Raw genomic sequence first — 287,311 nt, 5'->3', positions numbered from 1 at the left:
AAAATAAAAACAAACATACAGATATTGCTACCTATGGAAATCTTAAGAAGAGTCATCGGCCCGATGATGGAATGTGCCTCCTGTGGCAATCGAGGATCCACTAGGGGCGGGTACAGGTAAACCCTGTTAGCTACAGCAGTGATTTCCTACGCCGATTTTTAAGCCTTACCGCGGTTAGCACTATTTACAGAGTTTATACTACATTAAAAAGCTAACTACATTTTATGCAACCAAAGAGGCGACCCTTAAAGAAAGCAAACTAGCGAACCTGGTGGATCAAGGAATCCTGGCTTGCCGCATTGTCGGTTATAAGAGGTTAAATATCCGATGTTAACTCACGGCCACAAAAACGATCAAATTTAAAGCCCATGGTTAATTCATGAACATTGTTTATTTTTGCTTGCGGCCCCGGCGAATATCAACAGCCAATAAAAAAACCGTTTCACTAATTTGAACGAAAACAATGCGTAATTTAAATCGATGAGCAGGTCATTAATAAAATCCAGCTGTGACGCCGGTAAGCTGTATAGTGACGAATGGATCCGGGGTCCTTAGGTCTCATACACGTGAACAGCTGTGGCCTTTGAAATATACATAGGACGGCGCAGGGTGGGACGAAAACCTGCTTAAAACAACACGCTGGAATCAGCTACGTGTAAAGCAACTTTTTGTTCACGTCACATCAAGAAACGTTTTTATCGATTTACTTTGAATGAAGACATGGCAGACGTTTATTTGCTTGGAAGCGATAGGTCGAAATCCGTTCACCGGCGACGATTTTTGGACGTGTATAATTCGTTTTTGTAAAATTGCTTGCAGAGCGTGAACCGCATATTAAGATTGGGATACTGAAATTACGATAATTTCTGTGTCTTTATCGAAATAGTCGCGAAACCTTGCGAAACAAAGCGACCGCCACGATTTGTGCGGTAACTAATCGAATCGAGACGCTTTTAAACCCGTTCGATATACATCACGCCCAAGTCGTGACTGGATAAATTCGTTTATCACGAATCAGCCGGTTAGGCCTGAGTTTATTTACCACGCGTGGATTTCTAAAAACAAAGTCTGAAAAAGTTCCTCGATCATCTGGACTGGAGAGTGCGCGCACAGGCAACCGCACGTGCGTTACAGATGTATAAAGATCATCCTTCGAGAGCCTTTGACAGACTAAACATGGAGCTTCTATTCAAACATCGATTCATCGTCAAATACTGCACGATTATTGCCGGGATTCTGTTGATATTCGGAATGCTTTATCTCAATAATAAAGAAATAGCAAAGGTACGACAAGTCCTCCCAACCTATCCCGCATTCCCTTATAACCCCAAAAACACCGTACTTGATATTTCAATTATCAACGCGTATATCAGTCTAAAAAACGCACGAGATATTTAGGATTCGAACCCGAGGTGAAATACTATCGTATCGCGGGACTCGAACCCGTAATAATGCCTAGCGCTCTGCTAAATTAGCATACATATTATATTATTTCAAATTGAAAAGTATTTTTTATGGTTCATTGATCAAATAACGCTATACAAATCTGTATTTGTTCAGCGCAATGATAAATTCTGGCTAGCGACCTGTAAGGCCTAACCCGCTTTATCGACGATTCGTCCAAATAGTCAGAGAGTTTTAGGGTCACGGTATTGTCATCATCAGTAAAAAGCCTCGTTTACGTATACTACGCAGTGCAGAAACTTGAATAAAACATACTGCACTACATACATAATCCAGCAAAGGAAGGATTCTATTTCCTGGCGGTGAAAGCCAATGATAAAAACATTGAAACTCCTGTAATTGAGTAAATAATTCAGAGCGGGTCATTTTTCTTTTTGATGCCGTGGTATTCATATTTGAAGAGTCTTCAAGCAGATATAAATAGATAATTTCTAGATGACGTTTCGCGTTCTTTTCTTGGAAACAAAGCGTTTTTACGCAGTACATGCGCATTGTTGCCTAATCTGAAGGTTTTTTTTTATCAATTTTTCGCTTCGTTACTGAAAATAAGATCTTTCTAACTAATACAAATATAGTCCGGATACGGACTGAGTAGAAAAATCTTTACTGTTAGACGATTTAGTCGATACTAGAAAAACGAGGTGGGAGGCGGGAGAGGATTACCAACGATTGAAACAAAAACTAACGTGAAAATTCTCATAAGAACTATGAATGTACGCAAACATTCGTTAATTGGACAAGGCGAACTGTTTATAAACAGGTTCAACAAGATCATTCAATTCAAAAAGAAACGAACACAACACTCAGGGAATTAGACGAGTCTTGATATGATGTGTCGACCAGTGCGTCTTAGCGATATTAGATCCTTAGAAATGTCATAGCTATTTCATCAAGCGAGCACAGACGGCGCTTTCAAGCTTACACCAAAAATATGAACTGTTTCTGCTTTAGATCCTCATTTTGTCCCATACGAGACGTGATGATACAGATTTATCTGTTGTCGTCTTCTCAAAAATACCTTCACTGATCTATGATTGGGTTGTTGGTTTATTATCCTGTGCAGACTTACGATTCGTTTCAGCAGAAGTCTAAAAGTACCTACCACCATCAACGAATCCATCCCCATTTCCACTCTCAGGATTTGGAACGGTTGATGCGGCATCGACATCACAGTTTGCCCCTGTACGAGCCCGGACTACGCGGAGTTAACACTGGTTAGTGTCTAAATAACAATGGCGGGATTAGTTTAAGAGTTCGGGATTATTTTGATTAATTAATATATCTTATTACCTTGTTGTGTGGGTTTCATTAAAATCTAAGATCCAGTTTCACAGTTGCGTGGGTTTAATTTGAATCTGGATCCAGTTCCACAGTTGGGTGGGTTAAATTTGAACCTGGATCCAGTTCAACAGTTGTGTGGGTTTAATTTGACTCTGAATCCATTTCCACAGTTCTAGATTCAGTTTGACAGTTGTAGGGTAGGGGGAGAATTGACACTGTATCGGTGAAGTGGGTATTGCCTTGTATCGCTTGTGAATGTTGCGAACAAAATATTTACCTTCGAATCGTTTACAAATGCGTCGATTTCGTGAAATTCGTAATGGCTGTATTCTTCTAATGCGCTTTCGCTTTTCTGACAGGATTAAATTTCGGATTCTCCTACGACCACCCGATGATCAAATCGATTTTGAAACAAGATCAGAAGTTCGTCGATCTGAATCAGGAGTACGTGCCGTCCCCGGTGCTGGTGATGGCGCTGTCCACTCGCCGCTACGAGGAAGCCTTGGACGCTATCGGATCCGTACATCGATTCCTACCGAACGAGAAACTAATCGTTTACGACGTCGGTATGACTCTACGTCAGAAGGCTTACGTAAGTGTCCTCTCACTCTTTCTCAAACAAGTACCGCATATTTCAACCCAACAGAACCTAGGCTCACTTATACAAAATAGGTCTAGAATTGGACGTTTGGTCTCGAATTATTAGATTGTGGCAAAAGAACAAAGATCACTCTTAGAACAAAGCGTTCTACCTTCGAACCTTTAGGGGTTCTTGGGCTTGCCTCCCAGGGAGAATCCTAAAGGTTCTTCAAAGAACCTTTTTTGTAGGGTTCCTTGATAAACCCCTGGTAAAGGTTCTTTGAAGAACTATTTGAAGAACCATTCTTGAAGAACCATTTCTCCCAAGAACCCTGTCAAATGGTTCTTCAAAGAATTATTAGATTGTGGCAAAAGAACAAAGATGGCCTTAGACTTGTTTTAAATCGATCCTTTGACTGGCGCCATATGCTCATTCAAAAACCAATGAACAACAGAAACTGGTTGCTCTATAAAGTTGGCTAAAGCGGAGTGGTAAAATTTATAACTTGTAAATGTACGAAAATCTGGTTAGGTTTAAGCAGCATTTGAACAACTGGTCCCTGTCCAGATCAGATCGATTCTTCGTTATTTTCTAATTTAAATAAGATGTTTGTTTTTGTTGTTTCGCAGTTGAGTTCGTTGTGTAATGTCGAGATCGTTGAATTTCCGTTCAAGTTGTTTCCCCCATACGTCAGACTTCTGCTTCGTTTTCACTGGAAACCACTCGTAATGCAGGTCAGTCATAACGGGTTATTAAGACTATGTGTGTGCGTGTGCGTGTGCGTGAACGCGCAGCTCTGGTTTGGTCCGATCGTCCGTTCCAAATATACATGGATTAAGAACGGACTAACTAGTGGCAATGCGAACGTGGCTTATGACTTATATGTAAAATAATTTGACCTGTCGTGAAGTTGTCAACCGTATTGAATAGACCTGTACACGAATATGATAGCTTTAAAGTAGATATTGAACAGATGTCCGATAAGTTTAATGAGGCAATTAAGGCTGTTATATGTGCAACAGGTGCTGGGCGTAAAACCATGCACGTTGTCACCAAGACATCGCCATAACAGTTTCATAGACAGCTGATGTCACTTCCTTGTTTTACTATCGACGTTATAAACTAGATTATCTAGTTTATAAGGCCAGCTACAAAAAAATTGATCAATTTTTTTGTAGCTGGCCTTATAAACTAGATAATATGCTCATGCTCATTCAAAAACCAATGAACTCCAGAAAATGGTTGCTCTATTAAGTTGGCTAAAGCGGAGTGGTAAAATTTATAACTTGTAAATGTACGAAAATCTGGTTAGGTTTAAACAGCATTTGAACAACTGGTCCCTGTCCAGTTCAGATCGATTCTTCGTTATTTTCTAATTTCAATAAGATGTTTGTTTTTGTTGTTTCGCAGTTGAGTTCGTTGTGTAATGTCGAGATCGTTGAATTTCCGTTCAAGTTCCTCCTAATCGCCCGGGTCATTTTTTTAAATGCAATAATATTTCAACTCAGTCCATTTCTATAGCTGCAGGGTGTGTTATGGTAAAATGATCATGGTTTGAAAAAAAGTAATGTACAGGATAGAAAGGCCGCCGGTCTGGTCGACTGTTTAAACTAAGCAGCAAGGAGAAACGAACTATCAATTTTTTAGCCGAAGTCCATGGTTTGACGCACCCCGTGCATTGCAGGCACCAGTCAAAACAGCCCTTGATTATTACTCCTCAATACGTTTCAGCATTGAATCTTAATTGTGTATGGTAAGAAATCTCACAGTCGTCCCCCGCAGACGATGTCGAACAGTCGTCTAAACTACTATTAGGATTGGAAGACAACGATCGGAGAGTGAATAGGGTGGAATCTCGTTATAACGGCCTCGGACATAACGATTTATCGGTTATTACGAACCTAGAATTTCATTCCCAATTAGATAATTTCAACAATTTCATACAGGATATAACGAACTATCCGTTATAACAGGGGACATGTCGTTTAGTCCACTGAAGTCCGTTATTCCTTATGTAAATACATGTGGTCCGAATGTTATGTACTAATATAATTATATGACCGTACGTTGATACTTTATTTTCCAGATGGCGTTGAACAAATACGGCGCTATTTTGTGGATGGAATCGTCAACGCGTTTTATCACCGGTGACCTATCGGCGGCGATACGTGAGGCGAAACAGACAGGGATACGAGTTTACGGCGTGCGTCACACTTACTCGACGTTCAGCGTCACTAATCCGAGCGTGTTCATGTATTTACCCAGCGATATGACGCGCATGCGAGTCAGCGGGCAGCTACAATCGGCTCCGATGATAATCTACCACACTCGTCCGGTGGCTGAGAGAGTCATGCAGTGGGCGGTGTTATGCGCGTTAGAGCGGCGCTGTATGAGCCCAACTCGCGCTAGTAGACGATGCTACGGTCTGAAGCGGATTCGTTCGCCCGCGTCCGGCCGGTACTTACACTGCCATCGCTACGACCAGTCGGTCTTCAATGTGCTGCTCAAAAACATGTTCAATTTCGATTCGAAAAAAATTCTCGGATCGGCGAAGTTTTCGACCTTGAAACGCGGTCGCGAAAAACGGGCGCCGAAACCGAAAATTTGTAAACGAGTGAATTTAGCAGCACTGCTGAGTGACTACCGCAAAGAACACCCACACGCAAGAATCAAAATACGCTATCATCCGATTCGCCTGGCGCCAGATCCTAAGAAAGTTGTACCTGCAGTCCAACCACAAGCAGCCCAACCTCCACCAGTCCAACAGAAAGGTGTGCCACCCCAACCACAAGCAGCCCAACCTCCACCAGCCCAACAGCAAGGTGTACCAGTCCAACAACAAGCTGTGCCAGCCCAGCAACAAGGTGTACCTGTCCAACAACAAGGCGTTCCACTACAGCAGCAAGGTGTACCAGTTCAACAGCAAGGTGTACCTGTCCAACAACAAGGTGTTCCACTCCAGCAGCAAGGTGTTCCACTCCAGCAGCAAGGTGTGTCAGTTCAGCAGCAAGGTGTGCCAGTCCAACAACAAGGTGTTCCACTCCAGCAGCAAGGGGTGCCAGTCCAACAGCAAGGTGTACCAGTCCAACAGCATGGTGTGCCAGTCCAACAGCAAGGTGTGCCAGCCCAACAACAAGGTGTCCCACTCCAGCAGCAAGGGGTGCCAGTCCAACAGCAAGGTGTACCAGTCCAACAACAAGGTGTGCCAGCCCAGCATCAAGGTATGCCAGTCCAACAACAAGGTGTACCAGTCCAACAGAATGGTGTGCCAGTCCAAGGCGGAGCAGAACGACGTGCTATCCACGAGTCAGCTCAACAAACTCCACCTGCTGGGATTCCGGTGAACCAGCAAGGTCCGGCACAACAAGTGCAACCTCAAATAGTGAAAACACCGCGTCATCGTGAACCATAAAACAATAAATGGCGCTCAGCCGTCGAAGGCTTTGAGTTGTTTCTAGTGCGGTGAACGGCTGAAACAAACTTGAAACCAGTTATTTATAGGACCCGTGTATATACCATTGCCAGCAGGATCTCATCGCGCGAGTTCAGTACGCCATCTTTAACGAAAGGAAGATTTTTCTAGTCACAATATTTTCTATCTCTAGCAATGGATGTGCGGCCATCACGAGCGAATGGCCATCTTAAACTCTAGACAAAATAACGTAGATCTTCTAGTAACGTTTCATAGGAAATAGTCTAGTACAGTAGTAGGCTTCGTAAGGGTTTTTCGTTTGGGTTTTAATCAATTTTCGATATTTTTTATACTTTGAAATGGTGCAGATGTAATATAACGGTTTTATTTGATATTCACTTCCGAAAATAAAAAATAGATTCCATTGTAAATATGTAAGATATTTCGAAAGAGCCTTTCAATTTCTGTTTCTTTTTTGCATACGTTTACATCGAGGCATTCACAGGCTTTTTGACCTGAAAAAGCTTTTAGAGCGATTACTTAACAGACTGGATGTAGAGATAATTTCGAATCAATGATAGCTGGATATGATATTATTAGATTACGGAACATATTGAAATACGTTGAAATAAAACTCGCGTAGCACGAGCCGATTCGATTCGAATATATACATGAAGAAAAAAGACTAAAATCAGGAAAAGGAACGAAAATGTGAGGTTTTATTTAGGAGCTGAAATCGTACAAACTCGTCTGCGATCAGACGAAATCAATTACCACTTCCGAAAGCGTTGTTGTTGTTGACGTCAAACGCTGACGTCAATTCCAAGAAATAAGTCGCTATTATAAAGGCGATCTGCGAATATATGGCCTCCTGATGAGAGGGGAAAGATAGGTTTATCCTTGTTTTTAGAGAGAAGAGGGCGTTGGCCCCTTCACGTGTCGTGTATCCACGGGGAGGCGTTCGGCTGATATACATTCCGCTCCGCCCAAGTCGGATCGAATCCACTCGGATGTTCTTTTTGGTGATACTACATATGAAATACATAACAGTCTATATAACAGTCGACTCGGATATCGCTTACGTCGGACACATTTTGACGGTCCGATCCGACTTGAGCGAAGTACTGTAATATTATTATATCATCAATTGTCTACTGTATCAAGAAACTTCACCTTTCGTCAGTGGTTGGAAAATATCTCTAAGAATGTCGGAAAGTTAACGGGTATCCTATAAACGGTTGTGAAGAAACTATTAAGTGGAGTAACTCCGGTCGTTAAAAGTTAAGTTTTCCTTTGCGCACGCTAATTAAAATAGAATGTCAACCCGCCCTATTATAAGCTTATGTTTTCTAACAGAGGATTTTCAGGTAATTACGCATGTTTTATTAATGAATTATAATACAGTATTGAAGTAAAAGCTTTCATGCTCAGAGAAGCGCATGGGGAACAAAAACAATGTACAGAGTTCACCATATCACCATATAGACTGGAACGTCGTTACAACGAACTTCAGTTTAAACTTCGGTTATCGTAGTTAGCCGACTATTTGCGAGCCAAATCAAACAGAAAGTGAGTTAGTTGAAACTTAAGAGTTCGAACCACGCGACTGAGCACGGTCGTTGGTAGTTCGGACCTGGTTCCAGATTGTAAAATGCGTAAGATCTAACTACAGCGCGAAGTAAGATCGAACTATTGTTCTATTTGGTTTGTAATAGACGATATAACGTTTCTTCGGAAGTCGTTATAACGAGGTTCCACTGTATCGTGTTAAGCGAGTTCGGAGAGTTCGGGGAAGCCCTCCTCATTGAGTTTATGTACAATATCGGCGCGTTAGATCTAACGGAATTTCTGGATTTCGTGAAGCTGTCTGATATTGTCCGCCAAATTCACCACTGTTTCTTTAATGTCCGACACTGAAAAACAGGAAGAATACATAATAACTGTCGCTTCAAGAGAAATGTGCTCTCGTTTCCTATTGGCTGGTTTTTGAAAATTCCCCGAACACGAGCGAATCGGAATCGATTTTACATAGTACATCTCCATATATGCAATTCTACTCGCTTTCCCGCCTCCAATCCTAGAGTCATTCTTATGCATCTCCGTTTGAACGTATAGAAAAGACAAGAGTAATTTCTGAAAGAGATTTCCTGCAACAGGTCTACCTACTTGCATTTCGAATAATATATGAAATACAAGATAAGGTTTTATAAAATTCTCTATTTTCAAAGTTGTGGAAATCCTACAATAATCCAGTAGGTTATAAGCTATCACCAGGCTTACTAGATTCGAGTAAAGCGAGATTAAGGCCTTTAGCCGAAACGTTGCTCAAGTATATTACATTTTGTCTCAAGAACTCTCTACATCTTTGGCTGAATTATTGCGGGATTCTCTCGTATTCAGTTTATACACGGATATTGTGTATATCTTCGACTTAACAAGCGTCTTACTTTTGTAATTTTGAAGGGTCGTGTCGAGCGTGTTCAGAAACCCTTCCATTTTCTTGTACAACGGCATCACTTGTGAAATATCCGCCTGTTCGTCCTTCATAACGGCTTTCATGTACATCGCCTATATTCAAACGCGAATAGTACGAGAAAATAAGCTTTAAAACATCTACAGACAACAAGATTAAAACTAACTTTATACATTTATATTTCTCATTTTCACAAAATTGTGACCATTTCGCTGATAGTACGCTTTTACTTACGCAATCTAGTTTATTGTGTAAATCTTCGATTTGTCCGAGAATCAGGGCGCTTTCCGCTTCGGGGTCGTCTGGTTCGACGCCGTGTATCTCGTCTCTGGGTAACAGTACGTTGTCCGGAATGCGGAACACGTTCTCGCTGGCGTAGACCTAATAGAAGATGTTCAAAAACACACCATAAGATGGCAACGATTAGAAAATACGTTTTAGATTAATGAACTTTAATGTTTATCTACTAAAATAACTACCGATTTTGCTGATTACAATTCAGGCTCGTCAAGCAAGAGATATTAGCAATGCTATTTACGTACTGGGCATTAGAGAAATTGGATTTGAGTCATCTGACTCTCAAACGAAGGTCTTAGAGAAGATGACAAATCAAATAAAATCATTTGATCAAATTGCATGCTATAGATAGACCAGATCGACTTATACCTGATACATCGAATTTCAGTAGTTTTATAATGAAATGGGAAAAATTCAACATTAAGAATAGGTGGGTTCATGTACATTATTCTTGGTAATGACCTAGAAATCATTATGATTTTGAGAGTATATTCATATTTTTGGGAACAGTAGTTAAGCTCTTAAACTACAAGCTCTTATGAGCTCTTAAAGTCAATAATAATTTCGATAACTGTCGTAGAAATAGTAACTTACATGTAATTTATCAAATATTCGATCTACAGCTGGGATGATTTTATCGAGTAAATGCTTCTGAGCCGTATTCAGTTCATTTTCTGTCATCGGACACTTCAATAAAACAAATAAATAGACGAATAAGAAATAAACGAGGGAAATATGAAATCATCCATCGGTAAACAATGAAATTAGATTCCGTAATGTTTCCATGAACTAGTAGTTCATTCAACTAGTTCATTGGTTCATTTGAACTGCCGGAGACTCCGCCCAAGTCGGACCCGATCAACTCGGATGTTTCTTGAAATATTTTTTGTGACACTAAAAAATACATATCCAACTCTTTTTCAGAAATACATACCGTCCAACTCGGATATCGCTCAAATCGGATGCATTTCACGGTCCAAAAAGATCCGACCCGAGCGAAGTCTACTGCATATCCTAAAAGTTATCTTAAGGAATACTGAATATTCAGGATATAGTCGAAACGCTGAATGAACTACAAGTACTAGATCATGGAAACATTTCGGACCCGCTTTTTATTCAGTGCAGGATGTCATAGCATCGTTACTGCGCGCATGGGGTGTTTCATCAATGGTTAAAACGTGGAAATAACTCCATTATATACCAGTCGTTTCGATTTGAGACGATTAGATAACAGATAAAACATTGATCGTCAAGAAATGTTCGACATTTTACAAAATGTTCGACATTTTACATTTTTTGAATAGAAAATCCCACCTAAGGCGACAGACTTCATCGTATACTAACGACCGTTCGACATGTTCAAGGTCAGTGGTCTACAAAGGTCATATTACTATTACTATTATCATTATTATCAACATAATATCAAATACTATTTATTTTACTGCATTATTTTACATTATATATTCATGAAATGTGATGTAAATTTGCGCTTTTACAATAATGTAAATATAAAATCTATGAAGTCGACGACGACGGTACGAAGAAAGCCGGCGCACGCGTTACGAATCACCCTCAAGAAATATACAAGAAAAAAAACGACGAGAAATAATGAAAAATATCATGACAAAAAGTAAGAATATCACGAACACATACACGGCGACGTATTAGTTCATTCAACAAATTATCACCATAGGAGTTGAGCCGTACATGTTCATGGAAAATTAGCAAATTAGCGCCTTTTTCGACTATGTTGTCTATTATCGATGTCACCTTACCTCGGGTTCATCGGCGAGCATTTTAACGAACGTGTCCAGATATCCGTTCAAAAACGTAAACAACGCATTGTACACTGAAAATAACGAGTCATGATTAATCATTCTACCAACCACCAACAACCTGTGCACCAGTTACACAGCCATAACTTAAATCCCAAAGTTGTTTTAAATCTTAAGCCTGGTCTTAAGTTGTTAGATTGGCTATAGAACTAACATGGTTACGATTGGTAAAACACTATATCCGTGTTGAAACGATTATTCCTGAAGATGGCTATTAGGATGTAGTTGAAACGTTGAATAAACTACTAAGCTCAAAGTAACATTTTCGGACTTATTCGTTATCATTGTGGGATTCTCTCTTCAATAACGTGGTATTTAGAGATTGGTCTTAGATCTAAGTCATGACTATTACTGATTATTGTACTTAAATCCGGCACTTTAAACATACAGATTTTTGGCGAGAAAAGGTTTACTTATATTCAGAATTGTCAAAAATAATCTATTTTGGTCTACTTACTTTCGTCGGAAAAAGATCTAGGCGTAAACCCGAAATATTGCGTTTCATAAACGCCGTATTGTGCGTTCATATCGCTAGTATTGCCGGATGGACGCTGGTCCATAGTGTCGCGACATTCCTCGTCGGCGGTGTTCGTCTGGTTGTTACCCGGCTCCATGAGTGATGGCTCAGAATCTTCGTCGCGAATACTAAAACGAGAGGCATTCATAAAGGTTAAAAAGGTTATAGGAATTCGAGTATAGGAAATGTAAGATCCAAGCCACCATATGTTTCACCATATGATTGTCACAGTGACCAGAAACTGGGTTCTTAGTGAACTCCTCTCACAGCTGTTGCGGGGGATTTTTGCGATTTTTGTGAACCTCGGCAAGTTTGGTACAGTGCAGCATGAGTTTAAGGCGAACCCACCACACAGTTGCCATTGGAATGACTAGAACAGACACATTCGTTTTTGGTAAACCCCACCCTTCCCCGACAGTCGCGGCATGGTCCACAACATCATTCCTCACAGCTGAGGGGCGAGTGACTATAGAACTAACCAATAGGCTCACTGTGAACCTCTATCTGACGGATGAACGACCTTGACCTTTTTTTTTCAACAAATACATACCGTACGACTCAATGCTGCCTTAAACCACGTATAGTTCACTAAGATGGAAAATCCCATAAGCTAGGGGTCGTCTCGGAGCAAGTTAATGAGAGCGCAATACTAATGAAACTTGGATGGAATGTTAAGTCATTTCTGGGAAACGGGCCCCGGCCCATGAACCGGCTTTTGGCGAGTGGAGGGTTAATACGGCCGTACACGCTCCGGCAGCATCTGAGAAACTGCGCGTGAATGATTCACTGGGAAATAAATCAATAACACAACAGCTGATCCAAGGGTTTTATGCGGACCATGAAAATGACATCATTATAAGCCTTGCCGGATATATTCAACCATTAGCCTCATAGTAAAACGTAGCCCCTATGAAGCCGAACAGAGCATCAATCACTATGAGTGATCGGGTGTATATAGGGACAGAGAAAAAGAGGAGGCAACTGTCGAGGGCCCGCTGTAAACCCGTTACAACTGTGGAACTGGATTCATAGTCAAATCAAACCCGTACAACTGTGGAACTGGGCCTGCAGTCAAATTAAACCCACACAACCGTGGAACTGGGCCTGCAGTCTAAACCCACACAACTGTGGTACTAGACACATAGTCAAATTGAACCCACACAACTGTGGAACCGGACTCAGCGTCGATATAAACTCATAAAACTGTGAACCTCGATCAAAGGTCAAATTTAAGTCACTAAACTGTGGAACTGGATCCAGAGACAAGTTAAACCCACGTGGAATTGGGTCCAGATGATAAATTATACCCACAAACTGTGGAATATGGTCGATTCGGTGCGTAGATAACATATAAACGCACCCTATGGAATTTGTTGGAACTGAAGTGTCCAGAAATGAAGCAAGACGCAATAAACCCCGCAATTCTGTTGCAAGCGGATTAAAAAGACGTCGTACAGCCGACAGTCGATCAGGACCCTGGGCATATTAACACGATCGTATAATATCAGAGAGCAATACATAGCTCCGGAAGAGAACTTAATTGTTCATCGCTGCGACGATAAGTCAATCGTCAATCGACTCGACGCTCGTTCCCGTCGCCGCCGCCTGCCATCGACGGATATCCGTGACGTCACTAATCCTACATGACGTCAATCAGGATCGCGCCGAGTCTCGGACGGTATTAATTAAAACGGGATTTAACGAGGGACGGACAGAAAGAGAGAGAGAGAGATGTCTATCTATAATCAGCCGCCACCATCAGCGACTCGTTCATAAAACTGATCCCACTATGCGCGGATAAAAACCGATTCGATTTCAATTACTCGAGTATTGAGGCACTAATTGTTCGGATAGTACGGCGATAATTACTGACTAACGTTAACGCGCCCGTTAACGTTCGGGGCGCGTTAACGTTCGAGTCGTCCTCGCGGGAATTAAATATCACACCAGTCGCGACCGTCCGTTCAGAAATCTGTTTCAGACTTGAGAAGCTGTTGTTTTACAAAAGTCTATGCATCTACCTGCGAGTTATGATTTACTTGAGCGCGGACCTCATTCTTATCGATGTAGGTTACTCTGGACCCAGTCCTGGTTGAATTCGACACTGGATTCAGTTCCATAGTTGTGTGGGTTTGATATGACCCTGGATCCAGTCAAAAAGTTGTGTTGGGTTTAATTTGAATCTGAACCCAACCCCACAGTAGTGTGGGTATATTTTTATTTGACTCTGGATCAAGTTCCACTGTTGTGTGGGTTTAATATGACCCTGGATCCAGTTCCACAGTTGGGTATAATTTGCCTCCGGGCCTAGCTCTGTGGGGAAATACAGTTGGCGACGATACTGAAAAAAAAATTAATTCCTTTTTGAAGATTTACTTCCGACCAGCGCAACAAAGACGGGAGACAGAATTTTTGAAATTGGAAAACGATGTTTACAATTAGGTGTGTGTTTGTCTGGCGACGAGTTACAGGTTGATGGCCGAATAGATTTTCAGGTCTCTCGTCGACGGCGTCGATGTCGTTATACGATGATGGATATAACCGAATGTACACAACAACTACGACGACGACGACAAACTACTCGAAGCCAACTGAAAAAAAGTCCAGGAAATTTCTCCGTGAGTCATCGGTCGGTTGTCGACAGTTCTCAAAGCGCTATACACCGAGTACAGGCAGTAACCGTATATCCTCTTACACGGCACCGCATATACAGCTCTACTGACAGCTAAGATTTCACATTTCAAATAACCGACAATATACGTATATATACTTTTTTACTCATTTTAGCCACCTCCGAATTAAGTTTTGATACTAATAATAATTTTTATAATAATGATAATGATAATAACAATTTATTCGTTTACATAGCGTGGAACTATAAAAATAATCGCCACGCTTTACATCATACAAACATTAGAAAAGCCACATTAGAAAAGGTCATTCCCATTAGAATTAGAAATATTCGCTTCTAAAAAGTTTTAAGATTAACGTAAAGAGATTTAAAAGTTATTCAAATCTCGACGACGGATTTAGACTTTAAGGAAATAGAGAGCGTTGAGGAGCCTTTACTTTCAATTAGCGAGCCACGAAAAATGAAACCCCAATCAGTCACTTGCCGGTTCAGACTGGATGATGAAAGAAATTGTTGAAATCAATCTGTAATCAACAGTTAGACCCTCAGTAACATCCTTCATATTTCTGTTCAAATTAATCAGTAATCAACAGTAAGACCCTCAGTATCATCTTTCATATGTCTGTACATTTCAAACAACTCCGTATTTCTAAGGACGAAGTATGAAAGAAAATCCCGAAAATCAGGAACAGTTGGCAGCTCCTGAAGAAGTTTAAAAGTTTCGCTATTTTTGAGCCTGTGATTGATATATTGGAAGTTTTTGTCCTCCACAAAAGCCTTCCGGCAGTTGTTTCGTCGAACTCGGGTCGAAAAATCAGGAATATTGACCGAAACGAATCGACTTCGGAAACCAATGGAAACAGGTGATTTCGTTGCCATGGAGACTGTCAGGTATAATTGTTCGGCAGACGTCCAATGATCGTTACGGTGCCGAGCCTCGTTCTCGGTCGTAAATCCCGGTACGATTAACGTTGATTTATGGCGTCGTTGCCACGCAACGCAATAATGCACGCGATCGCGAAAATAAACACGCTGTGACGAGGGTAGCGTTATAGTTTTTTTTTTTTTCAAGCGATTTGCGTTGAATGCGATCAGAACGTTCGAAGTACCGCAAAAATCGAAAGTGCCGACACAGCCAGTTGCGTCCTGTTTAACAGACAGTTTTTGATTGTCCATGAACATCACATGTGTTCAGCGCTTCAGCCGAGACATTTCTAAATGAAAATTTACTACAAACATCAGACATTAGACATTCTATCAGCCCACTTTCAAAAACTGATCTTCCGCAATTCGCCTTCAGAACTTCACCCGAGACATTTCTGATTGAAAGAGAACTAAGGACAAAGCGAACCTGCCTTTAAGCGTACCTACATTAAATCATTATTCAACACTTTGTAAATTTTCATTCTATACAAACCTATGTTAATGTGTAATATGTGAAATTTTTTCTTTTCTTTTCGCCTGTTAATTACTTGTGTGCATGATGTGAGTGTGATGAATGTGGTGTGGATGCTTCTGGGTGATACGGCTTAGATAGACTGTTTCAGTCTCTGCGCGTAGCCCCATTATCCTGTTACATTTTTCTTCGTCTAATCATACTTATTATATCGTTCAATAATGTAACATCGTAATGAAAATAAATTTCAATTTCAATTTCAAAACTACAAACACCAGACAGACATTTTATCGGCGCCCTATTCGTAGTCCCCACCTTCCGGCAACCCGATCCAGCATTGATAGCGAAATTCAACACATCTCGTCAATAAACGGCGGTTTTTGCCCTCCTCAACACTACCTCTTTCATCATTCATCCTCAACGTATTTCATACCTCACAGGACCGCCTACGTGCTTCCCCTCCCCCCCCACCACCACCACCACCGCCGATTTATAATTACATCCCCCGCCGTATACGCGCTGATTACTACGAGATTATATACGCAAAACAATTCCCGGTAGAAGCGAGAACACAATGAATTGTGTGTCGATTCGCGTATAGCGTGTATAGTTGATGGCATTCGGGGATTTGTTTTGGTAAATTTGCGATGATAAGTCTTCTAACACTGCACCGGTAATCCGTAACGAATGCCTCGAATAACGAGCTGTTCTCCAGCGCCCGATAGTGATTTGTTATTGTAACCGCGCGCGACAGGTCATCGCACAGTTTCATCAACAGCCTATTGTCGCCCGGTTTTTCTACGGGGGCTGCAAACGAATCATCTATTACACGGGTCCCGAGATAGACTCAACCTATGAATGTGGAATTGGGAGATTTTAACCCATACACTGTGTGGAATTTGGTCCTGAATAAAATTGAATCCACACAATTTTGGGAATTGGATCATTCTTATCGACGTGGGTTTCTTAAATCTGGACCCAGTTCCACTTGTGAGGGCTTAATTTGACTCTGGATCCAGTTCCACAGTTGTGTGGGTTAAATTTGTCTCAGGATCCAGTTCCACAGTTGTGTGGGTTAAATTTGTCTCAGGATCCAGTTCCACAGTTGTGTGGGTTAAATTTGTCTCCGGATCCAGTTCCACAGCTGTTGCGTGGGTTGAATTTGTTTCTAGATCCAGAACCTGGTCCAGAATAAAATTGAACCCACACAATCTTTGGAATTGTATCCAAAATCTAATTTAGCCCACAACACTGTGAAATTGGATCCAGAGCCAAATTGAATCCATACAAGTGTGGAATTAGACCCAGGGTCTATCATACAACTGTGAAACTGGGTCGCGAGCCAAATTGAGTCGACAAAACCGTAGAATTGGATCCAGCTGAACCTAAACCCACAAGAACTGTGGAACTGGATCCAGAACCAAATCGAAACAACACGACCCTGAAACTGAGCTTAGATTATACCCACGACACAACTCGTGGAACTGGGTTCAGATTGCCGGTTATCGGCTAACGCATATAATTCGACACGGAACCGTTCAGAGACAAATTAGACCACTCTCAAACGCGGCTAGCTAACCGCGATATAACATATACTTATTATTGACAAGCGTCTATTTTTGCGCAAATGGTTTTATTAATTACTCGGGGAAAAATGAAAACACGCGTCTCTCAGCGAATGTATTACTAGGAAATACGGTCTGGTTATCTCGTATATAAGGAACCCCCGCTGCGAATACGTTATATAAAACACGTTATTGAGAAACCCTATCGATATTTCACCGGCCCTTACGTACACAGAGACTGGTACGGAACGGTTACTAATAGCGCCGTATCTATTTTCACTAGAATATCCGGATTGGCCAGCGTTTTTCATCGAGCAGGCACCCACAGTTCCATCAACGTGGGCCAATTCATTGACAATATACTTCAGTAATATTTTTTACCATTACTAGTTAAACTACACCAATAGGTACATTTTTTGTGGTATGTACGGCAAAAATATACTATACTGTACGGCTGGAACAAAGACTTGAGGACAATCCAAGGCTCCCTGACTATATAATACAGAATCCCATACTATGAAAAACAGGATCGACTACAGCACATTTTCTTACTTGATAAATCTATTTGTTCTGAATAATAAATCGCATGATTTTGTTATAAGTTAAGTATTATGCCTTTTTTGTGATGAGGCTGACCCAAAGATGTGCCGATTGCGTCCGCAATTATGTCTCATTCGTGCGTACTAAAAACGTGATGAGGATATACCGGAAATAGTGCCGAGAGTCGTTCCAAAAATCAGACAAAATGCCGTCCAAAAAGCCGTATAGGTGTATCGAAAATCTTCCGAAATTTTGCAGTCTTCCAATAGTCTTTAAATTCTATCTAGATAAAGTCGAAACGTCGAGTGAATATTATAGCTCGATGTAACATTCCAGATTCTTTTTTTTTCGAAAATTCAATCTCGACGGAAACCCGTCGTCGCAGACGACTATTGTATCAGTGAAATCGATAATCGATATTTCCGATATATAATTGATCCGCGCATTTAATAATACTGATCTCGTATTCACCTGTCACCTGCGTCCTCTCCTTCATTATCTCTATCTATTGAATTATCAAATACAATTAAGACCTCGATAACCCTACATTTAACATCGATAAAGCTTTCAATTAGCGGTTAGATCTGGTATCAGGCAGCCGCTAACCGAATTAGAACGATACCCGGCTCAAAAACTGAGAATTGAGGATTTTTTTCGAAATGCTCTGAAGATTTGGTAAAAATTCATGCATTCTCCACGTTTCCCTTCTGAACATCCTATATTTTACTAAAATTCTACCATCTGCTGCCCCATCAGGTATTAAAGTTTTTTAGTCAACATGGATATTTTGTTGAGGGTGCTCTATCGAAAGTACCACCTGGATCCCTGGTGGGTTGTATGTTTTAGTCATGATGCGGACTTGATTTGACTCTGTGGGTTTAATCGAACTGGGTGAGAATCTCACCCCAGTTGTGGATTTACGGTTGTGCTGATCTGTGGATTTGATTCCGCGGGTTTCATCCTGACTGACTTAAAACCAATTTCCGCAGTTTCGGTTTTAACAAGTCGACGCTTTAAAAAAGACTAATTCATTACTCCGCGGATGGCGCGTACGAATACGATTTCGGATTTACGGCCGTTGAAATCGGTTGGATTTGAAATTCGAATTTCGTCGTCTGCGCACGTGCTGTATAATGCGTCGTATACTATAATGCAGCGGCGCATCTTCGACGAAACGCGAAGACGATGACAGAAAAATCAATTATTACGGAATCATCTGTAACGAACGAACGAACGAACGAACGACAGACGAGCGATAAAAATCTGCAAGCAAGAAAATTATGACCGGGAACCTGAAAGAGAGAGAGCGTCATGCATGCAGCACGTAGTATGCACAGAATTCATCGCAACAGCAGCATCAGCATCAGCATCGCCCCTTCAAGAGATGTTGATGACTAGCTCCGCGCGCGTCGTTGTCAGGGAATAATATGTACTGATTCGGTTACTACGGTTACTGCTGCATAGCCGATGAAGGCAGAAGGATACGCCGGATTCCATGCTGCAGCAGCGGATATCCAGCATCTCCCTTCAGCAGCGGCGTCGTCATCACCACCAACATCTCGGCGACGATATCGACGACTCGACGAGACTATCCGTCGGACAAAAACCAACGGAAAATAATTGTCAGGCAAGAAATTTTGTCTAGTTTTAATATGTCATATCCAGCGTCTTGGCACATATAGGTTGTTATTTTAGGGGCTCGAGATTCGGTGGGGTTGAAACATTTCTTTTTTTTTCATCTTAAGATTCTATATGCGTCGGGAAAAAAAATTAGAAAAAACAAGAATTACAGAATTGTTTATTTTCATTTTGGCGAAATATTAATATTTGCATGAACGGATTATAATATGTTTAAAGGGGGTGATAGAGCTAAAGAGGTGAAAGTTAGAATATCGATAAATTCAAATTTTTTACCGATTTCACGAGAAAAATCGAAGTGAAGGTAAGGATTTGGGCCGTTGATAAATATTTGCGTTCTAACTTAAAGAAAAAGGTCGAATTACATTATGATAAGGGATATATGTGAAAATATCGACGGTAAAAATTGACCGTTTTCGGAAATCGGTCGAAGCGAAACAATCTTTTTTCAGAGAAATTTTTTTTTTCTCATCAGATAGACATGATACGTGTATCTTGGAATAAAAAATATCTCGACACAAATCTTGATATCTAACGAAATAAATCTTGATATCTGACGAGATAATGCAAATATATGATCCGTGATATTAATTTTCGCTTTGTTTCATAATCGCATTACTAAATGCTATTCTATATTCAAGCATTCAAGGTCGTCGTTACATAACATGTATATATACCACATATGAACTATAAGGGTCGGCTGGGGAATAAAGTGCTTTCAAGTCTTTGAAAAAAAATCTAATTCGAGCGCAGTTCTACTGTTCGTTCCGTGCGGATATCACTCACAAGTGATGCGAATTTTCGCAGTCGAAAAAAATGGAGCTCTTTTGAGAGCAGGGTCAATTGCTGCACTATCAATCTCGGATATTCCGCGCAGGTCGGGACAATAATGTCCAAGGTCCAAAATAGTTACAACTTGAGTGGAGTCGACTGCACCATCCAACTCAGATATCACTCTTTGGTTGGTCAAAAGATCTGACTTGAGCGGAGTCTACTGTACCATCCAACTCAGATATCACTCTTTGGTTGGTCAAAAGATCTGACTTGAGCGGAGTCTACTGTACCATCCAACTCAGATATCACTCTTTGGTTGGTCCAAAGATCTGACTTGAGCGGAGTCTACTGTACCATCCAACTCAGATATCACTCTTTGGTTGGTCAAAAGATCTGACTTGAGCGGAGTCTACTGTACCATCCAACTCAGATATCACTCTTTGGTTGGTCAAAAGATCTGACTTGAGCGGAGTCTACTGCACCATCCAACTCAGATATCACTCTTTGGTTGGTCAAAAGATCTGACTTGAGCGGCGTCTACAGTACCATCCAACTCAGATATCACTCTTTGGTTGGTCAAAAGATCTGACTTGAGCGGAGTCTACTGTACCATCCAACTCAGATATCACTCTTTGGTTGGTCAAAAGATCTGACTTGAGCGGAGTCTACTGCACCATCCAACTCAGATATCACTCTTTGGTTGGTCAAAAGATCTGACTTGAGCGGAGTCTACTGTACCATCCAACTCAGATATCACTCTTTGGTTGGTCAAAAGATCTGACTTGAGCGAAGTCTACTGTACCATCCAACTCAGATATCACTCTTTGGTTGGTCAAAAGATCTGACTTGAGCGGAGTCTACTGCACCATCCAACTCAGATATCACTCTTTGGTTGGTCAAAAGATCTGACTTGAGCGGAGTCTACTGTATCATCCAACTCAGATATCACTCTTTGGTTGGTCAAAAGATCTGACTTGAGCGGAGTCTACTGTATCATCCAACTCAGATATCACTCTTTGGTTGGTCCAAAGATCTGACTTGAGCAGAGTCTACTGTACCATTCAACTCAGATATCACTCTTTGGTTGGTCCAAAGATCTGACTTGAGCAGAGTCTACTGTACCATTCAACTCAGATATCACTCTTTGGTTGGTCCAAAGATCTGACTTGAGCAGAGTCTACTGTACCATTCAACTCAGATATCACTCTTTGGTTGGTCCAAAGATCTGACTTGAGCAGAGTCTACTGTACCATTCAACTCAGATATCACTCTTTGGTTGGTCCAAAGATCTGACTTGAGCAGAGTCTACTGTACCATTCAACTCAGATATCACTCTTTGGTTGGTCCAAAGATCTGACTTGAGCAGAGTCTACTGTACCATTCAACTCAGATATCACTCTTTGGTTGGTCAAAAGATCTGACTTGAGCAGAGTCTACTGTATCATCCAACTCAGATATCACTCTTTGGTTGGTCCAAAGATCTGACTTGAGCAGAGTCTACTGTACCATTCAACTCAGATATCACTCTTTGGTTGGTCGAAAGATCTGACTTGAGCGAAGTCTACTGTATCATTCAGAGTCCAAAAAAGATCCGATGTCTACTCATCCAACCCGGATATTGCCCTCGAATCGGACAAATATTCAAGATCCAAAAGTAATCTGACTAAAAGAAAAAAAAACATTTTCTTTTTCTTCGGTTATCTTTATAGACGGTTGCTGGTCGATAGAAACCGATAATCTTAAATTTTCGATCTGGTAGCAGCGAACTCGTGGGTAACGCATCAGTAACATCTATTAGAGTGGAACTTGTCCACGGTCGAAAGCGTCTATTAAACACAGTCTACCGATATTATTCTGAAATCTAAACAAGACGCCATTCGTTGTTACTGACGAGCGAAACCAAGCTGTTGCACGAACGGCGCGCGTGACTATCAATGAATTAATACGAAAATCTTAAAACGCTACAAAATACACGACGATCATAGAATGTGAATAATTAATGACATTTTCTCTCTCTCGCTCGCTCTAAGATTCAGGTAATAGCTTCGCCGTGCGTGTGCGTACACGTATATCTGAATGAATAATTGTTTTAATGCCAGTACGAGCTGCCGCCCACGTCACAAGATTTATAAGCCCGGCCGTACGCTTAAGATATATTTGTTCTTTGCCCGAAGTGACTTACAAAAAGGCCGGATTCACGAGGGCCATTTTGGATGCTCGAAGTTCTCTGAGATGCTGTTGAACGCTGGATCCAGGTTCCCAATAGACCTTCAATACACTGATACAGAACAGGATCGCCATGTTAAAGCCACACTTTTGTGGAACCGAGTCGGATTCAAATTAAACCCACACAACACTGTGGAGGAACTGGGTTCAGAATCCAATCGAACCCACACAACTGTGGAGGAACTGGGTTCAGAATCCAATCGAACCCACACAACTGTGGAGGAACTGGGTTCAGAATCAAATCGAGCCCACACAAACTTTGGGGAGAAACTGGGTTCAGAATCAAATCAAACCCACACAAACTGTGGAGGAACTGGGTTCACAATCAAATCAAGCCCACACAACTGTGGAGGAACTGGGTTCACAATCAAATCAAGCCCACACAAACTGTGGAGGAACTGGGTTCACAATCAAATCAAGCCCACACAAACTTTGGTGGAGGAACTGGGTTCAGATGTTACTAATATCTAGAAAACGGTTTGGTGACGCTGGGAGAACTGACTAGTGGGTGGTGGAATTGACTGGTGGGTGGTGGAACTGACCGCATGGTAGGTTGTGGAATTGACTCGTTGGTAGGTGGAAGTGCCGGCCTGGCGGTGGAACTGACTGGTGAAAGGTAAAGAGTTAACGCTACGAAAAATTACAACCGTTACTACGACAAGAGTCTAGCAGGCAGTAATAGTAAACAACGGCGGAGGCGGTGCTGCTGGTGCTGGTGGCAGAGATAGAGCGTCTCAGCGTCATCGTATTCATTGAATATTTCCTATTCACTGCAAGTGATCTATAAGCGTAGAGAGAGAGAATGACAGCCCGGGGGACTGCGCGATCACGATGAATTCAACTACGTTCGGTTAACTCTCTCTCCCCGTCTCCGTCTGCGTCTCCGTACGCGGCGAATAAACGAGGATTTCACCGCCGATAAAATAACGACGTGGCTCGGATCAGACGAGAACGACTGCGCCGATTAACGCGCCAACGCGATCGGAATATCTACCGCAACCGCTGTATAACCATTCGACTGGGTCGGTTCAACAGTCCACGCGGTCGAATTCAAACCGTTAACAGGTCATTTTCTTTTATACCGACAACACTGCGGTAGCCGGTTCTTTTCGCGCAGCGATTATAAGGAGCGCTTTCAACTTGTGGCAAGCGAGGACCCGCTAGGTGTCGCTAGTAGTCGCTCGAGTCTTGTCCCTTATAGATCTCGCGTTAATACTCGCGATCTTGACTTTGGAAAATAGGAATGATCGCCCCTATGAATTGATTTCATGCTTTCGTTTCCCGTACAAACTGTCACACCTGCCATGAACGAGACGGGTAAAATGGGAAGAAGTGGGATGAAGTATGATGCTGTTGCATTCCGTGCTGACTGACAAGTGGGTTCGAGTCCTGCTGGCTGCTTACAGTGCGAGGGCGACACTTCAAAGGTCGTCCCGTCGTTTGAGGTTACATGTGAATGATCCAATCGGGTGTTAGTCTCGGGAAACCAGGACCCGAATGACGTAAAGCGACACAAACAAATCGGATGCACTTGCGATATTTTGATCTCGAAACCGGGATTGGCACTATTATCAATGGGAGCGGTAGATTGGATTGGATTCCGTGTACCTTACATCCTCGCTTGCCAGGGGTCCAGTATCACTCCCGAACTCGCTTCCACCAGCCCCCTGGCCTCACGAAGCGTGATTTCATTACTGGCGCTGTTGCGCGTACCGTCATATATCGATTTGCGAAATACTTCCTTGTTCGGTAAAACGTTCGCTGATTGGTCCATTTAACGGGAAAACCAACAGAAGTCTACTGTCGGTTTGTTACAAGCGCTGTGATTGGTACGACCGGATTCTGGTCGGTTAGTAACGACTCCAACGACTCGTGAGGTCAAGGGGTTCGGGGAACAGCTTTAGCGTAGTGGGTTCGAATCCCTTGACGGGTGAAGATGTGTACGTTACGAACCCACCAGTCACACGGCTACCGAAAATGAAACTGGGTATTCGATTTTGCAATCGAAGTGCGCTACCGAACGTATGGTTCTTTTCGGTGAGGTATAACAATGGCAGACGAAATTACGTCATCATCACCGCCGCCGCAGCATCGCAAACAGCAGACGAACAAACGATGTTCGCTATCAGTAACATCCATCGCAGATCTATCTATATTGGAAAGAGGAGCTTTTAGCGAGCTTAACGACAAATTACTGAAATGCCTCGCGTGGCCGGGTTAATACCCATTTAGATAAGCGAAAGAGCTCATGTTAACATAAAACACAAGTCATTCCGGTGGCCGATATTTATATACCGCGCGCACAGACCTAGGGAGAGAGGAGAGAGGGAGAGAGAGGAGTGAGAGGAAGGGAGACAGGGAGAGAGGGAGAATAGAGTGTGAGAGAGTGGAGGAGAGGAGTGGGAGGGTAGGAGAAAGGGAGAGAGAGAAGAGATAGGAGGGGAGAAGAGAGTGTGAAGGGAGAGAGTGGGGGAGAGAGAGAGGGGAGGAAAGAGAAAAGAGAGGAGAGAGAGAGAAGAGAGAGCCTTCTCTTCGGGGACAATCAAGCAGCTATAGACGACGATGTTTATTGATAGTGCTTAATACAGTGAAGAATAACTCCTCGCCATATGGGCCTCTCCAGGCTACTAGACATTAATTGTTTTAACCCTCAAAACCCACATAATTCCTGCCCGACTGCCAGGCGCGGTCTACTTATATACATGTATTAAGTACGCATTTGGAAAGTTTGTCAGATGTCGCGAGAATATCGCTAATCCATAATCGGCCCAGTTTTTCGTATAGGCAGAGATCTACGCTAGTATTAGTCAAACGACCCTCGACCAATTTACTCCACGTTTACGAGGCACATTTTCAATTAAGCAAACGAGAGAAGATCTCGCGTACAAGATTTCACGATTCTTCTGAAAATCTGGCACCAGATACGCGAGATCTTTAGATCTTTGGCTGAATTAATATAACCTCTCGTGTATACAAAATACAGTATTAAGAAAGTAAAAGCAATTTACTTTCGAACCCAATTTTGTAACCATCAATTTTGTAGAAATATCTTTATACGCGTGTATGTGTTTATATGTATATGCATATATATGTATATTCGTAATATCATGTCATCAGTTAGTGTAAAGTTATCTATAAGTCTCAATTAGGGCTGGGTACTAAATCTGTTTATTTTCATATAAGATGTACATGGCACTATAATAAATAAATACACAAATCAAACAAAAATATCAGACTTGGAGAGGCCTGTATAGAAACTAACATAAAACAGGTCCCTCTTTTAAAGTAATAAATGATGACGAAAAAAAGAGGTTCGGGGTTCGGGCTTCGGGTTTTGCTGACCTCGCGAACTGCAATTATATTCATCTCAACAACACGCTGTAGTACGCACGCGGGCTGCACTCGGCGAAAATTAATTACGAGCCGCGAAGAACCGAACAAACGAAAGTACGTATTTTGAGAGGTACTTTTATTAGTCACAGACTTCGAGTGCGGGCACTCGGACGTGTTTCTTCCGCGGAATAGCGATACGCGCGGCGCGTTGTGAAATACATGACGCCTTTTCTTCGAAGGCCCGACACCCGTCACACCACCGCTAACCGCGTGACGAACCCTTCACAACCACGCCGAACAGCTCATTGCATATTTGATACGAGAAACTCGGAAAATGCGGTTAGAAGGAGAGAAAAAAATTCCGACGATACACAGAAAGAAAATCTGTCAACTATGAAACTGAGAAAGTCTAGTGACGCCTTGAAAATTACAACATATCGCTTGATATTGTCGAACATCTAGAGTTATTCCTGAACAAAATGACCGGCAATGATATCCCACGGTATGCGTTACTCATATAAGCCAGGTTGTGAAAATGTTGATGCTAAAATAGTGATTGATCCTGTTTTTGTTCAATTGGTAGATATTGTTTGGTTTGTTTTGATTGGCGTCCCTTACAGAACCACACCCCACACCTGCCGGGAGCGAAACAGGGGATTTGATTTTGAAATCGGAAATCCTAGTACAGATATAGTGATCCACGGTCGAATTTACGGCATTTTTTGTTTAAATCGAAGTACATGATTGGAAATTTCGGCCCTGGTCCATACGAACCGGCTCCCAACCAGCCTGAACCGGCAAGCGACTGGTTCGGCGTTAACGCGTGAGGGCGGCTGGTGTTTCATCAAGACTCGGCAAATATAATAATACTCAAAAAGTACTAAAAACCGACGCGCATTGTTCCCGGAAACCCGGAGCGGATTCCGAGCCGAGGGAACGCGCGTCTGTTATACGTGTACGAAAATTGCCGAGGACTCCATCGGTAACCATGGCAACGTGCTGGAAAAACGCCGACACAATTAATGCCCGTGGATCCATCTCGGGATATTTGACGCACGCGCGGCAGCCGCGGCGGCAGCACTGCGATCTGCATAATTTAAAAACATAAATCATAATTAAATGTCACGAATTGTCGAACGAACGCGATAGAGGAGCAGGGGCGCGGGAGGATTACCAAGTGCGGTTACGAGTCGACGCCGAGTACATCCCTCACGAGGAGGAGAGGGAGAGAGTAAATACCTGTTAACTCATCGCCCGTTGAAAGCCTGGAATGAGTACCACCAGTACGGGTACTCGTAAACGTTAGTACACGCCTTCGCTCCAACCATCGTCGCCTTCGTTCAAATTTGAAAATTGTCGAAGTCAAAAACCTGGTAAAAGGAGTGCATTCCTGATGTCTATTTCAACTCGGTTTGCACGGACACCGAGAGCCGTAACTCAGTCAGTTCTGGTAGCACATATACCTGGTACGTGTTAGAATAACTAGCGCGGATGAGCAGTTGAACTAAAACGTCGATCTTTATTACATTTTGCGCCGCATTGAACGATCACCGAAATGCATTCTTTTACTCAAAGTTGAACCAGAGAAAATCGACTCAATTTCTTTCCAAAAAAATAATCACTTTTGTCCATTCAACTCCAAATAAAGAACACATCTTTGCAATCTTCCAATACAGCAAAAAAGGATTGGAAATCGAGCTTTAGTTCAGTAGCCCTTCTGTGCTAGTTATTTCAACACATACCAGGTACGCACTTCTAAAAACTGACTGATTAGTGGCATGGGTCCGGCGTCCTTTCGGAACTTGTTGAAATAGATATAAAAGTTACTCATTTATGGATGAAAGTACGAGAGATGAGTACCTATACTCATTACCTCCCTCTCTTCAGAACGAACGATCTTGTGAATTCTTATCGAAAATTCAATTCGTTGCCAATAAACTACAAGGGCGAGGTCTCTATCTGAAAATGACGAACCTTAAATAGCTTCGCCTTAATCTACGTAAATGAATAAATCAATGCTATTAGATTGTTTATACAAAGGTTTAAGCCGTTTTAAGAATTATACAGGGTTCGCAAGGGCGCATCTAAGTAGGGCCAGCGTTGGGGCATCTTTTCGCGTCACCGGCGCTGACGATATCCTCTCCTAAAGAATTTTTTTATAATTTGTGTCTCCTGAGGCCATTTCTAGGCATTCTAAACAATTTTTGTCTTTAAGGTCGACGAAAAATTTGTCAACATTTTTGGAGGCATCTCAGAAATATTTTCTATTGAGGGGGGGGGGGGCTTTGGTCTCTTCGAATCTTGCGCAACCAGTAATATGAAATCTTAAAATATCAGTGTCTTCTGAGGTCATTTTTAGGCATTCTAAACACATTTTTTAAACCGACACATATTTTTCAACATTTTTGGATGCCGATCTCCGAATTTTGTTGAGTAGGGGGCAGCCCCTCGAACCTGACCGAGCCGGTGATATGAAGTGTTAACGGATTTCATGACGATGTTCATGGTTTATCGATGAATGCCGGTATGATTACCGGGGCAATTTATCGGAATAAGCAATCCGCATTAGATCCTCGTATTTAGGTAACTACTACAACGATCATTAATTTTCTATATTTCAGATTATACGGCAGACACTGATAGGTGTGCGCACGCGCGTAGCGGATCCGCGTCGGTCGCGCGGTTCACCGATACGATCTCGAACACGACGAGAACAGACGAGACTTCGTCGCGAATAGAGGATTAGACCTCTAAGTAGAGCTTAGTTCGTTGTAAGATAACGCGAAAATATCATTAATAACTATAGATCCCGTGTTCGTCGGATACGCCGGCGTTACGAGAAACGCATACAAGATACTGGTTAGAGATAGCGCAAAAGTTTCTCGAAGTAAACTTCGCGAGATACACTTCACGAGACACTGGTTAGAGATAGTGCAAACAGTTCTTGGGATACACTTTTCGAGATATTTTGCGAGATAGAATTTCCGGGATATTGTTCACGAGATACTGTTCTCGGGATAGAATTCACGAGATAGAATTCACGAGATACTGTTCACGAGATACTGTTTTCGAGATACTGTACACGAGATAGATTTCACGAGATATTGTCCACGAGATAGAATTCACGATATATATTTCACGAGATAGAATTCACGAAATAGAATTGACGAGATACTGTTCACGAGATAGATTTCACGAGATACTGTTCGCGAGATAGAATTCACGAGATAGAATTCACGAGATACTGTTCTCGAGATATATTTTACGAGATATTGTTCACGAGATAGAATTAAGGAGATTCAGATCACGGGATATAATGTTCATGGGATAAATTTAACAGGATAATAAAAACGACACACAGTCAGTCGACGGGATACATTCGACGGGATATCTCAGTCGAGTTTATAGAAATAAAGATACTACTACACCATTCACGGAATAAAAGCCGTCATCGGTTCAGTCAGCTGTCGACGAGATACGAGATACTACGAGATACTACCAGAGAAGCGTTCGATCTTAGAGCGTAGATTATAGAGATTAGCGCGGCAGCGGAGACGTTTTGAAATCCTGGAAACAACATGCATCACGACGGCCTCGACAGCGCCAAAGGACGACCGTAGTTGACGGCACCAGTGATATGAAGATATTAATCGGGGCTGGTCGTAAAAACATAGTACGAGCGCGTTAACATTGAGTAGGGGGTTTAATTGATGGGATTCGAGGCCTCGCAGACGAGAACTAATAACCGTAAATTAATAAACACCAATACGTAAGTTACAGCTCGTAAGTTCGGGATGATTATGGTTTAGGCGATTGCCCGAGTCGGGATTAAAGCTACGCACGTTTCGAGGATAAGTTTTTACATTTAGAATACGCACACATACTCGCGCGGGTCCGAGTTTATTAAATACGGATTTCGAGGCTTTAAGGATTAGATTATCTTATTGAATTTATAAACGAGGTAAGATTCTGTACGATTTTACGATCAGACTCGTCGTCTTCGGGGGCGATCATTATATCATGTCGTCGACGATTCATCCGAATTATGCAAATGACGACTAATACCTAGCAAATTGGCATTTAATATAAGAGATGATTTGAGCGATGACGGGTTTGATTGTACAGTGAATGTTCCGTTATCATCGAGGACGAGAAAGGTTGCAATTTTAAACCCCTTCGTGGAGACAGATCATCGAACGTCACGCGTTCTGTTCACAGGGTTCTAACGGGTTTCCCAATTTCATTTTTCATACCGAGATTGTAAATCTCTTCCATACCCCTAAGTAACACAGTGACCAACCTAGAACAGGTAATGTCGGCCAATTCAAAGTGAAATAAGTGCCAATTATCAATACTACCATCGACAAAGTGTTTTCATGAAGTTTGTTATCAAATACGTAGTAAGACATTTAGGCAAAATTCTAAATAATCATTTTATTTTGAGACCATTTTCTGATTTTCCATACCTTTAGAGAAAGAAAAAAAAACAAAATTTCAATTACTTTTGTAAGGCCTTGAAAAATAATTCCGACGTTCCAAAACTTTCCAAAAACCCGTATACGTCATATTGGACGTCAACTGTGGCCTCAGTTGGCCACTTGTGATTTACGGTCAATATGACGCGCTGTGACGCCATTTTATTAATGAAAATACCCACAAAATCCGAAATAAACGTCTTCGAATCTTTTTTTGCAGAAAATCGAATATCAGTAGATTGACGACCAACGCGAGACGAACGCAAAATAGAAACGGCTGTCGGAATAATACAATGACGCCTCCGACATCGCCTTCATCGAGTATCAGCCGAACCCGCCGATAGGTGTCACTATGATCCACGCTAGTCCGTGCACCGTCGCCAGGAACTTCCGTTCGTTATGGCGCAAAATCTCGATGTCGTCGCTGTTGACGACGATCGCCGGCTCGATGCTCATAGCGTTCTGCGTGCTGTTCATTCTGTTGGATAGTTACTACGAAGACGTGCGCTACCCGTTCCACAAGATCGGATTCGACGCCACGTTCCTCGGCGCCGGCGTTCTCTGCATCATGACCGGCTTTTCGGGAGTGGTGCTCGGTAAATGCGCGCAGAACGGCTCGGTATCGGCGTTCCTGTATCTGTTCCCGTTAGCCTGGGTCGTGTTCTGTACGCAGATCGGTATGGTGATCACTATCGTGCTAGGCGTCGCGTTCGTCACCGATAACTGGTTGAACAGTAAAGACGCCGTCGCCGAAATGGAACGCAGCTCGTACTACGCGATGATGCTGTGTATCGTGATGAGTTTACTAGCCTGCGTCGGAACGGCGTTCCAGTACCGAATCAGCGAACGCCTGCGCAAAATCTACGACAATTTGAAACACGCGCAAAACATGGAGGAGTGCACCCGCCTGACCCCGATGGGCTCCGAACGCTTGATCTACCCGTGCACGTGCGGCGAGTGCGCCACCTGTGAGACGAAGAGTAAACCGATATCGCTGGCCGGACAGGACCTAGCCGCCGCGCCGTACCCCGGGCTGGCGATGACTCCCGGTGGACCGGTTCTGATGGGATCGCGCATCTCGATGGGTCCGGCCATCTCGCTCGGTTCGGCGCACTCGACCGGGTCCGGGCTGTCGATAGCGACCGGCGGCTCGCTCGGGCCGGGGATTATGCTAGGTCCCCAGGGCGCCGCGGCCCAAGCAGCTCTGCAGCAACAAGTTGCCCAGATGCATCCCATACAGCGCTCGTCCCTTCAGTCGATACAATAAAAACAAACTACAAACCTCGGCGGAGGGACCAGCCGGGACAATGACAACGCTTCTGTGGCAATCGAGGAACCGCTAGAAGCGCTACAGTCTTCTACGCTTAAATCGATAAATGGTCAGATACAAAACGCCTAAAGCTATTCGAAAACGACGCCATCTAGCGGGATAGCTAGCCAATTCTACGTCGTTGAAAAAAAAAAACTAGTTTCGACGTTTCGAAAGTCACCGTTGTATACGCGATTACGTATTTGATCGAAACCTGCCCTGGCAGTCGGGGCTACGCTGTACATAGATATATATATATATATACATACATATATACACGAGGCATTGATTTGCTTTTTCGATGATATTCTATACAACAAAAACAAACTTCTTTCCAGCACAGAAATCGGCAGCAATAGATGAATAGAAATGTTTTTAGATGTTTTAGGTGATCGGTCGAGTAACGAAGAAGAGAGCGGCGTTTAGAGAGAAAAAAAAAACAACACAGTTTTCGAAAAATATGCTTTATACTGCGCGCGACCGTGTGTGTTGCGTCTACGACGACGTTTCGTGTTGATGTGAAAATATTCCGAATTCGGTTTCGGGGGAAAAAAGAGAAATTTATTTATCATACGAATTTTGTACGGAAAAGTACTGTTTATACAGCGAGCCAGTTCCACGGTCGAGACTCGAGTCTACAAGTGCTTCTAAGACTGGCCTTAAGTTGCTGGATCGGCTATGTAACTGGTATTAAGTCTAAGCCCTAACTATGGAACCGGCACATTTAACTAGCAACTCGAAATTGACTCGAACATTACGAGGATGAATTTGATTTTCAAAAATGTTTTTACCCTGGTGGGTAGAAACTGGTGCTTTTCGAATATATACTCCGGAAAATCCCGTTGAAATAAGGCGGAGTCTGTACAAAGTTTTCAAAGGTTTTTTTTCCATTCGCGAAACGGGCGGAATTTAAAAGAAACGAATAACATTCCACGAAATATGTCATTCGATTTAATTTTCCGAACTAATTCGAAATCGACGGAACTGTTTACGAATAAGTAAAAGTTTAAACTGCATTGTAAAGAGTATCGTGTACATAATTGTGAGGAAGAAGAAATCGGAATAGATGATTTAGAGTCTGGTACGAGACCTGCCCTCTCCCTCTAGTAGAGCAGAAAACTACAGCGAACAAAGTGCTTTATAACACCACCGTAATAGCGATGAAAAACATGGCGTTATAACGATTCGGGCAGCGTTACGAACAAGCGATAATTTTCACAGAATTTGAGTTCGATTTTAGCGAATATGTTCTCCGTGTTGGCGCTAATCAGAGAACAGGTAAAAGAATGACAGCGCGTTTATAACGAACTTTTACCGTATAGAAAAAACCTCGCATGAACTCCCCCTCCCCCCTAACGCAGACATGGGTTCTGGTAACCTCGTGTATGGAAGGAAGTCTCCTGAGGCAGTTGCGTGTGTTAGTATTATTGACGCCGGTAATGATAATATACGTAAAATGATATCGAACTGATCGCAAACAGAAATGCGACTAATTTGACTAATAGAAGCAGTTGAATAATGACGAATTACGTTTACGAATAATTCATGAATTAAATCTGAATAATATCTTAAGCTTCGTGGTTCCAAGTCACAGCTCTGTGTTGAGGGATGGGGCGGATGTGTCGGGGCACCGGGAGGCGAGATCTGGGCTCAAACGAATAGGGCTCGAGGGAAGGGATCCTGGTTCAGTAATAGAAAGAAAAAAGGCCGCGGCTGTTTTAAATCTCTTGCTAACTAGATCTATTTCATTTACTAAGCTACGCAAGCCGCCATTACTAAGTATGTCATCAAGCTGTTTATAATGGTCTTGTGTCGCAAAAACAATCGATGATTGACAGACCATCAGAGTTTGTAAATACCCTAGTTACGTATTGTTGCAATGGATGGTAAGTAGTTTAAAAATTTCAAATTCCAAGGAAGTGTCTGCATTACTTACAATCCCAATTACACTATAGACTCCTCCTAAATCGGTACTGTTTATCTCGGTAAACCATTCGTTCAATGGTTTTGTAAACAAGTTCTCATCCTTTACACTACCTAAACTTGAATTTGGTAATCACCTAATTGGGTAAAAAAACATCCCAAATGTACCATTTCAGGTGTAGTCTAAAAAATTTATAATAGACTATTTTTTAAAATTCAAGGAGTTTTGAGGATCTCATTCAAAAGGAGTTTCAACTGCCTTCAAAAGCATTTTCCATTTAGGAGTTTTATAAAGGAATCAAAGAGTTGTAGGGTCCCTGCCTTTTAATGGTCTACGGGTTAGCACGCCTGTCCCGGGTTCGAACCCCGGCGAATGCGCGTAAATTCCTAAATTTCATCGAATCGACGAAGTCATCGAGAACGAGAGGGTCGTAATAAATCGATAGCGTCGACGCGAATGAGAAACTAATCATAATTTTACTGATTCGTTAAAGAAATGATATCTTCTCGCGCAGGAACAAGAAATCAAAGATTTCAAAATCTGCCAAAACAGTTATTCGCATTCCAGAAATCTATCCATATTCCGATGCAAGGCAAAGTTTTTTTTTTTTTTTATATGATATCCTGCGAGTACGTCATTCAAACTGTAAATATATACACACAAGACGCAATTTGATTAAAACATGCTTTTATAAATATACAATAAAACAAGAGAACAAAAATAGAGAGAGTGAGTGAGAGAGAGAGATCTGATGATTAATCGCACTGATTGTCTTTGTAACTATTGCAAACGAAACAATTTTACTATTTAACCATCGTCTTGGGGCCAATCAACTTGATATATACGTAATCCGTGTATTTGTAATGTACATATATAAACATATATCGTATGATTATACCGCGAATATAATTCAGATTGTTATTATTAATAATTTCGATGATTATAATTATCGGGTTGATAAGCAATTTTATGTACGTTTTATACTGCGCAATAGACTTTTCCCGAAATGTGCGAAGGTCTACGAAATCATAGACAATTATGCGACTAAAGCCTATTCATTTTGTCCGGGATCGCTCTTTTTGGGATACATTGTTAAAACGGAATTTTAGAAAAATAATTCAGACTGCACAGTTTCACTGGTCGTATTTAGACTTAATTGTGTTAAAACGTTTAAGAAAATCATCCGAAAAATTCGATCCCAGACAAATCTAAATACATATTAGGCGCCAATCTTTTATTTCTTTTTTTTCTTCAATTACTAAAGATATTATCATCAAAATAAGGTGAATCAAAACATATTAGAAAATTGTCTGAACTTCTAAAATAGCCAGTTCTCATTCAAAAAATATATTTTCGATTAGAACCTGGTCGGAATAAAATGGCACGGTGCTCATATATATTTCGGCTGAAGCGACCACATCGTTTTTCGGGAAAGGTCTACGCGCGGTTACTCTGAAAGAATTAAAAAATATGCATTTCTCAAATATATTATTGTGGTCAATAGGAAAGCGACATTTTTTTAAAGATCTACGGTATTTGCAAAATGTTGTTCGAATGAAAGGCCAGTCTTACTGCTTATAAATAACTAGACAATTTCTATTGAAGTATTTATTTGTTTACTGATGAAACTTTTTTTTTGTAAATTCCGATGAAAATAAAAAAAAGGCAGGTATCATTCTGCAGCCTGAAGCGACCCCTAAACCCAGAGGTTAACCATCGTAGAGAAGCCGGGACATTTTACTGATAAAACGTCTAATACCCGAGGCGCGATCGTCCGAAATCGGTTTGCAAAGATCGTTTCCGTTTGTAGGTAAATCGTCTTTGTTCATACCGGTTTTGATGAACTGGGGTCTTTGTAATTGGAAATGTCTCGGGTGAAGTACTGAACAGATGTGAAGGTTGAACGATCAGTTTTTGAAAGTGCGCTGGTAGAATGTCTAATGTCTGGTGTTCGTAGTGCATTTTCGATGAAACATGTCTCTGGTGAAGTTCTGAACACACAATATGAAGTGTGGACGATCAGGGTTTCGACACTGACAGCTTTGTGCGCTGATGAAATTTTTGTAGGCCTAGTTTATTTCAAACTAGAAACGTCCCGGGGCAAAGTACTTATGAGAAAATATATTACAAGAATGGTGATAGTTAAAGTATGGAATGTCAGGATGCAGATTGATACCTGTATCAGAGAATCACGATGAGGTCACTGACGTGTATCTAATACGATATATCTTGAACTGTAACATTTTTAGCTGTATTGAGTAAACGACAATAAAGTATTTTCAACATCAAATCCAACTGATTCTATAAAATAATTTGTTGTTTTTGTTTTTATTCGATCCGATCGCGAGGCAATCTTATGTACGTTGTGCAGCCTCTGTTCAATAAAATCAGGAGTAACCCGTAAAGGAGACAGGAGAGGCAGATCCCGAAGGGAGGGAAGAAGGACGAAGTTGAGGGGGGAGATAGAGGCCTAGAGGGATATACCTAGGAGGTGGAGGATATTTTTTGCCAATTTTGCATTTTTCGGGTAAGCAATATCTCACCAATTGTTATGTTCCGAACCTAACTTTAACCCTGTAAACTCTTATAGTAGGCCTAACAGTAATGCCACTAACTACAATCCAATAGGGTTAGTCTAGGGAAATCAAGATACAAAACGACATGAAGCCAAAAAAACAAACAACAAACTACTGTCTGTAACACATGCTCTGCTTGCAACTTCTTGATCTGTAACTTTGTTAATAATCAGTTGATCTGTGTATATTATGCATTAGTTTGTTCATTGAAGATTTTGCATTCAGAAACAAATAATGAATTCACGTTTTGAAAGTTTTCTCATCATTTAACAGCAATTTTCTCGCGTCAAGCTGAAAAATGGCTTCTGCGGTGCAGTTTTTCAGCACGCGAGCAACTTCAGTACAAATATGTTGCTAATTTCTGAACAGAAAATCCTTACTGAACAAATTAATGTATAGTAAAGGTAGATCAACCGACTATATTAACTAAACTATTGGAACGAAACAACAGACAAGACAGGACAGTAGTGTACTAGTGGGCAGGCAACTGCAGCTAGGCCGAAAAGACATATAACGAGTGAAATGATGAAATCCGACATGTCATAATCAAATGGAAATCATTCTTCGCTTTTTTACGATAATTTTTCAATCTTTCGAATTCGACAAACAAAAAAGAGTTTTTCTTTTTTTGGGTAGAAAAATACGAATCAATCATTTACCTCTTAAAGTTGCCGAATTGTTTCTTGTCTGTCAGGAAATATTCTACAGGATACCACGTCGTCAGATAGGTGAAATTCGTCCCGAAACAATGAAAATTCAACAAATCGCTTTAAAAATTAAATTCAGCGCAATTTTCAGTTTTACTTCCGCGTCCTCGCGACCTTCGGAAATAAAATGTTGCGTCGACGCCGTTATGAAATTGTTCCAACGATGGGTTCGAATCCCGCTATAGGGCTGCGCTATGAATTCAATGTCCGTAGTAATAAACAATGAGATGGTTTACGGCGATAAACAGATAAAGTGCTAGTGCACGATTTATTTAGAAAAATAGGTAAACAACATTGGAAATGCTCCTGCTTTAACAGGGATTTTAAAAGGAAAATTCACTCATTTGCGGAGTAAAACTACGACACCCATCGCCTCCCTTTCGAAGAGCGTAGACCTCCCCGTCAGTAAGTTACCCAATCGTTGATGGTAAGCTTAATCGTATGGGCTTGCGGAACATATCCAGAAACGTGAAACTAAACTCCCTCCGGACCACGAAAGGTACTGAAACCGTTATTGACGATCGTGTACCTTGAATCAGCCGGACGAAGATTCCAGTCACAACTAAACAGCATTCAAGATATTTTCGATTGGTGACGAATGATTTGATATTTCGGGAATTGTAAATTTAGCTGCGATGATTGTTGTGTTTTCGGCGCAGCACGCACGCACGTCGAGGGACGAGGTTCACTCTAATCACGGCCTATCCGACAGCTGTACGGGGAGGGCCAGGAATGACTGATTGCTCTACGCATTTTTAATAGCGCGAATCTAGCGTCCAGTGGACGGAACAAGTTGGTTAAAGCATGGACGTATAAACTAGATTATACGTCCATGGTTAAAGCTAATAGCATGTATAACCCGAAGCTGAAATATTTGATAAATTAAACTTTCACCTGATAAAGTGACATCAAACAGTCGGTAACTGGTAATCAATTATAACTAAAAGACCGGTAATAAGCGTGCCGCTATGCCCCCCGGCGACGGTAAACTGATCTTTAGAAAATTCGGCCCGAAATTCGCAATCTCCATCTACTAAACAATTTATCATAGGAACCAGAGATCTTGAAGCGATTATTGTCACGCTTATATATAGCGCGCATTGCCCGTTGACATTTCAGAAACAAAATTGCTCCGCGTTTGAGAAGAAAATCCACGGAAACGGACGAATAAATTTCTACTTTATAAACAAGGTAAGTTGTGTTTGCTTTCTTAATGGATGTGTACATTACGTCTCAGTCTGTTTTTGTGTATCATCTCGGATTCAGCATTACAGGAACAATATTGAGAAATACTTTCTCAATAAGTATAATCGCTCTTTCCATTTAATTCCCTTTTTCTTTCAGATGTTCACGCAGAATCGTCTGTTCGCGGTGTGTTTCTTACTCGGTATGATCTGCGTCATTACAATAAGTGAAGTTCATGCCGCTGAAGGTGGGTTACTTTAGATCTACCTAAACGCATTGCTCAAATGTACTTCGACAGTAGAGGGCGCTTTACGGCGTTAGTGAATGTCGAGGTTATCTGTATCAACTGTTGCGAGGTTGTTGAAAGGTTCTTTAGTGGGCGTCCTCAGGATTTCTTAATGGGGGTAGGGTGGTCTTCCAATTTCTCTCAAGGGGTAAATTCCACTAGAATTCAAATTATAATAACTTAACGAGCAACCTAGGCTATAGCGGAGGCCTAGTCCCTGAAATATTTACGTTATATAAGAATAAATTGTTTTCATACTGGGCAAATTGTGTAATATTTTGAAAACATTTTAAAAAGTGTGCTGCGGCCCAAAATGGGCGCCCCTACCCCTATAATTAACCAGCGTTTTAGATGACAAGGGGTATTGCTGGAGGCAGTTACTGAAAGGTCGTTGTATAATGCTTGAATGCTCAAACGCCGCTGTTTCTTTTTTTCAGCAGACAAAGTTAAGAACTGTAAAGTGAACAAAAAGACAGGTAAATGAATACCAAACCTAACCGAACCAAAGTGATCTTAATAAAAAAGGGTTTAATCAAAATAGCCGAACAATCTAGCCGGGCTTCACTTCATGGGTTCGAATCCAAATCAGTTGACATTTCTATTCAATCTTTTGCGGTCATTTCATTTCCAAACTGTAGACACAATGCAAATCACTATTCGTAGAATTATAGATATTCAATTAAAGCTGTTTTTGGTTATTGTCTTTTTTTTTAGGTGAAATCGTGTGTAAAACAAAAGGTAAGAATGCTTTTAATATGAAATTATGATTTGGATACGCGAACTATTAAATAATTCGCTCCCTGTCGACGTCACAATAATGTCACTATAACTCCATACCCTATTTTTAAATTGTTTTGTAAATTATGTATTTGCGTTTATTCGTAACTCAAGCATTGATTTTTCGTTGGTTTTAGGTGAACCCGAATTCATAGCCCAATACGGTCGTCTGCCTCCCGGTTTCGGAAAATAAAGATATCTACTGGAATAATATCATATGTAAAAATTATCAAAGCGATTTAAGGCAGTAATTATCATAATCGTGATATCATTATTATTCTTTATTTACGAGTTAAATTACATTAAAAAATTATACAGTTGATAATATGGTAATGAAATGTAAGTCGATAGGATATCGACGTTCTATTCAATAAACATCTAGAGCGCACGAATATTCTCGTTGTTGAAAACTGCCTGAACCGGCGATCAAAGAGCTGTCATTTTAGAAAAATAGATTTGATTGTCATTGAACCGTCGTTCGTATATTCGCATCTGGCACTTCTAACGTCGGGCCATCCTCGCTTGCCAGGGGCCCGGTATCACTCCCGAACTCGCTTCCGGAACACCTTTAGCGTTGTGGGTTCGAATCCCTTGACGGGTGAAGATGACGTCGGGCTCGAAACGTCGGATACCTCCGGTTATCTATGGAACGAGCGTCATGCAAAACACATGATCTTGGTTGCGACCTTGGATAATGTTTGCATCGTCCTCTATTTTGCATCGTCACTATTTTGCAACACCGCCGCTTATTTGCGCGAGGGTTACAATGTTCGCCATTAGGTGTCACCGTAAGCAATTTTCACTAGATTTTCACTAGAAAATGCAAGGATTTTTTTCACATAATTTTTCCAGATTTTGTTCACGTCGAAGTGCAGTACCGTAAGCATTTAACTGATCACAATCGGGACAATTTCAAATAAAGATATCTTAAATTTTACCAAAGGCTGAAAAATGATGCCTTTTTTCTCCCCTTCTCGTGAACAGGCTAGCAGGCGCCACGACACGACAGTTCTACACACTAACCATCATAAGTTAAGACAGCTACGTAATACTATGAGTTATGTGGTGAACCTGCACCATTAATTACCGATGGAACATGATACAACATGATTCAAAATTTATTTGCAAGCTGTTAACATCGCCTACTGCAAAATGTCATATATGTTCCTGTACTGAATAACCTTGCGTAAGTCGGATCTTTTGGGACCAAGACAAACTCCACCAAGTTAGAATAATTCCGACTTCGGATACAATCGGATTTCCAGCGTCTTACCGAAAACTACGACTAAAGAATCAACATCTACAAGAAATGATTTAAAAACACTGAATATCTCGCGTAATCACACGTAATTCATCATAGATCACACCCGATTTGTCAAAGAACTGCTAAACACTGTAGGTGCAATTTCTCTGATCCTGGATGGAGTTAATTTTTTTGTCAGTTTGCGGTGATTGAACTTAACTTCATCTCGATCTAAAAGGAAAATACGTTTTCAGATTGGAGAACATAATTGGTAATTTCGGTTACTATAGGAATGTGTATTACTGTGAGATCTCATATCATTTCTATTTTTCAATTTTGTGATAAAAATAATAATAGTAAAAGTCATATTTCTTTTCTAGAATTTTGTGCACGAGTAGGTAACTGTCCTGCGCGTTGACTAGATTTAGTCCAGTAAAAAAGAAAAAGACCAATGCGGACTGCAATTAGCCCGATATTAACTAAAGGGGAAAAGGAGGACTTACTAATTAACCGACTTGAACCGACAAAAAGCCCGTATTGCTCATGCATTAGCTGAATTAATTGGTTCAAATAGTCATTCGAATACATATATTGACTCGAAAAAATTTATAATATGTATTAATTGGTTCAAATATTAATTCCACACTGTCTTTCACCAATGCATGCGCGAATAATTGGTTCAAACATTAGGTTTTCTTGGATGGTGTTGCGTGCGTGTGCTGTAGGACATCAACTGTGATATATTCTAGATGACGGTACATTAGATCTATATATTAATTATACCAAACATCGAGGTATAAAAGAGAGTTGAGGCTCCGTGAACTTATGAAACTTTAATCTAAATACATTTCATGAATTCAATTCTAACAAGTACGGCTTTAGATTTGACTAATTATCTGCATTAATACAGCGACAAGCATTATCATATTCATGAATATGCATAATCCTAATCCGTCACTAATGATCAACAATATGTCGAAACTCCCCCTCCTCCTCACTCCCCCTCCACTATCCCCCTCCTCTTCCGCCTCACTTCTCCTCACTCCCCTCTTCACTTACTCCCCTCCCCCACGTCATCACTCCTCCTTTTCCCCTGCTACTCCTCCACACTCCACTTCCTCCTCACTCCCCTCTTCACTTAGTCCGCTCTTCCACCTCATTACTCCTCATTTCCCCCTTCTACTCTTCCTCCTCATCCACTCACTACTGTCCTGAAGTGTTAACACGTGACTGCTTAACACAGATCTACTGAACAAAAGACAGGATGTTTCTATTGAGCCATATTTTTATTGCCACGTATCATTACGGCTAAAAACTCTGTATCGAAATCTACCAATCAAATAATAAATAACAGGGTCAATCCCTATTTTAAGATCAAAAAGAAAAAAAAACTCTGTATCGAGGCCACCACCTAACGGTTTCCCTATTACAAACTGCTGTTAATTGATGAGTTTTTAATACGGGTATAATGGAATAAATCGAAATAGAATAAAATCAAAAAGATTAACATAATAATCAATTACCAAATGCCGCACCATGATTTGAGCAACGAGTTTCACTGTTATTATGTTATATCAGCATTAGTTCGATATAACGTCTTTAATGGTTTCACCCGGAACCCAAATCTTGGTAACTCGCACGTGGTCTTAAGCTTTTCTGGTCAGTACGAGCCGTTCCACAGTCATAGGCAACAACGGAAACCCGTAACTATAGACGACATATTTACGGATGATACCCTGAACTTGTGCGCGCGATGTTTCCAGTAATGTATCGATATCTCGATGCGCGACAAACTTTGGCATATCGTCGTACATTTCGCGATTCGCCGCGTCCTTTTCACCGATGCTCAATCCGTCTGGTTTCAGAGCAAGGTGCATCAAAATTGCGGCCTCATCGGTGGCGCGCGAAACCACTGTTATCTTAGACGCTATTTCGGGGAGGATTTCGTCTATGTCAACTCGGACGTAGGGAACTAATGGACCACCGGCGGCGAGAGCTTGGATTTCTTGACAGATTTTATAAACCTCTTCATTCTTCGTTAAACTCAGGTACACTCGTCCACACTGGTTCGCTAACTTGAAGAGCGCCACTTCCAAACATTCTGCCGGATTGTCAAAGAAATAGAGCGAGTGCGAAAACATGATCAGATCGTAGAAATCGTTCGGTAAGAAAGAAGGCGCTTCCTTACTAGAGAATTTACGCGTATGCGTCTTGGACTTGAAGCCGTACTTATTGCCGAGTTTATTCATTCGAGTCTCCAGCTCCCGCGACATAACGGAGTTAGGTTCGATGCAGTCCATGCATTCGAAACTCACTTCATCGGCGACTCCGGTCAACGCGTCTTCTAACAAAAACCCGTGAGACGCACCGACTGATAGCACCCTCAAACCTCTCCGCCTGCCGCCCGTTGTCTTCAGTTTGTCGCTAGCGGCGCGAAAAACTTCACCTACTCTTTTCGGTCCGAAATCGAATTCGCTGTGATACAGACGTAAGGTTCGGTGAACGTCGCTGAAATTTGTTTCGTCCATCTTCGTGCCCCGAGTTTCGTCTGCCAAACTAATAGAAAAAAAATTCTGCATTATAAACTATTTTTGCACGTTCTTAGAGACGTTTTCATTTGATGTATTCCGGTTTAGGAATAGCAATTCCGAATAACAAACTCGACCGGCACGTTTGCAGACTATGCTTTTCCGGAATACAATCGAAACCTACCTTTCTGTGATGCAACCCAACTCAATAATGCTGCTATCGCGAATCGACCACCGATTATATGGCAAGTCACATATTCATGATGATTAGTGACGGATTATGCATTGCATTCATGCATTTACAAGTGTGAATATTTCTGAGTAACGAGATTTTTAATGATAAATGAGCTTTGTTGATTTTCATTGTAACTTAGCTGACACTGCAAATAAAGCCGCGATCACACGGAGACGATTTGGCCCGGGCCAAATTGGCACGGAAAGCGAAGTGGATGATTCCCGGTGCCAGTAGCAATTCAAACGCAATCATTTGTCTGGTGCTAAAATTTGGCTCGGGCCTGGTCCGACGTTTTTGGTCGAGCATTTTTGGCCCGGGCCAAAAATGCTCGTGCGATCGCGGCTCAAGTCATAGCCGCCATTTTCTTTTTGCGGGCACACTTAGCCTTACCATAGTTTAGGCAAGTACGGTACCCAAAATTGAGTGTACCCTTGGATAGATGTGCCGAGTACCATCACTTCGTCGATAAATACGCAGTTTGAATACTCACAACTGAGTACGTTTCGATAGGCGGGGGTGGCGGTAAATGGGAGGGCGATATATCGGGGGTTCGTGTATATATATATATAGGTAAACTATTCATTTTGACGCACGGGCTCTCGCTGCTAATGTATAGAAGCTTCACCAGGCTCATGATTGTGACACCTGTGATAGAAATAGTTTTGCGTTGATATTTTTCGTCGCTTCATTTATGATATTTAACCAAATCTAAAGCCGAATTTTCATTTGAGTTATATGAAATATAGATTGAATATTGCGCAACGACTATAGGTGAAATTGTGACAAATTGTGACACCTGTAACTGTCGCGAATTTTCCCTCCATTCAATATGTAATTTCCGGCTCAATTTTGCGCGGGTTCACGGCATGTTACTCGTTTTATTTATACAGTCAAACCTCAGTCAGTACGATTCGGCTAACAACGAAAACCTCGGTAATACGATGAATTTAATTCCTGGCTTTGCTTAGTACGATCACGTTAATACGAAATTCCCGGTATAACGATTTAGAATTTAATGATGAACTTTATATTTGTAAAATATTAAAATTCGAACTGGAATAATATTTCGAATTTTTGTTAACTTGTGGTATATTTGGGCCGTGCGATGCCACGAATTGTAAGAAATAATGACATTTTAGTTTGAAATATTTTACATTCAAGCTAGTGTAATATATTTTAAATGTGCGATGAACCCTTTCATTAAGCTGTGCGATCACTTTAAGTACTAATTTAGTATCAAATGAAGTGTCAATTTGTTGTATGTTTTCATTTTTTTTTCATCATCATTGATTTTTTAATTCTATTTATTTAATCATCACCAAAGTCATTCGTGTTATCTTAGTCAACCTTTATGGTGGATATATCCGCGTACAAAGAAATATAATATACAAATATATATATATATATATATATATATATATATATATATATATATATATATATATATATATATATATATATATATATATATATATATATATATATATATATATATATATATATATATATATATATATATATATATATATATATATATATATATATATATATATATATATATATATATATATATATATATATATATATATATATATATATATATATATATATATATATATATAACACCGATATCAGATAATATAATACCAGACAGTTAAATTAGGTTTTTCAGAAATAATATCGAAAGGATCTATGTTTGTGATTTAAGTTTAGTAACTTCATTTAGAAAACAATTCATACAATCCTGGAGTTTAGAAGTTCTTAATGAAAGGCGTTCAATGAATTTAAAAATGCAAATTAAAATACTTAATTCAAATTATACTATATACTATAGGTTGTATGCTAATGATCAATGAAAATATATTCTATTCTATTCTATGATATCGATATGGTGATCCACAGAATAATATGAATAAATTTGATATATGTATCAATGATATAAATAAATTTACTTTTAGATTGTATTTACTTACACTCCATTCAAAATTTATTTTACCTACTTTGAAGAATTGGGGAATTTTTTACCTGAGGAATTTTAACTAAGGGGATTTTTACCCTATGGGTACTATTACTATTACCAGAAATTCATAAAGACTATGAATTTTTGCTATTACTAACCGTTTTTATGGCTTGGAAATAGAGACAGTTACAATTATGATAACAGTTTTGCATAATCAATTCTCGTCACTTTATTCGTGCTTATTTAGTCAGATCTAAAGCCGCATTTGTCGGTCACAATATATTTAATTTAAATCAAATGATCTGAACAGGATTACACGTATGTGAAATTTAGCTTTGCATACACCTATGATTGTGACACCATAAACAACAATGATTGTTTATCGTTATCGTTGCTCGTGGCGTCATCTTTATGCATTTTAATTAAATCTAAAGCCGCATCTGTCAGTAAGGATTGAATTCATGAAATCGTCGAGATGTAGGCTAATGACGATCGTCGTTACCGGGTCGTTACCTATCAGAGAATACAATTTATTATGTACAGATGTTGAGTTCAAGCATGGAAATGTAAAAAGGCTGAGTAAGCAGTTTTCAGGCTCCGCGTTTTTGGGTACTCGTTGATATTAGCACAGTTAATTCCACATTACCCGTAGCATTCAACGGTTGATTTCATTGAAATTTATTTCGAAAAACCTTCCCCGAATTTAAAGCTACGCATATAAGATGGGCTTTCATTCTTTTAACGAAGGCATTTTCTACATCTGAAACCGACTCCCGGCGAATCTAGCGTCCAGTGGAAGGGACGAGTTGGTTCTAAGCTTTGCATGTGTTACACCAAAGCCGAAATATTTGATTCAACTTTCACTTGATAAAGTGACATCAGACAGTCGTTAACAGGTAATCAATTCACACCGCATGCTGCTATTCCCCTGCAGCCGACGGTAAACTAATCTTTAGAAACTCTAAGTGTTATATTATGTTATAATTTCAATGTAAATAAAGATAACTATTATTATTATTACTATTATAATTATAATTATTATTATTATCATTATCAAACTCGGGCCTTCACACAATCTGCATCTACTTTTGCGATTATTGATCAAAGGTTCCAGAGATCTCGAAGCGATTAATGTTACGCGTGTGTATAGCGCGCATTGCCCGTTGGCACTTCAGAAACGAAAATTGCTCCACGTTCGCGCGAAGAAAATACATATACCGAAACGGACGAATAAATTTCTACTTAACCAAGGTAAGTGGCGTTATCTCCGCTTTTTCGATGGATGTGTACATTATGTCACAGCCTGTTTTTATTCATCATCTTGGATTCAGAATTATAGGAACAATATTGAGAAATACTTTCTCAATAAGTAAAATAGCTCTTTCCGTTTTCCCCTTTTCTTTCAGATGTTCACGCAAAATCGTCTGTTTGCGCTGTGTTTCTTACTCGGTATGATCTGCGTCATAACAATAAGAGAAATTAATGCTGATGGTGGGTTACTTTAGATCTACCTAATAAGCATATCGCTCAAACGTCAATTCGACAGGACGCCTTACAGCGTTAGAACTGTTGCGACACTAGCGCACTCAACCTCGCATAAATCGTACTAGTCAGGCCAAAACAAATCTATTGGACTTTTAATACACGATGCACGACTTGTGAAAGAAAAAGTCGAATGTTTTAGGAATGGTTGTTGCATAGCTACATATATGAGCTTGGAGTAATCATTGCTCCAAGAAAAGAGGCTTCCGCCAGATCGATTTATGAAGGCACTGCTGATCAGAATTATAGAACTCAAATCAATTTGAAATCTATGTCAGAATCTCACTCAATAATCTATACAGCGCGTTCAGTGTTTGAATAACGCGAGCGATTAATGATTACTCCTTATAGTAATCAATACACACAGACTACATGACCTTCAGGTGTTCATTTCGCGTCGTCGCCGTAGAATATTGGTATTTACACGTACTCTTGATTCGAGAGCTGCGACTTAGACGATCAAATTCGAAAAAAATTAAGAAATAGGACCACATATTTTTGAAGTAATGGGACCACATTGTATCCGTCGAATTTCTCCTTAAAATGGCAAAAAATAACAGATTTCAAATCATGCAACCTAGGCCATAACATAGAACCGAAACTGTTTTTGTCAATGCGACCTATATTTCCTCATTTGAAAAAGGGCTCTATGGCCTAAAACGTTTGCGACCCGATCAATCCCCGCGTGGATCGAGAGTGCTGGAGGCAGTTACTGAAAGGTTGTTAAAATTCTTAAATTGCTTAAACGCCGCTGTTTCTTTATTCTCAGTTGAGGACAAAGATAAGAACCGCGATGAGAACGAAAGCACATCAGGTAAATAAAACTTACTGATAGTCAGTAGAACATCTGCCTTTTGCGGTAATCTTATTGAAAGGGCCGCCACTTTTCAATGCAATCTTGCCGAGGTCTGATCCGTTAGATCTTCGCGTTTTGGGTTCGAATCCAGATCAGTTGGAATTTGATTTTAGCAGCCTTTTTATTTACGATCAACGAAAAAAAAATTGTAGACACAATGCAAATTGAATTAAAGATATCTTATGAAAAGCTTTAATTGTTTTTTTTTCTTAGGTGAAAACGAGCGTAATGGAAAATGTAAGAATACTTTGAATATGAATTTTACAATGATTCGCTCCCTGTCGACGTCACAACAATGTCAATATAACTCCTAACCCTATTTTTAAATTGTTGACTTTATTCATAATTCTAGCATTGATTTTTTTCTTGGTTTTAGGGAACCCCGCATTCACACCCACATTCGGGCGAATGCCTCCCGGCTTCGGAAAATAGCCATGAGATATGTGTCGTGAACATTGAAATAACAGACTAGTTTGTTGAAATAATGCATTAATTATCATAATCATGAACCAACTCGACGTTAATTTATTATTATTATATTTATATATAGCCTCACCTAACCCTAACCCTATTCGTTCACGCATGCGTGTACGTAGATATACAGTGCAGATTGCCCGTAACCGGAGCCAGTTTGTTGAAATAATCACAATGAAAGCATTCATGACCATAATCATGAACTCGTTGCATTCTATTCAACAAATATACAACGCATGTACCGGTTTGACTGTTCTCCTCTTTGTTCGATGATTGAGACCAAACTTGGACCGACGAAAGGGCTGTTTGTGCAATAAAAAGCCTTATTCCAAATTCTGAAAGTAACGAGGGCGCGACTCATCATCAGTTACATCAGCAAGCGCCGCTGCGCCAAGATGTTGTGTACTTTATTTCTCCACTGCTCACGATCTGTCACAATTTGTTTTAGGATTTCAATATCTGATGTTCTATTGTTGAGGTTTATGCCAATCATAGAAAGATCTTGCTTAATGTCTGACAGCCAGGTTTGACAGCCAGGAGGGCGCGACTATCTTTCGGAAAATGAGGAAATTGATGCGTCAACGACCTTGAATCATGGTGGAAAGCATTTCGTTACCGAAATGCTCGCCTGCGCGACCGTGAGACAAAAACATAAAACACTGTGATCAGGTTGTTTATCGGGATGCGTGCGGCAGGAGTGTTCTACTTTTTGAAAAAGAAATTAAAATAGATTTCTGCATGCGGGATGCGCATTTTTATTTTTATTTTTTACAGGCGAGCTTTTTTGACGTGCACGGAAGATGAAACTGATACAATATTCACCGCTATAACAAAATCCACTATAAAAACAAAAATTGAAATTGGTGCGTTTCACCAGCCCCGACACACAGTCTGCTGCATGACTGTACATATTTCCCGCATTTGAGTGTCTATAGCCGACGAGTGAAGACTTTCTAAGAATTTTACCCGTCTCAACTTAAGCCAACTGAGGCGAGGTTTGTTATATCATGTGAAACGGCAATCGATAAAGTCTACTGCGCGATAACTGCGCCTGTGTTTGAGTTCGACTGTTTGTTTTGTGTCGCTATGGAAAAAATATCGCGTAGAACAAAATTTTCTCTCAGAGTCAGACTATATCGATATCGATCGAATAGGACTTTGAACAACCTGTGCATCTAGTGTTCTTCATGTGCTTCAGAAATATGAACGAATGCAGACATCGGATGCAAAGACTCATCTGTGGGCACTGCTCCAAAGTGATTTGCGGCCAGGGTTTGTTTGTGTTGGCGCGAGCTTTGGCGGGAGGCAATCAAACCCTGGCAAGCGAGGATGAGAATTCACATGCAAATATTTCACCGACTCAGTTCAAGAGTTCAGATTATTAACATATTGTTACAATGTCAACAATTCACCGTTGTATTCCATCAAACATTTGTATATGAAAAAAGTGAGTTGGATGAAGTTTTGATATCGCCTGCAAACCACTCTCCCCGTGCCGACCAGCTCGCATGCGTGATTGGTAAATTGCATCCATAGCAACAGCCAACAAAACATACTAAAAACCAGATCGATGGTGCTCTGATAAACTGTCATTCAAAGAGCTGATGGACTCGCGGTGATTTTTCTATACAGCATAATATACGCCGTCACTTAGAATTAGTAAAAGCCCAATTAATTAAAAGAAATTGCTGATATTATTAAAGGGTGTCACGGCCGGTTTCGTTGCAAAATCATAAAAATGATGTGGTTGATTTGGATCCAGCGATTAATATGCATCTGCATTAGATTGATTCTGATAAACGGTCTCCAGTTGGTAGGATAATTCGTCGACGTCATTCAAGAGGGCGCCATCTTTTCTGGAAGGGTCAGATGTGGCAAAACGCAGCGTAACATTGATGAGTTGATTCGTATTACATCGAATAACTGGCCCGGGTCGTGAGAAATGTGCGGTTGGGTTTTATCTTGGTTGGAACTTCTTAAAAGTCTTGGGACCTACCCGAAGAAAATTTTTAAAATTGTATGCTCAGATATGGCCTCTGGGCGATTTCCGTTTATATAACGAAGGTTCAAGTAAATGTTAAAATACATGTAAAAAGTTAGATGAATACAGCGAGACGAATTGATTATTTCATTTGACGCATGAGCTGTCGCTACTAATGTAGCTTCATCAGGCGTATGAGCCTTCTACGTTATAGTTAGGCTTTGTGTAACGTTTTTTTCTGCTTAACAGACTATCTTCCTTTTGATTTATAAATGAGTGGAACTAAATATTTTTGTGGGGGGTTCAACCGAACGCCCCGAACCCCGAACGCTACGGGCCTGAATAATGAATGAATCACGAATGAATTACTTCTCGTTCAAACGACCACACGCGTGTAGTTCATCGCGTGACCTTGAACGCGAGTGGATTGATTTGTTTTTTTATATCTTGGTTACGTCCTCCGCGGGTACGGCGCACTTCGCAACCACACGTACGCGTCCGTAGCAACCGAATTGTTTGGCACAGTTAGAAAAGAAGAAGCGACAGCGCTAGTAAACTGAAAGTTGGGTACATTTGAGTGCTGGCAGTTTGCGAAAAACGTATCGCAGTTCGCCAACTGGACGGAAATGTCTACGAAAGGAGCGTCAGTTTTGCGGGTTGCCGCCCTGGTCGCGCTGGTGGGCTTAGAAATATCTGTTGTCAGTAAGTAAACCTACAAACCATTATTTTGAATATTTTTTTAAGCCGATCAGATTAATAATAATAAATAATAATAAATTTATTTCCACAATAAAATTACAACATGTCATAAAGAGATTATCAGTATCTTTTTAGAAGATGCAATGCAAATTGCATATGTTAACAGAATCGGGAAGGTGGGGGGTCTTTCGTTATAACACAAATATATGTACAGTAAAACTTTACCTAAGTCGTTCGGCGAAGAGTTGGCTAAATAAAGCGGTCTGGAATTTTCCAACTCATTTCCTGATAAATTCCGTCTCTACATCGCATTTTCTAAGTGAAAACTAGCCTTAATCATTTGATATTTATCATATCTGATATTCAATCCTGAAAATGCGAAAAATAAAGGAAATCACATTTTCTAAGTCAAACGCCGTTTGTTATGGCACTACATCATCAATATTGGCGTTTCAAAATAACAATCACAATCATGAATTTTGGCGTTTATTTTGGTCAGTATATATATTTCATAACTCATCTTACTTTTGGATAAATTTTGATAACTATCTTTGATGCGCACTACGTCATCAATATATCGGGGCTAGACTGGTTGCCGGTCAATTTAATTAAATGATCGATATATTCAAATCCAAAATAACTTTATTGGTCCCTAATATTACACTATTCATCGGTTCATTGTTAACACTATCAAGCAATATATTTTTGTGTTATTTTTCAAGGCGTCAATAAACTTAGTTTTCTTGTTTTTTTTTTGTTTGCTTATCGTTAGAGATAAAAAATGTCTACTTCGTTTTTCGTATCGTCGTTGTAGATTGTACAGGCGTTTTGATCGCATTCGAGTGCGAGGCCAGCGACAAGGCGAACGCGCTCCATACAACGCTCGGTCACGAAGCCTGCTTCCAAGGATATCCGATGATCTTCGATGCCAATGAAGAAACTGAAGGCTACATGTCGGCTAGTCGTTATCAGGGTATATTTGACAAAATATGCACCTCGCAAAGCGTAGCATTCGTAAGTTATATCGGATCGTGACGAGGGACCACAACAGGCCCCAAGTTTGGTTATAAGTCCCAGGGGCCAGTTTTACAGACTGTATCAGCCTACCTCAACCCAGAGAAGCTACCTTGATTCATTTTCAATTTAGTTAGCCTCCGGATTAAAGGTAATACGGTCCATAAAATCGGGCCCAGGTCAGTGGGTTCTGAGTTTAAACTCGACTTGAGGGACACTGGGTTAGTCTATGGGACTGGTCTAATCTTGAACTATAATTTTCCCGATTCGCGTTCATAGATTCGATTCTCATAACGTAGATCACTTTAAGTTTTTATAAACTAGCAAATCATTCGAGACTAGGCCTACGCTAAAAATACGTAGACTCCTTCATCCTGCGATGTGATTGGTCTAGGAACGTCATAAAGCTATCTGATTGGTCGATGCCGCATCTAAAATCTATCAATGTTTGGTTTTCATTTTGTATTTGAATATAGAAATTGGTCGGCAATAGCAACAGTTTCAACTTCGTCAAACGAATGTGCATCAAGGGGCGAAAATGCGCTGACCCGGGTGTTACGGCTCTGCGAGATAATGCGATTACTACGTTTAAGACCGCGATGAAATCGCACGCATACGCCGGTACCACAATCGCAGGTAACCTGCAGACGAGCGCTGTAACCGCGCATTACTGCTGCGATAACAAGAACCACTGTAACTACGCCGTACAGATCAAGCCATCCTATGTGAACATGCTGATGATGGTTGTCTTCATAGTTTTCACCGTTTCGTTATTCTAAGCGTTGATTACGTCGGACATCGATAACAAACCCCGTCTCAAGACAAGACCTGAAAGGTGATTTTCAAGATCTGTCTCTGGAACTGGACCTAGGAATATTTCAGCTGTACTAACTTTCCTGGATTCGAAAACGTTGGTTCTGTCTAAAGACGACAAATTGTTCAAAAGTCGCCTGCTACAACTTGTAGTGTTACCAGCTGTTGATAGACGGCGCATTGGAAATTAGCAATGCGAGGTCGATTTTTAAATTTCGCAGTGCAGTGTTACTGTATGTGTGCAGATGGCGATTAGTCTTGAAGGGCTTTAATCCAATTCGTAGCTACTTTAATCTGCGATGAGTCATTACGCCGTTAAATTGGTTTTTTTTTGTCATTTGCAGTTTTATTCATCAACTTTCTGTGTTATTTCACCTGCATATTCTATCAGCAAATCAATGTAGTAATAAATGTATACTTGTCGATCGTTGGTGTAACGAAGGTCTAAATGAACGAAACATCTGTCTGCTTAGCATGCTGTAAGTGTTACGTATCAATATTTTCTCGATGAATAAAATCAAGCGATCTAAATTTCGTTCGACCTGCCTAATACGCTACGGGCTCGGAATGGCCGGTCTCTTTCGCACAAACGGATCCTTGGCCCTGGGAACGTTGCGCGGTCCTGTTACGTGATACTGATTGTTTCCAAAATATGATGGGTCAAAGGGTCCAATTTACGGAAAAGAGAAATGAACACGAACATACTTTTCATTTATGTCAAGTTAATTTTTAATACCATAGACATTTTATTTCTGTTCATAGATAAGTCACAAAATGACCCTTAAAGGAGTCGCAGATTGTTTTTTTTACATTCACATATTTATATAGTAATTACATTTAAACAGCGTTCACGCGATCACCAGACGTTCGCTTCGTCGATAGATACGAGCTTAAATATATCAGAAGTTTGAGCTTTGAGAGAAATCAAGGGAGGTTAATTTAATGATACATTTCTGGGATTCGAACCCGATGGATTCCCAGACGGTTTGCGCCAAACGACGATGAAAGAATGTAAAAATCTCATTTATCAAGCTAGAATCGAGTAAATCCAATTCCGAACGATAGCATGAAATCTTCGAATTAATCAATAGATGAGAGAGGTAATCGAGACAAGTTCAACGTCTGGCCACAAGGTGGCGCCGCTGTGCGCGACAAAGCCGGTATAATTTACAAGTGGATCGATAACTACCGATTCCCTTCTCTCAAACACTACTGTACAAAACGAGAAAAAAAACATATCGTAAATAATAAATAAACACATATCGACGAGATGATTTTCGCATCGGCCGGTAGGAGGCGCCAAGAGAATATCCTGGCCGCTAGACGATACGAAGTGCCGACTAGTCGATTCGAACTTAAAACGATATTTCGCTACTACGATATTTCAAGGCAATCATTTAGAAAAAGTATTTGATTACAACAATAATGACTACTTTCAAATTAATACGACTACTAATGATAATGATAATTAATATCAATAATTATTATCGATAATGCAGATTTCAATACATACACATTTTCGCCTAAATAAAGCTATTTACACGACGACTATTTTTTCGTATCGGGCGAGGAGGCACGCGTAGACCTAGTGTCACTCGGCCCGAATATTCGGCGTTTGGCCGGACCAGTTAGCAGAGCCGTCCCGGTGCCATAGAATGAAATACCTTCCCTTATTCATGGGCCCCTTACAATATACATGTATCTCAGGATTAAGGGTTAGGGCCAGCAGCGGCCCATTATGACTCTCCACTTAATCCATCAATCTATTGCTGGGGGGCATCTGACATCGGGGGCATCGGATTCTATGACACCAGTTCAACCATGGACTCCTGACGAAGTACATGGTTGAACGGGTGCCACAACGACTTGCCACACAGAACATACTACGCTCGAACCGACGGCACGATCAGCGGAACCGCGGGTAATCCCAGTCTAAACAGGTACGATTACATGCAGTCGTATTAAATATGTACAATCCATCAACGAATATACTATTCTATATGATACAAACATCGATTTGAATGGCCATCTTCCCAGAAAAGATTGCCGCCAGTTACCCAAAATGACGTCATTAAATCGCTTGAGTCGAAATGGACGCCAAATTGAATGCGACAAGATACGTATCATATCGCACTACAGTGGAACCTCGTTACTACAGTGGAACCTCGTTACTAAGACCTCGGGTACCTCGATTCACAAACCTAGAATTTCATTCCAAATAGAACAATTTTCAATAATTTCATTCTGGTTATAACGAACAATCGGCTATAACGCGACATATTTTCTGGTCCCCCTGAAGTTCGTTGTAACAACGTTACACTGTCACAGTACGTCGAGTACGTGAGGCGGGCTGCTTTCTTTACTGGGAGAATTCGTAGGTTTTGAAAATAGTACCTCAGTCGACGTTCGCTACAAAAATGACTATATTACAAAAAGCCAACGTGCGTGAAAGCTAGTTATGGATTGGACATGAAAGGCGAGGAGCGCGTAGCGTGCACTATTCATTCAACCATGGGCGCATTGACTAGTCTATACCTAGTTTACACGTCCGCGATTCAACGAATCGTGAAACTATACCTATTCAATACACCTTTAACAAATAATTATTCATCTCATGACAACCAGATGTCGCTACGGGCTCATAATCACGTGACGTCACCCCGCGCTTTATTATTGATTTAAAAGAAAATTCGTGTGATTGCGTGTTGTGAACATCTCTCTTTTGATTTTTCGGATGTCCGATTTGTGGTTAACTATTTTCTACGGAAATAATTTGCAACATTTCTATTTCAAATTGTTTCAGTTTTTTTTTTCTGATGTAAAAAACAAAACAAAACCAACAAAAAAATGCAAACCATAGCACATGGAATATATATCACTTGGAGCAGGTATCGATATACAGCCTGGATCCACCCCTTTACACGTTCACCAATTATTAAGTGTTCAAGTATGGACGATTACTGAAAACTAAGGGTCCACGGACACCACGCCCACTAGGAAAGTGGTTTCAAATGCTCAACAATGTAACAATTTCAATATTCAACGCCCCCTCATTTTCGATCGAAGTTCCGAACACGTGTGAAGTGTGGACGATCGAAAAAATGTAAACTATGTAAATGATTCGTCTGAGGAGCGAGTCCAAGCTGTCATCGATAACGTGCCTGCATTATTAACGTTACAATATTGGTTTCAACTATAATACAGTTTTCCCCCCATCCCTCTTCCAAAAATATCCCTCATCTTCGCGCATTCGTAACAAAACCGCAACAAATATTCCCCACTCTTGACCTTAAAACTCGAAATCTTAATCAAATCATTCAGTGTCGAGTCCTATCCGACTGTCATGAGAGCTGAAGGAAGCCGAGTTCTGATTTCCAGTTCGGCGCTCTAGAGTTTAATATCTGAATGACGAACGACTGATTTATCTCGTACGCAACTCATAACAGCGGTGAAACTGGACTCGAGCTTACACGAGCTTAGGACGCTTTCTACTACTGCCCCGAGACAAGCGTTGACTAGGCAATAGCTGCGGTGTATGCATCATCGAACGAGCCACATAAACAAGTGAATCCAAGCACTTACAATATCTATATTTACAAGAAAAATACAGAAATGATCGCGGGTTTTTTTCGGTCGAAATTTACACTTACATCGAGAGGAATATAAAAGAAACAGCCGGCGCGGGTGCGGAGCAGATTCTCGGTTCGTTTACATGCAGTTTTTCTTCGTATCAAGCAAATATGTATATTATGTACATTGAAGAGAAATATGTGGCAATTCATATTCGATAGACAATACCCCTCTCCCTCCCTACCCATATCCCCTTGAATATTTGAAATCTAGGTTTTTTTTGGTAATATTATAATTTCACCATCAACACATTACGGACATCAATTTCACATCTAATTAATACAACTATTCCTATTACTAATAGTATTATTATTATTATTATTATTACATACATTTATCTTAACTACCATTAATCAATTAATTAATCAGTTCAATTATCTCTCATCATAAATTACAATGTGTAAATTTTATAGTTTTTTTTTCGTAAATGGTTATTTCTCACAGCAGGGCTTAACTTTATAATAACTTTCCCCCCAGAAAACATACAGTGTATAACTCTGTTTGGCCCAAGTGTAATATAAATTCAAAATTTGTAGATCGCATTCTGGACATAATCTACGAATGCTGAACATAGTTTTTAAGTAGATCTACTGATAAATATGTTTGGAATTCATGAATTATGTCCCGAATTCAATCCACATCTGGAGTCAAATTAGACTCGTCACTATGGCACCAGGGGTAATTGCAACAACTGACAACCCCTTTTTAATGAAATTTGATTGAAAGGTTTAGAGATGTTTAAAGACATCTTGTTTTGAAGACATCAAAATCGCGACGTTCTTGCATCACACAACACAAACACACACGTGTTAAACCATTCAATTAATATACATCCTCGTATGGACCCCTAGTAAATTAATTACAAATACTCAAGTCCCTCTCTCCCTTACCCCTTATTTGCGTCTAGTGTACTCCAGCAACACCCATAAACGATATCCAAAATATAGAACGAACTTCAAACAGATTCCAGTGAATGCACTGTCCATATTCTAAATTCACTTTCAGATTCATCTAAATTCATTTTTTATTTTACATATTTACGGACTAATTTCCTAAGATGAACAAAAAGTTTTCATTCATCAGTGAAAATTGAAGAGCCGCGAGCGTCCGACGTTTGATTCATGACGATTCAACCGGTGGAGTATTACTGGTACTCTGTATAGGTGGCGCCTCCTCTTCGATATTTTCCGGAGACGTGTCCTTAAGCTGTTGTTGACGCGGCGGAGCCGGTTGTTGATTCAGCTGGTTCGTAATCTGATTGTTAGGTGGCGCTGTGCTCGTCGGTACGTTCACCTATAAGACATGTAACGAATATCAGTAACAAATGTTCATACCATACAGTAACATACGACAGAGCGGCCATTTTTATTTGAAATGTCTTTCCCCCGACTATTCCCTGACATGCACGTTGTTTTCCTTGACTTGATCTGTTAAGAATCCTATCAATTAACAGTCAAATTTGTAATACATCACCACAAACTGTTTGATGTTACGCACGATCTAGCAATCTCAAATTAACTCCCTGACTATACCCTGACCTTTTTTGAAGAAAGGAAAATCCTCGACTTCTCCCTGATTTCCAGGAAAGTGGCTTCCCTCAACGAAAAATCGGCCAGAAATCTGTACGACTATAATCTGTCCACCAAAATGTTCTCAGATTTGAACTCAACTGACCTGATTGTTAGGACGAGGTTGCTGCGGTGATTGCGGAGGAGGCTGCTCGTCCGTTGGTTGAGGACTCTCCTGATCATCAGTGATATCACCTTCTTCCGGTTCCTGTGAGAAGCAACAGTGAAATCATTTATTTCATGCAGGTAGCGCTCCTCTGGGGTATTGACTAAATAAACATTGAATTTCTTGGTAAATGTTAATTCATTCACATATGAATCATGTATTGAAAGGAACACTTAGTCAATAACATATCCACATTCCTGAGTTATCCAGGTTTTTTTTTAGCAAAATTTGTCAAATTCTCTGAATTTTCCCTGATTTTCCATATTTTTCTGATTTCCTAAGTTTTCCAGGTCAATAGCCACCCTGGTTTAGTATCGGTGCACAATTTCAAGTGCCCTATTTGGAGAGTCGACGATAGCATGCCAAAATACGAAGAATAAATAGAGCTATTTCGAGACGTACCTCTTCGGGGCAGAGATCGACGGCCTTCGCGAGCGTTATACGAGCGCTGTGAGAACGTTCTATGAAGTATCCGTTGGATGTCTCGTTCGATTGGGCCGGCGGAGACCAGTTGTTGTACGCGTATTGCGCGTTCGTAGAATAATGACGCTGTCAAATAGAAAACCAATATTCATCAGTACAAAAAAAAACAAGGTCAAATGTTGGCCATCATTAGTGATCACGGGCAAGTATCCGACCAGTTTTAGTACTGGTAGTTGTAGTAATAAAGGCATTTCAATGGTAGCCCTTTAGCCGCTTGATTTTACAAATAATGTCACTAGATAGCAACTAGTTAGTGACTAGTTAGTAAGGATCTGCTCGATAATTATGTATATTCTAGGGAATAAACACAGCAGACGACTGTTCCCGACAGGGAATTAAGCGCGGTAGTAATCCTATGAATTCTCGTTTTCAGGGAATGTTTTTTATATGTATATTTGATGTACATACCCGCTCAAGTTCATCGTGTAACCACTCGACGGCCCACGTCCATTTGCGTTTCAGATCGCCGTTCGTTTGTAACATCTGCGCGGCCGGCTGACACAACCCGAACAGCGCCACCATCATTTTGATGCACTGATACGCCCTCTTTTGGTAGTGATTTTTCGAACGTTGAATCGTATCGAAGAGACCGTCGCGGTCTTCGGGAATCCCTGAAAAACATCCGACACTACGTTTAACAAACGAGTGTCCCACAGTAATGCAGGTCCCATCCCACTTCATTCAACATCTCCTGATCGTCCGCATTTCACAAGCTTTTAGTATTTCACTTCTTTTTTTTAAAACTTTTCGAGACATTCTGACTTTCAACTACTAACACCAGACATTAGATATTTCATCAGCACAAAAATGAAAATCAAGACAAATGCTGATAATCTGAAGGTGTGGTTCCAAGTTGAAGGAGGTGGTTCCAGGCTGAAATGGGTGGCTCCAGACTGAAGATGGCTCCAGGCTGAAGGAGGTCGTTCCAGGCCGAAGAGAGTGGTTCTAGGCTGAAGGAGATGATTCCAGACTGAAGGGGGTGGTTCCAGAATACATCAAATTCGTTGATCTACAATTTTTGTCACAGAACAAACCTTTAAGAGCATTGTGAATGCGATGGTTCTGCCACGAATCTTCGAGCAATAAAATCTGCAACAACAGATCCAAATACGGGCGCAGCTCGTACGTATACGAGTACGCCACCTGCCAGAGTAGTTCACACAACACAGTCGACGAGAAATGTGGATTCTCCCAGCTACAGAACTAGATAAATAAAGAGAAAATACTAATCAATACAGATTCCAAAAACTAGATTCAATTCTAGATGCTATGTTGAGGTTACGATAATCAATCAATTTAAATTCCAAATTCTAGATTCATCAAATCCTAACCCAGTCAATGAATATGACCGTGAAGTCTTTGAATTTCACCTCTTGAGTCGTCGAATATAGATTAAACTCTAGTGTCAAAATTCAATACAACTCGTTCCATCAAAATGCAGTTGAATCGGATTTGAAAGTGAGACTACAGAATTTCACGGTTATTCCTCTCGTACATACCCGCAGTAGTTTCGTCGTCTCTTCCATATTGTTACAATCTTCGATCAATTTTTTCACGTAGCTCGTTCGACCGTAGAGAATCTCGGCAACCGGCGACGGAATCGGCATCAACGATTCGCCGAGGTTTGGGTCTCCGTGTGGATTCGTAAGAGCGTTCTGACCCTAGCGAAATATACAACAACGAAATAATATTTTTGATCTAATACAAATCCGAATACTTATAGAAATTCATCGCTCCCTCGAGATGACAGCACTCTATGAAATTTGATGATGTCATTAGGGGATTTAAAGAGGGAGCCATTTTTATTACAAGGATTTAACCACCACCTTATATTTGACAATTTCATAAGGGATTTGTGGCCGCCAACCTCTGAAAGTGCTATCAAAAACTGTTTTTTTTTTTCAGAAATATTTCATTGAAATATGAAAGAAAAGGTTGGAATTAATCGGTATTCAATGGTAAGACCCTCAGTAACATCTTTCACATTTCTCAACGCATCAAATCAGTATTTCTAGGAACAAAATATTAACAAAATACTGAAAATCAGGAAGAGTTGGCAGCTCTGGGGTTATCTAAATGAATCTAGTTGGTCGATACGTACGGGTGTGGATGATTGACATCTGATTGAAACGTCACAGCAGCGCACGAGCTGCGACACGACGGCAAACAGTTTACCGAATTCGGGGTATTGATATTTGATCGGCGGTCCAGGACCTTCATCCAACGCGACCAACATAAACGTAGCCGGCACTTCCAACTTCAACAGCTGTTGTTTCTGAAATGAAAATAACGAAGAGTGATAATCAGACATTACAGATGAAATATTTACTATCAAACATGGATATTGCTCTAACGTTGGACAAATTTTGTCTGAATGATCCATCTGACTCGAGGCGAGTCTACTGCGCTATCCAACTCAGATATCACTCCCAAATTTCCATAGTGCTAAAGGATCCAACTCAAGTCATTTTCACAAGTTGGATGAATTCCAAAAAAGTTCCAACTTGAGCAGAGTTTACAGGATTAGACTTAACTGAACCAACATACCTCGGTTATTCCTAAATTAGCGTACATCAGAAACAGATGGAAATACTGCGTTAAATGTCGGCCGTGTTCGGAGACTTCTTTCTTCAGTAGATTTAGTATCGCTACGAGTAAATGATCGCTGAGCGTCGCACCGGGGTCGGCTACCTCCTCCGAGCTGTACAGCCCGGGCATCAGCGGCGGCGGGCACGGGCCGTCTTGAAGAGAGAAGTGAGCCAAGAATACCAACACTTTGACGAACGCGCTGCGTACCTGGGCGGGGTAAAAGAACGGAACAAGATTAAACCAGATGGAAACACGCGTACCAAAGCGTACTAGACCCAGTTCCACGGTTGTGAGATTTGACTCTAAATTGCCATCAATTGAAATTGTCTTACTGAATGTTCACTGTTTTTAAATTCAATATCGTAATGTTTTTATCATCATATTTTATTGTACGTCGTATTTCTTTATTTGTAAGTGCTCTGGAGCAGTTTCATTAATCTGGACAGGGCACTAAAACATGTATAATAATAATAATAATAATAACTCCCTGAAAAAGGACTCTGAAAATGAAACTTATTCCGAGTTAACTCTAACTCACTACTGAGGAACTGTATCCTGAAGGATATTGAGTCATGAATTTAACTCAAAAGACACAGTTTGACTGAAAACGTGACTGAATCATTACTTCGACGACTCTCACCTCGGAGCTCGGACATTCCAGTAAATATTCAGCAAAACGATGTGAATTTTCGAATAAGACTTTCTCGGCGAACCATGTGCGCGTTAGTTTACTGTGTCTGAGGTGAATACTCAGTGCGTCGTACCATTCGTTAGCAGGACCCCTAAATTTACAAATAACATTCATTCATTAATACACAATTTGGAGAATTGTAGTTGTAGTTATAGTACATGTAATGTATGTAGTATTAGAGTTGTAGCGATGTAATTAAGGTTACGGAAAACCCATTATCGCTGCTTTGCAGCTATATTTGTAGTAATATAGTATTGTAGTTGCTCTAGTGTTGTAGTCGTAAAATTGTAGTCAGTTGTTGAATTGTAGTTTGGACTTTCGTACCGTAAAGTTTTCTTCGTGTGAAATCCAACTGAAAACAGGAACTTCGACGCCACTTGTATACTGATCATAGCCAACTCTTCTGCCTCGGGACTCTGAATTTAATTACGCCAAAACACAGTTTTCAAAGTGAAATGTTGAAATATGCCATTAGTTTCGTTTGTCTAAAACTTCCCATGGTACAGGAGTTGTACTTACAAGTTTTTCCGGCATCGGAGTGAGGTAGGGTTGATTACACATCAATAGTTTGCGTATGAACTGGAAATACTCCATCGAGAACTGGTTTTTGCTGTGCATGAACTGCGTGTTCTGTTTGCGAACGCAACGCTCGATTTTCAGTGGCATTTTTACCGCTTTATTGACTGAAATCATCGAAAAACCGGACATCATCAGATGACACTACTTTTATAGATAACGGCTACATACAAACAGGGCGGCCACTTTTATTTAACTTGCTTCCCCCAACTTTTCCCTGACTTGATCTGCTAAGAATCCAATCAATTAACACAGTCAAATACTTAAGGCATAGATGGAAACTGTTTGATTTTATCTGCAATCTAGCAACCGAAACAAATTCTCCTAACTTTTCCTTGATTCTTAATTTTTTTTGCTGCAAAATTCCTCAACTTTTTTGAAAAGAAATTTCCCTGATGTCCAGGCTAGCGGCCACCCTGACAAGCGAATACTCGTACGCACCAATACTGAGATCCTGCAGGCTTTTTGATAGTTTATTATTGACGTCGTGTGAAGTGGCGTCGATTTTCTCGTAGATCAGTATATACGCGTTCCACCATCGTTTCTGACGTCGATACGACATCCTGTAAAACATGCATCGCTTACAAATCAGCTAATTACAGAGTAACATCCAGCCGGCTGCTAATCATGTCTGACAATCAGCGCATATTTTCCCAACGTTCTTACGGATCATGGAATCCAAAATACCCCAATTTTCCCCGACCTTCCACTGAAAATCACTGATTAAATTATAAGATATCCTCAATGGCAACTGTTCCTTAACAAGAGGCTCCTTGCGCCACTCCTCACTGGCAAGAATGAAACAGCAAAGGTTTGAATTCCCTGATTTTCAAGAAAAAAGTCAGAATTCCCTGATATTTCCCGCAAGGAAAAATAAATACTCCCCTACTCTCCTAAATTTCCCAGATCAGATCTGTAAGAATTCATCTTCGAACTTCAGGCGGTTCACACGAAATGCACAGGCCCTGAGCCCCCAACCTCAGCTTACAGCCTGAGAGTGGCGGCCCTGAGCCCCCCAACCTCAGCTTACAGCCTGAGAGTGGCAGCCCTGAGCCCCCAACCTCAGCTTACAGCCTGAGAGTGGCTGCAGTTATGAAACTAAAGAACCGAAAACTAACCGTTTTAACATATGATCGAACACCTCTCCGACGTACTCTCCGCCGAAACATTGAATCTTCATTTCCTCGTCGTCGTCCATTTTACACTCGGACACCTCGCCGTCGTCGAACTTATACCATTTCATTGTCTGCTCGGGCGGTCGATGCAGGATGTACGAGTAGTAATGGCCGCCGCTGGCCTGACCGCTGTGCACGACAACGCCGACCAGACGGTAACGACTGCTCTGTTTAGATAATGCTTCGATTTCGTCGTTGTCATCGGCGATTACTTCACCTACGCGGAAAACACCAGAATAAATTGCAAAAATTTCATATATTTCCTACTTCAATTCATATCTATGAATCAAATCAGCTCGATTCTGAATTAACTTAACTTCAGCGTTGGCCACTTTCTGCCAATTTATAAATTCCCTGATTTTTCTATGTTTGAAATGTTTCAATCTATGCAATTTTAATTAATCATGTAAAAAGAAATGCGTGGTCAATAGTATATCCAAATTCTCTGGGCCCGGTTTTATAGACCGGTATTACCTTTAACCCGGAGGCTAACTAAATTGAAAATTAATTAAGTTAGCCCTCGGGTTAAAGGTAATACCAGTCTGTAAAACCGGAGCCCGCATTTTCCAGCATTTTTCCCTGATTTTTTCTAGATTTTCCTGGCTGATTTCCTGAATTTTCTAGGTTCTCCAGTTCTAGTGGCCACTGTGTAAAATTTTGAAATGCCTACTTACCTTCGATTTTAGCGAGGCCTTGAACTGTGTACGGTTCCATTTCTAATTCTCTCGGGAATTCGAAATAGTCGTTGAATTTGACGGCGCATTCTCTACGAGAAATAAAATAACAGGTTTTAAACGAATAGAATATTTTGTTTGAATATTTTTCTCGAAAAACTGTTAATTTATTTTCACACTCACCGCTCCCAATCGTAGTCGAATCTCTTCAACTGTATCGCTAACATCGGCGGTAGTTTCTTAATACACATTCTCTTCACTGTGTCGACCTGTGAAATAAACATGTTTGGTTGTAGAACAGATGCCCTTGGTCTTGGGGACCTTCCAAACACATTAGTTTTCCAGGTTTTTGGTGAAGTTCATCAAATTCCCCGAGTTTTCATGATTTTTTTCTAGATTTTTCTGGTTCTGAGTTTTCCAGGTCTGTGGCCATGTGACCGGGTGATTTTTCTGTAAGGTGCTGCCATCTACAGTGCTCTATATTATGATTTTTGGCGGCAACAGGTCAGTTCGAGATTGGTCATCGATCAAGTGATATCTCAATATCGTAATCGTAATTAAAAGTGATTATTTATACTGGTATCTCTGTTGTCGCAGGTCTCTCTTTGTTTCTGCGTATGTGGTTAGAAGTCTCTGTCAAGCAGTTGGTCGCCCGGCGCCCGCATCTCCAGGACCCCAATTTAACCGTGACTCAGGGGAGGAAAACCTCATGTAGGAAACAGCGACCCGTCACAGCCAACCTGTGAAGGTGGTTAAGGTACCACTCATGGTGGGAGTGATCAACTAACACAAGGGGTTCTAGGTTCTACGTGAACCCCTCATCAGCTACCAGTATGGCAGGAAAGTGATGAATAAAGAGATTATGTTTCATACCTTTTTACCGCATTTCTCGCAGTGATAAGCGTTCGCACCTTCCAGTAGATCTCCTTTCACGTATTGTTCTAACGACTCGAGCAGGTTCTGTTGGTTTCTGATGTCGATGTTCAACGTCGTGAAAGATTCCTCTCGAGAATATCTGAAACGACAAACGAAATTCTGAAAATTCAGACCTGTGGGTCTATTCGAACAGAGGTGAAAGTAGCAAATGCCCAAAAAGACCTGAAATTATCAAATTTTCCCGACACTGACCTCGAGGTGCTGGAACACAAACATACCTGTGAGGACAATCTTTACAGATTTTCTGATCGGCGAACGTGCCTCCGAGAACCTTCGACACGGCCGGAGAATTACCGAGAGTTTTCATCGCTTCGTCCAAACTGTCGACGAGACTGTTGAAGAATTCTAGCGCGTCGTGCTGTTCTCTTAGATTCACCGGTTCACCCCATAACCTGTAACAACAATCAAAGTTTTCATTACAGATCCATCCTTTGATGTTCCACGAGCCATCCCTTTATTCGCGTTTACAAAATTACCAAGTCACGACCGTCTACACCTCATGGTGTGACAGGGTGGCCGCTTTTATCTGACTAGAATACGTAGTGAAATGAACTTACTTGAAATGTTTCCAAAACCCTTTCGGAACGTAATATTGTAATTTGCTCGCTTGTAAATGCCCGAATATCATTTGGATATGTTTCAAAACGCCGATATTATAATCATTCCTCGTTTCCTCCGGTTTCTCATCATCCTTCCTTTCCTCTTCATTTACATCACCAGACGTCACCTAGAATGAATAAACACATGGAAACGTTGAGTCCCAAATAGGGGTCAATTCTATGACTACGGTAATCTTTGATGTAAGACTGAGGGGCAGGTTCCTTAGTCATGGTTTAGACTAAAGACCAGTTATAAAACATCTCGCCAAACAACTTAAGACTAATCTTGAGATTTAAAACCACTTTTAGACTTAAGTCTCGACTATGGAACTGGCCTCAAGGTTCTCCAGATCAGGGAAATCAAAATTGTGATATTTCCCAGACCCTTGACCTAAAATTCCCTGATTAAATCATAAGATATCCTCAGTGGGGGTTGTTTCTTATCAAGAGGTTCCTCGTGTCACTTATTGCTAGCAAGAACAAGATACCAAAAATTCAAAGATGTTGTCGTAACGACTACCACCAGATGGCGGGTTATCGCGATGACACCCAGACGTACCTCATTCTCTGGTTTGTCATCCTCGTCCTCCTCTATGTCATCAGCGGCGCCCTCTATCGACAGAATCGCTGACCGTATCGGCTCGATCATGAACAACTGCTGTAGTACCGAGTTCATGTAGCAGGTGGCGCCGGCATTCTTCAAACCGACGAAACCTTTCGGCGGTCGTGGTCCGACTGGAGGAAGATACTCCCATTCAGTCAGATTATACTCATTACCTGAAAAGAGAATTCACACACAATTAATGAATCCGAAAAAAGAAAATCACTCCCACATACAAAGGCAAGGGATGATCTACAGAGATGCCTGTAGATTTCCTGATTTTTCCATGTTATAACACAAAATGCCAGGAAAAAATCTTGGTCCAAAATGTGACAATTCAATCATTTTTTTCACGAACCACATATTAAGAAACAAACACTAGGTCAATAATACACGTATTAGAATTCCCCGGTTTTCTAGGTTCCTAACAATATTTGTCAGATTCCTGGAGTCTTCAAGGCTTTGCTAAAATTCGTAAAATTCTCCAAGTTTACCCTGATTTTTCTAGGTTTTCCTCATTTCCTGAGTTTTCTAGATCGTCCCGGTCAGTGGCCACCCTGATTTAGCCTTATTTTTGATGCAGAAGGTTAAAAATCTAGATGAGAGTTAATCGAAAATAAACTTTTGATCCGAGTTGTCCCTGATTGGAAGTGGTCGGATAGCTGATGTGACACGAACCTGTGTAGTACATATCCATGATCATCTCGCTGAGTAACTTCAGATTCGGCACGCAGCCGGTACACAGCGCCACCAATAGGTCGTACGCGGCGATCAGCGTTAACGGCGTACAGCAGATCGGTAACGAGTTATCGGACGGCGGCAAGTCACCTCCGTTCATTTTACGGCACAGCATCACGATCTTCGACGACGGGAAAATAAAATCCTCAACAAGCTCCTGAAACGAAAGGAGGAAACGCATTATTACGAAGGTATCGTAAATCGGGTGATGGAAGCAGCGCACGTTGTTACAACGTAAACATGAATTCAGAATTCCCAAGTTTTTTCAAAGTATTTCATGGGTGATTTTTCAGTGATTTTCGAATTTCCACTGGAAATTCACTGGTACCACCATCATACTATGGGGACGTCGAGATTTTCGTGGTGACAGGTTGGTAAAGGAGATTTTCAAGAAAGTTCCCCTCTGGCGAGCAATTGATATCTCAGAAGTTTTTCTGCGATTTCGCGATAATTTAAAAAATCCACGAGCGTTTTTACCTTGATGAGATTAGATCCTCCGTTCTCGGACCCGATCAGATATTTTTTATCGGCGCTCTGGAAAGCGAGCAGTTCGCGCGTAACGCCGAGGTGTCCTTCCAGCAACGCCTCCTCGCAATCTAAATCTCCCGATTCAATCGACTTCTCCTGTAATCAAACAGTTATTAGATGATGACTGGATTTTGTAGTAGTTTTTCTACAACAAATATTCAAGCTTGACGCTTCTCTCTCTATCCCTGATTCCACATTCAATCTCTTTCTCCCCGTCTGTCTTTCCCCACTCCTGCCCCTCTCCTCCCCCACTCCTGCCTCCCCTCCATCTACTCCCTTATGTCTACCTGTATTCCTCTCCCTTCCCTCGTCTTCACTATCACAATCCCATCCCCTCGATCCTCTCCCTCCTGTCTGCTATCGTTTCTCTGCTTTCATTACCCCTGCACTCATACCATATACATGAGTACAAAAAGACCCTTCTTCAAAATTTACATAATCTGTTATCCCTACATACCTGAGACTTTAAAACGTTTTGTCCTTAGCTTTTAGTTTTAAATTCATTCAGTGGGTTTTTTAATCGTATAATCTATTCTCCACATTAGAGTGAGGCTATTCTACTACCGGTATTCACAGTAAGATACATCCCCTCTTTGAGCACAGCTAGTCAGGCTTAAGATGAACACAAGTTTGTACATTCATGCACATTGACTCTTACTTGTCAACATATTCGTGGATATCAACTTTTTGTGCCTGAATAGATTGCAATTCAAACGCTGCAATTTTGAAGAATATGTTACTATCTAAGAATGAAACTCACCCGAATTCGTTTGAGCCAGAGAATCTCGGTGTTCAGCAACGTCTCCGCGTTCAGCATTCCGGTTTGACTGTTACACGCAAAATTCAACAGACGACATAACAATATAAAATACTCGTGAGACTGCTTCGCTTGTTCTTTACACGTCGACTGAAACAAACAAATAAAAACGTACAGATGAAAAGCTCACAGAAAACCTACAAGTTTCTACGTTTGACAGGATCCCTACGGATTGGTCATTTCAGAAGTTTTCAAGGAGAGAATTTCAAAATTCGAGGAAGGGTCCTCATTACGTTAAGACCCTAAACATACATTTTCTAACAGAATATCGTACAATATTCACGTTTTATCTCCTGAAATAAGAGGAATAAGTAAGTGATTGACTTACGTCTAGCACGGTGAATAGAAGAGTAATGAAGTAAATAAGTGGCCGACCTCCAGCGGTACATCTCGTAGACATCAGTAAAAACTGTTCAGACGCACACGCTCGTACAGCTCTGTGTCAACGTAAAAACGAAACTAAATATTAATATTCACTCAGGCCATCCGGACCCAGATTACCAGTTCTGGCCATTCCACAGATTCGAGTTAAAATCAAGAAACACGCAAGACAAGCAGTACAGGGGTGGATCTAGGTCTGATTCAAGAATGGGTGCAAAATAATATTTCAAGAAGTGTGCACCCCCTGCACCTTCCCTTAGAACTGCCCTTGTAGTGCTAATAGTAGGTTAACCGAGTGTGGGATTCTACGTTTATCATTTCATCACGGATATTGTGATCTACTGATTCATTAAGCTCCCTTGCTTCCAATTTTCGCCGAGAAGAACCAAAGAACGCAGTCTGAATTCGAATTAATAGGTGGATTTCATGAAGGCAGCCGCCATCTTTTCGACGAAGAAATGTCTCTATATCGTTACTTACCGACTTTTAGTGAGTAAAATGAGATCAATGATGAAACACTGCCAGGCTTTGTTGAGAGCCTCCAGAGCAGACGGACACAAAGCTAAACAAATCGTCAAAACTTCTAATGATTCCCGACAAACGCTGATATCTTCAGAATCCGGCTGCTTATTTATATTGTTACACTGAAAATGAAGAAATGAACAGTTTCTGAGACTCCGAAAAAAGCCAGCGGTTCGTACCGGTACTCGAAATTTTCAGCACATCAAAGTTAAGCCACAGATACGACTATACAATATGTTTAATACCAGTTTCTTTTGTTCTTAGACCATGATTTTACTGACCTTTTCGTGAAGTTTATGTAAATCGTCGTTTGAAAGATGAACTGATTGCAGATTTCCGCTAGCAGACGCCCACGCTATTTTCTGTATCGATTTTACCACGTTTATATCTGGTACGACCCCGGTCGCCTGTAACAAGAAAATTTTTAATTGAAGAAAATCTTTTAATCAAATTTCTAATTCAAAAAAATATATCTTAATGGATGATTTATCAAGAGTAATTGACCATTTCAAAATCATTTGAAATCTTTTTTGGAGGATTTTTCAAAAATTTGACTTAAAATTTTGAAAAAAAATCTTCAAATTGAAATTTCAAAATCCTTTTTGTTGGATGATTCAAATCCAGAACATAAGATGTTAAAATTTTTCAAATTAGAATTCAAAAAAATTTTTGGGAAAATTTTTCAAAAAGGGAATAAATTTCAAAATCAATCTAAGGACAATTCAAATTCGCCCCAAGAATTTCGTATTTTCTATACTGACCTTTTCGCCGAGTTGTTGACCGAGTCGAGCGGCGACGTTTCTCATCATACACTCGGCGTTCGGATTGGGAATATGCTGCAACGCCTGCTGTAGAACGACCGCGTGATTGTGCGTGCTGGCGCTAATAGGGGGCGTCGACGAATCCGAATGGCAAGCGTTGGCGACGACTTGCACCATCGCGTGGCCGACCGTCGCCAAAAGCAATTTGGCGATTTTTAATATCACAAGATACGCGGCCCTGAAAACAAAGACAAACGCGAGACTTTTTATTTGAAGCCATTTGAGAATTATGAGGTATAAATTACAAGTTCAGGAGTCAAATTGATGAACTCTGAATGGAATTTTCACATTTTTGCACAAATAAAGAACCAACATTTTCACATTTTTTCAAGGTACAATTACATAAGCAGTTACTGATCATAAACTGGACAGATTGAAATTTATCTAATGCTTTCCTCTACGGTTATATGGATGAACCGGCATGAAGATGGATCAGATTTGTTCATTTCATCGAGAATGAATGTATTGTGTATCGCTGATTTACCTTTTTAACGTCAGATCCGCGTTTGAAAGAAAGTTGTTTTTCGTCAGCATGTTAAGTACGAGTTGAACGCCGCCGTTTTTGATGAAGTTCATTTGAAATTCGAACGCTTCTTCCGAAGACGGGTCCAACGACGGCATCAACAACGCATACGTCACCTGAAACACGAGAAAACTCGATCATTCGAGCAGTGCCTTCATGAATCAATCTGAACGGAGTCCACCAGACGCAACAGAGACTGTAAGAGTCTTTCCTATATCTAGCAGATGCAATACAGGACTGTAAGAGTCTTTACATTATCTAGCAGAGGCAATACAGGACTGTAAGAGTCTTTACTTTATCTAGCAGAGGCAATACAGGACTGTAAGTCTTTCCTATATCTAGCAGACGCAATACAGGACTGTAAGAGTCTTTACTTTATCTAGCAGAGGCAATACAGGACTGTAAGAGTCTTTACTTTATCTAGCAGGACTGTAAGAGTTATTTCTAAATCTAGCCGACGGAAAAGGAGACTGAAAGAGTCTGTACTAAATCCAACAGATGCAATCAAGGATGCAAAAACTGTGTACTACGTCCAGCAGATGCAACTATGGACTGAAAGCAAGTGACAGTAACAAAAGGGGACGCAGAAAGGTGACACGTACCTCTAGATTATAAACGACAGACGACACAGCCGATGAAAAAAATATCGTTTCTAAATCTCCTCGTTTCGAACAAATATCACACAAATCCTTCTGCACTTGTTTATCTATCAAAAAGAAAAAATGCCTTTATTAATAGTGGTCAATAAACTGAGCTTAAAAATAATTTCCGTGACTACAAGATTTTTGAAATGAAATTTTCATTTGTCAATCCAAGTGTATGTACGTACCTGCAGGCATGAGTTTTAAAATGGCCCGCGCTGAATCGCGTAATTTCGGCACGCTAAGCTGCGTTCCTAAATCAGCGAGTTGGTGCAGAAATTGTGCGTATTTGGCATTGTTGGACATAAGCTGAAACCGAAGAAAAAATTCGATATTCATTTCCGCAAATCGAAGACAACTTCGATGCCGCGTTCGGATGGGTTTACTTACCACCCCGGGGAGGCAATTTTCTGCCTCGATATTTGGTCCATCGTACGGATGATGAGGTGAACCAGCAGAACTATCTGAACTACTGTCTGGACTAGAAGGCATGTTACTACCGATCTGACATAACTTCGCTGAGATCAACTACAATTCGAAGAACGTCAGAGGAAAATTAACGATTTTTAACCGAGTGAGAATGCATTTACTTTCGCCAAACATATCAAAGCGTGGTTCATATATCATGGTTCCCGCAGTTACACGAATTCCTACATTTTTCCAAAGTGGAGATTTTTCAAATTTCACAAAAAATCGTAAAAATGAACAGATATAATCATACTACAAAAATGTCTAAGTTAGTGATTGTAGAAGGTGATTTGGAAGAAAGTTTGCTGAAGAAAGTTTCCCCCTGGCAAATGCTACATAAATTCAAAATTTCCCAAATATTATCCCGGAGTGAAGAAAATTTTCTGATTTGCCAGTACTGTGGGAACCACGTGATATGGGGATAAGACAGGAGAGTACGACTTACCGTTTTATCACGAATAGGAACCTGTGAGATAAGCCTCTTATCGTCGTTCTGATCGAGAATATCTCCGTTCACGTATAAATCCACTTTTAAATTACTATTGTTCGGTTTCACCCTGAAAATAACGATCAAAATATAAATTCTTTAATCCTCTCTTTTTAATTGCGTAGCCAACCATCCACAAAAGGGATTGCAAGAAAGGGCCAGATTGATGATTTTAACATTTCGTTCAGATCCTTACAATTGGCGTTTTTGCACATTTTTCATAGCGGGTGTATTTAACTTCCACATTTTCACATTTTATCAAGTCAAAGGACAAAAACACAATCGCAATCTGGATGTTTCAAAATGCAATTTCTTGTTGAATATCAGGGGCCAGTTGCTCGAAAGTTGGTTAAAGATAACCGGCGGATAAATACCATAGCAACAATGATATTTCAACTGTCACTATCTCAACACTCCACTGGTTAACTGTAACCAACTTTTGAGCAACTGGCCCCACATCTTTTGCATAAATTCTGAGCTCAACGCTATATGGCATAGAAAGGGCATCTTAATATCTTGACAAAAAACTTTTCTAGAATTTTTCATACGTTTTCATGATTTTTCACATTCTTTCCACAAGTTGAGGAACAAATGGACGTTTTAAGATGCAATTTTCTTGTTGAATCTCACATCTTATGCATAAATTCTGAGCTCCATGTGGCATAGAAAGAGGTCAAAATATCTTGACAAAAACACTTTTCTTTTTCTTTCAAATTTTTTTTTACCAGATACCCATTTATCACAATTTTCACATCAATCTGACCCCTGGGGGTGGCAATAAGAACCACTCAACAACTGAAGATGTAATCCGCGGAGTGTTTCTGACCTGTGTAATATATGACGCCGAACTGATCCTATCGTATCGTTAGTATGCGACCAGACGTCGATATCTTCTACTTGACGTCCCTGATTCGGAAATCTCACCAATAATGTCAAATGTTTACCTCGACAAGCTCTGAAAAATACAAAAATCAGTCAGAAAAACAAATCCTGAAGCTGTATTTTTAACAATGTTTTCAAAGGTAGAGTTCAAGTGGTATTTTTTTAGGATAGGTTAAGTCGGATTTTCCGAATATTTTTTAAAATTGCCCATATGATTTTTTTAAAGATTCCAATCATTTATTTCCTTACTTCAAAATTTAATCTACATTTTTTCCTAAATGTCAGAATATTCTCCTATCATTCAAAACTGTCCCAAAAACATTTTACAAAAATTCAACTTTTTGTCGAGAAAGGTTTTCTCTAAATCTCTCTAAATCTTTTTCTGGAAATTTTTTATTGATGTGAAATATTCAAACCACTGGTACACCTCAAAAACTGGCGAAAAATTGTTTTCCCACTTTTGATATCAAAATCTCGTCGAGCAAAGGACTTTCAATTACAGGTAAGTATTTGACATCGTAAAAGGGTAATTTCTCTAGCCGTATATGTAATAGTAAGAGTACGCACCTGCCGAGTGGTAATATTGCACGTTCCTCCCCATAAGTATCATCACATTCAGCCATATACTCGCGTAATACGGTCATCACTCTGATCATACGACACGTCTCTTGATGTACGCGATTTAAACTGTCTTTATCTTTCTCCAGAACGGAGATCGTGTCGTACGACGCTTTCAAACGATCGACGCACGACTGGATGAAATCTATGTGTATGTCGACCTGTGCAAATCATTGAAAACTGTTTAAATGAGGCGACCTCTGAATGGGTTTAAACTGTGTGCGAGGTGCAATCAACAGGCAAACTTTGGCTTAAGTTGAGACATGTGGTCAATAGCAAATCAGAATTTCCAGAGTTTTCTAGATTTTTACCAACATTTTTCAAATTCGCTGAGTTTTCCCTGATTTTTTTCAGATTCCCTGAGTGTCCTAAGTTTTACAGGAAATCTAAATCAGCAACCCTGTATTATCATCCATATCAGAAAACTGGGCGGCCACTTTCCAGCGATTTAAAAATTCCTTGAGTTTTCCATGTTATATATAACACAAGATTCCCTGATGAATCGGAGGGGATTTCTCGGTTTGAAATGTTACAATTTATTCATTTTCTTACGAATCACGTATTGATAACAAACCACGTAATCAATAACGTATCAAAGGAGTTTTCCCTTTCATTTTTCTACATATTTCTAATTTCCAGAGTGTTCCAGATATTTTCAGTTCAGTGGCCACTCTAGAAAACACCCTTAAAATCCAACCCCATCTAGTATTTAATGCCGCTTTCAGAAAGTACGAGAAATTATCTGGTAACTAACCTGACTCGATTGCAGACGCGGACCCAGATTCGTGTAGATATCTTTCAGCAACATGATCGCTTTATCAGCGACGTCGTCCGGACTCCACAGGACGACGCGCCACAAATAATCCAAACCGATCAACTCGAGGTCGTCCATCATGTAGCCGCCGCGTCGTTTCGCGCGCAGCTTACCCTCCTTCGAGTTCACCGCTTTGAAGAACCGCTCGAAGCAGGTCATACCGTTTTCGGTGAGCAACGTCGGGTCGAGTTGTAACAGGTTGTTCTCGAAGAATTCTTTCGTGATATCCGGATCCAAGTCCGGCTCTTCTCCCATCAGCTATTCGACGAAAATAAATACGTCTAAAATTTTCCGGCCTCTGATTATGCAGGGCTAAAAATTAGCTTTACAAAGATGGCTGCCAGTCAGCCATTTTGGCAAAATTAGGTTAACAAAGATGGCTACCAGTCAGCCATTTCAATCATATACCTGTACATACATAAATGAATACATCTAAGATTTTCACAACTGCCCCATTTCATAAACTTTACTGGCTAAGCTAGACCTCTGATCCCTGCAGGGCTTAAAATCAAGTTTAATTAAGATGGCCACCAGTCAGCCATATCAAGTACAGTTTTAAGGAAGGTATGCATATTTTCATGTACCTTTGAGAACCAACGAAAGCACGCCTCTCGATCCGTGATATAAATAGCATTCTTCGCCAAACAATTCCATAACTGAAAACAACGGATCATGGATCATATTTCAAAGACCTCATTTCCAACGCGATCGATGAGAGGAATTCAGTGAATAAATGCACAAATGTGTTATTGGAAGTCAACGTACCTCGTTAGCCTGCGGTTCGCACAGCCACAATTGACCGTCTTTCAGTAGAAATCGTAGAAACTTCAGTCGTTCTTGAACTTGTTGAATGTGATTGAAACGACCGTCGTGGAAAATGACAGACGGATCCACATCCGGATTTTCTATAACACACACGCATAATTCGCACAATTAAAATAATGCGCCCAAATATTTACAACATTAAATCGCATAAAGCCTCCATACTTTCACTTAATTCTATGAATTCCAGAGTTTTATCATGTTTTAACACAAAATTCCTTGAGTGAATCTGTGGCTTTCTTGGTTTAAAATGTTACAATTTTGGTCTATCAATTTTTTATAAATCACATATTAATGAGAAACGTATGGTCAAAAGCATTATTTATCCGATATGCTTGAGTTTTCCAGGTGTTAGGCAAAATTTGACGAGTTTTCTATGATTTTTCTCCAGAATTCTCTGATTCCCTGAGTTTTCAAGGTGTTTGGCAAGATGAGTTAAATTCCCTGAGTCTTCTCTAGATTTTCTATCAAATTTCCTAGTGATTTTTCCAACATTTACTAGAAAAGATGAAAGATCCGTAGCTTTTACCTTTTGAATAAGTAGCTGCTTTGATCATGTACGATGATAGATTTTGTGCGACTAGCATCACGATCGAATGAGTCGTCTGTAACTGATTAATCACGTGATTTCTGTAGTAAACATGCGGCGTTCGCTGAGCGTGAGCGAAATTCTGAGGCGCCTGAAAAAAAAACAATTCAAATACACTGAAATTTCGCATAAAATCACAAAGGATCAGGGGCCAGTTGCACAGTCGTGTCTTAAGTCCAAAAGTGGTCTTAAATCTTAAAACTGGTCTTAAATTGTTAGATTAGCTATAGAACAAAGTTGGTCTTAGACTGGTCTTAAGTCTAAGCCATGACTATGCAACCGGCCCCTGCTAATTTCTTGTATACCTGCAACCAAAAATACATAAAGAGGACTCTTTATGTATTTTTGCTGCAACCAGTTGAACAATACTCAGGGCATTATAAGCAGGTTCCCTTCCACCAGTGCCACTCATGGCATTTTTAGCATTTTATAGGATTCCTTTTCAAAATCTAAGGGAAAGGGCAAAGAAGATACTTTTCTCCACAACAGGTTTTAGAAGGGCAGCAACCCCTTTCATTGTTACATCCACCATTTATAAAATATCTGCTGTCCCTTAAAGAATGGACGTCAATATTCTATCAACGCTGATGATTGCTTTGAAATATAATGAACTAATGTGATAAATAGATGATTACATCAAAATTGACCTTAAATTTCCTGTATTTTTTAGGGATCGAAAGCCTTGCTCCTTCAGCAGCCACTAAGTCTTTACGCAGCCCCTTTATAAAACTCCAGCACATGGACAACGCCGACGAGGATTAATACCCACGAACCAGGAATTCAACAGTTACGGCCATAAACCGACAAGTTCCACATACCTCGTTGAATAAGGTACAAATCTCGCGTATCTGTTTCAGAGCGGGCAGCACCCATTTATCGTTTTTCAGCTCCTCGACGAATCGGTTGATCCACTGTATTTTCTGCGCGTCGCGGTCCTGCGAACAGCTGTAGTCGAGAATCTTGATGTGAGCGGTCAACGCCTGATCCATAATCTCAGTCGGTACGTCTTCGCTGTGCGCGAGATTCCATAACAAACCCAACACCTACGAATAATAATCATTACATATCACGTATTAGTTACTATCACAGGTAAAATTGGGACGAATTATGCTAGAACAGGGTGGCCACTTTCTGCCCATTTACAAACCCCTCGAGTTTTCCTAGATTTATCCATGTGATTACACAAAATTCCCCGAGCGAATCAGAGAAATTTCTAGGTTTAAAATTTTAAAATTCATTCATTTTTCATTGCATCACATATTGATAAAGAAACACGTGGTCAATAACAAAATTCAAATTCTCTGAGTTTCCCGGTGTTTCGTAAAATTCCCTGATTTTTTTCTAGATTTTTCCGATTCCGTGAGTTAGCCAGGTTTTCCAGGTCAGTCGCGTCGCCCTGTAGAAAGATTTACATGATTTATTCTCTAACCTTGTGAGCCATGACGCCTTCTTTATCGTCTTCGGCCAAACGACGAATCAATTCTAGAAGTTTCTCGCGTTGTTTCTTACTCGCTTGCGTCCAACTTCCCTACAAAACATAAATCATCGTTCGTTACAATTAAAGTCTAAAGGAATCTAAAAGTCGTAGCTAGGAACCCTGTGAGAAAATTTTGAAAACAGATCGAGACATTCAGATCGAGAGATCGAGGGTTCAATTAATGAAAAATTTATGTTTGACAGCCACATCCTAATTTTACCGCTGCCTTTTCATTTCCAAAGTCTATTTAAAACCTTGAAAATCACATCTTCAATTCATTGCTTAAAATGACTGTAGCTAAATGAATCTTAGTAGACTAAAGTATGAATAAAGTAGCTAAATGAATCTTAGTAGACTTAAGTATGAATAAAGTAGCTAAATGAATCTTAGTAGACTAAAGTATGAATAAAGTAGCTAAATGAATCTTAGTAGACTAAAGTATGAATAAAGTAGCTAAATGAATCTTAGTAGACTAAAGTATGAATAAAGTAGCTTAATGAATCTTAGTAGACTAGGGCTTAAAGTTTCAACTCCCATCATTTTGGGACCGAATTGAAGAATAAGAAATATCTACATACCTGGAAACATTCGAACAGATGATCGAGTTGCTCCGGTGAAAAATCCCACGCTAGTTTCGCTAGTAAATCGTGAACATTCTTCACGATAGCTTCGTGTTTACCAGACTGAAAATACATAGTCATACACAGTCAAAAATAGACCTTTCAATCAACAATAGATGGTCACCACCTACATTGAATGCGTCTAAATACGATCAATATTAGCCTAGCAATTTTTTATCTTTTGCTTCACGGTCCTGGTTCAGAGAAATGGACTCAGTGGCTCTCGAATCTATAACCCTGAACTGTGGAACCGCGTGGGTACTGACTGTTAGGTATCTTATTAAAGCAGAAATTGGCTTTTCAAGAGTAAAGCCAGTTCAAAACGAACTCAGACAGGGTGGCCACTTTCGTTTGATTTGATTATTCCCTAAAATTCCCATCACATACGTAAACCATTGATAGAGATTGTTTGATTTTACGCGAGATCTAGCAATCTCAACATATCCCCCGACTTTTCCCTGATTCCTAAAGTGGCCACCGTGTATGAACCCTGCGCGCTGACATTACCTGTGCCTCCCAGATGCGATCGAGATCCTGTAAAGTTAACGCTTTCTCTTTGATCATGAATCGGATGATCTTCTCCAGTTTTTCCACGTATTGCGGCTGATGTAAACTATCTCGGAGCACGATTCCTAAAACGCCGTTCTGCTGGATCCATTCCTGAAATAAACCACATTTTGACGAACTCTGAAATCTTTCTCATATGCTCACAATACACTTTTTTAACATTTTTCACAGCAACAAAACGATGGGATTTTCCACATTTTTTTCACAAGGTCTTATAACAGTTCCTGATCACAATGTGGACAGATTAAGACAACACAGCTTGTGCATTAATTCTGAATTGGACAGTAAATGGCATAATTTTTCATAGATTTCTCAAAATCTTCACAATTTTTGCCAGCAGACATGCTTTAATCAATATGACCCCTGCTATACTTATTCTCTCAATTGCCTTGAGAAGACAGGAGACAGAAACGGACTTACGGCCATTTTTTCAGCGGTGAGCCACTCATCCTCTTCAATCTGCGAATGTCGATGTGTATAAATAGATACGCCTGTAATCACTTTATTTACTTCGTTCAACGCGTTCATTTTACCATTAAACGACGATATCTGTAATAACCTGCACAACACAAAACAATTGTTTCATTAACTCACAATTCCCATAAATCTCCAAGAATGAAGGAGAATTATAAGGTAATTTCTCAGGAATTTTTTTCTCTTTTTTCATCCCTCAACCCGCTCCCTGAGTGACCACAAGTTAGGACATTTATTACGAGCAGGTTCAGGGTATTTTGATAAAGGCGATGAACCTTCAATCTAGAAACCCTACCACCACCAGAGATTTGACGTACTACAGCAGTATGTCCTCTACGCACCGCACTGCGGGGTAAACCCAGTAAAGCGGTACATTCATTATACATCGCACAGCAGAGAAGACGCATTATAGCAGTATGTCCTCTATGCACCGCATTGCGGAGCAGACGCAGTATAGCGGTGCATCCATTATACACCGCACTGCGGAGTAAACCCTGTATACGGTAAATCCATTATACATCGCACAGCAGAGAAGACGCATTATAGCAGTATGTCCTCTATGCACCGCATTGCGGAGCAGACGCAGTATAGCGGTGCATCCATTATACACCGCACGGCGGAGTAAACCCTGTATACGGTAAATCCATTATACACCGTACTGCGGAGTAAACCCTGTATACGGTAAATCCATTATACACCGCACTGCGGAGTAAACCCTGTATACGGTAAATCCATTATACACCGCACTGCGGAGTAAACCCTGTATACGGTAAATCCATTATACACCGCACTGCGGAGTAAACCCTGTATACGGTAAATCCATTATACACCGCACTGCGGAGTAAACCCTGTATACGGTAAATCCATTATACACCGCACTGCGGAGTAAACCCTGTATACGGTAAATCCATTATACACCGCACTGCGGAGTAAACCCTGTATACGGTAAATCCATTATACATCGCACAGCAGAGAAGACGCATTATAGCAGTATGTCCTCTATGCACCGCATTGCGGAGCAGACGCAGTATAGCGGTGCATCCATTATACACCGCACTGCGGAGTAAACCCTGTATACGGTAAATCCATTATACACCGCACTGCGGAGTAAACCCTGTATACGGTAAATCCATTATACATCGCACAGCAGAGAAGACGCATTATAGCAGTATGTCCTCTATGCACTGTATATCCATTATACTGCAGATAATTAAAATTAGTTTCACACCTACCTGAGAATCATTTCCAATCTGAATATCTCTAGTTTCTTAATGATCTCCTCCTGACCGGCGACGCGGTTCACCAGACTCTTCAACGCTTTGATGATGCCGGAGAGCGCGTCGTTTTTCGCCTCGGTTTTCGACTCTTTTTTCAACTCCTCGTCGGTGAGACCGGCGAGGAACTTCGGCACGATGTCGGCGATCGGCATGAAGTATTTACGCGCCGTGTGCGGCGTCAGAACCTCGTAACAAACACCGAACGGTCTGAAAAATAATTACCCAATACCATTAAAACATGTGAAACCCTTTCAGTGCTGATTAATTAATAAGTTTAAGTGCTGGAGATAATCAAAAAATTTCTAAAATTCTACATGGGTGTTTTATACCGTGTCTACACCGTGATGCGATGTACCATTAGTATTATTAATATTTCACCGAGTTTGACAGGTGCTGCCATCTTTCAATAGGTAAAAACTTATAACTTGTAACACCAAGACACCACGATGCGGTGTATTAGACGCAATGTTATCACTAATTCATACACTCCACTGCGGTGTCAACGCACTGAAATTCTGAAAGTTAATCTGGATATCGCTTCTCACGTATAAATTTCCGATAAACCAGATTATTTTGATCGGTGTCCGATATGATCCTTATCGAGCGGATTCTCTCGTAATTCGAATTCAAATTTTCGAATCGCCAACCTTGTCGAAATTCAACGATAAGTTCAACAGCGCCCCCTACAGCCTGAAAACATCGTATGTGCCCATTCACGCTAGATACAAACCTGACGAGTGCTGCTATAACCGGAACGCTGAGACTTTCCGCTTGAAACCGATCTAACAACAGTTGAAACCCGTTTAAACTGCCGAATCTATTGACGAGATCGACCAACCAACCCTACAATTACATTACACAGTTACATAGCTTACAGTTCCCATACTATTTCACTGGTGATTTTTAAATATCTCACATATCCAGTAGTATAAAAACGGTGATTTTTGAGATATCTCATATTTCCATACTTAGTATTGGAAATATGACATATACCATTGCTATAGTATAACAATGGTGATTTCTAGATATATCATATTAACTTCGGTATTATTTCAGTCGTGATTTTATAGATATCTCATATTTCTAGAACTATATTCTTAGATATCTCATATTTCCGCTACTATTTCAACGGTGAGTTTATAGAGTGTAGTAATCGTACGTACCCTGGGTGTCCGGTGATCGGGCGGACGGGCGAATAACTCGTCGTCGGGTAACTGCGCCCCGGCGGGACACGTTTCTGACTGTCGCGTCGCGTTATACGAATGAAATCTGCGAGAAAAAAAAAAAATTCTCAAAAAAAAAAGTTCAAACATTCGAATCCGAAGTTGAATACTCGAAAAAACTTACTTATTCATCGGGCTGAACAACATCGCTAGCAAGTCCAACAATGGAAACCAGTCGTGCGGTAGCTTAGCGACGCATAACTCGACCAATCGTTCGGCGTTACGCATGATACATCTCTGCGTATATAAGAAAATAAATCAATAAAATTAATACTTCGAATTTCACAAATTGCATAAGACAGAGACGGAAACTGTTTGATTTCACGCAAAATTTAGCAATCTCAACAAATTTCTCCGACTCTTCCCAGATTTCTAGCTGTTTTCTTCTTTTTTTTTACAAAATTCTGAAAATTCCCTGATTTCCAGGTAAGTGGCCACCTTGTGTAAGTTCTCTGGCCAATCTAACTTGAATCTAACAATTTCATTTGAAGATGACTTTCAGACTTGAGTTATAACTGATCGGATAAATACCATCCCAGACGATCAGCGTTTAGCAGTTTTTATATATAGATCTCCAATTTGAAAAAAATTCAGGGCGACATACATAAGACATAGATGAAACCTGTTTGATTTCACACAAAATCTACCAATCTCAACAAATTTCTTTTTCCGTTCTTTTTTTTTTTTTACAAAATTCCTTCCATAAAGAACAGAAAATTCCCGGACTTATTCCTGATTTCCAGGTTAGTGGCAACCCTGATTTATAGCCAATCTAACTTGAATCTAACAATTTCATTTGAAGATGACTTCGGACTTGAGTTACAACTGCTCAGATGAATATCATCCCAAACGATCACAATTTTGCAAGTTCTACTTATATAGATTTCCGATTTGAAAACAATTTCATCCTGCTCTCGGGGCGACTTACGTGAATTTCATACTTCCAGCCGGATACGGCTTCATCTGTGAGGATTTTAGTGAACGATATCGTTAGACCTTCTTTGAAGAATCTCTGACACGCCTCAGAATGGATATCAACACCTGGCAATAACGGAAAATCATCATCGATGCATTCATGCGATTCGAAATTAACGAAAACGTTCTCGAACTTCCGGGTTCCGTTTCTGACAAAGCGTCAATCTTATGATTAGACAATAAGGACGATTCGTCCTTCGTAAGCATATTATAACCTTTTTCACAAAAATTGAAGGGGTTTCAGTGTTTTCAATACGAAATTAACAAGCCAGGTCCCTTTGAAAAACAGGAGGGTCCCATAATATGTCACAGTCCCTGAAACGAAAGCTGGTTTGAAAAAACAGGCGATCCTTTGCAAACAACAGACGGGTCTGGGACCCGGGACCTGGCTCTTATTGAAATCACTGGGTTTTTAAGGAGTTTCAGGTATTCTGCTCAAATTAAAGGAGTTTCAAGCACCTTTACAGCATTTTCAGTTAAGAAGTCCAGTTTTTTAGCTTGGATGTGGCCTTTACTAAAAATTTCAAGTACCAAGGTTTTTGGAGCTTCAGGAAACTTGGCAAGGAGGTTTTAAGAATCGAGGAGACGTAGGGACTGTGCATGATAAATAGCATCGTAAAACTTCGGATTCAAATTTTTAAATTCAACCGACCTTTTTTACACAAATCGATCGACGAATCGAGAAGAACTTCTAATTCGCCCTTCGGTAAAACGGGCACGACCCAACGCGGCCGATTGATCATATCGTCTAAACGGTCGAGTTCGTCGAGCGGGAACGTCACCTTCACGTCCTCTTTATTCTCGTCTTGTTCGTCGGAGGTCGTTTCTTCGTTCGGTTGCGTCGTCGTCGTCGCGTTGTTCGTCGGAGGTTGATCGGAGGGCGAGTCTCCTCCGGCCGGGCTGCCGCGCATCAGAATCGTCATCGTTACTGTGTCTCCGTCGTCGTTAGTTCGAGTTTAATCGGTCGATGATTTTTGATATTCGTCGTTCGTGCTTGATGTTTATACGAGCACACTGAAACGAAAATATGAAAACTTTTATTCTAAAACCCGACCGTCCGTTAACTTGCAAATTTCCTGCTTCAATTTCAAGATATCCTCAATGCGGCCTGTTATTCATCAAAAGCTGAATTGCCACTCGACACTGGCAAGAACAAGACACCAAAAATTCAAATTCCCTGATTGAATTATGACAAGATATCCTCAGTGGGGGCTGTTTCTAAACCTGACAGCTTACATCCAACATAACCGGCGCTATTGCACTTTCGTACCCCCCTCCCAAAAATTTTCATTTCTGTATATTATTAATCAGGGAGGTCTGTAGAGTCAAAATAAATTACTTTTGACAAAAAAAAAAATTTTTTCCAAGCCAAAATTCTGATAATTTGGGGCCGATTTCCTCGATTCAAACCGACGGGTCGGCCATGTTTCCGCACTAATTACCACCTACAAACATCTGAATAAACATATCTCAATAAATTTAATTGAATTGACAAAATTTCGTTTTTGGGCATATAACTTTTTTTCATCAGAACATCTTTAAATCAATAGCTAAGTATGAAAATAATGCAAACATACGCGTCATTTTCAGAGATGGTTATGTTTGAAAACATGGTTTTTTGCAAAGTTTTAATGTCATGACATTTCACATCTTCATCCGTCAAGGGATTCGAACCCACTACGCTAAAGCTGTTCCCCGAACCCCTTGACCTCACGAGTCGTTGGAGTCGTCACTAGCCGACCAGAATCCGGTCGTACCAATCACAGCGCTTGTAACAAACCGTCAGTAGACTTCTGTTGGTTTTCCCGTTAAATTGACCAATCAGCGAACGTTTTACCGAACAAGGAAGTAATTCGCAAATCGATATATGACGTCATGCGCAACAGCGCCAGTAATGAAATCACGCTTCGTGAGGCCAGGGGGCTGGTGGAAGCGAGTTCGGGAGTGATACCGGACCCCTGGCAAGCGAGGATGGACATTTCAGTGGAGGGTTAGAAACTTTGATTGACATCCAATATGGCGTTGTTGACGTCGAGAATCCGCGAATTTACACGCGATTTAGGGCCCAAAATAACAAGATTGTAACCCAGAAAAAGTAGGTTTTTGGGTCAAAAGTTACTGATTTTGAATCCTTAGACCTCCCTGATAATAAATATGCTAAATTAAAAATTTTTGGGAGGGGGGTACGAAAGTGCAATAGCGCCACATAACCCATTGTGCCCCACAAACCTAAAATGATCTAACCTACCCTAACTTATCGCTTGCTAAGTTGCATGCAGGATGGATAGGTGCGTATTTATATGGACGCTCAAGCCTCTTGACTCTTCATTTCTCTTTCCTTTAGGTTAGGCAGAAGGATGAAGAGTTGTTGAATTAGGCTGGCCGTGGACGTAGGCCCTACACCTGGACCTGGTACGGTAGGGAACTAACCAACCAACCAAATATGAAACTGAAAGGACAGTCGCTGTCCAAATGACAACTCATCAAATAAGGCGACTTCAGTATTCAGTGTCGGGCCATGAAAATAATTCAGAGATGGATTTGGGTCAAAATAGAGAAATCGAAAACGTAAGAATCATCCGTGGTAATAATGACAGGACTAAAAAAACATGGCTGCGTCCGTCAAATTTTTTCCTTAGTTTAGACCGTATTTTTGTCGATTAGCGGCGACTCGGGCGACGATTCGAACCCATAACCCATCGACAGCCAGCCTCAACCCGCGTCGACCAGTATCGGAACGGCCGACGGGTTTTTAAACGATCGAAAACGTTCGAAATAAAGCGATTTTTGGGAGAAATTCGTAGAAAATTTACCATGTTCCGCAGCGGCGCATTAATACACAGATGAGAGCCGATCAGGAAGTGATTTCTGATAAAATTAAATCCCGATAACTCCTTATCTCATTCAACCCTAGCAATCAGTTATTAATAATTACTAATATGGTCGATTTCTGAACCGGTCGGTTGTAAAGAATAGCAGATATCGAAACAAAATGTTAAAACTAATTCACTCCCTAGAGCGCAACGTTATCCGCTGGCAGCTAGGTGGTTTACCGATAGAGGGCAGTATTAGACGGTGTTTATTTCGTCACGAAACTCCTAATTCAGCTTTTACAAACCGGAATGAAACCCCAAAAGTGTGATAAAAACGCGGATTGATCAACAGACTGATGAATAAGATGTGAAAAAAACTGTTGAACAATATAAATATGAAGAAAAATTCAGACGAAGGCGGCGGTGCACATTGACAAATGACATTCAAACGCTTGTGCGCAATAAACACCGCTCCCTGGCACACTAAAATTTTAAAAACAACAAATTTCCAATCAGCACAATTGATCAAAGATGGTTTGGGTATAACGATCCCTCCTGTAGATTGAAAATAGAACACTGTAATTGTATGTATTGTAAATGTCCTTGTTATTTTTAAAGTACGGTTTTCTCTAAATACATAGGTATACGTAATGTACAAACAAAACTATTTTTCCCTCCAGATACCATGGAAATGGTAGGAGAGTAACAAGTTATTTTATCTTATCTATCTTATCTTTTCTTATTCCCGAAACGTCTTTATTCATAGACCTATATTGATCGATTTCAAAACGCCCGAAAGTCCTTGAATTTCGAGAAATTGGCAATTTAAAAATGTTTAGATTTTAGGCCTGGTTAGTAGCCATTGGCCTCGATTTACCGATTTAGGAGTGTATCGTAATTGGGATATAAATGTAATGCATAGATTCCTCGAAATTTGATGTTTTCTCCTTGAAAACTCCTTAAAAAGTCCTTGAATTCTCGGAATGATTGATCTGTAGGACGGTTTATCCGAGTGGGACCCGTCAGACGAGCTGCAGGCCTAGCAAATAGATTAACATCCACGATACCACAAAAAAACTACCACTACAGTGATGGTATTTTTATTAATTTTATTTTATTCACAATGGATACAATTTGACATCGACAGAGCAACATTTATAATTGAGTAGGAGGGGGCGCAATGTATTATCATCCATTCAATTATCAACAGAATATATATCGTAGTATGTACTTATCAGCGTGTTTAATTATTCAAAACAGAAAATAAGGGGGAGTCGTTACAGTTTTAGTTCATCATAATATAGCATATATCCAGTAATAGTAATTCAATATAGTAATAATTATGATAATCAATAGAAATTTACATAATTCATTATGACCATATCGATAACATTACATTATCATCCATACATTGTTTCGGTTACATCATACCACCAGCGCTTTAAACTCATTCTTATCAAAATATATGCGATTAAAAATAATTACATAAACGACAACACTTTTCGTTTTGCAAGATGACGTTGATACAAATCGTGTAGAGAGCTGTTGGTTTAGTTAAAAAGTAGATAAAATGGAACACGTGCAACGAATGAATTTTTTTTTACGTAGCGATACATTAAATGCTTTTAGGAATATTTTTCGTAAAATGTTCTTGCTTTTTTAATACTTTCAAATTTACGGCATTAAGAATAAGCTGTTGGTCCACTAGTAAGATCTCGATAGTCGGAGTGTCTTTCGGACACGGTTTACGGATCAGTTTTTGACTGGTGATACACAGTTCAACTGCTTGCACATTCACCAGTCACTTACACCTCGAGGTTAAAAATGAAAAACTGGTCTATAAAACCTGCGTCCTGTGCCAGTGGTCGGCTTTGAAGAGACTGGATACCAGGAGTTAATCGTGAGAATAATGTTTGGTATAAAACTGACGCCCAAGTGCACTCAAAGATGGTCCATTCTCACCGGACCGGGAAGACAAATGATTGTCTTCTCGTTTCAGCAAGTGACACTTGTTCAAGTCCGTCAAAATTTTTTGAGGGCCCTTATCTATTTTGTCAGCAAAGATAATTGGAGCATTTCAGGGTTGCAGCGCCCCTAATACATGTATTGCCCTTTTTGGACATCACATTGCCCTTTTGGGATGTGACAGGTCCTTCAAAATTCCGCCCTAGCCGTATTGGTTCAGCTCAAGTTCAACTTTCACAAATACCTAGACACAATTCACGTACATTTCGTAAATACAACATCTACGCAAATGCGTATGACTTTTTCACACTCGACTATTAGTTTTTCGTACACGCGTTATCATGTATATGTTTTCAATAAATAAAAAAAGTTGAAAAATGTCGACAAAAATATATCGTGGCCTTCTTAGTTGCTGTTTTTTTGTAAGCAGATGTTTTCACGCGCAATATATCTCGGAACAACTCTTCACACATTTTCATCGTAATCAAAATATCTTTTTTTCTACTACAATTCATTTATTACTAATCCGTGTATACGACTAAATTCTAAATACAAGCACCTTGGTAATCAGAGTTTTTTTTCAATATGGCCCACAAGCAGCGATAATGCATTACAATATGGCTGGAACTATGATCTTTCTTTAGAAAAGCGTAAAAGAAAAATACGTTTTTTCGATCCTTTTTCTACTTTTCAATACGATGTCACTTGAATACGGACTATTACAAACATGCGATACAAAAATTAATACAGTATCAGGCTCAGCAAAATGAATAGAAAAATATAGGAAGCAATTCAAAATTAACGGTTCCTTTTTGTTCGGTTACGAATCTATCACAAATTATCTTTTCCGAATAATCAAATATAAAGGACATAGAAAAGCCACCGCATTGAGCAGCACCATCTGGCGGGCACTGGATGGCAGAGATTTTATTTAGAAAAAATGTTTTTCTCAAAATCTGAGCTACTCTCGATTCAGTCGGAAGCGTGTGGCGACCTCTAGCGGCAAAGCAAACGACCTTGACAGTCAGCAGTACGAACGAACAGAACCATAATGTCATGGGCAAACATATATAAATGTATGGATGTATAAATATTACTGCATACAAAAGAGGATTGAGAAAGTTCAAAAAATTTCATCACCATCACAGATTGAAAGAACTAAGCCTTCACGTAATTCACTGACACATCACATAACCGTTGAAATATCAGACAAAAATATCACTGGGATCTGGAATATCTGTTACATTCAAGAAAAATGGAAGGTATTTCGGGGATTTTGCTTCAAAATTTTACGTATAGGTTAAATACTAGTGTAAATTGAAGTGCATCGGTTTCTATCATCACGACCATTTTTCCGTACATTTTCTTGTAAATTATCAGACAAATAGAGCTCTGTTTTTGCATAAAAAAGTATATACGTACGTAGGCAAACATACAAGACAAGCATGCATGCATGCATTACTGAAACCTCCCAAGCAAAAATACAACATCACTTTCAACGATAGGGCGGGGGCGTTTAAAATCTAGTTTTTGAATCACGGAGTATATTCAGTATTTGGCTTTGTGGAAGACACAAAATGCACATGGTTTATGTATTATGTACACATGTACATGTGAATAACAGGAACATGTTCTATACAGGAAACATGTTTAAAGCGCGTCAAGCTGTTTACATTTAGAAAGAGATAGAGAGAGAGAGAGACTTATTTTCAAAAAGTGACTCGCAAAACGGGTTTCCACACGGTGTCCGCTTTTTCTTCATTTTAAAATCCTTTTCGACTGGAAGCATTTTACAACAGTTATTACATCACTATCATCATTAGGTTTATATATATATATTCATGTATATGTATATATATATTATAATATTATATTATCATTTTCGGTGAGTTTTCCCTCAAATCTCGCATGCCTTGCATTTTACGCGTATATGTGAAAAAGAAAAACAATTTTAAGCCCTCCGCTGAACCACGTGACAGTGCGCGCTTTCTCGTGAGTCCCAAAACGAGGCAGCAGACGGCATTTTGTAAACGACTCGTTCAGTTTTACGAAATCTAGTATCTCTTGAATGTTTTACAATTATTTCCACTGAATAACGAGTTAACGTTTACCTCCCGCGCGTTTACACTGGAGAAAATGCCTTCGGCATCTCTCGGAAAACGCCGAAGAGTCCCGACCGCAGCATCGGACCCAATCGAAAGCGGCACAACCTGGTTACGCATTATACGTACCACGATACGACCCCCTCCGCCTTTTTTTTTTAATATTTGTTTAAGACTATATATAATATCACAACATAATTTTTCGTTTGGTCGACGATTAAAGCAACCATGTTACATTTCGTTTGGTACCGCAGCAACCATCATACACTGTACAAGCCACACATTAACTCACGTACCCAATCATAGACACGCGATCGAGCAGTAGAAATTGAAAATAATATTGCAGTTAATTATGTCGAATTAAAATTCAGCTAATTAATGAATACATTCTTATAATCATAATTGTTACCATTATTATTATTATTATCAATATCATAATATCGTCATTATTACATTTTTACAAGTCGTTTAAATCCACCACTAATCAATTCATACCACCATTGAAACATTTTCTTTTCTTTTTCGAATCGGGCCTATTTTCGAAATTTCATTATGAAAAAAGACTATGCGAAGGAGATGAGATTCGGGCTCCTATATTTGTTCAATTAAAACCATCCTGCCCATAAGCAAAATAACCATTCCGATAATAACAATTCATCGTCCATCGACGACGGTGCTGTGCAAACAACGAATTCCGATAAAATCGAAGATTTGCTTCTAGAAATTATTAAGATCTCCGTTATCGTTTACGAAATGCACCCACACATACACACGCATACACACACAAAGAGGACTTAGTCCCCGGCAAATGTTACACATGAAGCCCATTAGCATTTACAGGAAGTCTAAAATGCGCGTGCTATTCAGTCAGACATACACCGGTCATTTAACTTTTAAGCTGAAATATAGGTGGCGTACAATCACGTATCAGCAGGTGTTACCTTTTAGCCGCTAATTTAGAAAATGAATATACTCAAATAATTTCCTTTTACACTATCTTCTATCCCTATTTACGAAAATAATACCGTTTCTCTATAAAAAGCGATAGCCCGGAATAGAGACTCGCGGGCACGTGGTATACGTATGTGATGACTGGCAGACGGCTTTACCTCCGCGCGCGCGCGTGCATTCGCGAGAAAAAGAAAATAAATATATTATCATCTAATATCGGATATCATTAAAGTGATGATGCACTGGTAAAGTATATACGTATATATAGTTATAAAGTAATACATAAAAGTTTGTACCGGTATGTCTCTGTGCGGATTTTTCTATAAACATGTATTTTATGTATTTTGTATGTAGAATGTTGTTCGGTTAAACGTAAGAATGTCTCTTTGGAAAAATAAAATCGCGTACAATTTCTTTTCGACGATCTTTCGTAGATCTACTTGTCCGCGACCTCTTCGATCTTCTCTTCAGTTTTCTCTTCATCTTTCGTGTCGTCTTTCTTTTCGTTCTCCTCCGTTTTGTTGTCCTCGCCTTCCTTCTTCTCGGTTTCGTTGTTGTCGCCTTCTTTTTTCTCATCTCCGACGTCGCCATTTTCTTTCACGTCTTCGGCTTTGCCTTCCTCTTCATCCTGCAGAACAGAATATAGATAAAGAAACTGATCAATAGAATACATTCTAAATCCTCTAAGATTCCTCATCGTCAGGGATAAACGTATCGTGATATTTGAAACGGTATTGTATCATTGCAAATTTAAGGGTTTTTAAAATCCATTGACCCATTCGCGCCATGATCCTTTCCCTCTATCCAGCAAACTCCGGATTTACTCCGTATACTAGAAACGGTATCGTAAAGGTAGGGGTCATTGCAAAGGTAGGGGTTTTTATTCCATCGGCCCAGCGCCAGTGAATATAGCTCTTTCCCCTTTTTTTACCAGCAACAAACCCTAAATTCGCCGAGACGAGACCGGTAAAAGACCAAAACCTCAGCACCATGTAGACTTCACCCGACTATTATCATTGATACCGCTATGACAGCAGAACCGATTTTGTAAATACCTTTTCTGCATCAGCCGCTGCCTTCTTTGTCTTCTTTGGTTTCGGTTTCTTGATCAGACCTTTCTCGATCATGCTATAACAACCTTCCAATAGCGTAGCGTTTATATCACGTGGTTCGATCCCTAGTTTCTCCTTCATCTGAAATATGGATATATGCAAAATGTATGTTAATTTATGCAAATAGGATTTCGTCGCACGAAACGAGACATAATGGCATGATCGGTAGCACAAGTTGTGAGCCTCCAAATTTTTTGAAGCACTGAAATCCAGCACTTACCCTCGTGTTATCGTATTTCATCGTTTTACCGATTTGTGGTAAGAGGTTTTTAACATTCTTGTCAAATAACGCGGTAATCCATGCAGCAAAGTATGGACAATGGGCAGTTGGGATTCCATAACCTGAATAAACAAAACACACAGTTCAAGCAAAAGTTATAGATTAAGATTTAAGTTTATCCTCTTGGGCATATATACCTTGTGGCTTGAATTCTTTCGACAGAGTTTGTGCTATTTCCCGTAGCCAAATGTTTTGGTTGATCACTATATGCCGGTTACCTGCAGAAGAAAGTCTGTCCTGTAGCAATTATCAGGGTAGGTAGCGAAGTCACCGTATTAAGAGGCTGGCAATGAATGTTGCGTTTAAAAGTATCTTGAGATGGGAAATCTCAGCGATCAGGTGTTACAATACTCACCAGCAGCTTCCGGTTCTGTCATGGCTTTAATATGAGCGGCGGCGACATCTCTGACATCGACAACTGGTAAGTTTAATCTGGGACAAGCTGGGATCGATCTTTCTAATAATCTTTTTAACATCTACAGAAAGAAATCGAGACATTAATGATAGATCACATAGCCGTCCGTACGAATCAGTCTCGGTACCACAGCAACTGGAGGTTGGAAATTAGGAGAGGGCCATAGCGTACACTCAGTGACAAATGTTGACTTCATACTTGAAGCCCATGGGCCGGTTTACCAAGGGGATTAACTCGATTCATACGCTGGCCAACTCGAGGGCCCAGTTGCTATATCGTGGCTTAGATTTAAGAACAAAGACCATCTTAGTTCTATAGCCGATATATAGAAGATAACAACTTGAAACCAGTCCTTGCTCATTTTGTGTCCCCGTCTTCGGGACCGATTTACACGGTCATGGCTTACTATATGTAGGACCAGTCCAGGGCCACCTTTGTTCCATAGCCAATCACTATATCTAACATCTTAAGGCTAGCCTTAGGGTTAAGGACCACTTTTGGATTTAGTGTGCAGGACAGCGCGTATAATAACTAGTTATTGATTGAATATTGTATCGGTATATACTTACTTCCATACTGGTTGAAATTTTGCCATTTAAAACTGGCCCCAAAGCTACTGCGGGGTTAATTACGGCTAATTCGAATTTCTCCTCATCTGAAATTTGAAAACGAAATCGTACATATCAACTCAAAGAAAACGATTTATCTTGTCGGCTGTTCCCCTTCAGGGTAGATAAACCAATTTCACAATATCTTACATTTAAATTTGACATATACTTAAACGGAATTCTTCAAGTAATATCCCTTCTGGTTAAATGTAAAATATGGACGCCTACATAAACTTGCCCAATATCATCACATCATAAACTTTTTACACGACTTTATCTATAAACTCATCCAGCTTTCAATTAATTCCACTATGACATCATTAAATCTCTAATTGTTTTATACCAATAGAGATTCTTCAATGGCCATTAAAGAAAGCCTTTTCATCTTTGAAACAAATTCCGCTACATTCATCCGATCAGCTGTCGATCGATTGTTCGTACCTGGTAGCTCTTTGATGAAGTCCCACGCTGCCTTTTCAGCAGATATTTTGCTTTTCGGGTAGGCATCGGCTTTTTCCGGGTCGCCCCAGTCTTCCTCGTTATAAACCTTCTCGGGGTCGGACGACGGTACACTGCCCGATATAGCCACTACAGCGCTAGTTAAAACGACGCGTTTCACTTTGGCCGCTTTGCAAGCTTTCAGAACACTGAGTGTACCCTCGACAGCCGGTTCAACGACCTCCTTCTCATCTTTGGGAACAGTGGCGGGCAGCGGACTTGCCGTATGGATCACATACGTGCAGTCTTTTACGGCTCTGAAAGTAAAGATCATTTCATATTTGAACGATGGCCCTATTGTGTGCGACTGTGGCAATCGAGGATCCGCTAGGAGCGTAAGTGTGAAGTCTGCCAGTCAACCACCAGAATCAGTGAAAAAGGACTTAGAAAGCTTGAAGTTTGTTAATGTGTATTCAAATTTTTGAGGCAAACACAATGACTGGACTTAACACCGATTAAACATTTTAGAACTGATACTTACGCTTCCCACGTTTCGGCCTTCGTTAAATCTCCTTCGACTATTTCGATTTTATGTTCGGCTTCGGGACATAGAGCTTCGAGGTCGGTGCGTAGTTTCTCCTCGTTTTCGAGGCTGCGCACGGTACCTCGTACTCGATAACCCTGTTCCTGCAACTGCGATATTATATGAGACGCGATGTAACCCGTGGCGCCGGTCACGCAAACCACTGAAAAATACAAATCAAAATCAGGTTTAAAATCAAGATAGTTTAAACTAGGATCGTTTAGCAGTAATGACCACCACGAAAGGAGCTTTAGTACTATGCGGGATTCTGATTACATCCTCGCTTGCCAGGGCTAGATTGCCTCCAACCTAATCCAGGCTGCAGATCCTTCAATGGTCTAGATAAAGACTAGTGGCCACTGAGCGGTAACCTGTCCGCCCAAGAAATCTTGGGCGGTGAGGGTCTGCCGCCAGGGTTTGTGTTGGTGTCAGCCTCGGTGAGATGCAATCAAACCCTCCAAGATTTAACCGACTTAATGTTTCTTTGCGCAGTCACTAGAATTTGAGATCCTATTTGAATACTCTCGAGCCGTTGCCTTCGCCCCATTCCAGAGATTGCCAGGATCCGCCAAACCGTCGTCTCGTCATTAATTTTCACACTCCTCAAATATTTCTCCATCACAGCGCGACCTCTTATCGTAGTGACCCCATAAAAAATCGGGGCGGAATCAAGTACAATTAGAGAAATATCGAAAATGCAGGAAATGAAAATCAGGCCAAAAAAGCAATCAACTTGTTCAAGCACTCAGGAACACGTGAATTGAATAACGCAGAGTGTGTTGTTTTTTTATCAAGAGGTAATAAAGATGTTCAAATGTGAAATTAATTACTATAATTCTTATCCTAGAATGAAAAGTATAGAATATGCATACGTTAATATTCTTATATGGCGTCTTTGCGAACAGCACAGAATATCGGGAATCGAACCTAGAAGATATGATTCCGTATTGCGAAATATAATATTCTTCAATATTTAGGTCCTGAAAAACGAGCAGAATTGGACAAATTCGGGGTGGTTTTGAATTTATCAAAGAATTTAAAAGTAAGTGCGTACGATATGTTGAACACGGGTCGACTGTTCTACCGCTACAGGTCAAGGACATTTTCAACCATTAGTGCGGTCCGAGTTTAATTACGTCAATTTCCTGACACATAAACGAAGGCTCGTTTGTGTGAGCGCGCGTACCACGAATAATTATCAATCAGAAGAGATATTATAGTTCTATATGACTCGCGCTCTGTAGTGGACGGTCGTCAAAACTGGATTATAATTACCGCCGCCACAGCTGAGTCGTCTGTCATTAAATACGGGTGATTTGAATATAATTACTGGTATTTTATGATTCGAATCCGGCTAATGAAAATCCTCTCAGCCGTTGGTTAGAATATCTAAGCAATCGACGTATGAAGGCATTAGGAATGTTTTATTACTGAATAAATAATCGGGCCTTCGTTATAGTTAATATGTGACAGGAGCTCGGTTTCTGGTCACGTTCTTTCCCCCAGCATCAACAACCCCGTGTATTCTGTTAATGGAAGAGACCACCAATTAAACAACGACCTTTACGAATGAAATCTTACTGAAAATTGCCTCTATTCGAATGTAAAAGGACGAGTAAGAACCGTTCGAATCAAAAGGATCCGAGGCCAATCCCCCCGTCCAAACATATTTGAAAATACGGGATACCGGCAACACGAGATGGCGCAACAAATCACTGGGTTACTCGTAGTGAAAATCAGTTCATTTTCGATGAAATTTGAACATTATTTTTAGGCTTCCAAATCCGGAAATTATCAAACAGTCATCGAATTGATATAAGATTTCCTTTCTCACTCAATGTGTGGTATTGATTTCACTGAAAATTGATTTACTTCATCAGAAAATTTGACTCGAAGTTTATTGAAATGTAGAAGAAATTGAAGCGCGGTAACCCAGTGCCACTAGCAATCCTGGCGGATTATCGCTGAAGCCTAGCTTCCCTCAGTAGCCTTGCCGGTATCCCATTCATGGGGGCAGTTTATTGTTGCAGAGAATAGCCACAAGTTCATTTCGCCACTTCTACTAAACATCACTCCATCAGAGGTAACCAAACCCTGGCATTCGAAGATGATTCAAGTCAGGATTTTCTAACGACATTCCTCCTGGTGGAAATTTCATTTAGAAAATGTCGTTGATTCTAAATAAGTTTCGATTTTTTATCAATCCAGTTTAGTGATCAGTGTATAAAAAAGCGTGTGGCTCTTGTATTATAAAGCAAACTCCGAAAAATGAATATTTAATGGCGGCCACCAACTTCGAATTGTGGAAATCACGAAATCCCAGTTACCTAGAGGATGCTCATGATTTATTCGACGAATGGCTTAAAATAATAGAAGCGCAGCTAGTGATGCTGTATCCAATGGCAACAGGATTCATCGTCACGCCTGCTCATATATCGGATCAGTCATCATTTACAGAGCATGACAAACGCTAATGAACCCGCAGACGACACCGGACAGACGAGACTGATGATCGAATACGTCTGCGCATGCGTGAGTGCGCTGTCTCGTCTCTGATCGGCGAGATGTGTATATATGTAAATTTGGACACGATCTATTATTGACTTTATGGTTGTAGCTCAAAGAAATAAACAAGCGAATTTGAATAATGTTAAAAGGTCGTTCTTCTCGATAACATCATTCGGGTGCACGCCTAGTCTGTGTCAATTCGCGTGGTGAAACAACTACAGCTTTTGAACGGAATCGATTTCAGCCGACAGAAGCTGGCTGCTCGTCTGGTTGTGCAGATATCAAAGAACAGAATCGATTTAAAGATTTTGTAAAGCGTCTCCGTGTCAAAGATTCCAGTAAAAAGGATTTTAAAACTCCGCGAGGAAATGTCGCCGAGTACAGCCAGACGAAGCCTATGGGTTCGAGTCCCACGCTTGTGGGACAGCGCGCTGCGGATGACCAATGTGATGTTATAGTCAGAACCGACAAACAACAATCGATCCAGACGATAATTATGACAACGATAATAACGACGCGATGACCTTCGCGCCGACTAAAATATCAATCTATCAAAGTTTCAGCTAATAGGTTCCTTTTATCTACCTCGACATTCCTCTATTTAAACCACAAAACAGATAGAAAGCCCAAACAAGCGTCAAAAATTACCCCACAATTACACAGGGTTTCGATAATCACGTTGATTGATATAGGGATAATTCACCCAATTAATATCGCAGCGACCACTGGCATTGTGTGCGTATTTAGGAACAACAGTATCAAAGGTCGTTATCAAAATCGCGTTTTGCACGTAATAACTAACGATCTATTTGAATAGGCGACGCGGATGAGGTTGCATCATTTCGTAACAAGTCCAGAGTTAGCTATGTAGCCTTGATTACCAACCAGGGTGGTAGTACTCGTGTCCTGGTACTATAGTTTCTCGTCGTTGAGCTGATTCATCAAGTGGATGGCAGGTCTCCGGTGACTCAACGTGACGTATGAAACGCAATGCCTCGTGTGTGCCGGAATGAATGTGCATGAGATTCCCCAGGCGCGGTCAAAGTTCCTTCCACGAGACATAACCATTCAGCCCCGTGAAGATTGTGATTAGTTGGCTTAGTAAGCTCAGCTTATAAAGGTCCCCACGGTCGGAGCAAGGCGCACTCCTCGTCACTCGTTACCGACCATGTTCCACCATTTCGGAGTGCAGGGTAAAGATATCAAGACAAATGATCTTGAAGTGTCTCCGAAAACAAATACAAACATTTTCAAATTTTTCAATTGTGTTGGAAGCTTCTATTACGTGTGACCAGATATGCTTGCACCAAGCCTCTCCGATGACGAAATGTACAACAACCGCTTATCTACTAAAACAGGACACGACTAATCGCCAGCACCAGCAGCAGCACCACCACCGATTTATTTTCGGTACCAATTTAATGACTTGTAGCAATTACCCCTGGTGTAATAATAACATTTATCCAGGCAATTATACATATTTCAGTAAGCTGTATTATACTTGTGGTCGCAGTGACGACGGTAGCCGTCGGTATAATAGGCTTAATTATATCAGACTTGACTCTCTCTCTCTCTCTCTCTCTTTCTGCCTAATGTTATACCATATACTGCAGTCCCCCAGTAGCTGTCTATACCAATCTCGTTTCAGTTAAAATATTAACGGATCATTGTTTTGAAAAAAGATAACGTATCGCATTCACAACCGTTATCATACCGGCGGACAAAGCTCCGCAGGTCCAAGGGCGCGCAAACCGCAAAATGTCAAGTTGCCGTGAAATATGATGGAAAAAATGAAAAATATTAAAACTTATACCTGAAAAGTTAAAATTTATAATCTTGTTGGCCTCTTTTCGGGGTGCAACCCCCCCCCCACCCCCGAATCAGACCCTAGATCCTCCCCTGAGTTTCGATCTTACACAAGTCGAAGTTTAGTTCAGTTTCGATCACAACTCTGGAACTGTGGAAGATCTTCCAAGACCCCAAAAGATATCATGCCCCTTTCTAACAAAGTGTAGGTCTCGGGACCAGTAGGGGGGGAGATGAAATGCCTAGATCTACAAGCCTATACACACTCATTAACATCACAATGATGGGCCATTTTGTTTAAAGGATTGATACCAGATCGAGTTGACCTTTCGTTGAGTTTGGTCAGTAACAATTCCGTGCAATTATCTATAGAAATAGTAACGAATTCGTTCTAGTTTTTCATCCCCGGTTGCGCCGCCGTGTATGGTATGTTGTATCTATGCATTGTAGGACAAATCGCGTACTGTAGAAACGATAAGCGAAGGTCACGCGCCTTATATGGTCGTAATACGTCGTAAATCATTGTTGTAATTTGTATTACGATGATCACCGATAAATGAGACTTGAAATAATAGACCCAGTAACAATTAAAACGGCACTCATCTGGCACTCCCAAAAACTGCACTTAGATCGCACTCAACACGGTGCTGGATGTAAGTTTCGAAAATTGCGAGTAGACTAAAGAGCCCGATGATTGCACGTTTTGTCTGCCATATACTGTTTTGAAATTGTCATAATTTCCTTTAACTTAAAAAGCACATCGCAATTGCTGCCAATGCATTGTTACTCAGTAGTAGTTAGGGACTGGTTCCATAGTCAGGGCTTCGACTTAAAATGGGTCCACGAGACAGTTCTAACAACGTAAGACCAGACTTCAGATATAATCCCACTTTGACTATGGAACTCTCTCCAGAAGTCACATGGATTTAAACCAATTCTTAAAGCCTGATCTGTAGGCCTCTATATTGCAATTGACCATTTGAGAATGTAAAAATCCTCGATCTACGGGTTTGAACAAAGAATAGACCCCTGGCAAGCGAGGAAACTCATCTTCTCTGTGGCCATAAAAAGCTATCCTCGCTTGCCAGGGTTTGATCCCTCTCACCGAAGCTCACGCCAACAAAATCAGGCCACAGACCCTTCATTGGCTTATACCACCAAGGAGTCTTGGGCGGACAGGTTCCCGCTTAGCGCCCACCAGTCTATATATCTAGCCAATCAGATGCGTTTTTTTCACCGGCAAGAAATCTTGGGCGGTGTAATAGACCAATGAATGGTCTGCGTCCAGGGTTTGTGCTGCTGTGAGCTTCGGCGGAAGGTATCAAACCCTGGCAAGCGAGGATGTAAAAAGCGTACATAACACATAGATAGATGTAGCACATATTGCGGCGAAAATTATGCTTGAAATTTTTTCGGCGTTAGCCCGGACAAACAACGAAGAGAGAGAGAGACATTTGCAAAACAAATTAACGTGCCTACTGCATACCAAAATCATGATTTATCGCTCTCTTTATGTGCGTCGTGTCACCTTATAAATAACCTATCAAAATTCGCATTCTCTTCTTTCTGTTTCTTCTTATGAAATAAGAAAAAAACATTGAGCCACAAAACGCGGTATAAGCCGGATCGTCCAGTCATCCGTAGCCGCTTGGTTATATATATATATATATATATATATATATATATATATATATATATATATATATATATATATATATATATATATATATATATATATATATATATATATATATATATATATATATATATATATATATATATATATATATATATATATATATATATATATATATATATATATATATATATATATATATATATATATATATATATATATATATATATATATATATATATATATATATATATATATATATTTGATTGCTACGCATTACTGCATTCGTTCTTTGATTTTATTTTGTCCTATTATATCCACAAGTAACTTTCACCAGTGAGTAAATAATTGATTTTTACTCTTATCTTGTTTTATTACGTTTCGGGTAGTAAGGAAAAAATACAATAGCAGTTGTTTAAATTGATATCGTGGGTTTTTCTCAATGATATTCGCCAAGACTGGAAATAGTCTCAATTAATTACAACTGGGGGAACCTTTCGTCTAGAACCAAGAATGTGACCTGTAAGAGCTAGCCTGTCTCCGCCATCGGAAGTGCCATGACATCCCAGCCCCACGCTATCGTGAAAGGAGTGCCTCCGCATTTTCCGAACTTATCAATGTAAGTTTGATGGCACGCAAAAGGGACGAACTCGTCCCTCAATCAACCAGCCGTGCAAATGCAGCGGGCAAATTACGAGGCCACTCGAAATCTGTGTGATCATGTGTGGAAACATAAACCAGTGATTTACGATGTATTTTTTTTGGCAGCAAAAAGGAATCTCTGTATAGTCACCGCCTATGGTTCATCGGAATTCCTAACAAATATCTACCCGTTATTATCTTATAAACAAAATAGGACTTTTATTATCGTATTATAATGATTCTTATTTACGAAGTTTTTACGATTCCGATTTTTATACGGCAATGCTTTTTGAAATATCGCGTGAAGACGATTATTCGTGGAAGAATGCACCGCACCACACAGAAAGCTCGACCAGAATTATTATTACGCATTCAAGCGATGTTTTATTACAGCGGGCGCATTTATTCGACTATCGCTCGAACTTTTTTATTTGTGTTGTAAAATGCGAGTCACCAGGGGGCGTTCTGTGCCCAAGTGCCCAACGCGCTGTTAATAATGATGTTTGAAGTAAGTCCATTACAAACAAATTCGACTGCAGCCAGGGGCTGTGAAGAGTTTCGTCGAAATTGATCCGATTTAGCTAGCTACGTTTGAGACTCACTGGTAAAACCGACTGTTTGTCACGCCATCTGGCGGTGTACCGGTGTACCCGTTAGAATAATGTAATAATGATAAAGACAATTTAAAAATGAAGGCCATTATCAAATAATGACATTCTACGCGGGGTAGTATGAGTGCCTTCACAGAAAATGGTACTAGCAGCAGCAGCAGCAGCAGCTATCACATCCTCGGCGGGCGATGTCTCGTCTGCTGCCTGATGATGATGTTTTATGGAATTGCGCTCAATTCACACCGAAAAGCTGTGTACGGTGATTTATGAAGGTCACGTGCTTTCTCGTCCGTGTAGAATATAGCAGCGGCAGCAGCAGCGGCGGCGGCAATAGAGTAAAACAGTCACGAATCTTAAATTTATTGAGGGGTGGGGCCAAACGGTGGCCCGTCACGCAGGCAGGCAGGCGGCGGTGGCCGGACACGAACCAGGCGGCGACGGTGTGTGTTCCCGGATTAAGACGACGGCGTTGAATACCGTATTCCGACGTTATACACGTCTCATTTCCCATGCCAACAAGTTGCATACGGTTACCATAGAAACGACGTCCTGTCAGATTTTATTGCCTGAACGCCGGGAACGAGCTTATAGCTTGGAACACGACAAAGAACAGCGAGAAACGAGAAACAGGGACAAAAAACCGTCTGCTCTTGCTGTGGGAGGCCATTGTGTGCCCGGCTTGTATTACAACTTATTGACATCATATCTCGCAAAAAGCGATTTTCCAATAATCGGATTTCGGTCAGAAAATCTTAATAAATCTAATGGAATTATGAAAGCGATATCCATACGCCGCTTATAGATACACGCATTAATCGTATTTTGTTCCTAGTGGGGGCTTCCTCGATAGAAGAAGCCAACACATCGTTCACTTATGTTACAAATATATTTTTAACAAATATTCAGGACAACGTAAAACGGACAATGGAAAACCAGTCGGTTCGGCTTACAGCCGGTTGGGAAAATCACCGAATAGATTTCATAACAGTTCAAGTATAAAGATATGGGTTCGACATCCGATAGCCGTAGTGAATCATTAACATATACTGTGTTTACAATGAGGAATTTTATTGAAAAAAGGGAAAAAATTAGGCAATCATGAAGGATACCAGGGGCTAGTTAGTTCACAATTGACTCATGATTTATGGATTGTTAAGGCAAATCTAACCAGCATCTCTGTTGATGTGGAACAAATAGGTTCCTGGTAGATATATATATATATCATAGAATTGTTCTACTACTAAAGACGTCATTTTTAGATATGTCACGTGTGCACGATAGATGGTAATGCCTGGTAATTTTGACGCGAAGGACGAGGCAGACGACGTTTTAATTAGTCGTGTAACCGACCAATCACGGCCGGTTTCAAACGACAGACGTACTTCATTAATTTCCTTATTTGGCGAGAAGGTAAATCGCGCTATGATCGATAGATGCGTCAAAGGCGCGATGAAAGCAGGATGTAATATTGTAAAGGGTTTCTTTTTTTTATTATTTGCGGTTTATTTGTATAAGCTGATGGAAGGAGTTTCTATCAAAGGCCATCGGTTACAATAGTCTAGACTCGAGATAAGACCGGTCATCTTAAAAGCTCATTAATTAGGTCACGAAGAGATGCGGCCTTGGTATAAGACTGTCTGGACTCATGAGATGGATGATCAAATTCCATTTTTATTCCACTCATCAAACTAAGATTTTTGCCTGATCTTACGATTCAAACAATTACGGATTATTGATAGTTCATGATGTTAGCCCTTTGACCAGACCCGAGGGGCTTTCGTGGTTAACACGTCAAATGGCCATTCCGCTACACTAAATGGTTTATATAGAGCCCGAGCCGATAATGATTGACATCTGAATAACAGGATGTGACAAAACCTTCCACGATCAGTCCCTCGACAGATGTTAAAACATTGTTACCGCATGTCAAAAATCCTTACATTTTCCCTCTGAACCAGAGATCGATCGAATTACGAAATCTTTACGAATCTTTGTTCTCGCGTCAGTATACGGGTCTGTTCCATTGAATATCGAGTTACCAATACATAACGGGGTTCGAACCCAAATCACCGCTAGCGTTATCTCAAAGCAAATGATTTAGGCCTGACTCAGAGAGGAGCGGCGGCGGTGGTGGGTTTATTTTACAATTCAGAGATAGAGTAAGCAATATAGTTAATGATGCGAGCGTTGCTGGAATAATTGTGGTCGTAGTACATCCGTCTGGCGTGCAGTAACCGTGCAACTATACTCTTATCGTCTGCTACGCGTGACACGCATCGAGAACAACCCCCGCAAAACAGGTCGGAAACTTTACGATTGTAAGAACGCCTGAATTTTCTAACGACTGATTGTGTGGAAAACCACTCTGTTTTCCCCGCGACTGACTACTGCCAAAATACGAAGCAGGAAATTGCACTTGATTTTTTATATTTTTTTTTTGTGAAGACTAAATTAGAAATTGACTCATTTAAAACAAATTTCATCTCATATTGTGCGTATGATTTGTAGTTCAGATATTTTTTTTTTCAGAATGAAGTCGATATGGATGATAATGTAGGCTATTAACATCCGGTTGCAGATGACAGCGTGAAAAGCTCTATTACGTCATCATGGTTACGTTTCTAGATCGGCCGCGATCACTTCCCAGGTCACCAGTCTCGGCTTTTTCGACTCGAGACCCCTCCAAAACCTAGTTATTTTTCATCTCTCTCGTTTGTTTGTTTCATCTCGCTTTACGTCCGATCTTGGTTTCCTAAAGACTTGTAGTAATCCTATTGGATTTTTCATTTAACCTTACGACGGACCACAGCCTTGTAAGCGTTGCCCGCGCACTGAAAGCGGCCGGCATAACTCGAGCCTCACTTCGCCCCTCATCTGTCCATACCTTAATCCGTAAACCCACTACATTTATCTCTTTTCGCGTACGAAAATGCGACAGGTCGAACAAACGTGAGGAAAATCTTTTATGCAGCAGCGGCAGCAGCGGCAGCGGCGGCGGCGGGTGAACTGCGTCGCACGACGATCGCATCTCATTATGATGATAAGACGGCAAATCCAAATGTCATTACGCAGGCGCCTTGTAGTCCTCGACGAGGGAATCGTGCAAGCTGTTGTCGTCGTTTCGATCAAATGTGATCAGTTTCAATTAACAAAATACGCTCGTGTTCAAATTATTAGATTCGACGCGATGCGATCACGAGTAAATATAGTAAATAAATGACTCAACGACGATTCAACGACGAAAACGCGTCGATAGAAAGTTAAGAATCTAAATTCTAAGATTTTCAGATGCTGAAATTGGCGTACGTGACGAAGGCGGTTCTCGATCGATTTGAAAACGGAGCCGCTTGCGAGGAGAGAAACAGAGATTTATGATTGCAATTATTAATCTGGTCTATCTACAAGATCAGCACACACACATACGTAGGCACTGACTCGCAAACATCATAATTATTGCAACAACAGCAGCAGCAGCGAGTGAGGTTAAACATACGTGGTGACTTGACAAATAAATAAATAATTTCAAACCACAGATAATCTCCGAGCGCGCTCTCTCTCTCTCTCTATCTCGAACACTTGATTATGAGTCATTTCGTGCAGGGTGCATCATCGGCCTACAACGACTCAACCGCTCCGAGATACGGCAGGAACAGAGTTGAGTCACTTCCTCAGTGGATCGAATATTTTACTCTATGCGATGATGATAAAAGAACCACACGAACAACGATTTCCACTTCAGCGAGAAAAGCGGGCTTTTTGTTTACTAGCTGCGGGGCACTATTTCAAAAATAAACGCACACGGATCTCTTTATGAAAAAGTAGCAAACGCTCGGGTAAATAGAGCGGTTTTTATAGAATAATGGCCGAGATGTACAGAGAATAGGAGTGGGCAGCTATCCTTCAGAAGCCGGTCGCAAAATAATTCAGATCTCGAAAAATCGATTGTTTAATTCAAAGCTAAGTATCATAATTTAATCAAGTTGTAAAGAAACATTTTTTTTAAAGTTTAGAAATGAATAAATTGTAGATTTGATTTACTCACGGGATTCGTTTGAGCTAGCCATGATCTGTAGTTTCCCAAGCGATCCTTCTGCTGCTGCTGATGCTGTCGCTTGCTTTTCGCCGGTTGTGGCAGACGGTCGGTCACGTGACAAGGAAACACCCGGAAATAAATAATGCCAATTTTATATCGGAGAGCCGAGCTGAGCGAAATCACCACCAGAGCGCATGGAGTATGCAGCAACAGTGACGCGCGCTGCAGACGATGAGAGGTGGAGGGATTCCCTGATTATGCGTCACTAGTTGCGTGCCGGGTGAAACCACCCAGTCCACCACATCGGCGTTACCTACATTCATTCATTCGTGACCCCGGGTGAGACTCAGCGATAAATTATTAATCATCAAAGTTCAATACGGAGTCAAAGAAAGCGGCACCGCGCTGCCGCTAGTATTTAGGAAAGTACACATCTACTACTTTAGATACGGCAGCCATTGGGATCCAAAAGTTTACGCACGATTAAATTGATATTGAGTGTCAGTTTAAAACAGTTTTATAAGAAATTGGCTCTGGTGGCAGGCCGACTGGTGAGTCATGCATAGTTTATCGGTGATGCTAGGGAGTCGAGTCCGTGACAAAATGCAAAATGTTTTCTAATTTTTGTCGTCTATCTCTCATTTGTCAGGTCTTATAAAGCTTCCCGCAAACGGTCGGTCCCAAAGAAGCAGGTAATTGGGGTTCGAACCGACGAGACAAGCTTTTTCCCGCCAAGAAATCAGATGGCGGCTTTGCACGGTATTGGACTGGTTACCGGCCACTCTCGCGAATGAGACAGGCAACCAGTCTATATATGGTATATTTTAAGGGAAGTGATCACGAGATGGCAGCACCTTACGGTAATCATTGACCAAAATCACCGTAGTTAATTTGAAACCCAAACATACAAGTAGTTTGTTTCTTTAAATTATGTATTGGGTTGTAAACTGTTATCTATTCTCCACGTCTGTATCACCGCTTACTCAGTTAACGTACTTGTACTTGCCATTTCGAAATCCTCAGACAAAGGTGGTCCGAAACCTGAGATGAGAAAACTCATCAGCTTTTTTGATTACGGAAGGTAAACCTCCACCGAGCTCCAGAATGTGAAATGAATATTGAGAACTACCGAAACAAAAAGAAAAAGACCCAGAATCTGAAATTATTTTTCTCTTGTTTATTTTCAATTTACAGCTTTATTTAGATGTTAGACGGGTACAGCATCTGTAAAAAAACAAATAATTCACTATGAATTCAGGAAAACTAATAACTTGCCACTTATTTTCGTTCAATAATTATCAATCAAGCTCGTAATAATCAAAGCTGCTACTAGAAAATTGGGATTGATTTAGCCAATAATAAATAAAGACAATGGAAGTTTTATAGATACAGTAGACTAATCGCTCCAAACTCAAATGAATGGAGACCAGTTTGAGTTGATAATTCCATTTTAAAGGATTTCAGTTTAAACTACTTCAAGGTGCATAGACTTACCACTCTGATACGTCGACCCATAGCTTTAGCCGGTAAATTACGTGCGAACTTGGCTCGTACGGCTCCACTGTTACCGTGAGGTCGAGTGATCTTACCCCAGATTACTCGGATACGACTGGTTTTGTCGTGTCCCGGACACGTCGTCTTACTAGAAAATACAATTACAATACAAACTTACTGATTACCGATATCAGTAGAATCCGCTAAATTCGGATCATTTTGGACCAACAAAATTCATCTGCTTGACATCATTTTCTTGTATATTAGTGAGCAATCCACAAATGACCGTCTAGACCGAAATCTGGATTAAGCCAATCTGGATTAGGCAGGTTTGGCTGTAGTTACAGTCACGGAATAGCCCCTGTAACTTGAGTTCGGTCTTGCCGCTGACCTGAGGACAGTTCACCAATAACCCATATGTACACTCCAGCACAGGGGGTGGCCACTTTCCCACCATTTTTACGTTCCCTTGGTAGCTAGCTCCTGTCTAACTCATTATTCTGAGTGAATCAATGTCAAGTGGATGGAGAAATATTTTAGGCTAAAAAAAATTGATACCTTGTTTCTCCACTCTGCTGAGCTTAAATGTTGACCCGGCCGGCCGCCTATCTACGCTATACATTACTTTTTTTAAAATCGTGATCAATTTTACCATAACAGACCCGGCCGCTATAGAAATGAACTGTTTACAAATTTTATCATATTTTACAAAAATGACCCGGCCGCTGCGGAGAAACAAGGTATCATTTTTGTTTAGCCTTAGTTAACACAACTTATTTTATTTTCACAAATCACCTATTGATTGCATGGTCAATGGCATTATCATAATTCCAATTTTTTCCAGGTTTTATTGACGAAAGAACTTACTTTTTAGCCTTATAAACGTAAGCGCACTTTTTTCCCATGTAGAACGGAGTGTGTTCCTTCTTGATAACGCCTTCTATTTTGAGCAGAGCCGTGTTTTCATGTTGGTTTCTCAGACCTCGTTTGTAACCAGTGAAAACTGCTTTACAATATAATCTACAAATAATTGACAGTACAGTTAATCGTACAGGCTAACTTACTCGATAGAAATACGCACAACGTGGGGATTATCTGGTACTTTGAAACTATTCAAGAACTGGTTATAATAGATGATTTTTCTGGGCACATTATTTAGACGTCAACAAAAACCAAATTTTTTAATTTGGTGCCTTCTGTTTGCAAGCATGAAATATGCCCATGACATCTTCAGCGTCGATGTTATGTGACCAAGATGACCAACTTGGATTCAAAAACCAGATATACTATAGTTGTTGTGGACCCAGTCTCACCACACTAACCCACACTGACTTGATCTTGATTTCGCCCGCGGCGCTGGATCTGAAAATCTATTTCAAGAGCTTATCACTTACCGACCGGCCTTCTTGGTCTTGTTTGGCCTCACAATCGACTTGGCTGCTTCTTCACTCATGTTGATCTACCGTTACTGTAAAAAAAATAAAATAGTTGTTGCAAACACCGGCCCTGAAGGAAGTATTACGGAAAAGCCCAAGGTACATGTTGTACGGAACTAATATCGGTCGTCTCAAAACTTATCAGCGACCATCGGACAATAATTCTCACATAATTCGAAAGAAAACATCTCGTTCTAATCATATAGGAGATTCGTTTTGTTTTATTTTTGATAGTTAGGCCATAGATCATGCTATAAAGCGATAATTTCGTACCTGAGTAGAAACAGGAAATAGAATTTCTGAAAGAGGAAGATGCGGGGAGTTATGGGTAATAACAGGCAGTCCTAACTACCGACACAAACCGCCTGAAACTGTCTCATAAACCGACTAAAACCCCCGATAGAAAATACCGATAAGAAGTTTTTTTTTGTTATTTACCAAAGGTTTCCTTTTATTGACCAAAGGTTTCTAAACTTTTTTTGTTTCAAGGGGTTTTGTCGGTATTTAGGGGTACTCCGGTTCGGAGCAATTCAATTAAATGAAGATTATATTTCTCGAAATGGTAGCTATTTTAAGGAAGAAAGGGATAACAGAATAATAAATCATGACTAATCAGAAAAATTTGTGTTAGAGAGTGGTAGTCGCGAGGCGAGAAGTTCCGATATCTGTCTCGAGCAAGGCACATGTGTCGCTAGGCAACGCTTACATGCGTGGCATGTGTTGTGCATGTTACAAAATGGCGGCGGTGTTGTAGTAGTTAGAAGTAGTGTAATAGGGGTGGAAAAAATCAGTTTGCTGAAGAATTGCTACGTTTCTCAGGGTAAGAGGGGCTGATTTAAAGGTCTATGGATGAATTGTTTTAGATCTACACCACAGCACCACCAGTAGTACCGAATCAGAATAGTGAATACCAACTTTTGAACTTGAAACATCTAAAAAAATTCAATTTCAACAACAAACAAACAACAAACGTTTCATGTTTTTTTTTCTTCAGTTTTTGAGATGTCTTCGTTGCGCGGATGTGACGCGATTTACGTGTCCTCGATTCTCGAGGATTGCGTCGATCAGTTAAACATTCTCGGTAATATAATGCCCGTTACATTCGAGGGTAGAGATGTAGATGAGGTAAGAGTCAGTCGCAAATGGGTTGAGGTTGATCTCAAAATCTATTATGGGGACCACTTATAAAGATGGCCCTTCTCCCTATGACGTACCCGGTAGTCAAAATGCTACAACGAAGGAAAAGTTTTAAAAAGTTCATTCGCTGGCGCATGGGCTGACTTTAACAGGTCGCAAGCTAATTTGAAAAGGAAAGTCTTAGGCTTATGAAATCATTGCAATTGGGAATGTTTCTGAGGTATCAATCCAAAGTGATCCAGATGGATACAGAAAGAAAGACCATCATCAATAGTCGGTACAGTGTTTAGTATAACCGGTTTGTACAGATCATGAGACATGAACATTTAAACTAAAATTAACACTTTCCCTTTGTACTATGATGCCTCAAGTAGCGTAGCCTAGATCTCTGGGCAGGGTTTGGAAATTGATCAGCATAATTTGATGGGTTTCATTAAATATTGTATTAATTACAGATTGTAACGAACGAAATCAGTCGTCTGGTCGACAGTCAGCGTCAACTCGAGGCGAAATTCGAACAGGTTTTATCGAACAAACAGAAAATGAAACTGGAACCGGGCGGAATGTCGAAGATGGGCGCGGCGGAGACGGATATTAAACAGATCGGGGGTGATCTACGCAGCAGTACATACACGCACGCTCGAGGCATGAAACAGAGTCCGCTGACTACGGATAATCTATCGAAAATACAAAGTGATCGGTGAGTGAAGCTACCTTGTAGAAATATGATTGAAATCTTTCAAAACTTTCTTTTAAAAGATTCAAAACTAAATTTCCTTTTTAAATCAAAACTTGAAGATTCAAAGATTCGATGGTTTTGACTATCTCTAAATGGCCATTGATCTGATAAACGAAGAAAACTTGGAAAATTCAGGGAATGAGAAAAGTCTTGGAAAAAATCAGGGACAACTCGGGGAATTTGACAAAGTTTGCAAAAAAACATTCCTTCCGCGCTGCCTGGAATCACCCCTTCTGACAGAACCATCCATTTAGATATCACCTAATGATCTCTTAGATTTAAGGACATCGTTTTGATTTGTTTCAGAGGATTTTTAGAGAGCGTCGTTTCGGGAACATTGGCTGAAATTATGCAAGAAGGGAAATACAACACGTTACTGGACGCGGTGAAACAAGAAAAATCTAAAAAGCAACAATTACAGAGCACGATTCTAAAGTGAGTATGGGTGCAACTTGAACTTGTACAGGCATCGATCCGCCACTTACACGTGTGCAGAATTTTTCTGAGACATTTCTTATTGCAAATGAACTACAAACACCAGATATTAGACATTTTATCAGCACACTTTCAGGAACTGATCGTCCACACTTCACATGTGTTCAGTGCTTCACCTGAGACATTTCTTATTGCAAATGAACTACTAACACCGGACATTAGACATTTTATCAGCACACTTTCAGAAACTGATCGTCCACACTTCACATGTGTTCAGAACTTTACCCAAGACATTTTTAATTGAAAATGAACTGCAAACACGAGACATTAGACATTTTAGATGCTCACATTCAAAATCTGATGGTCCAAACTTCACCGGTAGATTTTTCAATCTTTTTTGTTTTGTATCGATCAGGGAAGAGGAAGGTCGCAAGAGGGTGCGTATGCTGCAGAAAAAAATCCTCGACGTCAAGAAAGAGAAAGAAGTTGAAATTCAGAATCGTAATGAGATGATCGCTCATCTGAAAGATCAGCTACAAGAGATGAAAGCCAAGACGAACATGGAGGGCAAATATATCAAAAAATGCGCCGAGGTCTCCGTAGCTCAAACTCAAAAACGATGTTTCCTTTCGGAGAAAGATTTGAAAGATGAAATGGAAGTGAGTATAGATCAGGGGAAAGTAAAAAAAAGCTACCGGTAGTTAGGGAAATTTGTTGAGATGCCCAAAACTCCGACCTTCAATTTTGGGAAATAGGCTATTGTCTGTAGTTGTACAGTAGACTACAATTAAATCAATACAGTTGGGACCAGGATATTTTTCTTTACCCAATTATGTGATTACTGAATTAGAAACTGAGTTTAGCAGTGCACAGGATGACAATGCTTTCAAAACAACCGAATCAATGGCGAGATTAGCAGTACTGATTTAGGAGTCTGCATAAATTTGGGATATGAAAGTGATGACTGCGCTGTAGGGACCCCGATTGATTTCACGGGTTTATTTGTAGCGATTACGTAATCAGATCGATGAAGAAACTCGAGTGAACGCCGAGATTGAAGCGTACCTGAGAGAACATCAAACCGAACTCGAACAAAAAGTCGACCATTGGATGGAAAAATACGACAAGGACGTCGAAGCCAAACAGCACGAACTCGACGTATTGAACGCTTCGAAAGCGAAAGATTTAGAACGACTTCAAGAACTGACAAAAATTGTAAGTTTAACCCTTTCATTGCTGAACAAAGAATTCCCTATGGTGCTGGAGATAATTTGAAAATTTTGATTAATTCTACCCTAGTGTGTTGAATAACGGAAATACCACTATAGTGCGATGTATCGTTAGTTACTAGTATTTAACTATTTTTGACGTGTACTGCCATCTTTCAATAGAGATAAATACTAATTACTAATTACATCAATACACTACAGTGCACTTGCAAAATCCATCACTGATTTATACACCGCACTGCGGTGTAGACACACTGAAAGGGTTAAAGCCGAACTTTGTATGATACTACGATACAGACTCTGGTACCCTGTAGTTGATTGCCTCGGATTATTGCGTGCCCCACCTGACAATATATGTCAATTTTCATCCCTTCGACTCATCACTATGGCAACGTGTATCAAGCATTTCACAATTTTTTGTTTTCTAGTATCAGGAATACGAACAAGTTGTCGTCGATGATCGTATCGAGAAAGAGAAAGCTCGACGTAAAGCGGAACAAGAAGCTCTAGAACTGAACTCGTGTATCAGGGTACGAAATTTGGTGCTTAATCGGGAGGCGGGTCATCGGGGGTTGACCGCACCATGGGCAGATTTAGAGTATAGTCTCGATGGTCTGGACCCCTTCCTTTCAATCGTGGTTGCCCTTTGAAATTGTGTCAACACTATAGATTTGACACCCATCCTCTTTAAAATTTAATTTTTTCGGGTTTAATTCATTGCTTTGAGTAAATAATGATGGCTATTTCTTCAAAAATATCTAATACCGATGGACGAGGCTGGTGGCCATTAACAAGGCTGCTATCCAGGAATTACTGATCTGTACCGACTCTGAATATGGATTAGACTAATGCTGATTTTGTTGTTCCTGTTTTTAGGTGCAGTCGTGGTGGCGCGGGATGATGGTACGTAAAGCCATCGGGCCGCACGGCAAAAAGAAAAAAGGCAAAAAGGGCAAGAAGGGTAAAAAAGGCAAGAAGGGCTCTGGTAAAAAGGGCAAGAAGAAGAAGAAATAAACTATTCGCTTTTTGGAGTGAATTTCGTTTCAAATTTTTACCCGAATGATTCTTATGTTAAACATATTAACGAATTGATTGATTTTTTGTTGTTATTTATGCAAGAAAATTCCGTCCAAAGTGAATTTTATCGAATAAAAGTTTTATGCAAACCTCTTCCATCACTAAAATATCGCTGATTTTTAACTGAATGCAATACTTGCTTATTTCTATTGAAATCAATGATAAGTCCGTCCTGCTGCTCTGCGATAAATAATAAAAAAAGTAAATTTCTTTTGCTTCATAATTGTTCGTAATTGATTATTTTTATTATTTTACATGCGATTTTTGTGAATTATAAAACTATGAAAAATAAATAAATCTTATATTTAACATAAAATACACGACGTATTTTGAAAAAGCACAGATCATTTCTATGGACGATTTTTAGGATGAGGGTTTGATTCACCGAGTTAAAATGTTCCCGTTCGTCCACAAAGTTCGTCCACCCACTGTACGGTACACAGAAGACTTCTTTTTCGGATTGTTATGCTCCAAACGGAAATAGGATGATTTTGCCGAAACTTAGAAATGTTTGAGTGTGAAAACAAGTCATCTGGCGAATGGACGCGGCACCGATGGATATCTGATCATCAGGATGTAAACTTGTGGTAGAGCACGGCTACGTGTCGTTTATACGGGTCTATGATCAAATAGGCGAAATTCTGATCATGTTGCTCATCGGCCGGGTACATCATATCACCTGATTCATCCTGTAACGAAACAAAAACACATAAAAAGACTGATTAGAACAATAACAAATATATAATTGACGTGTGGGTAACAGGCAGAACCGACCCGAATTTCCAAGAATGAACTTCCGACACTTCGATTTCCCATATCATAATTAAACCTCATGATTGTGTGATTGTAACAGTGTGTTGAGATGACCCATTTTACAAGCATTTCGCTTCTCGGGCACCTTCATCGATATTATAACTTTTATAACATATTTATATATCTATCTAATTATGTATAAAACTGAGTGTTATATTATGTTATAATTTCAATGTAAATAAAGATTATTATTATTATTATTATTATTATTATTATTATTATTATTATTAATTATTATTATTATTATTATTATTATTATTATGTTCCCGGCAGGTGGTGTGGTGATCCCGCCCGATCGGGGATGTAAAAATCAGGTGCCGAAATGTCGAAACTTAAATCAGACACGATCTTTACACAATTCAAAAATATCAACGGTTTCGAGTACGACATTAATGAATACATTGGATATGATAATATCACATGATATTAATAGGAGGACAAACATCAATAATGTATACATCTAATATCCAGGGTTCATCATCAACCTACATAACTATATACACGACACTGCCATACCAGCAATCCACAGTGACGTCTTATAGTTCAGGATCTAGTTCCACAGCTGTATAAAGGAAGGTGGACAGAGCTCCACAGCTGTAAGGAGGTGGACCCCGATTCCACAGTTGTAAGGAGGGGTGGACCCAGTTCGACAGTGTTAGGGAGGTGGACCCAGCTCCATAGCTGTAAGGAGGTGTGGACCCAGTTTGACAGCTGTAAAGAGATGGAACCAGTTCGACAGCTAAGGAGGGATGGACCCAGTTCCACAGTTTGAGTGAAGTGGACCCGGCTGTCCACAGCGCTGTAGGTTGATGGTTCCACAGTTGTAGGTAGGTGAAAACAGTTCCACAAGTTGTGGGTTCAATATTCCTCTGAACCTAGCTCCACAGTTGAGTCTGGGCTCAATTCGAATTAAAACCACGACTGTTGAGCTACGTCCAGACGTGAATATATACACAACTACGTAATTAATATTACGCCTGCTTCTAATATTAACTAATGTTAATCATCTTCAGCGGTTGATCAGATGTTTTTTTCTCCAAAAAAAAATGCGGTTACTAATAATTTCCGACACGATATTATAACCGCGAGGAGACTGAGGGATGGCAGTTGCTAAGCGACGACCGGGGAGAGGGGAGAGAGGAGAGAATGGTACGCGAAGCAGCAACGAAGCAAAACGTTTTATACCGCGCCGGCTGGAGATGAACAGCCTGGAGATGTTTTCACAAGCAACAGCGTCTAAAACCTCATCACGGATACATAGAGAATACCGCGGAGTATATACTTCATTATAAACCTGCTGAATTCAATGCAGTCATGCGTGGATTAATTGAATAAGGATTCAAGAATCTTGCGTTTCGAGTAAGTAACGATGGCTATTCTGAATATTTCTTTTCCTAAACGGGTATCGTAACGGAAGAATTTAGCTCGTAACAGGTGGTTTTAGGGGGCTCTTTCCGCCGTATTTTGGAATCAGGGAGGTGTCCCATCTCAATGTTGAAACTATAACCAGGGCTGCCAATCTCTGCTAAGTGCTGTCAGTAACATGGTGAATTTTTTCGGTGACATGTCATCGGAATATGAAAGAAAATATTCAATTGGCAAGACCGTAATAACATCCTTCACATTACGCATCAAACTAATCATACGGTATTTTTCGGGACAAAATAGGAATAAAACACTGGGAGTCAAGGACGGTTGGCAGCTCTGACTAACTAGTGTGTTTTAATCCAAAGACGACTGTTGTGCCAATGACGACTTTGCCCTCCCCCATCGACGTGGGAACACTAGTTTTCGGCGAACCCCACGAACCGCTTCCAAAATGGAGCTCATTCCATAGTTCGGTGTACTACGACCATTTCAGATCATAACTGTAACTCTGACACCGGTTCCAAGACCGCGCTATAAGCTCATCTGTTCGGCCTAATTGACAATCTGGCGAAATCATGATTTCAGGCTATTTCTGCTGTGATACTGGCCACGAAGGCACTTCAATTTCACGCATCGCTTAAGCGAGAATGACAGATCAGGAAATCTTTTAACAACATCGACACAAAGGAGTCTTCAACAAATGTAAACATCGGTAAAAGTAAAAATCCGACCAACGCGAAGATTTCGTGGTACTTCCAGCGGTCACAAGCCGCGTCATAAATAAACGACAAGTGAGGGCTTTAAGGACGTGTTGGTCACGGTTAGCGTTAGTGTAAACACCCCACGCGATGTTTTAATACTCATTGTGGCGGTTTTAATTGTCGCGAAACAAACAGTGAAGAAATAGTAGTGATTTAACGGACAGTTCAAATCACAAATACATCGACACGTGCTGATATTGTCTTTACCGAGGACACCAGATAAACACGTCCATTCTGGGTCGAGGGTGAAAAGTGTATTTGAAGGTTTGACGGTAACGCACTTGTTGGAAACTCGAGTATCCGATGACAGTTCGCGTGTTTTTGAAGGATTACACCATTATTCCATAAAATCTTGCCGTGGATTTTGCGAGGTAAGACGAGTTTTCAGAACGGTTCATAACTCTTTAGCTGCCGAATCCGATCAACGCAATATTTTGGTGAGAAGATTTGTTTGTAACTGGACTTATGGCAATGAAGCCCTTTTTGGTATCTACGTCCTCAAAAGGAGGGGTCGTTGAGAGCTTACAGCCCCGAAAAACTTTTCAATAGAGTGACAGCTCGCCATGACCCACTTCGCTGGAAAACGTGGACTTTAGGTTATTGTAGGTGTAAAATCCGACAGAAAGACTAAAACGTTAATTTGAAATATAGAAATATTTCGGGTGGTTTCTGCCACCCTTCTTCATTCTAAAATCTCCATTGTATCTCATTTCATATCTTTGTACTGTTTATCTATTTGGCGTGTCATTTCAGACTGAAGAATGAGGGTAGAAACCACCAGAAATATTTCTGTATTTAAAACAAAAACGTTTTAGCCATTCATTCTACGTTGTGGGATCTTATTGTCTTATCACGGATAATGTGATCAACATATTCATTAGGTTATTGCGCTGGTTGCTCTGACCTGAGACCTAGTAATTCTCTTTTATCACGTTCTCCACACACCAGACCGAATGGACTGGTCCCGTCGAAAAAATACCCCCAATCCCTTAAGACTCATTGTGAAAAAATCCACGAAGCAATAACTAACATCGTTGGCACGCGAATGTACTTTTTTCGCATGTCGACCGTGTACCCGAGACAGGGTTGTAAAAACACGAGCTCTTTACAACTCGTCGGTGTCGGTTTTGTACGAGAAAACATAACATCAATGAATGAACAGTAAACAAATAAACAACACGTGGTTGAGTTTTTTTGTAACGGTATTTAGCCGCAGCGATGCGCGGTACTCGCGGAGAGTTTCAGAAAAACCCGATCTCCGGTTCGCAATTAATTGAAAACACCGTTATCCGGTATTTAACTTTTTTGTTAGACAACTGTTTTTGAAGACGGTGAAAGACGTTTTTGCCGAGCCGAATATAATTTGTATTATCCGGCGCACCTTCGGTGGGAATTTCACCGAGAATTCGACTCTATTTTAGCCCTCTGAATTCCAGTGGAAATTCAACAACCACTGTAGCCTTTTAATGCATGTAGCGCAATGGTTATTTCGTAGAACAGTCGAACCTCGTTAATACGAATCTTGTGGGCAAAAGTGAAATTGTCGCATTAACGGATTTCGTATTAAGCTTAATCGATGTAAATATGTCAGCTGGGACATGCTGAAAATCATTGTAATAAACAGGGTTTCGTCTTGAGCAGAATCGTATTAAACGAGGTTCAACTGTATTATGCAAATCGATTATCATTATTTCATGAAAAACCAACGTATCTGTTCTGGTCGCCAACTCCCGTAAACTGTGAGGGGAACTCGCCAAGGATGACCCATAGCTCTGGTTTAGTCACTAACGCCCAAAACCTATTCTATCAGCAGGAATCCGTGTCCTACGCAACCTATAAAAAGGGGGTAGTTCGCCCAGAACCAATTACTGGTCTAGTCACTTTTAATTCTGAAGACTTGAAGGCTGTGGTATAGGTTTTATGATAAAATATTACTAGGAAAACACCAGTTGTACTTCGTAATGTTGCATACTCAACTTAGTCACTTTTAAGTCAGAAGACTTATCATTAAACTATCGTGAAGGCAGAACAATCCTGCCTATGGGATAGGTTTTATAATCAAATATTACTAGGAAAACACCAGTTGTACCTCGTATAATGGTGCACATATAACTGCCTCGTTATAGTTTGTAACAACTGTTGCTGGTAGCGTGGGATAGTTTACTATTGAAATACCTCGCAAACAACAATATCTGATTTGTTACCATAAACAAATGCAATGCTGCAATCCAATATCAACCCACCCACCCCAAATGCAGCACCCAATATCAACCCACCTACCCCAAATACACCCCCCAATATCAACCCACCTACCCCAAAATACACCTAATATCGTCTCCCATAACGCATAACTCATCACCACGGCCATTCACGGCTCCATAGCCCTAACTACCCTCATAACATGCAAAAGTTCATTCAAACTTCGGAATATTTCTTGACGAGATAATTTCTACAGCAAGGTTTCATTTCATGATACCTCCATTTCTTTCCACAACGATTCTATAACATCCCGCAACACACCGTCGGTTTCAAACCCATACAGATTCATATCTAATACCTATAACAACACACCCTCTCCACCCTCTCACCCTCCACTTTCCCGAACACCTACACCGGTCCTAGCGTCATCGTTTCATCGCCATCGCTTTTTTTAATATTATGACGACATTTAATCAGAAATTCATCACTAACCACCACCATATTTTTCTACCCGCAAAACAGTATCGCGACATCAGCCAGATTTGATTGAAAGTTGGGTTGTTGCAAGATTGAAAACCTCCGACGGGTTCGAAATTCGCGTTTATACTATAATTCTAGAGAAGAGCAGAATTATCGGGCCTGTGTGTTAGTTTTTGGACAAAGGCCGTTCTATTTTCGTTCCCAGCTGTCATGAAAATAGATGGACAAATATTGGTTACGAAAGGGCAATCGGCGTAAAAGCTTCGTTCTGCAAATAAACGCATACATATTTTTGGTTCAATCGATATGCTGGAAAGAATGGCAGATGATGATCTATTTTTTTCGTTTGCCGAAGGAAATGTAAACAGTATTTGTACGAAAGTTCACCTGAAACTGTCGCACAGGACGAGCGCGTAACCCTTGGCAATGACTAGCGGTTGTTTTTGACAAGACGTTCAACAGGTAACCAAGCGCAGAGTCGATGAGCAGATCGTCAGTCGACGCCGGACGCATGAATTTTGAGAATATCACGATTTTGGAAAACCTTTCATTTCACTCTTCGTCTCGAGTGAAATGTAATCTATTGATAGTACAAACGGAGTATAAGGCTGGAGCATAAGACTGTCCAGTGTCTCTAAGCGCATTTCGAAGTCATATTTCGCTGCATGCGCCGCAAGTTGTGAGTATGAATAAAATCATATACGCGGCATTAATTCGCTATATGGAATCTGCATAATTATTTCATTGTTTTTGAACGAGCAACAGCTGATCATATTTTATCAAGATAGATGGATAGATTATACGGCAGTTAGTGAGCAGACGATCTGAATGAAGTGCTCGTGCGCGAAGAACAGGCCGATAGTGACAGCAGGATGATGACAAACCGGCGACGACAATAAACACGGTAAATTAGTAAACGGGCGACATCCGAAGTGGTATAGTTCAGAGGAGGGAAATGGGAGGGACTGCGGTAGACAATTGATATAAATAGTAAATAACCAGCACCAATGGCCAACCCCAGTTGATCTCTTGTTAAGCTTTACGGAGATATCGGGGCTGGTCACTGGACCCGTGTCGAGTCCCTGTGTAAAAGCGACAAGACGTGGAGAAAGGCGGATAGCGAGTGAGGGGAGGAGGGATGGGGAGAGCGACAAAAGGGGGGGGTGAGAAGGGAGGCTAAATAGGATGAAGAGAAATTAGGAAGTGAGAATGGAGAGAGGTATGTACAGTATGGCGCAGGATATTTAGAGCAATGAAGGGAGACTCAGAGTAAGGGATGAAAAAGGGCGTTATAGGGAGGGGGGGGCGATGCGGATGGAGAAGCTGTATTTAGATCCCCGGTTTTTAGCAAAAAACACGATGTTTACCCGGAGGATGACGAGGTGTATGACGCGTATTCAGAGCAAATATAAACCGATGATCGCAGCATTTATCGTTATCATTACTATTCTGCTGACGCAGTAGATCACGTTATAAGACGCGTGTCATTTCTATTTAACCGACACCGAACCCATTATCATCCATACAAGAGAGAGAGAGAGAGTGGTATTAGAGGGGGGTGGGGGGGGGTGATTAGGGTCTGCATTATTCGTCATTCAACGTTGATGTATCTGATTAATTCTAGTCAAGTCTTAGTCGCGTAATTAACTGCGCGTACCGGGGGAGGGTAAGGGGGAGATTTCAGTGAACGCTGCTAGCTATATCATCGCCGCATAATTCCACCGAGATCAGAGAGAAAGGAAGCGAGTGAGTGGCAGGAATTTTCTGATAGCTCTCTCTCTCTCTCGCCCTCTCTGTTTCAGCACGTTTCAAAGTTTATCTTAATAGCTGTACAGATTTCACAATCTCGTTTATCTAATGCTCGCTACATATGTTTAGACATAATTTCCTCTCGTATGAAATGCGAACGTTAGACTTCCGAGTTGCCTTTCAACTTCGCCTATAAGGACCGATCTAAGATTTAGTCCTAAGTGTATAACTTTTATTTGAACTTTATCTATGCGAAGAGATTGAATTCGCGTAACCTGATGACTAATAGCACAATAACCGATATCATGGCCGGGAGGAGCTCGTGTGGCATAGTACTCGTTTACCGCAGAGATATCTTCGCCAAACGCTGTCCCCGGGAGTGGGGCTAATATCGTGATAACATCGCGCTCCCGCGCCAAACACGTTCCAACTTGCCCCTCTCCCGCGACTCAGAAAGACCCTAGAGCATTTGTCTCACGAGCGTCCGCGGTTTCCAGCTAGCCTCTTCCTGCTCATCCTACCTCGCGAGGGATTCGAACCTGATGGCATCCCAGACACATCACGCCGGGTGCGCAGGTACCACGCGCAGGTTTGCCGCCAGAAAACTAGCGGCACCAATCAGATTGTCCGTTGTATAATCGCTGAGATAAATTTCACGGATACTAACTGGAATACCCGGACTAAAACGATTTCTGATTGGCTAATAATGGGCTAGGGTGGCAGGGTTTCGTAACGAGTCTAGCGAGCCCATCGGTTCGAATCCCTGCCGGGGGAGACTGTTTCCTGTTATGACAGCGGCTCGTGTTTTCACGTACCCGCAGGTTCCAGCCAGCGATTTCCTGTCGAGCGATTTTACAATAGTTTTTCATTCGACCGCATTTTCCTGCTTTCAGCGTTTTGCCGCAGCAGCAGGAAACAGCTAGCGAAAACCAGGCTTAAAAAAGTCCCTATCCCTAAACCCAGATCACCTGCTCGCTAGACTCCGTCCGCCCAACACTCTGCAACAGGTTGTTTTCTATTCTATCACCGAATTAATTGCGAAGGAATCTTCGGAATTCGTTCCGGCGAAGGAAGAGGGGAAGGGGAAACGGTGCGTGGTAGTTTATCCTCCCTCGGCAGCAGGAAGGAGTGAAGCGTATAAACAACCGGTTTGATCCGGAGTACGAGATAACGACATGAAAGTCTACAATACATCTTCACTCGGATAACCTGCTATCAATGAAGTAACGATCGTTAAATACATGATTTCCGTTTTCACGAGCAGCCATTTACTCGACTTACAGCCTGATAAAAATACTCATTCCCAACCGGTTGACTTGGTCCACTGACCTATATCTCATCATGACCTAGTTATTAAGGAAGATGGCGGAAAAGACCCCTGAAATTACACTTTTCCATAATTCCTTGAAGCATAATTTTACGAGTTATATAAGAAATAATTTAAAGCGTTCTACGCTACATATTTTTTATCATTCAGGTCAACAGACGAAATTCGTGGTTTAACATAACGCGCTGTCACTAGGGGGCGACACGCGATGGACTGTAATAATACGACGAAGCTCGTCCTACGACGGGCTAGCCTCGATCACAGACACTTGCGCCAGAAAATCCCCTGGAAGAGTCTACGTCGACGCGTGTTGATCAATCGATCGCTGATCGCGGGCGTCGGAGCGTTGCTGCTCGTGATCGCCGTGGCGCAGACGGCTTTGAGCGTTAAACTTGTCGACAGATGTCGCCAGCACCTGCACTATACGCCGTGTTATCGCGGCGGTGACCCGTGCTCGAGTATGGCGACGCCGGCGTTCTTCGGTTGCGCCGTCATGTTGTCGATGTTCTGCGCGCTGGCGTGCGCCAGTCCGAGGATGCTGGCGATACTCCTGTTCGTCATTACGGTCAGCGGAATAGCGATGGTAGTGTATCAACGTTCCAGTCCGTTCCTGACCGGCAGCGGCCTGTTCAGAGCGTTCATCCCGACCAGAGTGATTCTGACCGACCTGTGCGACCGGGAGGCCGCTTTTCAGCGACCAGACGCGCTGATGCACTCGTGTTGGTCCGAATTGGAGGCGAGTTTTCGCAAGTGTCACAAAATCAACTACACGCACGCCATCTTGTGTAACCTGACGAAATCAACGCCAACCGAAGCTAATTTCAAATTTGTGCGCGACGACCATCACGACCAGACTCACAGACCGTATAGTTCTAATGCGACCACGCGTGATCAGTTAGAAATGTGTTTTAACGACGTGTCCGCTCATTCTAAATCGCATTTCATTCATTACATCAGTATAACATCGCTCATCGGGTTCGTCTGCGCGTTTCTGCATCTCGCCGGAGGCGGCGCCATCTTCTTTCTAGACATGAAACGTCGCGTGATCAAAACCGAAATCGTCAAACGACAGGACGCCGAAGGGCTGAAGTGCCCCGATCAGAATCACAAGCGAAAAATCTCGAAAGAACAACAACGAATTAACCACCACACCGCCGCCGCCGCCGAGACTCAGTTAGAAACTATGACGAGCGATCGAAAAATATCGTCGACGCAATCGTGCGATCAGTTGACAGGCGCGGACAGTGAGAGGTTCTTCGAAGTGAAGCGAAAACACGCGTCGACAGGCGACACGCCGGTCAGCGATACGTCGAGAAACGAACTACGGAACTCTCGCTCCCGATCGCGCGAATCCGACAACGCTCAAATTCTATTGCAGCAACAAAAATCGCCGTCGTCGAGGCGACCGCGCGGTGGCGCCACCATCGCGTCGGCGGCGGGCTCGAATATGGGTAAAAAACGTCGCGTGAACAGCGGTGACGTCGCGCGTCGAATCGGCGGCGAGAACGCCGGCTACGCAGCTACCGACGCGAAAGATAGGCGGCGCCACGCGAGCGACGCCGGTCCCAGACGACCGCCGCCGAACGCGCAGCGGACTGTTAGCTACCCGCCTCGACCGTTAAGGACGTCACGTGATATGGCCGTTCAAATTTCCCCGGAATCGTTCTTCGCGGAATCGATCGATAAAACTGAGGACGAACTTCCGGTATAACAGTCGACATCAGACGGCAAAATATCAATTTCATTAAACATATATGTTTAGTTTTGTTTACGCTAAAGATTCAATGCTCAAGTTTTTTACGGTAAAGGGACAAAAAGGGCCGTTACTTAGCATTTGAATTAATTTTCGGGGGGGGCAGAGGAATCCCGATATTTTGTTGAATATAACAACAATAATACTAGCAAAACTGGCACTTTCCCGGCTAGGTACTGCCCTGAAAAAAATTGCCTTTCGTTACTGAATGAAAAGTTCCCGTATTTCCGGAGTTCATGTGGAAGTGGTTAATTGAAGATTAACCAAAAATCCAGATTAACTCATAAATGAATGTATACTCATGCGCCATCTACTTTTATAATCAGAAGCTACATGACACACAAACTGCTCATTTTTTGCTACTACATGTACAGTACTAGTACGTAGTAGTCTTATCCTTGAATTCACTGCTGGAAGATTTTACTAGCACTAGCCCTAAACCCCGAGCTTGAGAACCGGTGATGCATCCTTAAAGGGTCTTTATTAACCCTTTAATTACAGTAACACATACGTTGTTTATAGTTGAATACCGTAAATATTTGATATTTATTCATTTTCATATAATGAACAATTGATACATAGAAAATTGGTATTTTTTTGTTACCCGATTCACTGTGCTGAATATTAACAACAGTTTATACAAACAAATCAATAAATGGAAATGTTTTTCGAAAAAAAGACTTACGTAAGCAGTGAATTTGTAGACGTGAGAGATGACCCGCAGTTTTTTGGAGTCACCATCTTTAACAACGCTGTCAAATAAAACCAGAGATTATTTATAGATTATCGGTTACATGGGATAGATAAATGAGATACCAGACTTCAGCTTCTCAAACTCTAATCTCGATAGGGGCGAAAAGGTTGTCATCAGCAACATCATAACTATACTGAATCATCATCATTAGTTACCATAACCAACCATAATTTCTATGAATGGTTGCAGGGGCAGTTCCAAGGATTAATTGTGAAGGTCTTGTGACACATTTTGAGGGCATTTTTGAACACTGAAAAGGCGTATTGCGAGGCCTAGGCATTCAATGGATTCGATAGATGCATTCCATAGCATTTTCAACTAAAACTTATCCCCGTCTTTATCTTTAAGTCCTGTCAAGTTTTATAAGATTGCATATAATAAGATGGTAAAAAGAGTTGCTTTAGAAAAGGGCAATAACTCTAAACATTTGAGGGTTTTGTACAATGCTCACATGAGTTGAAGTCATTGAAATCATTGAAAATGTGATATTCTTCATGATTCTGGTTTGCGAAACCGTTGGCCCTGGAATCACAGATAGTACAAACCTGATCAGATCTTTGTACAATGATTTTGCCGTATCGAGGTAAGGCGTTACATCGTCCTCGTACTGACAAACCTCTCCACCGAGACACAAGTGTTTAAACAATAAAAACACAAACTGACCGCGATCTTCATCGGAGAACAGATCGTAATGATCCGATTCATCGGACAGCAACATCTAAAATTATGTAACATCAATGCTTATATCTCATGTGAAGTGCTGTTTCTGAAAGTGTGCAGATAAAATATCTAATGTCTGGTGTTTGTAGTTAATTTTCGATTAAAAATATCTCTGATGAAATTCGGAACACATGGGAAGTGTGGACGATCAAAAATTGAAGAATGGTGATCGAGTATTGAATGTCTATGTTGAATATTGAATATTCAATGAGGGATGTCACGGGGTTCACGTTAAGGACACCTACCTTTCTGAGTTCATCTGACACGGTAAAACTATCAATCACTTCGTCTAAACATTTTCTAATATGTCCACTTTCTCTAACGACATCCGGAACAAGACGATCGAAGAAATCCATCGACGTAATCGTACATTCAACCGGAGTCACGAGCACTTTATCCGCTTTCAATCCTACAAAAGCATAAAGAAGCAAATATTGGTTTTAGTCTTCCTCACATGGGCTCGTATTAGAGTTGTACAGTACTGGAAAAAAGTTAATCTGTCAGTCCTGCATCTTTGACTATATCACAGACACAGGATTAGGGAGCATCTCAAAATTTCGATAGTTACTTCAATTAGAATAACTCGCGGAAGGGGGTGGGGGGTTAAGGCCTCCTGTGGATTCATCATGGTTAAAACCAATTAGACAGTTATTCTAATTGACGGAACGATAGAAATTTTGAGATGCTCCCTTAACAGATTATCGTTTTTAAAGTATCTACAGCCCTGATACGAGTCACTGTGGTCTCCATGAATTTGTTAACAAAACCAGTTCCATATTTGTGTGGGATGAATTTGACACAGTTCTACAGTAATGTGGGTTGAATTTAACTCAGTTCCACAGTTTTGGTATAATTTGTCTGGGAACTAGGTTCCGAGTCAAATTCAACCCGCTCAAATGTGAAACATGGATCACAGAGAGATCAACTCTTAAAGCCCCCTTACCAAGAGACACCCAGTTTCCTCTAGAACCAGGAACCTGCAGTCGGTGGACAACTGTATCATCTTTCATGAATGACTGAAAATATCAAAATAATGAGACATTTAGACACCATGGTAAAGTACAGAAAATGATACCTTATTAATTGGAGCCCCCCCGGACTTAGTTAGTTACCTAATCGTTGGTGGTAAGCTTTTTATAATCGGATGGGCTTATACCAACGTTAGGGATGACAAGGACCAAAACACGGTTGAAAAAAGTAACACTTCAAAAGTATACTTTCTATTCACTTCAGTCCACAATTAATGGCTTAATTCACAAACTAACACAGGTACCTTTCGAAATAATCCAATTTTATGTATGTTTCGAGTGGTTAATCAACAAATTAATTAATTTCTCCACCAATTTCGCCATTGGCCGCCATTTCTCTGTATTGCACATGTGGCATGATAAGACAAGGGGACCTACAAGGATTTATATAAAACTTTCAAGACGAAACGACAATTTTTATTTTTGATGGTTTTTCAACTTATATTTCAAATCTTCGTGTTTTCCATAATAAATAATGAAATAATAAATTCTGGTAAAAGAAAAATGTGAATAAGTATTGATTTCTTAATTTTTTTCAATTTCGTCGTTTCGCTTCGTTAGTTTGTGCTGTTGTCTTGGCCTCAGTCCACAGGTGCCAGCACCTCCAGTAATTTTCAAAATGGCAGCTGTTGACCCGACGGAAATTTACTCTCACTTTACGGCCGATTTGCACATGGATTAAGATCATCAGGTGAGGTGTTATAGGTATCAGACAAACTACGAATCTGTTGTGCGTCGATTACAACAAAAAATAGACGGATATCTTAAGAGACAATGAAATGCCAGGCAAATTACTCGTCAGTCAAATTGGCTGACGAAGATTTCATACAAAAATGACCTTCCCATTCCTGACTGTGGTTTGTGAAAATATCCGATTGTGAAACTAAACCACAGACAGGTTACTGACTACCCCGGACTAATATCATTAATTTCATTTCGCTTACCGAGGTAAATTCATCTATTTGATACGGTTGAAAATGTTGGTCAAACGCAAACGTATCCACTCTGATTTTACCTTTTATTCCCCTTAAATAAAGGAAAATTTTATCAAACAAAAAATATTCATAAGAAATCGGTAACCCGGCCCGCAAAACTACCATCGTCAGGTGCCGCCACCTATCAAACGACGCCAGCTATTTCATGTATTTTCGTGTATATCATCAATTGTAGAAACTTCTTACTATTTCACCATCAATCCAAAAAATTTACCATTTCATAAAAAACTCTTGATTGTCCTTATTCTCTAACACAGAACATGTTTTTCCGTCTAGAATGTTGAATTTAAACCCGGAAGAATTTAGAGCAGCCATCTTACATGTAATGTCACCGCTTCCGCATGTAAGATGGCCAACTTCCGCACGTAATAGTACTATTTACAGACAATAACACACATTTCCACAAGAGGTTTAGGCTATAAAAATTATTGATACCTTGTCTTTCATTTCTGCTGCGAAATGTTGACCAGCCCGTTATCAAGCTTACCATAACCGACCGGACAGCTGAAAATAACTGTTGCAATTTTCGGCGTTTGGCGGCCGCCGTGAAGGAGAAGGTATTTTTCTAACCTTATACTGGGCCCTGCGGAAACCGTCTCGGTGGTCATCCGATGACCACCGACCGACGATGCTTAAGGCTCAGCACGAACGACATGAGTCTGCAGCGGCTGCATTAGTCCGGCCGCAACTAGGCGGAGTACGTCGTGCGAGGCTCTTTGAAAATATGCAAACTCAATAGATTCAGAGAAGATTGAAAAATGACATCATTTTCAGAGTAGTTAGATTAGAGTGATTCCACAAAACAAAAGCGGCAGCAAAAATAATTATCCACGTGATTGGTGTAACAGGCCGTGTTTAACTTGGGAATCCGCCCCATATGATACTTGAACTTGAACTTTATTTTATTGCTCGAAATAATTATAAATGTTATACAGGAGATACATGCAATAAGATATTAACATCAATACGGACAAGACATAAAACGAGCATACAATTATAATATCATAGAGTAGCGAAGAACAGTTAATATTAGTTTAGTTACAATAGAAATGATAAATCCGGAAACCTCGGGAAAATGAATTATCGAAAATCAGGATAAGCAGTTTTGATTTGCTTGTGTTTCGTGAAGCCCGAGCCGTTTCAGTGGAAATTAATTCTTAACTTGACCAGTAGGTCTAAAATCTCGGTCGGCCCCTATGTCTCGACGTGTTCTGACGAATTGTCAGCATAGTTTTAACCGTTGTCTTGAACTTAGAATTCGTAGCGCAATAAAGTAGAAAATTCAACGTGGAATTTGCAATGGTCAAAGACAGACCGATCTTTCTCAAAATCATGGCGAATCCTTCGATTGTGTATTCGACATCAAACAGCCAAAGTAGGCGATCCATACAACCTGGTATTTCACAAATCATGTACAGAATCACGATGGCGACGACCATTTTTAAAACTTGCTGTCCGCGGCTATCAGATAATGTCGTGTGTAACTTATCACGATTCAAGATGGCTGCTATTCGGATGCTTATGAAAATGGCCGAATTGATAATGATAAGGAGAAAGGTCGGTAGTGCAGCCGTTCCAAAAACGTAAACAAATAATTCATAATGATATTGGTAGTTTGGTAGTTCATATTTGAATGCGGAAATAACAGGGGTCTCATCCGGCCAATATTTCGTGTATGCAAATTCACCCGTTTTCAGACAAGGCCATTGCCACAAACCCGGTAGAAAATGAGGTAAAAAGTAATTCCAATATAAAATCATGCTTATTCCAACATTTAAAGCTAACAGAACATTGACAGTTCTTGAGGTCCAAAACAAGCGCGATTTTAGCGGGAACATGATGACCACGAGACGTTCGAAACACACTAAAACGACGGCCCAATTGCGCGCCATCTGGAGGACACTGAAAAAAGGCAGTGCGAAGGTGATAATCCACCAACCGAAATACCAATCGTCGTATCGGAAAAGTATGTCACCTAGTACGATGTAAAGATAGCTAGTTCTGAGTGGAAACATTGCTAGAGCCGTTATACTGAACGTTAAATCAAACCAAGCCAATTTATGGACAGTACGGAACGATTCCGCGTTCATCCGCCGAAAGGTGGCGATAGTACATGCATTCATTACGATCCCCGCAAATGACAGTGGACCGTAAACGTAAATATACATGTAAACACTAAACTTATAGTCCCATCTTATTTTCGGCAAGTTTTCTTCACTACACATCGGGTGTAGCGTCAGAGAGGCGGAACTGTTGTCACCTAGTCGCTCCATACGTCACCGCCGATGACTGACTCACTAGAATCGTTTACAATCATCCTTATTGATCAAACAATGGTGGCAAATAGCCACACGAGAAATTACTGAAAATCTGTTTCGAAAGCATTCGTGTCAACTACATTGCAAAACGTTTCCACTTCCACGTGTGTATTGATTTTGCTATTACTTTCATGATGATCTCCGAAAATCAATTCTACTAAATTTCACTTGTAGCAAAAACTATTTTTCGCAATCAATTCTAAATTCTGTTCTGCGAAAACGACCGATTGAATACGTATGCAAGCAATGCACACATTTGAATTCAGATGATTCGGATATACAGTCAACCCCGGCCAAACCGTCTCCCGATAAACCACCGACCCCCCCCCCCCCCTTATAACACCAGGAGGACGGAAAATCGATTCGTCTTGGACCGAATGTAAATTAACTCCTCAGAAGCAGCGCCACCTGTTTTGGATGGGAGGGGCAAAACCCAAAATTTGAAGAATTCTGAATTCTCGTGGAACCTCTATGCGTACAGTGAAAAAAAAACAATTATATATCATTTCGGTATTTTATAGAGAATATTAAGTGCAAACCTCGTCATTTCAGTGGATAGAAAAAATTGATTATGAAATCTTTTATGAACTAAAATTTTTGGGGGCATGCCCCTAGTATACTCTTTATACCATTAAAATCATCGATCACAAATGTGGGGCTTGACCGCATTTTTATTGTATATTTCTTGCCCATTTGTTTCAACAATTTTGTTTTCGTGAAACGGAAGCAGTTGAATAATGATGTCGCATGTTGACCGTCGAATGTCGTGTGGTGGCAGCACAGTTTCCGGGGAAAACTGTTACAGTGGATAAAAGATGATTAAACATCGATATACTTAATATAGTGAACAAATGAAGTTAATTTCTCTTTGATAGCTAGCAAGGGACGCACTCTAAAATATGTAAATTTGAATAAATAGATTTTCAGAAATACAACTACTCATCTTTATAACTCTCCGGGTTTGCATTTACAATCGTTAAAAATCTAGCCCTGTTACTGGAAATTGATTTCAATATCCTTGGCCGACAGGTCTTGAATCTCGACTGCGAAACCTAGCGCTGAGTCTCAACGTGTTCTGACGAATTGTCAGCATAGTTTTCACTGTTGTCTTGAACTTAGAATTCGTAGCGCAATAAAGGAGAAAATTCAGCGTGGAATTTGTAATGGTTAAAGCCAGACCGACCTTTCTCAAAATCATGTCGAATCCTTCGATCGTGTATTCGACATCAAACAGCCAAAGTAGGCGATCCATACAACCTGGTATTTCACAAATCATGTATAAAATCACGATTGCGACGACCATTTTTAAAACTTGCTGTCCGCGGCTATCAGAGGATGTCGTTTGTAATTTATCACGATTTAAGATGGCCGTTATCCGGATGCTTATGAAAATGGCCGTATTGATAATGATGACGACAAAGGTCGGTAGTGCAGCCGTTCCAAAAAAGTAAACATATATTTCGTAATGATCTTGGTAGTAAGGTAGTTCATATTCGAATGCGGAAATAACAGGGGTCTCATCCGGCCAATATTTCGTGTATGCAAATTCACCCGTTTTCAGACAAGGCCATTGCCACAAACCAGGTAGAAAATGAGGTAAAAAGTAATTCCAATATAAAATCATGCTTATTCCAACATTTAAAGCTAACAGCACATTGACAGTTTTTGAGGTCCAAAACAAGCGCGATTTTAGCGGGAACATAATGACCACGAGACGTTCGAAACACACTAAAACGACGGCCCAATTGCGCGCCATCTGGAGGGAACGGAAAAAAGGCAGTGCGAAGGTGATAATCCACCAACCGAAATACCAATCGTCGTACCGGAAAAGTATGTCACCTAGTACGATGTAAAGGTAGCTAGTTCTGAGTGGAAACAATGCTAGAGCCGTTATACTGAACGTCAAATCAAACCAAGCCAATTTATGAACAGTACGGAAAGATTCCGCGTTCATTCGCCGAAAGGTGGCGATAGTGCATATATTCATGACGATCCCCGCAAATGACAGCGGACCGTAAACGTAAATATACACGTAAACACTGAACTTATAGTCCCATCTTATTTTCGGTAAGTTTTCTTCGCTACACATCAATGGTGTCGTCAAAACGGCGGAACTGTTGTTACCTAGTCGCTCCATACAGCACTGTACTGACGCAGTGATGAAATCCACCAATTGGAATGAAATATGCAAAACGTGTGAGACGATATAACTATTTCTATAGAATTTTGATACTTTATCGATCTCTCTCTCTCTCTCTCCGGTTACCGCTAAATCCGTTTAGGAAAAAATACCGGCGCTCATTAAGCCACTCTACAAAATATTAGATTACGCGCGTATCCAATTCGCTATCACCTTCTCGACAAGCTAATTCTAACAAAGTTTGAAACGGTTATTTCGAAGTTCGCAAATGAATCTATATCAAGAATTTTTTCGTCTGATTGCAAATACCGTGTTGCTCGCTACAATAAATCCTCGTATAGTTTTAAAGTATTCGTAATAATATAAATTCTTACGCAAAGAATGGAAAATGGTCCGAAATCCTCCATTGAGGTAGTAGTTTAATTAACGTTTCGAATTTATTTTTATAGTGGTTCAGAGGAGAGAGGGCTTTATTTATGGTTACAGCCATATTCATATTTGCAACACCCAATGCTACAAACCTACATAAACTTAAGTCAATATAGAAGAATTGTTGTTACAGAGCTTGTAAGCAACACAAAACGGCGTGGAAGAAGAAATATTGAGACTACGTGTTTACTATATGACGTTCTATTGATAAGTAAAGATTCACACATACAAAGATAAACCAGGAACACGTGGTACAAAACACATGGTACAATAAAGATCAAATGTTCATGTAACCGCAACCACAAACTAAAACTACTTATGCATATCATAGGTTTTGGATAATACTATAAACAACAAGAATATATAATATCTTTTTCTTACTTGAGCTTCTTTCTCCTTATAGACAGTTATTTTTGTATCAGGAAGAATGAGTGGTGTTAACCTCATTCTAACGAATAAAAATAGTTAATTAACATGACCGTTTTCTGGCTCACTTCCCCTCACGGCGGAATACAATTGAATCAAATGAATAAAACTACAGATTTGTACTTATAACAAGGTTCATTAGATCACAAGTGCTAAATTCATAAACTAATTTCAAACAAATCTTAGTTAACTAATTGTTAAATTCATAAACTAATTTCAAACAAATCTTAGTTAACTAATTGTTTGAATACTTTTAAGATCAAGGATGAGCCCCATTTCAGAAGAGTAATTTAGTTTAATAAGAGCCTTTGCGCTCCAATAATCCGAGCCTCCCTCATTAGGAGTAGTGATGACGTCACTACCGACGGTAAGGGACGGTATAATGGCAGCACTCGACGGTTAAAACCCGAGTGTAAGCGGAATTCATGCATAGGCAAGTTTAAGGACAGTTGTTCGTTGAAAGCGCGCGTGTAGGACTGGACATGTCCAAGGGATATGGACTCGTATAGACCGGTACCGCACATAATACAATACCTCTCGTGTTAGCGTGACCGAATAACATAAATATCCTTCAAACCAAATAGCTGTCCGTCTATGTGCTGCCTGTAAGTGGATTTTTATTGCCTGTGTCATCAGAGTTAAGTTGGTATATACCGCAATTACAGTGTAAGTTTTGAATTTTTTTTCATTCCATTGAGAAACAGTGTACATGTATTACTGACATTAATGAAATGGTGGTAATTAATTCACAAATATTATACATATAACGGATCAGGTTTTAATTTGGCTGTTCCATCTGTTTGACACAGCTGTGAGCTTTTTACAGACTCCTATAGTTCGAGTTTCGGTTCAATAACCTTTATCTAAACCCAGCTCCACAGGGTTTTAGACTACATGGAACGGTGTATGTTGTTTCATTTGGGTCAGTTCTACAGTTGTTGAGTTTAATTTCGCTTTACCCACAGCATTATTGCGTTTGACTCTGAAGTATACATAGTTCGCTTAGAAATTCCTTCTTTTTCTAACTATAGGAACCCGAGGAAAATAAAAACCACCAGGATAATGTTAACCGCGTTGAAGCGCCGACCAGAGACTCCGTGGTTCATTCTTGCTATCTTCATCCTCGTCAGTATGACGTTATATTTCAATTGCAACAATGAATCACATGTCTCCAACGGCAACCGCGATGACGTTACTAAGCGACCGGTAGAGAAATCCGCGCGAAAGGCGCGGGAGACGGTGCGTCAGCGGGTGCGCGATGAATTCATCGTTCATTCGAAGAAACGACCGCGGATTCGGCCCGAAAAATTTCACCAGCCACCGTTAATGAAAGCCGACGAGATTGCCGAATATACAAAACTGATCGGCGAATTCGATGCGTTCGCGAAAACGCATAATTTGACGTATATGTTGTTCGGTCATAGCCTACTGGGCGCGTTCCGACACCACGGGTTTATTCCCTGGGACGATCTGTTCACCGTGACTATGAGCGAACCGTCGATGAACCGCATGACGAAAGTCTTACGCAACGCCGACGACGACGAAAACCGGCCGACGTTCGACTTGCGACTTAACGTCATGCGCGAAGGAAAATACATGAAAGTTTTCAAACCGTACGAGAAAGGAAATTGGATCAAACTAGGCTGGGAGGAGCCGTACCCGTGGACGTGGCCCTACATAGATATATACCCGTATCGCGAAGAAGGGCTTATCGTGCAGTATACGTCGACTGAATTCGGTAAAAATTGGGACAAGAAACGTCACGTGTTTCCGTTGATAAAAATGCCGTTTGAAGGCCTTCGACTTCCGGTTCCGAGGCGTGTAGATTTGATACTGAATAGACAGGATGCTGTCGAACGGTGCGACGGTAATAAGTATAACCACAAACGAGAAGCTAGGATCAATAATCCGACGCAGACGCCGTGCAACGAGTTGACGAAAGAGCACCCGTTTGTAAAGCGTACTTGTTCCGGTGGCGCTACGGTAAAAGAAACACTCGAATTAGACGGGTTGGCGTTACACACGTGGACATACAAAATGGCGCAGCCGGGTTTCCCCACGATTGAGGCGTGTGTAAACGAACGATAAGCTCGTAAAAACTTTAAGACTCCGTTTGAGAAGAACGTTTCTGATGGGCGGAGGCGCTGCGGGGAGCGCTCGTCAAAGTACGCGCTGCCAGCCCCATAAGCTATTAATCTCGGTGATTGCAAGACATTTCAAATCTCAAATATAATGCACCGTTATCACATTCTGTGAAACCAAATTATAATGCCATTGGCATCTTGCTATCTATTGCCAAACAAAGAACCATTCGTAGTTGAGACTTAACATTTTCGGGTTTATGCTTGTTTGTTGTTTGTGCACAGCTCTGGATAGAAATAGGCTAAGATCGCAGCAGGCGAAAACAACCTTAAAATTAAAAAAAGACCAAAAACTGCGAGAGAAAATATTTCATAAAATAATAACTTTTATTATACACGAACTGACTCAGTGTAGAGTTGCACAAGACGAAAATGTTTGTCTTAGTGATATGAAGGCGTCAGGGAATACAATAATCTCTACGTCGCAGGATGGAATGAAATTAAAAGATAAAAACAACTTGATTTCAAATAGACAATAACAATAGTAATTATAACATAATATTCATATTGATAATTATTCTCCGATTCTTAACAATATTATTCCGTAAACAAGCACATCAATGCCTGATTTAGTTGATCAAATTGCTCAGATTATGTATATGTTGTTATGGTTAACCGAAATATTAGATTTCTGAATGAATCGCCTTTTTTTAGCTAATGTATCTTTTTTTCAATGTTTGATCGTTGTAATTATTTGTAAATTTCAATTGACGATTAGATTCATCAGATATTTATGTATGTATTAATAAACCAGACCAAAGATATCAAGCACTGTGTACTTATTAATTTATTTTTAAAAATGAATTTCCCTCTTGCGGATCTAACAAAATATAATATCAAACTCAGACGCCACCTGAACTCGGTTGGGTTTACACACCGCGTCTGATCACAAAACAGACGGTTGAGTTTTGGAACCGGTACAATTCCTCCAAAGTTGGTGTTGGTTGGTACCGAATAGTGTCTGAGAAGTCTTGTTAGAAGTACTTTACAAGTTGATAGTTGCGCCTTGGCCCTTCTCGAATTAGACGCCAGAGTTTTCTGATTTAATGCTCGAATACACGTCAGATATTACCTTAATAACTTCCAAAATTGCTAACAGCAATCATATCAAAAATATTGTTACGGAAAACCAAATTGAATGTTGATCCCAGATATAATTGGCTACCGAGTTATTGGCATTTCAAGGGACTCCATCACTCAAACGCTAGGTGGCATCGTAGTCGGTTACAAAAGGTAAATTAACTGTATTACCTCAAAATCTCAATAACCAAATAAAACATCGTAAGATACCTAAACATAGAATGACTACAGGGTCGGATCTAGGAAAAATTGGAAAGCCGGGGTCCGGAAGAAAAGAAAAGGCATTTCTCGAATGAAGCAGCCAAGTCAAAGGCCTCAATTCGGGTTCCGTGTGGTTCTACCCTCGGTTATAGATATTTTTGAAGGAATGGATCCCAAAAGTTGCAATATCCAAGGGAATGAGTGTCAAGTGTAGATGTTTTAACGATTTCTGTCTTGACGTAAACGATCACCTCACTGTGAAAGTAGGGGTCCGGACCCCCGAGTCCTCCCCCTAAATCCGCTCCTGATTACTAGATAACAATAATACAATTCATACACATGTTTATATATATATAGTTGAAAGGCGTTGCTCGACCACTATGGCTAACTGCCTGCAGCGCACAGCACTCCATCTGGTGGCAATTCTAAAACTAGAACCTCCGTGAAAGCTATGCTTAAAATTGTCTATGCAACACAAATAATATAGAGGCGATATAGCGATAATGTTCGAAAAGTAATCGCGATTCGTTGCAGGATTCCAGAAGCCTGACAATGATAACGACTGGCCACTTTAACATATATATATTTACCGGGTATGCAAAGATCCTTATATTCAAGTGCCCGGTTTCACCAACATTACTTCAAGCCTTATCAAAACAGTGGTTACGTAGTTTGTGCTGTTCTAGTACTTTTTTATTTAGATAAACATGGCCCAGTTCCATAGTTTTGGGCTTGATCATTTGAAAATGAACACTTCAGTTGAATTGAGTTAACTACTCGTAAGAGTGGATCGGAAATTCGATGAATAAACCGATATCGGATTATGCTTATTACGCCTCAATAGTTTTGTGCACCTCAAACCTCTGTTCGTTGAGTTTCTTGTTTTATTTTCGAGATGATATACATAATATTTGCTTGGTCCCGAAAAAATATTGGTTTAAAAGATAGGCTTTAGTATGTATAATACTGCATCATTTTTGTGGGGAATCTCTGACAATAGAAAAATGCAAATTTAATTCATTTTCTCACCGGTAATTTAGAAAATTAGGCAAATGTTTCTACAAGTTTTTCTTCCCGGACGTGGAACCGAGCTATATGATAAGAAAGTGCACGACAGGGTCACGTCAAAAAGAAAATGACACAATTAATAAAAATGATCTGTATGTTTTTTTTTTGTGTACTGGAATGACTTCGTATGTATTGAAGAGGTTTGAGTAAAGTTGATCGTATTTTTAAAGTACGCGTGCTGTGTTTACGGGATTCTTTTCTCACGCAAAATCCCGGTAGATTCGGTCACGTGAGCAGTGAATCACATCTAAGATAATAGAAAACGGCTCCTCAAAGCTGTGGGAGTGTAGAGACCACGGTCACGATATATTCTAGGTGAACCCCCTTTACTCGAAGCTGTGATAAGCAGTGATGACAGCTATTATAGGTTATAGGGTTCTAGACGGACTCTACCGACAGAAGATACCATTTATAGGTTCTTCGTCAACCCCCTCCCCACTCGGGGTTCTTCGCAAGGGCGCCGAGACCACAGCCACATGTTGGTCAGGTCAGGTCAGGTCAACTCTCCATCGCAGACACTTAAGGGCCCGTTGTTGAAGGCTAAATGAAAAACTAGATCTGCTTTTTGAAATTGTTTAATCTCAATAATTGTTTCATATAAAATCAAAGCCTTCGATTGGAGATAGTCCCCATGGTCACTGATCGATCGCACCACTTGAATCGGTATAAATGGCCAAAAGTTACCGTACTTAATACAAAACAAAACACACCTCGATCAGAACAGCAGCACACGAACTATAAACAACACGACCAACAACCCGAACAAATGGAATGTATTGACGTTTCGAGATTCATTAAGATATGTACAATTAAACTACACAAAAAAATAATGTAACGACTAGAGAGCGCTTTACGTACTACACACTATAGTATCCAGAGTTCAGTTGACATCTATACTTTTAAATCAGCGAAAACTATACTAATTATTGATAATACGTTAAACGAAGTAGGTCCATTTAGTTGTGGGTTTTACAGTGAATTTTCTAATATGTAAATTGTGACCGTAGGTTCAATTCTGATTTACGACCGTGAGGTACCGGTATATATAGCGAGAAAGCTCGCTTTTGTTCGAATCTCATCAAAATCGAATCGGCGGGGCCTAAACCAGAACTTTCATTCAATGCACTATAAATGCAGTTTAAAAACATAGAAACTTCCAACTCATTTTACGCTTTGTATCGTCAGAAAATGTATATCCCACTTTATACTGTCATCGGCGACTGTATGCACAATGCTGCTTTACTGCGTTTTTACTCTAATTAGGGACTAAAAGTAAAGAAGGGGTATACATTCATATGAACTAATCAGTTATGACCGAACCAGAGGTATCGTTTTTCTAGCGTAAGGGAAACTTATTCACACACCAAGAACCGTTTTATTCCACGTTATTTCTTTCTGAAACTATGTCACAGTAATCTATACACATATCAACAAATAATCTTTAAAGCTACAATTAGATTATCAGGGTTTATCTCACCGCCGGGGAGCGTGTCGGTCAGAGAAGAACGCCATCTGGCGGTGTTGGTGAAAACGTATATGAGTCAGTTCGAGTCCTATCGGTGCCGACATTATGATACGTATAATAATCTCAGAAATTGCCTTCCGTACGAAAAATACTGCTTTAATCGGTTGAAATGACGACGAAGTTTCGTAATAGTTTTTTCTTTCTTTTAAATTAATAATATATTTCTTAATCAGCAGCTGCGAAAGCGTTAAGAGTGTGCTTTGACATGCGCGCTCGTGTGGTTCCGGTCAGGCCAGCTAGATGGCGACACTAGTTGCCTAAACCGAATATAAACTCGGCGACGCAACGTTGCGAACAGGCGTTAGAGCTATGAGGGCTGTATTTGTGCGCTTTTCCCATCAGTAGAAACAAGCCGGCAGCGCCCTCTTTACAAGTGTCGTCTGTTTTACATAGTTTGTCGGCTTCTTCGAGGAAAATCTCGTCGCATTTCCCGCGAGACAGCTGTAGACTCGAGCCCTGTTGACAAAAAATACATACGATCTTATATAGAACGTTCATATCAACGCATCACAACTCGTATCGAATCGCTTCGTTCCGTCGATTACTATAACGTGGTACAAATCGAATTCACTACCCTACCCTCTAGACCCGTAACCTGCGATTCAAAAAGCCGCCATTTTGAACGACGAACGTTACTGCCACAGGTGCCATCATCGAATAGAATCGAATCAAAGCGCCGCGAGGAGCGATTTGGCCACTGATGGATGCTGAATTAAGCAAATCGTTGAGGGTGCATTGCTCAAATAAATGAACAATTCGATACATGATGATACGAGTTGCTTTAATGTAAACTTGACTTCGCTCAATTAATTACCCACCCTCGCTTGCCGTCGTTGCGGGTGCCTTGTCCACCAACGCATGGTCGGTGTGGGTCGAGGTCGGCGGGGAATGAGGGTAGCCATAAACATGCGAACTGAAGTTCTCGACAACCGTGTTATATATTCGCGATTATGCATGTACGGTATCAGAATTTATCTGATCAGATGCCGTTGAAGTAACAGTTTCTCATATCGGGATGGTGCATCTCTTTCCGACAGAAGATTTAATGCCGCGTGATAACAGTTTATTGAGTTCAATGCGGCTGTATTAGAGAAATGCTTTCTTTCGGATATTTGCATAATCTACATTTCAGTCACATTTCCAAACGTGATAAACCCCGGGTAATCGAACGAATGAAGAGATGAGACTAGGACTGGTACCGAGTAGAGATAGGAGTGCTACTACACCGCGTGGATCTAGAGCCAAGTCGGAATAATCACTCTTATACTTACACAACTGTAGCATAATCGATGGCGATCGCAGACGGATTGCGCCTCATCGTCTAAATCAACTGCATATTTTTCCATGATATCCGAACAACGGTTCGATAAAGCATCAACGGCCGGACAGGCATCAGCTTCAGCTGTTCATACAATACAAAACATCATTATTATTAATCGTTGACTGAGATATGGGGAGCCTCCATATCAAACGTTACTGTGGTGATTGAGGTTTCCACTTATGGCAAGCTAGGATCCGCCAGGTTCGCTAGCAGTCGCTTGCAATTTCTTCTACATTTTCATTAAAAATCGGGAATGAACTTTTATCTTGAATATTTGGTGTAGCCTGGGATAATTTGTTGGACTAACGGCTTACAAATTCACTTAAAAGTTGATAAAAGAATTTACTGATTTTTGCAATGTTAAGATAAGATAAGATAAGATATTTATTTCACTCCAACCATAAGAATGGTACGTGGAGGCAAGATTGAATACAAAATATGAAATATAAAAATTTACAAAACATGAACAGAATTAGGAAGCAGTGCTCGTCCCGCCATCTGGCGGGATAGTGGATATTGCATTTTCCCATCGATACGGCATATAATTGCAATACATATCATGTAATCGATAACCGCTACACAAAAAGACACATTATGGAGGCAGTCTTCATTTCAGGACAGTGTGTTAAACAAAACAACCAGGTATAGAAGGACTTCTAGTTCGATTCATGGAGTAGCCATCTTTTCTAGAAGGGTGTCTATGAATAAAAGTTTTGATTTGATTAGGTAATTACCCGCTGTATAGTATCCGATACCTATACAATCAGTTCTCAGCTAATCGATAATATCGCGGAAATAACGTCACGCGACGCGTTTTCGCCGAAACTCACCTATGATTTCGTTGATTTCACCTTCGAGTTTGCGTCGTTGCCATGGCTTCATACTGTCAATCAGGTCTTCGAGCGTGTTGGCAATTTCTCGTTCGGAATCTTCGTCGCCTCGTCCAGGCTCTATTAACGGACAGAAATATGTTTTTGGTTAATGAGTATCGGGTAAAGTTACCGGTAGTCACGTAGCAGGCCCGAAATACGAGGACTGCGCCGAGAATGTACGTAAACCGACTCTACTGTGTTTCTTAAAACGCGACCAAACAATATGCAGCACCCGAAAACTCAGGATCCAGTTCCACAGGTGTGAGTAAGAGTTTACTCTGAACTCAGGATCTAGTTGTACAGTCGTGAGTTAAGAGCTAACTCTGGGCTCATGATCAAGTTCTACAGTTATAAGTCAGGCCTAGAGTTAACTCTGAACTCAGGATCCAGTTCTCCCGGTTATGAGTTAATTTTCAAGGGGCTTACTCTGAGTCGAAACATCTCAGAACTGATGGTCCAGTTGAATATTTACCGGATGTTGTTTCTTCATCGTCTGCGATGGGATCTTCCTCCTCCGCCGCTGATTCGATGATTTCGTCTGACATGTTATCGTCGTCGTCCATCAGTTCGCCTGATCGCTTTACGGCAGCTTCTTTTCGATACGACGGTCCGTAACCTTCCAGAATCTCCCTCAGAAACGGATTCAGTCTTTTGTATTCTACATACATAAAAAAGAGGTTATCATTTGTTTAATAGATTTTAGAAAATAATGACTTAATTCCTTATTTCGAATTTTGATAGAAATACATAGTACCAAAAATACGTAAATTTCATTCAGCATCATTCAAACTGATTGTGAAACGAAGGATGTTTTTGATTTCGAATTCCGACAGAAAATGCATGTTGCATACATTCTATAGAATATAGTTTACTCACCGGGGGATCCTTTCTCTGGTATTACGAAGTCGCTTGGTATCGGGTTGTCGTACCACGTACCTACAAACAGAATCACACATTTCACCTCAATTTATAGTGACGTAGATAAAAATGAAATGAATGCACGATATTTACACTTATTCCATATTCATAACGACTATAATTTTGGATAATGCAGGATTTGGGTAAAATGGGTTGCCCGAATCGTGCAAAATTATTATCTTCTAAGGCTGAAAAATTGACACCTGTTTTTCCTTCCTGCTGAGCTTAAAAGTTGACCCGCCCAGTCGCCAATCTGCCCTGAACATGACTTTAAAAAGAATCATGTCCAAGCTGACAATAACAGACCCGGCTAGTATAGACATGAACTGATTACGAATCTTATTGTGGTTTACAAAATGACCCGACCGATAAGGAGAACCAAGGTATAGTTCTTTGAGCCTAAGTGTCAAAAATTGTGCATGATCCAATATGGCTAAAGGTGTAGCGTATTCTATTTCAAAAAGTTTTTGCATTAAGTCTCTTGTTTGGCTTGAGAAATACATCACGTCGTCATTGTATACGTACTTTCCTCTGAATTGTCGTCATTTTTGCGATTGAAGAGAATCGAATTATCGGCGATTTCTTCCTCGTCATCTCCCGTGTTCTCATCGTCATCGTTATCGTCTGTCTCGTCTGCTTCACTGGCAGCGCTTTGTTGTTGGTTGTAGTAAGCCGTGCGCTTTTCGAGGGCTTCGTTTAGGATTTCCTCGTCAATCGCATCTTCCAAATCATCGTCATTCTCCTCGTTAACTGTGAAGAGAAGATGACACAGGTTGACACAGGTTGACTCAGAGTTAGAGCATTTTCAACTGATTTTAAAGTCAGAATTAAATCATTTTCAACAGACTCCTGAGTGAAATTTATTGCATTTTCAACTGGATGTGTGTCTCTGGGGTCACCTTGAACTCGCTTGTCATTTTCTGAATGAGAATCTTGAATTGAACGATGCCACAACGCAAGTAGCCTATCGTCTTTCATACAAACAACATATTTCAGCGAATCAGTTATTCGATATCTTTCTTTTCAGTATCTCATGACAAATAGGACAAAAGCTGTTTACTTGCTCAAGTTTATTTGAATATATGCGTATATATGAACGGTTAGAAATGATTTGAGGGGAAAGCATTTCTTGCGCGAGAAGATAAATTCTAAAACTGTTCTTTTCAATTCGAAGAGAAAGGCATGATATGCAGTTCATTGTTTTGCTGATTAAGAAACTGCGATATTGAATTTCGAAATGCGGAAAAACGATACGTATTACGAAAAAAAAGAGTTGAGTCGAGTATTCGGTTTTCATCTAATGTAAAGATGACGTCGGTTTGAAAGGAGAGATATCGAATATCTAGGTTTGGGGGGTAATGAATCATTAATCCGTGAGATCCGAAGCAGCGCTTCACCGTTTTTTGATGATAAACCACGACAAAATTACCGCTGAATCAATAAGAGATATATGTTATATTCTATTGTGTTCAGCAGTTGTTCAGCTTACCCGCTGCAGTGGCTACGTCGTCCTCGGATAAATCCTCTTTCAGGTTCTGTAAGGCTTCTTCGACATCGACGGCCTTTTCTAGGAATTTGTACTGCGTGCCGAGGTAGGCGTCGGTGTGTTCGATCTGACCGAGAGTCGCCGAATTCAACGCGTTCGCCAGATACTCGTTCTCTTTGGCGATCAGTTTACTTTCGACGGCGTACGTGTCCAATAACGACAACATCTTTTCGATGTCTTCCTTGGCCACACTAACCTGAATAGTATAGAATATGTTTTATTGTAGAAATTACAGTCATACAAACTAGTCTCAAGGGCGGCTCTAGAGGCCAATTATGAAGGACTTTTCGCATCAAAAAAGGGCACTTTGGTGACCAAAATTATAGGTAATATTAAGTGTACTCAACCACTGAGGGTTAATCAAATCCCAAGCCGTTTTATGGGGCCAGTTTCGAAAGACCTGTCACATCCAAAAAGGGTGCTTTGTTGTTTACAAAGGCAATATTATAGGGGCGCAACCGCACTGTGAAATTTTCGATCTACTAACTGTTAGTTTTCATTATTTCTTCAAATCAAACATCCACCTCCAAAGACTAAATACGGATAATACTCGAATTGCAAAAATATATTTCTATTTTCTCCCTGGACCCTTCGGCAACATTTCAAAATGCAGGTAACTGAAATTTTGTGAATTGTTACCTCTCGATTTTCTCTTTTAACTGGTCGTTTTTTACGAGATATTTCCTTCTCGTTGTCGGCTGCTTCATCTTTATTCTCGTTTATAAACGCTTCGATAATCTCTTCTTTCGTAACGGCTTTCTCCTCGTTAGACGCGCTCGAAGACGAGTCATCGTCACCGGTTTCCTCCTTTTCACCGGCGCTTTTATCTTTATCTTCGCTACTATCGTCATCGTCATCGTCATCATCATCGCCAGACAGAGCGTTATTGATTTCCTCTTTGCTGACGGTGGTCGATTTGATCATGACGTCATTGCCGTTTTCGTCCTTTCCTGCTTGTATTTTATTTTCCTCGACGCCTTTCACGTTATCGTGAGAAATGTCCTCTACGTCATCTAACAGTGTTTTCACTTCACTCATTTTCAGTCGTTTCGAAACTGGTTTTTGTAAGGAAAGCGGATGGTCGAAATCTTTCTTCGATTTTTGCTCTTCGATGTCGTTATCGTTATCGCCGTTCGACGCTAGGAGCTTTGCCAACGCTCTCATATCAGCCGGTTTCAGATCGACTTTCAATTCGTCGGAGTCGTCCTCGTCCGGCTCAAAACCGTCGTAATCTAGACCTAGACGCTCTCGTAGATTCTCCTCGGCGATCGGTAACGACGATATGAGGTCGTCATCGCTGAAATCAGAACCGAGGTCCGTATCCGTAGCTTCGTAGTCCGCGTCGTAGTCGCCTTGTTGTCGCATGGGTTCCGGTTCGTCGTCATCGACGTCGCTCAATGATCGGTCGTCTGCTAGTTCGTTACCGAACAGGTAGGCGAGCGGACTGGCGTAGCCTTCCGGCGGCGTCGGCTCATACTTGCGACGTTGTTCACGTTCGAGCGCGTCCAAGGCGTCTTGTAGCTCGTTGTTCCTACCCGCCGCATCGTCCGACCAGTCCGTCCGGCTCGAACGCCGGCTCCGCAACGAACGATGGACGCTTCGACCGAACACGTTCAAAAGGCCACTAAGTAAGAGCACCACGAGTAGGAAGGTTTTACAACTACGAGCCGCCATTGTGATAAATACCTACAAATTAGAAATGATACGGATAACAACATAAGGTTTCAATGTTGTATGACTAACAATAAGTTCACAAAGTCCTCCTCAAGACGAGCTTTTGGTGTTGGCTGTTTTTGTTCATTATTCAAATGATTTTCAGTACGGGCCTCCACCCTTTTATGTTGTTAGATTTGTTTTTCCTTTTACTATTTCTTTGTAATAACGTGTTAAAATTTAACATCAAATGGATTTCTTTTCTATTCTATCCATTAAATATTAAATATCATCATTTATTATTGGTTTTTACCATATTTTAGTGCCTTATTCAATGAAATACTGCCGTGTAAGGCACTCACATGAAACATTGATACATAATTAAAGTGTAGCTATCCAAAAGCTTGAATACAATGATAAGCTTTAAGAGCTGACCTAAACTGGTTACAATTTTCAATTAACAGAACTATCACGAAAAGGTGCTACATCCGGTCTACGTTTATAAGTTTGTGCACTCACCACTGGATTTTCTCGTCAGCAAAAAGGCACTTTTTAAATCTATTACTCTGATAACATCCACGCTGAAAATAGAGAAAAAAAATAGTAGCCATCATTCAGAGACGTGACAAATTCACCTGGTACTTAATCCAGATTTTTAAGACTGTGTTCGATGGCGCTTTGCACAGTGTTATGCTTGGATCTTGGTTCCCAAGACTAACCCTATTGGATTATTCATCTACCCTCACGACGGGACGGCCTTTAAGGTGTTGCCCGCACACTGTAAATGTTTCTCTCTCTTGTTTCCGTGTTTTCCTATAAGCGTCGTGTGCGTTGAACTTAAACTGTAACATCTAGAACCTGTAGTTTATCTGTCTTCAGAACACGACGCATTAGAAGTTTAAAGGTTTCGAAGTACTTCGAAAATGAGCTTTGCCGTCACCGCGTCAAATGAATGACGTCATTATCCCCTCTTAGTCTTGCCGCGCCGTGTTGAATAGGATACAGTCGTGACCGCGACGAACACCTTCGTGTCCAGCGGATCCAATTACAAAGCGGTTGTCATAGCAGCGCCGGTGAAAATTATCAAAACTTTACACGCGAGTGTAAATGCGAGTTTCTGAGATGACCAATGTCTAGAAACCGTTCCGCACGCGCTGTGTGGTTCCGATGGGGAAGACAATACGCGCCTTGCGACCAAAACAGCGCAAATTGTTTCCATCGCGAAGTTTCTCGAACGGGTTATTCGATACCCATAAGAGCATTGTCTCTTTTCCAGAAACAGCATACATGGAAATATTTCTGCTTTTCCAATATGATACGATGACTGTTTAATAGTAGATACAGAATATGTAAGGCCAATAGAATGACTGGTTTAGCTTTCACAGTAACAATTTATATTTCTGAATTTTTATGAAATTGTCAGTCGCAAATAAAAATGACGACCTTTTCATTCTACGTTACTTCAACGATCCAGTAAAATTATCAAAATTATGAGTAATTCTTAACGACGACCTTTTTCATTTTCAATTTCTTCATCGATTCAGTAAATTTATGATTAGATACTTTCCTCTCATTCTCGTCGACTATAACCATTCAGTAAAATTGTGATTATCCACTATAATGGCGGACTTCTCATTCCGGGTGACAAACGTATCAGTGAAATCATAATAAGTTCTCAACTAAAACCTTCACATTCGCAATGATTCAATAGACGCGTTTTAATCATCGCTTTATGAACGATTTCTTTTCAGCCGAGAATCAAAGATCATCAACTTTACTATTGAATCCGCCGATTTACACCTTGTCAATTTCCGCCCGGTATAGCGCGCCTTATTCGCAGCATCGATGCGCAATCAGCGAGTGTCGAGCAGACGATAGCGGCAAAAATTACTACGTCTACACCGAGTATTCACAGCGGCGCGCGAGAAAATTAGGCCCGAATAATCGTAAATACAACGAAAACTACATCGAACGAGAATCTCTGAACAAGAGTTAGTTAGACTCTAGTGCACGTAGTTCTCCGCTGGGTTGTTATCGTCGCCGTGAATTCAGGAATTCGGGTCGTCCCTCACGCGAGTTTGGTTTATTCGATTATATATCACCACCAGGAGACCAGCGCCAGGTATAAATTACAATACGACTCGCCTTAGGAATAAATTCATTTTCAAATTATCCGGACACGAATTTTCGGTTACTTACGGGATTGCGATGTCGCTTCTCATTTGGGCTTCAGATTCGACTAGACCAACAACATTGACTATCTGTTGGGTTAGATTTCAAGCGCTGCATAACTGATTTCGCAGAAGCGCTCCTAGCGTACCCTCAATTGCCACAGTAACGTTGTCAGATCCCTATTAAACGTAGAAGACTGGCTCCACGCTAGCGCTCCTAGCGTACCCTCAATTGCCACAGTAACGTTGTCAGTTCCCTATTACACGTGGAAGACTGGCTTCACGCCAGTGACCCGAGTGCATCCTCAATTTCCACAGGTAGCATTGCTAGGTTCACACTTGGAAGTCTGACTTCAAACTGATCACCTAGTACATCACTGATTGCCTAGCTCTAGTGCGCGGTCTCCCATTACCGACAACGGCACACTGGGTTCAGAATCATCCCCAGGGCAAGTCTGGCTGTCATATTCAGTATTTCAGATGAGGTTTTTGTTGTTTATTATAGAGTTTCATATATGCTATTCCCCTATGATGAAGTTATGTACAAAATTCGGCGCTCGCCTGACATTGATAATCCAGTTTATATAACAACAATATTCATTTCGGCTGCTCCCCGATACAGGCGATGCATGATATAAATCTAATAACTAGAAAAAAAAACAGTCTACGGTAGAATCCGGCCAGGTCAATAAGTTCCAGGACATCTCAATGGGATACTGGCAACGCTACAAGGGGAAGCGATGATTCAGCCAGGATCGCTAGTGGCACTGAGCGTTTCAATTTCTTCTACACCTCAACTAAATTCGAATCTACTTTTTTCATTAGTAAATCAAAATTCAATGAAACCCAATACTACACGTCGAGTGAGAAAGCTAATCCTATATCAACCCGATGACTTGTTTGATATTTCGCATTCGGAAGCCAAAATATCGAGTTCAAATTCCATTGAAAATGAACTGATTTTCACTACGAGTGACCCAGCTGCGCTCTGGTTGTGCCGGTATCCCATTGTATCACCCCCACTTGCACGTCGAAAGTCGGTAAGATCGTAGATCTAAGAGATATTTATATTTTGTAAAGAATAAACACAAGTTTTGCACTCAATCCTTACTCGTAAGAGTATATCTGACCATGGACTCTTCAACGAAACCATGGACGTTTCGTTTTAAAGTCCATGGTTTGACCCTGAAGTGGGCACGATGATTGACAGATAAGTTAGCAGTGTGACTGAGACAATAGGCTTGAACATATATAGATCAAACACAACTCACAGGTTTTGAGACGGTTTCAGAAGAATTTGACATTATTTTCCCCAAGAAAACTCACCTCGATTTACTTATCTCGTAGTATTCTTGTGCATTCATTCATGAATTCTGTTGACGCTGTTTATTATTCTGGTTGCCGCCTAGAATTTAAAAAAAATTCGGAAATGAAATGACAGTTAAACAGGGTTGTGTTGAGTTTTAATTCTTCCCTGAAGCCAATTGCAATAGGATTTGATCTTAGAGTCGCATTCAACGTATTTGTCTTGTTCCAATCATTCAGCGACACTAAAACGAGTTTGAGTCCGCGAAGATAGTTTTATTTCAGTATCCATGACAAATACATTTACTGGTCACGCTTTATCTACGGATTGTCTTGTTTAGACCCCGAAGCATGTCTACTTCTGAAATAACACGTCACACACAGATTCGTCTGCTCCTCTGCCACAGGTAATGGTCACGCCAAAGATAATGCATTTATCATGCTGCGCATACACCCAAATGGTACATTGACCATTCTATTAGACTCTACCACCGTCTCGAAAAAAGAAATTATGTTACAGTTTAAAAGACTTGATTAAGGACAATAACTTCAAACCTCTCTGAAACTCATGCTTAGCAGTTTCATACGATATCATCTTCCGTGATGAAGATTGAAAATTGATTTGAATTTTCAACGTCTTTTTGATAATCGATCGATTTAGCAGTAAAACTCTGCTGGTAGAACCCTGTGTTCCCGGTGGGTAGACACACTGAAAATGTGCATAATATTGGAAATTCCACATTCATTTCAAGATTAAAAACCGCCCTCTGTAGACGTCATTTGTGCGTACCTCTCTCTCTCTCACTCTGTATGTAACTTATGTGGTGAATCCGTTTTAGTTGAACTCGTTTTTGTGCAATATGTTGTTTCGATCATGTCGTTAGTCCCCTCATCGATGCGACCGATTCTCAACGAGTTACTATCTACTATATTCGTATTCCATTGTTCTTCGCTCGATTAGCGCGTGTAGTTATGCCCCAATCGGTCGAAACATGTTGTTTTCTGTTAAGCTGAATTGTTAAGATTATGAACACTAGTAGGAGGGGCGTATTGTCTTCGCGACGTGTTTGACTGGCGCGTAACTCCGTAGATGACTTGTACAGAATTAGCGAATAGATAACCCTACGTCACCTTCGATCGAGTAACGTAACCAGTGCTTAGATTTAAGACCAATCTATTTTGGATTATAATCAGGCTAACATCAAGTCCAGTCTTATTACGTAATGAAATATTTGGATTTAAGTTATGACTGTCTGTGCAATTAGACCCTGATATAAATTACTCTCCGAAGGTTTAAGCGTCTCCATAAGGCTAAAAAAAGATAAGTTGGGTCTCATTTCTGCTGAGCTTTAGAACTGACCCGGTCGGCCGCCTATCTACCCTTAGATAACTTCTTTAAAATCATGATCAAGCTAACCATACATAGATACCCAGTAGTTATAGAAATGAACTGATTATTAATTTCTATCGCGGTTTACAAAATTACCCATTATCGTTCAATTTCAGTTAGTAGACCACGTGGTATTCCTGCCGTTTCGTCTGGTTTAACACGACCGCTTTTGAAAAGGGAAGAACTTCATTACTCGTTAGGCGACTCCGGATAAGGCGAGTGGGTCGCAGTAGACAATAATGTTGATCGATGGCTTTAAGTTGGCGAGGATTTAATGGAAACTACAGCGGTCCGATGTCCGGAGATACGACGGCGTAGCATTAGACCCATAAACCGGGGTGAATCCGTTTTTGTTTGACTCATGATGCGCCGGCTGTCTGAGACTGATATCCATCATTCGACTGCTGCTTAGTCGACGACAATATGTCATCGATCGTTCTCAGAGATCCAGGGGTCACGTGGAGACTCGAGAACATCCACAGGGAATCGGCGAATCCCCGTTAGTCGTACGCGTTATCAATGCGTTTCGCGTCCTAAGAAGAATTATGCCCGAGTCTTTGATTTAAAATTGGGCTGGAGTTAGAATGCTGCTTCGAGTGAGAAATTCTGTAGACACCGTCTATTACTCGGTTAGGTTTAGGTCAAATTCTATAGCCCGAGCTGGTGTCAAATACTTGAGTCAAAGTTTATGAAAAACATGTAAATGTAGATATAGCCAATATGATTAGAGTGGTACAATATTCTACCCCGAGTTCTGCACCAATATTGTAGTAGCTTCTGTGAGTTGTACTGGTCGTCAATTTAAAATCTATGTCAGTGAATTTCACCAACGTTTTGTTTCTTATGTTCTGATCATGAACTCCTCGGTATTCAACAACCCGGGGTTGAATATTAACAGGCCCTACGCTACCGAATAATCCGGGGTCTACTGTAGGTTTTTGTTTTTATGAACACTGATTTCGTTAATCGTCAATTCGACAGACGACATTTGTCGAATTAAACGTTTTCCACGTAATACCAATCACGCAAACTGGATCGTGTTTTCGACGAGCGGTTCTGATTATTTGACGAATTCGTCCCATGTTTTCCATATAATTCCCTCGTTTGCTCGTCGAATTGTCAAACCAATGGGAAAACGAGTCGTTTATAGCTTTTAACGTTAATTGAATTTGGTCGGTGTCGACGAAACGCGGTTTAATGTATTCGTACTACGCGTTAATGCAAACTCAAACAAGTTGCCAGGGTTTTTTTACTAAACGTGACGCTGAGCGACGTGTACGTCGTGATGGAGTAACGTTACCGCGTTTGTTTATTGAAATTGGGCGAGACAAATTCGTCGTTAAACTAATGTTATTTCTTGTTTTCGTTCGGTTTGTATTTCTAGGAAAGGTCTAATATCGATATTGACTGTCGACGGTAAATATAGCCGGCTGCGACCGGAAATCTGATTGGGTCGGCCATCTTGTGCGCACCTGCTCGCTAACGCGTCGTCATCAGGTTCGAATCCCAGCGAGCCAGATCATTCTTTCAATCAAACATTCGATAATGGCGCATATTAACTACATGTATATTGATCCTTCATATATGTTATATCATTCATTTCATTGTCGACAATATCAAGCAATGTATATATTGGTATCTGACGTGGAGAACAGATGATAAGTTCAAAGCCCGCTATGTACAAAATTAAAAAGATTAAAAACGAATTTATTTATCTGACGATGATCTTTATTGATTTCAATTCTTGATAAATAGCATTCAATTTTAATCTTTTTAATTCTGTACGTAGTGGTTTTTAACCTACTGCATATATTTTCTATTTATAGGCGCTAATAAGCTTTCCAGTTAGTTTTCTTGTTAATAGTGACTATTTTTGTTTGGAGCATACATTCTATTTCAGTATTCTGCCATTTTCTTTTAAAGAAACTATCTAGAATTAACTCTGACTGAAAATGAAAACCTGGTAAAGCATCCGAGCCGATTAAATGGACGACTGATAAAGCGAACTGAATTACTCAAAAACTTCGTTCTATTCAACTCGTTAGAATAAAAAGATGAAATCTACCTCTAACTGTTATTTATCTCCTTGGTTGTGATTTTGTTTTCGACGCCGTTCAGATTCTCTCGGAATTCTGGCTCGGATCTAAACACCTATAAATAAATGATATTCCCTTTTCGCCGTCGCCGCCGGTGCGACTAACAATGACGTGTTGATATATAAATTAATTTGTTCTTAAGCCCCGGGTGGAATTAATTAATGATATTTTTGACGGTCTAACCCGCGCGCGATGCTATATCAACGGACGACGTCGTTACCATGCCAACGTTTATACTACGCGATAGGCGCATTATGACGTAATCTAGGTTTGGTGACTGCGATAGGGAATGAACGCTTGACATTCGATAGAATTTGAACTTAGTGAAACGTTGCGTAAATGTCCCAACTCAACCGAGGCATACCGCGGTTGCGGATGCAATTGGTTAGATTTCAAGTTCCCGGGTCTCATCCCAGATATAAATTTGTGGTTACATGTAATACTGAAAACCGTAGTTCGATAGTTTGATGATTATTTATACCCGACCAGGTATAACGGGCGATCATACACGGCGATCTTATCCACGCGATTTAAAATGACACATAATTTTATTTTCCACGCTTGAAAACATTTCATATTCTGTGTGGATCGTTTTCGTGTCTCGTGTCATGAATGAAAAATGAATAATTCAGTGGCCAATCAATTTATTGAAATTAGTAGTTATAGGTCCCAGGCGAATTCAGTTAATTTTCGCATTTCCTCCCCGTACAAAAAAGTCATGATACAATCTAAAACTATGAGGTAATTTGATGATTTCATACTAGTTAGTTTAGTAGGTAGCCATCTTGAATTGCAGTAACAGGGTCTCAACTTCTGTTTAGATCTAGAACGGGTTTTACTAGTTTTTTGAGTCCATTGTTAACGAGGGTTGTTCCAGGTGCCAACTACATTTTGAGGTCAATGGAAAGGGAAATGTGAAGGATCGTCTGCACATGACGACGACGATCGACGTCACAGAAATCTGACTCGTTCAATTATGTTCGCCCGGTTCGTATTTCCGTTAACAAATTGACTGTTGCCCGTTCTCGCGTTACCCGGCGAAACCTCGCCCGTCCCTGTTCCTTCGTCAAGAAAAAAATACAGTTTTGGAATCGACAACGGCGCAACTCTTTGCGCCGATTCGATCGAGGTACTGATAACTCGCCGGGTGCTTGTAAAACGTCGGATTGCTCGCGCCGAGCGTGCTTTCAGCCGGATGAAATTATCCGTTATTTCCGATTGACTGGTGCCCGTAATTCGATACGTGTTACAGACTGGTTACGCTAATGAACAGCTAGCAAATATGAAAACGACAGCGTAACCGAAAAGCAAACACGATTTGATCGGTGGTACACACAATCCGCATACGTATACGGCACCTTTATACCCGATGAGCAATCTTCTTTTATATGTATCAATAAATCTTCGCTTCATTGATAATTCACGAGTCTATATATTAAAGTAGGCCACTTGGGTCGCGATCTTACGACTATTACTCTCGAGGTCGTCATTCTCAACGTAGCGGCCGCCGCGGTTTCGGACGCGGAGACGCTCTTGTACGCGTTAATAGCATCGGCGCCGAACGGAGTAAAATTCGCTCAAGCTGCAGCAACGACGACCAATTAACCGTCTGGCGGAGAGTAAGAAGTCAGATCACGCTCTCTACGCAGCTCCCGATGGAGGCATGCCGAGCGGTATTGTAAGTGCCAGCCAATTAATAAAAATGAACACGCTGTTTTTGCGACGAGACTCTCTCCACGTCTGCGCTTATATGATAATTATCGAGGTGCGCGGACTTATTAAATAGCTCGCGATCTACGATGACATCATCACAGCATCGCTTGACTTATTAAATGTCAAGCGTCTGATACAGAGGTAAATCGCGGCGTCTGACTCCAGCAGTTGATTAGGGGTCTCTCTGTAGGTGGTGCGCGCGTTGTCAAATGGCGGGGCCATACACTCCCGTCCCGCGGTAGGGATAAACACTTCCCTACCGCGATTCGTTACTAACGACCCGGTAAATGTAGGTACTTACTTAGTAACCCCTAAAGTATAACGAGTATTAACTTTATATAATTATAGATATTAAACGGGTGATAATTTAGCAAGGAAGTCGTTCGCGGCAAATTACGGCTAATGATTCCTCAGTTGAACTCTCGGTTCATTTCCGTATAGGTTTGCCTGGTTATTCCGAGTACAAACTTTGTCACCTGGGAGCGCAGTTACTGAACATGAGTCTATCCCAATAACAAGCTCAGAAATATCGACCTCAACTAATGATGCAACATGGGAACGTTGACCAAATCGCCTGTGTGTCATCGACTTTTAAACATGAACTCTGGTCGATGATTTTACCGTTCCTTTTTATTGTGGACTGAATTTGAGCCAAAATAATCTCCAGGAATCGAAGCCTTATTTCTTAACGCGACAAGCTGTCTACCGACGACCAAACACTTCACAGACGCAACGGCCTTGAGAAAAAAAATCTCGCGCCGACAAACAAACACTCGTAAACACCGCGCGACCGCAGCGGCAGCAACCAGTTGATGAATCATATTTCGTAATTAACGGTCGTGATTTTTTACGCCAAACGACATGAATGTTCAGAACACGATATCATAGCAAATAAAAACCGTTCATTAAATCGACCATAATTATTACTACCCAGCTCAAGGCGTCTGGCGGCGCTTAAAACACGAAATATTCGTGTGTGGCCCGAATGTCAACGGTGTGAGAGGTTGGTGGATGGGTTGGCTAGCAACGCCAGTCTCTACAGACAGGGGACATCATTAGATGGAGTTCGCACACGACGGAAGTCGGCATATTCGACTTCCTGTCTGTATAAAAGACGTCTAACTGCCTGGTTACATGGAACACGCCAGTAGACTATTTTCATCAGGCAATGGATATAATTAATGAGAAAAGATATAGCATGCACTGGTTAAAAAAGTAGTAAAATGGCTATGTCGCTAGGGTGAGATTTGTTCATGGACTCAAAACGTTTTCAAACCGTGGTAGAGTTCATGATTTCACAAAAGACAGTTGAATTAGTTCCTGTGGGTTCTTAATCATCGTGTTTGACCGCAGGGGTCTGGAGCGAAAGAACTTTTGACCATAGTATATTCTTGTTACGTTTTTTCAGTACCTAAGACAATGGGATCAATTTTTTCACTAGGCCCTCACAGGGCAGCCTTCGCATTTCCTCAGGAACGACGGCGGCCATTTTCATTTCGCGTGTATTCTAAACCCGTCTGCGCATTATCGACCTTTGGAGTAATTAATCCAAACATCGACTAGAATCGTTTTTCGCGTCCATGCGTTGAATGACCTCCCTTCAATCAATGCCTTCATCTCTGCCCCCGCCGCCGCTGGATTGGGTTAAATGCGTGTCAAAAAAGCTTGTAGTGTCTTCCTTCATTTTGTTTGTTTGTTAATTGTGTGGGAGTAGCCATGAGACGCGAGGCACGATTATCGGAAATCCCGTGCCGAAGAGGTTGATGACAGAAACAGAAGTAAAAAGCGGTCAGAACGTTGTTTGGCCTAAAGTATCCAATTTCGTAGTCCACGACGCTAGAAGGGTCTGCTCAAAGACTGCGTATCCCCAGGAATCAGGAGACCGAAAATAGTCTTGATTACAGTTATAAATATGCAGCCCAGATCGCTAGAGACGTTCGATACTTTTATTATTCCTCGATTTTAACAGAGTCTAGACCCGAGAATTTATAATTAAAGAATGAACTTCAAACCGTAGATTTTAGACATTTTAGGAGGCCTAGTCTCAGTCTTATTCCTACACATCATATCACCGATCTTTTAAGATGGAATCTTTGGAACCAACTGAATGCGCGGAACAAGAAGCACATTTATTAATTCATATTGTCTCCAATTGAAGTCACTATTTTAGTGTATGGTAGTTAGGGATTCATTCCTAAAAATAACTGCGTCGTGATTAGACCTGATTTCGTGGGGTCGGTCATAAAACTGTGTGTCTCTGAGGTTGGAACGCGTGACAATAAAACTGGCCCAGATGATTCGATCTCCTTCTAATGACATCCTCGAGTGCGCGAATCGGGCTATCACTTTGATAAAGCATCCATACAGCAGCGACGTTCCATTCCCAGCCGTCTGTCGTCTGTCTTTTAGCTTGATCAGTAATTTTCAACACGATCCGGCAATTTATTCCGATACGGACTGGCGTCGCGTAAAAAACGGTAGCTGGTTACGAAATGTAATCATAGTCGGTAAACAAACGACTGCCGGTTCAGCGACTCGTTCGAAATTTACACAATATTATCACGAACGAGATGAAATTGTCGTCATTCTGCGTCGTATGAACCGATTATTGTAGAGCACACTCGCGTGAAGTCCTGAAGTGTTCCTGATTTTGAGCCTGATTCTGACGTCAATTTCATAAAATGGGTCATTAATGAATGGAAGTTAAGGCTTATAAATTTCACTTATTTTGGCCCGACTGGGCCTATTTTAGGGGGTCAAGTCATGTTTATGCTTGCGGGCACATGACCCGTTTAGTCAAGCCAAAAATCAGAACATACCAATCATAATTTTATTACATTGGCCAAAATGAGCTATACGCGTATATCATCATAGGATATTGATGTATAACACCTTCTAGACCGATTGACTGTGATTGACAGTTTATTTATTGCAGGGGGGCATTCAGAAATTTCGGGAATCTCTCAATATGGTGTCAGTCACGTGATAAAAGCACGTGGCTACAATAGGTCTATTGTCTGTTATCATGTTCTCAACTCTGAATTTACATGACGCACGTTTAAATGAGTATTCCCAAAGCGTGCGGTTAATAAATGAAAATCTGGCTGGGTTTGGGTGTAAATATTTTACCACGGACTGTATTTTCACACTGAAAGCACTTGTTGGCATCGTAACTGCCTACAAAAATAGTTATATTGTTGCTTTGTTGATTACTAAAAAAAGTATTCGATACAGTTCCCCATTCTGAACTATGGTTTGAGCGTATGAAAAATAATGTGGGTGGAAATGTATTTACAGTTATCTGGAGTATGTATAGTATCGCGAAATCTTGCGTCTTTAATGGTAATGAACATTCGGGTTTCTTTAGTTGCAAGATAGGTGTCAGACAGGGAGAGAATGTGTCACCCTTCTTGTTTCTTACAAATATTACGTCAATTTCTATAGATCAGAGGCATAGGTTACAGGCCAAGAGCAATACACAATTAGTCAAATACAAAAATAATGTCGCTTTTCTAGATCCGGAGGAGAGTTCATCTATTAGACTCATGTACAACTAACCGAACGCGCGGGAGTCCCAAACGATCGATATACAACTATACCGCGTACTAGGTACATACATCATCTAATCTCATAGGATGTTAACCTCAAACGACAGGACACAATGAAATACGTTAGATTACGGCGACCCACACAGAGACGATTGACAATGATTTGTCGGTGGGTTGATGAACGCGCTCACCGGCGCGGGGTTGTGATAGACACGCTACTAGCCGCCGGGTTGTAATGAATCGTACGATAATGACATCATCAATTCTGATACGTTTTACGACAACATGACACGAAACCGAAGCGCGACGAGCGACTAACGATGTCAAATGTTGTCTATCCGATATTGTTCGATTAAAAATACGCCGACAACGACGACACCAGTTGCGCCGTAAACTGCGGAATATACTGTTTCTCGCCTAAGTCTCTCGACCACAAAATCTTATGTCGTTCATGAACAAGAGGAGATAAGCATTGATGAAACCGCAGGGGCAGATTAAGGGGTCATCTCGGGTGGTCCAAACTTAGCCTTTTAAATCTTACTACTAGTCTTAAGTTGTTAGATTGGCTATATAGAACTAAGATGGTCTTAGACTGGTCTTAAGTCTAGGACCTGACTATGGAACCGCCCCCAGGAGGAGATCGAGCAACGTACAACACTGGCAGGGTATCATACGATTCCAAATCTCCTGATAAAAACAGTCCCACGTAAACTAGATAATGACATAACAAAACCATACGTTATACTGTCGAATGATATAAACGAATTTCGTGTTTAATCAATTCTAGCTGCTCACCAATGCGGAGTATTTGCATAATCGAAACCGACCAGAGATTAATCCGCCGGGACCACGGTAGTCATGAGCAATTCGGCGGATTTTATTTGATAATACGGAATTGGATCTTTACACATCTGATATTATCGTTGTATATTCTAGCTTTTTTATTCTTTGATATCGTTTATCTGTTTTCTTTTCTTGTCAAATACCCAATTGACCATCGGTTTCAGTTACATGTAAAGCCAATATGCACTCGAGTCCCCAATGTAGAACATGTAGCATCTACGTGATATAGATTGGATATGTCACATAGATTGGCATTTAATTCGAACACATCTTGCGAACCCGAACTCAGCCGAATAAGATATGAGTATTAAGTGCTGCTGAATATTACTGATCCAAACTTAACCAATCGTAGCCTTATTGGAGTAAGACTACAATATCTGTATTCTTTCAAAATTGTAATCGTTTTTAAAATTTGTATAAATCGGTAAAATCTATATTTCATTTCCAAAAAACTTGCCAACCTACTACAGATTCCTCTACTGCTCAAACTCGTGGTCCCAATTCGATTTACTAATGGTTATTTTACTGTTGAGAAGAGAGACACGACGGCCTGCTGTATTGTTCATATCTTACTTTTTAAAAGGAAAAAACCGACTACGTACTTTATCAGTCCCAATAAACCCGATTTAAATCATTGATCAGATTCTATATTTCTCCCGGCGTCACTGGCAGGTCGTCAGAAATATCTAAGAAGCTGTCAGAAGCGGAAGTTTAATTACTGCACCACGCTGTTCTTCGTTATGAAGACATCAGCACCTGCCTCGTTATGAGACCTTCTGATATTTACATTACAGACAATATGATTGAACGAGAATGCGGTGGAGCTTTATATCAGCACGCGGCGGGTCATACGGGGATGCTTTAAATACCGGCGTTTATGATATTGGATGCGATGAGAGTATGTGACGCCCTCGTGTCATAGGAGAATATACGCGCAGCATTCTTAATGCGTCGTCGGACGTCTCGATGTCTACGGGATGGTCGTTCAGGTCCACAGACACTGCGGTGCTCGACCTGATAATGGAATAGGTTCATGATGAAACCGCACCACCAGGTATACACGAAACATGATAATCAGAAATGTAACCAGCCATTGCGATAATTGATTTACAGATCTGTTGATGCATTACAATACATCTGAGTTGATATTCAAAACCCGTACTCTCTCCAGCGCTTCCATAGACCAGCAAGAAAAAAATGTCATCCGGATGTTGTGATGAATGAGGTTGGCAAGTTTGGCAAGTGAAATATATATATCCTAACGAGTTTTTCTAACTTTAATAACGAGTGGGGTTTTTAAGGAATACAATTATGCCTTACGCCAATGAACTTCAGGTCGGTAAAGACCAGACCAAAATACATCGAACAGCACTTTATAATCTTTATAAAGTGCTGATATTTATTCGGTTGAGTTCGGTTTGCATAACGTGCTCACGATTAAGAAAAATGCCAATCTATCATCAGGCATCCTTCAACAGATTTTATCTGTCCTACATTACACTTCCAGGAACAAGTGCCGTTCCTCCAAATCCCCCTATGACATCACAAGATTATCGAGTGATTGATTCATTAACAATTAACTCTCTTGGGATAATCGATTATATGACGCTGAAGGCAGCGATTAAAGGGATGTGATAAGAGAGCGTATGGAAGGGGCCATCTTTTCTCAAATGCTCTACACAACGCAATCAGTGTGGACGGCTCTGTAGAGAACGAGAGAGAGGGAGAGAGAAGGTATTGCGCCAGTGGCACTTTATACTGGCGATGTTGTTAATGGTGATTATGGTGTTTTGAATGCTCCGAGTGAATACAGAGGAATGTCTTGGGATTTCCTGCTAATGAACGAACGCATTATTTGTGTATATGCGATTATGCATATGATAATGTGAATTGTGGTTAAATGCGCTTGTACGCGCAGATGTTATGAATTATCCCGGAGTCGTTTTTGGATGGGCCTCGTATCGAAATCCCAACGGTTCGATCAAATATCAATTTCAGAGGATGTAAATTATAGGCACCCATAGAGACGTTGCAAGTAGATCCTTGAATCATGAGCGGTGGATTGATATAAGATGGTTGTCACCTTTTTTTTTTAACGAGAGCTTCTTCCGTCTCAGAACACCAGAATTACCGGAATCTAGGTGGTTTGATGTATATAGACGAGGCTTCGGAAACGTTAAGTCCGACGTGTCTGTATTTGGCAGTCTGGGCTATCCGTTGTCAAGCCGTCATGATGAAAACGTCAAGGCGTTTGTTGATGACAAAAACACATATTCTCCCGTTAAGCCCGTTCTGTAATGACAGCCACCATTTAGCCGTCGTCTGTGCTATCAATTGATATTCAATTAACGTCAAGTACAAGCATTTCATTAGAAAGAATCTCTTGTCACGTATCTCTTGTAAATTGTCGACTTGCCTTGGAAATAGACACATCGGCGGCGTGCGTGGCGCGTCGTCTAGCAGTTTCTGCTCGAACGACGTGAGCCGTTGTTTAGATCGATTCTGATTGATTTCGCCGGGTATTAGCCGATACCCGCGCATAATACATTTGTGATCCTTTTTCTAATAAGCAATCACTGGTTTTATTTGCCGTTGATCGATCCTGAATATCAATAGGCTCCTGAATGGGTGACGGGTGATGAGATTGATGAAGGGGCCAGCGATGTTTATTCCGGATTGAGGAGACTCGAGGCTCTCAACAACTGTATATACTGATACTCGTGTGTCTGTGGCCGCTTTATTACAAATATCATCAACTCATAATGAATAAGATACATCCGGACCCGGTTCCACAGTTATCAATTAGAGATAACTCATGGAGTTAAAATCAGTTCATTTTCGATGTTTTAACACTGGAGTCAAATATAACTCAGAACCGTGGAACTGGGTCCAGGATACCGGTTCCTCGTTCATGGTTGACTTAAGACCAGACTGAAGTCATCAATAGTTTAGCCAATCTATAACAACCTAAGACTAGTTTCATGATCTAAGGTCATTTTTGGACTTAAGGTTCGCCTATAATGGAACCGGCCCCGTCGAAAGCACGGCAACACTCGGTAGGGCCACAAATACGGTCAACATCGCCTTGGGATCGGACAAATCGGTCCAATTTAATGATAGGAAAACACGTTAGGCAGTCAGAAAATGTCAGTTCCTCGTTTGTCCTGTCGAGTACGAGTTGGCTATAAAAGTACGAGTTGGCCATTGCCGAGTAAGACGAGGTTTACTGTATGATATAAATATATGCACATGTATGTCATCGAAGTTGTGATGCTTTTTCGCTAATGGGAGAAGCAAAATATGTCTTGTATGTCTATGTCTATTTCATTACAGATATCATGTTGGATGATAAAATGTCTGTTGACGAAGCAACGCCCGTTAGGCCCTACTTAAAAATATCATCTAGATACGTGATTATGTTATCAAACTACGAAATTCTTTTTTTCAATTATGATAAGAGAAAAAAAGCCGACCGTTAATGGATTTCGGGAAAGTTCTTCTTTCTCTATCTGCCTCTCTATGGCACGCTCTCCGAATCGGAATAATTATATGAATACGGCTAGAATTTCATCGGCGGCGACAAACGAAAGCCCGAAGCGTCTGCAGAATCGAATCGACACAAAACGCACGTGTTCGATATTAAAAAAAAGAAAACATTAAAGGTGATATAATTCGATACGTTCGGCGTCGACGAGATGAAAATTCGAGAAAACAAAGTAAACTGAAATAAACTACCATTTTATCGAATATAGAAAACGTTTCGAATTACGGGTTTATTAAAACAAGTGAAATTCAATGTTTCATTTGTGAGCCATTTTGCTGGCGTGTCTTCAAAGGTAACTGCAATCGGAATCGTTGAAGAAGACGAGCCGTGTTAACCCGATGTTGCATGCGTTAAACATATAGCATAGACAGATATTTTATTTACAGATATTCTTATCTAAGATACTAGAACCTTCGCTACCGAACTCCAGTGTGTCTCATGTTACCTAGGCTTTAAGACCAATTCCACTTACTTTAATTGTAATCATTTTTGGGAGATAAGGATGGAGGATATTTGCTGCTAAGGGTAAGGATGTTATGATATGTAATGATAAGCCATGTATGGCTGAGCTATAGCGTGTTTTTGAATGGCAATTAAAATGGAGTTGAACCAAAAACATGGATCGTTCCATTGTCTATTGCCAATTGATTTAAAATCACCGGATTACACTCATCGTGACATTTTCCTACGTGGGATTTGCAAAAACAAGGACTTTATTGTTTGGAAAGTAACAGATATTTAGAAATTCTGAATCTGATGTGCCAAAATTCTGTGAGGGAAACGAGACGCCGAGCTCACCTGCGCATTGGTAAAAATGGTTATGATATATGACATATCCAATTCAAGATAAGTTTAATTAGTAGAGAAGACAAACAATTCTACTAAGGAGAAATCCGTCGATTTAATTTCAATGTCTCGATTGGCAGTTTAGTCATCTATCAATAAACGTACACAATGGAACAATCAGGATAAAGAGTGATGATGATCATCGATCTGACGATGCTGCTGCTTAACATGAGCAGCGAAAGCTCGTATTTCAAATAAAACTGGAATCGGAAACTTAACGCGAAACATAAGAGAATTTTGTGTGAATGGCATTTTTCAGCGATTATCATTTGATTATACCGCGGCTGGAGGAATGAATCGGCGTCAGGTTCATCTAGACTTATGTAGGAAAATCCGGTGATTTATACTCCCGGCGGCGCGGCAGACGATTACAGAACAACAGAGAGCGGAAATGTTCCGAGGGAAGAACACACATCGCCCGTTTGATCGCCTACACAAGAGAAACAAGTTACACGACAGAAAATTATTGTGAGAATTAGTTTGATTTATTGTCGATGAATTGACGAAATGAGACCCGAACACGAAAGCTCAATTACTGCCTGAAACGACGTCTGTCAAGTGGCGGCTCACCTTTTATTTGAGACGATATTTTTACATTTCTTCCAATGTTACAACGAATGATGGCATTCCTAGAACTAGAGGTAACACGCATCATATTGGATGTAATCCGCATAATATTGGACATTAAGAGGTTAATTGATAGTTTTCCGAGAACTAATTTCACCGAAAAATCCCCAACTTGGTTCCAATAGAGGAAACGCGTGTCCTATTGGACGTAATTCGCGTCATATTGGACATAAAGCGATTAACTGAAGTAAAAGGTCTCAGAACTCTGACATTTCACGTCCAAAATGATGCAGGTGAACAATATACGCATGACGTGCGCATTATCTCTGTATGATCAAATAAAGGACCCAGACCAAAGTGAAAGCAATGTAATCTCGTGGAGCTGGGCTCATTGCCAGAATAAACCCACTCGTCAAGGGTTTAGGCTTGGGGCCAGAATATTGACCTACGACTTTATAATACTTGGCTCTGGGCCAGAATGAACCCACCGCAACACTGCAAACTGACACGAAGTCAAACCTACAACCGGGACTGGGTCCGGAATATAACCCACGACATTGCCGAACCAGTTCAACCATCAGCGCTGGTTAGTGCTAGACTCGGTTGTGCGGTATGATTGGACTGGGATGGATCGCTATCTCCATATGTTGAATTAGTATGCTATTACAGAAAGTGTTAATATATTAGATTGCAAGTCTTCGTCTGGTCTTATTCGATTTCCATATGCGCGGTCTATTAACGAGATTGTGGACCGGTGTTTGTCGCGACTCTTCGCTAATCACAACAACTATACATACATCCGCAACGCGACTATTTCAGCTAAATTGTAACCGACATCAAAATATACTAATGTCATTTGTAAAGGGCGTCTGGGACCAGACTGAACTCAACAACTCAATTAGAACTATACTTGTATACACGTGGACCAAGTGAATCGCCCCATGATTCTACTTATATGTACATTATTATGGGTACGACGCCGCGGACTACGTGGACGTAAAGGGAATATTTTAGGACTGTCGTCTGGTAACGATCCAATCAACGCACGTTCTCCGTGGCGCCTCACTGTTAACTGATCGCGAGGTCTGTTTGTTATGTCGTCGTGTTTGCCGCCGCATATTTTCGGTCGTAAACAACAAATATCATATCGAAGTCACGTCTGCCTGGCTTCATCTCCTGCTCACGTCGCGCCGGACGAAGAACTAAACGGATATGACGGCGTTGAACTCTAGAGCGCGCTCGCGCGACTGATGCCGTACGAGTAAACGATAAAAGTCAACGATCATAGAAATGACATTCGACAAACAACTCGGCCGTTTCGGAAATTTGACGTCTTGTATATAGCCGTCATGCAGATCTGACGTCATACTTTGTTTGATCTTCAGATGGGGTTTAAGAAACTGCAGGGATCAGTCGAGGAGGGGGAGAGATTCTGATGTATTGCTTTGAAATGAATTGCATCGCGTTGACATAAGGTTTTGCCATATAAATTTGCATAAATTTGCATGTATTCATCCATTAGCTTCTTTCACGTCTTGCAGCTATGCGTATACTATTATCATTTCACATAAGCATTTACAACATTTCTCTTCGAGTTCTACTTAATCTTTGACTCGTCATCTTCATTCATTAGATCTATATTGTATTCCGTACTCAACGACGCTCTAAATCGTGTAGCGGAAATAGACATGAAATCAAACCAGAAAGTTCGAGTCCCGGTGATGCCTACACAGCCCTCTATTGAATATGAAGATCTATCCTTCTGAGAATGAAGCGTTTTAGAATTCCGAATTATGTTCAGCCGATACGGGATGAATCTCGCTCCCTAAACGCTCGTTCGTCTTGGTTATAAATATCGATTTTCGGAGCCTGCCTAAATCCCCGCCGCCGATTGGCTGGCTCCGGATTCCGGCCCGGGCCCGTGGGATAGGATGTTGCGTGCGGTTAATTTGAAATGCTTGCGCGTTTTGAAACGGAGTACGGTTTTGTAATTGAAACAAACGACGCGCCAACCGGCAAATAGACATTTACGATGCGATATTTCAGAATTAGATTTTCACGCTTTCTCGCACTGGGTTCCACGTCCCTCTTGACGGAAAAATAAATAATGCTCTAACGACGGCAATCAGAATTTATAAAACGTATAGTTTTAGAGGAAAACTAAAAATAAGATGATAAAAAGATTGTCTACAATTTGGATATTTTAACGTAAATTTACGACTTACGTATGCCTTTTCTATCCTATACAACTGGGGAACTGGATCCGGGGTCAAATCAAACCCGCAAAATGGGAACTGGATCCAGAGACATTAAACCGACACAATGGTAGAACTGGAACAAGAATCAAATCAAATTCACACAACTGTGGAACCGACTCCAGAGTCAAATCACCACAGCTATGTCAAAGATGTTCAACTGGAGTTGAACACTCGAAAATACATGATATTCTAGCTACATTTTTATCGCAACTCTAATGTACGTATCTTGTCTGAACCGCAGACATGGTTTCGTGTATGGATCTTCAGTTAAGTTGAAGATTAGCTTCCGTTGTATGCATGTGATTGAAAAGCGCGCGGTGTTTATCGTATTCTGCTCGGTTTCACTGACTGGCATACGACACGTGACATGGCAGACGAACTGCCGCTACAGCCATCTCATTAAATCAGCGACGAATTAATCTGGATTTTATCCGGATTTCGTATGACTTGTTGCGTAGTATGAAATCGGCTCATACTAAGCGATATAGACCGACATGCTGCGTAATAAGGATATATCAGTTTAACGATTACGGATTGCATACAAACCACCGACGTTGATGCAAGTCATATAGAAAATTCCACGCTATTACAACGAGAAAGATGGAGTCCGATTAGTGCGCAGGGCTGGATCCAAGCAGGGGGCCAAGTAGGGGCCAAACCCAACCCCTTCTCCGTGTGTAGACGCATGTAAAACAGTTACAATAATGTTTTACAATAATGTGGTTTCAAAATAATAAATTTTATCGTATAATTTTAAATTCGAAGTGTGGGATTTCTTCATTTATGTTTTCAGATATTGGCTAATGGGTACTATGTGGGTGTGTTGATGCTACAGTTCTTATTTGCGCGGAAAGCACGCCGGCTCACCACTAGCGCACCTAGCGGATCCGCGATTGCCACAGTAGCTTTGCCAGGTCCAGATCCATTCGTTGACGTCGTTTGCGATATCAGTTTACAGTATATTTCATTTCCTATTTTAAGAGGGCGTTATAATGAAATACCGCGGGTCACCGGAAAACCAAAATGAATCAAAGTCAAGAATTAATTACCATCATCATCGCAGAGCGCCGTTAATTTTCCTTCTTCGTCTTTCGTCTGATAAGCAAGTAGTGACGGTAAGGGACATTGATCGCGCGCTAGAACCCCTGAGGGGATTCAACACCACGTCAGATAAGTTTATAATATAGCGTGTACGTGTGTCTCAGCGTCGCGCCGCCTGCTGTATTCAATACACGCGCTCCGCCTCGACGCAAACTCCATTGACAGCTTCCTCGCAACACCGGCAGTCTGTCAGATTCGGCGGATAAAACCGAATTAAGTAAATGTGATTTCATTTTTAAACTAAAAGCCGCAGCAACGGCATCGGGCGCACGATTGGAAGAACTTAAAATCGTACACGCATCTCAACCATTCATCAGGATCATGCGGGAAACGGTGCCACGGTCCACTAGATGGCAGCAGGTGTCTGTTTTACTCACCGCCTTTCCGCGACAAGACAGAAGCGGGAGGGGGAGTTTATCAAGAACCCCGTGTGTGTACTTGAAGCGCCAGAGACTGAAGTTACTTTGCTTTATCGGTAACAGCGCGCTGTCACTTATATCGTTTCTGAATTTGATACGTTTAAAATAAGATTCCAAATGTAATACCAGACTCTTTTTACCCTTTGAATAAACTTTGGTTTTTCGAAAGCCTACGTATATATTCATGTATCGAATTTTTTCTTTCGAAATGTCAAAGACGCTCCTCTGGATCTTTAACATGTTCAACAAATAGACAACGCCAAAACTGACCACGCTGATCGTACCGATAACCACGGACTGCCCACGCGATAACAGACGATGAATGACCCCACTGGACTCAGTGGCTAGGCCCTAAAGCATATTATACTTAATTACTTCATCAGTTGCAGTATCAGCGTTCTCCATCCGTCTGCTGTTCTAACTACAAACGGTGGCCACTTTTACGCGGGGAAACGCGTTAAAAGCCCAGCGACGCTTGACTTCCTTCCTGTATTGTAAGTGCCCTGGAAATTCAGTCAGTCGAGTTCTCTATCGATACACCGCAACGAGACGTCGATATGTTTCAACGTGTATTTATTATATTCAGTTCAGTTCGGCGTTACATAATAAAAACGTTGTTTTTGTCGAAACTCGTCACCGGCGGCGGCGGCGAGCCGAGCTGTGAGCGGGGAATTCATGTCGCCAAAACCGGAAAATACTCAACACGTACAACGTCGATTTTAAAACATGTCACTTCACATGATACAAGCTAAAAAAAACAAGTCCGAAAAGGTTTTCTTGACCTGGAAATTAATCTCAAAGTTTCGACTACATCCTAGTAGTCATCTTCATTAAACTACTACATAAATAGCTCAAGATATAACTCTTTTCAAAGTGTGGGATATATTTCAATATCATCGTCTTGTTAGATTTACAACAGATTCCCCCGAAACCTGTGCGCATGAACTGGTAAATAGATGACACCTAGCTCCTGGACTATCACTTCACACGAGACCGTATAGGTGAAATAAAATCCTCCCAAACACCTCCAAACACGATTTATCTATCTGACAGATATATCGCTAAATTACTACTATCTCACCTAGATTTTGCGAATCGAAAGATTACATGGATGCCTTCATTTCTATTCAAATTAACAGTTTACTATCTACATTGTTATATGAAGGGTGTGTTTCTATCAAATTACCCGAGTGTTAGAACATACAATACTCCCATCTCCTTCAAAGCAGTAAACAACAATTATAGTAGCTATCAGGTCTATCGTCGTGTGTTTAGCGTGTATATGATACGCTAAGAGCCATAGACTAAGACCAGACGTATTTTCTACCATTATACACGTATATACGATGTCGATGTAGTATTTCCGATTATAAGATATGATATGATTTCATTTCGTTCTTATGTATATGAAATTTCCAAAAAAATCAATGGGTAAAAACACATGTGCAATCATTTTTGTTAACTCAGTATTCCTGAAGATGAACATCGTCGAATCAATCAGTTGTCAGTTTAAAGGGAACTCTTCCGACTTTCTCGTGAAATCAGTGCAGGATTCATCCCCAATACATGGATTCGTTATTCCCATGGGCGTCCCCAGGATTTTTTTTTTGGGGGGGGGGTGAGTTCGTTTTTAGGAATTCGTCTGGGGTCCTCCCCAGGAAATGTTTGAAAATTTCGTGCGAGCAGGCGCGTTCTGGTGCAATCTGAGGCCGATACGTAGACTGGTTACCGTTTCCTTGCGTCTATCGATTCTAATTTAGCACATGCAGACCATGTGCCGACGTTTGAAAATTCAAAAAAGGGGGTTCGTTCGAACTACCGAACCCCCCTAGGGACGCGCATGCAATATATCGTTATTCTCAATAGTATTCGTGTATTTGATATGTTTGTTTATGTTCGTCGGGATTGTTGGAACTTAAGTCGAAAGTAAGATTTCCGGGTCGTCGGGTATTCGAAGTTGTTTACGGGTTGGGGAGACACAGCCGGTGATTGGTCACCGTGCGCGATGACGTCATCGCGCTGCCGAGATGCATGTAAACATTTCCGGCGGAAGTGAATGCTATCCGATCAACAGAAGTTATCGTTCATTTCGTCATCGACGGCAAAAAGTTTCAATTATTCGTCTAAATACGCGTCGAAGGGAAGTGGAAAAAGATCCAACAACTATCTCTTTATCTTTTGTAGTTTGTAGCGACTTTTTCTGTCCATGTATGTCATTTTTGCCGTAAACAACTTCATGTTTATTCAGTTCATTTCGTGTCCCCTATGACAAATCAATATCAGTTTTGGATTTTCACATTGACAAGGTTTCTGGGAATGGGTTGAATTTGACCCAGTCTAGGGCTGCTTCATTATCATTTTTGAGTACGAGATATTTATTGAGAATCTGAAAAGTACACAGTTTAAGGCCAAGTTTTCCAAGTCCAATGTGTTAAAAAATCGTACAAGTTATGTTCTGTGACCTCATATGACTCCTTGGGTCGAAGTGAATTCAATTTCACAAGTGCTATTCAACCCAGTTTAAGACATTTGTCAACAGTTCTTAAATGTATGACCGGCTTATTAGGAGGGGTCGCGATATAGCATTCTCCAGGGCTACGTATACTCTTTGCTGTCGGGCAATGAGGCCCAAGTTGAAAGAAATCATAACTGAGAAAAAATCTATCTTCCTTAGCATTTTACTAACAAAAACGTTAGATATATCAGGGAAGTGTGATGAGAAGTATGATGTCTCATCACACTTCCCTGGATATATCATCCGTCGTGTGTGTTCTATGTTAATACGATGAACCCTGGTCGCACTGTGGAGGTTAACGTAGGTCTTACCCAAACAGTTCTGGTAATCGCGACTATTTAACACCATTTCGATTCTTGATGGCGGAATTTTTTCGGCGGAAGCGGTCCGATTTCGATAGAATCTAATGTAGTTTTGTCCGATCAAATATCAAATCACTTATTCATGAACAATTTTCAGGGCAGTTAATAATATATACATACAATTAGTGTAACCATGGATGCTTCGCGTAATGCACCGGTTTATCAATAATTAACTACAAAATTCGCTTGTTTTCGAGGCTTTGTTAATTCGATTAATTAAGATTACGGGGCCTACTTAATGGATCTGACAATGTCACCACGTTCGTTCGTAGGTTTAGTACCGGTACGTAGGTAGGCAGATGGGTAAACAGTCGGAAAACCTACTCGATTATGAGTGAAGTTATTCCACGTGTTTCATTCACACGATGACAGTTATATAACGTAGTATATAACGGAATTATCCAAGTGAAAGCAATTAAACATTTATGCATATTTTATCAGATATATAGTGTGTATGTGCTTAGCTGCGCTAACGTGATCGCGGAGAGAGGCCTCCAGTTCTGTATTGAAGCAAACGCGATTATCAAGGATTATATACGTATTATATATTGATCACCGCGTATATATATATATATATATATATATATATATATATATATATATATATATATATATATATATATATATATATATATATATATATATATATATATATATATATATATATATATATATATATATATATATATATATATATATATATATATATATATATATATATATATATATATATCGTCTGCAGTGGATGTCGTCTGCAGTGTAGTGCCGCCGCCGCGGAACGCGCAATCGAAAAATGATGCATTTTTAACGATGTCAACAACAGAATTTGCTGTCGCGTCTCTCCGTCATCGTCGTCGTCGATTTCGTGAGTAATTTGACGGATTCTCCTCTGCATAAATTCTGCAAACGCTGCATAAAAGACTCTATATTTATTAATTCAATAAATTCGGGACTCGAACCGACGAATTTAATGCGGATTGATATACACGGTCTCATTTGAATAAATCTTACTAGTAGTGCTGGGATTCGAAACCAACCTCCCTCGGCAGCAGGGATTCGAGCCAGATGGTATAAAGAGACTGGCAGCTGATTAGAATGCGCGGAACCAATCAGACATCCCGTATATTCGCACTAGTAGAAATAATTGACTAAATGAAACTCGATTTCCCGATTTACCGAGACGATAGAACTAATACCGTTGATATCGCGCGTGTTGCTCAGGGAAAAAATCCTTTTCGATGGCAAAATTCAATATTTCCCAGGACATGCCGCCTACGTACTGGAATTTCTTTCTCCTCGAGGAGGAGGAAACACGCGGAAGAAACCTCCGATTGATACAAACGTTCACGGCTTGGCGAATGTTATCCCGACTTATTGAAAAATCGGTTGCTTTCTCGCTTTCTTAAAAACAGAGAAAACGATAGTCGACTCAACGCATCGCGATGGGCGAGAGGTACCAAGATACATTTCTTTTCAAAGAAAGAAAAGATTTCGAATAAAAATTGGTCGTCTCCGCCTCAGTAATGCTTGACAAGTAATTAGAGTCTGCGACGTTTGAATTATGGGTGAATCCATTATCAAGTCACGCGTCGATTAGTAACTAGCGTTAATCCTGTAAGAATCTTGATGTCATTTGATGACGTCATTGGTTGGCTAATCGTCGAATAAGCTGAACGCGTTTAACGAGAAGAATGAAAAAAAAATGAACAACTAATTGAATAACGCCTTGGGGAAGATCTAAAGAACGCCGCCAAATTTCAGGGAAATTCCCGATATATATTGATTTCAACTCGTCTTGATTTTAATGAATGCATTTAGTCAGCGGACGAAAGAAGCACTTTCAGAGGGTTCACGGTCAGTTCAATGCGTAAGCTTAGATCGAGTAATGACGAAGGCAACGTCACGAGCGCATATGGCCGCTCGATCCTCTCCAACCGATACCGCAATTCTGAACTCGATCGATGCAGATTTGATATCGCAGCAACTAAAGTGACATCGCATACCTCGAACCGTATCATTTCATTGTCGAAAAGTCAAATATAACGAGTTAATCTACACGGCGTGCGAGAGGAGACGCAGCTCTGTCGCGAAACGACGCAGCTCTGTCGCGAAATAACTTCTGTAACATATTTTTATATCTATCTAATTATGTATCTATAAAACCGAGTGTTATATTATGTTATAATTTCAATGTAAATAAAGATTATTATTATTAAACGTCATTCCTAGGGCATTGCTTCATTGATGACGTAGTTCCGGCTCCTCCGCGCAGAACTGTGGCGGGCCGAGCACCACTCGCAAACATTTACCATTCCCTATAGTTCCGAGATGGTCCCCAACTGATGCGAGTATCATTCCGCACTACTTATGATGTGAAATAAAGATTCTTCATTCCTGGCGATGACTTTAAGAACATAGTCGAAACGTTGAATTGAATAAACTATTGGAAACGTTATTCGAACTAAATCTTTCATCTTCAGTTTCTGTATCGAAGGGAGCAGGTAGTGTAAAAACGATAGTGCGATAATCCATGTGCCTATTGTGCGTATAGAATATTACAGATTGCAGATTTCATACTACAGATCATCGTTTTTACTCTACGTATCCCGATAGTCGGCCTCAGTTGCTGCGAATCGGAGCGCAGTCGACATAAGCTGGGCTGCGATCGCGGTTGCTCTCAGTTGCGTCGGTAGGAGTCGGTAGGCATCGCGTTGCCTGTCGACATAAGCCAGCCTTACCTCTACAACTCTGATACGAGCCCCCGTGTTCGGTATCGTCACACAACATACGATATAGTGTTTCATCAGTGGTTTAGCATAACAGCTATAGGTTCTGGGTGAACCTCGCTCACGGCTGCGGCGAAGAACTGCCAATTGGTCCTTTTTTGTGAACTCATCTCCCACAGCTGAAAAGCACTGACTTACAAGGGTTCTTACTTATCTTAGACATATGATGTAGATGTTTTATTCGGTAACAAATGCCACGAACACAAAATCGTGTCGTCGTGTAATTGGACCTATTAGCGCTCTGAAACAATCGTCGAAATTATCCTATACCGCAACTCGTCGTCGTGATGAAAGTTATTAAACGAACTGCTCGTCGGCGGCATTAAATTGTCACCGTCAGAACTAATATAAACCGGGCGTGTTAAATTAGATCGGATTCTCGTCTGCGAGGAGAACATACGACATAATGTCAGCTAGCGTTGAAGTTCCAATTAAATTCCAAACCACGTATTATTTAACCTAGATTGCTATATTACAGGTATCATATAGATTTGATTCGTAGGAATTCTGTGAAGAACAGATTCTTAGGCCGAAGCTATTGTACGCTTCGATAACGTGTGACCGTTTTCTGCGGTTATGGAAACTATCAAAGCACCGAGTTTGGCATAATCATCAAAAGTGCTCCGATGTAAAGCGCACTATAATACTACGCAGCGCTCAAAATCTATTTTTTAGAATCCGTTTTACCACTCGCTAACGATGACAGATGCTTTTTAGACGAATTCTGGTTAGCAACGTAAATACCTCCTAAAATGAAATTGCGAATACGTCGCTTATGGTTGCGAGCCTTGTGACTGTGACTTAGGTCCGAATCCATCACGACTGGTCATTGTTAGATCGGCTGTTGACGCAAACCTAAACAAGCCGTCATAGTCGTGTTATATATAACTGGTGTTTGCGGAGTTATATCAGCCGCAATGAAACCTCGCAATTCCTAATTCAATTCAATCTATCTACTACATCATACGAAACTTGCTGTGTATGTTACATGTTTGTCGTGTAAATTTCTTAATGTCAACGTGTCTTGTGTCTAAGCAGGCATGTTTGTTTACGGGATGACACTAAAATAAACATACATATAAGGCAAACATGGACAGTGCTCGTGGCCAGCAGGAACAAGGCGAATAAAAACCGTCGTAAAACTGCAGTTGTAATTGTTACAGTGTCAGTTTTATCCCCTGGTTAACCTATATCAAGTTTAAAACAACTGGGGTTGGGCTTGAAGCGCACAATACCTGACGTCTGTTGAAACTGGCTCCAGTTGCATAGTCGTTACTTAAGTCCGAAAGTGGTCTTAAAGCTAAAGACGTCTTTAACTTGTAAGATTGGCTATAGAACTAAGTTGGTCGCAGACTGGTCTTAAGTCTAAGCCGTGACTATGCACCTGGCCCCAGGGACCAAACAGTAAAACTGGTCTTTCGTATTCTATTTGTTTTTCTTTAGATCATTGTGCTGGAAACATGCATACGTGTATATACGACTATGAAAATGATGACACTTACGCAACCTCGAACTGTAAACGTATATGATATCTTCGTGTTCTCGTCACTCACTGGCAATCGCTTATCAGCAATCGGGCTGCAGACAGTGCGCGGGCTCTGTTCGCTCGAATTCCCGACGGCAGCGAAAACTAAAATATCCTGTGATCTTGAAATTTCGTCGTCAGTTGATGTGTTTAAACCGACACAACGGGCGATGTTTGTATTTAGAGAAGTCAGAACGGACTTGGCTGCTGCTGCAAAATGATAAAATGAAATACGTCGTGCGAACATATAAATACAGCCACACTCGCGCGCCGTCCTCCCTTTTAACCTGTTGCCTAGCAACTACGCAGACTGTCGCTGCTGCTGCTGTTGCTGATGTTGCTGCTGCTGCTGCAAGGGTCACGTAAGCGTGATGCGGCTCTGGTGTAGACAGCATGAAACCACAACGACGGAGAACAACAACAGATTAATTATTCAAGATGTAATATTACATGTGAAACGATAGGAATTGTCGATCCGAGTTCAAATAACACGAGCATACCAGATGAAATTATGTTTTTTTCTCTTTGCGATATGCAATTTTTCTTGAAACAGCAAATGGCGGGCTAACCTTTTGCCAATTTTTCGCTAACGCGATTTAAGTTCGAGTAACTCTAGGTAGGTACGCATGTATACGTGTTTGGGTTTGGATTTCCGAATTATTGGAAAAAAGATTCTAGATCCAGTTCCAGTAATCGAGTTAGACATGACTATTGGTTCGTTTTGAATGAGTTTACTCGTATCAAATCTGAACTCAAAGAAATCCTTCGATGTTTTCTGCACCGAGAACGTGGCTGTGGGAAGCGAGGATCCGCCAGGTGTGCTAGTGTGCAGTGTAGTGGTATACCCACTATACTGACCACAGTCAAATACCGTGATTGACGTAAAGGCATTTTCAAGAAAAAAGCGTACTGCCGATAGTGATCGTGTTCCAGTAAGGAGACATCAAGTACACGTAGCACCACGACTGTCTTGTACGAAATACTAGAAGTTTATTGAGCAAGATGACCGCGGTGACCACACCCGAGTTTCATGTAACACACACAAGTCACGCCAGTGGTAATACCTAATTACTATATGAACAGTAGAATATGAAAAGAAAATCCAGAGCCTTGGTGTGATTGTCTTTGGTGGTTGAACTTCTTTGTTGGGTATCACTTAACAGCCCACGCACGGCTCGTTGCGATTGGGGTAAAATTGCGTCATGATTGTTGAATGAAATCACAAGACAAACATGTTTCTCTTCTCAAAGTTTTTATTGTCTACAACGCTAATGAAAACATGCAAACCGAAGATGGAACAAAGAACTTGTATAGATAGATATAGTTAAAATGATATTCGTATGTTTACCCGCGGATCGGGTACGTGACATCGTGTCCATTATTCATCAAACGGCCAACCTGCAGTATAAACGTTTTTAAGAATCAAGGCTTGATTAATAATCGATGTTGTTTGACGTGTGCTCCGGCGTAAACGTAATGTTAGTCTTATATTTCAAACGTCGAGACACTCCCGCTGTATCGCTTCAAACGTAGCCTACACAACATACCAAAACGATGGACCGGTCGTGTTTGAATATTTCAAAGAGATGATGACTTATAAAAGGATGATGACTTATAAAACTTAAGTGAACTCACTATAGAATCACATCAAAAGTGGTTTAGGAGATAAATTGCAAGGAGACGATACCTTGTTAGTGTGTATTTTATTTAGCTCCGGCGTGAAGAGGGTCATTTGTGTCGTCGGGATCGGCAAATCGATAACCTGCAATAAATCATATAGGAACTGCTCGTTATATATCAGCATTTTGGATTCTGCACTGAACGCCGCTGGGGATATCAGCAGGGTTTTTGTCGCCATCGTGGGGAAAACTCGACTTAAGAACTTCTCAAGATTCGAACCTACGTAAGCGCCTTGAACTGAGTCTGACGCGCTATTGTCATACGTGACGATGATCTCTAGTGTGAAATCGAATCGTCGTGTCTTTTTGATTGATTTTTCATTGAATAATTCTCGACTCTGCAGTCTCGACTCTGCAGTCGGTTTTTATCTGTTCTCCACGTTTGAATGTGGTTAGTCTACTGAGTCCTAGTATTCGAGAGACCACCGACAACTTAAACCTGCCTCTCATATTTGTAAGACACATATCTGGTTCTGCCATTCCCCATGAATCATTTTGGACTCGTTCAGCCATGTGCTTGTGCCCTGTGAAGGCTTAACATTGGCTTAACAGTATAAGTTGCGCATCCGATCCCCGAAATTTCTTAAACCCGAATATCTCTAATGCCTCAAGTCCTGCTTTAGAAGCGGTTGTTGGACATTCTTCCGTTCTTACACGCAGTTGAATTGGCAGTTACTAGAAGAAGTATTTATAAAGTACCCTCGACAAGAATCAAATACCTCACGCATCATACTTCTCCCCTAGAAAGACCATAAAACGTTTCCAAAAAAATACCAAACCAATTATGCCAGTTTTATTACGTACGTCTAGGTACTCCAGCGTCGAAGTCCATCCATCTAGGAAGTCCCATAGGCAAATGAACCGCTCCAGGTTTACCAACCTAAGAGTAAAAAATTATGCCAGCTTTCATTTCGATTAGATCTTTTATCTTTTCCAACTCAGGACTGAAATTCTCATTAACTAGTTCATTTTGTCTCATCATAATTTTATAAAGATGTATTTTTGTGTGGAAATATTTCTTCCGTTATCGGGAAGCGAAACGTAAATACTCACTTGTAAAACGACGGCTTGTCCGGCTTGGTAACTGCCGAGGAATGACGACCTAATCAACCAGGATCCGACGTTAGCGGCAACATTACGTAAAATAACATAGCCCCCTTTCGGAATGTGAATCGTATCTTTCAATACGGCTTTGTCGTGGGCCAGTCCGTCGATCTTGTTGAAGTTTTTGTTCCATTCATCATTCGCCCATTTGAATGCAGTACAATCTTTCAGTACGGCGGTCTTGTCGGCGCATACTATATCGCTCTGTGGTACGAGCGCGTTCGACGCATCTTTCGTTGGGTAGACGGTTTTCATTACGAACCATTTATAACCGTGTAAATGGACGGCTTCTTGATCGGCGTTCGGGCCAATCGCTGCCAGGACCAGCTGTACAGTGCTGCCTGGTTTCACGTAAATGGCGTTCGTACATCTACAAGTCGTACCGCTTTTGCAGTATTTGCCGCATGGAGTGAAACCGTTCGGCCAGTGGGGATCGGTGAGCATATTTACAGTCGGCTCGACGAATACGTGTCTGTTGATGGCTGGAACGTTATCGGCTACTCCAGCTTTCGCGAAATTGAGAATTATTTCTTGTGGGTAGTAGCCGAAAACTCCCGGGGGAGGTATGGCACCTTTCAGCGCATCCAGGTTGAGGCTCGTCCACGTGCCCAGTTGGTCGGTAATAGCAAATCCGAACGCCCTTGCATTAGGGATGACTGTTGCTATATCTCCGGCTGCCGTAGGAACTGTCTCCGGTGAACCATCGTAGCGCAAGATTCCGACTAGCATGTAGAGGTTCTTGGAGATAGAGCCGGCCATAATTGGGAAATTTCCGTCCGACATGGTTCCGTCGATGATGGCGTCATAACGCTCTCCGGGCCATATGTTAAGGAGATCCACCACCGTCGGTTCGCCTAAATCAATACCGTCCGTGGCGATGATAGATAATGCGTGGTCGGGAATGAATATATAGATGTCCGATTCGGAGCCGGCGTTCACCAGACGTAGACGAAGTTTACCATTAGCTTTTATGGTGAATACATCCAAAGGTACGGCTAGGTCGGTCCTAGCGCGGCCGTTCAGTAAAATCTCGCGATTGTTTCCCGGAAGACCACTTGCATATCGCAGTTGAGCGAGACCTTCATCGACCAAAGGATCCCAATCGGCTAAAATAGCCACCTCTTGAGGAATAGTCGTGTCTTCGTTTCTCTGATGGACGACGAGCGCGCCGTACAAACCGTTACCGATCTGTGAACCCATCATCGAGTGATAGAAATGTGTTCCTTCCGGTAAGGCTCTGAATCTGTAGGAATACTGCCCGCCTGGTGGGATCGGAACTTGCGTCACGTACGGAACTCCGTCGGACCAAGGCGTTTGGAGGTTATCGATACCGTGGAAGTGCATCGTCAAAGCGTCCGAAGCCATCTGATTAAAAACGTGCACGATGACGTCTTGACCTTCGTACATATCTAGAACAGGACCGGGCATTGTTCCGTTGGCGACCTGGGCGAGTCTAGTACCGTGTCCGGCAGCAAGTAGAAGCTCATCCAAAACTGCGCCAGTGATCGCTGTTCCGGTAGCTCTATCGGTAACATCGGAAGCTGTTACATCGATAACCATTCCACGACGATGATCTACTAACGTCAGTCGATCTCGTACCACTAATGAAAACTCACAGAACAGGTCGGTGGCTTTACATTCTTTTTTCACATAGTTTGGTATGTATGGTGCCGCCGGCCATTGTTGGGGTCTGCGATGCATCGGTTGATGATGTGCTGCTGGCTGGTAAGGAGCGTTCCTACTTATACCAACAGGTGTTGGTTGTGCAGGGAACTGAGATCGTTCCATATTTTGAGCGGGATGCTGAGCAGGCTGCTGCGCTTGGGCTGGTGCCCTTTGGTTCATTTGTGGTCTCATCTGCTGCGCTTGGGTTGGTGTCCCTTGGTTCATTTGTGGTCTCATCTGTTGCTCTTGAGGTGGTGCCCCTTGGTTCATTTGTGGTCTCATCTGCTGCGCTTGGGGTGGTGCCCCTTGGTTCATTTGTGGTCTCATCTGCTGTGCTTGCGGTGGTGCCCCTTGGTTCATTTGTGGTCGTATCCGCTGCGCTTGGGGTGGGAACCCTTGGTTCATTTGTGGTCTCATCTGCTGTGCTTGGGGTGATGCCCCTTGGTTCATTTGTGGTCGCATCTGCTGTGCTTGGGGTGGTAACCCTTGGCTTAATTGTGGTCTCATCTGCTGTGCTTGGGGTGGTGCCCCTTGGTTCATTTGTGGTCGCATCTGCTGCACTTGGGGTGGTGACCTTTGGTTCATTTGTGGTCTCATCTGCTGTGCTTGGGGTGGTAACCCTTGGTTCATTTGTGGTCTCATCTGCTGCGCTTGGGGTGGGAACCCTTGGTTCATTTGTGGTCTCATCTGCTGCGCTTGGGGTGGTAACCCTTGGCGTAATTGTGGTCTCATCTGCTGCGCCTGATGTGGTAACCTTTGGTTCATTTGTGGTCTCATCTGCTGCGCTTGGGGTGGTAACCTTTGGTTCATTTGTGGTCTCATCTGCTGCGCTTGGGGTGGTGCCCCTTGGTTCATTTGTGGTCTCATCTGCTGTGCCTGGGGTGGTCGCATTTGAGGTGCCATCGGTTGTGCTTTGTTAGCTGCTCCCGCTGGCTGCGCCTGAGGAGCTCCTTGCGCCGGTTCGTCGGTTTTCTTTTTTTGTGTTCCCCTTATTTTTTCAAGCGCGTCCTTGGGTATCCCTCCTCCATTTGGACCCATGGCACCCATGCTTTGTAGTTTATTGACGATGCCATTACCCATGCCTCCCATTCCACCCATCATACCGCCCAATCCTCCCATTCCACCCATGCCTCCCATTCCTCCCATACCTCCCATGCCTCCCATTCCACCACCTCCTCTGCCACCCATGCCTCCCATTCCACCGCCCCCTTTGCCTCCTCCACCTCCACCTGCACCTCCGCCTCCGCCACCGGAAGATGCACCAGCAGTCTTTGATTTCATCATGTTTAACATTTTCATCATATCCATCATACCACCTAGAAAATAACATTATTCCAAACATTACTCTTTTATTCAGGGTAATACCCGGATTTAGAATAAATAAATTCGGCCGTTATGACAAGCCTAGTGCACTCCATCGTTGGTAAATCGTGTGGAACTGTTTGTTGTATTCAAAATTGTAAATTTTACTCGATAACTTGACAATTAAAATTACAACCAACATAAACGATTTATCTTGATTTAAGCGTCGTGTAACACATCATTACTTCATTTTACCTGGTGGTCCCATTTGACTGTGTACCCCGTGTAGGAGAGCCACAGCCAATACTGTTATAGTGCACAAAATCCGCATTTCTAAAATCTAGAAAAGGAAAGCATAGTTTCGCTATTATTCAGATTGGGAAACATGATTACAAATTACATTATGAAGAGGTATAAATGCCGTAATTGCTCAAATGCGTAAAGAATTGATTCAGGAGTCAAAGTTTACACGGTGAGATTTTCATCCAGACAAGCGCGGAGTCTCTCGATCCCATTCGTTGAGACCAGCAGCTGATTCCACAGTGGAAACTGCGCGGTGTAAAATCGTAAGACTGGCCTTAAAATGCTAGATCGGCTTTAGAACCAAGGTGGTCTCAAAAAGAAGTTTAAGCCAAGACTATGGAACCGGCCCCGAGACTTTGGTCAATAAAGTGAGTTCAATTTCCTTTCTGTTCGGGTGTTCCTTAATGATTCAAAAGATGATGATGCGTAACGTATATCATGGTCTTAAGGCTTTTTGTTCCCACCCGAGGGGTTAGGAATTTAAGCTTGAATTTTCAGTTGCCGGTGAATTCGAAAATTGGAAGACTTACCGAGTAATCGTGTAGAATTGACCAAATCCGACTTGTGCACGCTAGCGAATACTCGTTTCTAGTGTCACGAGCAGGTTGGGCAAAAACTTTATATAAATCATAAAAACCAGGTGTTTTGTTTTATGACATCGAAGACAATGTACGTTGTGACGATTGGTTAATCACCTCCAGCGGCTTCGAGCGCACGCCTCTTCATCCTGTCACCGTTGGAATCTTGTTCCATGTTCCTTGTACAGTCCTTGTTATACAGTACACAACTCACGCCCGAACGCACCCCTTTTCGTAAATTACGTGCAAAAATGCTATCAATAATGTATTATTAAATCATTCGTTATTTGTCTATTTTGAATTGAAGTGATGACGTCACGTGCGATGACGAATGTATCATCTGATGTGAGTAGAGGTCATGATACCGAACACTCGATTTTAACGTGTTGTTAACCGACAAACGATAGCAAGCTGTGCAACATCTCGTACGGGTTTATGTTCGTTTTTAATATTAATACCGTGCGCTGTTTCATATGAACGTCTAACGATAGCTGGAACCCCTGGCCAAGCAAGCGGAACATCTCGGACATCTGACGGACCGTACGTAGTCAGACAGGACCGAAAGCCACTGTGAAAAATGAAATCTTAATACGCCCGCTTTTATAACGATGCTTAAACTACAATGCGACAGGGACAGCTACAAGGAAACCCTAAAAAGATACCCAGAGAATTGGATTTGATCCCCTTTTATTGGTAGAATCTGACCCACTTCTATGAACAATCGGGTCAAATCCAATCGATACTGCGTCATTCCGCGCTGATCAAGAGACTACGTTATCTTGTGCGTGGGTTTTTGTTCTAGAACGGAGATAAATTGGTAAAAACGTCTTTGAAAAAAAAACAACGCCGGGAGTGTCTTCGACAGATGAGTAATCAACAGTCAGAAACAGGTGATAGCAATGGGAACAGCACCACCTGTGATATAAGCCTAGCTCGCCGCCGACCACATGCCGTCAAATATTTAAAAATGACGATTTTGATATTAGTATTGTATTCAAAGCGTAGCTATTTATTCTGTTGTATTCAATGATCAGGTTGTGTTTGGTTAGATGTCTATTTAGAATTTTGAAACAACCCTTTCGGATAGAATGGAAACTTTCGCTGCACCAACCCCCGTCCCCGCGATAAAAAGTCATTGAAATCTTTAACTTTTTGAGGCAGGGTTAATGTCGTCCGGCCAGCCGTGTACAATATCCACCTGCCTCAGCTGCCTATCTTTCCCTGCTGGCAATACCTGTATTCGCGTTACTGTGACATTAGCGCTCCTAACGTTTTCCGCAGTACTCCAACCGTTCTCTGTAGGCCTATCCCTTCCGTTCTCTATAGAAATATTCCCAACTTTTTCTGTAGGCCTACTGCGAGCGTTAGGCCTATCCTTTCCATTATCTTTAGGCCTATCCCTAACGTCCAAGCGTCGAATCATTCTAGCATCGGTAGCTGGGTCGTCTAGATAAGCCGGTAAACCATCCGCCGCGTAAACGGTTTCATCGTTTTCCTCGCATGCCTCATTGTTATGTTCATCCGCTAAATATGGCGGAAGTTCTTCGTTGTTTGTTTCACCGTTATTCCTAACCGATGAATCGTTTTCTGCGTCGTGATTATTCGTTTCTAGCTGAGGATTGGCTGGGGTGTTGATGAACTCCGTCTTCGGCAAACGGCCTCGTCGGATGATGGAGCGTGGAACCTGCTGCTTCGCGTGACCACCGGTAGCATAGCACTCCGCCGCGAACCCGGCATCGGTATTCCACGTCGTCAGATCGCGATAGAAATTCGCCGATTGTCGTTTGATGCCCTCGCCGGTAGCCATGCGAGCCTCGCAGCGCCGTCCTCGTTTCACTAGCAGCACCTCTCGGCGATTGTGACCGACGGTTGAGTTACGACGATTTTTAGTCCAGGCATTCATAACGCCCGGGGCTTCGAAAATCGATTTGAACGGAACGAGAAACGATGGGAATGTATTGCGCTGCTGAGTTGATGCGGCTTCATCGGTGTGGTTACCGCTCTCAGTCTCTTTAAAATCTCGTTCCTTACCTTCAACGTAACCTTGAACGATAAAGTTCGCTATGGCGTGTCCTCCTCCGGAGCCGGTCAACTGAGCGTGAAGATCCTGTCGTGGTGAAATAGAGTCCTTTATAAAGGTAGCCGACGGCACAAGTCCGAATGACATGGTTTACAGTCACTTCCTGCTCAGGTGATGATAACACAAAACTCTCCTAATTCATCTTTCGTTGTCTATCTTGCTTATTTTGAAGTGTGTTGCTACGTAGGAATAGTATCTAGGAAACGCTTGTTGCTAGGACGTCTTCAAGGAATTATTTGACTGGAAGAACATCGAGACTTCTGGGGCGGTTCCACAGTCACGGCTTAGACTTAGTACCAGTATAAGACCATCATAGTTCTAAAGCCAATGTTACAAATTGAGACCAGTCTTAGATTTAAGAACATTTTTGGATTTAAGTCTTGACTAGGACGAAACCGGCCCCAGGGTCTAGTAAACTGATAAGTTCCAATGGCTTTACTGCGGTCTTAACATTTTAATCGTGTTGAATCATGGCATGAACCTTAGTCTCTCAGAGATACGCAAAAAACAAAAACAGCTAATACATTAAATTCGTTAAAATATTCTTATTCATCGATATTTTTACAGAGTAGCCCAATCGTGTGATACCGAATACGACGTTTTAAACGTTTCATTCAATTCAATATTAATTATCTATCTTCCTGCTTGATATCTTGGATGGCTGTTCCTTTGAGCTAGCGGATAACCTTAGCCCATTTGAGCTTGAGGAGGGTATCCTTGGGCTTGATGAGGGTATCCTTGGGCTTGAGGAGGGTATCCTTGAGCTTGAGGAGGGTATCCTTGGGCTTGAGGAGGGTATCCCTGAGCTTGATGTGGGTAGCCCTGAGCGGGAGGGTATCCTTGAGCCTGAATGGGGTATCCTTGGGCTTGAGGAGGGTATCCCTGGGTTTGAGGAGGGTATCCCTGGGCCGGAGGGTATCCATGACCCATTTGAGGTGGGGGATAGCCTCGGCCTGGAGGAGCTCCAGCCATTTGAGGTGGGGGATAGCCTCGACCTGGAGGAGCTCCAGCCATTTGAGGTGGGGGATAACCTCGACCTGGAGGAGCTCCAGCCATTTGAGGTGGGGGATAGCCTCGGCCTGGAGGAGCTCCAGCCATTTGAGGTGGGGGATAGCCTCGGCCTGGAGGAGCTCCAGCCATTTGAGGTGGGGGATAGCCTCGGCCTGGAGGAGTTCCAGCCATTTGAGGTGGGGGATAGCCTCGGCCTGGAGGAGCTCCAGCCATTTGAGGTGGGGGATAGCCTCGGCCTGGAGGAGCTCCAGCCATTTGAGGTGGGGGATAACCTTGGCCGGGAGGTGCTTGGGCTGCACCCATTTGAGGTGGGGGATAGCCTCGGCCTGGAGGAGCTCCAGCCATTTGAGGTGGGGGATAGCCTCGGCCTGGAGGAACTCCAGCCATTTGAGGTGGGGGATATCCTCGGCCAGCAGGTGCTTTAGCTCCCCCCATTTGGCCACCTGGTGCTGGAGCCCCTTGTGGTTGGGGAACGCCTTGTTGTGGCTGGCCATTGACTTGTGCTTGCTGGTTAGGTTGGTTCTGTTGTCCAGGTTGTCCTGGTTGTGCTTGTTGGCCCTGTTGTTGGCCCTGTTGTTGGCCCTGTTGTTGCCCATTTGTCGCTTGCCCTTGTTGGCCGTCTTTCTTTTTTTCAGCTCCAAAAAACGGCTGCAGTGATGGATTATCTTTTGCCGCCTCGCTGAATTTAGGCATGCCACCTTTGCCACCTTTTTTGTCGAGTTTTGTAAATATGCCTCCCAACAGGCCATGGAGCCCACCGCCTCCGACGCCAAAACCTAATTGATTTTAAAGAAAAGCACGTTACACATTCTAGGGAGGACTGAGTTAATTTGTTCAGGCAGAAAATCTTACGAAAGGAAACTTACTAGGCATGAATGAAAAGGCGTTAGAGACGCCTAGCATCACAGTGAGAAACGCTACAGCAAACGATACCTTCATATCGCTACAAAAAGACAAATATAAATGGATTAGATTCAATAGTTTTGATTTCGTAATAAGGAGGTCATATTTGTATCGCTCGTTTGAAAATTTACGATGAGCGTTGGGTCAATTTGTAGTCTGTACCCCATCAAGTCATATTATGAACCCGTATCGTGGTGTAGTGTATTTCTATTTTTTTGTTAGTGTGCTGGTAAATTGTACAGGTGTTTGTACTTTGTAGTTCACTTTTTAATTCAAAAATATCGTCAGGGTTAAGTCTTGAACACATTTTTGAACGATCAGTTTTTGAAAATGTGCTGATGAAATGTCTAATGTCCGGTGTTTGGAGTTCATTTTCATTTAAAAATGTCTCGGGTGAAGTCCTGAACATATACATATGAACGATAAAATTTTGAAAGTATGCTGATAAAATATATATTATTTGGTGTTTGCAGTTCATTTTCAATTCAAAATGATTAAAAAGGTGAAATACTGAACACGCGTAAAGTCTAGATGATCATCTGATATCAAGATGATGTAAGCTGTTGAACGTCTGAAGAGGGGAGTCTAGACAGTGTAGATTGATACAATTAAATTGATGGTCGGTCTGTTTAACCTCAATCCAAAAAATCCCTGCACTAATCGTCTTGAAATAATTGGAATTTCGTTGTAACCGAAATTTGAACGTTCTTACGGCAATTCCGACGCTTAACTTACCTTGATATTGGATAACGCGCTCTGTTGACTTCTATCGCAGTGAGAATCCGTCGCCTATCCCACACGAGTCTCTAGATGGTTTTTTTCGGAACAGGTGTCGCTTCTAATTTATAAGTTTTCTTCGTCCGGGAGACAAACACACTTCCCACACACACGTCAGAAGTGCGTGTGTCTGAGTCAGGCCAAACGAGTAACGGCAGTTAAATCTGCACCGAAAAGATGAAGCCTCACGTCAGGCCAAACAAATGATGACCACTAAATCTTCGTTTCTGTTCCTGTTGTTGCCGCGTCACAGGCGATCCCATACATCGCTACTTCTAAACAAACTGAAATTGACTTTGGAATAAAAAAAAAGAATTGCCTAAAATTAAATTGTTTGGAATATTGGCTTTGGACAGTGACAAGCCGAAGTATTTTTGCATTGCGCTAGACAAAACCGCCCTCTCGTTATTTTACAATAGGTCGGCCCCATCACAAAAGGAATTCAAGAAAATGATCGATTTATTCTTTCGTGAGATAATAATCGCATTTTGAATTGCTGTCAGAGCGGGCTGGTGCCACTTACATACAAAGAATAAGGCATTCCATATTACCATCGGTTCGAGGGACGATATTATCCGACGGCTACATTGAACTGTCGTTCTATCAACGAAACACGGTTCTGAAAAGACGATTTCAGCGATGAAAGGGGGTGAAATGGTAACGTAGAAAATCCTACACTCAGGAAAGCAAATCAAATCGAGCCCGAAAAGATTTCCTCGGTATTTCTGAAGATGAAGTAAAAACCTACATTAAGATTTAAAAAAATACTAAATGAGAATTTGAAGTATCGACCCAATTCTATTGGCCATTTCCAAAAACTGCTTTTGAAGTGTTTTGAGTTTTTGGAAATGGCCCATAGAATTGGGTCAAAACGTCAAATTCTCATTTCGTTTTTCTATCATATCGTAGATTTTTACTTCAGCAATATCAGTCGCTTTTCCATGGGAACCAACCTACCTGAAGATTGCTATTGGACATAAAGTCAAAACGTCGAAAATGATAACTATTAAAAGGAAAAGTTATCGGACTCTGAGTGCGGGATTCTCTATATTCTCGCTACAACGCGGACTGAGCGTTTCATCAAAGTTCTTTGTGAAATGATCGAATTCATTAATAGTTTTTCGACAAAATCAAGACAGTATCAAACAAGCTAGAACAGAAACGAAATAAATAAAAAAAGCTATGAATAAAGATTCGCGCCACTAGAAAAAGCAAAAAATAAATATAATCAAATTTCATCCGACTTGACACTGAAAAGAATCAGGTTTTGTAGTGAAATATTTGATAAAACGAAACAGGAAATGTACTTCACAACTCATATATATCAAGTGGATTAGTTACGGGAACAGTGGCTAAAAACAAACATAAACTTATCAATATTAGAAACATTCCCGTGACCTCGTGAGCACCACAGGATGTTTCTTATATTTTCGCTGTTCTTAACTTCGTACGAAGAGTAAGTAAATAATCGAAGATTATCGTTAAGAGAATTTTTCGTCTGAGTAACCGTTAAATGATCCGATCGAATACAAGCTTGCATACCGGTGTTACCGAACGTGAACTTTTTCATTTTGCGAGGAGTAACTGTAGTAACCGGCGCTCTCGTGCTAGGACGACGCGTCGTTCGTAGAGTCGGTTTCGGTGGAATGAACGGTTTACGCTTTCGTTTCTTCTTTGCGGGTTTTCGTTTTTTAGTCGTGCGCTTCGCCGGATTCACCTGGTGGATATTCATGTAGTTGTATTACAGCAATCATTCACTATAAAAACTCCCCTCTCTCAGCCCATTTCCCTTCTTTCCATTCTGATTGTCCCTCTCTCCTGTCCCTATCTCGCTTTTCGCCCTCTCCTACTACGTCCCATTATCCCCTCTCCCAGCCTCTCTCTTCTCTCCCTCCCGATTTTTATCTCCTTTATGCACTCCATCCCGCCACAAACCTACCAAATTAACCAAATACAGCTAATGAATTGGGTATTTAAGATGAGAGGAAAAATTGGCGACGGTAATTGTCTAACTACCCTGTAAATGTACCTGTATCTGACAGACGACACCTGCCGTTGAGCTGCACTCTTTCAGATGCCAACTACCATCCGACATCATAATGGTACAACCATGCTGAAGTTTTTTCGTCTTCGGTTCACCGCTGTGCCAATTTGTATACATGAAATCACCACCCTGGAAATAATGAGAAATCATAACACTATATATATATATATACACACCGAATCGATATGTAATTTGGAACATATCAAGAGACCACACTCACTTGCCAGCGAAAACTTCCTTCGTAACGAATATCGTTCAGTCCTATCCAATAATTTCCGCCGAAGAATTCTGCAAAATGATCAAAAAAGTCTAGAATGCGGTTATAGTGTGACCGGAAACAGGATGAAGTATATACTCACTACGTAGCCAGTTGTTTGTCGTGCGGTCGGGTACAATCAGCATCGTAGCGCGCATAGTTCCGCACGAGACTTTACCGCGAATCCACGACGCGGCCTTCCTCGGGAAATAGTAACAATTTCCCTTGAAATATCGCCAACGTCGTGGGCACCTCCTACCTATAATTGTAATCGAAATATCAAAAGATAGATAGAATAGAATTCACCGAACATCTCTTCATGTAGGTGCGGGTTGGGATGATCATTTGACGAATCATGAGTCTCTCACTGAGATCATTTCATTGAATGGTCCGATCATTTAATTGAATGGCTCACGTGAGGAGACGTGTGTGTAAAAACCAACTTACCAGTAGCCGGTTTTTGACACCCGTATTTCATGTTCGACCTGCACCGCGCGTCGTTCCACAGGCCGTTACGCTTGTAAACCATAATACAATCTTCATTACCGACGTTATTCGGTTCTCCTCGTGCAAAATTCACAAACGTAGCTCCTTTCTGAACGGAAACAATGACAAATCTTATTATTGATCATTTTGATTAATATTTTCCAAAACAAGTCATGAATACCAAAATGAATTAATTTTTTGTTAATCATTGCTACCATAGATTTTTTCAAACCGTTGTTGACTCACCTCCCAGCGGAAAAAACCTAATTGACCAACATCGTTTAAACTCATCCAAGCCTGTGTCTTGAAAGCTCTTCCTACGATATTGAATTGAAAAGGATATCAAATTTCATTAAAAAAACTTCTTGAACAGGAAAGAAAGTAATTTTGGCGTAAGATTGCATTTGCTCAAAATCGAGACAACTTCTTCCATTATGATGATGAATTCTTGGTTTTGGTGCCGAATTGACTTACCGCTTATGTAGTCAAATTCACTTTGCGTTTCGATGCTAGCCAGGTAGCCGCCTTTACTAATACACCACTGTCTGGCTTGATACCAGTTCAAACTGACCGTCGAAAAATGGTAACACTGGCCAGCAGTCCTTCTACTAGAACGCCTTCTGGACGTCCGTCTGCCCCTACCCTTATTTTTCCAAATACCTGAACATTCTAAAAAAGGAAGATACTCACCAAATAAATCACGACCGATAGAACAAAGTAAAATCTATCTCTTCTCTGAGGGCTGTTTTCATTTGTATAAGCAATTTGTTCTTCATTTAACATTCCTTCATCTTTGGTGTATAATATGAAAACGTAGAGCCGGCCCACTGTCTATATCGTGTGCATCAATGTTTTTAGAAATTGTCATCAAGCTTATGATACCAGATCCGGCAGTTATGAACTGATTACAAATTTCATTGCCGAATCGAGGTATCAGTTTTAGCCTTAGGTCAAGGTTTCTTTTAGTGTGGCGGAACGTATTTACTCTAATTACTAGTGGATGCTTACATCACACTTAAACTATAGAAAGAAGTTATGTATATAGACGTCTAACGTGCGAGTGCACGAAGGGAAACCTAGATATGGCGTGGCAGTAAACTCTGGCAAAAGTTATATTTAGAAGATTGTGACGCCTGTAGGTGCATGAACAAACCATACATGGTTCGGTGGAAGTAAGAAGATAAAAAGGTGTGGAGGGTTTGCTAAAATGCAGATGAAGTTGATAAGTTTGAGTTGATTACGTGAATGTTGTAATTAGAATTGATTTAGAGAAAAAATTGGGCGAACGTAATCTTTGAAAAAAGACTGCAAATGTAAATACCGGATTAGGAGAAATAAAGGAATATGGACATATAGATAACACGGATTCTAACATAACACGGTTTTCTAATGGAAAGAATTACGAGTGGAAATAACACCGGTGGAAGAGAAACACACATAGAACAACAATGGTGAGAATCACACTAATACAACAGTTCATTCTACTTACTTTTACTAGTTTTCTCACATATGAATCTGTTTCTTTTCGAACACTTCGAATTGGCAAAAAGTCGCCTTCCGCGATAATACGTCAACATTCCACAGTCGTAACCGGTGTTATATACGGGCAAATACTGATTCCGAGAACTAAACTTCCAAAATGTGGCTCCCTGAATGAGAAATCATATCCATCTTCTTCAGATCTACTTATCATATTTCATTGAGTTGATTGATATTTTCTATAAAGTTTATATTAAATACCGAATCCCAGTAGACAAACTCCAAAAACCTCGCCTGACAAACTGGGACATGACAGGCTCCAAAATTGGTTAAGGAGTCCGAAAAGAGTTTAGTTTTAGTTTAGTTGAGTCAAAAGATTCGAGTTGGCCATGTTAGTCGGGCGAGGTTTACTGTTTGGAATATGAATGCGCACCTGCCAGTAAAACATATGACGTTTCTTTTTCGACGTTTTCACGTGACGGACGGCCCAAGACGTCAATCCCAGATGGATTTTACGTCCAGCCGTTCGCATTCGAGCTGCAAATAGAACAACGCAATTAGAAACCTACCTCCTGTGGCAATCGAGGATTTTACTTATGGCAGGTGAGGATCCACCGGGTTCGCTAGTAGTTACTCGGTCACCCAAAGTGGATCATCGATCGCTGAAGTTGCGTTTGAATTCGAACCTCAGTTCCCGCGTTTTTATCGTGACTAGAGGCCCTAGCGGATCCTCAGAGCGACATGATTACATTAATGGACATAATTATAAATATAATGTTATGAAGAAAAACAGTCGGGCTATACGGACATACTAATCGGTCTATCTAAGCCGTGATGATAATGATGATGACGATGAAAGCGACGATACGAACCTCGAACGAAATCGTTTTCAGACGCGGACCGGATGTATGGTAGGTGGGCAGACGATTTGTCGCAGAATCGTCGCGCGCCGTTCCACGTCATTTGACTCGACTTCTTAAACAAGTAACAACGATTACCGTATTTGGTCCATCCCTTTTTGCATCTATCCACTGCAATCAGAACGTTAGGAGAAAAACGAAACCAAACAAAACGGACATTAATTCGTGAGCGAAATTCAAATTGAGCAAAGATGAAAAATATGCATCGAGAAAAGGCATTTTTCTGATTTTTTGACCAAAATACCGTTTACATAAAGAAAATCCATTAACCCCTTCAGTGCATTTCAATCATATTTTGTTGTATTCATCCAAATGGAAGCTAAGGGGTTAATGTTTTTTGTTTTGAAAATTCGCGTGATATACACACGTACGTAGAAATACACTGAAAGGGTCCCGTTCAAAATTCAGTTGCAACTTTTTTGAATAACAAAATGCAAAATCATCATAAGTTCATTTCAGGTGGGAGGAATTAGTGCAAAAATGGCTGAAAATGCAGGTGGGAGGAATTAGTGCAAAAATGGCTGAAAATGAATGGATTATTCCGGCATAAAGCGAAACTAAAGCAATTTGCAAGATTTAATAAATTCAAAATCAAGACGACGTTATCGAGATTTGTGAAAAGTGATAAATGAAAAATCAATACGATGTTTACAAACAGAAAACGTACAATTTGAATGGGAGGATATGGTGGGTCGGGGCAGGTGGATGAAAGAATTTGACACCCTTTCAGTGTATTCAACTGGTGCAATCAAGAGATTTGAGAATTTTAATAGAGAAAAAAATGAATATGATTTACAGCCATATTGAATACATTATCATATTATTATCATTATTAGTAATATAATATTAGATTGAATACTATCAAAGTAAATCATATACTGACATAGTTCTAAATCAACAAAACCGGGGATGAAATAGCCGGATAGATTTGGCAGTTGTGCTTCTTTTTCAAACTCGCTTATTTCATCTCCAATCATTTCGTTTTTGCTACTTTTCGGTTATGCGATTAGATACAGATTAGAACGCTGTTTCATGACGTACCTGGTGGCTTTTTATCCGGCTTATCCGGTTTACCCTTAGATCGTTTCTTCTTTTTGAACATGGGTCTAGCATTTTTGTAAACTCGCAAACCTACATCGTAATTTTTAGAGAAAAAGAAAATTGGCCATCAAAACTAAGTTTTTTGAGGGATTAATACTGATATAATGAATAATCGTATCTGTCCACGTTACCAAGGCATATCCCCTTACAAACTCGTACCTGCCCATTTTTCGCAAATTTTTGGTTTCTTCGTTCGTTCACATTCGTAGTTAACCCAACGGCCTTTGTACGTTCCGACGCATCGTAAACTCGCGTCCGCTTTCGGGTATCCACCTCGCAACCACCAGATATCCACATCATCGAAACCCTTGAAACAAAAAACACACGTCTGAGACTGACAGTGATTTCCAGTTATTTCTAATTAGTTCAGATGTGAATGAAACTACTAACGGCCCAAGAGAACAACCCTTCTGCTAGTCGGTCGTTATATCCAATCCAAGTGTTGGTTTTTATCAACTCTGAAATATAAGAATCAAAATGAACTTATTCGACTGTAACAGATTGCATTAAGCAACAAGAGAACATCTCGGTGCTGGGCGGACACTTACTTCCAAGATATCGATGTTCCTTGATGTCGTCTACAGAAACCAGGTACGATAGATACTTTTTGCAGTGTTGATGGGATTGCACCCATGTGCGAGCTTGATGAACAAATAGGTAGCAAAAACGGCCTCTCTTTTTCCAATGACGAGGGCATCCCTTATTATCCACTGAAGCGAGAAGAATCTCGTGAATTATCAATGAACTGAGCTAGATTTATGGGGAGGTCGTTTGCGAAAAGCAAGAGTTTCCGAAAAGCGCGTTCGTTTTCGTTCGAATTTATGATTATCCACTCGGTTGATTTAGGACCTGTTCAGATGACAGTATAATGAAGGAATTACCTCTAGCTTTCTTGCAGATGGAATGGAATCGCCGATTGCAATGTATATCATTCCAGCCTCTGTGTTTATTCATGGTGAAGTAAGTACAGTCCTCTTTGCCACCCCAGTTGTTCGGTTCTCCAGGGTTCCATAATTGAAACTTGCCACCCTGCGAAGGTTAAAATCATCTATCAAATATTCATCCTTTCGAAAACTTCAAACGCAATAGCCCACTGGGACTGAAGTCCCGAGTTGGGAGAGATACCCGACCCGACTCCATCGGAATTCTAGAATTAGACCATGTACTTACCGTCCATCTCCAGAAATGCTTTTTCAACTGGAAATTTCCGATCCAGAAATGACCCTTGAACGCCCCTGGAAAAACGTAAATTTTGATGAATTTCACGTGTGGATGACGTATGAGTTATCTAACTTGTTAAGTTGCAGTTTTGAAATTGTTACCAGATTGTAAGAGTGAATGAAAGATAGTGTGATTGACCGCCTGAGTGACTACGTGTGTGGGTGCATGTTGGGTGAAGGTGTATGACTGCATGTGTGTATGAGTTGAGTGAATCGCTGTATGCTAGGGGATTAGAGATTTTATAAGCCTTCATTGGCTTCATCTAATCTCCTCCACATTATATTAAAACATTTCATATTTGTATATCTCTTTATGACATGTTGTAATTTTATTGTAGAAATAAATTTATTATTAATTTATTATTATTATCACCTGTTTTCAATCGGGTGAAAACTTACGTTTTAGGGCGGCTTCTTTGCGGGCGTCTTCTAACCACACCGGTCGCGAGTTGCGTTTGTTACAGTAAGCGAACGCAACCGGTAGATTGTATTTCTGTCTGATATGGAACCAACAAAACCTGCCGGATTTCTTCCAGCCTCGAGGACATCCGCTGTTACCCCTCACTGGCAAAATATAAGAGAGATTTTCTATGAAATGTTACCTTTTCGAAGCTTAGATATAAGATGAATAAGACAAATATGTGATATATCAAATCCGTATTTTAATGTGTTGACCATGGGTATGTTGTATGAAATATCAGTTTTGGTCATGTTTTCGTGAGACGCTCGACTTACGCTTGTAGTCGTATTCGCAGATAGTTTGTCGTTTCCACATACACGGTTCTTTCATCCATCTTCCGGATCGGTTTATAGTCGTACAATGACGACCTTTCACGTATTTATACATCTTAGGAGCTTTCCAATTTTGATAGGTTGCCTGACGAAAAAAAAATAACGCCGGAGAAATTACGGATAGGACCATAGGGCCTAGGTCTTTTATCGGGAATTTTGTTGGTAATCGATGAAGTACTCACGTGCCAGCGCCAGCTTCTACGGCGGGGATCTGATGAGAGGTCGTAAAGCCCGATATGAAGCATTTTCTTTTTCAGCGTATTCACAACGACTACAGTTAAAACGGGGTTGATCTTTTTATTTCAACGAATACTGACTTTAGACGTATAGGCGTAATCGATATTTTTCAGAAATGCCCCCCATATATCTAAATACGACGTCAATAATGGTCACCGCGATGATAAACATGTTCCATTGTAAACGTATCAAATATTCAGTGATTTGATCGACCATGAACATCATGTGAAATATATGGAGACTGCGACGTTTTTTTTTTTTGTTGAATAAAAAGTACGCATTTAAGACTTATCAAATGGTTAGCGATTCCAATAGATTGTATTTGGTTATTCTGACGATGGGTCAACGGTTAATATTCATACATCATTCATTTATGTTGATGTAAATGTTTGTGACATTTCTTCAATACTAATGTATTCAACACGTGTTTCAAAATTACATATGTCCTAATGAAATTATGTATTTGTAAGGATATACAAATACCGTAGCCTAGTCTTTGAGGATGAAGACGCTTTATTATTTTCTGAGGAAGATTGAAGAAAGGTGTTAATACGGTCAATGATCTTCTATGTGCTATTTCGATGATAATCTGTGGTTAAAAAAACCAGGGGTAATACTTGCATAAGCATTGTCTTTGTGAAAAAGAGAACAAACATAGTATGTTCACTGAAACGACGAAAGCCGGAATGAAAAGGTGGTTCTGAGTGTGATACGATTAGGTCGTGTGTGTGTGTATTTGGGTGATGATGCGTGTGCGATTTCCAAGGGCACCGTGGCCACGTTTAAGGAATAGAAGTTTGTATCTACTCCTGTGGTGCCCATCAACCTGAATGAAATCACCTTGTTCCCATTATATTATTTTCAAATATAAAATTTATGCGCGAATGATTATGATAATCATCATACTTGTTCTATCTATACTTACGGTTGATGAAGTGTTGTTCGTATAGGTTCTGTGGTGCGGCAAGTTTGGCTCCCATCTTCGCGCACGAATCGGCTGCGGAGATCCAGCTTTCTGATTTAGACGTGTCGAATAGGTACAATTTCCTACCGAACCGTCTCCAACCCTTCGCTATTTAACCCAGGAGAAAAACGTAACGTAATCACAGTTAATAAAGTATGTTCTTGTTTATTCGATGAAATCGTTTTACTTACAAGATTTGCGTCCGCGTCCGCGTCCCCTCCGTACTGAAAATAAATATTTTGAATTGGAATTGCGAAGTGAAATTGACTTGTGCTCGTATCCGGAAGAGAATATCGGGATTATACAGAAGAGGCTGCCTGGTGGCCATCTTGATGCTGGATGAAATTTGCACAGCAAATATGCATGCAAATGAGGAACAGCTATTCTGTATGCCTTATTGATCAGTAATAAAAATGACAATTTCTTACCAATAATTCTGTATATATTATTCCGCCAGGTGCCGCCACATGTTTTTGATTTGTCTCCGCTGCATTTCATATTACATTCTCTGTTCGGTCTACCGCCGTATCTACCATATTTATTACCACAGAAACATTCACGCGCGTACTGTACTCCCGCGTATTTAAATCCTATTAAACAAAAAAATTATGATAGAGAATAAACGTATCTGATATTGTAAATATCTCATTTCGCTTTCTAACGTTTCTAATATTGAACTATATGAACAGTTATGGTATACTCATCGTTTTTTTTTTTTTTTTTTTTTTTTTTTTGATCTTAAAATAGGGATTGTCCCTGTTGTTTATTTGGTTTGTAAATTTCGTTAGATTTTTTGATTGAGTGTCCCTTACAGACCCACCACACCTGCGGGTATACTCACCGTTTTTAGCGCAATGACGGACGCACATTATTGGAGTCATCTTATTATTGCTCTTAAAACCACTCGGCAGATCTCGCTTCGGTTTGTCCAGAAAACATCCTGTCTTCTTCATTCGAGTTCTTCCTAGAAGAGAGTATAGATATTTTTGTCGATGGATTAAACAGCGATATTCTAGAAATATTAATAGAACGTCCTAAAAAATCCTTTTACTCACCCCGTCCTCGACGCCGCACTAGAAATAAATTCAAAACAGAAGCCGTTATAGAGTTATATGAAAACGTGGCGAATATTTAGCCGTTGATGAAAGTTAAAATGTTAATCAAGATCATTATCAATATTTGTATAAAATCGACTCTGAATTATGGTCAAACGACAATGAATCACGGCAGCAAATCGGCCAATTCTTAATCAAAAAGATGAATTCTTACCAATAATTCTGTATATGTTACTTCTGCCAGCAGCGCCACATATTTTTGATTTGTCTCCGCTGCATTTCATGTTACATTCTCTGTTCGGTCTACCGCCGTATCTACCATATTTATTACCGCAGAAACAATGACGCCCATACTGTACTCCGGCGTATTTAAATCCTATAAAACCATTTCATTTTTTAAAAAGTGTTTAACTATTATTGAGGAAAGACATTTCATTTTCTGATGTGTACGTGAACAGTTATGACAAATATTACAGACCGCCTCTAGCGCAATGATGGACGCACAGTCTTGGAGTCATCTTATTGTTATGGATATGTAGACTCGGTAGATCTCGCTTTGCTTTGTCCAGAAAACATCCTGTCTTCCTCATTCGAGTTCTTCCTACAAGACAATATAGATATTATTTTTTTTCGATGGATTAAATGGCGATATTCTAGAAATGTTAATAGAACGTCCAAACAAATCCTTCTACTCACCCCGTCCTCGCCGCCGCACTAGAAATAAATTCAAAACGGAAGCCGTTAGAAAAGCTTGAATACGTGATTTATTCCTGAAATTGGCCGTTGATGAAAGTCGAAATGGACGTTAATATTAGTAAAATCCACTTTGAATCGCCCAAAGACGATGAGTTATCTAAGCGACTGATCAGTAATCAAAATGACAATTTCTTACCAATAATTCTGTATATATTATTCCGCCAGGTGCCGCCACATGTTTTTGATTTGTCTCCGCCACATTTCATATTACATTCTCTGTTCGGTCTACCGCCGTATCTACCATATTTATTACCACAGAAACATTGACGCGCGTACTGTACTCCCGCGTATTTAAATCCTATTAAACAAAAAAATTATGATAGAGAATATACGTATCTGATATTGGTAATATCTCAATCCGTTTTCTAACGTTTCTAATATTGAACTATATGAACAGTTATGGTATACTCACCGTTTTTAGCGCAATGACGGACGCACATTATTGGAGTCATCTTATTATTGCTCTTAAAACCACTCGGCAGATCTCGCTTCGGTTTGTCCAGAAAACACCCTGTCCTCCTCATTCGAGTTCTTCCTACAAGACAATATAGATATTTTTGTCGATGGATTAAACAGCGATATTCTAGGAATATTAATAGAACGTCCTAAAAAAAATCCTTTTACTCACCCCGTCCTCGACGCCGCACTAGAAACAAATTCAAAACAGAAGCCGTTATAGAGTTATATGAAAACGTGGCGAATGTTTAGCCGTTGATGAAAGTTAAAATGTTAATCAAGATCAATATCAATATTTGTATAAAATCGACTCTGAATTATGACCAAACGACAATGAATCACGGCAGCAAATCGGCCAATTCTTAATCAAAAAGATGAATTCTTACCAATGATTCGGTATATGTTACTTCTGCCAGCAGCGCCACATATTTTTGATTTGTCTCCGCTGCATTTCATATTACATTCTCTGTTCGGTCTACCGCCGTATCTACCATATTTATTACCACAGAAACAATGACGCCCATACTGTACTCCCGCGTATTTAAATCCTATAAAACCATTTCATTTTTTAAAAAGTGTTTAACTTTTATTGAGGAAAGATATTTCATTTTCTGATGTTATAAATGTGTACGCGAACAGTTATGACAAATATTACAGACCGCCTCTAGCGCAATGATGGACGCACAGTCTTGGAGTCATCTTATTGTTATGGATATGTAGACTCGGTAGATCTCGCTTTGCTTTGTCCAGAAAACATCCTGTCTTCTTCATTCGGGTTCTTCCTAAAAGACATCATAGATATTTTGTCGATGGATGAAACAGCGATATTCTAGAAATGTTAATTCATTACAATATATAAATATAATACAATATAAAAAAACAACATTAATAAATTTTGTCGAGTAAGTAACAAACAGCGAAATTCTAAAAATGTTTATACATCGTCCAAACAAATCCTTCTACTCACCCCGTGACCGCCGCCGCACTAGAAATAAATTCAAAACAGAAGCCGTTATAGAGTTATATGAAAACGTGGCGAATGTTTAGCCGTTGATGAAAGTTAAAATGTTAATCAAGATCAATATCAATATTTGTATAAAATCGACTCTGAATTATGATCAAACGACAATGAATCACGGCAGCAAATCGGCCAATTCTTAATCAAAAAGATGAATTCTTACCAATAATTCGGTATATGTTACTTCTGCCAGCAGCGCCACATATTTTTGATTTGTCTCCGCTGCATTTCATGTTACATTCTCTGTTCGGTCTACCGCCGTATCTACCATATTTATTACCGCAGAAACAATGACGCCCATACTGTACTCCCGCGTATTTAAATCCTATAAAACCATTTCATTTTTTAAAAAGTGTTTAACTTTTATTGAGGAAAGATATTTCATTTTCTGATGTGTACGTGGACAGTTATGACAAATATTACAGACCGCCTCTAGCGCAATGATGGACGCACAGTCTTGGAGTCATCTTATTGTTATGGATATGTAGACTCGGTAGATCTCGCTTTGATTTGTCCAGAAAACATCCTGTCTTCTTCATTCGAGTTCTTCCTACAAGACAATATAGATATTATTTTTTGTCTATGGATGAAACAGCGATATTCTAGAAATGTTAATAGAACGTCCAAACAAATCCTTCTACTCACCCCGTCCTCGCCGCCGCACTAGAAATAAATTCAAAACAGAAGCCGTTAGAAAAGCTTGAATACGTGATTTATTCCTGAAATTGGCCAGTGATGAAAGTCGAAATGGACGTTAATAATAGGAAAATCCACTTTGAATCGCCCAAAGACGATGAGTTATCTAAGCGACTGATCAGTAATAAAAATGACAATTTCTTACCAATAATTCTGTATATATTATTCCGCCAGGTGCCGCCACATGTTTTTGATTTGTCTCCGCCACATTTCATATTACATTCTCTGTTCGGTCTACCGCCGTATCTACCATATTTATTACCACAGAAACATTGACGCGCGTACTGTACTCCAGCGTATTTAAATCCTATTAAACAAAAACAATTTATGAATGAGAATAAACGTATCTGATATTGGTAATATCTCAATCCGTTTTCTAACGTTTCTAATCTTGAACTATATGAACAGTTATGGTATACTCACCGTTTTTAGCGCAATGACGGACGCACATTATTGGAGTCATCTTATTATTGCTCTTAAAACCACTCGGCAGATCTCGCTTCGCTTTGTCCAGAAAACACCCTGTCCTCCTCATTCGAGTTCCCCCAGAAGCTAAAATCAATCGCACAAACAAACAAAAATCGAGATTCATTCTTTACGAGTCAAAACTCGAAGCAGAACTGGTTCTAGATTAGATTGGTCCAGATCATTCGGGCATTTATGCACAATCCTATAGAGTTAGGATGACTTTTATATAAAATTATTGAATAGATATATTCATTTAATATGTTGACTTGTTATTGATGTGATTTTCTTTCAAGTATGGCATCGCCTTCTACTTACATCTTGATCCTCCTGAACTTCCCCCTATCGCCGGACCACTAACTGAAAGTGATACCATATTTAACTAAAACTAAAGTTAACTACGATCGAGGGTTCAGACGTATTTATAGCACACCCTCCCCCACAAGTCGGACTCGAACCTGATGACGTCGAGGGACTTTGCCACCATACAAATATCTGCCCTAATAGACCCATCCTCCCGTGAGGATTTGGTGGCATTAGACTCTTGACACAGTACAAACCCCTGTCCTAGTAGACACACCCTCCCTCCAAACCTGATGACATCATGTTAGACTCTGTCAGACCAAACCCCCTGCCATACGAAACCCATCAGCTCTGTGCAGGGACCTGACAACATCGAAACCCCTGCTCTAGAGACACATCAGCTCTGTGCAGGGACCTGACAACATCAAAACCCCTGCTCTAGAGACACATCAGCTCTGTGCAGGGACCTGACAACATCGAAACCCCTGCCCTAGAGACACATCAGCTCTGTGCAGGGACCTGACAACATCGAAACCCCTGCTCTAGAGACACATCAGCTCTGTGCAGGGACCTGACAACATCAAAACCCCTGCTCTAGAGACACATCAGCTCTGTGTGCAGGGACCTGACAACATCAAAACCCCTGCTCTAGAGACACATCAGCTCTGTGCAGGGACCTGACAACATCGAAACCCCTGCCCTAGAGACACATCAGCTCTCTGTGCAGGGACGTGACAACATCGAAACCCCTACCCTAGAGACACATCAGCTCTCTGTGCAGGGACGTGACAACATCGAAACCCCTGCCCTAGAGACACATCAGCTCTCTGTGCAGGGACCTGACAGCATCAAAACCCCTGCCCTAGAGAAAACGCTCGGAGATTGACAGTCAATCAGATTGGCCGTTGTTTAATAACTTCATATTCATGAAATCCCCTGACATCCCATGGATATGAAATGAATATCTCGGGCTACTTTATTCCGGATCAGGAATAGAAGATCTTAGATTTAGGGGGTCTTGGGTTAAGTAACATTCAAAGATTAAGTTCCTTTACAATCAGTCAAACTCTAAAAGATTCCGATCACGGCGACGCAATGTATTTATCATAGTCATATTTATCATAATAAACAAGTTGGTAAAGGCGGAAGCTTACCTCCGATGCCTCTTTGGCAGATGAATCCTTCCTTTTTGCTCTTGCAATTGTAGTTCGTCCATTTTCCTCTCATGTCCATACCGGTACATTCGTCCGTTTTCTTGTTGTTTGGATTCCCGGGAGCCCAGTATAAACTCCCACTCTCCGGACCCTGGAAAAATTCTCGATCACTTCAATTCCTAAACAATAGCTCCTTCTATGAGTAGAATTTACAGTTTTCTTTTGCAACTTACATCCCAAGTGAAATAACTTTCTCGTCGCATGTCATTCAATCCGATGAATATAGTTCCTCCTCCGAGTCCTATTTGCAAAAAAGGTAAGCCAAGGTGAACATCTTAAACAACTCCGGAGAATAAACTACCAACTCTAGGAAACATTTTCGGACTTCGTTTTTCGTCATTATTGTGGGATTTTCTCTATATTACCGTCACAACACGGATATGTAGCGTTTTATCAACTTACGCCGAATGTAATTATTTTCATCCATGTCGTCGATCCAGGCCAGGTAGCTCTTTTGACTTCTGCATGTTTGACGCGCGCCTGCAAAATTCTTAGCCTGCGGGTAGTACTTGTAACACGAATGTCTATACGACTTCCAACCGCCGGGACATTTACCCTCAACTTCGAAATAAGATGATTTTCGTATTAGTTTTTTTTTGTTCGTCGTCGAAATCCGTATAAAAGCGTCGCGAAGCTAGTTAGGAATAGCAGCGTGAACTTACTTTTTCTGGATTTGCAGACGAATCGTTGACGCGCATTACAGCTGATATCATTCCATTTGCCGTTATTGTACACGTGCGTGCAGTCCTCGTTTCTGACGTTGTTTGGTTCACCTCTGTTCCAGTTAACGAAACTCGGTCCCTTGAATTAGAGAAAGAAATCCATGTTAAAGAACTGTACGTTACTGACTCCAACGAACGAACGAACGAACGAACGAACGAACGAACGAACGAACGGGCGAGCGTTTCATACCGCCCATTTCCAGTAACCAGTCTTAAATTGCTCGTGTAGACCCGTCCAAAATATTCCGCCGGGAAGTCTACGTCTTATACCTATACAAATACAAAACAAAAATTCATTTATTCCTTTTGATGTATATATCGTATTTCTTCTTTATCGCGCGTGCATTTCGATGTGACACGTGATTAACACGACGTACCGCTGAGATACTTGTCTTCCGCTGCACTCTCTATCGCCACCAAATGACTTCTCATTCGAAGACAGTGTAGATTTGCCTGGTGATGATTGCGCTTTGTTCTCTGTAGGGCGTAGCAACTATCGCCCCAACTCAACCAGCCCGGATAACATCGACTGGCTTTCATCTCTGGTAAGAAATTAAGGGATATGTGCAGTTTGAGAAAAAAGACAGGAGATTTCCATGACGATACGAAATCGAATCTCCAAAATGAAGATTTCAATTTTAGAATTCAGGGGCCTCGAACCCGCTGAAGCACAGCGTAGAAAGTTGCATTTACTTGATTTTGAATATTCACAAATCGACGGTCTCGGGATGTTGCATCTGGAATCATACCAACGGGCTATGACCGCCATGCATTGCTCATTGCGATAGTTCGGTTCATTTTTCTGCCAGTTTCGAAAATGATGCTGAAAAGATATATACCATGAATACGTTAATGTTTATTCAAAACAAGAAAAGAACAAATATATGCATTTCATGGGTTTAAAGCCGCGATCACACGGAAACAATTTGGGAAACAATTTGGCCCGGATCAAGCTCGAGTCAAGATTGGCCCGTGTCGTAGTGGAACCGTGATCCTGGTGCAGAATAAATGCAACGAGACGAGTAGTACTTTATAGGTGTGACTTATAGTTAAATTGACGCACGAGCTTTCGCTACTAGTGTAGCTCCATTGCCATCCTCCCTCGGCAGGGATTCGAACCTGATGACATCGCTACACTCAGCCATAGTACGAACCGTGGCAATCTCGACGCCATCAGGTTCGAATCCCTGCCGGGAGAGGATGCTTGATGCAAGCTCGTACTGTCTTCAAATAAGCAGGTACGGGTAATATAGGCGCTTTTACGAAACTGAATCTTTGTAAATGGATTTAGTTTTCACGTTTACGGCACGCGGTTTAGTGAATCCGATTTGGTAAATCAACTCGTTTATGGACGCGGTTCAGTAAATTGATTTATTAAATCAACTAACTTGCTCGGCGAGCAAGTTAGTGGCGATTTGGTCAGTGAAATCCAACATGGCGTCCTCTTCGACCGCGGGCTAAAGACATCTATCGCAGACCATCATCTATCAATAATTCGTTCACCATCGACACCCATTTTCTTTCGAATCGCGACCTTTAAATTGATAAATTGACTCGACTCATTTACGAAAAAACGATTCGATTTACTAATCCTTACGTTTTCCAACATCGAATAGGATTTAGCTAAACCGAATCAGATTCAATTTCGTACAAGCGCCTTATCCGTCTCGTTTATCGGGTTAGTACTCACGTGCCAGTACCAGCTTCGTCGTGGTGTTTTCGTATTTCTGAGGTCGTTTAAACCGATATGCGATTTGATTTTCATTTTCGCTGCAAGCGTTTGATGAAATAAGAAAAGATGAATCTAAAATCTTGCATATAGGATATATAAAAAAAACTAACTTGAAAGTTTACTGGCGCATTGGCAAAAAGCACATGTTATTATTATTTATTGTCGACAATAAATAATATAACATAAGATTTATGTAATATAGAGGATCGATAATTTTTGAATTGAATGAATGAATTGAATTGACCGGCAATGCAGTCTAGCCCCGATTATTTTGCATATCCTCTCAAATAAACACGCCAAATTCAAAATCGTAATTGTTATTTTGACATGCCAATATTGATGACGTAGTGCACATCGACTCGCACAGAACCCCTAAAATAACGCATAATAGGTATCAATGCATATAAACGTTGATATAACGGTTTTTACAGCTTAAAAAATATGAGCAATCGACGAAATTTTTATGAGTGTTTTATTATTGAATAAATAATCGGCCTTTCGTTATAGTTAATATGTGACAGGAGCTCGGTTTCAGGTCAAAAGAAGAAGGGAGGAGACCACCGAGAAAAACTCATACTGAGGACAGCCTTTATTCGAATGTACAAGAAGCTATTATCCGGCCAATGCCCTGAACAAATATCTTCGAACAGTCTAGTTGCAAAGTACTTCCAGGCTCTAATTTTACTTCGGTGAATTGAGTGTTTTAAGACGGACATCGATTAATTTGGTAGATTTGCCGATGTAAATACGCATTAACCGCTCGTGACAAACTCGACAATTTTGTTTCAAAATAGTAGTTTATTTTGAAATACAATTCACTTAACCCACAGAACTATGGCGTAAAACGTATTATCTGAAAGTGTTAGCATTAGTTAGTGCTAGAAGGTCAGTCGTGTTAGCTAAACGTTTCCACTTACATCTTAAAAAAGCGTGGGTCAAACTGTCCTTATCTTCGGCTAGTCGTGCTTTGCCTTTCAGACATATAATCGCCGCTTCGTTCCACGTCACTTTCGTGGTCCTGAACAAAAAGCAGTTTCTGCCATAACTTTTCCAGCCTTGCGCGCACGAACCTACGAACGGAGAAAAAGCGACGTTGATGTTCGGACGGCGTAGTTCGTTCTCAGAGACTACCAAACACTCAATCAGTAGAAATTCTATCACGTGCAAGATGACATAATCTCATTTTATCAGTAATTAAAGTACTTCTTTTTGAATTTTCTGTCAGGTATTAGAAAAATGAACATATCTATGAGATATTCCTTAACTTTCTCAATAGATATTAAACGTCCCTTTGCCATGACATATCATTCGAAATTTTCGGAATGTTTTCTGTGGGATACTAGCTGAATTATCGGAACATTTTTTTACTCCGAGATAAAATCTCGGATCCTATAGTTCAACAGTTCTACGGTAGACTCCTTATATTTTTAATCGACTTACTTGCGCTTGTGACTGGTGCTATATTGTTGTAGACCCAGACGATCTGAACCGCTAAAAAGAAGTGACCTAGCCACATAGTTGGTGGTGCTAGGTCACCTGTTCTCTCCCTCCTATTAATCAAACAAAACGTCCTTTATTCCATCGCCCGTATTCATCCAAACATTATATATCCATGCAATATTAGATATGATTTTTTCTTGTTTTCCGATGAAAAGAAAGTGTTTTTTATCGCAATCTTCACGAGTCTTTTGGAGGCAAATTTTGTACGTGTATCATTTCGAATTGGAGAAAAATGAATTGTATCAAGTTTGCTTATTTTTCGACATTCTCAATAAAATCACTGATGCGACTTGAATTTGAAATACAAAACTGATGATTGAAAAACTAATTATCCTAACTTATTCAACGTCGCAATCGGGATTCAATTTTTTATTCCGGATAAGACAAAAAAATTATTCCTTGATTTACCTGCGTTCGAGGTCCGCTTAGTTTGTGTATTTTTCGATAGGTTTTCTTGATTTAACCGTCTAATTTTGATAAGAAACGTTCGGGGGACCTTTCCCACCATCCATGTTGTTGCGAGTACAGATGTTTGGTCAGGTTAGGATCGGTAATTTTTGGGTTATCGCCGCGCTAATTAATCGGGAAACGCGTCTAATTTTTAATTGCCTCCAAGCGCAGATGGCCTCCGATAATTAGAATCATTGTGGACGGTTTTACTGGTCTTCTAATTATTTGCATCAGTTTCACATCGGCGTTGTCAATAGTACACGGGGACGAGTGTATGCTTTATCGATATCGATCAATTTTCCTCCGATGTCAAACGGCAGCCGGTTTGAGAGGCCACGGGTAACATTTTATCACACATGGTATCGATAAGCCAGGTGGTTTAGCATAATTTGAATTTAGTTTGAGGTTACCGTTGTTTATGACGATTACAATGACTTCGCTCGCCACGCGGGAACCTGATCCAATCAGTAACGTACGAATAATTTCTAAATTTGATTGGATATGGTAAGTCTGGGGCGGCTGCCCCCCCCCCCTATTTTTGCCAAGATAACATTTTCACGACCTGGCTAGATGATCAGGAAATGGTCCATTTTTTCAAAGTTTTCTCCCTTTCTTTTTGTCTAACCGCCTTCGAAATTACTGGATCCACCCCTGTTAGCGGGCGCCAGTCTCCGAATGCGTTCTAACGAAAAAGATAAAACGTTTCGTTCGAACGAAAAGACTATCTTTATTATGTTCCCGTGTCAACGCGGCTCCGTACAAAAGCATTTGACAAGTGCAAGTTTATAATTTTAAAATATTGCTTTTTTTCTGGTGAATTTGCATTACACAATGTAGAATATAATTAAATATCATTCATACAGTATTATGTAATTGTGTTGTGTCATAACAAATTTATATTTTTTTATATAATATACTAATAATAATAATAATAATAATAATAATAATAATAATAATAATAATAATAATTAAATGTAAATCAGTCAGCCTCATTTAGTAAACCAAATTATCTTCACCTAAAATCTTCAGTGCACCAATAGCTGAACCGGCTGAATCGAGGAGTTGTGTTACCCTCCGGGAAGGCGGCGGTGACAAAATCCATTGTCCTGAGTTCACATTACATTTCTTACACGTAAAGGATACAATACATTTATATCAAAAACAAATCATAAAGTCACATAATATAAATATTCATCTTAATATCTAAGTAATCATGAAATATGTGTGATACTAAAGTAACCTGATATTGTTAACTGTAGAGATTGAATACATGTATAAATAATGTAAATTTATTTTTTTGCGAACATTTTCGAATCAAATTTCGCCGTTCTCATTTTTTTGAGCGCGAATACGAAACTATACGGGTACGGGACGTCCGTAATGGCGGAAGCTTCGTCGAGTGTCGCCATCTACAATATTCCAAGAAGAAAAATACGAACATAGTTTAATGTCAACGATGATAATACAGAATCCTTGGCGTGAACCATTTCGAAAATCAAGCTGTTTGAATTGAAACGAGTTAGTATCAAAATTCTCACCTCCTCGTCTGTTAATCTCCAGCCAGCAGACGCGCCCATATTGTCTTCTAACTGGGCCAGCGTCCTGACCCCGATGATAACGGAAGTTACCGCTGGTTTCTGCAGTAGCCACCTTAAAGACACTTGCGCCACGGTTTTACCTTATTGAAACACAGTATTACAATTCGTTAGCATAATTATATACAGGGCCGGAGTTGATCTGCTAAATAATGGAAATTTCTTATAAAGGACTAGGATTCCAAAATTGACTCAAACTGAAAACTGCTAGTCGCTAAGTTAGAGGTAGAATTCGTTATAGGTTGGAAATATAATATCACTAGAATGTCAACAAGACAAAACATCTAACAATTTGAATACATATATTTTACACATTCGAAGGTTAGTAGGTAGTAGGTAGTACTCAGACGTATCTAACCGTATCAAAATAGCCCTTCAACTGATCCAATTTCCCTTATCATAAATTCGACTTCGTAAAACTTTTATTCACAGTCCAAACGCTACAGAGGTAGAGTCTACTGCATAGGTATATATTTTCGTGGCAGAACGCCTTAAAGACAGGTCATTTACATAGACTCCCACCATCAGTGGTAGAACTACGAGTTAGTAATCATAATGATAATAATCATTAGAGGAATTTATAATGTTCGTTCACGATTGATAAAACACGATACCCGTGTTGAGGCGATGTAGAGAGAATCCCACAATTATAACGAAAAAAAACAGTCCAAAAATGTAACTGAAGCTAGTAGTTTATTCAACGTTCCGACTATATCCTAATAGTCGTTCCTGGAGATGGCTATTAGGATCTAGTCGAAACGTTGAATACTACTAGCTTCAGTTACTTTTTCTGGTTGTTTTTTTGTAATTATTGTTGCATTCTCCCTACTTCTAATGTTCGTGTTTCTTACTATACTTATCAGCGATGGTCTTCAAATGATCCAACACTTCGAAGAATTGTTCGCCTGCTTTTTCGAAGTCGGGCGAGATCGCTTGTACGGTGTCCTTATTCTTAGTCGCATAGGCGATACGCGATTTCAGCTCGTCCAACTTATCCTGCGTCATTCCGCGATAGTATTTGCCCGATAACAAACCTCTGAAAAAAAAGTTAACAATTGCAACGAATCTTTCTGTTTTTTACAAGAGAACGATATATACCTTGTTTATATTTTGTTCATTTCGATTCGTCAGGAACATGTACACGTCAAGGGGCTGTATACGAATTCCGATATGCTAGTGAACGTATACACTATATGCCCGCGCTGTGGCGATATATTGAGAATCCCACGCGCTGATCTAAGAGAAAGATGAAGTCGGAAAATTTCGTCTTCATTCCTGAAGATAACTATTAGATTATAGTCGAAACAACAAATCAATATAAATCATAAGCTTTAAGGAGACTTTTCCGACTTCATTTTTCTCGGTATATACAAAGAGATTCTCTATGTGCATTTAACATACATTTATTTCATACTGAGCCAAATTCATACATGATAGAATGAGGTACCGTCACCGTTACTGTGGCAAGCGAGGATCCAACGACAGGACCAGTCACGAATCATAGAAGCTCATTCAATTGAATGTTTAAAGCAGTAAACCTCGCGTAACTCGGACAAACTGAGAGCGGCAAAATTGGTGCGAAGCAGGCGAAGCCCGAGTTAAGGACCGGAAAATGCGTTATGAATTCAGAAAAAAATTTTGTTTATATCGGTGCAGTAAGTCAGATTTCCAAGCTGGCCATGTACGGCGACGTTTCCTTACCCTTTGAGGGGACTCCACGGTAAGATGCCGACTTTTTCATCTTTGCAAACGTTGAACTCCTCAAATTCGGAAAAACGGCAAAGAAGACTGTACTGTTGCTATAGCGAAAAGAGATCCAACACGAATACATTAACGACCACAGTAAAAACCGAATTAGTAAATTAAACAGAAATACGACAAAATTAAATATATTGTAGATGCAGTCAGTCTATCAAGTTCGCTTAATTCGTATCACTTAGGACAGGGAATTATTTTAGGAAAGTAAAATACGAAATATGTGACTGGATCACTAGTAATAGGGTGTGCAAAAAAGGGACTGAAAATTTATTACCGACGAATTAAATGAAAATACGAAGTAAGCGGACTTGATTGTACTCAACATGAAGGAACTAGGAGGAAGCTTCGCGTTCGCAATCTAATCCCAGCCACGATAATCATTTTCTTTTATGTATAAACAGTCGGCAAATAGTGTGGCAAAAACTTAACACAACATTCGGAATGTTACCTGCAGAGTTATCACAGGTTGAAGTCCCTTCGCTTTACAGACGTCAACAACTCTCTGCAACTGGTATCCACACAAATTACTCACACCGATGTAGTGAATTTTTCCAGCTTTCACCAAGTCGTCCAACGCGCCGAATGTTTCTTCAACGGGAGTCACGCAATCCCAGGCATGAACCTGCAATGAACAGAATGAACAAAGGTGTCCACTTCATTTCAATTTGAGAACGCTCTGCGAGATGTACGAAATTTTTTGACCCACAGACGAAAGTTGTTTAAAACAACGTCGGTAGATTCAATAGACACTGAGGCCAACAAAATTTCGTAATGCTCTACAAGAAATAATTCTCATATTCTCTTACAGAAATATTCATCGTAAAGTTTCATTATTGTAAAGTAAACCTCGCAAAAGTTGGATCTTTTGGGGCATATTTGATATATTTTGTGAGACAATATAAGAAATATATGACATCCAACTCGATTCTCTCAAATCGGACACATTTTTTACGGTGCCAAAAGATCCTTGAGCAAAGTCTACCGTATAACGCCAAATCCAAAGTTTACCTGATAGAGATCGATATAGTCAGTTTTCAATCTACGTAGACTTTCATTAATGCTCCACATTATATGCTGTCGACTCAAACCACAAGCGTTTGGATTTGTTCGGTCCATTGGAACAAAAACTTTGGTGGCAATCACAAATCTATTTCGATCCTGTCTGCAAAATGGAAATCAACAAAAGGTAGCTCTTAATACTTTCTGAATTTGGCTAAAGCCCTATCCAGCATACAAAAGAGCTCATTGCGGATGGGCCCCAAAAAAGTATCATAGGCTACCGTACATTTCATGAATGATATTTACTTTTCAAGCCAATTCCCAATAATTGCCTCAGACATGCCGTAATGATACATATTAGCTGTATCGATAAAGTTGCCTCCGAGTTCGGTGAATCGGTCCAATATTCTATGACTTTCAGCTTCGGACAAGGCCAATGTGCCGCCCCGACTCATCTGAAAACGATACATTTTTGCAGTAATACTTGAGAATCAAAATGCTCGAAATCAACGGATTTCACGAGAAATAGTTCAGACAACTTACTTTTTCATCGCTACCGAATGTCATCGTCCCTAAACAAATATTAGAGACTTTTAAGCCGGTATTACCGAGGAAAGTGTACTCGACCTCCGCCATTTTGATCAGTCAGTCATGTGACAACTGTCAAAAACGAATGTCTCGGAAGGTCAACACGTCACGTCGACAATTCAAGTCGAGTGGCTTCGAATCCCATATAAATGTCGCGGGACGCCACGCGCCTCTGAACTAGGGGTTTACAGTCGACAGATTTACCACCTAGGGGGCCGTGCATAAAGTACGTACGCTTGACTTCCGGGTATTTTTAACCCCCCTCCCCCCTTGTACGCTCATTGTACGTTTTTTTATAACCCCCCCTCGCGTACATACTTTTAGGGTAACACCCCCCCCCCCGTAAAACAGAATTTTCAGGAATAATGGTTTAAAGAAGGCAAAATCCACCCTGATTCAACAGAGTTCCTGCTGACGTTGATCAACGATCTTCCATGGCGACGAAATGAAAGACTGAAAGTGGGGAATTCCCGAGATCCAAATATAATATATTGAATGCAACAAACCCAGGGAGACCGGTTTCCGCAATTAAGGCAGTGTTTGCTATACATTAAAGGAAGACAGGTTTACCCACAGACATATGTTTCGTGCACAAAGTACGTACTTTTAATATTAACCCTCCCCCTTGGAAAGTATGTACGTTTTTAGCTGACCCCTCCCCTCCCCCTGTACGCTTTTGTACGGATTTTAAGAACCCCCCACCCCCCACCCCCCTACGGACGTACGTACTTTATGCACGGCCCCTAGTGTGATATCATTTATATATGAACATTTTGTCTCAGATTGGTGAAGAATATCTTCAATCAATCAACTTAGATTTCCTTTTCAAAGACTACAGTCTACTAGTGCCTCGGCCGGACAGATGTGGCATGAACGACTGGTAATTGCTTAACTTCAAATCTTGATAAGTAATAAACTTCGAAACAGTCAAATCATTCTTTATTCGTTCCTATTCCATAACTCGCAAAAACCCTACGATGTTCGATTTTAGTCCAAAAATATTGCCAGAAAACCAACAGAGGATTAACGGCCACTGGCCGTGGTGAACGGGCCTAAGTGTCCAGGGCGCTGGTGTCTCAAACGAATCGTGTCATTCGTTTTTTTTTTGCCAAGAGACAAGGTAACAGTAAGTCCCTAGTACGGGGCTGTCCGAGAAATTATTTCCACAAGTTCAATTCCAATCATCAGCCCGGCATTTGAAATTACCAGAATCATTGCATTTGCGCAACAAAATGCCACTTTCAAGCGGCAATTCGGATTTGATTTCTCTTTTATCTAACGAATACGATGAGCCAGGTGGTTAGTGTAATTTGAATGTAGTTGCAGGTTACCGTTTTTATGACATCAGCCGGTTATAAGGCTAAAAAAAATTGATACCTTGTTTCTCCGCTCTGCTGAGCTTAAATGTTGACCCGGCCGGTCGCCTATCTACCCTATACATTACTTTTTTTTAAAATCGTGATCAATTTAACCATAACAGACCCGGCCGCTATAGAAATGAACTGTTTATAAATTTTATCATATTTTACAAAAATGACCCGGCCGCTGCGGAGAAACAAGGTATCATTTTTGTTTAGCCTAATGACTCCGCTTGCGTCGAATCTCGCGGGACCCTGAATTAGTAGCGTATATATTAGTAAGAATAAATTCAAATTTGCTAAAACGTCATGGTCTTTTATTGGGTTAATCTATACTACATGCACGAGCATTATACATCAATACGCGCACACATCGGTATATAAATATGAATATTATGCATTATTCCAGTGAATATTTCCAATTGTAAATGATAAATGTAAATTGGCTAGCCTCATTCAGTAAACTGAATTAATCTATTCATTTATCCAAAATTATCAGCAGACTGAGCGCTCACTCGGAAACGAAGGTGTTGTACAGTATATATTCCAACAACGGACGGCCCTCAAGGTTGCGGCGTATCAGTGGTAACCAGTGTGACAGTGCGAAAAAAATTCCATTACCCTGAATTCACAATATGTATTTTAGTACGGTACATTTCTTACACGCATAGCATACAATAACTTAAAGTTAAAAATATCAAAAAATAATCAAAAAACATAAATACTTATCTAAAAGATATATGTAAATGAAATATATGTGTGATACTAAAGAACCTGATATTGCTAACTGTGGATATTGAATACATGTATAAATAATGTAAATTTATTTTTTGGCGAACATTTTCGAATCAAATTTCGCCGTTCTCATTTGTTTGAGCGCAACTCCTAAACTATACGGGTACGGGACATCTGTTATGGCGGAAGCTTCGTCGAGTGTCGCCATCTACAATATTCCAAGAAGAAAAATACGAACAAAGTTTTAGTCAGGATGTTATAGAATCTGAACCATTTCGAAAATGATAATTTTACAGTGTTAGAATTGAAACGAGTTAGTATCAAAATTCTCACCTCCTCGTCTGTTAATCTCCAGCCAGCAGACGCGCCAATATTGTCTTCTAACTGGGCCAGCGTCCTGACCCCGATGATAACGGAAGTTACCGCCGGTTTCTGCAGTAGCCACCTTAAAGACACTTGCGCCACGGTCTTACCTTATTAAAACACAATATTACAGTTCATTAGCATAATAATATGTACAGGGCCGGAGTTGATATGCTAAATCGTGGAAATATAGCTATAACGGACTAGGATTCAAAAATTGACTCTGATACTGAAAACTGCTAGTCGCTAAGTTTAGAGGTAGAATTCGTTGTTGGTTGGAAGTATATCACGAGAATGTCGAAATGCAACAAAAACGTAAACAAATTCATATATTCAGATGTAAACCTCCTCATTCTAGGGTTAGTTACTAGGACGATATGTCTAACCCGTAAATCGTCTGGAAACCTCCAACTTCCCTGATGATAAATGTTGTATCCCTTCACCGGTGAGGGTGAAAATAGTATTTACAGTCCAAGCGCTACAAAGACAGAGTCTACTGTTTCGTGGCAGAACGCCTTAGTGTCATTTACGTAAACTACCACAATCAGTTAGTAATAATAATAATGATAGAGGAATTTCTAATGTTCGTTTTTCTTACTATACTTATCAGCGATGGTCTTCAAATGATCCAACACTTTGAAGACTTGTTCGCCTGTTTTTTCGAAGTCGGGCGAGATCGCGTGTACGGTGTCCTTATTCTTAGTCGCAAAGGCGATACGCGATTTCAGCTCGTCCAACTTATCCTGCGTCATTCCGCGATAGTATTTGCCCGATAACAAACCTCTGAAAATTAGACAATCATTATCGAAACGAATATTTCTGTTTTCCCACAGAGGCATTTAGTTAATCTTTATTCGTCAAAAACATCAATAATCAGACCCAAGCGAAAAATGAATGATAGAAACTCGTTCAGTAAACCTCGCCTAACTCGGACAAACTGAGACTGGAAAAATTAATCCGAGGTTAGCGAAGTCAGTTAAGGATCAGAAAATACGCTTAGAAAGTCAGAAAAATGATTTCGTTTTTGTTCCGAGTTGGTCAAAAAGTGCCAGTTGGTCACGTCCGAGTAAGGCGGGGTTTACTTACCCTTTGAGGGGACTCCACGGTAAGATGCCGACTTTTTCGTCTTGGCAAACGTTGAACTCCTCAAATTCGGAAAAACGGCAAAGAAGACTGTACTGTTGCTATAGCGAAAAGAAATCCAATTCCAACATAAATATATTCATGACCACGGTAAAACTGATTAAATAAATATACAGATACACGTGTTGGTGAAAAATTTAAGAAACATTATAAAGACATTGTAAGTTGCCGTCTTCGGCTTAAATCGTGTCACGTCTTGGAACCAACTATTATTGTATCGAACTTAGTGAAATACGAAACATATTGCAACAGGGTGTACAAAAAGAAAACGAAAATTGCTAAATAATTAAGTGAAAATACGAATTAATTATCACGATAAAAGCAGATTTGATAGTTCTAAACTTGAAGGAACTAGAAAGCTTCACGCTTGAATTCCTGCAACGAAAATTCTTATCGTTTATGTATAAACCGTCGGCTAATGGTGTCGCAAAAACTTTACACAATATTCGGAATGTTACCTGTAGAGTTATCACAGGTTGAAGTCCCTTCGCTTTACAGACGTCAACAACTCTCTGCAACTGGTATCCACACAAATTACTCACACCGATGTAGTGAATTTTTCCGGCTTTCACCAAGTCGTCCAACGCGCCGAATGTTTCTTCAACGGGAGTCACGCAATCCCAGGCATGAACCTGCAATGAACAGGATGAACAAAGGTGTCCACTTCATTTCAATTTTAGAACGCTCTGCGAGATGTACGATTTTTTTTGATTCACTGACAATAGAATACTCAACCAACCACAACGTCAATCGACCTGACAGGAACAGATCTACGAAAATTGGAAAAGGCCGGGACCCACCAAACAAAGGAAAAGGCATTTCCCGGATAAAGCAGCCATGTCAAAGGCTACTATTGGTATATTTTAGATATTTTTGAAGAAAGGTATCCGTGTTCACGATATCTGTATAAACGAAAATGGCAAGATCGACGGGAAGGCAGGGATCCAGGCACCCAGACCATCCCCTAAAACCATCTCTACCAAACTGGATAGACATTGGGGCCAAAACATCAAGTTTCAGTATTGAACCTTTTATCAATGTCACTAGTGTAAAACCATATTGAACGCAGATTGTTTCAGGACAGGAATGACTTGCAGATGTAGGACATGATATTGAGACCTAAGACTTCAATCTATTGAACGCAGTTCTTGGTATGAACTTGGTCAGGTTAATCTGGCCTTTCCGCTAAACAAATCGATGAAAAATAATGGAATATCCAAAGTTTACCTGATAGAGATCGATATAGTCAGTTTTCAATCTACGTAGACTTTCATTAATGCTCCACATTATATGCTGTCGACTCAAAAAACCAGCGTTTGGATTTGTTCGGTCCATTGGAACAAAAACTTTGGTGGCAATCACAAATCTATTTCGATCCTGTCTGCAAAATGGAAATTATCAACAGTGGAAGTGGCTCTAGTATAAACTGATAAAAAAGAGCTCATTACACACGATGTCGATGACCACGTTATTTAAAAATACAACACAATTATATTTACTTTTCAAGCCAATTCCCAATAATTGTCTCAGACATGCCATAATGATATATATTAGCTGTATCAATGAAGTTGCCTCCGAGTTCAGCAAATCGGTCCAATATTCTGTGACTTTCAGCTTCGGAAGAGGACACTGTGCCGCCCCGACTCGTCTGAAAACGATATATTTTCACAATAAAACGTAGCTACGAAAGCTTTAAAGCAATGGATTTCACGAGAAACAATTCAGACAACTTACTCTTTCATCGCTACCGAATGTCATCGTCCCTAAACAAATATTAGAGACTTTTAAGCCGGTATTACCGAGGAAAGTGTACTCGACCTCCGCCATTTTGATCAGTAAGTCATGTGACAACTGTCAAAAACGAATGCCTCGGAAGGTCAACACGTCACGTCGGCAATTCGAGTCGAGTGGCTTCGAATCCCATATATACATGTCGCGGGAAGCCACGCGCGTCCTGAACCAGGCGTTCACAGTTGACAAATTTACCGCCTAGCGTGTAGCATATGAACGATACTTCTCACGTCGGTGAAGAATATCCTCAATTAATCAATTTCGATTAGTGCCATGGGACAATATTTTAAATGGCGTTGGAAACACAGCGAATGATTAAATAACAAATATCTCTAAAATTCGTTAAATCGTTCTTTATTCGTTCGTATTCCATACAAAAAGACTATGCTTTACGTAAAAAGTTATTCATTACCATTTATAACATCAATTTATCACATATCATACAAACACGTTAGAAAATTTACATTTTCTTACTTGGGACGAAATTCTATATTTGTTATATGCGGTGAATCGTTTCCGAGTTCATTGAAACGGGGTTCCACTGTAGCGAAAACAGTTTTAAAGTTTATATCTTGCTACCAGAACCAATTGGTCATGGGCAACACTACCGGTGGTATTCATTTCATGTGCTAAAAATCTGTTAGTTTCAACTATCTTAAATGAAGACTTTAGATATAATATATGAATAACAATTAAGTAAAGTACGCTCAGAAACCATTCGCTTTCGCTATCATATCGTACGGATATCCAACATCGTAAGCAGAAACTTTGTCCAATGTCTCCATCTACAACGAGATTTAAAAATCCATTGTCTACGTATATGGTGTGGGCTTACTGTTTTTCTTACAACTCTTGTAGTTTGAATCTACGTGTATTCAAATGATACAGTTTATGTAATTGGAGTATGTGTAAATGTTCTAAACTAAAAAGACACGATTCTCACCTCTTCATCAGTTAAACACCAGCCAGCAGACGCGCCCATATTGTCTTCTAACTGGGCCAGCGTTCTGACGCCGATGATGACCGAGGTTACCGATGGTTTCTGCAGTAACCATCGCAAAGACACCTGCACTACTGTCTTATCTGAAATAAAAAACACACTTAATTTTCAAATGTGTCTTTACGAGAAAAGTTGAGTACTTCTCATTTGTTTGAATTTTATACAATTCCCTAGTCAGTAACCTGACAGTGGTTTAGTTTCACGATCGAATATTTTCACAAACCACATAAGGCTGGTATAAGCTCATCTGATAATAAAAAGCTTACCACCAACGATTAGGTAACTAACTAACAATTCCCTACATAACTAAACAAGGCAGAACAATCTGCAGTAATCTCTTAATTCTTCAGTCTAAACCCCAATTAACAGTACTTCTTACCATGCTTTTTAGCAATAGCTTTCACATGATCGAGGATGTTGAAGAATTGTTCATTGTCAGCCATTTTTTCAAGGTCCGGTGAAGCATGCGTTATGCTTTGCTTAGTCTTAGTTACAAAGGCGATACGCGAGTTGAGCTCGTCCAAATTTTCTTGCGTCATCCCTCGATAATATTTACCAGTCAACAAACCCCTAGAAAAAAAAATTTTATTCACTTTTACTTAATTGTACCTGTGATAATTTTGTAAAAAAAATTGGGTGAAGTTTACAAGGATGACTAGATACCCTTTTAGAGGACTCCACGGCAAAATTCCAATCTTTTCTTCTTTGCAAACGTTGAATTCTTCCAATTCCGATGAGCGACACAGAAGGTTGTATTGTTGCTAAAATCAGGTTTTCAAAGTTTTCAACTAAATTCTAAACGTTTTTTTCGAAAAACAACCAGCCAACAAACCGAATATATTCTAGCTATTTGTACCTGTAGAGTAACAACAGGCTCGAGACCTTTCATTTTACAGACTTGTACAATTTTCTGTAACTGGTATCCGCATACATTACTGACACCGATATAGCGAATTTTTCCTGCTTTTACCAAATCATTCAGCGCACTCATCGTCTCCTCTATTGGTGTGGGATGATGCCAAATATGCGTCTGAAATTCAAGTTCTAATTTTCAAAAAACATTTCCTGGATCCAGAATCGGATGAAAACCACGTGTAGTGTATGTACCTGATAGAGATCGATATAGTCTGTTTTCAATCTACGTAGACTTTCATTTATGCTCCACATTATATGCTGTCGACTCAAACCACCCGTGTTGGCATTTGTTGGGTCCATCGGAAAACCAAGCTTTGTTGCAATAACAAACTTGTTTCGATCTTGTCTATAAAAAATATTTGTCATCACATTTCTTATCTATCTTTCGAATCAAAAGGTTTGAATCTATTCCATCAATAACATACTTTTCAAGCCAATTCCCGATAATTTTCTCGGAGGTGCCATAATGATACATATTGGCGGTATCAATAAAATTGCCTCCGAGTTCGGCGAATCGGTCCAATATTTTATGACTGTCGGCTTCGGTCGCGGCAACGGTGCCGCCCCGACTCATCTGAAAATAATCTTGTTAATTTATGCACAAACAGCAACTCCACGAAATTCAACAAGAAAAACACTTAAACTAACTTACTCTGTCATCACTGCCGAATGTCAACGTCCCTAAACAAATATTAGAGACTTTTAAGCCGGTATTGCCGAGGAAAGTGTACTCGACCTCCGCCATTTTGATCAGTAAGTCATGTGACTACTGTCAAAAACTATCGGCGTCGTGAGTGGGTTCGAATCCCAATGTGATAAAATAATACCAAAATGCGGTAGAGGAATGTTATACACTCACAACACCGCTAAATTGACTAAGGCCCTTCAGAGTTGATACCTCGTTTCTCATTAAATCGTGAAGCCACCCACGTCACGTACGTCACTCCCGAGAGCCAAATAAACTAAGGAATGACTAACCGTAATCCGATGGCCATCAGATTGCTTACGGTCGTCTCTTTCTTTTCGGCGCGGCATTGTACAGTACTTTCGCTTCTATCGAGATTGGGTAATAGTAATGCAATTATTGAACATTTTTGGAACCCGAGTGTTGGCCAGGTGAATAAAACCCTAGTGCTGGCCTGGTGAATAAACGTAAATACCCCAGTGCTGGCCTGGTGAAAGTTTCCCTAGTGTTGGCCTGTTGAATAAACGCAGTATCTCTAGTGTTAGCCTGTTGAATAAACACAGTAACCCTACTGGGATTCCTAATTATTGATGATATATTCAGAAATAAAAAGTCCGATTTAAGAAAATTTTGGCCAAAATATTTATTTCATTTTATCAAATACAACATAGAGAATATCTTCTTCGTTTACATCAAATTTCTTCAGCCCAGTAAAACAATGGCTATATATTAGAAAAAGCAACCCGTATTTAGTATATTACATTAAAAATAAATGAGATTTTAAACCATGAACCTGTTTTAAAAATACCCGCAAATTTCATCTTGAAATTGAAAACCTGATTTTATTCCCTGCTAATCTATTATCATTAAACATATTGTGCGATGAATATCACCACTATAGCCGCGATCGCACGGAGACGATTTGCCCCGGGCCAAATTGGCATGGATCAGAATCGAGCCAAAATTGGCCCGTGCCTATTTAGAAAGAGCGTTCACACGTAATCCCCTCACCCGAAAATAAACAATGCTCGAAGAGAAGTGGTTCATTTCCGGTACCAGTTGCAGCAATTCAAAATCATTTGTCCCGTGCTAAAATTTGGCTAGGACCTGGCCTGGGTCAAACAGGCTCTGGCCCTTTTGGCACCTGTGTGAACAGTTGTTCCGGGCTAAAGTGGCACGGGCCAAAATTGCTCGCGTGATCGCGTCTTATTTCATGGCGATATGTTGTTTATATTCCTAGAGTATTCATCAGTTCTATGAAGTCATAAGGATATCCTACGTCGTAAGCAGACGCTTTGTCCAATGTCTCCATCTACAACACAAATGTTCAGCGTGTGATTAATTTCTAAAAGTCATGTGATGACTGAGGCCTCAATACTAACACCACTTCAGAGACAACTCACCTCTTCATCAGTTAAACACCAGCCAGCAGACGCGCCCATATTGTCTTCTAACTGGGCCAGCGTTCTGACACCGATGATGACCGAGGTTACCGATGGTTTCTGTAGTAACCATCGCAAAGACACCTGCACTACTGTCTTATCTGAAATAAGTATGGTTTTCATATATAAGAAAACAAATCAGAATTCATGAACATTTAATGTGACTGATGGCTCAATCCAATCAAATCTTAATCTAACCATACTCACTATACTTCTTAGCGATTGTTTTCAAATGGTCGAGGATGTTGAAAAATTTTTCGTTGTCAGTCATTGTTTTGAAGTCTGGAGAAGCTGCTGTAACAACCGCGCTATTCTTAGTCGAAGCGGCGATACGCGATTTCAGCTCATCCAAATTTTCTTGCTTCATCCCGCGATAATATTTACCAGTCAACAAACCGCTGGAAGAAAAGATCAAATTTCGCTTCGATTTTCTCGATACAGAGCGCAGCAAGAAATAAGCAGTTGATGTTACCCTTTAAGAGGACTCCATGGCAAAATTCCAATCTTTTCTTCTTTGCAAACGTTGAATTCTTCCAATTCAGACGAGCGACACAGAAGGCTGTATTGTTGCTAAAACCAGGTTTTCAACAAAAGTAATTACACTGAATTCTAAACCTCTATAAAATCAGCCGACTTAATGTAGGTGGTTCATGAACTTCTTACCTGTAGAGTAACAACAGGCTCGAGTCCCTTCATTTTACAGACATCTACAATTTTCTGTAACTGGTATCCGCATACATTACTGACACCGATATAGCGAGTTTTTCCAGCCTTTACCAAATCATTCAGCGCACTCATCGTCTCCTCTATTGGTGTACCACGATGCCAAAAGTGTGTCTGAAATTATGATTATCAAAAACCATCACCGTTTATACTTTTTCTCTGATAGAATGTGTGTGTTTGAATCAAATAAAAACAGCGACAAATAATGAACAAAACACGAGTAAAACTAAGTGTTAATCAAACCACGCATATTGTGTAAAATGGATCAAAAATGAAATCACCCCCAACGGATCCAGGGGCTTATTTTGAAGAACTAGTCGCATCCCAAAATTGGGGGTACTTCGATGTCTGAAAAGGCAATATATAGGTGTACACCTGAAATGCACCAATTTTTTTGTTTGTTGACGCTCAAAAATTTTGATGGACAGATGTCTCAGAGAATTCCCCCTGGATCCGTCTCTGATAACCACACAATGTGTATGTACCTGATAGAGATCGATATAGTCTGTTTTCAATCTACGTAGACTTTCATTAATGCTCCACATTATATGCTGTCGACTCAAACCACCAGCGTTTAGATTTTTTGGGTCCATCGGGAAAGCAAGTTTAGTCGCTATAACAAATTTATTTCGGTCTTGCCTGCAAGAAAACATTACCATTATTTAACATACATATTTATGAACCCTCTGTATCAATTTCTTTCAAAAAAAGATCTAAAAAGCATTTACTTTTCGAGCCATGTTCCAATAATTGCCTCAGACATGCCATAGTGATACAAATTAGCGGTATCGATAAAGTTGCCTCCGAGTTCAGCAAATCGGTCCAAAATCTTATGACTTTCGGCTTCGGTCAGATTGAGAGTTCCATCTATACCCCCATCTAAAAACTGTAAGAAAAATATACCCCGACTTTTTGAGAAATAGTTACCTATTGTTATGTTGGTGATAAAAACTTACCGATTGAGGTTTGAGAAAATATTCAATTGTGATACTAAACACCAACAGAAGACAGGTAACTAACTGCCTAATTTTAAGAAAGAAAGTTAAGTGGACATGGACGTGGTGGATATTAGTCTGAATACCAGTCGTTTGCAGAGTGCAGCTGCAGGGGCAGGGCTGGATTTAGTCAGTAACCTGTCTGTGCTTTTTAGTTTCACGATCGGATATTTTCACAAACCACATTGGTATAAGCCCATCTGATTATAAAAATCTTAACCAACGATTAGGTAACTAACTAGGCTGGATTACGGTCGATATTGTCTTGTGCGTTCAAATTTTGGACTTGAATCAAGATTATAGTTCTACGTACACTCACTTAAAGTTATTCTCACTTACTCTCTCTTCGTGACCGAATGTCATCGTCCCTAAACAAATATTAGAGACTTTTAAGCCGGTATTACCGAGGAAATTGTACTTGACTTCCGCCATTTTGATCAGTCAGTCATGTGACAACTGTCAACAATGCCTCGAAAGGTCAACACGTCACGACGGCAATACGAGTCGAGTGGCTTCGAATCCTATATACATAATTCACGGGATTGCGTTTATCCAATGCGTTTTCTTGTATGTATACGGGACAATAAGTATTGAATTGCCCCATCTTGTAGACTGGTGACCGGTCTATCTTTGGGACGGGCAACCAGTCACTTATGTCGTATACGTCATGCATACGTCACGTAGCGTAATCGTCTTTGGAGGTTAAAGAAGCAATATAATGGAATTTGTTTTTATTTAGCATCCATCCGTTTGACCAAAAATCATTCGATTCTACATAACTGACAATTTCCTCAAACCCCCCAACCTATCCCGTACTAGTGCAAAAAACACCTTTTGAAAAACAACAAGCATCGACTTTTTCGGCAATTTAAGGAAGGACGTCTTTGACTGAGAATGAAGTGAGGACCCAAGAAGCAGTTTGCCAATACCGAGAAAAAGACATAATTGAGATGTTTTTCAAAAGTTTTTACAAAAGGTGGAAACCCTGCCTCTTGGAGCAAAATGGATGCTTTTCTCACCCTTTCTTTTGCGGAAATTTCAAAAACCCTTTGGGATTTGAACATGCACTCAGCCAAGGCACGAACCCCTGCGACAGTAGACGGTGCGCAACTTTGCCGCGCGAAAACTTGCGGCACCAGTCAGATTGCTCGTTATATATAATCGCTTAAAGAACTATAAATGGGAAAAGCCGGGGCTACAATGAAACGGGATATCTGATTGGCTAATAATGAGATCATCTAAGCTGCGCACTCGGTCTGGTGTGGCAGGGTTTCGTACCGTGGTAGACTGGTTGCCTGTCTTCCCGGAAGACAGAGACCGGTAACCAGTCTACCGTGGCATTCTCGATGCCATCAGGTTCGAATCCCTGCCGAGGAGGATGCTGAACCCGATCGGCGCCGGGTGAATTAAATACTTGAAACCCTCGCATACCAGGGTCCAGTTTCACAAATAGGATTTAACTCTTGAATTGAATAAAAATCTGTATGGAAGGGTTTTTTTGTGGAGCCAAGCCCAGGGAAAGAATAAATGTTAACCCTCACATAAATGGGTCCCAGTTTTTTTGAACACGAGGATTGTGTTGCCGAACCGGGGTTGGAGTTAATCGCATACTTGTGAAACTGGGGGGGGGGCGGATAACCTAGTTTGGATGCGCACCTGGAGCCGGTTCCATAGTCAGGACTTAAGACCAAAAGTGGTCTTAAACCTTAAGAGTGGTCTTAAGTTGTTAAGTCTAAGCCCTGTTTATGGAACCAGCCCCTGAACTGTACACCCGGCTAGGATTTGGTCAATGATGCGCGAGTTTCAATCAGTTTAGTAGCCTGCAGTTTCATACACAAACACCGCGAGTACAGAGTATAAAATTCACTACAGAAAAAATTGATTTAGGATTAGTTTTAAACTACGAGTAAACCGGCTCCACAGGATCCGTTTAACAAACATTGTGTCAGAACACAACTTATTTTGATGTTCTAACGCAATAATTGTTGGACCTTTGGCTCAGTTTCTTAAAGAATTTACTCGATTCGATTTCAATTTACCTGAGCAATAAATATTTTTTGAGTAAATCATTTTCATGAAACTGAACCTATGGGATTGTAGGTTTATCATGTACGTGACGCAGAGCGGTAAGTCTATGAAACTGCTGGCGTCTGTAATCACAAATGGAACAACAGAGAAAATATATATTTATTTCAAATAACACGATACAACAGTTCAGTTCATACACAATTAAGTCCCGTGACAAAAGGAAAACCTGACAATATTTGTCAACTTTCATTGACAGTGGCACTATTTATAAGCCCATTACCATACAGTCAACCTCGCTTAATTCGTCGTCGGTTAATTCGTATAAACAATTCGTATGAAAAAATGAAAGGCCCGGTTTTTCTTTCGTTATCTTTACCAAAGCGTGCAGCGGCCACGCGATGCATTTTCCCGCCAGTTGTAACAATGGCTGTGGTATGCGGCGTTTGCTCCGATGCCAGTGGAAACAATTTTTAGCTGGTTTTTATTTGTGGTTTATACGAAATCAATAGATAAATCGTTAATTCTACAACCAAGAGATACGCGAGGTTTACTGTATTATACGGTCTATACATACGTGCCCAGATCAGCTTGGAACTGGGTTCTGAGGTAGAAACAATTACAAACTAATGCAATTACATGGTGTGTAAAATATCTCATGCCCTTAAATAAAAATAAGATAAGGCTAAAAAAAATTGATACCTTGTTTCTCAGCTCTGCTGAGCTTAAATGTTGACCCGGCCGGCCGCCTATCTACCCTATACATTACTTTTTTTTAAATCGTGATCAATTTTACCATAACAGACCCGGCCGCTATAGAAATGAACTGTTTACAAATTTTACAAAAATGACCCGGCCGCTGCGGAGAAACAAGGTATCATTTTTGTTTAGCCTAAAAACCCCACTATATACAAATTTAAAAGAATTAAAAGACAACGTTTTGGAGTCTGCCTAGAGACCATCATCAGGTGTGAAGAAATAACCAAAACAGGAGGAAAAAAGAAAAAGTTAATTGAAAAAGTAGAGTGAGGGTGTTAAGTGCTTAATTAGGTTAAGAGGCTTTGTGATTATGTGCATAGGTTGTTCAAGTTATTTCTTCATTCATTTAAGTTTATTCTGATTCTGATTCTTGATAAATAAGTTACGTGTATAATCTCTTAAATTTGTATATAGCAGGTTTAAATCGTCTGTTCTCTATGCTTGAGTTAGTGAACAGGCTATTCTACAGCAAAAATGATGCCACAGCATTGTGAGACGAATCAGGGGATAAGACTCCATTGTTTTTATGGAAACATGATTTCCAGTCAATGGAACCACCACAAACAGGACAACAGTTGGTCCGGTCCGTACTGGCTGGTACAATATAAACATTTTCATTTGGCTTAAAACTTTAGAAATTGCAGACGTCTGAAGTAAGCGGCAGTTTATCAATCTCAAGGTAGATGGCGTATTGGTCCGTTTCCTTGTCAAATGGCGTATTGGTCCCCACTTCGTCCACCATATAGTTCTTAACAATTCAACACGCCATTATTCAATCAATCTGATCAACTTTCATAGTGTTCCATCGGACAAATTTCATGCTGCAAAAAAATCACACTATTAGAACAATTAGCATCGTATTTACATTATTTACAAGATTCTAGCAGTCAGAAATTGGGGCTAAATACTATTAGAAAACCAACCATTTTCTAACTTGTGTTTATCTGATAAGTTCAAGCTCAAGTTTCTGAGGCTGGAATTCACCAAGGCAGTCTTCTAAGTGTTGTACCCATTTTGACCATTTCAATTTCTACCAGGATTTCACTTCAAAGAGCCATAATGTCATAAAGTTAAGAGCACTGATGATTTACTGAAAATAAAAGGAATTTACATATCATTGAACCGCAAGGTTTCATAACAAGCGAGAACCAGGTTGAATCATGTAGAGAAAATTACTTGGTTTCTTATAGAAATAATAGCAACTTCAGCAACGACGAACTTCTTCATGATTAGAAGGTGAATAGTCTCAATTTCTCCAGCTGCAATTCGTGTCTGGTGCATCGCATTCTGGAAGGAGAAAAATTATGAAAGAAAATAATTAGTGAAATAAATAGAAACTGCAGCATAATCGTGTTGGATTAACAGAAAACCCACCAGGATTTTGAGTAGTTCATCACAATCCGTCGAGTGTATGCAGATTTCTGACCCACCATTTAATTCTGGTGGAATGATTTCAAATTCTCGACTGTTTCTCGCTCAGAAGTTACTCATTCTATGTGTTGAACTGGATGGTCATAAAAGACAAAGCTTTTTAACAGGAAAAGACTTCATACATTCAGTCAAACAGCAGCAAGTTTTATAGAGATTGAAATCTGCAGAGATATTTACCGGTGCTTGTTTCGAGGGTCTAAATCAATGTCCATCATTTACAAATCATCAGTGAATTCCTAGTATTTAGCGTTCACAGATTCTGTCAATGGTTCCGCTTATTTCGGCTCCTAAACTAAAAATATATTAATGTTAGTAATTGTCAGTTAAGTTGTTATGAAATAAGATCTGTTTCAGATTGAAGCTCACAGCTTTCGTCTCACGTTTGCAGAATTGTAAGGCTACGTGTGAGGAGGATCTAGCAATATGCAGTTCGAGGTGAACTTTGAACCAGATCTTGCTGTAAATTCTAGTGATGAACTTTATTCTGTCAAGAGAAAATTGATTAGTGAAATAAAGATACATCACATGTATGTCTGCTACCGGTATTCTGAAAATTACTTTTTTTACCTGTTTTGATTATTGAAGCGTATTGTCCACGATATTTCCCGAGGAGGAGATTTTGATAGGGGATGCAGCAGCAGCACTTTTTACAAAACTTTTGAGAGAATGACACATAAAAATACTGTATAGAATAATATATTGCTAGGTAATTAACAAACTAGAGCAAAACTCACCATTTACAGAGACTTGTATCGGATTAGTTTTAGTGCCTTTTGACCATGCAGACAGCAGGATTTCACTTCAAAGAGCTATAATGTCATAAAGTTAAGAGCACCGATGATTTCCTGAAAAAAAAATAAATACATACATGATTGAACTGTACAGCTGTATAGTGTACCAGGTTGAATTGTGTAGAGAAAACAACTTAGTTTCTCATCAGAAATAATAGCAGCTTCAGCAACGAGCTTCTTCATTATTTGAAGGTGAATATTTTACATTTTTCCAGTGCAATCTGTGATGGGTGCATCGCATTCTGGAAAGAGAAAAATTATACCAGAAAATAATTAGTGACAAAAATAGTAAATGCAGCATGTTTGTGTTCTATTGACTGAGAACCCACCAGGTTTGAGAGTATCGTAGTTTATCACAATGTGTTGAGGGTATCCAGATTTCATAGGAGTTTGATGGTAGCTGAATGTAATCTGAAATAAAATGTTTGAAAAGCATTGATACCTATTGGCTGACATTTGACCAATCAAAATCCAAAAACATTTTCCTGACTTGATTTGAAGATATATCTATCAAAACTGGATGAAAAATGGTAAATTAAGTTATAACTGATAAATCACCACAAATTACACCAATCAATTGAAATTAACTCACCACTTCTGACATGTTTTTGATTTGTAGAACGCAATGTCTACCGTTTGCAGATTTTTCTGACGTTTCAGTTTTATTTAGGCCCCTAAATTACAAAATTTGCATAATTTTGACTTCATAATTTCAACTTTTACCAAGATAGAAGTGAAAATTCACCTTAACTGAGTGCTGTTTCAGATTGAAGCTCATAGCTTTCGTCTCAGTTCATTGCAGAATTATCGGGATGCATGGAGGATCTGAGGTGAACCAGGTTTTATGAGCTGTAAATTCTGGTGATGAACTTTATTCTGCCAAGAGAAAGTTGATCAGTGAAATAAAGAAACATCACATAATATGTCTGCTTTCCTGAAAATTACTTTTTTTCTTACCTGTTTTGATTATTGTAGCAAATTGTCCACGATATTTCCCGAGGAGGAGATTTTGATAGGGGATGCAGCAGCAGCACTTCTTACAAAGCTTTTGAGAGATTGACACATAAAAATACTGTATAGAATAATATATTGCTAGGTAATTAACAAATTAGAGCAAAACTCACCATTTCTAGACTTGTATCGGATTAGTTTTAGTGCCTTTTGACCATGCAGACTGCAGGATTTCACTTCCAAGAGCTATAATGTCATAAAGTTAAGAGCACCGATGATTTCCTGAAAAAAATAAATACGTATATGATTGAACTGTACAGTTGTATAGTGTACCAGGTTGAATTGTGTAGAGAAAATTACTTAGTTGCTCATCAAAAATAATAGCAGCTTCAGCAACGAGCTTCTTCATTATTTGAAGGTGAATATTTTACATTTTTCCAGTGCAATTTGTGATGGGTGTATTGCATTCTGGAAAGAGAAAAATTATACCAGAAAATAATCAGTGACATAAATAGAAAATGCAGCATGTTTGTGTTCTATTGACTGAGAACCCACCAGGTTTGAGAGTATTGTAGTTTATCACAATGTGTTAAGGGTATCCAGATTTCTCAGGAGTCTGATGGTAGCTAGTAGAATGTACTCTAATGTTTGAAAAGCATTGATACCTATCTGCTGACATTGACCAATCAAAATCCGAAAACATTTTCCTGACTTGATTTGAAGATATATCTATCAAAACTGGATGAAAAATGGAAAATAAAGTTTATAACTGATAAATCACCACAAATTACACTAATCAATTGAAATTAACTCACCACTTCTGACTTGTTTTTGATTTGTAGAATGCAATGTCTACCGTTTGCAGATTTTTCTGAGGTTTCAGTTTTATTTAGGCCCCTAAATAACAAAAGTTGCATAATTTTGACTTCATAATTTCAACTTTTACCAGGATAGAAGTGATTGAAAATTCACCTTAACTGAGTGCTGTTTCAGATTGAAGCTCATAGCTTTCGTCTCAGTTCATTGCAGAATTATCAGGATGCATGGAGGATCTGAGGTGAACCAGGTTTTATGAGCTGTAAATTCTGGTGATGAACTTTATTCTGCCAAGAGAAAGTTGATCAGTGAAATAAAGAAACATCACATAATATGTTTGCTTTCCTGAAAATTACTATTTTTCTTACCTGTTTTGATTATTGTAGCGAATTGTCCACAATATTTCCCGAGGAGATTTTGATAGGGGATGCAGCAGCAGCACTTCTTACAAAACTTTTGAGAGAATGACACATAAAAATACTGTATAGAATAATATATTGCTAGGTTATCAACAAATTAGAGCACAGTGGAGTGGTGAAAAACTCGGATTAGTTTAGTACCATTTTGACCATGCAGACTATTTCCATTTCTAGCAGGATTTCACTTCCAAGAGCCATAATGTCATAAAGTTAAGAGCGCTGATTTCCTGGAAAAATTAAAACATAGATACCGTAATTGAAGCATACAGCTGTAAATAAGCACGAACCAGGTTGAATTGTGTGGAGAAAATTACTTGCATATAATAACACAAATTACTGCAATAAATCGAAAATTCACCACTTCTGACTTGATTTGTAGAACGCAATGTTTACTGTTTGCAGATTTATTTTGGCCCCTAAGATACAAATGTTGTAGAGGAACATACATTACCATAAGTTGTTATGAAATAAGAACAGTTTCAAACCATATCTCACCATTTTCCTCAATGTTTTTAAGCTAACGGTATTTGAAGTCGGCTGTTGGGCGGTAAAACCTCCATCACTCTGTCCCCTGAAAATATGTATGAAAAACATATAAGACGTTGATAATTTCAACTTCAGGATTCAAAATGATTGAAAACTCACCTCTCTGCTGTGATATGAAAAATAGACAGATGGATGAATATTGATATATTTCCAAACAGGTTTTACCTGCAGCTGGTGCTATGAGTTTCTGAAATAAGAGTAAAACAGCAGATGAGATTAAAACAGCAGTTTTTAGTTCGAAAATAATTCAAATCATCAACAGATACTCTGAAGAATTCTGTAGTGAAATTCATCATAAACTTTGAAGTTACCGGTAACTTGTAGATAGTAGATCCTACTGCGTTTATTTCATTCTGAAAAGAAAAAGAAACAATAATCAATGACAAGTAACATCTCAAAGTTTTCAATCAATCAGAAATTGGTTTCTAGTGTCAATAACACAACTGTTATCACTCATGTTCCTTCGTCACAATCAGGTGTGTTCACAATTTTGCTGTATTTTATACTGCTGTAGATTCCGGACTAATTGAACAGTTATAGATACATGTAACACTGTGTACAGATACAGAGTACAGATTACTGCATTACTTCATCCTGTGATTGAACAGTGATTTGTTCTCTCATCTTCACTATTCTCATCCGTCTAACTGAAACATTGTAACACTTCAACTCGTCTAACCTCCCGTCCCGACCCTCCCAGACCCCTTCCCTCCCCCCTCCCAGACCCCTTCCCTCCCACCCTCCCAGACCCCATCCCTCCCCACCCTCCCAGACCCCTTCCCTCCCGCCCTCCCAGATCCCATCCCTCCCCCCTCCCAGACCCCTTCCCTCCCGCCCTCCCAGACCCCTTCCCTCCCGCCCTCCCAGACCCCTTCCCTCCCGCCCTCCCAGACCCCTTCCCTCCCGCCCTCCCAGACCCCTTCCCTCCCGCCCTCCCTCCCAGACCCCAACCCTCCCTCCCTCCCAACAACCCTCCCTCAATGCCCACCCACCAAGCCCTCCCTCAATGCCCACCCACCTAGCCTCCCTCAATGCCCACCCACCTAGCCTCCCTCAATGCCCACCCACCTAGCCTCCCTCAATGCCCACCCACCTAGCCTCCCTCAAGGCCCACCCACCTAGCCCTCCCTCAATGCCCACCCACCTAGCCCTCCCTCAATGCCCACCCATCGAGTCCTCAACTCTTTCGTCTCTTCCTATGACATCACTCATCTCTACAATTCATCAGAAAGGATTTGCCATTTTTCACGATCATATCAATTGAATTAACAAATAGAAATGCTTAATCGATTGCATCATTCACAAGACTCAAGAGATGGAGGAATTCAAATGATCAAATACCAAGTTCACAAAATAATCACAGTGTTGAAAATCACAAGGCCTCATTTCTATAGATGAATCCTTTATCAATCGGTCACCAAACCGGAGCCCTGAACCAAACTCAAACTCAAATGGAGCGAGATTCAGTTGTAGAGGTGTCCATTTCTAAATTACCAAACCAAACCTGCGAAACTACACTAACATTGTTGTAAGGGAGGGAAGTATGGAGGGTTCACCGGAACCAGACCAAACCTCTACACATGTACGTTGCTTCACGAATTCAACATGTCATCATTCTCTTTTGGACCAATGACAGTTGATAGTCAGATAAGACATTTCTATACTCAACTATACTACTACTACTACTACAGGCTTCATATGAGCAAGTTGTTTATGGAATCCTATTCATAAGATTTATCAATCAATGCTTATAAACTACAAAACAATTGTTTCGTTGTCTTTTTAAGTTACACTTGAACCCAGAGGAACAAATACAATTCCAGCCATATTTTATCATTTGCCATTTTTTCTCATTTTTTCTTTTTCACTCTTTTTTTCGTTTCGACATAGTGAATTTTTTTGAGTCGAGGTAGGAATAGACCCCTGCCCGCCCTCTAAGCGTGCAGGACACTAAACCTTCGAATTGCTCTCGGACCCCACTCTTAATATTCTTCTCAGTGGTTTTGAGTCGAGGTAGGAATAGACCCCTGCCCGCCATCTAGGCCAGCCGGACACTAAACCTCCGAATTGTTATTAGACACCACTCTTCATATCAGCATTTCATGCATTTACATTCGCTCCATTTTTTTCTTTTCATATGGCTTTTTCTTATTGGCTTTTCTCATTTTATCATATTTATCAGTTCCTACTGGGATCAAATTTATATGTCACATTTATATGGCTCGTAGAGACAAGCAGCAAGAAATCAGTGACGGTAACATGTTTGTTGATTTAGAGAATCCCTCGCAGCTGCCAATAAAACCAGTAGTAGCAGCAGCAGCGCTGGTATAAAATATCGTATACAAATGATTTTAACATTAACAATCCACGTAAATCATGGTACACGGCCCAGGTTTGGTAACCAAAGAGGCAGAGTTTGGGCCATGGTTCTGATTTGGTGACCGCAGAGGGGAAAATCTAGCTCATGGCTTTGGTTTGATAATTTAAGAATCAATTTGGCTCTTGGCCCTTGTTGAAGGCGAGTTTCATAGGCCAGGTTTGATAAGCATAGATGCTACGTTTGGTTCATGGTCCGGGTTCAGTTACTATACAAAGGTGGAACCTAACTCAGAATTTTTATTCATTACATGTGGAGCAGTTTTTAGCCATTAAATGGTCACTGCTGAACGAACACACGAAATTGAGCGTTGCATGTTTTGAAAACTGACTATGTTTGGATTGATCAGACATGGTCACCCGAATGATCACATGTATAAAGCTTAACACTAGCATCAAAGTCGCCGCAACAAGTATGCCAGCATCAAAATCACCTAGTGTGCGGGTCAGTGCCGTAGAGTTTCAACGCGCATGCGTCGCGATCATATCATCGATTAATTGGCCACTTGATCTTCAATAGTGACAGATGCAGCGCATGATGCTGCGTTGTTGTTGTTGCTAGTGCGCGGAAAAAGTTTTCGGCGTCAATGTCGCTGATAAATTGCCTTGCGGCGTAGTTGTTTCGGGTTTAACGCTTGTGTGCGGCCCGCTTCAAGATTATACCCTATACGGGTTCATAATCTTTACTATAATTAATAATGTCAAAAATAAGGAACTAATTAGAGTCTGGATGCATCGATTCAATGTCTAAGAGCTACGTCATATAAACTAGACAAATTGGAGCCCTAATAAAATTTCTAATACTTCTAACTGCGGAAGATGAAATAACTTCCATAGGCCTATAAACTGATATGATCGTGAAAAATGGCAAATCAATCTGACTGTCATGAAGAGAAAAAAAAATAACCATCGCTAAAACACGTAGAGAATCCCACAATGAAAAACTACGAAAAACGAATAAATAATATTAAGTCTGAAAATGTTTCCTAATTGTGCTTGTGCAGTTTATCCTGCGTTTCGACTATATTATCTAATATTCATCTTCATGAATGAGAAATATACATTGTTTGTGGAGCCGAGTTGAGGAGCAGGGACGTCCGAAAGCCCGCTCGTAAAGCAATAAATATATATTGGATTGTATTGTTATCGACGATTACGAATATCGATTACACTCCAAACATTTCTATGAAGGAAAAAACAGTATTTACAATTAATTACAACATTACGCAATTACATCAAAACGGAGTTAACAAAAAAAAGATTGACGCATTTCAAACAAATAAATCACTAAGATCTTAAACAATTCTCATCACAGAAATACGTAATCTTAGATCCGTACTAAGATGTATAATTGTGCTTCCAGTATGTGGACCCTAGGTGGCGCTCTTAAAAGAGCCGTTCGTTCTTATAAACGGATTTCGACGAAACCTTTGTACCAATCTGCGAAATCTAATCCAGCGAGGCAGAAACCCGTTATCGCTGCTTTACAGCTATATTCTAAGATCCGTAACCAAGATGTATAAATGTGCTTTATCGAAGCGAACTACTAACGGTGGGAAGAGGCTACTGTGAAAACTCAAGGTAAAACTACATCTGGTTCAAAAATATTTCCTGATATACCGGTAAGTATAATCAGTTCGAAGTGCCTTTAAATAATTCTGTTCAGAAAACCAGAAGTCATAGCTTGAAATATACTGATGTCAATAGAATAAATGTTGCTAGATATACCATAGAGCAATAGTCAGTCTGTGTCTTTGTCAATCCGAGTCATCATTGTACCACCTATAAATTGTACAGTTTATTTCAGAAAATGTGTCCCCTTTTGTGAAAACAATAGGATAACGAACTACTAAGGATATTAATCGATCTTCAAAAAGTGATATCAAAGCCGCGTACTGTCGAAGGCAAATGAAAATCTGAAAATTGATAAAAGCGATTACTATCGAAGCATCCTGGGGATCATTTATGAGAAATAACGATTTTATTTTCAGTTGAGATATATCTCGATATAAATTCATTTATGATTAGTGAACGCTTGGTCCGGTGTCTAAATTTCGTCGTATAAACGCGCCTGTTATATCGTCATAGAATAACTTACGAAAAACGAGAAAAAATATCGAATTTATGTCGTGATAACAATTCGACATGAAATCGGAAAAACTTTTTATTAATCGTAAATGAATTTATGATGAGATAGTAGTTCGACATTAAATCAATTGTTTATTTTTCAGTCAAAAAAAGGGAACACGCACCCACGTGGCCTCCTGAACCGCCGCTGAAATTGGACTGCATCTGGAAAAAAGTCCTCCTCCTTTAACTACAGTCAGTATTTCGAATGATATTCAAAGGAGCACAGAAGAAAGTAAAACAGAACTTTCTGCTGGCAACGTATTCAAAAAGGAGCAGTACAGTACGCCAACAGCTTTCAAGAGTAATCATTACGTAAATAATCAATTGAATCGCTCATTAAGCTACATTTCGATCGTTAAGTTTCTAATCATTCGAGTAAATTACTCATTCGTGCCCAAACTTGAATAACGGCTCTAAAAAATTGACAAGTGCCCGTTCAAAAATCAGAGGCAATCATCAACTCTTAACGATTTTAAGAGAAGTTTCGACAGTGAAATTATGCGCACTCACCGGGGATCGAACCCGGGTCTCATAGACAGCAATCGCGCTATAAACCAGTAAAACTAATAGAACTAATCCACTCGTGGTTATACAACTTGTCGTATGCGTAACAACTGTAAAATTGTCAACATGTTCAAGTAAAGGTGTTTTATACTAATCCTATTGGTTATTAGAATACAATAAAAATGGGACACATTTTCTGAAATATCCTGACTAAAGACTAAAAATAACTACTACGACTAAACCTGTACCTACAGACAGAACACTACCACCCACCTAAACCCTTCACCACCCCCCACCTAAACCCTTCACCACCCCCCACCTATACCCTAAACCCCCACCCACCTATAGCCTAAACCCCCACCCACCTATAGCCTAAACCCCCACCCACCTACACCCTACACTACCATCACCCACCTAGACCCATCACCCCCTCCCTCCAAAGTCCTACCACCACCCATCCTCCCCAGCCCATCCCTACACCCTCCCGCCCTCCCAGGCCCCATACCTCCCCCCTCCCAGACCCCATCCCTCCCACCCTCCCAGACCCCATCCCTCCCCCCTCCCAGACCCCATCCCTCCCACCCTCCCTCACCCCATCCCTCCCACCCTCCCTATACCCCTGCCCTCCCCCCAACCCTACCCACCCTCCCCGAACCCCGCGGTTAGACGAGTTGAAGTGTTACAATGTTTCAGTTAGACAGATGGGAATAGTGAAGATGAGAGAACAAATCACTGTTCAATCACAGGATGAAGTAATGCAGTAATCTGTACTCTGTATCTGTACACAGTGTTACATGTATCTATAACTGTTCAATTAGTCCGGAATCTACAGCAGTATAATATACAGCAAAATTGTGGATACACCTGATTGTGACGAAGGAACATGATTGATAACAGTTGTGTTATTGACTTTCAGGGACCAGTTTCATATTGATTAGAAATAACATTTAAGTTGATCACAATTTAGCCCAAAGCCCAGGTTTTTCAAAACATGGTTCATGACATACACTATAAAACTGGTCCCTTTAAATCATATTAACAACCGATAAATAAGAGATAAATGTAACTTATCTTGAATTCCATTCAGTGAATCCTGATGTCCTGTGCAGAATCCAAGGGTCTTATTGTAAAACAGTGATTCCTGATGTCCTGCGCAGAATCTAAGAAAGTCAGATCGTAAAGTACTGATTCCTTGTCCTGCATTGAATCTAACGAAAAGCACTGATTCCTAGTTGTGCTGATTCCAAGAAAGTCTTTTATTTGTAAAGCATTGATTCCTTGTTGTCCTGTACTGAATCCGAGTTCTCTTTGTAGTGATACCTATGATAGACAAATCAAAGATTGTTTTCTTTCCTTAGACAACTGCGGAATTATCAAATTCAAAATTCAAACTTACGAATTAACTTGTTCGCTGCAATCTGTAGTGCATAATTTAGGTTTTGCCTCCAGAGTTCAACATCAAACAAAAGAAAGTAATGAAGATACATGAATAAATGAATATTATCCGTTTCTGAAACCGATGAAAACATTTATAAGATGAAATTAACTTACACCGTTTTCACTGTTTTTTATGTCAATTCTTTATAAAATGGTTTATTAACACATCTACAAATGAAAACAGAAAGTATTAAAATTGATACTGCATAAAAACAGAATAAATTCATTAAAAAAGGCATAACTAATTCACTGAAGAATCATATATATATATATAAGAACATATCAGGCCCACAACACAGCAAGACCCAAGCCCATGGTCTAGAAATATCAGTTAGATGACTGTGATCAGCTCTTGAGGTTTTGGGACCCGTATTCCTGGATCCGCCCTGGTCAGTGTCATTAGTCATCATTAGCCCTTTTTAGTTTTTCAACTTGTCTTGCTTGACTGATTTTCACCATGTGCGCCTAGATTCACCTCTGAAATATCGATTACCCGTAATATCTAGGATGAAATATTTTTCACCATTTTAACTAATGTTAAGAATACTTACCGAATATTGAAATACTGATTTCTGGGGTCTTAAAGGAGGCTGCCTTTGTTCGAAATTAGGCGAGGTTTTTGCTTTTCGCGGCACGCCATTTTGATATTGATATTGATATTGATTGTGTCTCAGATAACCGCGCTGTCAAAATGTACAATGTCGGTATCGAGTTTCAATCGAGGTCGAATCCTGGCAGGGGCCGAGAATCTCGCGCAGGTCTCAGAAATCACCGGTTCCCAGAGTTACGAGCCCATCGGAGTTAACTATAGTGTAATGCCAAACCAACATTCGTTTTCCATGGCGTCCCCAGGATTTTTTGGGGGGTCTCGTCTTTAGGAATGGAGGGGGCCTGGGGGTCCTCCCACAGAAGTTTTTTTGGAAATTTCGTGCAAGCAGGCGCATTCTGGTGCAATCTGAGGCCGATAAGCTCCCATTAACTTTGCATGGATCGATTTTATTTTGCTAATTTAGCAATTAATGCAGACCATGTGCCGACGTTCGTCGACGTTTGAAAATTCAAAAAGCCGGGGTTCGTTCGAACTACCGTCCGGATATGATAGTGTAAAAATTATATTTTGACGATGAATATGTTTCCTTAAAATTTTGGAAAGGATAGCCTATTCAGCTCTCTTTGATATTGTTTCGATGTTGGACTTTGGATGTTCCCTCATTTGTCACCATTTTAGTTGATCTTGTCCAAACGAGGATTCCAGGTGTAATGTGGATCGCCTTTACAAACAGACACTGAGTGATGAGCATCTTGCTAGCTTCTCGTATAAACGAACAAAAACACAGCCCTTTTATAGAATAACTAACCTTTATTTTCGTCGTTTTACTTCTTCCACGAAGCATAAATAAATAAATATATACGTAATAAACTACGATATAGAGCACGAATCAGTCGTTAAATGGAGAATTGTACGTACGAGCTTGGATCTTACGCGATATTGACATCGAAGAGATTCAACATTTTTTCGATATATATCATCTTAAACAACTTTTGTACACAACGATAATCAGTCTTTTCAAGCGTTATAAAATACACACATATATGTCGTAGTTTTGATTCATTTATTTACAACACTAAAGAACACTGACACTTTCGAGTTTGATTTTTACATGTATACTATACATTTTAAGTATTAAGACATTCGGCGCAAGAGCTGAATTTTCCTCAATTACCTTCCCCCCCCCCAAGATAAATGTAGACGATGTTTGCAGGATGGCCACTGACGTGAAAAAACTCAGGGAATCAGAAAGAATCTTGAGAAAATCAGGATAACTCTGGAAATTTAACAAATTTCACCAAAAACTCGGAAATTCGGATATAAGCTTACCATACCATATCATATCAACAATTACCGTCAATGAAGGCCAGAGGTCTTGATGTAGGCACTTAAAGTACCTCTCTTAAATCGTTCTCGGATAATGCTGTTGACCACGTTGTTTCTTAACACGCGATTCAAAGAAAAATGAACAAATTGTAACATTTCAAACCTAGTTATTTCTGATTCACTCGGGAAATTTTGTGTAATTACATGGAAAAATATGGGTGGAAATTGGCCACCCCGATTTAGAGCCCCTTCATACGGCTTCCTGCATACCGCGCTCACCTGCACACATTGTAAACAACACTTATATACAATATTGTAAAAATCTGATTGATTATTAACTCCTCCTTCCCAAATATTTACAGACGACTCCTAACACCGTTCAGATCAACTCGGAAAATCGTCCAAATCGGTGCAAATTTTACAAAGATTCTCATCTTGTAAGGGTTGACGTTTATCAATATGTACAACAAATCACTCGACACTAAAACAATTCTAACGTATAGTTAAAGAGTTCGAACAGGTTTAATCTCAGTATAATGCAATTCTCTGGCTGTACATCATATTATATATATATGCTATACATGCATATTACGTATACATAAGATATATAAAAAACAAATTGTATAAAACAATTTTCGTGTTTCATTTTCATGGATACTGATAACAGGGTCTGATACAACACGTTTGTGACCCACGGGAATTATTTGCTCAAAAGCGTTGGTTAAAGTACACCATTGGAAAGTAGATACCGTAACAACGCAGTTTTAATTGTCACTTTGCCAGCCACAGGTTAACTATAACTTAACTTTTGAGCAAGTGAATGCAATATGCTTACATTTCTACAGGCCTTACTAGGATTGCAAACAGGGTGACTAACAGGCTAATCAAATATACAGTACCGACTGTAAAGCTAAAAATTGGATTTCGTCATTGATTTTATGAGCACATATCACGCTAAAATAATTGAACCATGATCTTCCCAACGAGGAGTCCAGGGACACGATACCCACTCAACGGTGAAGCACTTGACAATTTCATGTATATCATAATCTCAACATAATCGAAATTGAAATGATATAATACAAAAAGTTATCGAGATGTTTAAATGAAACTCTCACCATAGTATGGTACTTATACAGTGGTCAACCTGAACAAAGTTTTAAGCAACCAAGCCATGGTCTCTACTTTCAGTGATTGTAGATCAGAGACCGCCGAACAATGGTAAGGTAATTAATCGCCGAGATTTAATGATCAGCATTTTTTTCAGTCAGCACTTTTTCCTGAATACGAAGCGGGTTTCTGGCACTTTTCCAAAAAATCGACGATAAAGCCATGATATAAGAAAATGCATTTGCAATCGAATCGCACATCAAGACATAACAGACCGCAATAAATTTGCTCAATGGAGAAAAATCTTTTGAGTCCAAAAAGTACAAGTACTTACAGGATTTCACCAGGAAAGTATTAACCATTTCAGTGTATCGACATCGCAATGCAGTGTATAAATTGGCGATGGACTTCGATAGTACACCGCGTCACAGTGTACTAATAAATGTGATCAGAAATTACTTTTCATCCCTTTTGGAAAATGGCAGCACCTGTCAAACATAGTGACATAAAAGTAATTGCTGATACACCGCATCACGGTGCAGCGGTACGCACCATAGCGGTACGCTCATTGCTCAACACACTGATCTGGGATTCTTTAACTTTTTCAAAATTAACTCCAGCATTTTCAGGAATTAGTCAGCACTGAAAGGGTTAATGAGGACATATCCTTCATCCTTCCAAAAGTAAGCACTTTGCACATTTCCTTCGACTCCCGAAGGATGTACGACATATTTCGATTTGATGATTAGCCAGGGCGCGGCGGGGGGGGGCCAATATTCTCAATCATAAACTTAGTAAATCACCCGACGAACCGGTGACGTACGAGATTAGATCGGTCACACCCGTTAACTCATCCTCCTCGGTACCGACGACTGACGCGACCGGCTGGATCTGTATCGGGTTTATAGGGTTAACCGGATTCGGAATACCGTCCATCGTTTTCACCGCGTCCTGTTGCTGATGTAGAATGTTACTGATCGTGAACGCTGACGAGCCGTCGCGGTTGAGAGCTGACGACGGTGGCGCCCCCGGTGTCGCCGCGACCGGTAACGATGGCGGGTTGTATTTCTCCGTTTCGTCGTCGACGCGTTTTCCGTTCAATTTCGTCGACGCCGCCGGCAGACTGTTTGAATCGTTCGAGTTCACTTCCTCGCCTCTAGGAGGCAGCACCGGTGCCGCTACGCTACTGCTACACGTATCCTCACTTTCGGCGAGTTGTTGAGTTTCTGCCGTTGCCGCCACGGTCGATTTTTCTGTTTTCGAACCGTCGTCCACTTTTTTCGAATCTGAATCGTCACTTTCATCGTCCTCGTCGTCGTCATCATCGCTTTCGATACGACCCGGTCGTTTACGCGGTAACGCAGCGGCCGACGACGATGATTTGTTCTTTTCATTCTCCTCGTCGCTGCTGCTGCTGCTCGTCGACATAGTTTTACTCGAGCGAGACTTCGCCGTTCTCTGGCGCAGACGCGCACGCGCTTTATCGTTCGTTCGTGTTTTCGACTCAACAACCACCGGCGCCGACGTCGCCGCCGCGGTCGATGACTCGTCGTAATCGCTTTCCGATTCGTCGTAGCGTTTTCGTTTTTTCGGCGGCGCCACCTTTTTTCCCGCGCCGGTACTCGCCTCGCTCTCTTCGACGTATTCGTCGCTTTCCTCGGTCGTTTCGCCCGACTCGAAGCTCGCGTCCGATTGGACGGCTCCTCGTTTACGCGGCTGTTTCGCCGAGTCGCTGTAGCTGTCGTCGGAATCGGCCGAACCGCCGGCGTCCTGATAGTTGACCGATTTACGAGCGGCTGAACGAGTCGATCGGCGCACGATCTCCTCGCTGAATTCATCGCTATCGTCTTCTTCAACAACTGAAATATTAAACGACAATCGATTATCCGGCATTCCGTATTTTTGAATTCCTGAATAAAAAGATTTCTAATTAGAGCAGGTCTGAATCTGTACCCAATTCTAAACCACAGATTAGTTCATTTTCAACGAATTTAGAACCTCAGCCTGGGACCAGAAAGCCACCCATTCAGTCTTGATCCATCCCAACCTAAGACAACATTCACTATTTATTGTGACTTTTGAAAGCACGCTGATAAAATATACAATGTTTGGAGTTTGTTGTTCGTTTTCGATATAAATTGTCCCCGGTGGAGTTCTGAACAGAAAAGTTTGTAGAATGGTGATGAACAGTATTTAATTTCTGAAATTTCTTAGAACAAACGGATTTTACCGAAATCTTTCAGCGAACGTCGCGAACGTCTGTTCTTCTTCGCCGAACCGCCGCCACGCCGTCTGCTGCCCTTACCGGCGCCACCACGCCGTCGAGTGACCGTTTTACGCCACGACGAGCCGGCGTATGCGTCCGACAATTCAGATTCCTCTTCCAGATCATCGATGCTACCCATATCCTCTTCGCTTACATCCTCTTCATCTCTGAAATGAGTAACAGAAATCATTTCTGTCGATGTTTATTCAAGAGGTGATTGTTAAGTCAAAGAGGGTGTAAATTAGTAAAAATAGAGACATTTTTTACTGAATTTAGGAGGCAAAAATACTGAATAAGAGAACGGGACAATGGCAAGAGCTAGTGAATATTCAATGGCCAGGGTCATACCAGCCTCCATCAGCAGGGATTCAAACCTGATGACATCGTGAGACTCTGTCCCAGTACAAACCCCTGTCCTAGTAGACACTTCCTCCTTCAGCAGGGAGACAAACCTGATGACATCATCCCATGAGACTCTCCCACAAAATGAAACCCTGATTAGCCTCAACCGGAGTCAATTTCTTCTGATTGGTGACCAGCATACTGAGACAGACTAGTCGGACAGGCTTTCGCGCTGTGACAAGAGTCAGGTCATACTGCCAGGTTGAAGAATGAAGTCATACGTACTCCGATGCTTTATAATCCTCTCCGCCATCATCAGCGTCATCATCGACGTCATCTAAATTCGTTAAACGAGCTCCTTTACGTTTACGCGTCGGTCGTTTTAGAACCGGCGAAGGAGCACGCGCTCCTCCAGCTCCTCCGTCCTCTTCATCATCCTCGTCGTCGACGACGTAGTCATCGTCGTGTTCGTACGCGTGTTTACTCGGACTCGTTTTATCGGCGTCGTTTTCCTGCTCGCCGGCGGTGGCGCCATCTACGGGATCATCGCCGAGTCGAGCTTTGATTTCGTCGGCGTCTAATTCGGCTTCGTCGGAATCTTTGGACGCGTTGACGATATTCGCGATGTCTTTACCGCGACCTGCACGCGTTTAACATAAAACAGGAGAAAAATCATTGACGAGTCAAAACTTACAGAGTTCAAATAGGTCAAAAGTCAAGAGGTGCTGATAAAATGAGGAATTACTTTAAGGCAAGTATCAAAGGTGCAAAGGGGAATTTGGAAAATTTGTTTCTTTAAAGCCCTTTCAGAGTATTAGAGGTTTATTCCATAGTTATGGCTTCAGTCCAAAAGTGGTCTCAATTCTCAAGACTGAAATTAAGTCGTTTGATTGGCTATAGAACTAAGTTGGTCTTAGACTGGTCTTACCTATAATCCGTGACCGTCAAAGATCATCTCCTTAAGTTCTATAGCTAATCTGACAACTTATCCATAAATTGACAATTAGAAAAATCTGGAAATCTGGAGAAATGGTAATCACTGGGGATGGAGAAGGAAGGAAATACGCTCAATTACTAACCATGTGGAACTCCTTCCACCTCTTCCACTTCGTCTTTAATCGCGTCGTAAATCAAATGATCGTAATCGTCAAATCGATAATTGATTTGTTTGCGTTCGCGCGTCGACCGCGTATAGATCACCTCCTCTTCTTCCTCTTCGACGTCATCCTCCGCGTCTTCGTCGTCCCAGTCGTAGTATTGACGTCGTTGGCGCTTGCGTTCGTCGCGTTCCCGACGTTTCTGTTGCTTGCGTTCCCTGACCTGCTCGATTTCATCGCGTTCCTGGATAAATAACGAAACCAGATAGAAACGGGTTAGACATAAGACATAGTTTCATACCGAACCTAGCTAAATAGGACAGCAGTAGTAGGTAACAGAATAGAAAGGGTTAAATACTGATCTAATCGTAATAGACAGCAAACAGCGTAAATATGATTCAACAATACGCATTTTATAAATAAACTTACATTGTGTAGAACATTGTCCAGACTGATTGTTACGTAGGCTAGTCTCTCTTTCCTACAAACAGAAACAACAACATTTATGGGGATTGACATAAATTCAGACTGCACATTCAAGATAGATAACTCCACACATTACTACAGGGAAAATGCTCATTTCTAAGGCTTTGTAATAAGTGTTTAATCAGAACCAGCCCCAGGGTCCCTAAATGGTTAAAATAAATCAATTACCTTCGATCCATGCGCTCTTTTTCTTTATAATGCACGTCGAAATGTCGGATGTACTCTTGTAACTGCGTGATGAGGTTTTTCTGTGAATGATAAGAGTTTTAGAGTTTCGATGACCGAGAACCAAACATCGATGGATCACACAACATACGCGGTACGAAATACTAACGTGTTCGCAAGCGGGACAGAACCAATCAGCTTCCGGTATTACCATAACCGGAGGACGGAGACAGGAAGTGTGGTATCCGGCATCACACGTATCGCATAATAATATCTATAACAAATAATAACGACATTTCAATCAATTCAGCGATCGAAACTGAATTCGGCATCTATTGAGCTCTAATAACACTACTGCGAGACTTGTAGCGGACGAATGCAAGACTGGTGATAATGTCTTAAATACCACTTTATCAACCACAGGGGCAGATCACGGTTCTTATAGTCTATAAAATTTTTTTGAGTGCCTCTTTCATTTTGTCAAAAAAGATAATTGGTGCATTTCAGTGTGGGATTAGACTTAATATTGCCTTTTTGGACATGGACATTAAAGTCCCCTTTCGGGATGTAAAAAGTCCTTAAAAATTGGCCTCTGGATCCAACTCTGAACCACATCTTATCTCAAGGTAGCAGCAACACCCCAAAGTCTTCCAATTCTGAGATGTCTCATCCAGGACAATAAAGGAGTTCAACCTACCGGTAGGTCTATTTACCTAATCCTATTCAATCTCGTATGGTCAAGTGCAGGTGAACTAAAACTTACCATTTCAGGATGATCGTATTTTCCACATTTTGTGCAAGGACTATCATCCTCACTGATTCCTTCTTGACTATTCTCCTTCGCTAGAAAAAGTCGTATTAACAACACTCAGCAAACAAATATAACTGCAAACATTTTTTCAAACGATTCAGAATTATTTCTAAAAGATTCATTGTTGATTGTAAATAAAGCTTTTTATTGTTAAGCCAAATGACTTCCGACCTCAATGACTGCTACTATCTAAATCTATACCCCTGGACATACACGGCGATCTTGAAACAATACATCTTATCGAACCAAGATTTTGCCTTTCTAATTTTGGAGGTAGAGCTTTTTTAGCGAATAGCTCCCAGACATCGACTCTCCGCTCACTACACTTTTAATGACATTGCCTCAATCAAAGCATTCGTTTAAGCGAAACTGTTGTGCCTCCTATGAAGACGGATACCCTGGAGAAGCGCATTCGAACTTTGCTCGCATGGAAATTTGCGCTATATAAATTTCATCTATTATCATTATCACTAAAAATATAAAATTCAAAAATAATAGCCATTGAACTCACCCATTCTAGCGGCTACGCGACGCGCATTGCGCCCTTTTGGTTCGTAGTCGGAATCATTCTCATCATTCGACTCGTTCTCGTCATCGGATTCGAGTAAAAACGGATCGAACTGTGTGTCGTGTTCTTCCCATTCGTGCTCCTCGCTTTCATCTTCATCTTCCTCTTCGAAATCATCGTCGTCGCTCTCGCTTTCACTGAACTGTTTTTTCTTGCGTTGTCGATACTGTTTCGGCACGAAGTCGGCGTCCTCGTCGCCCTCCTTCGTATTTTTGCGATTCTGTAGTCGATGAAGAGAAGAGAGAAGTTAATTCCAAATAAGAAGCTTCCTAAACCCATAACTGCGGAACTGCTATCACAGACACGAATTGATATTAAATGATAATAAAGAATATTTATATAGCGCCTTTCCATGTTGCCATGCTCGAAGCGCTGTTTCTCCAAAGTGTTTGTGGAACAACCATATTTTGAGCTGTGATTTGAAACTATTGATTGAGTCCAGTGATCTGGACCCCTTAGGGAGGGAATTCCGAAGTTTGGGTCTAGAAGCCGAAAAAGTATGATTTTCTACGTGGGATTAGAAGATTGTTAGATGAACTGAGGCGAGTCACAGACACGAATTGTAACGGTATGATTGATCACAGGTGACAGAAAGCATTTTATATTTACCTTTCCTTTCTGAGATTTCGACGATTTTCCTTTGCCTCTCATTTTACTCAACGGGACGTCGTCGTCGCTGGATGACGACGCCGCGACGATTTTCTTCGACGGTTTCTTCCGTTTGCGGCGGCTGTCGTGTATTTTCGGACCGCGGTTTTGTTTACACGGCGGCGGAATGTTCTCCGTTTCGTCGTCGCTCAATTTGCGACGTTTCGCCGGCCGCGAACTCCGCCGCGGCGACGGTTCCTCCTCGTCTTCCTCCTCGACCGGCGGCGGGGGCGGTTTCTTCCGACGCGGGCGTAAAACACGACCGTTCGGTAAAACGGGCACCTCCTCCGTAACAACTGGTGGCCCCTCTGTTATGACTGGTGGCTCCTCCGTAACAACCGGTGGCTCCTCCGTAACAACCGGTGGCTCCTCTGTTACAACCGATGGCTCCTCTGTAACACCTGATGGCTCCTCTGTTACAACTGGTTGCGCCTCCGTAATAACTAATGGCTTCTCCGATACGACTGCTGGCTCCTCCGTCGAAACAGATGATTCCTCTGTTATGACAGGTGGCTCCTTCCCTGCTAGCGCCACTCCCTCTTCCGCCTTCTCCCGCTCTTCCAATTTCAACACTTCATTTTCACTCTTAGCATCCGTCGTTTTATTGTCTTTCACGTCCTGCTCTTTCTCAACCACTTCACTTCCTCGCTCCTTAGATTCCTCTTTTTTCGTTTCGTCTTCAGTTTCGTTCTTGTCTTCGACTGCAGTCTTCTCAACAGCGGCGGTATTAACATACTCATTTCCTTCTTCATCCTTACGCTTCCTCTTACTGTCGCTTTCCCCATTTCCGTCATCTTCACTATCCAGTTTCTCATCCTCACTACCGCTCGCGCTGCCACAACCGTCCCCTTTACGTTTGCGACGTGTTTTCTTGTCTCTGCTGGTTTTCTCATTTTCGCTGTCGTCCGACACTTTCTCATCTTCGGTGCTCGTCTTCTTACGTTTACTATCGATAAACTTGCTGTCCTTGTCGTCTTTCGTACCATTTTTATCGTCTTCATTTTCGCTCTCTTTTCGTTTGCGAGCGCATTTAGTCGTCTCTTCTGTGATCTTCTTTTCTTCCTGTTCACTAACAACAACCTCCTTCTCTTCACTTGATAGTTCTTTATCGACTTTATCCTGAACAATTTGTTCACTCTCAGTCGCAATTTCTCCAACGCTCTTTCCTTCGACATCATTCTTCTCTTCCACCTTGTTATCATCACAAACCACCTTTTCAGCATCAGTTTTCTCCGCCGTTTCCTCCTCACCTTTTCGTTCCTTTACCTCTTCCTCACTTGCTTTATTATCCACCTCGCCAACTTCTGGTTGAGATTCTTTATCCGTCACTTTTTCAATGTCTTTCTCAATAATAATTTCACTTTTGTCTTCGTCATGTTTCTCAACCGATGTATCCTGTTCGTCATTCACCTTTTCACTTTTTTCATTTCCATCTTTGTCAACGACAACTTTATCATCATAATCCTCTTTCGCATTCTTTTCAAATTCTTCCTTCGATTTCAAACTTTTCTCATCATTTTCAATATCCTCATTCTTATCGTCATCCTTCGGAATGTCTGTAGTCTCCGCAGTGACCACAACGTCAGCAGATTTCACCACACAATCCGCTCCACCCTCGGTTCCAATGCTGGAATCTTCCTCCTCAACTGATTTTCCTTTCTGCTCATCCTGATTTTCAGTGCCATCAGGAGGTTCAACTTTCACGTTTTTAATATCGTCTGCTAATGCCTTCTCTTGTGCACTCGGAGGTGGATCAACTTCCGTCTTCACGATCGTCTCCTCTTTAACGACTCCCAACTCGGATTCGTTAGTCTTTAAATCTGCCTTTTCTTCCGTTTTAATGACGAAATCTTTACAATCGGCAGCGGTGACCTCGTCCGGTTCATTTTTCACGACATCCGTAAATGCAAGCGGCGACAACTCGGACTTCGCTTCGCATTTTACCACCTCGGACTTGATGCTATCCAAACTGGCTTCATCGAGTTTTGCAATTTTCAATTCTGAAATAAGAATTTTGAAACCACTTCACTAGGTAAAAAGAAAATCCCGGTCTCAATTGGACTGATTTCTAAATGTAGTGTTTTATTGTAAAATTCTTAGTGTCAATAAAGATTGAATCAAATTCACTGCCTCTGACTTAGACCGAGATAGCACATAAATTACAATGGAAGTTTTCAACATCACATCGCTTTCTAAACAATACGGTTTTGGTTGTGTGGATTTTGAAAGGAAATTTAGAGCTTACCGGTACTTTTACTGCTGCTAGTAACGCTAGGAGTAGCCGAACGACTTTCATCCGTCAATTTCTCCGCTTTTACCGATAATTTGCCGATAAGATTCACGAGCTCGCTTCGGTTTCTGCAATCAATAACACACGAAAATAATCAAGAAGAAAACTTTTGAAAAGAATGAGGTTGGTTTATGGTTGAAAATAGGAACCATTAAGTCTGCCACTTTCAACCAGTTGGTACATTGTGAGCCGGACAGCAGGGATTTCCTGATAGCCACGAAACTTAAGGGCGACTATAGAAAAAGTATTTTCTGCAAGAAAAACAAAATGATTCTAGCATCGTGAACTTACGAACAAACCATCGTCCACGATTCGTTATCCGTGTCGTCCTGTTCTTCTCTGTACAAACGAATGTTCATATCGCTGTCTATGAGATACCAGTAACAGAATCCGTCGAGATCTCGTCCGCACGGCACGATACGCAGTTCATCCGGCGTTTTCTCATTGATCTTCTCTTTGAATTTAGCGTGTCCATCAAATTGAGCTTCCAACAGGTTCTGAGAAGAGAGTAAAGCGATCCTATTGTTAATCCCATTATCATAAGCGAACGATTAATTGGAGTAGGATCTAGTCTCACACCGAAAAGTGGTCCATTTCCTGAAACTAGTTCTTGATTTTAAAGCTAAGCATATATCGACAAAGCGACTGGAGACAACTAGTTGCTAGTGAGCGAGTACCCCGCTCACATCGACGGATATGACAGCAACTGAGTACAACTAGTTGCTCAAAAGTAGAACATGGGCTGGCTGGAACTGGAGATAGATGTCGTAAGTTAGCTCACATCGACACGTTTGAGCAACTGATTGTATCCAGCCAGTTGCTCTCATGCGCCGAAAACTGCCCGGCAACTAGTTGTCTCCAATCGCAGTGTCGATGTAGGCTAGGCTTAAGATTGGGCGATATAGTTCTAGTTCGACACCCTAGGCTAAAATTGATCCATTTCTTAAAACTGGTTCTTGGTAAAGATTGGACGATATAGTTGTTAAAACATTTCGAGATGAACTATTCTGACCAATGGCTCTGGACCGAGAACTGTGTAATGGTCGTGATAGTTTCCATAACTGGTTTCTTTTTCCTTAACCTGTACGTACCTTGAGGACTCGCAACTTAGTCGCAACTGCCGCACCCGCAAAATTAAACTTTTCAATCTCCCACGCGTCGACATCGGAATAAGTTCGACAAAACTGTTAAACAGAAATTCATAAAGATCAACAGATTCAATGACATCAATTCGAGTTTATTTGGATAAAACAATTTTTTTATGATTACCTTAATCAACGCTTTCAACCATTGTTCTTTATGGAATTTTTTCTGCGGAGTTCGGCGTAAAAGACGAATAATTAGCGCCACTAACGACTCATTAGCTAAAAAACAAACAAACATCGATTGAAGCATTGTAAAATATCTGAAGAAGTAACGTGTCAACTGAGCTACAAGTAACACGATATTACTGAGAGATCCGTTCACGGACAGGGACTGATCTAAGAAAATTGGAACGCCGGGCTAAAGGAGAAAAGGAAAGGAAATTCCAGTATAATGCAGCCTTCAAAGGCAGTGTTGATGTATTTTTTAAGAAATCCTTCCTAAAAAAGTGCAAATTCTGAAAGGACGAGTGTCAAATTTGCAGGTTTTAACTACGTCTGTCTTGATAAAAAGGGCAATTTGAGCGGGAGATATTCAAAAGGGCATTTTTTCTGATAATAAGGACACTTTTCCAATCGCCACTGCTTTCCAGAATACACGTAACATGGCCTGGACAGCGCCTGACCTGGAGCAACGAACACAAATTCAAGTTATCAGACCAACATCTGTTTAACACAGTCATTGGTTTACAGTCAATAAGCAAATTCAACTTGTATCTTTTTCTCTAGTTTTCTGACCGCGTGACCAGTTCCATCACTAGTTCTGAGTTAGAATTGGACTTAAGTCATTGAAAATTAACTAATTTTCACTCAAGAGTCAATGTTATTATCAACTGACCATTAATGATACGGGTTTAGCCACTCAGAAACCTTCCTTACAGATGGAGAGAAAGGTTAACAGTTTGATATTTTATAAAATATAAATTTCAGCTACCAATCAAAAATTGCTTCCAATGTGCCTGCCTCTTAGCCTATTAGAACACCCATGTCCAAACACCAAAGGTCAATCAGATGGTACTCAATTACTGAGTAGCCTAATTCTCCCTGCAAGAAGAGAAACCCAAACTGCTTTGTGGCGCCACATTCCCTTTTTGGTCTGAAAACATGCTACTTTTCAAGCAGCTAATAAAATTACATAGCTATGCCTGGCCGAGGTCTGGGATCAGAACTGAATGAATGAAGTTTATATCAGGCCTAACAAACAATAACATGATGAAGTTTCCACAACTAGCTTCAAGCTACAGGTTTAAGGGACACTACTTGTTGATTGGCACATATATAAATCCAAAAAACCCTCATCAATACGAGTCACTGAACTAATGCGTAGAAATTAGTGAATACCAATGAATGTCAACAAAAGAAACTCGACAGTGCAGCAGGGGTCGGGAACCCGGAAATGGATTATTTTTTCCATTTAAATCGTTGTTTTTGTACTCACTGGTCTCGTGTTGTTGTATGAACTGTTCAATATCAGTGAACGTGATAGTCGGTAATCCCAGTAAACTGCCGAATTGATTCAAATGACTGCAAATAACGGCGTAATTCGGGTCTTGAACAATTATATTAGACGGGGACGCTACGAGCGACGCCATCTTGGTTTATTCTCGATTATGCTAATATTGGACTGGTTCCCGACAAGAGTCGGACTGAGTACGGAATACCGGTGCCGCCGACATCGCCAACGCCGGCGGCCAATCGTCAATTGCTATATTCGTCAACCCTGAATTAATCCAGTTTCACAGTTGTGTGAGTTAGAGTTAACTCTGAACTCAGGATACAGTTCCACGCTAAATCAAATACTCTGTTTAGTTAATCATAAGCTTTCCAGTTTGAATTTGTGTTTTTATCTCTGGTTTTAATGTTTTTATGTTGGACTTTTTTGCCTACAGATCATGAAGTACAAATAAATACCTGTCATTTAGGTATAATTGTTGTTGTGGGATAAAACGACATGACATGTGTGTATAAACTCTCGTTAATAGTTTATACGCCTATGGTGGTTGGACTAGTTGTTTTTGAAAGTCCACGTGTTTGAGGAGCTTACGGTATAATTCCTCGAGCACTCCTGGCATTTTGTATAATTGTTGTATGATAATAAATATGATTGATTTTAAAATCTATCGTTCGTTTAGTTAAGTTTAATATAACAAATCCTGAATTGAGGCCTAAATCGATTTAAGATAAACTGAATTAATGAAGAAATTAAATCGATTTAAAATTTAAACCTTTTTGTGAAACTGGGCCCTGTGTTTTATTCTTGCAATCTACTTCTTTTTTTCAACCCAAAAAATAATCCCACCAACTGGTCTGCCGACAAGCTTTTATTTATGCGATTATATCAACGGCAAAACCAGTACGACACTGCACTGGGCCCTTTGACAGTTGTTGACGCTCAACTCGCAACTTTCAACTAGCAACTGGCAATGTCGTCTCAGGGCTTCCATAGTCTGCAGTCGTAGCCTGCAAGTACAGCTATTAAAAAAGATTGTGTCCTGTGCGGGCCGGGCCTTGTAGAAACTCCGCTTCAATGAAGGTACCCATGCCCTATTGAGGGTTGTCAAATTTTGAAAAAGATTCTTCTTACAACAAACGAAGAAAAATACACGCAATATGCTTATTAACATTTAATTTATTCCATTCAGAGAAATGAACATGCAGGATATTACGAAAAATTCTACAGCGGCACTACATATAGTCTCACTACGAACTAACCTTTGTACAATACGGGCAGAAAATCATTCTCACGTCAAAAACCGTTTTCTTCACGAGAGATCAATTGAATGAAGAGCCAGAGCCTTAATCGCTTAAAAGAAATCTGAACCTGGCCGTGGGCGATTAAGCTAAGGCCAAAAAAAATTGATACTTTGTTTCTCCGCTCTGCTGAGCTTAAATGTTGACCCGGCCAGCCGCCTATCTACCCTATACATTACTTTTTTTAAAATCGTGATCAATTTCACCATAACAGACCCGGCCGCTATAGAAATGAACTGTTTACAAATTTTATCATATTTTACAAAAATGACCCGGCCGCTGCGGAGAAACAAGGTATCATTTTTGTTTAGCCTAATAGGCTTTACAAGCTTCCATGAATTTTGACCATGGTTATTGAACAGTAAGAAGCCTAGACTCTTCGATTTTACACGTACAAGTATTATTTCTCAAAATCTCATCGAAGATGGTTTTTACACCCACAGAGCAATCAATCCATTCAAAAAATATGTATTCCGAGAAAAGCCTAGAAAACTTTCCAGAAATTATCAGATTCGAATCGTCCAGAGTCACAAAATCGAATAAGACCATGATATAAACCGAGGTACGACCTTTGCAAATTTCAGATTAATTTTCGTTTTTCGTTTCATGATCTATGAAATCATCTATATATATATATATATTACAAGTGGGTTCTTTACATCTCTATTCTCTGTACACAACAAGTCTCTCCATCGTCAATCAACAAATACAACGTGCGGCATTTCCTTTTTATTAACCAAAATGCAGGGCTGCCAACCTCTGAAAAGTACTGTTAGCAACGAATCGAATTGTCATCGCGAACATTTCATTGAAATATGAAAGAACATGGTGAAATTAATCAGTTATCAACAGTAAGACCCTCAGCAGTAACGTTTTTCATATATTCCTGTTCGCATAAAAAAAAAACAATCAAATCAGCATTTCTTATTATAGAATAGTCACGATATTCTGAAAATCAGGCAGCTCTGACAATATTACAATTAACTTTCAGTAAGGTAATCACGGGGCCATAGATTTTCTGTTAACCCAAATTCTCAAGCCGAAGCCGAAATTTTAAGCCGAACTTAATGCAAAATTTTCAAATTAGACGGTGATAGAATTTGAAATTCCCCTGATTTTAGAAATGTGACTGGAAATTTTAATAAGTCGTAATCGAGATGAATTCCATGATTTCTTTTATCCACACGATTGCATCTCCACATTAATGTACACTATAAACACCGACAAAACTAAACACTGCGCAGAGATAAATCTCTAGAACTGAAGAGGCAGCCCTACCAGTTATGAGATAGACTTGGTCTTTCTATTCAAAAGACGGGCTAGCCTTCTGAATTAAACCTGCTAGGCTTCGTGCATCATCGAGTGGCCCGATCTTAAGCGCATCGAATCTCCGCGAAGTGTTAGCACATCCTCTCGTTATTCCCTGTACACAATCTACAACAACAATCCCATGCCCTGTACAATGAAAAATCTAAATACAACAAAAACACTCTGAATAGGAAAGAATAAATAATTAATGCCAGTCGTCTCTTATCGCATCTTTTTTTTCTTCCGTATCGAATTTACATCTAGTTTTCTCCTGTTAACAGCTTCTGCAACATCTTCGAATCAAGCTTTCCGAGCGATGACGCTTTCGACGAGGAGGTCATCGTAGGTCGAGAGAAACGTATTCAGCAAAAATTCGAACAAGATTCAATTACATTGCTATGGTTACCATTCGAGTCCGTCTGCTAAATTCGATTATTTCTAAAATATCTTCTTTTCTTCGTCTTATTTTCTTCGAGGTTCACGAGTCTTTTCGCGTTTCTTATTTTCGTATTAAAGATCTCATTCAGAGTCGTTAAGTTCAAGGTTCGGCTTTCCGTGTTCCATTCCGGAAAGCGACAAATGAGAAATCAGCATGTACTTCGCCGCGACAACTGAAATGACAAAAACAAACAAACCGCGTTTAGGATAAAATCATTTTTTTCATGCGAATTATCTCATACAAGGTCCCTACAGATCAGTCATTTCTGCATGGAGTTTTCAAGAAAAAAATTTCAAATTTCGAGGAACCATCTGCACTATTTTCATATCCCAATTACAGTAGACTTGGTACCGTTTTTCTCTGTAATTCAGAGGTTTCGTAAGCAAATTGTTATCCTTTGCGCTTTTTAAATTGGTTTCTAATTCGGTAACCGCCTAATGTTGGTTAAAAAAAATCCTGGTTCCAAGTGTTCCATGTGATTTGGGCATAGTCTACTGTACAACTGCAAACTAGACACAAATTTCCAATTGCTATTTCTCAAAATCAGAGTAGTTTTAAAGGAGTTTTGCGCACTTTGTGTTAAAATTAAAAGAGTTTCAAGCACCTTTAAAAGCATTTTCCGTTTGGAAGGAGTTTGTAAGAAGTCAAGGAGTCGTAGGGACCCTGTCACAATGAAGATTAGACAAGGAGTCATAGGGACCCTGTCACAATGAAGATTTGACTTACCAAAATGTTGTCGGCGAATCTCTTATCTGCTGTCCTATCTCCGAAAGTGGTACACCAAACGATAACCATAGCAACGATATCTTCTGCTGGTATCGTTTCGACCTGCTGTTTCAGCGCCACCTGTTGCTGGAAAGCTTCATTCAGAATACAATATAATATGCTTCGGGTTCATGGAATGCATATTTCCATATTATAATATTACTCCGGATTTGGACCTCAAAATTTGATCACAATAGTTGTAAGTTTTTAATCATAGGAAACTGCCTAGAAAATTCACACATTACTTTTTCTTTACTTTCGACTCAAATTTACTTCGTTTTAAAGTAGTTTTTCGGAAAAAAGGGTTCTTATTAATGTTTTTTTACATCATCATGCCTTAACCTTCTAAGCCGGATCAGATCAAATTCTTTGATTACCGTAAAAAATTGGACTTTTCAAATCGTAGAGAATTTTCCCTGAATTTTCATAAATTTAAAAGCTTTATACGTTTAAATAAGTCTGGCCAGTTTTACTGTACAGACATTCGAGTTAAGACCCAGTCGGACTAGTTTTTGATCCAAACCATTTTTGATTTAACGTCGAAAAAGAAATTTTCTGGCCCTGTAAAATTTCTAAAAAATTTTTGCTGAAATATTCAAAGAATTTGTATCTTGATGGCAACACATTTAGTGTCAAACACATGCGATACGTATCAAACAGACGCAGCAATCAGACATACGCATTTCACTTGGCAACTTAATTCGAAAAAAAACCAAACCAAATAGACCTACATCAAATCAAAGTCAGTTAGCTGGTTGAAATTAAGGGTTTGCCCATCGTAGATCTTAAGGATTTTCGAAGTTTGGCTTCTTCCCTCGGAAATAGCAATTCGATAGCAGTTGGTTAGAATATAGAGCAGAAACACCTAGATACTAGACACAAATTTTGTGCGTTCAAATACTGCTGTAAAAATTCCCATTCGAAACAGAAATTATTTCGTAAACGTTTTCAAAATTCCCTAAAAATCTTCGCAATATTTCGATAAAATCTAATCGATAAATCATAAATTCAGAAAAAATATTACAAATACCTCAGACACAAATTCGTACCAGGAATATCAAAAATTTGAATCTCGGTTTAAAAATGATTTGGTCAGATTATTGGTCGATAGATTATCGAAAGTAAAAAATCTCAATCTCTAAAAACATGATTACTTTTTTCTCGGTTTTCTAACACGTTCGAACTATCATTGCCATAGCGACCATGCAGACGACCACAACACTAGCAGACGTCGACGAATACTCGAATCTACACACACACACGCGCGCGCGCACACGCTGCACACACAACGCTAAAACTACTTTTAAAAACTACGGTCCTAAAACAAAATCACACGCGATATCATCATCGGCAGCAGAGTTACGATTCTACAAAAATGCATTCGCTACGATTCAACGGCGTCTTTACGAACGGAATCAGAATCACAACTAGAAAACAATCGAATCGTCTAAAATAACCCTCATCATAATACGCTTGTCATACATGCATTCTGTAACGAAGAATGCTTGTAAAAGACCTACAGCATTGAAGATAAACAATGAAAATTAGTTTTATCAACTCCTTAAAGGTTTGTGGCGTAGGTTTACGTCCAATACGGCAATAGGGTTTTGGACATATATACGTTCATGTCAACACCGATCACCTGAGGGTTTCAAACGTATTCATGTGTATAGAAGCACTTTACCCTAAACGTCAGCGTAAGAGAACTTGAAATTGTGTACCCACTATACCAGAATGTTAGATTTTCAAAACTATAGGTCTTTTATACACTAAACTTTAAACTAGCCTTAAGCAATTCAAACCAAGACTGAGACAATCGAGGATTCAGTGTAAAAAGCGCAGTCCTATTATCAGATCGATTCCGATAGTTTTCGACGCGTGATTCGTCGCCGTTCGACGAGATCGCCGTTTTCTAAAACCTGTTACAAAATAGCACCAATTCCATATTTTTATTCGACGACAAAAATATCAGTGTGAAATTCCCGACGAGCCCCGAAACCCTGAATCTGCGGGTTCTAAAATCGTCGCTAGTTACGCCGTGCGGCACCGTAGCGCGCTTCGACGTCGAATCTTACGTACGCGAAAGATTTTTCGATTTCGTTCCGGAAAAAGTCGCCTTCTTAAATATATATATACACATACAATTGTTGCCTATCGACAATCTCATAGAATTCAGCAGAAAATATCTTCGCTCGGTGTTTTGAGGATTATTGCGACGCACACTATTTTGACTAGATCATAGAGAAACTGCCCTCTGTAGTTATTGTTATTGAGGAGTGTGTGACTAGATTTTTAATACGTAATGAATACTAGAATGGCAGCGTTCGTATCATCGCAGAGGCCATCAGGGATTTGACACTGATACACCGTTTATATATTAAAGCAGTTTTTTATCTACGCCAGTAGGGGGAGCTGTCAGTTTGCCGCGGACGGGAGAGCACATCGGAGAAGACACGTGTCGTCGTCACAGTCGTCGTCTGTCCGTCGACTCACACTTGCCACAGACGCGTCGACACTTTTTCAACCGAACCGTTACTGGACGACGTCATCAGCATCTAAAAAAAAATAAATCGAATTGGAGTTTAAGTTGGATTTGTTTTTGAAAAGAATTACTCCGAACCTGGCTGGCTTCAGCAGGGGTTCTACACCCGATCAAGGCGGACACTTTCCACCCATTTACAAATTCCTCAAATGTTCCCTGATTTTTTCATATGTTCTAACAGAAAATTCCCTAAGTGAATCACAGAGAAATCTCTTGGTTTGAAATGTAATAATTTTTCACCTACAGCAAGCCAATTATTCTAATTATGATCGCAATCAATAAATAAGAACCTGTTGTAACGAGACGTTATCTTTAGCCTGACTAGTCATCGACTGTTTCTCGTCGCCGGATGATGAACTGCTCGTCATCGAGCTCGACCGCGCGACCGAATTCGCGTCGACGTCTTTCCGACCTTCGTCGTCGTCCTCGTCGTCGCCGTTAGTTACAACGTCCGTCTGACTGTTATGACGATGACTAGACGTCAGACGACACGCGGCAGACGACTGCGGTAACGTCGGCGAGTACGACGATCGTGACGCGTTCGACAGTAAACTACGACTGCTACCCGTGAACGAGTGTTTCTGTAAAACTTGTATCATTGCTTCCTTCTCGACCAGTTGACCTTGTAAACTCTTCACTCTATAAAAACATTCAATTTCTATCAAAATTCAACTAGTTTTTATCTAAATTTCTTCAGGGTGCAGCCACTTTCAACCCTTTAATAAATTTCCTGAGTTTTCCCAAATCTTTTGATCTTTTGATCTTTCCTGAGTGAATCAATGAGAAAATCTCTAGGCGTAAAACGTTACCAATCATTCATTTTTCATTGAAGCACATGCAACGAAATAGCATTATCCGGATTCCCTGATTTTTTCGGGTTTCTTATAGAAAGATATTTTTTCCTAGATTTCTGACTCTCCAGGTTTTCCAGGTCAAATATCAATAGTCTCTATATTATATGAAAAATATCAATGCTCTCTAATATCCGTTTAAGTTTTAAGTTTAAGACTACTTCAACCCCCGATGAGAGATTACGTATGTTACCTGGCCTCCAGTTCGGCTACGTGTCGATTAGCTTTAAAAACCTCCTCGAGGTGTTGAACCCGTTCGGACCGCGCCTCCGCTATCTTTCTCTCGCTCTCAACCGATGATTTCTCTAACATCGCGATTCTAGCTTCCCTGTAAACAACGAAATCTTACGGTTAATTCTCAACGACGATTAATTCAATACAGAACAGGGGTACCGGTAGCACACACCAGATGGCGCAACAATACACTAGGCTATTCGTAGTGAAAATTACCATAGTTTATTGGATTTTAAGACTTTCAAGTTCGAAAATCATTAAACAAGTCATCGAATAGATATAAGATTGAATTTCTCACTCAGCGTATGCTATAGATTTCAATAAAAAGCGATTTACTAGTTGATATGTAAAGAACTAGAAGAAATTGAAGCAATTTAGCTAATAAACAACAATCAAAGCTGGTGGATCCTTGTTATTAAGCTCGCTTGCCAGACAGTAGGTGCTGGTACCTCATCAAAGTTAAGCAATACTTACTTTGGCATAGACGCCGCGTCAATGGCTAACTGGCGTAAGGCACTTTCTTCATAGTATCTCTGCTCCCACTAAAACGACAATGAATCAAACTAAACTCATGTTTTCAATTTTCAATTTTCGGTCAATTCTTTGAAAAATGAAAATCCGTTTCGCGAAAACGAACCTCAATTTCTTTAGCTTCGAGCTCGAGTATTTTTTCGTCTTTCTCGATGACCATGAACCTCAGATCATCGACCGTCGCGTCGACAATAGATTGTCTGCTTCCTGAATTCTACGCGTAAAATTTCGTACAAAAATGTCAGACATGACGACGGAAAACCGAATCTATCGGTAAATACTTATTGCATTAACTCGATTCAAATTAACAATAAATCGCGACCCAATTTTACAGTTTTCTCGTAGAAGATTTTTTTTTTTAATATCCTCAACCCACTGAGTGCCACCCAGGGTCCAGTTCCACAGTTCTGAGTTACGATTTGACTCTGGGTTAACTCATTGAAAACTAACTAACTTTAACTCTGAATTAACTCTAAATCGCGACTGTGGAACTGGGTCCAGGGCATTATTCTTCACTTCAACACACCACAATTAACCTTAAAATTGTCCAGTAAAATTTGGAATGGAAAAAGATGTCATCTATTCAACTTACTGATTTGTTGCTTAACGTTTTGTTGATTTCTTGTTCTTTATCGTTGTTCGTTGTTGTTGTCGAAGAGTCGCAGCTCAGCTGAAACGACGCTAAAGACTTGTTCAATCGTTCCACGCTTTGTTTCCGGCGACACTGAAAAAATACAAACACCGACTTAGTTACCGGGTATTGTTCAATTTCGGAAACCATCCCTAGACGTAAACAGATTCCGCGATCATCCCTTGGAGGAATGCAGGACAGATTATAAAACAGGGTGGTCACTTTCATTTGACTTGATTTTTCACAGACTATTCCCTTACATAGTACGTCGTTTTCCCTGACTTGATCTCCTAAGAACTAAAACAACTATCACAGTCAAATATGTAAAACATAGACAGAAACTGTTTTACTTTACGCCCTATCTCAACAAATTTCCGTGACTTTGCCCTGATTTTTAGCTTTTTTTCTTTTTTCACAAAATTCCTCAACTTTTTAAAGAAAAGAAAATTCCCCCGTACCTCATTCTCTAACGCGAGAACCGTCGCTTGAGAATTGGTCAACGCGCCGTCGAGAATATCGATTCGACTTCGTTGTTCTTGGATCGTCGAGTTTTTCATTTCGTTTTCGAGTTCGATGCGTTCTCGGCTGGCGATCAGTTCTTTATCTGCGAAAACAAACGCGAACGTTAATGCGGAACCTCAAACACAACTGCGGCAATCAAGAATTCATCCTCATTTGGCAATCGAGGATCGACGAGGATTGCAGGGCCGGGTTTCATAGACTGAGTATCAAAGTTATCCTTAAGGGTAAATCCTCAATCTGGGTGACAACCACCATAGTAACAATGAGAAACCATGGTTATAACTGACAAATTTCAAAATAAAAAAATTCAAGGACTATTTTTCTTCCACATCTATGAAAGCCAGCCCAGGTAGTTCATCAATCAATGATGAAAACTATATCAATCATTTAAAGGGTACAGGGGTCAGTTGAAATTGTATTTCAAACATTTGTCCACCAGTAAACTCTTACCAACTTTTGAGCAACTGGTCTGCTAGTTTTGTGACTGTTAAAATTCTGAGATACTTGTTTAAATAGAATCTAAGAAGCAGAGATTTTCAGTTATTTGTTTGTTCTATACACGTACTCTGAGCTATAAGTTTAGCAATGATGGCGTCTTTCTTGGCGATTTCGACCGTCGTGTCGGTATCTTTCGCGCCGTAGTCTTTATTGGCGATTTGCGTCAACGCTTTCTCTAATTGTTCTACGAATGAAGAAAAATTTGTTAATTTTCATAAAGAAAGGGTCGGAGGGGCGGTCCCTACAGATCAGTCATTCCTGGATATAAGGAGTTTTCAAGCAGTTTTAAAGGAGAAAATTTCAAATTTCGAGAAGTATCTTCGTCACTTTCGTATCCCAATTACAGTAGACTCCTTTAAATTGGTACTGTTTATCTCAATAAACCATTAATTCAGTGGTTTCATAAGCAAATACCTTTGATACCCGACTAATTTAGCAACAAATTCTGGTCCTCACTGTACCAATTAAGCCTATTAACTGTACAACTTCTACAATCTCTATTCACCTATTTTTCAAAATGAGAGTTTTGGGCATTTTGCTCAAATCAAAGAAGTTCAAGCACCTTTAAAAGCATTTTCTGTTTCGAAGGAGTTTAAGGAATCAAGGAGTCGTAGGGACCCTGTTGAAAATGCCAATAACCGTGATCTCCAACCTGGGATTTGGATACGGAGAGGTTTAGGTGGCGATTGGTACCTTTAAAATCTTTGTTCGTTTCTTTGATGCGTTTGATTTCACCGTCCAGTTTACCGCGCATCATTTTTTCGAGTTGTTCTCGTTTTTGGTTTTTCTTGATTAACGCTTGGTACGAGTCGTGCATTTTCTCAATTTCCAGTTCGAACTGAAAATCAAATGAAAAAGAAATTCCGTAAAATTTCAACGAAGAGATCTTGTTGCAGGTATCAAATCTGCAGTCTGGAAACTGCACTTCTTTCAGACATTCACCTTAAAATGTCTAATGTTTGTTCTTTGTAGTTCATTTTCAATTAGAATGTCTCAGGTGAAGTTCTGAACACGTGTAAACTAGCGTGGATGATTAAAGATTGGAAGAATGTTCATCAAGTTTACAATATCAGGAGGGATGTGCAGGGTCTAACAGTTATCGTACCTTTTGCAGTTTTGAGACCTTTTTGTAATAACCATCAAGTTCTTCGCGAAGTTGTTTGTTTTCGTTTGACAACAGTTCGACCATTTGAGTGGCGCGGGTGGCGATCGCGGCCGTGTCTCGTTCGGCCGCAGTCCGGGCCGCGGCCACCGTCCTGGTTGCGGTCGTCTCGTCGTTCAGTAAACTGTTGTTGCAGTTGCTTCAAAACAGAAATATGGAGAACTAAATAAAGTGCCCATTCTGATTTCCAGCTCCACCCCCTACATAGAAGCCTAGATCTGCCCTTGACCGGTGAAGGCGGCTTATCTTCCAAATTTCATCGATCCTTTACCTTTTTTGTTCATCGTTACAGATCACTCTATTATCGTCCGTCTGTTCGTTGCTACCGTTCATCATTGTCGCCGTTGTTGTGGTTACCACGCCGCCGGCGTACGTCGTCGTCAACAACTGATTCTTAGCGAATTGCATTAAATCCGGAGTCGACCTGGTGGCGCCACCGCCGATTGCGCAGACGGACGACGACGGTAACGTCGACGATTTCTCCAACATTTCGTACGATCGATGTAATAAACCGGGCGCCGTCTGCTGATTGGTCGACGTCGTCGTCTGCTGCTTACAGTAGCCGGGATACGCAGGCGGGGGCGGCAGATCGTAAAACTCCGTCTGCCGTTTCGCGTAGACGTTATTATCATTATCGTCTAGCGCCGTCGCGCGTTGTTGTCCGGTTGCCGATAGATACTGACCGACCGCCGGCGAGCATTGTTGTTCTACGACGCGCGTACAGTAACCGCGCGCGGGGAGCGTCGTCGACGCGTACTGACCCGGCGATGACTGAGACGCCGGGTGGTGATAGTGAATATACTGACACTTCGGCGCCGCGACCAAACCGCCCGCCTGCGTCGTTAATTCGGACGCCACGGTAACGTTGATATTACTATTACCGCCGCCACCAGGTGGCGGACACGAGCCGGTCACGTAGAACGTGCCGTTCTGCATGGATTTCACCTCGACGGCCGGCAGCCCGAGCCGCGCGAGGATGCTGTTGCTGTCGAGTTCGAGGTATTCGACCGACGAGTTAAACTGCGTCTCCTCGCCCTGAGGATCTTGCCTCATCAACAAACTGAGGTTTTCGTTGGACGACATCGACACGTCGGTGCTCGCCTCGCTGCCTGAATAACTCTGACGAAAACCTGCAATCAAAAACAAAAGTATTAATTAAGCGTAATTAGGCGTGAATAAAAGGGAATTTCCAGCAGCATAAACGAGTACAGAAACTTATATTCTATATAGTCAATGGTTTGATGAATATTAATTTATTCAGGTTCACGAGCGAAAGATTACATCCGAAATGTATGAAGAAAAAAAAAGCAATACAAGTTGTCTAAATCGATATTGCGGGTTTTTTTCTCGATGATAGGTAGACTCCAGTTGACTGGTCCCAGACTGAATCACGTTGATTTCCAAAATCTCCTATACCCCTTCTTAACCAACTTCAGCATTTAAAATCTACCCGATTCAAACGATTTAACTTACCTCTATATTCAAACATTTTGAAAATGAATCTAATCCAAATAAAACTAAATTTCTAATCCGAGCTCGGAAACTTTATGCGAGGAATAAGAACCTATTTACTGAATACACGAGCGCCGCGTAAGAATGTCACGACGCAAATGAATATTCAAATATTTCACCAGCCACGGGGATTATAATTATCATTATTATTATTATTATTCGTAAATCCGATTAATTGAGCTTCACGCATTTTTCGAATTTCTTTCGCGGCGATAAAAATTCCAGCGCGCGAATGAACCGTACGGGTCACCGCCGCACGTCAGCGCACCGCCATCATTCATATTCAAGTCAGAAAAATTCAAAAGTCAGAAACCGACGTTTGACGTCGATAACAATTAAAGTTTTAGTCGTTAAACCGCGATTTCAACGGTTTGCGGAATGTGTCGTCTATTGTTCGCGTCCGACGCGGAAAGTATTTACGACCCTGCACCGAGGGTTCAGTTCAAGGCCTTAGACTTAACGAACGGTCTCAACAACAGAATTCAGTTCTAAAACCGCACGCTCGCCTTCTAGGGGTTCCACGTGATATGGACGCCAAATCTGCTAAACGTACATTAAAACATTGAAAAAGAAGCTTCATTTTGGTCTCTCGCGTTATGAACCGACGACGAGCAGCTTTTTGAACAGGGGAGGCTGATTTTCAGAGAAGTGGATGTTAAATTGATGGGGGATTGCCGGCCCTCTAGAACATCCTACCCAGAATACTGACACAGCTTGAAACCAACCTCATACTTAACCCTTTCAGTGCTGACTAATCAATACCCTATAGTGCTGGAGATAATTTGAAAATTTTGAAAAATTCCACCCTAGTGTGTTGAATGACGGGAATACCACTATAGTGCGTCTACACGGCGGCGCGGTGTATCGTTAGTTACTAGTATTTCACTATGTTTGACAGGTGCTGCCATTTTTCAAGAGAGGTAATTACTAATTAAATCAATACACCGCAGTGTGGTGTACTAGCAAAATCCATCACTGATTCGTACACCGCACTGCGGTGTAGACGCACCGAAAGGGTTAAGACTGATCTTTAAAATTAAGGACAATTGTTTGGAATGTGTTTAGTAGTTCTGCTTCTCACTGAAAATTTCAATGTTTACTTCATTCGTTTGTCTTTATAAAAGATATTTTCTATAAATGGGCATTAATCGATAGCTCAGACTGTCTCTGGATGCATAAAATATCAAATTTCACGTTAGGCCATCCCAAAATAATGGTCTACTTGCCGTAACCCAGCCGACCCTACTTCAAAGGTACCGAGTGAAAACTTTTTTTTTGGGGATTCATTGAAATAAATCTTTTTTTTTGATATTGTTTCCATATAAAAAAGGTGATAAATTTGGTTTTGCCCTAAAATTTTGTAAAAAAAAATATTTCTACCTTCCTACCGACTCATCCTGAAAACTTGAGTCGGCGTTACGGCAAACAGACAATTATTTTGGGATGGCCTTAAGCTGAATCTTTTCAAGCACATTCGAGTCTATTTTCGTCGAATTAAACCCCGTTCTCTCTTACCTGGTTGGTAAAACGTTTGTTTTTGGTTGCTGTGGCCCGGATAAGGCGGTGGATCTCTTTGATGGTATTGTTGCTGCATTTTGTTGACCGAAATTTGAGAACATCAGAAAAATACGTACTGCAAAATAAAATGACGAAAATTATGTAAACACTTTCTTCAATACCGCTAGCACAACTCCCTCCCTATCCAGCCCTCTCTCTTCTCCCTCCCTCTCCAGCCCTCTCTCCTCCCTCTCCAGCCCTCTCTCTACTCCCTCCCTCTCCAGCCCTCTCTCCTCCCTCTCCAGCCCTCTCTACTCCCTCCCTCTCCATCACCCCCTACGTCGATTACACGCCGATATTATTTATTGCTCCGAATAAAAATCATAACATATCATTCATAATCGCCGTGTATATATTATTACCTTGATATTCTAAATGCCAGTGTTTTTATACGTAATTACGACTAGTTATCAATTCAATTATTCACACAGAAATATGTGTGTGTAGCGCATACAATAACCGTATATATATCGTGCAGACTAGTGACAAAATCTGGGCCACTATCATTACTATAATATACAATAACAATAATATATCAAAAATATACATTCTTTATCGCGGCGTACCCCATTCCCGAAACACTATCCCCTCTCTCTACCCATTCACTGGGTCGTCTATTGACTACCCCCTCATTCACCCTCACCTATCACTCTCCCTGCCTGTCTGCCCCTTCTCTAACCACTCTCCCCTCATGCTATCCCCTCAGCTCTCCCTCCCTCCCTCCCCTCTCTCTCTCACTCTCTTCCTTTTCCACTTACTATTCCTCTTACACTTGCTCGGACTCTAACTTTCCTCTTACTATCACTCCTCTAACTTTCCTCTTACAATACAATCACTCCTCTAACTTTCCTCTTACAATCACTCCTCTAACTTTTCCACTTACAGCAACTTCTCTAACTCTCTTTTACAATCACTCCTTCCTCTTCCACTAACTTTTCCTCGTACACTCCCTCGGACTCTTACTTTCCTCTTACAATCACTCTTTTGCCTCTTACACTGACTCCTCCCACTTTTCCTCTTACCGTCACTCCTCTAATCCTCATCCCTCCTCTTCACTAAACGGAAAACAGTAATCAGTGAGGAATTTTAGCCGATCAAATACAAATACTAAACTGCCACCACAATACACACCACACATCACACACCACACACATTCGTCGCTATAAATTGCTATAAATCATATTTCATTTTTACACCAGGAATTATCTACAATTTCTGACTTTCATCAATCATCGCCACGAAATATATAATCAATCCGTCCACAGGTTTCTCCGCAATTACTACAAAATGACGTCTGCAACTGTTTTCCCGGCTGCTTATTTCATCCACAAGATTCGGTCAAACAAAGTTGCAAACGTTATCTAAAACATCAGTCTTCGCATCAGTTTTCTGAAGTTTTTTTGTTATAATAAACACTGCGCGGATTTCTGTTTGAGTCAACGTGTACTACATCATCGATTTTGAATTCTCGCGTTTAGCCTGATTTGTAATCGAACATATTTCATAACTCTTATTTCATTTTTGATAGATTTTAATAATTATTTTTGAGAGGATGTGCACTACTATCAGTATATCGGAGCCAGACCGATTGACAGTCAATTCAATACAATTATCGTATATTCAAATTCGAAATACCTTCATTGATCCTCATTATAAGATAATCCATATTATATTATCTATTATCGACAATATTAAGCAATATAATATATAGCTTAATATAGGCCCTCATGTGTTATTTTCAAGGTGTCAATAACCTTTCAAGTTAGTTTTCTTGTTTTAACTTATCCGATCATGAGCTTATGAATCACAATAGCAGAAACGCTTTCACAATTAAACCCGTTATTTCGCGTCGTTTAATAAAGGAACGAATTCCGCGCATTTTTTTTTTTTTGACGGCGAACTCGACGGCGCGTGGCGGCTCGTCAGGTAGTCGATATATACCGGGGTTGTTCAAATAGAAATACCTCAGGTTTAAGTGTCTATTATCTCGTCGAAGGACCTCGCGATAAACTACTATATACTACTAAACAGTATAACATACATTCCGCACGAGAAATAGCTCTTCAAAATACCTACCTCATTATACGACTAACTATGCAGAAATTAGTTTACAGTTCGACGGACATCGAGATAACGCGCGAAAATCTTCAAGAGGCCGATATCGACTGATCAGTCGTTCCCGGATTTGAGGGGCTCTCGAGGAGTTTTAAAACAGAAATTTACTACTGAGTACAAACTAGACGGATATCTTTAATTTCCTATTTCTCGAAATTTAAGGGAGTTTTGGCCATTTTCAAATTGCCGGTTAAAGGCGTTCGAAAACTTTGAGAAAATTTTTCGTTTTGAAGGAGTTTTTTTTAAAGAATCAGGAGTCGTACGGAACCTGAATAAACAAACTCAGAATACACCCGGAGCCATCCTTTGAGGTATGCGAATATCACGCATGACGAAAAATGAAAATATGTGGCTTCAAGCGAACGAAGACAATTGAACCAATGATACTACGTAGATTTCTCATTAACGCAACTGATTTTAATCATCTACGAACTCGGTTTGAAGAATATCCTGACAGGGCGGCCACTTTTATTTGACTTGCTTTTGATCTGCTAAGAATCCAGTCAATTACAATAGACGGTTCATACTTTTTTAAAGATAAGGAAATAACTGTCCTTACCCTGATTTTCAGGTAAGTGGCCGGCCTGTCTGACTAGACTCAATTTGCATGACTTTCAAACTCTTAGTTTGATATTGACTGAATACCAACAAAACAAAAGTACATATTTTAGATACGAGTCATAGAACCGGTAACGAACCCCGTGGCTTTTTTCGGTTTGCTGCAAAGCCAAAAAATAATGGGTGTAAACAACGTCTATCGGCCCACAGCCACTCGATATGAACCTGCTGGTTTGCGCTAGATACCCTAGCTATCCGAAATTGAAATTACGCAATAGGCCTAATCTGCAGCTGAACTGATGAGTACGCATTACTAGCTGAAACAAGCTCAATACATATTACGGCAATTTCGAAAGAATGCCAATGTTAAATCTCTCTGGGAAGCTCGGAATTTAACAACATTCCAATTCGCACTGACAGGTAGCAACAGAGTTTACCGTGTGCAGCGGAAGAACAAGTGTTAGGCCTAGTCGCGAAGGGAGGCTCTGCCTTTACAAAAATCAGTTTTTGAACGAGTGCCGATAAAATGTTTAATGTCTGGTGTTTGCAGTTCAATTGCAATTAAAAATGTCTCAGGTGAAGTAGGCCTGACTGAAAAACACTAAGTGAAGTGTGGATGATCAGTTTTTGAAAGTGTGCTGATAAAATGTCTAATATCCGGTGTTTATAGTTCATTTTCAATCTGAATGTCTCTCCGAAGGACGGACCATCAATTTTTGAAAATACGTTGACAAAACGTAGAATCGATCTTCATTTTTGTTAAACAGGTCGATGATGAGGTCATGAATATACCTGAAGCCTCGACAAACCTTTTTTGAAATATACAATGTCCGATGTCGTAGTTTATTTGTTAAATCATAGGGGCCTAATCAATTAAAACGACGTCTAAGGAGAAGTTCTATTCTTAGAATGGTGAAAAGATGTCGTATGTCCGAGGGGTGCAGGGGCCGGAGTAGTGGTCCTAACTTATCCGGATTATTAGAGCTTTATGAACATTCGCGGCATCTGGAAATCATTTCATGAATTGCTCCGGCGCCGCTGTACGGCGTCATCGGAGAGATCCTCACCTCAGAACTATCTACGATCGTAAAAACACTGAACCAACAACACTGGAAATTTACCGCGAAAAAAATCCACACTTCCTTCTCTCTCTCTCTCTCTCTCTCTCTCTCTGCCACTCTCAGGTACGAATATTATTAATACCATATGTTCACAGAGCAGCAGAAAGTCAGGTAGTCATCATTTTTTTCTTACGGAATATTTTACCCGATTGATGAAGCAACAGAGATAGAGGAGAGAGAGAAAGAGAGAGAGAGCGCGGAGCTAGTGCACAGAAAAACTGATTTAAAAATCTGTAGGCCTAACGGGCTGTGAAGGTAAAATAGTTCCAACCATAATCGATATACTTGCTTCAGATAGACTTGAGACTCGATATTCAAGTCTATTAGGCCTAGTCATTGGGTTTAAGTAAATCTAGACCCTCTAAGGGTCGTCAAATTTGTTAAGCATTGAGTAATAGTGCCTGTGCTCTTATTATTGATGAGACCTACCCGAATTCTGGCTGAGAATTAGAGCATCACAGAGGGAAGGTACCCTAAACAAAATCGACTGTTCCTTATAAATAGTTCCAACAAACTTGTAGGCCTTAACTACAAACCAAAACTCCTAAATCAACTGAAATCTTTTACAAACCCACATTACAAAACCTAGAATAGATATACCTTAAGACAAGTGAACCAAAGTAGTGGTACGTACAACTCTCTTCAATTCCTAATGTCTATTTATTAATTGATGAGACCTGTTTTTCTGGGATATTTTGCTTACTTTTTGGGGTACATACCTCATTTATGTCTTATCAGAATGCCAAAAATCGCGGACAACAACTGAATATCCGATATATTTCCAGTTCTGTACCAATTAGATGGATTGGCAAAAAGACTCCTTAAGTCCAATTGAATGAGAGAGAAAATCCTCCATTTTGTCAAATTTCTTGGATTTGAACATTGTTACCATGCCTACGCCACCCTGATTTAGTTGTTGAGACCCCACAAGAAAAATAACTTCATTTCGTAGGCATGGTGACAATGTGAAAATTCAAGAAATTTCACAAAATGGAGGATTTTCTCTCTCATTCAATTGGACTTAAGGAGTCTTTTTGCCAATCCATCTAATTGGTACAGAACTGGAAATATATCGGATATTCAGTTGTTGTCCGCGATTTTTGGCATTCTGTTAAGACATAAATGAGGTATGTACCCCAAAAAGTAAGCAAAATATCCCAGAAAAACAGGTCTCATCAATTAATAAATAGACATTAGTAGGCCTATTTGTCATGTGACACGCAGTGGCAGATAGAGGTGGTCTCAGGGTTGGGAACGTCCCTGCCTTCTCATTGAATTGCCCTTTTCATCAAGTGAGGATCCGAATCATTAAACCTACAAATTTGACATTCATTCTCTTGTAGCCTAAATTGTATATTCTTGTATGTTTTTCTCTAAACCTTGAGAGTTGGACTCCGCTAATAGCCGATGATGCCCCTGCTTTATCTGAAAAATGATAGACTGTCCATTTCCTCTGCTGCTGGACTCGGCCCTGCCGCCTTCCCATTTTTGTAGATCAGCCCAGGATTTATAACGACCCCCGGCCAGCCCCCCCCCCCTGCAGACTAGATTTAACCTTAACACCACCGAACCAGAAATAAATCGATATGGGACACAATAGCTTCACCTAATCCCTTTAAATACATCTTAACATTCATACACAGAAGATGGAAAACTTCCAAAAAAACAAAAACAAAGCGCTTGGCTGCTTTTCACTGACCTTTTTCGTCGTTTCGGATGAGAATTCTATCAGTTTTTCTGGTTTAATCCGGATTAAATGCTCGCGGTGCTTTATGTGAAGCCAGATTTAACGTCGAGCCGGTCGAATTTTGAGAATATAACCCCCAAAAAGTCCCCCTGGCTCACGCCGCGTAGCTCTCTCCTTTCGAAAGATGGCCGTGAAATATGTCAGGAATTTCCCACTTATTGACGTCATCGTCGACGGGATTCCTTCGTAGTAGTTTCACGGTTTTACGTCATTTCACTTGCTACCAGGTGGCAGCACGTGGTGGTTAAACCACGGTGCAACAGGCCAACACTAGGGTAACTGCGTTTATTAAACAGGCCAACACTCATATTCATAAAACTTTATTCGTAACAATCGATAACATTAGGAATTATTTGTAGATGTAGTCGATCTTTAGTAATAGAAATAATCATTTCAATTTGTATGTTTTTGTATTGGATTATTGCTTGATTTATTTAATGATTAATAAGTGAATTATTATACATTTGATAATATAGTCTTAAACTGAAGTTGTTCCGTTTTTTGCGAATATCGTTTCGTATTAGAAAATGCATTTTCCCGACATGGCAGTAATATGCAAATTGTGATATGTAATACGACCGACTGATACTGATCCTCCACCTATTTCCGACTCTTACTAAGCTTTGAAATTCCGAGTCGCTATCACAATTTAGATGAAAACAATTTTTAACGTGCGTCGCTCTAAAATACCTGACCAATAAATCGACCTAGGATTAAAAACAGATCAGAAAGAAACAATAAGATTATCTGATATTTAGACTACTGATGATATTTCTCGGTATGCGTGGATTCTTTGACCGTCTGAGCATTCTTCCAAAGAATTTTAAGAAAAGTTTTATACTTTGGCACCACAAGCGATTCCGAAAAATTAGAATTTTCACATAACCGTTCAATTAGAATGAAATTTTTTTTTGAAATTGTGTTACATTGATTTCATTTAGTACAAATTCACTGCTTTTGCATTAACTCGCGGTCCCCAGATATTTCTATTCATTTGAGTTAAACCTAATTAAATCATCGCATCAATGATGACGCTTTAGAGAAATATATTAAATCTGAGCGTTATGATGGATTAGGTTTTGATCCAGCACCTCTCTACAGGGCCCGATTTCACGAATGGGGATTAAGTCTGTAATTCGAATTAATTTTGTCTAATTCGAATTAAGCATTTTTGATTCGAATTATCACGTAATTCGAATCAAAAGTTAATTCCCGTTCGTGAAACCGGGTCCAGGGGAATATTAGGAACTGGACGTTACCTGGTCAAATCTCTAAGATTGACACCCAATCCATGGACTCTAACGCGTTCTTCGCCGTCCATATCCTATACGGTAGGTTTCGGTGAGCCCGCCTTGGCCCATCTTCACCCGTCAAGGGATTCGAACCCACTACGCTAAAGCTGTTCCCCGAACCCCTTGACCTCACGAGTCGTTATAGTCGTTACTAGCCGATCAGAATCCGGTCGTACCAATCACAGCGCTTGTAACAAACCGTCAGTAGACGGTCAGTAGTTGGTTTTCCCGTTAAATTAACCAATCAGCGAACGTTTTACCGAACAAGGAAGTATTTCGCAAATCGATATATGACGTCACGCGCAACAGCGCCAGTAATGAAATCACGCTTCGTGAGGCCAGGGGGCTGGTGGAAGCGAGTTCGGGAGTGATACCGGATCCCTGGCAAGCGAGGATGGCCTTGGCCCCGACAAACACACAAGCGTCCTAGTTCCGTTTATTTCTCGTACAACTTTATTCCATGATTCCACGATAAAGGGCTCTCTTACAGTTATATATTTGATTATACGGTATATGATATAAGCTCTACTCATTGGTTACTGACAAGATCACGCAAGCAATTATTTCATATTTTCAGGGCCATTTGACGACTAATCGTTTAATAGCTGATTGGTATTTCGTAGTTGCTAAACAGGTATAGGCGCGTTCGGTTTCGTAGATATTTTTGGGCTTTACATTTTTGACGATCAGTTTAGCCTTGACTCGGTTGCCGTGCGTTGAGATTTCGATCTGTGTTGTCGGTGAATCATGCAGCTTGGTGGCGCCGCTGTATCGCGGACGCCAGTACTGTCTCAGCATGGAACTGTCACCCATGTAGAAGGTGACGTTAGCGCGTGGTCTCGACGTCACCTCGCACTCCAGCGTGAACTGAAAATATGTAGAAAGATGAAACCAAACAAAAGTTACCGGTTATTTTCTATGGAAAAGTTCAGGGCATTTTTAATCTACCCTTTCAAAGATTCGTATTAACTCATTTCCATTGAAATCTTACTTATGGCATCTCTGCATTTTATGAAAGCATGGTTCGTTTTTGTTCAAATTACGCAATCTCTTGAGAGAATAAATGTAACCCGATGCAGATAATTATTCTTCGACTTACATCATTGGGCGCGTCGACGTCGTTTATCGTAATAGGTTCCGTGGTTGGTTCTGCGAATCGAATAGGCGAATAGGTAATGATGCGGAATTCCTTAGATTCTAAAACAGTGTTGTAGCCAACTTCGATCCTATAAGGACCGACATCATCATACCCTTTTACCAACATACAAAATTTAGCCACTTGTTCCTCCACGTTGCATATCGATTTCATAAATATCTCACCGTTATAAGGGTTATACTGGTCTACTTTCACGACGCGAATGTACGGTTTCGGCCAGCCGTATGCCACTATTGATATCATGTCACCTTTATCGGACACAGGTATTATACCGTTGTAAAAGGTCAATGTGTCGTTATAGGGGTCGTCATAGAAATGGGCTATTCCTACGCTGGAACCATAAACGAGTATCTTTCTAACTTTACCGAACGTATTCGAGCCTTCGATCCTCACCGTCGAACACACTCCTACGTGCCACTCGAAATTAGTTACGTTTCCTTCCGGTCGGGGTATAGCGCTTAAACAATAAAGTCCTTCGTCGACTGGCTCAACGTCAGAAGCCACCAAATGGACCCGGACGACGCCACGGTTTTCAGATTCAAACCAGTTTTCCGTCACTACGATGAAAATTACGAAATAGAAATCAGATAGATTCATGGAAGCAGATTGAACTTGGTTGTACTCGCTGAACATAGATGGGAAAACATCTCAAAGATCACATTTGGCTTTTATTATAAAGAATCGTGGAGTTAACATTTTCTGCTACTTGCGACGATCAGATCATTTTCCTCGTAAATAGTTACTGATGTTTTGTATCCCCTGCGAGAGGAGGAGAACGTGAAACCCCTGTATCGTTTTAAGTACCTGTGTTATTCATTCGACGTATGTGCTCCTCATTACGAGACCTTTGGCGATCGCTTAACCCCCAGCCGTCCATAGGAAGCATCATTTTCTTCGTGTTCCTCGACGATATTTCAGCCAGAAGCTCAAAACTGTCGCCCTGTCGGACATTCAGCGTTGACGCCGAAAACATGTCAACCGTCGGTAACTCGCGGTTGACATATTGAACTTCATTATCGGTATTCAATGATACGTGTAATACTAGTTGGTACACTTGCTGGCAGGTGTCGCCTCCGTGAACGTACAATTCGAATAGAATTCGTTCGCCGTCGGTGTATTTGCGAGTGCCAGGACGCCGGAAACTGAAAGTATGGATCCATGTCGGTTTACCGCGATCTGTAGATTTTACGGAATAACGAGTTTCGTTTTCTGAAAAAAAACCGAAATTCAAAAATCAGGTTTTTCACAACTGGCGCTAGGATCTTACAACATCAGGGGCGGATCTAGGAAATTGGAAGGCCGGGTTAAGGATCGAGAAAGTGAAGCTCCGATAAAGCAGCCATATACGGAAGGCCACAGTGCAGGGTTATCTTATCACCCACGATGATAAGATGATTTTAAGGAAAACATCCTTAAAAACAGGCAAATTTCAAATTCAAATTGGACCAAAGACCTAAGCACCCCCTAAAAGTGTATTACTAGGGTCTATCTGGTGCACTTCTAATGATGAGCGAACAACGTCAGAATTCAATATGCACGATACGTAAAAATGATGAAATTTCTCTGGTTGATTAAGTAATCGTAATTACAAACCTTTCTGAATAAACACGAAGCCAGATCTATATGATCCCAACAGTAAATCATATTTTAGATCGATTTCGTATTCCAGTCTAACATTCTGTATTTCACTGTTCAAGTCCCGTATCTGTAGTTTTCTTATCGTTCCCAAAGGTACGTGACACGGTTTCCCGTCAATCTAGAGATTTATAGCAGAATCATTAGAAATATTCGCCTCTGAATCGATAAGTTTGAGACGATTACATTATTTTCATAACCACATATTGCCCATCCGATTATAAAGGCTTACCACCCGAAGGTCACTGAATAGAGAATGAAACGGATATATTCTGTCCGACTGGCGGTAAGTTCAGGTACAATATGCAAAGTCTGAAATGGGGAAAGGACACTACCCGGCTCAGTTGACAAGATGGAGTGAAACCAGTTTGTGATCGCCTATTCGAAAAGTTCACCCGCGTCGTTTCACACGAGATTCCCGTGGTTGAAATCTTCACCCGGGATTCGAACCCACTAAGCTAACACCGAAGCGAGTCCGGGAGCGATACCGGGTGCACCTGGCAAACGAGTATGATAATTGAGTTCGCGGCATTTTGCCCGCCACCACCACGTGCAGCAGCTGGCGCATGACGTCATTTTGGTCTTTTGAAAACTGTTTTAATATTGGATCGTTTATACCCCGTTCATAATGCAATAGGCATCATGGCCAGTCATTGAAGGTGGAATCGTATTCTATCAGGCCCTGATCTGTACGCTTATAATAATCCTCGTGGCAAACGACTACTGACTTAAGGATGCAAGGAAATCTACTCATTGTATTTAAATTTGAGAAAAAAAATGTTCTGTAAATAACAAATAGTCTCTTTAATTGGAAACTTACATGGCTCGCAGTCGTGCTACTGATCAAGGCATAACCCGCATACAGAACTAATACTGTTAGATACCACTTCGACATGCTCACTGCCTCTTCCACCTTGACTACCAGGAGTGTGCGTGCGTGTGTTGGATCTCTGCAATATGGGAACGAATATGTCGGCCTTATTTGCATTGCTACCAATTTATGATGATGTCAAAAAAGTAGGACAAGTTAATATATATTTTGTCAACTGTTGTGTGTGTACATTAGTAATCGCAGAGCTGCAATTTTTTTACAAATAATCAATATGGAAAGAGTGTTTTTGGCAAACGCGTGCATAGATCAAATATAAGTGTTAGGTGTAGAAAGGTAGGCGTTAAGCTTCGGACGTGCCTCAAATACTGGCCGGTCGCTACTGCACCTTATCAGGGACTGGTCGGTCACCACTGCATGCACCTTGGGACTGGTCGGTCACTACTGCATGCACCTTACCAGGGACTGGTCGGTCACCACTGCATGCACCTTGGGGCTGGTCGGTCACTACTGCACCTTCCCAGGGACTGGTCGGTCACTACTGCACCTTATCATGGCGGATCGAGGTAGGGGGTTAAAAAGAAATGTCAAGCCTCCATACTTTAAGCAGCCACGCAGATGACCCAGAACCTGATGGACTCATCAGTGTTTTCTGAGAAACAACACACGCAACACGGTGCGATCTTCAATGATAGCTTGGATGTAAAAGATTGTTGGCCTGCTACATGTGTAGATCGTGTACTCGAGAAACCGGACAACCTCATATTGGAGCCTGGGAAGGAGCGTGGTTCCAGACTTTGTAGAGCATCGATTAGTCGTTTCAAACGTAGCGAAGACCGAAAAAAACTTCATTCATATTTTGTCACTTCTGATTTTCTTTCTACTAAAAATTCGATTTTACATTTGTATCATTTTTATGTCGCCCATTGGCAGATCTTCGGTCAGCATTGTGCGTACGTCAGGTGAAAAGGCCATTACGTTACTTTTCCATATTCAATACTTGAGCCGGTTTAGTGTTAGAGGGCTAGGTTTTAGAGGGTTGAGGGTTAGTGTATAGAGGGTTAGAGCCTAGCCCTCTAAACCCTAAACCTCTAAATTCTAACCCTCTTAACTCCGAACCCCCTAAACCCTAAAACCCAAACTCTCGATCTAATCCTCTGAACCCTACGTATAAACCCTAACCCATAGGCTTACGGGTGCTTCGTGAATACGGCCTCAGGCCGGGACCTCCGGCTTGAACCAGGCCACCTGATCAAATCTCTAAGATCGACACTCAATCCATGGAGTCTAACACGTTCTTTGGGTCCATACCCAATTGAACTATATGGTAGGTTCGGCGAGCCCGCCTTGGCCCCTTCAAATATACAAGCAAAATAAGCGCCCAAGTTCCGTTTATTTCTCGTACAACTTTATTCCATGCCTCTCTTCAGCCTTACAGTTATATATTTGATTATACGATATATGATATAAGCTCTACTCATTGGTTACTGACAAGATCACGCTAGCAATTATTTCATATTTTCCGGCCATTTGACGACTAATCGTTTAATAGCTGACTGGTATTTCGTAGTTGCTGAACAGGCATAGGCGCGTTCGGTTTCGTATTTATTTTTGGGCTTTACATTTTTGACGATCAGTTTAGCCTTGACTCGGTTGCCGTGCGTTGAGATTTCGATCTGTGTTGTCGGTGAATCATGCAGCTTGGTGGCGCCGCCGTATCGCGGACGCCAGAGGTGTCTCAGTATGTAACTCTCGCCCATGTAGAAGGTGACGTTAGCGCGTGGTCTCGACGTCACCTCGCACTCCAGCGTGAACTGAAAATATTGTAGAAAGACGAAACAAAACAAAAGTTACCGGTTATTTTCTACAGGAAATGTTCGGGGCATTTTTCATCTACCCTTTCAAAGAATCGACGCTATGAAAAGTGAGAGAATTTCTAAATTTTCTTAAAAATCTGAGTGTGCACGTAAATAAATACAGATGAATCTCGTTGAGACGATTCTCTACAAGACGAAACCCGTTTATTACAATCATTTCCATCATGTCCCAGCTAATATACTTATATCAATCAATCTTTGGATAATACGAAACCCGTTTATTGCGACAATTTCACTCAAGTTTCGTATTAACTTCCATCGAAATCTAACTTATGGCGTCTCTCTGCATATTATGAAAGCATGATTCGTTTTTGTTCAAATTACGCAATCTTTTGAGGGAATAATGTAACCCGATGCAGATAATTATTCTTCGACTTACATCCTTGGGCGCGTCGGCGTCGTTTATCGTAATAGGTTCCGTGGTTGGTTCTGCGAATCGAATAGGCGAATAAGTAATGATGCGGAATTCCTTAGATTCTAAAACAGTGTTGTAGCCAACTTCGATCCTATAAGGACCGACATCATCATACCCTTTTACCAACATACAAAATTTAGCCACTTGTTCCTCCACGTTGCATATCGATTTCATAAATATCTCACCGTTATAAGGGTAATACTGGTCTACTTTCACGACGCGAATGTACGGTTTCGGCCAGCCGTATGCCATTATTGATATCATGTCACCTTTATCGGACACAGGTATTATACCGTTGTAATAGGTCCATGTGTCGTTATCGGGGTCGTCATAGAAATGGGCTATTCCTACGCTGGAACCGTAAACGAGTATCCTTCGAATTTTACCGAACGTATTCGAGCCTTCGATCCTCACCATCGAACACACTCCTACGTGCCACTCGAAATTAGTTATGTTTCCTTCCGGTCGGGGCATAGCGCCTAAACAATAAAGTCCTTCGTCGACTGGCTCAACGTCAGAAGCCACCAAATGGACCCGGACGACGCCACGGTTTTCAGATTCAAACCAGTTTTCCGTCACTACCATGAAAATGATGAAATAGCAATTAGATAGATTCATGAAAGCAGATTGAACTTGGTCGTTCTCGCTGAAAATATGGGAAAACATCTCAAAGATCACATGGCTGATTAGAGTTTGAATTTGTTTTTTCGATAGAAGCATGTTCTGCTTTTTGCGACAATCGGATCGTTTTTCTCGTAAATACGAAGTTACTGATGTTTTGTATCCCCATGCGAGAGGAGGAGAACGTGAAACCCCTGTATCGTTTTAAGTACCTGTGTTATTCATTCGACGTTTGTGCTCCTCCTCATTACGAGACCTTTGGCGATCTCTTATACCCCAGCCGTCCATATCAAGTATCGTTTCCTTCTTGTTCGTCGATGATATTTCAGCCAGCAGCTCAAAACTGTCGCCCCGTCGGACATTCAGCGTTGACGCCGAAAACATATCAACCGTCGGTAACTCGCGGTTGACATATTGAACTTCGTTATCGGTATTCAATGATACGTGTAGTATTAGTTGGTACACTTGCTGGCAGGTGTCGCCTCCGTGAACGTACAATTCGAATCGAATTCGCTCGCCGTCGGTGTATTTGCGAGTGCCAGGACGCCGGAAGTTGAAAGTATGGATCCATGTCGGTTTACCGCGGTCTGTAGATTTTACGGAATAACGAGTTTCGTTTTCTGAAAAAAAACCGGAATTCAAAAATCAGGGTTTTCACATAGAGACCTGGCGCTAGGAGCTTACATTATCAGGGGCGGACTAGGAAAATTGAGGCATAAATGATGTAATTTGTCTCGTTGATGAAGTAGTATACGTAGTTACCAACCTTTCTGAATAAGCACGAAGCCAGATCGATATGATCCCAACAGTAAATCATATTTCAGATCGATTTCGTATTCCAGTCTAACATTCTGTATTTCACTGTTCAAGTCCCGTATCTGTAGTTTTCTTATCGTTCCCAAAGGCACGTGACACGGTTTCCCGTCAATCTAGAGATTTATAGCAGAATCATTAGAAATATTCGCCTCTGAATCGATAAGTTTGAGACGATTACATTAAATTCATAACCACATATTGCCCATCCGATTATAAAGGCTTACCACCCGAAGGTCACTGAATAGAGAATGAAACGGATATATTCTGTCCGACTGGCGGTAAGTTCAGGTACAATATGCAAAGTCTGAAATGGGGAAAGGACACTACCCGGCCCAGTTGACAAGATGGAGTGAAACCAGTTTGTGATCGCCTATTCGAAAAGTTCATCCGTTCATCATGGCCAGGCATTGGTGATATCGTTTTCTCTGCCAGGCCCTCCTGTAAGCTTATAATAATCCTCGTGGGAAACGACTACTGATTTAAGGCTGCGAGAAAAATCTACTCTGCATTCAAATTTGAGAAAGAAAGATGTTCTGTAAATAGCAAATAGTCTTTTTAATTGGAAACTTACATGGCTCGCAGTCGTGCTGCTGATCAAGGCATAACCCGCATACAGAACTAGCACTGTTAGATACCACTTCGACATGCTCACTGCTTCTTCCACCTTGACTACCAGGATGTGTGCGCGTGTGTTGGATCTTTGTAATATGGGAACGAGCCTTATTTGCATTGCTACCAATATATATATATAATTGCGTTTGATGATGTCAAAAAAGTAGGACTAGTCAATATGTATTTAATATATATTTTTTCGACTGTTGTGTGTATATAAATAATCGCAGAGCTGCAATTGTTTTTTTTTTACAAATAACCGATTTGGACGGAGTGTTTTTGGCAAACGCGTGCATAGATCTGAAGTGTGTGTAGAAAGGTGGGCGTTAAGCTTCGGACGTGCCTCAAATACTGGCCGGTCACTTCTGCACCTTATCAGGGACTGATCGGTCACTACTGCACTTTATCAGGGTGGATCGAGGTAGCGGGTTAAAAAGAAATATCAAGCCTCCAGACTATAAAGCAGCTACGCAGGAAGGATGGATGTAAAAGATTAGATCATGTACTCGGGAAGCATGGGAGCCTGGGAGGGAGCGTGGCAGACTTCGTACAACATCGATTAGTCGTTTCCAACGCAACAAACACCGAAAAAACTTCACTCATATTTTTATCGAATCTTATTTTATTTCTACTGAAAAATCGATTTACATTACAAAAAAAAACACTTTCGTATACCCGTATGATGAAACATTTCTACCCGTAAGATGAGTTTCTAGATAAACACAAAAATATTCTGAAAGTATCACCCGTAACCATGCGTAATTTGAGTGAAAAACCCGATTTGCGGTCGTAGTTTATTACGTAGCCCAAAAGTCAATTTCACGTGTTCATGTGGGTCATAGTTTTTTCGTATACTGTCTAACGAAGTGTCCCACGTCGAATTTCCCCTGGCAGCCTCTGTAGCTCATGTAACGTACTTTACCGTAGATGTCTCGTTCGCCGAACTCACGGTCGTGTACTCCGCAAATTGCCCATGCGCAACCTTTAAAAAAGAAATTTCAACGTTCAAAAGTTGTGAATGCATGATAAAATGTATCCTTGGAATGAAGGTCAGCGATTTAGATTCGAAGTTTTAAATCTAGTAGAAGGATACTCTGAAAACCCTTAACCGTATTAGAGAATTAACATCAAAGGTCGAAGATTAGCAACTGAAATCGAATGTTGAAGTTTCCATTTTATCTGGAAACAATGAACAATCATTTTTTTTCCAGATTCCTGCATGAACAAACCTCCATATCCGTTAGGATCGCGGCCGTCCAATTCATATCGATCGTTGAGATAGATAGCTGTTGACAGCGCCCCCTGTGGCGTTTCTGACCATTCTAGTATTTTCTTCGCCCAGTACATCCTCAGAAAACAGTGCATTTTACCTTCTTGAACCATTTGTATCTTGAAAAACAAAACATCATTACAGGTAACCATCTTGGAAGAAGAGACAGTGGATTGGGTAAAACTAGCTGTAAGTTTTGAATGATATTAAACCTGTGCAGCGTTCCAAATGTCATCGTGGGTTTTACCGGCTTCAAACTCTGCCAGGCTATATTTATATTGACGCCTATCTGACTCGTGTTTCTTCAATGTCGCTTGAGACCAATGAGGAGAACCTGCAAAAGTATACAAACACATACTGCAAACTCTGGTCTCTAGTAAGGATCTAGAATGCTGCGTGTTTTCGAAAATTACATTACCTTCGATTGAGTCGTATTTTGGATTGTAAAAACAGAAGTTGTCAGTCATCTCCCTCCAAGTGACAGCTTCATCGACGTATTTATCTACTGATTTAGGATGCTGTTTACGATAATCTTCGGCCGTAAGGACGCATCGTGCAACCGATATCTGACCTAACGTAATGAGTAAATAAATACCAAATATTGCTATCGTTAGGAATACCCTTTTTCATATGATTTCGCATTTTATTTTCCTACTCGGTTAATACGAAAACATAATCATATTTTAAGAGCCAAACAAACAAACAAACAAACAAAACATTGGTAATTAATTCCTACATATAAGGATTTTTAAAGAAATTTCTGCAACACTTTCATATCCCAATTACAGTTTATCTCGGTAAACCGCATTAATTCATTGGTTTCTTCGTAAGTAAAATTGTTTAAATTGTGTCTTTATATTGTAAACATTGTAGCATATTTTATATGGATTTTAGGCTCAATAAATTATTATTATTATTATTATTATCAAGTAAATTAATATTGTGAAATTCGTCGGGAACCTCGTAACTTACCAAAATTATACCAGGGCGACATCTCCGAAGTGCACGGTTTCGTCGGATTATTTCGGTCAGCGTCGTAATGTTGCAGACGGTGTTTACAAAAGTTTTCCAGCAGATGAAAAGCAGTCGAACTGCCCGGGATAGCCCAATCGACCTCCGACACGGAGCGGTCGACTTTCAGACTAGATATCACCTCATCCCAATTCACTGACTGTGAAATAAAAATCGAACCAGTTTCACACGAATATCAGGTAGAGTGGACCTTATTTTGAGTTACATTATTTCTGTGTTATATCATTAGTTCTTACAGGTATCCCAATTTCATTTTCCATAACGTTTGCAAAAAGTTTTTTGTAGCTTTGCAAGGACCTAAAATTCCCATTTTCCAAAAACCGTAAGAACCCTGTGTTATATCCACGTACCTCTTCAGCTGATAAGTGATGTGACGTATAAGGATGACGCGTGATCGGTGGAAATTCAGTGAGAAATTCCGCTGATTTTGATTGGATACGTTGCCTCATTAAGTACGCTCTATGTTCCTGTTCTCCATGCAACCAACACGGTACTATATTGTGCGCATCGACCTGACAGAAGAAAATGACATTAAAATACCGTAGAAGATAACTAACTCATGAGCTTACTACATTTACAACCAAACAAACGCATAAAATGATTGTAAATACATGTAACATTCCAGTCTTGATGAATATCAGAGAAAACCTAGTTACACAGGTCTAATACATCTACGTTACTTACCTGTATTAGAGGTATATCATCTGGTAGTTCGCTATTCAAATCATTCAACCACGCAAGTGGCTCTCTCAACGGTGAGAAGTCAGTTACTACAGCACCTATATCTTTACTTTTCACGAATTCGGGCAGGACATCTTTAGCATAACCATCCAACAAGTTAAACGATATCGAAAGCTGCTTACATTCCTAGGTCATAGAGATAAAACTGCTAAATCAGCATTTATTGATATTATCGAAACACTTTTTAAAAACAGGCGCAGATCTGGGAAAATTGGATTGCCGGGGTCCGGTAGAAAAGAAAAGGTTAAAGCAGCCATGCCTAATGCCACTGGCGTAGTCCCTCGATCTAGGGTTAGATATTTGTGAAGAAATGCATTCTAAAAGTTGCAATTTTGTAGAGGATGAGTGTTTGACTTGTAGGGTCTTGACGAAAAGGGCAACCTCAGGTAGGCTTGGGTCCAGACCCGCGAGACCACCCACCCCTGAAAAGCCAAGCTCAGTTTTAAATGATTTAGAGCATCCATGACCTTCTCAGGATAAGCAATTACCTCGGTTGACTGAACAAGAGCTCAATGGATAAAATACACACATACCTCTTCAACTTCTTGCAGTCCTTTTAACATGAACGTGTACTGACGAATTGTTGCGCCGAGAAATTCCGGCACTACACAGAAACAGACGAACAACGGCATTTTCAATTCTAACGCCAACTTCTGCGCGTAAATGAAAGCCCAATTATCTGAAAAAGATTACGAAAGTTCTCGTATCTTCAATTTTACAAAATCAGTTGTCGTTTTCGACCAAGCTAACTGTCGAGTTAAATCAGAAATGTGGAACTTAATCCAGGATACGACTTATACCTTGTACACGCTGATCTCGTGACATCCAATAAACGATTCCCTGTTTTTTCGTCGACACGTTCTCGTGTTTTGAAATAACGCGTTTACGTTTGGCGTTGAATTTCAACCCTGAAGCGGCGCACGCCAAACGTCCTTGAAAAAGAATTAGAATTTATTAATCAGTATTTGAAATCGATTAAGACTAACATTATTTGCGAAACTGGATCCACCACAGTGAAAAAAACTTGGGCCTCGTTGGTCAAAAGTTGGTAAAAGATAAGAACCATTCAGAAACAATGCACTTTTAATTGCGTCAATAAATTGACCATTCACTGGTTGTTTAATAAGTATGTCCTGCTAAATCTACCAACTTTTGAGAAACTGACCCCGGCCTCAGTTCTTACTCGCTTGAATTTCAGCCATAAATTCTTCCGATGGTTTCGAATTTCTGGTCAATGGTTGTTTTTTAATACTGAATAAATTTGGATCAGCCGACATGCTCCCAGCTGCTGAGGATGGCCGTCTGAATTCTGGAGGTGTGAACAGTGGTCGATCGATGTTTTCGCCACTATTCTGTTGTTGTTGACTTCTCGGGCGTCGGCGGCCACGAGCGCCGGCCGATTGCTCATTTTTTGGTGACCACGGAAACATTGTTGTATGGATGCCGCGATGTAGTACAAAACGTTTCGAGGAGATTTCTTTGCAAACACCAATAAAGCCTTGAGCAAAACATAGAGAATGCAATGGAGATGAAAGGACGAAGTAAATTACATTAGCATTGAATTTTAGAGACCCCGTAAATCATAATTTGCCCGAAAACCAAATCAGTAAATAAGAAAATATTACTATATACTTTTTAATAGCATCAGACTTCGGTTTCACCTAGATTCCGCTAATTTACAGCTTTATGTAACGTTTTGTTTACCGATAATGCGTGATTACGCAATGAATACTCAACGACCTTGGGCTCTTTTGCGTGATGCTATTTACCGCCAGATACACAACAACGGTTAAGAAAGTGGAGGAACTCCGGGCGGGCGGCGAGCGTGCCGGTAGGTTAACGTCTTAATAAGCGTCAAGAGGAAAGATTGATAACACTAGAAAAATCGGACTTCCACTATAGTTTTCAACCGTAGTCGCTGCTTTCCCAATTTGATCGTCGCTGAGCCGAAATCTATTCAGGTTCTAATCATTTAACAGGCTTGGTCGAATCTCTAGGATGTTCCAAATGTTCCTTTCTACACTTGACATCAAACCCTTAAGTTCGCATTTATTGAAAATGCACATTTGGGCCCAGGTGTTTTTTCTTTCAGTATCATTCGCATCATTTCGCCATACATTCCAACAATAAAACAATGTATTTCCATTCGACGGTACTGAGTCGCGTGGGATGGTCGCGACTCCACAGATGTAAGAAAAGCAGTCACAACTGTTCACACACCTGTTTCAGCTTTTATACAATCGCAAAAACAATAGATCTCAACACAGTATAGCTTCTTCTTTTATAGATATATACATAACTTACTTGACTTGTCAGAATACCCACATCAACCCCTCTGACGCCAAGGGGAAAATTCTGATATCTTCGTAGTCGGATAATTGAACAAAACACCAAACAGGTATTAAATCTACATCCAGAGAAAAATTTGAGACCAGTTGTTTAATTCTATCAAAAATACATTTTAAATGTTGAATGTTCATCATGGATTTCTAACGCTACTGAGTTGCAGTTTTAAATCAGGGGATATTCTAATCAAAGTTTTGCATATAAATTTCATCCATTTATTTCTACGCAGCGACGATGCACTTGTCACTAGTAGTGTTGTTGGTTTGCTGCTGCTTCACAACAGTTTTCGGATGGGGTGAGTACACATTCATAGAAATGTAAATTGAAGGTATATTCAGCTGAGATAGTCATAAGCCCATTTAGCCGATTTCTCAAGGATTAGTCTTTGGATCAATGGACTTCAAAATCACGTGCAACTGGCACCCGCGAAAATTAATTAAAAAAAAAAACTCAAACAGTTTGACCCGTCGCAAAAACGCTCGTGTGATCACGATATGATTTTGCGCATATTTTTACTGCATAAAATCATTTTTTCCAGTCGATTAATCAGGATGACTGTGGCTATTTTAGGGTATTACTCGAGCGGTCCTGTGCCTGCTCCGTACGCCGGTTTCTTGCAGAACCAAGGTGCCAGTAACTACGGTCAAAATGCGCACGGCGCTCAGAATTCAGGCTTCAATGCCGGAATGGGCAACCAAGGATACAACCAAGGAGTCGCTAATTACGGTAGCCATGGTTTCGGCGGACACAACAATGTTGGCGCCCACGGTGGTAAGTACGTAGTATGGACATGAATATCACATGTACAAGAAGTCATTCGGATTGGTCCAGATTAATTGGCTACGACGACTAAAATCTCGGAACCGGTACCATAGTCATTCGCAGCTTAGACTTAATAAGTACCGTCTAAGATCTTAGTTCTATAACCAAAATCTAACAACTTAAGATTCACCCTTCGGCAGGGATTCGAACATGGTGGCATCGTTGGACTCAGCCACGGTACGAAACCGTCGTACCACGGCGAGTCTCGATGCTATCGGTTCAAATCCCTGTCGAGGGGAGGATAGTTAAGTAACACCGCTAAACGCCCACCTTTGGACTGAAGTCTCGATTATGGAACCGGAATGTAAGGCCATTCGTAGACGAATACATCCGTCTGTGAACGACCTTTCTTACTGCCTGGTAAATCCTTGGCTCTTATAATACACATCTATCCACATACTCACGTAGCCTATATGATACTATTCAGAAAGGTGACTCCTGGGTTCGGATGCAATCGGTTTGAAAATACATGTAATAGAAAAATTTGAAATGTTACCGAATTTTTTCTCACAGCGCACGGAAGTCAAGGTGGTGTTGTGGGACACGTTGCGCAGGGTGCTTTACAAAACAACGCCGCCTTCAGCAATCTCGACGCTTTTAACCAACAAACTGGATACCTGAAAGCCATCGACCGCGGATGGGATGAGAGAAGAGGCACGCGCCTGAATCAAGGTTTTATGAATCGAGCCGGAGGTGGACAAGTTGGCGGTTACGCCGCCCACGGGTCAAACGGAGCTGCGGGCGCTTATCATCATAACAACGGTCAACACGGTTATGGATCCAACGGTCAGGCCGGAGTGAACCAAGGATACATGAACGGTGCTCACGCTAACGGCTTCAATCAAGGTCACGGTCATCACGGAGTACACGCCAATCAGCTTCACGGAAATAACGCCTATCAAGGATATCTCGGTTAAATGACATTTGGTAACCGCACTAATTTTTCTGTTGGAATAAATCGAAAATTAAAAGTGCCGATGAATTATGGCATTGTGTTAAATTTTCATTGAATTTCGTGGTATTAGACGAGGGAGGTTTTTCAAGTCTGCTTCTTCAGGTGACGTCGCACTGTCTATACTAGCCATCTTGCCCAGGCGATGAACTGGAGTAGATGTGAAAACATCTTGACGTCACTGAAGATACCAAATGACGACATCGTGTCACGATTCCAATTCAAAATCGTCATTAAAACCTGTATTCGACAAAGCTGATGTTTTTCTTATCGCCGATCCGCCACAGGGGTGTATTTGGCCGGGGCAGTTGCCCCTAGCCCCTAGAAATTTCGGAAAAGTGCCCTTTTTGTCCTATGGAACTGCCCTTTTTCGGGGTTCTCTGAATCAAAATCCAAATGCTGGGTACGGCCCTGTTAAGACCGGTTAATTTCTGAATTTAAGAGTCTCGAAACTATGAACAAGAATAAACAAGTCGATAATACGTAACAACGAAGAATATTGAAAGATTCGTCTGAACAGCCCAAAAAACTAGGCTCTTATAGCGTGACATATATTGATAGAAATTGGCGCCGTCCTTCGCAACTGTAGCGACCGTGTTGAAGGTCTCATATGCGAGATGTGTCACCGATATCACGAGAGATACATAGCTGGCATCATTCACGCGTTCCTCCGCCGTTCCATCAACATCGATCAGATGGCACATTTCAGTTCGGTATCGAATACTATCGCGAGAAAATGTGAGGTTTTGGTTTTGATAATCTGTTTAATCCAAGGTAAGACAAACACCTTGAAACTTAATACACTACCAGATTCAAGGTTATATACGTATATTATATGTAGTTGGACGTGAACATCTAGACATTCTTTGACAGAAATCTGGATAAAACCCAAGTGCGCCGTGTATCTACAGATTTGTTTACATGTTTGTGAATGTTCTTTTAATTATCAACGACATCTTGATGTTTCAACTAGGCAAGAAAAAATGATAACTTGTTTCTCATTTCTGTTGACTCGGCCGCCCGCCTCTACCCCGTACGTTCCTTTTTTAGACCATAACAGACCCGGTAGTTATAAAAATTAACTGATTACAAATCGTATTGCATTTTACAAAAAGTGACCCGACCGATTAGGAGAAGCAAGGTATCATTTTATTGCATAATCTTTTTTGATACCTGTTTTCAGAATTGTTCGTATCTAACGGCCATAATGGTCACAGATATTCAACTTTGAATCTAACACTTAATGAAATATTCTATCATGGTATTTGTACCCTATCGTATAGTAGGACATATACTTCTATAAACAACCTTCAAGCAACCTGATCCCTGGCCCCTGTTTCGTGAAACATCTCAACACTGGTTAAACAATTCTAAAGCGGACCAACAGCATTTCAGATTACCATTACCAAACGTTTTCTATGTGAAATAATGTATCATTAAAATGTTCATTCTGTCTATATCTACAATGGTGTCTCTTTGAAAATAATGGGCATCTCAACCTACTCGACAGTTAATAAAACTTGAGCGCGCGAACGCAGAATTGTGATTCTCGAGTACATGAGTAAATAGCATCCCAGCTAAATGAGAATCATTACACTATTCGCTGAATCAGCAACTGCTTTCCGCAGTTTCACAATCGACCAACCTCGCTCGGCGGCCGTTGCTTCAGATTCTTAGTTGAACGAAATTTTGTTTCTGATTTGATTTATCTTTATAGTTTCAACTTTTGAGGGAACTGAATATTTTTGAAGAGAAGTAAATAATATTCAAGACACAATATTCATTTTTGACAGATTTGAATCAGGATGATAGATTAAGCTTTCATATGTATAAATGTGACAATGATCGCATCGTTACAGTTACCACAAGGGGGGGGGGGGTTTCTTTTCCGAAGTTCTAAGTGAAAAAAAAAATTATCTATCTATTTTATGCCGTATGAAGATAAGCGATACAACAAAAGCTACAAAATGCGTGCATGGAAAATCTTGTGTTATTTCATTTTCATATCGATAAGGAATAAGGGGAAATGTTATTTGAGCGCCTAGAGCGCTGTTCGAGTGTGTGGCTGAATGATGCTCGAATATAATGTGATACAATAGCAGTTATTGTCCCGTTGTTCCGACGCGATTCGAATACGAATGAATTTATTGTGCAATGTAAGAAGAACAAATCGGGCGATCGATTTAGGTATAAAAATTGTAGTAGTTTTCACCAAAAAAATGAGAAAAATTTTACATCAAAAATTGTAGTTTTAATTGAAAATGAACTAGAAATGATTCTGATTTTGAGGATATCATGATGCTTTAGTTTGACCTGATGAAGTAATTTTTCAGATGTCAATGGTATTAAGTGTATTTTCAAAACGTGCGGATACAGCGGATGTTCGTTGAACGAGGAAAACTGCGAGGGCGCCACCTGCTTTGTGAGTTTTCTTAAGGGTGACTCTGAAGGGTGACTCCGGTTAGATCACTTCTTGAAAATCATTTTGTTTATTACTTCGAGTTTCGTAAATTTCCGTTATGTAAAACTCAGTAGATTCGTATATACAAAAAAAAACATTAGTTATCTGCAAGTTCGAATCTTT

General features: G+C 40.6%; 22 protein-coding genes and 4 long non-coding RNA genes across 31 annotated transcripts; 6 read left to right on the top strand and 20 right to left on the bottom strand.

The window, feature by feature from the left end:
* Positions 1–1,176: 1,176 nt before the first annotated feature.
* On the top strand, positions 1,177–7,114 carry LOC141910584 (uncharacterized). Its single transcript, XM_074801276.1, has 5 exons — positions 1,177–1,284; positions 2,528–2,678; positions 3,105–3,337; positions 3,955–4,059; positions 5,412–7,114. Exons 1-5 carry the CDS (start codon positions 1,177–1,179, stop codon positions 6,735–6,737), a joined length of 1,923 nt encoding a protein of 640 aa, XP_074657377.1. The 3' UTR covers positions 6,738–7,114.
* A 996-nt stretch (positions 7,115–8,110) lies between these two features.
* Positions 8,111–37,046, bottom strand: LOC141910902 (protein MIS12 homolog). Its single transcript, XM_074801784.1, has 7 exons — positions 36,907–37,046; positions 11,800–11,987; positions 11,283–11,356; positions 10,102–10,194; positions 9,445–9,591; positions 9,185–9,305; positions 8,111–8,650 (listed from the first exon to the last, which is right to left on the bottom strand). Exons 2-7 carry the CDS (start codon positions 11,954–11,956, stop codon positions 8,574–8,576), a joined length of 669 nt encoding a protein of 222 aa, XP_074657885.1. The 5' UTR covers positions 11,957–11,987; positions 36,907–37,046; the 3' UTR covers positions 8,111–8,573.
* Positions 37,047–50,621: 13,575 nt separating this feature from the next.
* On the top strand, positions 50,622–53,055 carry LOC141911330 (uncharacterized). Its single transcript, XM_074802326.1, has 3 exons — positions 50,622–50,723; positions 51,535–51,734; positions 52,211–53,055. The coding sequence occupies exons 1-3, from the start codon at positions 50,648–50,650 to the stop codon at positions 52,511–52,513; spliced, it is 579 nt and encodes a 192-aa protein (XP_074658427.1). The 5' UTR covers positions 50,622–50,647; the 3' UTR covers positions 52,514–53,055.
* Positions 53,056–53,269: 214 nt separating this feature from the next.
* Positions 53,270–84,285, bottom strand: LOC141910874 (ubiquitin carboxyl-terminal hydrolase 9X-like). The gene is made up of 49 exons (XM_074801736.1): positions 84,077–84,285; positions 83,152–83,513; positions 82,453–82,565; positions 81,649–81,761; positions 81,465–81,570; positions 81,032–81,144; positions 80,257–80,508; positions 78,971–79,109; positions 78,491–78,643; positions 77,942–78,046; positions 77,316–77,414; positions 76,705–76,929; positions 75,827–75,977; positions 75,241–75,380; positions 75,060–75,131; positions 74,416–74,733; positions 73,611–73,822; positions 72,988–73,116; positions 72,120–72,231; positions 71,597–71,734; positions 71,395–71,515; positions 71,168–71,271; positions 70,527–70,681; positions 69,983–70,220; positions 69,503–69,628; positions 69,180–69,343; positions 68,647–68,755; positions 68,262–68,408; positions 67,451–67,597; positions 66,914–67,130; positions 66,194–66,411; positions 65,593–65,762; positions 65,254–65,427; positions 64,973–65,114; positions 64,283–64,368; positions 64,100–64,191; positions 63,369–63,642; positions 62,692–62,813; positions 62,194–62,357; positions 61,999–62,090; positions 61,624–61,765; positions 60,942–61,190; positions 60,496–60,669; positions 59,894–60,055; positions 59,429–59,597; positions 58,803–59,005; positions 58,314–58,460; positions 57,852–57,953; positions 53,270–57,470 (listed from the first exon to the last, which is right to left on the bottom strand). The coding sequence occupies exons 2-49, from the start codon at positions 83,420–83,422 to the stop codon at positions 57,297–57,299; spliced, it is 7,545 nt and encodes a 2,514-aa protein (XP_074657837.1). The 5' UTR covers positions 83,423–83,513; positions 84,077–84,285; the 3' UTR covers positions 53,270–57,296.
* Positions 84,286–86,410: 2,125 nt separating this feature from the next.
* On the bottom strand, positions 86,411–105,198 carry LOC141910679 (uncharacterized). Its single transcript, XM_074801391.1, has 9 exons — positions 105,012–105,198; positions 93,725–93,929; positions 93,187–93,500; positions 92,707–92,792; positions 92,078–92,198; positions 91,860–91,940; positions 91,663–91,784; positions 91,386–91,523; positions 86,411–90,958 (listed from the first exon to the last, which is right to left on the bottom strand). Exons 1-9 carry the CDS (start codon positions 105,031–105,033, stop codon positions 90,767–90,769), a joined length of 1,281 nt encoding a protein of 426 aa, XP_074657492.1. The 5' UTR covers positions 105,034–105,198; the 3' UTR covers positions 86,411–90,766.
* Positions 105,199–106,159: 961 nt separating this feature from the next.
* LOC141911005 (large ribosomal subunit protein eL33-like) lies at positions 106,160–108,280 on the bottom strand. The gene is made up of 5 exons (XM_074801941.1): positions 108,206–108,280; positions 107,891–107,964; positions 107,364–107,516; positions 106,497–106,644; positions 106,160–106,226 (listed from the first exon to the last, which is right to left on the bottom strand). Exons 2-5 carry the CDS (start codon positions 107,947–107,949, stop codon positions 106,203–106,205), a joined length of 384 nt encoding a protein of 127 aa, XP_074658042.1. The 5' UTR covers positions 107,950–107,964; positions 108,206–108,280; the 3' UTR covers positions 106,160–106,202.
* A 386-nt stretch (positions 108,281–108,666) lies between these two features.
* LOC141910756 (dynein regulatory complex protein 9-like) lies at positions 108,667–112,831 on the top strand. 2 transcript variants are annotated; one of them, XM_074801533.1, is made up of 8 exons: positions 108,667–108,752; positions 108,927–109,057; positions 109,525–109,769; positions 110,115–110,243; positions 110,659–110,902; positions 111,252–111,458; positions 111,901–112,002; positions 112,349–112,830. In XM_074801533.1, the coding sequence occupies exons 2-8, from the start codon at positions 108,935–108,937 to the stop codon at positions 112,484–112,486; spliced, it is 1,188 nt and encodes a 395-aa protein (XP_074657634.1). In that variant the 5' UTR covers positions 108,667–108,752; positions 108,927–108,934; the 3' UTR covers positions 112,487–112,830. The 2 variants fall into 2 exon arrangements, with proteins under 2 accessions (XP_074657634.1, XP_074657635.1); XM_074801534.1 differs by having other exon boundaries at positions 108,698–108,835; positions 112,349–112,831.
* LOC141910757 (cilia- and flagella-associated protein 300-like) lies at positions 112,771–126,825 on the bottom strand. The gene is made up of 7 exons (XM_074801535.1): positions 126,711–126,825; positions 126,446–126,527; positions 125,417–125,489; positions 124,719–124,882; positions 124,299–124,471; positions 123,685–123,751; positions 112,771–113,238 (listed from the first exon to the last, which is right to left on the bottom strand). The coding sequence occupies exons 1-7, from the start codon at positions 126,809–126,811 to the stop codon at positions 113,119–113,121; spliced, it is 780 nt and encodes a 259-aa protein (XP_074657636.1). The 5' UTR covers positions 126,812–126,825; the 3' UTR covers positions 112,771–113,118.
* LOC141910755 (uncharacterized) lies at positions 113,869–123,645 on the top strand. 3 transcript variants are annotated; one of them, XM_074801530.1, is made up of 3 exons: positions 113,869–114,189; positions 114,376–114,721; positions 121,397–123,645. In XM_074801530.1, the coding sequence occupies exon 3, from the start codon at positions 121,455–121,457 to the stop codon at positions 122,955–122,957; it is 1,503 nt and encodes a 500-aa protein (XP_074657631.1). In that variant the 5' UTR covers positions 113,869–114,189; positions 114,376–114,721; positions 121,397–121,454; the 3' UTR covers positions 122,958–123,645. The 3 variants fall into 3 exon arrangements, with proteins under 3 accessions (XP_074657631.1, XP_074657633.1, XP_074657632.1); XM_074801532.1 differs by lacking the exon at positions 114,376–114,721 and having other exon boundaries at positions 121,405–123,645; XM_074801531.1 differs by lacking the exon at positions 114,376–114,721.
* A 5,494-nt stretch (positions 126,826–132,319) lies between the features above and the next one.
* Positions 132,320–134,298, top strand: LOC141911009 (uncharacterized). The gene is made up of 2 exons (XM_074801947.1): positions 132,320–132,475; positions 132,841–134,298. The coding sequence occupies exon 2, from the start codon at positions 132,872–132,874 to the stop codon at positions 133,895–133,897; it is 1,026 nt and encodes a 341-aa protein (XP_074658048.1). The 5' UTR covers positions 132,320–132,475; positions 132,841–132,871; the 3' UTR covers positions 133,898–134,298.
* Positions 134,299–134,399: 101 nt separating this feature from the next.
* Positions 134,400–173,275, bottom strand: LOC141911008 (uncharacterized). Of its 2 annotated transcripts, XM_074801945.1 has the most exons (11): positions 173,101–173,275; positions 147,632–147,710; positions 144,654–144,715; positions 143,121–144,167; positions 142,425–142,677; positions 141,461–141,685; positions 140,894–140,953; positions 140,490–140,675; positions 139,976–140,095; positions 139,096–139,226; positions 134,400–138,280 (listed from the first exon to the last, which is right to left on the bottom strand). In XM_074801945.1, the coding sequence occupies exons 4-11, from the start codon at positions 144,153–144,155 to the stop codon at positions 138,074–138,076; spliced, it is 2,217 nt and encodes a 738-aa protein (XP_074658046.1). In that variant the 5' UTR covers positions 144,156–144,167; positions 144,654–144,715; positions 147,632–147,710; positions 173,101–173,275; the 3' UTR covers positions 134,400–138,073. The 2 variants fall into 2 exon arrangements, with proteins under 2 accessions (XP_074658046.1, XP_074658047.1); XM_074801946.1 differs by lacking the exons at positions 134,400–138,280; positions 139,096–139,226 and adding an exon at positions 139,681–139,843.
* A 1,472-nt stretch (positions 173,276–174,747) lies between these two features.
* On the bottom strand, positions 174,748–175,924 carry LOC141911326 (uncharacterized). The gene is made up of 3 exons (XR_012620013.1): positions 175,856–175,924; positions 175,607–175,682; positions 174,748–174,885 (listed from the first exon to the last, which is right to left on the bottom strand). It is a non-coding gene; the product is annotated as an uncharacterized LOC141911326 (long non-coding RNA).
* A 6,553-nt stretch (positions 175,925–182,477) lies between these two features.
* On the bottom strand, positions 182,478–194,728 carry LOC141910583 (macrophage mannose receptor 1-like). Its single transcript, XM_074801274.1, has 25 exons — positions 194,725–194,728; positions 194,453–194,614; positions 194,216–194,248; positions 193,986–194,132; positions 193,006–193,094; positions 192,767–192,908; positions 192,431–192,595; positions 191,982–192,046; positions 191,693–191,840; positions 191,360–191,521; positions 191,202–191,269; positions 190,971–191,118; positions 190,752–190,841; positions 189,663–189,821; positions 189,224–189,327; positions 188,801–188,960; positions 187,786–187,980; positions 187,558–187,628; positions 187,273–187,420; positions 186,929–187,084; positions 186,790–186,857; positions 186,555–186,698; positions 185,977–186,242; positions 183,712–183,788; positions 182,478–183,621 (listed from the first exon to the last, which is right to left on the bottom strand). Exons 1-25 carry the CDS (start codon positions 194,726–194,728, stop codon positions 182,522–182,524), a joined length of 4,071 nt encoding a protein of 1,356 aa, XP_074657375.1. The 3' UTR covers positions 182,478–182,521.
* A 10,627-nt stretch (positions 194,729–205,355) lies between these two features.
* LOC141910863 (1-deoxyxylulose-5-phosphate synthase YajO-like) lies at positions 205,356–209,533 on the bottom strand. The gene is made up of 8 exons (XM_074801722.1): positions 209,287–209,533; positions 209,050–209,198; positions 208,753–208,906; positions 208,193–208,366; positions 207,688–207,785; positions 206,838–207,022; positions 205,930–206,069; positions 205,356–205,800 (listed from the first exon to the last, which is right to left on the bottom strand). Exons 1-8 carry the CDS (start codon positions 209,377–209,379, stop codon positions 205,681–205,683), a joined length of 1,113 nt encoding a protein of 370 aa, XP_074657823.1. The 5' UTR covers positions 209,380–209,533; the 3' UTR covers positions 205,356–205,680.
* A 1,441-nt stretch (positions 209,534–210,974) lies between these two features.
* Positions 210,975–214,769, bottom strand: LOC141911028 (1-deoxyxylulose-5-phosphate synthase YajO-like). The gene is made up of 8 exons (XM_074801975.1): positions 214,665–214,769; positions 214,430–214,578; positions 214,158–214,311; positions 213,389–213,562; positions 212,874–212,971; positions 212,386–212,570; positions 211,758–211,897; positions 210,975–211,632 (listed from the first exon to the last, which is right to left on the bottom strand). Exons 1-8 carry the CDS (start codon positions 214,755–214,757, stop codon positions 211,513–211,515), a joined length of 1,113 nt encoding a protein of 370 aa, XP_074658076.1. The 5' UTR covers positions 214,758–214,769; the 3' UTR covers positions 210,975–211,512.
* Positions 214,770–215,065: 296 nt separating this feature from the next.
* Positions 215,066–217,393, bottom strand: LOC141910823 (1-deoxyxylulose-5-phosphate synthase YajO-like). Its single transcript, XM_074801660.1, has 8 exons — positions 217,289–217,393; positions 217,062–217,210; positions 216,829–216,982; positions 216,578–216,751; positions 216,385–216,482; positions 216,101–216,291; positions 215,665–215,804; positions 215,066–215,506 (listed from the first exon to the last, which is right to left on the bottom strand). The coding sequence occupies exons 1-8, from the start codon at positions 217,379–217,381 to the stop codon at positions 215,429–215,431; spliced, it is 1,077 nt and encodes a 358-aa protein (XP_074657761.1). The 5' UTR covers positions 217,382–217,393; the 3' UTR covers positions 215,066–215,428.
* A 540-nt stretch (positions 217,394–217,933) lies between these two features.
* LOC141911029 (1-deoxyxylulose-5-phosphate synthase YajO-like) lies at positions 217,934–221,060 on the bottom strand. 2 transcript variants are annotated; one of them, XM_074801977.1, is made up of 9 exons: positions 220,821–221,060; positions 220,215–220,372; positions 219,972–220,125; positions 219,427–219,600; positions 219,236–219,333; positions 218,971–219,161; positions 218,725–218,864; positions 218,601–218,633; positions 217,934–218,043 (listed from the first exon to the last, which is right to left on the bottom strand). In XM_074801977.1, exons 1-9 carry the CDS (start codon positions 220,911–220,913, stop codon positions 218,014–218,016), a joined length of 1,071 nt encoding a protein of 356 aa, XP_074658078.1. In that variant the 5' UTR covers positions 220,914–221,060; the 3' UTR covers positions 217,934–218,013. The 2 variants fall into 2 exon arrangements, with proteins under 2 accessions (XP_074658078.1, XP_074658077.1); XM_074801976.1 differs by lacking the exon at positions 217,934–218,043 and having other exon boundaries at positions 218,051–218,633.
* Positions 221,061–222,992: 1,932 nt separating this feature from the next.
* Positions 222,993–224,770, bottom strand: LOC141911052 (uncharacterized). Its single transcript, XR_012619962.1, has 4 exons — positions 224,640–224,770; positions 224,442–224,552; positions 224,189–224,355; positions 222,993–224,086 (listed from the first exon to the last, which is right to left on the bottom strand). It is a non-coding gene; the product is annotated as an uncharacterized LOC141911052 (long non-coding RNA).
* A 107-nt stretch (positions 224,771–224,877) lies between these two features.
* Positions 224,878–225,516, bottom strand: LOC141910471 (uncharacterized). The gene is made up of 3 exons (XR_012619899.1): positions 225,431–225,516; positions 225,264–225,351; positions 224,878–224,988 (listed from the first exon to the last, which is right to left on the bottom strand). It is a non-coding gene; the product is annotated as an uncharacterized LOC141910471 (long non-coding RNA).
* Positions 225,517–226,295: 779 nt separating this feature from the next.
* Positions 226,296–226,861, bottom strand: LOC141911378 (uncharacterized). The gene is made up of 4 exons (XR_012620028.1): positions 226,799–226,861; positions 226,612–226,720; positions 226,445–226,532; positions 226,296–226,363 (listed from the first exon to the last, which is right to left on the bottom strand). It is a non-coding gene; the product is annotated as an uncharacterized LOC141911378 (long non-coding RNA).
* Positions 226,862–236,028: 9,167 nt separating this feature from the next.
* LOC141910582 (uncharacterized) lies at positions 236,029–249,059 on the bottom strand. Its single transcript, XM_074801273.1, has 15 exons — positions 248,906–249,059; positions 247,595–247,689; positions 247,417–247,509; positions 246,617–246,822; positions 246,281–246,393; positions 243,997–246,035; positions 243,331–243,607; positions 242,772–242,851; positions 242,178–242,282; positions 242,012–242,091; positions 241,787–241,838; positions 241,340–241,601; positions 240,546–240,900; positions 239,883–240,085; positions 236,029–239,511 (listed from the first exon to the last, which is right to left on the bottom strand). The coding sequence occupies exons 1-15, from the start codon at positions 249,057–249,059 to the stop codon at positions 238,436–238,438; spliced, it is 5,190 nt and encodes a 1,729-aa protein (XP_074657374.1). The 3' UTR covers positions 236,029–238,435.
* A 1,019-nt stretch (positions 249,060–250,078) lies between these two features.
* LOC141911434 (uncharacterized) lies at positions 250,079–268,432 on the bottom strand. Its single transcript, XM_074802456.1, has 14 exons — positions 268,264–268,432; positions 262,729–262,846; positions 259,973–260,831; positions 259,645–259,840; positions 259,233–259,377; positions 258,607–258,723; positions 257,978–258,123; positions 257,481–257,612; positions 256,995–257,102; positions 256,832–256,899; positions 256,317–256,451; positions 255,563–255,911; positions 252,692–255,285; positions 250,079–252,137 (listed from the first exon to the last, which is right to left on the bottom strand). Exons 2-13 carry the CDS (start codon positions 262,805–262,807, stop codon positions 255,220–255,222), a joined length of 2,400 nt encoding a protein of 799 aa, XP_074658557.1. The 5' UTR covers positions 262,808–262,846; positions 268,264–268,432; the 3' UTR covers positions 250,079–252,137; positions 252,692–255,219.
* Positions 266,670–284,692, top strand: LOC141910579 (uncharacterized). The gene is made up of 5 exons (XM_074801271.1): positions 266,670–266,819; positions 282,895–283,005; positions 283,183–283,248; positions 283,524–283,724; positions 284,289–284,692. Exons 3-5 carry the CDS (start codon positions 283,188–283,190, stop codon positions 284,690–284,692), a joined length of 666 nt encoding a protein of 221 aa, XP_074657372.1. The 5' UTR covers positions 266,670–266,819; positions 282,895–283,005; positions 283,183–283,187.
* On the bottom strand, positions 269,837–273,336 carry LOC141910581 (uncharacterized). The gene is made up of 5 exons (XM_074801272.1): positions 273,215–273,336; positions 272,353–272,515; positions 271,564–271,968; positions 270,703–271,316; positions 269,837–270,470 (listed from the first exon to the last, which is right to left on the bottom strand). Exons 1-5 carry the CDS (start codon positions 273,287–273,289, stop codon positions 270,177–270,179), a joined length of 1,551 nt encoding a protein of 516 aa, XP_074657373.1. The 5' UTR covers positions 273,290–273,336; the 3' UTR covers positions 269,837–270,176.
* On the bottom strand, positions 274,184–277,645 carry LOC141911002 (uncharacterized). The gene is made up of 5 exons (XM_074801933.1): positions 277,524–277,645; positions 276,903–277,065; positions 276,349–276,756; positions 275,480–276,093; positions 274,184–275,037 (listed from the first exon to the last, which is right to left on the bottom strand). The coding sequence occupies exons 1-5, from the start codon at positions 277,596–277,598 to the stop codon at positions 274,732–274,734; spliced, it is 1,566 nt and encodes a 521-aa protein (XP_074658034.1). The 5' UTR covers positions 277,599–277,645; the 3' UTR covers positions 274,184–274,731.
* LOC141911042 (deoxyribodipyrimidine photo-lyase-like) lies at positions 278,219–282,305 on the bottom strand. Its single transcript, XM_074801989.1, has 11 exons — positions 282,240–282,305; positions 281,791–282,105; positions 281,408–281,539; positions 281,141–281,286; positions 280,551–280,733; positions 280,217–280,378; positions 279,807–280,005; positions 279,253–279,405; positions 279,047–279,168; positions 278,794–278,953; positions 278,219–278,546 (listed from the first exon to the last, which is right to left on the bottom strand). Exons 1-11 carry the CDS (start codon positions 282,250–282,252, stop codon positions 278,401–278,403), a joined length of 1,731 nt encoding a protein of 576 aa, XP_074658090.1. The 5' UTR covers positions 282,253–282,305; the 3' UTR covers positions 278,219–278,400.
* Positions 284,693–287,311: the final 2,619 nt, after the last annotated feature.

This window comes from Tubulanus polymorphus, chromosome 9 (genome assembly GCF_964204645.1).
Source record: "Tubulanus polymorphus chromosome 9, tnTubPoly1.2, whole genome shotgun sequence".
Lineage (NCBI taxonomy): Eukaryota > Metazoa > Nemertea > Palaeonemertea > Tubulaniformes > Tubulanidae > Tubulanus > Tubulanus polymorphus.
The sequence above is the reverse complement of the archived record's forward strand: the minus strand, read 5'-3'. Positions and strand labels throughout refer to the sequence as shown.

Coding starts and splice junctions, on each gene's coding strand:
- LOC141910584 (XM_074801276.1), top strand. CDS start 1,177: ATGGAGCTTCTATTCAAACATCGATTCATCGTCAAATACTGCACGATT. Junction 2,679..3,104: donor ACTACGCGGAGTTAACACTG/GTTAGTGTCTAA, acceptor CTTTTCTGACAG/GATTAAATTTCGGATTCTCC. Junction 3,338..3,954: donor CTCTACGTCAGAAGGCTTAC/GTAAGTGTCCTC, acceptor GTTGTTTCGCAG/TTGAGTTCGTTGTGTAATGT.
- LOC141910902 (XM_074801784.1), bottom strand. CDS start 11,956: ATGGAGCCGGGTAACAACCAGACGAACACCGCCGACGAGGAATGTCGC. Junction 11,357..11,799: donor TAGATCTTTTTCCGACGAAA/GTAAGTAGACCA, acceptor CGTTATTTTCAG/TGTACAATGCGTTGTTTACG. Junction 8,651..9,184: donor GACCCTTCAAAATTACAAAA/GTAAGACGCTTG, acceptor CCTGTTTTTCAG/TGTCGGACATTAAAGAAACA.
- LOC141911330 (XM_074802326.1), top strand. CDS start 50,648: ATGTCTACGAAAGGAGCGTCAGTTTTGCGGGTTGCCGCCCTGGTCGCG. Junction 50,724..51,534: donor CTTAGAAATATCTGTTGTCA/GTAAGTAAACCT, acceptor TCGTCGTTGTAG/ATTGTACAGGCGTTTTGATC. Junction 51,735..52,210: donor CCTCGCAAAGCGTAGCATTC/GTAAGTTATATC, acceptor ATTTGAATATAG/AAATTGGTCGGCAATAGCAA.
- LOC141910874 (XM_074801736.1), bottom strand. CDS start 83,422: ATGACGATTCTGATGCGCGGCAGCCCGGCCGGAGGAGACTCGCCCTCC. Junction 75,132..75,240: donor GCGAACCGCAGGCTAACGAG/GTACGTTGACTT, acceptor CGTTGTTTTCAG/TTATGGAATTGTTTGGCGAA. Junction 59,006..59,428: donor CATTCACAATGCTCTTAAAG/GTTTGTTCTGTG, acceptor GATGTTTTTCAG/GGATTCCCGAAGACCGCGAC.
- LOC141910679 (XM_074801391.1), bottom strand. CDS start 105,033: ATGGCTAGCTCAAACGAATCCC. Junction 91,941..92,077: donor GACAGAACCGGAAGCTGCTG/GTGAGTATTGTA, acceptor TTTCTTCTGCAG/GTAACCGGCATATAGTGATC. Junction 90,959..91,385: donor CAGCGGCTGATGCAGAAAAG/GTATTTACAAAA, acceptor TCTGTTCTGCAG/GATGAAGAGGAAGGCAAAGC.
- LOC141911005 (XM_074801941.1), bottom strand. CDS start 107,949: ATGAGTGAAGAAGCAGCCAAGTCGATTGTGAGGCCAAACAAGACCAAG. Junction 107,517..107,890: donor AAGACCAAGAAGGCCGGTCG/GTAAGTGATAAG, acceptor AATTATTTGTAG/ATTATATTGTAAAGCAGTTT. Junction 106,645..107,363: donor TACGTTTATAAGGCTAAAAA/GTAAGTTCTTTC, acceptor TGTATTTTCTAG/TAAGACGACGTGTCCGGGAC.
- LOC141910756 (XM_074801534.1), top strand. CDS start 108,935: ATGTCTTCGTTGCGCGGATGTGACGCGATTTACGTGTCCTCGATTCTC. Junction 109,058..109,524: donor AGGGTAGAGATGTAGATGAG/GTAAGAGTCAGT, acceptor TATTAATTACAG/ATTGTAACGAACGAAATCAG. Junction 112,003..112,348: donor AACTGAACTCGTGTATCAGG/GTACGAAATTTG, acceptor TCCTGTTTTTAG/GTGCAGTCGTGGTGGCGCGG.
- LOC141910755 (XM_074801532.1), top strand. CDS start 121,455: ATGGACTGTAATAATACGACGAAGCTCGTCCTACGACGGGCTAGCCTC.
- LOC141910757 (XM_074801535.1), bottom strand. CDS start 126,811: ATGGCTGCTCTAAATTCTTCCGGGTTTAAATTCAACATTCTAGACGGA. Junction 124,472..124,718: donor TGTCAGATGAACTCAGAAAG/GTAGGTGTCCTT, acceptor ACATAATTTTAG/ATGTTGCTGTCCGATGAATC. Junction 123,752..124,298: donor TTGTACAAAGATCTGATCAG/GTTTGTACTATC, acceptor TTTATTTGACAG/CGTTGTTAAAGATGGTGACT.
- LOC141911009 (XM_074801947.1), top strand. CDS start 132,872: ATGTTAACCGCGTTGAAGCGCCGACCAGAGACTCCGTGGTTCATTCTT.
- LOC141911008 (XM_074801945.1), bottom strand. CDS start 144,155: ATGGCGGCTCGTAGTTGTAAAACCTTCCTACTCGTGGTGCTCTTACTT. Junction 142,678..143,120: donor TTAAAAGAGAAAATCGAGAG/GTAACAATTCAC, acceptor TATACTATTCAG/GTTAGTGTGGCCAAGGAAGA. Junction 139,227..139,975: donor TGAAATCAACGAAATCATAG/GTGAGTTTCGGC, acceptor TTGTATGAACAG/CTGAAGCTGATGCCTGTCCG.
- LOC141910583 (XM_074801274.1), bottom strand. Junction 187,629..187,785: donor TGAATTTGACTACATAAGCG/GTAAGTCAATTC, acceptor TCAATATCGTAG/GAAGAGCTTTCAAGACACAG. Junction 187,085..187,272: donor GTGTCAAAAACCGGCTACTG/GTAAGTTGGTTT, acceptor TTACAATTATAG/GTAGGAGGTGCCCACGACGT.
- LOC141910863 (XM_074801722.1), bottom strand. CDS start 209,379: ATGGCGGAGGTCGAGTACACTTTCCTCGGTAATACCGGCTTAAAAGTC. Junction 209,199..209,286: donor CATTCGGTAGCGATGAAAAA/GTAAGTTGTCTG, acceptor TATCGTTTTCAG/ATGAGTCGGGGCGGCACATT. Junction 208,907..209,049: donor ATTGGGAATTGGCTTGAAAA/GTAAATATCATT, acceptor TCCATTTTGCAG/ACAGGATCGAAATAGATTTG.
- LOC141911028 (XM_074801975.1), bottom strand. CDS start 214,757: ATGGCGGAGGTCGAGTACACTTTCCTCGGTAATACCGGCTTAAAAGTC. Junction 214,579..214,664: donor CATTCGGTAGCGATGAAAGA/GTAAGTTGTCTG, acceptor TATCGTTTTCAG/ACGAGTCGGGGCGGCACAGT. Junction 211,633..211,757: donor GGAGATTAACAGACGAGGAG/GTGAGAATTTTG, acceptor GGAATATTGTAG/ATGGCGACACTCGACGAAGC.
- LOC141910823 (XM_074801660.1), bottom strand. CDS start 217,381: ATGGCGGAGGTCGAGTACACTTTCCTCGGCAATACCGGCTTAAAAGTC. Junction 216,983..217,061: donor ATCGGGAATTGGCTTGAAAA/GTATGTTATTGA, acceptor TATTTTTTATAG/ACAAGATCGAAACAAGTTTG. Junction 215,507..215,664: donor GGTGTTTAACTGATGAAGAG/GTGAGAATCGTG, acceptor ATCTCGTTGTAG/ATGGAGACATTGGACAAAGT.
- LOC141911029 (XM_074801976.1), bottom strand. CDS start 220,913: ATGGCGGAAGTCAAGTACAATTTCCTCGGTAATACCGGCTTAAAAGTC. Junction 219,334..219,426: donor AGCCTGTTGTTACTCTACAG/GTAAGAAGTTCA, acceptor ACCTGGTTTTAG/CAACAATACAGCCTTCTGTG. Junction 218,865..218,970: donor AACAATCGCTAAGAAGTATA/GTGAGTATGGTT, acceptor TACTTATTTCAG/ATAAGACAGTAGTGCAGGTG.
- LOC141910582 (XM_074801273.1), bottom strand. CDS start 249,059: ATGGCGTCGCTCGTAGCGTCCCCGTCTAATATAATTGTTCAAGACCCG. Junction 240,086..240,545: donor GAGGATTATAAAGCATCGGA/GTACGTATGACT, acceptor TACTCATTTCAG/AGATGAAGAGGATGTAAGCG. Junction 239,512..239,882: donor ACGTTCGCTGAAAGATTTCG/GTAAAATCCGTT, acceptor TTAATATTTCAG/TTGTTGAAGAAGACGATAGC.
- LOC141911434 (XM_074802456.1), bottom strand. CDS start 262,807: ATGCAGCAACAATACCATCAAAGAGATCCACCGCCTTATCCGGGCCAC. Junction 259,841..259,972: donor TGTAACGATGAACAAAAAAG/GTAAAGGATCGA, acceptor TCTGTTTTGAAG/CAACTGCAACAACAGTTTAC. Junction 257,103..257,480: donor AAACGTTAAGCAACAAATCA/GTAAGTTGAATA, acceptor TTTTACGCGTAG/AATTCAGGAAGCAGACAATC.
- LOC141910581 (XM_074801272.1), bottom strand. CDS start 273,289: ATGTCGAAGTGGTATCTAACAGTATTAGTTCTGTATGCGGGTTATGCC. Junction 272,516..273,214: donor GTAGCACGACTGCGAGCCAT/GTAAGTTTCCAA, acceptor ATAAATCTCTAG/ATTGACGGGAAACCGTGTCA. Junction 271,317..271,563: donor ACGTCGAATGAATAACACAG/GTACTTAAAACG, acceptor TTTTCATCGTAG/TGACGGAAAACTGGTTTGAA.
- LOC141911002 (XM_074801933.1), bottom strand. CDS start 277,598: ATGTCGAAGTGGTATCTAACAGTGCTAGTTCTGTATGCGGGTTATGCC. Junction 277,066..277,523: donor GCAGCACGACTGCGAGCCAT/GTAAGTTTCCAA, acceptor ATAAATCTCTAG/ATTGACGGGAAACCGTGTCA. Junction 276,757..276,902: donor CTTCGTGCTTATTCAGAAAG/GTTGGTAACTAC, acceptor GTTTTTTTTCAG/AAAACGAAACTCGTTATTCC.
- LOC141911042 (XM_074801989.1), bottom strand. Junction 280,734..281,140: donor GACTGCAAGAAGTTGAAGAG/GTATGTGTGTAT, acceptor TCTATGACCTAG/GAATGTAAGCAGCTTTCGAT. Junction 278,547..278,793: donor CGATCCTAACGGATATGGAG/GTTTGTTCATGC, acceptor TCTTTTTTAAAG/GTTGCGCATGGGCAATTTGC.
- LOC141910579 (XM_074801271.1), top strand. CDS start 283,188: ATGCACTTGTCACTAGTAGTGTTGTTGGTTTGCTGCTGCTTCACAACA. Junction 283,249..283,523: donor CACAACAGTTTTCGGATGGG/GTGAGTACACAT, acceptor TGGCTATTTTAG/GGTATTACTCGAGCGGTCCT. Junction 283,725..284,288: donor CAATGTTGGCGCCCACGGTG/GTAAGTACGTAG, acceptor TTTTTCTCACAG/CGCACGGAAGTCAAGGTGGT.